Source organism: Perca flavescens, chromosome 21, assembly GCF_004354835.1.
Source record: "Perca flavescens isolate YP-PL-M2 chromosome 21, PFLA_1.0, whole genome shotgun sequence".
Taxonomy (NCBI): Eukaryota; Metazoa; Chordata; class Actinopteri; order Perciformes; family Percidae; genus Perca; species Perca flavescens.
In genome coordinates, this window is record NC_041351.1 from 19,457,155 (window position 1) to 19,745,512 (window position 288,358).

The 288,358-nt window shown below is 42.0% G+C and overlaps 4 protein-coding genes and 2 long non-coding RNA genes across 8 annotated transcripts in view; 1 reads left to right on the top strand and 5 right to left on the bottom strand.

The window, feature by feature from the left end:
- The window catches only part of mrtfba (myocardin related transcription factor Ba), a 26,022-nt gene extending 5,726 nt beyond the window's left edge, over positions 1–20,296 (bottom strand). Inside the window, exons 1-15 of one of the 3 annotated variants that reach the window (XM_028567481.1) lie at positions 20,112–20,296; positions 14,853–14,940; positions 11,543–11,767; positions 6,755–6,820; positions 6,553–6,608; positions 5,490–5,565; positions 5,131–5,292; positions 4,725–4,897; positions 4,415–4,558; positions 4,063–4,310; positions 3,395–3,566; positions 1,515–2,489; positions 1,250–1,372; positions 367–516; positions 50–184 (exon numbers count right to left, since the gene is read on the bottom strand). In XM_028567481.1, the coding sequence (XP_028423282.1) occupies positions 50–184; positions 367–516; positions 1,250–1,372; positions 1,515–2,489; positions 3,395–3,566; positions 4,063–4,310; positions 4,415–4,558; positions 4,725–4,897; positions 5,131–5,292; positions 5,490–5,565; positions 6,553–6,608; positions 6,755–6,820; positions 11,543–11,696 (2,634 nt within the window). In that variant the 5' untranslated portion in view covers positions 11,697–11,767; positions 14,853–14,940; positions 20,112–20,296. The other 2 variants (XM_028567482.1, XM_028567483.1) reach the window with 2 other exon arrangements.
- A 979-nt stretch (positions 20,297–21,275) lies between these two features.
- Positions 21,276–29,500, bottom strand: ercc4 (excision repair cross-complementation group 4). Its single transcript, XM_028567865.1, has 10 exons — positions 29,181–29,500; positions 28,247–28,427; positions 26,353–26,548; positions 26,015–26,222; positions 25,207–25,387; positions 24,985–25,116; positions 24,755–24,859; positions 22,698–23,364; positions 22,479–22,591; positions 21,276–22,317 (listed from the first exon to the last, which is right to left on the bottom strand). Exons 1-10 carry the CDS (start codon positions 29,355–29,357, stop codon positions 21,578–21,580), a joined length of 2,700 nt encoding a protein of 899 aa, XP_028423666.1. The 5' UTR covers positions 29,358–29,500; the 3' UTR covers positions 21,276–21,577.
- A 35,176-nt stretch (positions 29,501–64,676) lies between these two features.
- Positions 64,677–122,231, bottom strand: cpped1 (calcineurin-like phosphoesterase domain containing 1). Its single transcript, XM_028568049.1, has 6 exons — positions 121,992–122,231; positions 116,545–116,763; positions 90,800–90,972; positions 87,703–87,828; positions 87,390–87,522; positions 64,677–65,310 (listed from the first exon to the last, which is right to left on the bottom strand). Exons 1-6 carry the CDS (start codon positions 122,053–122,055, stop codon positions 65,084–65,086), a joined length of 942 nt encoding a protein of 313 aa, XP_028423850.1. The 5' UTR covers positions 122,056–122,231; the 3' UTR covers positions 64,677–65,083.
- A 1,847-nt stretch (positions 122,232–124,078) lies between these two features.
- shisa9a (shisa family member 9a) lies at positions 124,079–188,815 on the top strand. The gene is made up of 9 exons (XM_028568581.1): positions 124,079–124,084; positions 124,182–124,714; positions 125,431–125,537; positions 174,387–174,472; positions 174,572–174,632; positions 187,857–187,954; positions 188,243–188,290; positions 188,351–188,381; positions 188,565–188,815. The coding sequence occupies exons 1-9, from the start codon at positions 124,079–124,081 to the stop codon at positions 188,813–188,815; spliced, it is 1,221 nt and encodes a 406-aa protein (XP_028424382.1).
- Positions 188,816–206,765: 17,950 nt separating this feature from the next.
- LOC114548664 (uncharacterized) lies at positions 206,766–209,718 on the bottom strand. Its single transcript, XR_003691384.1, has 3 exons — positions 209,666–209,718; positions 208,224–208,374; positions 206,766–207,140 (listed from the first exon to the last, which is right to left on the bottom strand). It is a non-coding gene; the product is annotated as an uncharacterized LOC114548664 (long non-coding RNA).
- A 28-nt stretch (positions 209,719–209,746) lies between these two features.
- Positions 209,747–211,209, bottom strand: LOC114548697 (uncharacterized). The gene is made up of 3 exons (XR_003691389.1): positions 211,081–211,209; positions 209,936–210,012; positions 209,747–209,831 (listed from the first exon to the last, which is right to left on the bottom strand). It is a non-coding gene; the product is annotated as an uncharacterized LOC114548697 (long non-coding RNA).
- Between the last annotated feature and the right edge of the window lie 77,149 nt (positions 211,210–288,358).

The window sequence follows — 288,358 nt, forward strand, 5'->3', positions numbered from 1 at the left end:
GTGGTGCCTAGTGGTGTGTGAGCTGGGCTGTGGCTGGTGCGTATCTAACCTGTGAAACATTGTTGATGTGCAAGTTGCGGCTCTGTTTGATGGCGTCCTCGTAGCGGGGAGGCTCTCTTGTCTTGTGAGGCTGAGTAACAAGGGAGGTGGGCTGAAGGATGAAGGTAGGCTGGGGAGAAGGAGACTAAAAGAATAAGAGAGAGAGAGATGGAGAAAACACCGGCAGAATTAAGAACCGTCTGAATGGTTACATTGGGAAAATTGTTTAAATTAAATAGTAACTTATCAAAAAGTATTCAGTAAGTAGGACGACAGATCGAACCAAACTAAGCCCCGTCCCCTCCAGTAATTACTCAGCACCGATACCTTATTGTGGGGTCCGTTGGAGATGTTGTGGTTGGGTGAAGCCCGTGGAGAGACCCTGTTCTCTGGTGAGCTTCTCAGGAAACACTGGGGATTCATCTCAGGCCTAGTCTGGTTCTCCAAGCCAGTAGTGTTATTGCACATAGTCAGAGTCTGTCAACACACAAGACAGAGTCTAACATCAGTGCTGTTTTTTAAAGGAGGAACTGAAGCTACAGCAAATGGGACGTAGGACACACACAACTTTGTAGCTCTCACATAGAGCTACAGTAGTGGAAAGAGTAGAGTTTCATTAATTATCATCTTAAATATCTTGTGGCGCAGCTGACCCACTGGATTTCTGTTAAATTGTAAAACAAGCTAAATCTGAAAAGTAAATACGTTTTTACTAAGACATATGATCATGACTAATTCACAAGCTGTGCGCTACAAAATAAAGAGTAATGGTTGTGGTCAAAGATAGCATGTCTCACATCTCACAAGCAATACTGCTGAAACAAAACAAATGCTCACACTTTCTGGTTACAGTTTCTCACGTGAGGATTGGCAGCGTTTCTCTGTTTAACATCATTGAAAATATATATATATATAATATAAATAATAATATCATCTTTGGTACTTGGTTCTTGGTTCGGTGAAATTGCAATCAAGTCCAAAAAATAAATGAATTAGTACAAATAAAATAATTCAAAAAGATTTATCGATAATCAGAAAAATGATCAGCTCCAGCAGTACTTATCCAGTTACCATCATAACTGGACACATTACTGTCATAGGACTGTGGCAGATAAGCATGATTATTTTAGGCAAGACAAAATGGCACAGTAGTGAAAGTCACTAGCATAATTTCCCACAGAAATGCATCCAACTGCGTGGCGTGACTGACCTGTAGCAATGGGTTGTGGTTGGTTAACTGCTGGCTGGGTGCCGTCTCCAGCTTAGTGGTTTGCAGCTGAGGAACTGAGGCCTGGACCAGGCCTGGATTTGAGACTGTGGCCTGAAGAACAGGCTGGCATAAGGGGAGAGGGTGTAAGAACATAATTGTGAGTCTACACATCCAGTTTTCAAATTTATCAACCCCTAAAGCAGGTAAACAGTTCTCTAACAGACACCACTACACATGAGGTCACTCTACGTTACTGCAATCTTACCTGCAGGCTGACAGTGGAGCTTGGCAGCTGGATTGCAGTAGCGTTTTTGGGTAGCGAGACTGGGAGGAGGATCCTCCCAGCCTGGCCAGTCGGGGTTAACAAGGTCTGAGGCTGACCCAGCACCTGGGACACCCCACCTGGGTGGCTGATGAAGAACTGCTGCAAGCTGGGGGCTGCAGGTTGGGACTGTGGCTGGGTCTGAACCTTGGGACTTCTCTGTGATGGGGAGCGTATCTGTGGGCTGTTGGTTATTTGGGGCTGGGTTTGGGGCTGGATCTGGTTGATGAGCTGGGTTTGGGTCTGGAGCTGGAGCGGTTTGACAGAAGAAACAGTCACATCCTCCAACTTGACCACTGTTGGCAGGGGAGAGAGAGTCTGCGAGCCCAGGATACAGTTGGGGATTGCATGTGTAGTGGATGAACAGTTCGACAACACCGCACCCTCCATTTTTATTACGTTTGAGTTCAGGACGGTGGGAACAGGATTCATGGCAGGTACAGAAGTGAGTTTGGGAGACACAGAGGCAGAGTCAGCGGTGCAGCCACCCTGGCCTCTCTTCTCCACCTCCAGCTGCATCTTCAGCTCCTCCACCAACCTCTGCTCCTGCTCCAGCTTCCTCATCAACTCCACTATCTGCTGCTCCTTCTCATGGAGCCGCCTGTCCTTTTCCTCCGGGACGTGGAAAGACGGGAGAGGTGCATCCTGCTGGAGGGTGGAGCGATCAGTGGGAATGGGTGAGACCGGCGGTGTGGGGTTAATGCTCTCTGAAGCAACTTGCTGGACTGGAAAAACTATAGCAGGGGTTGTAGTGGTGGTGGTGGTGGTGACCTCCATGGGCATGGAGGAGAAGGGGGTGGTGGTAGGAGCAGAGGTGCAGTGATTGTCCTGGAAAGGCTTCAGTTTTTCTATCAGATCGGTCTTTGTTCCTGACACTGGGAGGCCACGCAGCTTTAGCTCCAGTTTTAGCTCAGCCACCTAGAAAAATACAAATATTATCATGTCATCAATTCTGGACTAGCGCCAGAAGAGGTGTGCAACTGATTTTAAAGGAATAGTTCAACAACTTTGCGTTTTTTTGTCCAGAGTTGAGGAAATGAATGCCACTCTCATATCGGTTTGGTAATTATGATCATGCAGCCAGTTGCCGATTAGCTTAGCACACACACTGGAAGCAGGGAAAAACAGCTAGCCAGTCTCTGTGCAAAGTTATTTTTTAAATCTGCCATCCAGCACCTCTGAATTTCACCTTTTACTACGACTATTTCTTGACTGGGCCAGTCAGTTCCTGGAGTGTAATCAGTGGAGCAACCACCACAAACAAAACTCCAGGATGTCACTGATCTCGGCAAAGATATGATCCATCACATAACCACAAATTAAACCACAACTGTTACACTTTTTTTTGCACAGATTACATGGCAAGACACTGTATATGCATTTATAATACATGTGTTTATTAGTTAGTTTATTTAGAGGTGCTGTTATGCAGATTTAGTTAACTTTGGACGGAGCAGGGCTACCCATTTCTCCTGCTTTCCCCTGAATTTAGTATTTTTTAATCCAATGCAACTTTGAGAAAGAGAAAAAAAAAGAGATTTGAAGAATTGAACAAATGTTAAGTCAGTGCCCTCAGGTTATCATTGCTTTATGAAACTTTCAAATGACTAGACAAAACCTTGTTAGATCTTTATGTGGGGTTATCAGATTTCAAAAAAAAAAAAAAAACATTGCTGTACGTGTGTAATATTTCGACTCGTTCAGTTTCAACAGCTGAGTGGGCCCAAGAAAGGGTAATTTCTCCCTTTAGGCTACAATTTTAACTTTAATTTCTAAGCTGCTGCTGGTGAGGGGTTTGCCGGTACAAGTGGGTTTCCAAATACCTTCATCTCCTCCAGGTTGGCAGGCAACACTCCTGGCTTGCGGTTCGAGAGCGAGTTGTTTGGACGAACCGGAGCTGGAGTCACGGGGGGAGGTGGAGGAGCGGCGGGCAAAGACACCACGATTGAGGTTGGCAGGCTGCCGGCGCTGCTGCTCTGACCCTCGGCCACAGGCCTACGGTGAGTAAGAGACACAAAAACATGAGGTCATTGTTACTTTAGGAAATAATTCACAATACTTCCACATCACGTGAATAAGAAACTTATTGGAGAGACCATTGAAGAGGGAGAGAAAGGCAGGAAACCAAGAGAGGAAATCTGTTCTCAATGTGAGCAGACCATCCATCCTGTGCCCTGCGCCTCACTAACAAAGCCAGTCAACCAAACCACAGTGCAGTAGTTCAAAGGGAGCTTGGCCATGCTGCCGCTGTGAGGACGGTTATAAAGACAGCAGTTGGCGAAACAACATCCTGTTACTTATTGATATGATTAGATGCAGAGTTGTTATTGGAAACTAGCTAATGGCCTTCTGGGTCATCAAACACAACTATATTTGGCTTGCTTTCAGGTTTTTAGATTTAGAGTTATGAAGGCAAGCCAAAGCAGACCAGAAATTAAACAATACAATTACGATATCTTTTTGCATCAGTTTTAATGTGTTATATACATACTTTAGTGGTGCTGGTAATATAGTCTGGTAGTTGTAGTGCTGCTGCTGCTGGCTAAGGATCTGCAGCTGAAGGAACAACTGCTGTTGCTGCAGCAGTCGGGCATAAGAGGAGTCCATGGGTGCTTCACTGGCCTCCTGCTTCTGGTCTGGGGGAACATACTGGTGGTACTTGAGCTTTTTCACCCTGGACTTGGGCTCTTTGCTCTTCTTACTGCGGCTCTTCTCTGAGGGAAACTTCTGCTGGCTTTGCTGTAGTGGGAGGAAACAGGGAAAACATATGGTTTGTCCAGCAGCATTCAAATGTTACAGTAAGAGGTTATATTGTATTTAGAGGTGGAAAAAATTGCTCGTACTTTCACCAGTGTTGGGCCTGGTTTGGAAGGAGCACCTGTGGTGAATGGCTGCGCAGGAGTGAGGGCTGGGCGGCTGGCAGGCTGCTCAATGGTAGACATCGCTTTCATAAAGTCCGTTGCTGCTTGTGAAGCACTTGGGAAGGCCTGAAGAAACATAACAAAAAGATACATAACTGCAAAGCAAACACTGGACTTATTATAATCGCTGTTAAGTCCAATATCAATCTCATTAATTTATAAGAACCTGGGGCTATTAGGCCAGGCGTACACAAACAGCACTACTACTACTACTCCCACTACTGTATCTGACCTGCAGCACTGGTGGTGGTGGTGGTGGTGCTGGGGCTGGAGAGGGCATCTCTGGCACTTTGTTCTCTACGGGAGAGGGGACAGAATTCTGAGACTCCTGGCTGGCCGGCTGCTCTGGTGACAGGGCATCGCTGCTGTCTTCATCCAACACTTTGGGATAATTCACCTGACCCACTAAGAGACAACAACAAAGTCCAGCATTCAACCACTCAATGTTTCTTGTATCTCTTTGCCAGTAACACACAACTTTTATCATTATTTCTCTCCAATTCCCTGCATGGTCGATCAAACAATGACTTCTTCTGCTGACGGGTTTCATTCATTCGGGTAGGGAATGCTCTAAAAGCACAGGCTGTCTAATATGGCAACATTTGCGGTTTTATCATCACTGCTGCCACGTCTCTCACCAATGATGGCCTGTTTAACGCTGGAATCCACAGGCAGGATGTTTTTCTCCACCAGCTCCATGGGGCCGGGTCTCTGGGCTAACATCTCGTTCAGGTTGTCGGCCAGCCGGGCCCTCTTTAGTCTCATCTGGGTGGCCTGTAGTGAGGGTTCTGCTCCGGTCTCTTGAGGAAAAGACACAAATACCACACATAGAAGTCATACTGTATACTGTCAGCTTGTAGATTTCTTGTTTGCTGTGCTGTTTTATAGCACCGTTTCTGGTGCCAATTTCAATTCTATGATGTTTAAAAAAAGGTCCACGAGGAACATTAGATAAAACAACAAGTGTTTGTAGTGAGAACTAGAGAATTACCAGTACCTTGCAGGATGTGCATCCTGACCAGCTCTGCTCTCTCTGGACGGCTGCGGATCTTGTGCTTGAGGAAATTCTCGGTCTAGAAGAGAAAGACGGACAGTCGGTAAATCATGTAAATTAAGTATTCATACAGACATTACAAAACGAAATTCAAGGACTTTGAAGTACTTTTTTTTTTTCATTTTCAAGAACTTCACTCAAAGCAAATAATTCATTTCATGCATTCATTTTACACACTAAAATACGAGAGGTCTTTGAGCATACAGTCATAAATGTGCACAAAAATATTAAGTCCATTTGTGGCCGGGTTGGCGATAACTTGAGAAGCACTCGTGTTTTATTATTAATTAAAAATTATAAGGTTAATTGGTCAGTAGTATGTGACACAACCAAATTCATAAATATCATCTGACAGACTGAAAGTCTCAAAATCCCACGAGTGCTTCTCAAGTCATCGTGACAAACGGCAAGACATTGTCTGTCACAGTCACACTGTCACTACAGTGATTATTAGCTGTAGTTCTGTCAACACGGTTACTTTGTTAGGACAAAATAGTAAGTGCTTGTAAAACGCGGAGATCTTGTTTTGTGATTCAACAGTACTACCTATGTATACCCGCCGGCTCTATTAATAACATTCAGACGAAGAACGAAGACAGAGTGCATAGACGGAAAAAGTCTATCACACCAGCATTGTTCACCGGCTGCTTACAAGATTTCAGCTTTTCAATGTACACTTCCCTGGCATATTCTGTTTTCGGTAACAAGCTCATCAAGGCGAGAGAAAAGGAGAGGGAGATGGCAACATGTCAGAATTTAAAAACAGAAAAAGCTTGACTTAAACAAAATGTAAGACAGCGGTATGTGGTACATTTGACCTTTTTGAGGACTTTTTAAGCACTTTGTTATAAAAGGGGCTATTTTCAAGGTAATCCAGTACTTGATTGTCCCCCTCAAAATTCAAGCCCTGTCATCCTCTGTTCTTTTCTGCTCGATTGAGTGGACTGGATTTCCTCTGCTTCTCAAGTCCACAGTTGGCACTTCATTCCAAAACTGGGTGCCTTACCCTGGCTCTCTCCAAGCTCCGGATCTGCCCATGGAAAGCTGCTGGGCTCTTCAGAGCTGCAACACATAACATTTTCATCAATGCATAAGTCTGAGCACAACTTCAAAGACAAACGATCTAGATGAAAATCATATATCATACACCCGCCCACACCACATTAGCTGTTTGTGAGTGATGGACAACTGGCAGTGCTGATACTCACGTGGCATGATGCCCTGTTCCACCAGCTGCTCCCGGGTTCGCCTTTGCTGAAGCCTCAACTGCAAGACTGAAAACAAAAAGGGGAAACATGTTATAAAAGAAAAACAGGCAATTTGATTGTAATGTTAATTTAGAAAAAAAGGAAAAACATGAAAAGATAAATGAGGGGAAGCAGACAAGAATAAACAGATGAGGTAGTATATAAAAAATAAAATAGGGTAGAAAATGACATCAAGCTGAGATGGTAACCACATACTAACCACTCCCCACCCCCTGATACACCACTCATATCCTGCTCTCTAGCCATTAGGTTGACGACATACGATAACGTCTTTCTACAGGGGACATTTTGCACTCAGGGTGTAAGTTATCCTTCCAGTCAATAACATTTAAACATCGGTTACATACTTCAGTGCATGGTAGTGTGGTGGAACTTTACCAGCTATTCCTACGCTTCCATTAAAAGCCTGCAGAGGATTTTTCTCCTGCAACCCAGTGCAACTTTAGACCTCAGTAGTTGTTTAAGAACGGGATGGTGTTTTGTTCTGTTTTCCCATAAGCCTCTCTTCACCTGGGTATGAGATTTCAGTTATTATCTGCTCACAAGCTGCTGCTGCTGCTTTTAAGTTTGGACCACTGCTACTAGAGATGGCCCAATACCATTTTTTCCTTCCTGATACCGATTCTGATTCCTGAACTTGCGTATCGGCCAATACCGAGTACCGATCCGATACCAGTGTGTCATATTATGTTTTAACAGCTGTATACTACTATCCCTGTATGGATGTGATGTGATATGATTTCTATCTTTGTTGTCGGTCTGGCTCAGGTTAAACTCTTTGTGAAACATGAACAAACACAAACAATGAATGCCCCGGAACTTTCTTTTATTCTCCAGTTTGACAGTCAGTTATAACGGAAAAAGAACATAAACTACTTTAACGTAGATTTTCTTTAGGGCTTTATGACGTGGTATCGGATCGGTGCATAAACTCCAGTACTTCGCGATGTCAATACCAGCGTTTAGCGATACAGATACTAGTATCGGAACATCTCTAACTGCTACCCAAAAACAGTACAAGGCAATCACAGGAAACCCACCAGCAAAATACTAGTTATATTCAAGCTGGCAAAAGCATTAGCCTACTTGAGTTGAGGAATTAGCATAACAACGACAAAGAAGAGGAGTGCTCACCTGCTCTGAACCTAGTGCAGTCACTGTGGGTCTCTACCTCCAAACAGGCCATTGTCTGAGACTGAGAGTCCTGGTCTATAGAGCAGTCCAAAATACAACTGAGTGATTAAGCCATTTCATCCCAAGGTTAATTTGGCCTATTAAAGCCCAAAATATGTAGATTATAGTCATATCCTCTCTCAGCCACGGTGCAACATGATCATCCAAATAATAAGAATCCACAGCGCTGTGAAGTTTCTAAGGATTAGAGAAGCAACATTGGGTCCGTCCTCTATCCCTCCCTGACTTTTTTTTTTTTTTTACTGCCACAACCCCCTCCTACCCTCCTAAGCTTACTTCTCTTTCTTACTCAGCCAGTTTGGGGTGGTTTTTTTTTCGGGCTGTGGGCGATCCCAACAGCCTGATGTGACGTCTTCCCTGGTTCCTTGTAAAACTACTGAGGAACAGTCTGAGTCAGCACTGACTAAGGACAAAGGACAATACAACAAATCAAAACAACTGGATCTGACAAGCTGAAAAGACAAGCTTGTGGCAACAACACAAGTGTTTCATAGCTTTAATGTTATCTTGTTAGTGGGCCTAAAACATAAGGATGTGTCATATTAAGTAGGAGGAGGTGTAGATTTGCACAAATTAAACACTGACCAGGAGTACAGACACTTCTCCATTCACAGAATAGCGTGTGTCAAAAAATCCCAGGGAAATTATACCAGCTGTCTTGCTTCAGCAGGAAACAGCTGGCCTCACCAACATTAACATCTTTTGTCTCTCTAACCTCTTTGGCGATACACATAAACTCAGTGAAACTCTTTCTCCCAGGGTAAGACTGATTGCATTACTTTGGTGGCTATGCAAAACTGTCCTACATCAATATGTCATAACCTGCCCCTTTTGTGTACTCTGACTGCAGCTTTAATATCAACTAGAGCTGTGGTGAAACATTTACAGAAAATATACTCTGGCTCCTGTTTATATAGACAGTGTGCAGGCCTTGTTGAAAAGGGCCTATGGAAATGAGAAACAAACTATTCGGACCCCAACTAGACTCAGTAAATAGTTAGAGAAAGGTATGCAGCGGTGACATGATTCTATGGTGATATATTTAGACTTCCAGTCAGTGGCATTGTCCTCGATTCCTCCGGGAAACGCTGCTCAGCCTGACAAACACACTGACCTGTGACCTAAGCAGACTGAGGGGAGAGGTGGATGACATGACTGAGCTGTTTATGCACACAGAGACAGGCACGCAGTCAGCAAGTCAATGAAGGAAACCCAAGCACATGCATGAGGAATTGGTCTGTTTCACCTGCTTTTAAAACCGGAGCTTTTACTATTATCTAGAGGTGGATTTAAAAAATATTCTCATCTAAGTCAGCAAGAAAGTGAATAAGCACATTCCCAAAACTCTGCACTATTCCTTAATGCAACCTAATAAAAGTACAGTAAAATAACAAAACTGACATTTATATATATTTTCTTTTAATAATCAATCAATCAAAATCCCTACACCAGTAATGCAAACAACCAGAGACCCCACAATAGGTCAGCCTGTGTTGTTTGTGTGTGTGTGTGTGTGTGTGTGTGTGTGTGTGTGTGTGCAACAGGGAGGGTGTGTGCACCCTCAAATGACTCTGGCCTATTTTTGAACATCTGACTAAAGTCTGAATTCCAAAAATAATTCAAATACAACAGAGAAAGCAGTTTCTCAACAATTTCTTTAAAGAGTCAGACTCTTATTTCAGGCAACATTCACTATTTATAAACTTCAAAATGAAAATACTGTGGACGAAAGTTTGCATTCTATTTTGGGAAGTAGCCGATTATCATTCGGAGATATTATTATATACATTTTAGTTGTTTCTAGCTTGTACACTCCTTTATCCTCTTAGCAGGCTTTTGCTTTTATCAATAACCTTATTGATTTCACATAATGTGCTAGCGTTTACTGGCCAGACTCTCGTTCCCCTCACAACACACACGCAGCCCTGAGTATTGACGTCCCACTCTGCTGAAAGAGCAGTTCTCCCAGTCCCTCCAGACTCTCTGAGCTACAGCCTCCTGCCCCACACAACTGAAGTGGTCTTAGACACACAGACCTGTCATGATGGTAGACAGATCAACACCTGCATGTTAAAACCAATATGAGAGAGGCGACTCTGTGGTTGGCAAAGTGCTGGGGACGGCTCAGAAGGTGGAAAGTATGAGGTGTGTGTTCTCACTGGAAGGGAAATGACAAAAGCCAAAATGATGAGTGGGTGCTACTACTGTTGACATTCCACAAAAATGTTCCACAGGCGAGACATTTCACGACGCTCTCCTGCAGGCAGCAGCAGCCACCGTGCACGACAGCACACAATCCTACAATTATCCAACACGTGTTTAATCCCCAGCTCTGGCTGAACACCCAGCGTTTGTTGACTGACAGATTTTTAGGAGCGTAGAGTGATCAATATCACAGTGACTGCACTGAACTGATCTCCCTATACCATCTAAGCCATGATTAGGAACTGGCAAAGGCAGCAGTGAATCTAACCCACTCCTAAAGCCTGTTAATCGCGTACCCATCCATCAGTGTCTGAGTCAGTCCTATGTGGCTGCCAGAACACCATCAACATTGTGACGGTAATGTGAAGCTAACATGCAGGCTGGATCGCGTGATGAAGATGAATTTGTTGCGCGCTGCACAAAAGAAAAGCTGATGGAAGTTTCACTTACTTTTATGGCCCATTTTGAGCTTAATAGTTGATTAATGCAGTACGTGCCTGTGTGCATGCATAAACAGCCAGAGTTTTCTCTGCCATTATACAGCTTAGGCCTATGTACGTAAAAACAATGTGGAGAGCGTCTGGACGAGCACGGCTGCATATTGTGCACACAGCGGCAGCAGCAGCAGACACGTTAGCGAGTGTGCGTGGAGAAAGAGGGTTTGTCGGTAACTCCTCAAGACCAGAGCCAAGATCCTGTGTCTTGCTCGCTACCTATTGGTTGAAGTGAAGGGTGTTAGCCATGGAGCTAGCGACAACTTCAGCACAGGCTCACTAACTTAAGGTGGGTTGACCTTTAAGCTATTCCCATTTATGTGACAAGCTGCTCCAAGTTTTGCATTAGTGATATCTCTCTCCCTCACAACAACCACTTAGCTTTACGCAAATAACTGCGCAATGGCGTCACCGATATGCAAAAGAGTGTATGACGTAATTTGCACCAAAGCGCTCTGAAAACCCTGACAGTGTCTATGTATGAAGGGTATTTAAGGCTAAACAAGGCTGCCATAAGTGTCTCCATGTTGGAGGTTTGCAGCAAATACAAAGAGCGTAATGTTATTATATACAGTATATTGGCTGTCAAGTTTGAGTTTGATTTATGTGGATGTTTAGTGAATCTGTTTAGGGTGACAGATGGTCTGTGTCTTTTTGTTGCCTTTTTATAGTATCGTTCAATCACCCTGCTGAGAGGCAGCTCCTTAGTTTTCTCCAGAAGGAAGAGGTGAAGATATAAATCTCTTTTAGGTTACTCTTCCATCATGGTGGATTGTTTAAATGCATCTTCGGTTTTAGCATACCATGACAGGCCTGTACAGCAGCAGGTCCTCACCATTTTTCCGTTCGTTGAGTGGAGGCAGTGGCTGCAGCGACAGCTCCTCCAGCTCATGGGTCACCGCCTCGCTCTGGGGACTGGCCAACAGCAGACTCGACATCTCGCAATCCCCCTCTGCTCCTAGCTGCCCGTGAGACGCCTGGAGCTCCATCTTGCCTCAGGAGGGGAGGCCAGTAACAGGGGGTTCTGGTCACCGTCCCTTTGGTTGTGTCTCGCTGCTACCTGTGTGGATACAGGAAACAAGAAGAGAGAGAGAGTGAGGAGGTAGAGGAAAATCTAGTAACCGCTTTGCTCCACTCACTGAAGAAATCAAACAGGAGGAATACATCACTCAAGGCCATTTTGTGGGCTCCTCATGGACATCAGTAATTCAGAAAAATAACCATCATCATGTTGGTATGACTATTTCGCCTCAACTGGTGAAATGCTAAGAGTGGCGTTTCATTTGGGCCATCTGGAAGAGCTCAGTCGCAGCCGAAATTATTCATTAAACGAGCTTATACTGAATAATCGCTTCAAACCGCTGCTCGTGAGAAACAAGGCCAGTTTGTGCATGAATGTTCTCTCTGTACAGACAGGCTTCATAATCTGAAATATGACGTCGCTGTGGCGGTTTCAAACAGGGGGAACGGAAACATTTCGGGAACCCAAAACAAACAGTTTAGTATCCATGGCTTCCCAACAGCCTCTTAACCGGCAGATGATAGACTGCTCAGTCTGAACATGCATGCTATTTAACGCTCTTCAGCAGCACCCACATGCAGCCATTCAAGGACCTAGGCACTCTTTACTAACCACCCTGATGTGCTGCTTTTGGCTGAGAACCACTTTGTTCCTGTGGCTGCTTTTAGTTCTCCCTGTAGGTCCTTAAAAGTGCCAAAGGCATTAGACTGTGGGACTTAACTGGACTCAGACACATTTGGTTTCAAGTTCAACATGTCTGAATGTTGTCCATTCTGGTTGCTGAATGCTGATGCCATGTCATGTATCCAAACACAACAAATCCTAAATCCCATATTTCATCATCTCTTGTTCTGCTTTTAAAGTTTGTATCGTAATCTATATAAAAAAAAAAAATGCTCCTTTGTGCAATAAGTAACATATATCTTCCCAGGCAAGCACACACTGATTTTCTGCTGTTTGCCAGATGTGAAGCTCTTCATTTTTCTGCGTCCTCAATGATAAGTTTAGAATTACATTATTATTAATATATTATTAATAACATTTCTAAAAGTCTAACCAGAGTCAAGGACTGCAAATTAGCCTACGGCTAGAAGTCCCACATACGTATGCTCTTATGCATTGTAAGAGGAAGTGGCTATTTTTTCAAAAGAAAATTCTGAATTGTTTTTTGAAACTATTTTTTAATTAACCCTAGACATACATTACTGTACATGTCACAAGTGTAATGCACAATAGACGCAGCCTCTGTTTATCATTTTAAAATTTGACCTGATACCAATATTTTATGCTGTTGCAAGGGAAAAAACTAAAACATTCCAATAGTACACAGTATTTCTTGGTATATACTGTATAATTAGTAGGTTTTTCCTGGGCTGGGTTTACATAAATATATATAATAATGGTGTGGTTTGTCTATATAGATTTTACCTGATGAATGTGACTACAAGTAATTATTTCACAGTCAGAGTTTAAGATCTGACGCCTGTCTTAAAGACTTCCTGGTGTACTTTGTAGTAACTGTTACCTGCTATATCTGTGACATTTTAGGAGGGTGCATTCAGCAACACCAATCAGACATCATTGGAGTCAATCCCAGTTCACTTGGCATTTACTGACAATTTGAATGGGCGAATGTTGACTCTGGCAACCACTGCAAAATGACCCCACTCTCTGAAACTTGGCGCTGGTCCGCAGCCACTTTCTGGCCCCTTAATGATGATAAAACACCCTACTTCAGACGTTACTCGGGCCTTGGTGTTTAAACCTCAGCGTTTTTTTGTGACAGAACTGCAGTAACAGATCTCCAGTAACAGCACCTTTAGTGACTAACCAGTCTCTGCTCTGTAGCCTGTAAGTACTTCCTATAGATTACAAAAAAGCTGTGCCTCCTGTGCTGTGAGGCCTTCTGCTTTGAATTTTCTGGGTCAAGTCTGTTGGAAAGGGGACTCTGGTCAAGTGCTATTCATCTCTCTCAGGTTCTCTTTCAGTGGCAGTAGAAGGTCGTTAAGCAATGAAATCGTTTAGTTTCGTTTCTTTGAAGATTATTTTGGGGGTATTTTGGCCTTTAATGGATAAGACAGCTGAAGATAGTAAAGTGCGAGAGAGAGAGAGAGAGAGAGAGAGAGAGAGAGAGAGAGAGAGAGAGAGAGAGAGAGAGAGAGAGAGAGAGAGAGAGAGAGAGAGAGAGAGAGAGCCCGGGGCAGAATCAAACCCAGACTGTTGCGGTAAGGACTAAGCCTTAGTACATGGGGCGCATGCTCAACCAGGTGAGCTACCAGGGCGCCCCGTTAAGCAATGAAATCTAACATCAGCCAGTCAGGTACTGGATTTCAGTCTTCACCGCAGAAATAATCTTCTTTCCCCTCAGTTTCTCTAGAGTTGGAACACAAACTGCGACAGAAAGTTGAACAGCACTTCATTCCAATTTTGAGTTTATGGACCGTCATGCAGAACAAATATCCTTAGCTAAATGATTTTTAAAAAGGTAAAATGGTTATGCGATCCACATTTGGATTGGGATGTTTGATAATACTGGTTTCACTTAAGAATTTGCAAATAAGTACACTAATAGAGAAAATAATGAGAAATATATTTCAGAGTGCATCACAACCGGTTAAATGTGATTGTGTGCTTCCTATGCATGGGTGAGAGTAGGGGCTGGGCGATATGGAGAAAATCAAATATCACGATATTTTTGACCAAATACTTCGATATCGCAAAGATATTGTAGGGTTGACAATTATTGCTTGCCCAAAATATTTACACAATGAGGTTTGTGATAAATAATCATCAGTAATGTAGATATAATGACTAAGTGGGTAAAGGCAAATAACAGAACAGCTGGAACAGTCTGGTAGGTTCAGAAAATGACATCACTTTACTGTAATGCAGCTCGTAAAACCAGGAAAAGACAACACTTATGTCATATTATGATATTACAATATCCAAAATCCAAAACAATATCTAGTCACATATCACGATATAATATAGATATATTGCCCAGCCCTAGGTGAGAGGCCCAACTATACGGAGACGAACCAAAGGCTTGGTTGGTAATTGTCTAATCAAAGTGTTAATGAATGAATAATATTAATACTCCTTCCGTTGATGAGTTCATGCCTACCTGTAGTGGCAGAGGACAGCAGGGGAGAGCGGAGAGAGACGCCCGGGCTAGTTGCTGTCAAGAGTCACACTAAGCCATGGAGTCAAACCTGGTAGGAGAGAGAAAGGAGCAAACATGAATAGAACAAATATAACTAAATGGTGTAGCAGGATTTTACCTCCACCCTGCATACCCACTAGATTGCAGTTAAATAGTATGTTCAGTCCTGTAATGTCTTTCACCATTATATTTATTTTTTTAAAAGGGAGTTTCTGTAAAAAAAAAAAAAAAAAAAAAAAATCTTAAAAAAAGACACAGCAGAACCACGCTACAAAAAGTAATCCATTTTAAAAGGGTCAAAAAGGGGGGCCAACTACAAAACATTAAATATGATATTACACTTACCAATTAAAACCCATTAAAAAAAAATGAAATAAAATTGCATATACAGACACACACACGCCGTGGCGGAGCCCACACTGCTGTCGCTTGAAGATAAATGGAGAATAAACAGATGATGAGTACCACTTAAAGATGCCTGAATAAAACAAGCCGACACTCAAGGCTCCATCGAGGGCTGAAATTCGACGTGCACAGGTTGCTAGGAAAACCTGCAGTGGTCTCTATGACAATGAAGTGGATCCTCCGTGCAGAGACAATAGAACCTCTAGGTACTGATGAATGAAGAGTTGTAATGTAGCATCACGCTGCAGTTTGCACACACACACACAAGCTTTCAGGACACTTGCTTAATATACCTAGATTATGCATCAATTTATTGACACTCAGGGGAGATAGTGCTCTTGTACTGCACATCTGATATTTGCCAGTAATGTTTCTTTATGTAGGTTTCTCCCTAAAAAAATGGCAATGAATTTTTAGGTATGGTTTCCTGAAGCTGTTCTAGAACATTTCCTCTAGTTTTGACAGCAATACAAATCTTAGGGATGAACGCTGACTCCTTGCATGTGTGTGACATGGGAATTGAAAAAAACAATCACATAATGACATAAGTGTGTATTAAGACCAAAAACCCACTTCTGTCAAATAATCAATTTGATGAACAATACATGGATAGATTTCAATTGGCGAGAGTGAAAGACAAGAGACAGGAAGTGATGAAAGGATTCCACCCGTCAGAGCACTACATGCTGTGTGTTTTTATGTGTTGGGGAAAACGAAGGTGGGTGTGAACGAGTGTGTGAGAGTGAGAGAAAGAAGGCTATGAAAGAGGAAAGAAGGAACAAACAACTGTCACGGCTGATAGGGCGTTGTGGGATAAACATCGGAGCTGGCCCAGCAGAATCAAAGAGCAGATCCAGATGGCAGGCGCCATGTTGCTCTGCCCTGGACTGCTCTTTTAATGGCCCGGGGCAACAAGAACCATGTGTCTTATCAAAGGGTAACACACACACACACACACACACACACACACTTAGAGTCGAGGTTCGGGTAGGTCAGCAGTACGATATTATTCTGCTACGAGGCAGTGCCGTCCTTTTCTGCCTCAGGTTGTGTTTGGTATCTCAAACTTGTCACAGGTGATGTGCAGGGTCATTGCAGTGGTCCATGCTTACGTCAATCATCAACATTGCATTGTGCAACCACAGTAATTATAATATTGACAAATGTACTCTTCCCTGTCAGCACATACTAGCCTGTTTTCTTGCTAAACGTGTTGCCAACAACCTGTGCTCTGGTCTTATCAACATGTCATCAAGACAAATGAATAAAGAAGGTCATCATTGTAGAAAAGAACTTTACCAGAAACATCAGAAACAAGCAGCTTTTATTATTTTCAAAGAAAAATAAAACTGGTAGGTGGTATCGGTGCCACACAGACAATGATTGTCAGAGGCAACATAAGTTAATCTTTAATCAGTATTTGTACAACTAGTGAGCTGGGAGTATCAGTCATACACTGGTCAGACTTGAAAGGTCACAAAAACTGGACAGCCTGTAAGTGCCTGAAAAGTCAAGGGCCTGGAAAGTCCAAGAGCCCCACTAGACACTCAACCAAAAGATCCGACATACTGACTAACAATGCCATCTTCCAATCCCTGCGCTCTCGGTGAAAGAACTAAAAATGCAATTGTTGTTAACAGACTTCTAAATGAGACATTTTACTTATGGGACACTAACATTGCCATTATTCAAAAGGAATTCAGTTTGATATTGATTGGAATATGCTTATTGTGGAGCTAAGAGCATTGCAAGCATCTTGGACGAAACCAAATTAACCAGGCGGGGTTTGTGATTAACTGAAAACAAAAAAGTGGTTTCAGGTTCCATCTAGAGGTGCAACGATGAATCGATTAGTTGTCAACTATTAAATCAATCGCCAACTATTTTGATAATCGATTAATCAATTTGAGTCATTTCTTTTAATAAATAAAAAATAATAATAATAAGATTTCTCTAATTCCAGCTTCTTAAATGTGAATATTTTCTAGTTTTAGACAAAAGAAGACCTTTGAAGACATCATCTTAGGCTTTGGGAAACACTGATCCACATTTTTCACCATGTTTTGAAATTTTTATAGATCAAACAACTAATCGAGAAAATAATCGACGGATTAATCGACTATGAAAATAATCGTTGGTTGCAGCCCTAGTTCCATCTGTGTTTTTATAATCTGCAGCAATAGAAGATCAGTGTTCAACTAGGTAATCATTTGTGTCAGCATTTTTGCAGTATGATGACAGTATCTGGGTGTGTATGCACCCTGGGGCTTTCTCTCTCACAACCTTATAAAGGCTTAGACATATGCTGTGCAGGTGAGAGGCTTTATGACCTTCAACCGCAGAAGTCTTCCTGATTGTCTTAAGGCTGACACGATTGAACAAAAACAACAAACAATATGCCAGCCAGTATTTCACAATCCTGTTTTTAGCAAAACAATCATAATTGCAACCACAGAGCTGTATCCACAACAGTGACAAACACAGAGAAACCACTTCCCAGTGTCTGCATACTGACAAGAAGAGGTCACGGGTCACCTTTACTACAAATAGGCCTGGCTGTGAAGCCTTCACGTGATAAGTACCACCCCCCCCCACACACACACACACACACACAAAAGATAACTGAAAACTGCAGCCTTTATCTAGGAGCTAATAAACCATAAACAGTCAAGGAAGTCTGGTTTCTGTTAAAGGATATAAACATAACACTGTCAATTGCCAAAGAAAAAAGAGCATGTGATAAAACACTGACACAACCTTATCGTGCAAATCACAAAAAAACAAATAGGCTTACCATTAAAAGAACAACTAGATATCCTATCTCCTGGATGATTCTTAAAAAAGAAAGACCTGCTGCTGATTACCTACAGGTGTAACGATACATCGATTTGGATCGATATATCAATCTAATCCTCAACGATATTATCGATACAAAGTGAAAATACTGATACATATTGTCATCTTTATCAGTACATATTGTATCGTTGTCCAAAGAATCAATATAATATTGTGATAAAACGTGTGATTTACAGCCCTATGATTAACCTTGATGATGTTACCTATAAGACATTCATTCTGTAATTATGTGAGATGCTGAGCAAATGTAGCACGCGCGCGTGCGCACGCGCGCGCACACACACACACACACACACACACACACACACACACACACACACACACACACACACACACACACACACACACACACACACACACACACACACACACACACACACACACACCAACTACAGTTTGAGTCTGCAGTGTTCTGGATCTTAAATAGACCACGTCTGGTTCCAACAAAAATGCCTTCTATTATCCAGAGATAAGAGAGAAATGATGTCATCGCTGTGGCTCAGTCCCTAAAGTCGCTGCTCTGCTCTGTTCCCACAGACACACCTGTGGTGTTGTTTCCTTAGTGGCTGCCTTTGTGGACTTCGTTGAAAAGATTTTCTAAAACCAGTACAAAAGGCTCAATGGCTAGAAGCCAAACACCATGGGACTGTCTCACGACAGAAAAGAAGGACCACTCCAGCGGCTACATGGCCAAACTTCAACACCGAGTGTGGACTGCAATGAAGAATTACGTAGGCTTGTTATGTAAAGTAGTTTCTGTGAAATTAAAACAAATCTGATTTAAATGGCCCGGGTGGCACACTTTTTTGTGGGTACTAGATGTCATAACTAATAACTCCTGCAACTCAGTAGAATCTGATTTGCCACAATCACTGTAAGGGGTAAAATAGTCCTATACTAGAATATTCAAAAATTATTGGAGGAAAATTGGGTACTATGCAAGCACAGTTGCCTACATTGTGATATTTGGTTTTATTTTCATTCAATTCACCACAGTGAAAGACATGGAAACCCTAGTCTGAAGTGGTCTGAGCAGACAGTCTCTTCCTGCAAACTAATACTGCAGTGGGGGTTGAAATAAGCAAAACACATAGGGATATATGGCTTACAGCCTTGGGATAATTACCTTCCCACCCAACCATAAGCATAGTCTTTAAGTTATAGGCTAATAATTTACACTTTTCAGTGACAGACTTCGACTGGATAGGGCCGTCTCTGAAACCACCACATTCTACATCCTGCCTGTCTGGCTCACACAGACCGCTTTGCTGCGGCACTACCTCACTTTCCTCGTTTCAATCGATTGTCAATTAGGCAATAAGATAACCATCGGGTGTGTGCACGCCACGGGGGCGTCATTTCACAGCGTGCGTGGTTAGTATTACTCGAGTAATAGGGCTGCCAGTGCCAACTCACAATGTAACGTCATGCTATGTCCCAGCATTCAGAGAGGTAATGGCAGAAATAAACATACAGTGCACCACAGTCACAAATAATACACTTGACAACAAACGGTAGCTAGTTTAAACGGCAAGAACACATTTTTCTAGGGAGGTATTGTTTACTGACACGGCTGTTAGCTCCAGCACAGCTAGTTATAGCAGTGGTGGATGCGGGTCGGTGTGGGATAAGCTAACGTTGGCTAGAAGCCAACGTTGTCTAGAAGACAGGTGAGTGAGTTGCAGACACTGCCAGTCATACATGACGATGAAGCTCTCCCGCGTCAATCATTCCGAGGACTAAAAATCATATCTCAGGATTAGTTACAGTCAAACCCTCGTTGTTAATGCGTTGCTGTACAGTCTTACTAAGCCTAGTCTGCTGCTTCTGTCTGTATATCACGGACGCAGTGCTCAACAACAACCTCCACAGTTTCGCTAGTTAACGTTAGCTCGGTTTAGCTAACAAATGCTAACATGCTAAAAACAAGACAGCGCCGAGCCGGGTCTGTGGTCTTACCGAATTGCAAAGACTTGAACCCCGAATCTGTCCGAGGTCTTGTTTAGGATGACATATCCATGAATGTCAGCGAAAGTATCTTGTGTATTTAGTTTTTTTTTCCTCTAGCTGTGTGATTGAAGTTTATTTCGCGGAGTAAAATGGCTGCGACTGGTCTAGGTTCGGATGCAGAGTGACGTAATGACGCTGTAGTTTAGGAAGCCTTGGGGGGGGCTTCAGTCTGTCCTCTTCATAAACGAATATTATATAATATGTGTCCTCTTTACCGTTAAGCATATGAACTGACCAGTTTATTTTTTTTTCTACTAAACTACATCACACCACCACTGTTTTTATTTTTCAATTGTTTTCGCCATTGTTTTTTTCTCATATATGATTTGGTAGTGTTGCATAACTTCTTACCGTGTAGCTGGTATACACCCGAGGAGAATAAAATCAACCATCCTCATTCTCTCCCGCATACCGCTATGCAGTGAAACTAAAGCAATCATCAAATAGAGACTGGCTGGTATTTTAAGGTGCTCAACCCAGAATTGTTCTGTTATTAATGTACTGAACACAACGCTACCACTTGTGTGTCCTGTGTCTTGAAGTAGTGCATCAGAAACTGAGCACAAGAGCAACACAATGTTCTGAAATGGGTGATTCCAACTGTATTTTAGTTCTAAAAAAAATATAAAATTCCTACATTCAAACTACAAAAGTGTTGTGTTATCAAAATATACTTTAACTACCAAAACTGAAAGTACTCATTATGCAGAATAGCCCATTTCCCAATCATAAATATTATATTACTGGATTATAATTATTGATTATGTACGTTGTATGCTTTTGTATGTCTGGTTATTTTGGTTGTATGTATTTGTCCTTTTGCTATGTCTGGAAATGTTTTTCTCTCACTCGCAAAAGAGATCTTGATCTCAATGAGATTACCTGATTAAATAAAGGTTATACTGTATATATAAATAACACTGACTAGAGTAAAAGGTACTACCCCAAAAGACATCAACACTTGAATATTTTAAAATAATTTATGTTGAATGTATATTTTTGTGTGTGCTGTAGCATTTAGGGTTATACAAACTGTGTTCTAGAAAGCTTTATTTTGAAACAGGTTATACAAAACAATTATAAAATATTGAAAAACTTTTTTGTTGAGTTATTTAAAACAAATCTAATGTTCTATTTTCAGAATAGTTTACAATATAAAAAACACTGCATTATTTCAGTTCATTCTGTACATTAATATAATACACATTTCACTTTTGATGATAAAGACTCATACTGAACAAATGTAAGGTGTGAACTCAGTCTGTATCGTTTTACATTAACGTCGCTGTCATCCAACTTTACAATGTAAAACTAATCCTGATACCAGGACAAATATATTTATATACAATCAGATGCTTTAAAAGTAGAAGAAGGCATATTTTCCCTTTACTTTCCCTCTATTTCTTTACTGCCTATCATGTCTGTTTGGCCCTTTGCATTGGAGCAGGAACATCAGCGACATTATGCAGAAACTCATAGAGCAACTTAGCGTTGCTGGCATTCCCGAGTATTTCTGCTAGCTTGTCCTGACTGAGTTTGGCCAAATCTGCCAGACTGTCTGCATTTTTCACAAGAACCCGATAGTTTTTTGTATTGACCCCAGGCATTTTCAACAGGAAGTCATAAGGTCCGGGGTTGTAGAGGTCTGCCGATTCAGCCACCATGTCTGACTCGGCTGTGACTGCCTGAGCTGCTGCAGCATCGGGTTCAGAGCGACCTTGCTTCAGCTCCAGGAAGAGCTCAGCTGTGGCGTGTGGGGAGGGGCACCAGAGTATACGCAGCCGGGGGAAATGCAAGGTGAGTAAGGTGAGTTTTGAAGAAATATCATTGGACGAGATCTCATGACGGTAATCTGATCGGGCCGTTAAGGAAAACGGTTTTGCTGGGTCAAACTCAATGAGAAGCACTGGTTTTTTGTAGTAGCGGGTCATGGAGAGACACTGGGTGTAGAGGCGGCCGCTCTGCAACGAGCCAATCAGATCACTGACGCTCTTGCGCTCGACGCATGTGTCCGGGGTCAGGATGTAGTCACCTACTTCTAGGGTGACGGGCTCGATGTCCAGCCCACGGCGGTGCAGCAGGGAGGGCAGTTCACTGCGGAACTCCCTCATGTCCACGATGACTCGCGAGGGCTCTTTGGGCTGCTCCTGGCCTCCTGGTTGTTGGACAGAAAATGGAAATACTAAGTAATCAGACACTTATTCAAGAACACTTGGGACATTTATGACAAAGTAAACTGTCCTGGAAATTCAAAGATAATCAAAAAAAAACAGGGAACAAATCTACACTTTTCAAAAATGACTAAAATAGACATGCCTGCTTTGCGGGTGTTAGTGGTGGCATTGGCAGGCTCTAAATTTCTAGCAAGGTCCAGGTTGGTGTCTTCTCGCCCCTCCCTCTCCTCTGGGACGACCATAGTAGCCTTTTCCCTGCAGAGAAACAAACATACAAGTGCCAATGAGAAGCCGACACTTCAACAAAACACACGTCAACAGATACTCCCCAGGTGCTGGAGGAGAAAGAGTTGGTTCTGACCTGATCAGGTGTTCAAAAGCCTTCTTTTCCTTAGACAGCGCCGTCAGGTACTTCTGTTCTTCTGTCGAGCCTCCGTAGATGAGGAAATACACCCTCAGTGCCTTTCCGGGCCTGCTGGCTTTGTAGATCTCCAGCTGTCGGACGAAACTGAGTTCAGCGTCGTACAGCACCACGAAACCGGGCTCCACCTCGTGCAGCACCCGCGTCAAGCTGTGGGGGTCAGTGAGGCCTTTCAGTGGGTGGAGGACAGTCAGCGGCTCCTTCAGGATGCCATAGTAGGCGTCCGATGACAAATCCAGCTTCAGCTGTTCTTCCTCCCCTCCGTCCTCCCCCATCAGTTCATCCTCATCTCCACTGCTGCCCATCGCAGCTGTTTCATCCATCTCCTCTTTCCCCACCATCTGGGTCAGGGTCAGGGATGGCCTTTTTTTACTCTTTGTGGACTTTGTGGGTTTTTTCTGTGCAGGCTCCTTTCCCTTGGCTCCTTTTTTAGGCCAGCCGTTGCCCTTTTTGTGCAAGTCAAGTTCAAAGGCAGCGGCTGCAGCAGAGTCCCGCTTACCGATTGTGCGGGCATACAGTCGGTTAAGCATCCAGTCAGAGCCGCGCCTGATGTACTGCTGCAGCTGGGCACAAGTCCGGTCATCGCTGGCACAGATCAGCACCCGACCTGGTGGCGGCATGTTAAGCAGTTAGGACGGATACCTCTCCTATTGTACCTTTACCGACACCACCATTTATCTCAACCAAGTCATACTTAACATCTATCATCAATGAAGGTACAATAATGAATGTGTATCAACAGTTTGTCTCAGTTTGAAGAAAAAAAGAAGAGCCGGATGCTTCATGTTCCATTGTCAGATGAGCCAATGTCCTGACACAGGGGAGACTTGCTGTTCGGTGCAATTTCAACGGTTTATCCATTACTTTAAGCTAACTGTTTCAACTTATCTGCGAACTAGTTTTCATGCACTCTCAATTTGTGGGTAGAGATGTTCCGATACCGATACTCGATACCGCCTAAAACGCTGGTATCGGTAAATACTGGAGTTTATGCACCGATCCGATACCACGTAATTAAGACCTAAAGAAAATCTACATTAAAGTAGTTTATTTATGTTCTTTTTCCGTTATAACTGACTGTCAAACTGGATAATAAAAGAATGTTCTGTGGCATTCATTGTTTGTGTTTGTTCATGTTTCAGAAAGAGTTTGCCCTGAGCCAGACCGACAACAAAGATAGAAATCATATCACATCCATACAGGGATAGTAGTATACAGTTGTTAAAACATAATAAAATATATGACACACTGGTATCGGATTGGTACTCGGTAATCGGCCGATACGCAAGTTCAGAATCGGTATCAGGAAGCAAAAAATGGTATCGGACCATCTCTATATGCGGGGTTCAAATGTTACAGCTGAATCTAAATGTGAATATATTCTTTTATCCAAATTGTGATTTCTGGTTCTTTCAAATTCCTTGAGCTACTCCACAATCTTTCCACGTACCCCCTGCTCTGACCAGTAAAAATATCTACTGGGAGAAAGCCCTATACCATACTGAGTATTTTCAAATTCAGTACAGTGTGTGTGTGTGTATGTATGTGTGTGTGTGTGATAAAGTCTAAAACGCAGTAGCACAAGGCAGCGAACCAGGACAAACCAGCACACCCTCAGGACGACTTTGTGAAATGGCAGCCATGTTTAGGCTGACCTCTGCTGGTTCTACATTTAAAATTCAATTTGTAGATTCAAAGGCAATTTCAATGGACAACAAAACCACCTTTTACAAACTAGTAGTCGTTTCTATGAAATGATGTTAATATTTTATATATTAATACATAATCATACAGTCTATGGGTTTATCTCACACAAAACGGTGTGACTGCAGCTGTTGTCGTTGCCTAGCAACGGAAAATAGCTTCCTTGCGCACACTTTGATGACGTATACCTGCGCTGCACCTTGCCTCTGCGCCGTACCTTGCAGTGCGCAAAGAGCACATTCCTTATCACGTGTAGGCGGCTTTATAGTGCTTTAACAGAACTGGGCTCTAACCTGGTTCATCTTCAGAGCTCTTGTTTTCCTTCTCAATCTCCTGCAGTACCTCCGTCAGAGCATCCCACTTTGGGCTCTTTTCCAGCACCAGTTCTCGCTTCACCTCTGAAACACACACACATACACTGAGCCTTGAGTAACTCCAACGTCGGTGCACACACAGGCAGATAATGTTGCAAATATCTACTCTGAAGAGCACAGTGTCTGAGAACTGTTCATCGGTCAGTTACCTAAGGCAGAGGACGACTTCGGTTTCTCTGCCTCCGCTCCCACTTTGAGTTTCTTCTTGCTCTCAGGGATGCGGTACACTCTACCTCTGGCATTCATAAACATGGAGGTACTGGAGTCGAGGAACAACCACCCTGATGGATGAATCAAACATGGATAAAGGTGGCTCACCACAAAGACTAAACACAATGATTTACCCCATGTACTTCCAAGTTCTAGTTTACCTGAATTGGATCCAAAGATCTTTTGGCTGGAGCGCAGCGACTCGAGCAAATTGAGGAAGGTGACGCAGTCGTACTGGGTGAGGTAGAGCAGGAGAACCCTCAGCACTTTCAGGTCCTGGACCAGGGCCTTGGTCTTTGCTCCCAGCTGGTGCCACAAGGGGTCCAGGTAGTGACGGATGGTCTGGATGGGAGTAAGGCAAAACACAGCCTTAAAAATGAAAATTCAACTCAAACATAGGTCAACAACAAGGTATTTGGACAACAACAGGTGTGTTGTTACAGTATAAGTGATATTTTCTACTCAGTCATAGTATTACTGGGGTTCTCCAGTTATTTGTAATGATTGCAAAAATCATCTGTGTCCAAGTGAATCTGGCACATCCGTATAGGACTTTAAAGTGAGCGGTAAATCTGTCAATAAGTCATCTGATGATATTAGTCTTGGGTGAATAGTCAACTATAGAATGTGAGGTCATATTGGTTTTTTTTATATATTTTTCAAATGTTTCCTGACACTTCTCCATTAAGAAGTGTGTAAGCTGTACACTATTAACAGCTTTAATAACATTTTGGGTACCAATTTAGGAGGTTCATCTTGCTATTTATCATTGACACTACTTGTAAAAAAAGATCCGCCATAAGAATGATCTGTGTGCCAGCTTTTCATAAAGTTTTTTTTTTTTTTTTTTTTTTTCCTGTCCTCATTACATTAGGCCATCTAAAAACAGAAGCAGAATGTATTATATTTCAACATCAAATTCCATGCCAATGCACATTTGGGGCCAGTGTCATAAACACAGTGGCAGACCTTTTCAAAGGCGTTGCCGAGCGTGTTCTCCACGGAGAGGTCCTCGGCCTCTAGGGTGGGGTTGTAGCGTTTCAGCTCCTTCAGGCAGGCGCTCATGATATCCAGGATGGAGCTCTGGATGGCCCTCATAGCCGGCGTCAGTGACACATGGAGCTCTACCACGTCGGGCTTGTGCCTGTCCAGCGCAGTGTTTACTGATGCTTGAAACCTGTTGAACCAAGCAGGTTAAGAGAGCAAGGGTGAAGAAGGATGAGGGAAGAACGCAGTCTTTGTGAAACTACACATGGGCTTTTCTTGCTATGTCTGCTGTGAAAAAGGTCTATTATGTTCGACGGTACCTGGGCCACAGGTAGAGCTTCTTGACGAAGAGGTTCCTCATCACACGCTCCACCTGGCAGAAGCCCGAGGAGAAGGACGTGGCCTTGTCAGTGAAGGCTTTAATGAAGCCCGTCTTGTTCTTCTGTCTGAACAGACGAAGGATGAAAGCCTCCTGACACGATTCAATGATTTTATGAGCACGATACACCAGGATGCCTGAGGGGGTGGTACAGAAAGATAGTCTGTGCATGTTAGTCTGGGTTTCTGTTTGGTGCTGAGACCACACTCAGTTACCAGACAAATAGAGAATTCTGTAAATTGAGCCGTGCAACACCCATCAATAAATATGGGGGGGAAACGTATTTGATGAAAGTGGTTTTATTGTTTAGTTATGGTACATTTAGCTTTATACTTAACATGAAATGCTTGTCTTAAAGTGTATTTTACTCAATCTGTACATGGTTTACAAGTATCTTCATGTTACAACAAAAGAGTTTGACTTTTAGATGAAAATAATCAGCATTGTTTTTGTGTGCGTTTCTCAAAAGACTATAATTAAAGATATTGGCCAATTAATTCTTTTATCTCTCTTGTTAGTCCCCATATTAAAAGACATGTCTATCAAATTGTGAGTGACAACATGTTTGAAATATTGTTGGACAGTGCATTTAGTATTACTATTGTTCCTTCATACCTCAAATGGACAGCGCTGTTAGCACTGAAATGCCTTTAAAGCTAAAGCTAAAATATTACTTTTTGCCATAACAGTAACTAACAGTACTAATCAGATCATCTGTGAAAAAATAATGTGTTTTGCCTCCTCCTGGTGCTCCAAATGGCATAAGGGAAACAACCAATCAGAGCAGAGGAGTCTGACTGCTCGTGAACTGCGATCAAACTGTCAAACTAAAATGTTTTCAGAAACATATTTAGAGTACTGTTTAGCTGTAAAATGAGATTTGCTCCGGCCAATTTTGGCTCGACTTGGTCACAAACGTTCTCACTTTACAGCTAAACAGAACACTAAAATATGTTTCTGAAAACATTTGAGGGAAAAAATAGGCAATGCATTAACAGAATCTATATTCACATTTGATGATGCGCTACCTAGTTTTAAAGTTGACCGCAGTTCACAAGCAGTCATCAACGCTGTGGAAACTTGCAAATGCCATTAGGAACGCTAGGGGGAGGCAGATTATCTGTCTAATGTGCTACTGCAAATATGACAAAAAGTTATTTTTATTGTATCAATTATTAATCCTACATTAAGGCCATTACAAAAAAAATAAATAAATCAGTAAACACAGGTGTAAAAATGTAAGTGATAACTGACATTATATAGGATGCAAATATAAAATTCATAAGCATGTGTTGTTACCAAAGTAAATTAAACTAATAATTGTTGGTGATCAATTAGTCTTGCATTGCCAAACCTTCCTCCGCAGTCTAGTTATAGGAGAAAAACGTGCTCTGGTTTATTGGCATTTCTTTAAACCAATCACAATTGTCATGGGCGGTGCTAAGCGCCGAGCGCAGCCACGGTGCCGCTGTAAAACAGCCTCGAGAAGGAACTTGTTTTGGTGGAACATGTGTACGTTTAAAGGTTGTATTAGTCGTGCAACAGAAAACTCAGAATGCACAGATAGTCTAGCCAGCTGTCTGGATTTACTCTGCAGAGATCTGAGGAGCAGTTAACCATAGTCCTCATAATTCCACCGGAGAAAGCGGAAGGTAACGGACATCCGTTCGAAAAGACAGACATCTGGCGGAATTTCCGGCAGAACGAGAGCAATCCCGGAAGTGGAACATCGTGGATATAGACTTATCAATCAATACGATCAATAAGATCATGATATGTAACAAACTAACATCAACATGGCCCTCATTTTAGTCATGATCAGGCAAGCGTCTGACCTGATATGAGATGAGCGGGGATGCGGTCAGTGAGGAAGTCGACCACCAGGATTCTGCTGGTGACGAAAAGCACTCCTCCTTCAGTGTAAACATTATAGCGCTCAGTGCTCTGCACGTCGCTGGTCACCGTCCTGGGTAGGTGGGTCACACCCTCCGCTCGCAACTGCTCCGTGAAATATTCCTGAGATGGGAAGACGAGAAAGAGAGTATTTAGTTAGACCGGCATGTGTGACTACAACTTAACCGAGTACGTGTTTTAAATGACAATGTTTTGATCCTACAGTGCAACAATAGGCCACTGAGGTGTGAAATTGCCCCGGAAATTTATAAAAGTATTGCACATGGGAAGGCAGCCAAAAAGAGCTGTATCGTGAGGTGCATTGCAGTAGTGTAGTTTATAATAACAAATAGGCTATGTGATGCTTATATAGACCCTTTTCAGACCGACATTTTGACATGTTAGATCTGGAAAAGCACATGTGTATTGTAATAACAACATGGCTTCATTCCAAGAAGTGTCTTAGTAGCCCATGACAGTTGAGTGAGCATGCACATTATCAGACCTCTGGAAATTACTCAACTGAATGCATCAATCATTAATGTTATAATTCCACCTGTGCTTTTCCTACTTTAACAAGTCTGCTGTGAAGATAATCCATTGTTCCCTTTATGTTGATAGTAGGACTAACGTCAGTACTTGCTTAGGAATTATTTTCAAACAGACACATTGTTTGAATGTCTTAGACCTAATTTCTGAAAACCACCTACAAAGCTCTGTTCTTTACATCTCGAGTAACAGTTTATATTAGCCTACTTTATCCATATTAGCCACCTCGCCTAGTTACGCTGCATCGTTAGCAACAAGTTATGAAGCCAAGTAGAGACGTGTTTAGATAGTGTAACTTAAGCTAACACTAAGCTATTTGCTCCTAACCTGTTCTGGTGTGGTTGTGTTGAGCAGAAGGACCAGGCTGCCCTGCTCCGAGTAAACCCGCATGAACTGCAGCAGGATGCGGTCTATCCCCATCCCCTCCGCTACCACTAGCAGCCCGTCACAGCCGAACAGACTCAGAAACATCTCCGTCTCAAACTCCAGCAGCGGCTCCGCCATGTTGGCGGCACAAGAACCACGAAAACAACCACGTTTTTCTCTTACTCCCAGTGATAAAAGTTACCAAAAAGCGACAGAAGTCTAGCAAGAGACAATAGTGGACTTGCTCGCATCTGGCACCTGGTCATTCAATGTTTTGAAGTTGCACATCCGGTCACGTGACACTAAAAAAAAAGAAAGAACAAAATAGAGAACGTGATAGTGAGCGTGCCAAGGGCGCCATCTAGTGACATGGAGGTCAAGATGTTCTGTTTTTACAAGACTTGAGAGTTTGGTTGCTGATGGTTTATTCAATATGAAACGAATGCAGCAAATGTGATTTTATCTCTTTGTAAATAGTTCATTATCACATTCTCATTAACATTTAATAACAATTTAAAAACTCTTCAATGTTGAGATTTTTTTTTTTATTTGACTGCAGACCAGACCTAACTTAATGAAATCCTTTTTTGTTGTTGTTGTTGTAAACTCACAGTCACAACTTTTTGATTTCAGATTTTTCCATAAGCATGTAAACGCACCAGTTATGATATTAAATGTATTCAAACAGAAGCTAATGTAATAATGTTAATGTCATGTTGATTTTAGAACATACTAAAATGAACCACTTTGGAGAAGGGTTAGCAATAAAGTATAAATGATTCATTTGGTTAAAGGTAATGTGTAGGAATTTCTCCCATCTAGCGTTGAGATCATATATCGCAATCAACTCTCTCACGCCACGCATTTCAAAGTACGTATTACAGCTACGGTAGCCTTCACACTTCAAAAAGCCGGTCTCTTGCTCTTTTCAATATCCTTTTTATTTTTCTGGGCGAAGAAGAAGACTCCTGTTCCTGAAATTTGGATTTTGAATATGTGTGGTCCTCCATGTTTCCTTCTCCAAACTTGCAGGGGGCCGGGAAGCTACGATACCCATTAGCAGCAATAGCAGCACCTGTGAGTTTATCATGGGACAGCGAAAACGCGAAAGGCGAAGCAGTATGTCCTGTATGTGCCTTACCGGCTAACGTATTTCAAGATGGCGCCAGAATATGGAGCGTCTACCCCAGTTCATGCGAATGCAAATGCAACATTTCAAGCCAAAAGGAATACTGGGAATTTATGGTGGTGGTAAATATTCATGAAAAAGGACAAGTTTGTGAACGGGCAACACAGATTTTGATAATGAACAACTAAAAACGTTGCACACTGGACCTTTAAATCATAATCAGCATGTTTCTAAATTCAGTTTTAAGAGACATTTTCTTCCTGACAAGATGAAAATCAATAAGATCAAGTCAAAATAGCTGGCTTTCAGATGCATTGATGTAATAATATCAGTATCAAACCAAAAAACCTCACACCAGTCAAACACTAATCTATTTTCAGTTAACTGCCACAATAACAAACACACTAATACACTATCAAACAATACAATGGGCCCCAGAAATTCAGGGTGCGGCGCCAATAGCTGTTTTAGTGACAGTATTAACCAGTTTTTGGGTGGATTATTCCTGTTATGCACAGACAGGAACAGTGCTGTAATGTGTTTGCATAACAAAGGCTGCCAGCTGGGCTTTGTAAAACCCTCTGTTGTGTCAGCCCACATTTCTCTGCCGTAAGAGAGGAGGGGACCTGAATAGGTCTGTGCTCACGAACAGCAGCAGGAGCAGGACGAGGCTGAGCCCACCAACACACTACACTACACTACACTACACTACACACACACACCACACACACACACACACACACACACACACACACACATACACACACACTCTCTATAATACAAACACATGGATGTTTAGTTACAAAGAGGCACCGACATGACTCACCATAGCTTTAAAAACTTCAGGCTTGAATTTAGCCACTTGTTGTTGTTGTTACATCTATCACTCTTCTGCTTTGTGTACTCCGTGTGGACCCAGATTATATAAAGCAACACCCTTGAGTGGGACTCATTAGAATGAGTTATCTGGATAATATGTTTTCTTTTCTTTTCACTTTGTCCTAATTTGCAAAGTTAGTTCAAGTTATCTTTGAAGGGACACAGGGAATTCTGCAGGTGAATGTGCATATGCATGTGTGTGTGTGTGTGTGTGTGTGTGTGTGTGTAAAACTAATTTCTTTTAATATCCTGATTTAGAATAAATGAGGGGTGAAGGACTGTTGCCGAAATGAAGTAAGTACATTAATTAAAACTCATTTCATTTCAGTAACTTGTCCATCACTTATGAGTTTCATTAATGCTGTCAACAAGTTCTTCAACATCTTTTGATAGAGTATAATTACTATATGGTCAAAGATATGTGGCCTGTCCATGACATCAACCCCATCCCACACTTTTGGGATGAACTGGAATGCCGACTATAAGCCAGACTATATATGGCCTTGTGATTCTCCGTGAACCATCACCTTATCGTGGTGGAGAGGTTTGTGTGTCTCTGTGAACCTGAGGGCTGTGTTGTCTGGAGCTTTGTGCTCCTGGTAGGGTCTCCCAAGGCAAAGTGGTCTCAGGTGAGGGGCCAGACAAAGAATGGTTCAAAAACCCCAATGAAGAAGCAAGGTAGAGATGGAGTGACCCTGCCCGGAGGAAGCCCGGGGCCCCCGTCTGGAGCCAGGCCCAGACGGCGGGCTCGTCGGCGAGCGCCTGGTGGCCGGGTTTGCCACGGAGCCCGGCCGGGCACAGCCCGAACAAGCTACGTGGCTCCCATCTCTCCAGCCCATGGGCCCACCACCTGTGGGAGGAACCGTTGGGGTCGGGTGCGATGCCACATGGGTGGCAGTGAAGGTCAGGGGCCTCGACGGACCAGACCCGGGCGGCAGACGCTGGCTCTGGGGACGTGGAACGTCACCTCTGTGGGGGAAGGAGCCGGAACTGGTGCGGGGGAGGTGGAGCGCTACCGGTTAGATCTGGTGGGGCTTACCTCTCACGCACAGTCTCGGTTCTGGAACCATACTCCTGGATAGGGGTTGGACTCTTTTCTTCTCCGGAGTTGCCCAGGGTGTGAGGCGCCGGGCGGGTGTGGGGATACTCACAAGCCCCGGCTGAGCGCCGCTGTGTTGGAGTTTACCCGGTGGACGAGAGGGTCGCCTCCCCACGCCTGCGGGTTGTGGGGGAAAACTCTGACTGTTGTTTGTGCATATGCACCAAACAGGAGTTCGGAGTATTCGGCCTTCTTGAGACCTTGACTGGAGTCCTGCATGGGGCTCCAGTGGGGGACTCCATTGTTCTGCTGGGGGACTTCAACGCACACGTGGGCAATGATGGAGACACCTGAGAGGCGTGATTGGGAGGAACGGCCTCCTGATCTAAACCAGAGTGGTTGTTTGTTGTTGGACTTCTGTGCTAGTCATGGATTGTCTATAACGAACACCATGTTCGAACATAGGGATGCTCATAAGTGTACCTGGTACCAGAGCACCCTAGGCCGAAGGTCAATGATCGATTTCATAATCGTTTCATCTGATCTGAGGCCGTATGTTTTGGACACTCGGGTGAAGAGAGGGGCAGAGCTGTCAACCGATCACCATCTGGTGGTGAGTTGGGTCAGGGGTGGGGAAGACTCTGGACAGACCTGGTAAGCCCAAACGTGTAGTGCGGGTAAATTGGGAACGTCTGGAGGAGGCCCCTGTCCGACAGACTTTCAACTCACACCTCCGGGCGGAGCTTTTCGTGCATCCCTGTGGAGGCTGGGGGCATTGAACCCGAGTGGACAATGTTCAAAGTTTCCATTGCTGAAGCTGCGGCGAGGAGCTGTGGTCTTAGGATCTTAGGTGCCTCAGGGGCGGTAACCCACCTAACACCGTGGTGGACACCAGTGGTCAGGGAAGCCGTCCGACTGAAGAAGGAGTCCTTCCGGGATATGTTATCTCGGAGGACTCCGGAGGCAGTTGCAGGGTACCGAAGGGCCGAAGGGCTGCAGCCTCTGCCGTGAAAGAGGCAAAGCAGCGGGTGTGGGAGAAGTTTGGAGAAGACATGGAGAAGGACTTTCGGTCGGCACCAAAGTGTTTCTGGAAAACTGTTCGCCACCTCAGGAGGGGAAGGGGAACCATCCAAGCTGTGTACAGTAAGGATGGGACACTGTTGACCTCCACTGAGGAGGTAATAGGGCGGTGGAGGGAGCACTTTGAGGAACTCCTGAATCCGACTAATACGCCCTCTATGTTAGAGGCAGAGCTGGAGGATAACGGGGATTGTCGTCGATTTCCCAGGCGGAAGTCACTGATGTAGTCAAACAACTACACAGTGGCAAAGCCCCGGGATTGATGAGATCCGTCCAGAAATGCTCAAGGCTCTGGGTGTGGAGGGGCTGTCCTGGTTGACACGCCTCTTCAACATTGCGTGGAAGTCTGGGACGGTGCCAAAGGAGTGGCAGACTGGGGTGGTGGTTCCTCTTTTAAAAAGGGGGACCAGAGGGTGTGTGCCAATTATAGGGGTATCACACTTCTCAGCCTCCCTGGTAAAGTCTACTCCAAGGTGCTGGAAAGGAGGGTTCGGCCGATAGTCGAACCTCGGGTTGAGGAGGAACAATGCGGATTCCGTCCTGGTCGTGGAACAACGGACCAGCTCTTCACTCGCAAGGATCCTGGAGGGAGCCTGGGAGTATGCCCAACCGGTCTACATGTGTTTTGTGGATTTGGAGAAGGCGTATGACCGGGTCCCCGGGAGATACTGTGGGAGGTGCTGCGGGAGTATGGGGTGAGGGGTCTCTACTCAGGGCCATCCAATCTCTGTATGACCAAAGTGAGAGCTGTGTCGGGTTCTCGGTAGTAAGTCGGACTCGTTTCAGGTGAGGGTTGGCCTCCGCCAGGGCTGGCGCTTTGTCACCAATCCTGTTTGTAATATTTATGGACAGGATATCGAGGCGTAGTCGGGGTGGGGAGGGGTTGCAGTTTGGTGGGCTGGGGATCTCATCGCTGCTCTTTGCAGATGATGTGGTCCTGATGGCATCATCGGCCTGCGACCTTCAGCACTCACTGGATCGGTTCGCAACCGAGTGTGAAGCGGTTGGGATGAGGATCAGCACCTCTAAATCGGAGGCCATGGTTCTCAGCAGGAAACCGATGGAATGCCTTCTCCAGGTAGGGAATGAGTCCTTACCCCAAGTGAAGGAGTTCAAGTACCTTGGGGTTTTGTTCGCGAGTGAGGGGACAATGGAGCGGGAGATTGGTCGGAGAATCGGGCGCAGCGGGTGCGGTATTGCATTCAATCTATCGCACCGTTGTGACAAAAAGAGAGCTGAGCCAGAAGGCAAAGCTCTCGATCTACCGGTCAGTTTTCGTTCCTACCCTCACCTATGGTCATGAAGGCTGGGTCATGACCGAAAGAACGAGATCCAGGGTACAAGCGGCGAAATGGGTTTCCTCAGGAGGGTGGCTGGCGTCTCCCTTAGAGATAGGGTGAGAAGCTCAGTCATCCGTGAGGAGCTCGGAGAGCCGCTGCTCCTTTGCGTCGAAAGGAGCCAGTTGAGGTGGTTCGGGCATCTGGTAAGGATGCCCCCTGGGCGCCTCCCTAGGGAGGTGTTCCAGGCACGTCCAGCTGGGAGGAGGCCTCGGGGAAGACCCAGGACTAGGTGGAGGGATTATATCTCCAACCTGGCCTGGGAACGCCTCGGGATCCCCCAGTCGGAGCTGGTTAATGTTGCTCGGGAAAGGGAAGTTTGGGGTCCCCTGCTGGAGCTGCTCCCCCCGCGACCCGACACCGGATAAGCGGACGAAGATGGATGGATGGATGGATGGATATATATGGCCTTATCACGCACCATCAGTGGCGGACCTTAACTGGTGGCAAGTAACTAAGGACTATTTTCTCACGTACTAATACTAATACAATTTTCAGGTACTTGTACTTTGCTTGAGTATATCCATTTTATACTTTATACTTTTGATGCACTACACTTTAGAAAGAAATATTCTACTTTTTACTGCACTAAATGTATTTGACCACTGTAGTTACTTTGCTGATTAAGATTTCACATGCAAAAACACATAAGCTTATAAAATACAAAGATTAAACTTGTGATTCTCAACCTAATGCATATATAAAAAAATCAGATTCTCTCAGATAGTTTTATTTATAGTAAATCGCTAAGGTTAAAAATGATCCAATGTTTTACAAAGAAAGCAAAGATTAGAGAACATCTAAAAAAATGAATACATAATTGTGCAGCAGAACCTTCTTTTTTTTCATCTTTCCTACCACCATAATCATGTTACGACTACACATAGGACTACAATGTACAGATATAGGTTTGTATATATATATATATATATAAAAAAAAAGTGTATATCTACATATACACATACATATGCATACACATACACACATAAACGCTTCGGTAAAAGATCTGAATATGTCTTCCACCACTGGTAACCTATTTCTCTGGTGTATGAATGGAAGCAGATTCTAAAACCTTCACAGAAATCTGTCTGTTTTGGAATGAGACATCAAACAATCACTTGAACGTGTAATAATAGAGTGTCCACATACTTTTGACCATAAAGTGCACCATAATATTCGTAGGCCAGTATTTTGGAGTCCATTCATATTCATTCACAGTGAAGAGAGAATAATAATTCTCCAAAATGTCTTTTTCAGCCACATTTACAGCCTTGTGTTCATCTTGAAAAACATGTTTCTATCCAGATGATTTTGAGAGTGATTTATTAGCTATTAGCTGCCTGCCAGGGCTCATTTGATCTTTCTAACAGGACAAACATGTTGGACAATTGAGTGCACAGACACATGACTCCTGGGGGATTAAAGTGATGCAGTGTCGTGAACAAGCCTATAGAGAGCAGTGGAGCGCTGTGTTTTGCATACATACATCTCCCTTTAGACGGGTTTACCTCTGCTATGATCTGCTTTTGAGAACGTTAATGTCCATCCAGCCTCTTCTGCAGCTTAATGTCAGGATGAAAACAGGCGGTTGGGATGGAGGGGTAACACAACGCCATTAGGACTGACAAGAAAGAGGAGAAAAAAAAAAAAGCAAACATAAATGATTCTGCTATTATTAGAGTTTTATGGTACATGAAATTGAATCAAATAATGCACGGAGGGAGCGTCAGGTTGGTTTGCACATGTGTTGCGGCGAAACCTGTTCATCCGCTTCTCTTTGCATCTAGCGAGATGAGTAAAAGGTTTGGCAGCTGATGTGCATCCTGATATCATGGATGGTGCGGCACTATTGTAAATGAGAGGAGAACAGCTTGAAATTGATGGCAGGATGGAGGAAAAAAATAAGACAAGATATTTAACACTGCCTGCCTGACTGCAGTGTAGGAGGGAGAAAGAGAGAGAGAGAGAGAGAGAGAGAGAGAGAAGAGAAAACAGCTAAAGGCCCGATACATCCCTCCAGCCCTCATTAGGAAGAGAGAGAAGCAGCAGGGTTTTGTTGTAAATGGAGGGCTAAGCCGGAGAGCCTCCTAGGCTCTAAGGGCCAAACTCAACGCCTCTGGAGGTTAACACACACTCTCTTTAAAAGAAATAGCTTGACATTCTGGAAAATACACTTATTCGCTTACTTGCTGAGAGTTAGATTAGATGGTTGTTGCCACTCAGCCAGTTAGCTTAACACAAAGACTGGAAACAGGGGGAAACAGCTGCTAGTCTGGCTCAGTCCAAAGATAACGAAATCTATCTACCAGCTCCTCACACACACACACATCCTCTACGCACACACACATCACAGGCAGACACCGTTTTTTAAAGGTCACTGATAAGTCCCTTGTCGGCATGCCGTCCAGAATGCAAACTAGAGCTGTAATCGGGCCTTAAAAGTTAGGCCCGACAAGGCCCGAGCCCGACAAGTACATTTTGATCGACAGCTTTTTAAAAGCCCAAACCCGTTTACAGTCCGACATTATTCAAATGTGCGCACGCACACAGCTCTTTTGCCTTTTGTCAAGAATGAGTGATTTATACATTGTTTACATCTTTTATTCATGACTAACGTAGGCTATAGGCCACTTGGAAGTTGGAACAAAGAAATAAAATAAGTCCTCCAGAGGCCAGCCTCCGTTTCACCTCCTCAGCATCAATTTTCGCGCGGGTCCCGTCGGGTTCAGGCAAAGATCTTCAGCTCTAATGCAAACACTTAATGGAGATGTAGCAGTTTTTCATCTGGTGATTTGCAGGTCCAAAAAGAAGTATATTAAAACTGGATTTAAAGGTCCCATATTATGCTATATGGGACCTATGATTTCCAGGTACATATTTGTATTTTGCATTTACTAGAACATGCTTTAATGTTCAAAAACACATTCTTTTTCTCATACTGTCTGTCTGAATATACCTCTATTCACCCTCCGTTTGAGCGCCTGCCTCTTTAAGCCCCCCCTTCCGAAAAAGCACAAGTCTGCTCTGATTGGTCAGTGTTTCCGGGTCTTCCGCATCTGCGCTCTTGGAGTTTTTGCACAGCTATTGCAGCCGGGGAATGACTGTAGCGGCACTATAGCGGTACTTTCTATATATAGTATATTTGTGACATCAAAACTGTACAGAAGTCCGTTTAAAGGGACAGAATTTGATTTCAGGCTTTGTGCATTTTTCTGTGGATTGAGCGTTATATTTGTTTCTTTCAGTATTTATATAGCACCTTGACCTGCTGTATAATTTAAAAAAACATGGAAAATTTCATGTTTTACAATAGGACTATTAATTTCTTGAAAACTAAGTAAAATTTATTTCAATATGTAACAAATGTTGTATACTTGAGCCAAAGCCAGCGCAGTATTGGCAGCATGTTTACTGTCTGCATCGACTATTTTTCAAATAATATCCTATGTACACGTCGCTATTCTAGTGTGTTCATAATTAAGGTGCCAGGGGCCAAAAATTCTTAGACTGCACCTCGGGTTGAAGCAGCCAACTCAAGGTCAAATTCTGAAAAGTATGACTCACTGAAAGCCTTTTAGTGCTGAGAGCAGCCGTACATTTAGAAAACTGTGGTAGCGGAGCTGAGTTTCAGTGGAAATAAAAGTACTCCAGCAGCAAAGAAGATAGCTTCTGCAGGCTCATGTATAGCATTTCAGGCTGTCATGATCCAACACCTTAGCAGAATGTGACTGACGATTACAGTGCTTGGAAATGGCAGAGTGGTGCCTGCATGTTCACAAATTGGGATTATTACAGAACACCCTCAGTGCACTGAAATACGGATGAGAGAGAAGAGCATTTTGGCACTCAAAGCTGGGTCAAGCAGCACCAGTCAAGCAGTGCCTGTAATGCTCAACCATGATGACACCTACAGAAGTAATTTCTTTGTTTACGCAATGGTAGGTGCTGATTACCAAAAGCAAAGAGACCTACGTTTTTCCAGGGCTGCAATTTACATATTTTATCAGTGACAAAACAGGGGAATAAACACTATAACAGTGAAGAAAAAGCACTCTCTCACGGTCAAACAGCATGCAAAAGAAGCAGCAAGAAATGAGATGAAATGAAATTCTATTGAAGCAAATGTATGGCTTTCATAAGATGCGTGAACAAGGCTCGCTGCCTGTCACATCCACTTAAGCAAATCACTGTGACAGCGAATGCCAATAAACGGAAGGGGAATGTGGCATTTGTGCGAAAAGATGAGAAAGAGTAGCGGAAGGCAGAGCTGAGGGAGAGGAAAAGACAATAACAGGATGTGAAGGAGTGAGACTGAGAGACAGTTATCACTTTTTTCTCGCCTGTAATGTTTGGCAAACAGCTGGCTTTGTCAAATGGGCATATTAGATGAATAATTCAAGGCGGCTGGCAGACTGGAGGTTTAGAGGATGGTGTCAGTAGGTGACAAGGGAGACACGTTGCAGGCTGGAGGGAGTGGAAGGAATGGCTACGTTTGTGTGTGTGAGTGTGTGTGTGTGTCTGTGTGTGTGAATATGAAAAACTGATACAAAGCAAAGAAGGTATATAGTGTGTTTTTGAGGAAGCAGGCACTGACAGAGAAATACCCACAGTGCAGAGGGACTCACACGCAGAGTTTTCAGGACCCATTAGCATATCTCACTCAGTCCCTCTCATGAGCGATCATGGGAGAACTGCAACCATTTTCATGGTAGTTTTTCCCCAGCACAGACCTAGGCTCTCCGTTTGATGTTGCGGACACACACTTTCTCTGTCTATAAAACCAATAAACCCTGAATCCCGACAGGATCCGAGGCCCGCTATCGACCTGCGGACCTAAAATCCACAATGCTGCGCCTCCTGGACCAGAGATAGAGAGGCGAGGAAGAACAGGAGAGAACCAAAGGAGAAAAGCAGAGATCAAGGCAGCTCAAAGGCTCATTTGATCTCTACCAGCATTGTCCTGGAGAGGAGAACCTCCAATCTCGCTGTGGTGGGGAGGAGGGGGTGTGAGGTTAAGAGGGTGCTCGTGTTGAATTTAATATACAGTACAGGCCAAAAGTTTGGACACACCTTCTCATTCAATGTGTTTCTTTATTTTCATGACTATTTATATTGTAGATTCTCACTGAAGGCATCAAAACTCTGAACGAACACATATGGAATTATGTACTTAACAAAAAAGTATGAAATAACTGAAAACATGTCTTATATTTTAGATTCCTCAAAGTAGCCACCCTTTGCTTTTTTGATAACTCTTCAAACCCTTGGTGTTCTCTCAATGAGCTTCATGAGGTAGTCACCTGAAATGGTTTTCACTTCACAGGTGTGCTTTGTCAGGGTTAATTAGTGGAATTTTTTCCCTAATTAACAATTAGCAAAGGGTGGCTGCTTTGAAGAATCTAAAATATAAGACATGTTTTCAGTTATTTTACACTTTTTTGTTAAGTACATAATTCCATATGTGTTCATTCATAGTTTTGATGCCTTCAGTGAGAATCTACAATGTAAATAGTCATGAAAATAAAAAGGAAACGCATTGAATGAGAAGGTGTGTCCAAACTTTTGGCCTGTACTGTAGGTGTTTATGTTTTCACGTTAACAGCATCTTGACATTGAAGGAATTGGAGGCTACAATGTTGAACTCCTTGCCTTAAAGCAGAGAACCGACCTCCACCTCACCTGAAATCTCCGACACTGCTGTCTTGAGAGGCTTGATAACAATTTCATCTCTGTGTGGTAGCTTAGTTTAGCACAAACACTGGAAAAAGAGAAAGGCACCAACATGTTTGTGGGATTCTAAACTGGGGAATGGTTGTTTACATTGCTGTGTGAGTTTGGTACATTTCATGTGTTATATTGAGAGCTTCATGTGTAAATCAGGAGGTCCTGGAACACAGAAAGGGGTCTGAAGGCAGGTCAGGGGGAGAGAAAAAGTCACAAAACGTATCAAAAATCCACAGAGCCTGGACGACTCAAAAAGGTTGAGAACCACTGATCTAAGTAAGCCCATACCTCAGATTTAATAGCCACTTCAAATCAGGTAATGTCCACGTAAGTGCCCTGGGTCAACCGTCATTGTGACATGATATCCAGTGACATTTTAAAGGAACACGGCGACTTATTGGGACTTTGTCTTATACCGTAACCCCCAGAGTTAGACAAGTCGATACATACCCTTCTCATCTCCATGCGTGCTGTAAGGCTGTCTGACGGCTCCAGCGGCATCAGGCCAGCACAGAACATGCAGGTGACTGGTTCCAGTAATCCTACTGCTCCGAATAAGTGACAAAATAACACCAACATGTTCCTATTTACATGTTGTGATTTGTAGAGTCACAGCATGTACAAAAAACAACGTAACTATATTCTCAGACAGGCTTAATGCAAAGCAAATCATTCCGCCCAAGTACTATATTCTTCCGCCTGAGAATATAGTTCCCGGTTTGTTTACGGTTAGAAGATGGCTGTGTCTCATGTTACGTTGTTTTTTGTACACGCTGTGACTCTACAAATCACAACATGTAACCAGTACCAGGTGTTTAGTACCTCATTGGCTAGCTTAGCAACTAAAAGCAAAGCAAATTTAAGATCATACAGTTACACCATGCTGTATCCCATAAGGCTTTGGAAATGCAGTTGTATTTTTTGCCAAACAGTGTATGAATATCCTCCACTCGTTTTAGAGGTCAAGTTTGCTAACCAAAAAACCTAAAACCTTCTTCTTTTCCCCTGACTTATGCTGGACAATTTTGAATGTGTTGCCTTTAATGTAATGTATTTATTGAAATTAAGTAAAACCAGGCTTTAATTTACTATTTAGTTTCAGTGTTATTATATACTCCTGTGATGGCAGCCCACCTGTCACTCAAAGCGAACACCCTTAATTATGCAGTACTTTAAGCCTGAATATAATTTAAACGGGTACATTTTTTTTAAAACACAGAGACAAAACCGTATTTTGTACCATTGTAAACATATTTAATTCTGCTAAAGTTATCATTTTAACGTGGGGGTTTTGGGGACTGACTCGCTTTTGGACTCGCTTTTCTGCGGTGGCTTCATTTTTCAGGACCGGAGGATGCTGCTTGATCTCAATAGGCGTTTCCTGTGGATGACATCTGTGCTCGTCAAACACGGGTGTAACCAATTAAAGTAATAATTAAAAATGATACTTTTACAGTACGTGTTAGGATTAGGTGTGCGTTCCTCTTACATGCACTAGCTCCAGGCCCTGGTGCACACTGGTCCACTCTCATGGTTTACTGGCAGACTTGAGTAGAAGGAAGCCATCATTAATGTTATTAGTTACACCGGTGCTTTTCCTGCAATGACATAAAGTCAAAATGTCTCCCGTGAAAAAGGTCAAGGACAACTTAGACTTATTAGAACATGGAGTCTGGTGATTTCACATAATTCCCAGAATAGCTGAACTGAGGTCTAATCAGCCAGAACAACTGAAAGGACCTGTGTGGGTGCAGTTCCCATTTAATCAGGAGTCAGCTACCGGGACTGACAAAACAATGAGTTGAATGCGATATTTCTCGTTGGGCTAGGCATTGCAGCCAAACGGTTCTGGTAAAGCGGGATTTATGCTTCTGCGCTAAATCTACGCCGTGGCTACGTATGTAGCTACGTGGAGACACGGACCCTACGCCGTAGCCTGATGTAAACCTCTCAAAAAATTTCACTACACCTTGGAGGGACGCACTTCGCTTGGCTGTGGCTTGCTAACGTTGCATTTGGCCCTACTCATTTCCTGGTTCTCCTACTCCATAAACAACATGAAATTAAAGAGAGGGTTCACTTTTCCTGCTAAAGATTTTTGACCGTGGTCAGAAAGCACAGGGGAGACACTTTGTTTCTCTCACTATGACTCTAGAGTCGCTACTCGCTCCAAAGCTAATCGCCGTCACTCTCTCACTGCTCTACCACACACTCTCCACACACACAAACACACATGCCGGCCCTGCTATTCTCTGAAAGAGATGGACGCACACGCCAACACAAAAGTATAAACTTCAGGCCACTTACGTAGGCTACGGCCAAAGCTCTGCAGGAGCTTCCGCATAAATCATGCTTAAGGGTCCAGGCTGTGGTTATTATTTAAGTAAGTCTGCCCTTAAGATGAATCGTTGACCTGGAAACTTTATCTTTCAGTCACAACCATGTAATTACCTTGGAAGTTCAGCAGGTTTGATAATTAACATAGTGTATAGGCCTGCAGTATATGGCTGATATGAATTTACTTCTGCTAGACCGGTGGTTCTGGGGGAAAACATTCCCCAGTTTAAAATATGTTATTTTAATTTAATGTTGTTGTTTTTTTTTTTCTCCACAAACCACAAATCTTTCGATCCCCGGAAATGATCTCGCGACCCGCTTGGGAATCCTAACCCCCAGGTTGGGAACCACTGAGCTAGGCCAACTAGCTGACGCAGAGAAAACGTCAGCTATATAGTGACTTATGTGATTATCAAGAATCAAGTTAACGTCTTTGTTGTCAGAGTCCCAAAGGAAATAAAAACCAGGTCAAAGTTTGCAAAGAAACAATCGTTAGCTCTCATTTTGACCTCAGCTCGGGAGTGCGGAAACAAAGGCAGCTGGGAGAGTGATGCAAGGTCTGAATGAAGCCAGTGTATTTACCAAGAGTCAATGAAGGTGCCAGCACGTAGTGAAGGTTTAGCTAACGCGTTTGTGCAGCATAAACACTCATTCAGATCCACGCTCACAAGGAAATACACACTTCTCCTTATAAAAGCCAAGATAGCTGTCAAGCGCCTGATGCAGTAAGTCAAAGGCAAAGGAGGATTTCAAACATTAGCATTCCTCCATAATTCCTCCTAATCCAAACACTAACATAACAGTAGGAAGTTCAATCTAATTGAGGAGGGGATGAAAGCCAAGGATATCCTGTGTGGTAAAAGATATCTGGATTAATTAGTATTGTTGTGATCGTGTAATGTGTGCGTTCGGTTGTACACTTACTCGTGCGTGGACGCCTGTTTGTGTGTTTGACAGAACGTGAGAGGGTAATTGTTACTGTATTATATCCTATATGTGCAGCCGCCACCCCATCAGTGAATGTACACTGACATAAGAAGCATGTTTGATTGGATTTTCCTGTTTTAATCACTCTGCCTCTATTTTTGCTTATGGTGTTGGGCTCTTGTCTAATTGCAGGGACGGATTATATTGAGTGTCAACATGTTAAAGGCATGCAATCAGGGCCATAAACACACAGAGGGGAATCTGGAGGCACAAGTTTGAAATGAATCAACCACATGTGAGTTTGTGTGTGTGCATCTTTCTGTGTTTCTGTCTTTGTAAGGACCATGCCTATTCTCACTCCCAACTCGCAACTCCCAACGCTACGTCAGGGCCCCTTTAGCATAATTTTTTAACGTGGTTAACGTTGTGAATTCAAACAAAACTACTAGATTTGGTAACAAAAAGTTCATGGTTTGGGATAAAATATGTATGTTATTACCTAAGTTATGAACGTAAGTTAACTATGTTCCGTATGTGACTTGAATAAAGTACATTATGTAAATTAAAATAAGTCAACGTTAACTTTTGCAGGGCCACTGACCGTATTTTTATAACAAGTTGGGAGTGAGAATGGATTGTGTTGTTCATTTAAAAAAAAACTTATTGAATTATTGTGCAAAAATGAAAGCCTTTGGCTCAAAAAAGTAATTCTCAAGTAATTAACTGAAGCAGTGGCTTCTATTCAGATGGGATCTACAGGATTTACTTTGCCACCATCAGCCAAAAACTCCTAGAAGACATTCAGTGTTGCACTCGTCGTGTACAGGCAGTAAAGTGACGGAAGTAAACGGTTAAAAAAGAGCTTGAGAGAGTCGTTACTTTCACACCTTTAAACATCTGCGAGGTGGGCGTGCTTGTCTGTTTCTTAAAGTTTCAGAAGTTCAAAAGTAGCATGACAAATTCAAAAAAATCCTTTTAACTTAGTCCTGTCTCCTATTAACAGTCAATATGATTGCTTTCTTAACCTTAACCAAGTAGTTTCAGTTGCCTAGAACCTATAGAGTAAGTGGGATTACTGTGATTGATGGACGAGCTAATGTACAGACACACTGTACTATTTAGAGCTAGGTTAAGAAAATAGTCAATTAAAATGGAACAGTGCAACAATGCCTGATTGTGGCTTTGCACCATATTCCCTCAAATCAAAAGTAAGAGTAACATGCACATGCTCGATCAAATGTGTGTAAGTGCATGTATAAGCACATTGGTATGAGTAATGTTCCACTCCACTATAGGGGATGTGTGTGATTGACTGAGGTTATATGTACATTATACCCCAGCTTTCCTCTTCATATTTTCATCCATCTCTGAGAAACTACAGAATATTAATATTTGGAATGATTGTTCCATTGCCTCGCCCCCGAGGTGCTTTCAGCGATGCGCAGCGCGTCGGCACCCGTCAGTTTAGTGCGTTGTTAGACTGCATCTTGGGTGCTAATGTTCCCCTACAGTTTATTGCTTGGTGAAATGACTCCATTAGTGTCGGAACCCACGGTAACGGCATGCAGATGGGCCGTCATGCGCTAAAGCAAGCTAAGATTTGTGAGAGGGAATGTTGACTGACAGGCAAGAAAGCAAAATGTCCACCTGCCTTTACACTGTGTGTGTGTGTGTTTGTGTGTGTGTGTGTGTGTGTGTGTGTGTGTGTGTGGTTGTTTATGAAGAAAATGCACTGTATTTGCCAGCATTTCTATGTCCAGGTATGGAGGTGCAGCCTTCACATGTGTGCATGTGAGTGTTTCAGACTATGTGTGCTTATTATCAAAGTTGTGTAAGGGTGAATGTGCACATGCATTAGAGAGAGAATAAGTGTGTGTTTATGTGTGTGCAGTCTCCTCTCAGGGGATAGCAGGCGGCTTAGAGATGTGTACACTTCTATTCAGCTGTTACACTCTGCTGCTCCTTGGGGTTCTTATAGAAGCGACGCAGCAGTGAGGGGAGAGTGTTGTGATGACAGTGGGAAATGGCCGCTACGCTACACTACAAATTGCTCTGCTGGCTAAAAGAAACTTTTAGTTGGTTTGCGTTGGCCCGCAGGAACTCTGAACTTTCAAACTCAGTGGGCATATTCCAATTACCACAATGTGGAATATTACCTGACTCTGCTGTGGCTGCATGTTGATGAAAAGAGACAGAAAGAAGGCAGTAACATGTTTCTGGTTTATGATGCAACCCTTCATCTGTAACCCTGTCTATGGCTTTATAAGAGAGAAAAGGATACACAGACAGGAGAATATGGCAACATTCGTCCCATGGATGTTTTTTATTTTTTTATTTATTGTTTTGCTTTGACATAATGCATATTGGTTTTACACTAGGGTTGCAAAATTTCCGGTCAGTATCTGGTGTTATGCTTATGGTTAGGGTTCATCCGTGAAGAGAACACCTCTCCAAAGTGCCAGACGCCATTGAATGTGAGCATTTGGCCACTCAAGTCTGTTACGACTGTCAGGTCGAGAAAAGAGAGAGAGAGAGAGAGAGAGAGAGAGAGAGAGAGAGAGAGAGAGAGAGGGATGAACCCTAACCCCCCCCTCTCCCCCACCTTTTTTCTTTTTTACTTATTCCTTCTTCAATTCAAGTTACTCCAAGTTACTAGTAATTGGGGTGACTTCAATTGTGTCTTAGATCCATATTTAGATTGATGACTAAATGAAAAAATCTAATTATTTTTCCTAATTTAATTAAAGATCAAATCAATCATATGTACTTTGATACAATAGGCAGTAGTCTGTTTGTGCCGTAATGGTTTGATCACCTATTCCTAATGGAAACCAGTTTTTAGCCAGTGGCTTCCGTCTTCAGGCTTATTACAATGGAACGTGAGAGCTTGCTGCCACATGATAGCAGAAATAACCTTCTGAAAGCTTCCTTTGTTCATGTTAATCTAAACACTGCTATGTGTGAAAACACTGACATCTTTAACATGGCTCTAATAGCTCTTCAGTAGGTGGGCTTCCTGGCAACTGGGCTAACTTTAACATCTAACTGTGGTGTTGTGATCGCAGGAACCGCAGGAGACCATGTTAAGTTTACACATCAGATGGACACAAGTTACGCAAAACTGTTGTCTACTGGCGCAACATTAGTTTTACAGAGCCAAAAGTATTTCTGGTGTATGATACCCTCCAAACTCTGGTGTTAACTGCTGGTGTAATTATAATGTTTCTCAATTTAGGGAGTCATCCAGCAGTTTGTACTGATGCAATGTAGGCACACTATAATAGAGTAAAGGACAATAATTTAACTTGTCACTTTCTTGAAAACGGCTTTTTGCACTCACACTAGTGAAACACACACTCTCGCTCGCACGTGTGCGCGCACACACACACACACACACACACACACACACACACACACACACACACACACACACACACACACACAGTGCTAGGTGGGCGCAGGTGCTCCCCGCTGTCCTGATGAACCACTCCTGTCTCTCTCCGCCTCTCAGCCACCACATTCACATCCTGTGTGCTGCTGGTAAATAACAGTATTCAGCCATTTTTAGTCAGCGGGTGGCTATTTGTTGGGAAGGTTGTGTTGTACGTCCAAACAAACTGTTGAAACAATCTTCCATCTTCACTTTGAGAGAGTGGGAGTCCAGTCGGTGGTGGTGTGAAGAACAGTATTGTGGGTAAATGTCACAGAGAGCCTTCTGTTCCATATCTGACTAAGTGAACAAAACACAAATCTATGGGTATATCCATCACTTTGTCTGCTCGAACAACAGTCAGGGAGAACAAGACTGGAGAACAGCAGAGGATCTCTCCAGAGTAATGACCCCACCTCATGATGAGGTGGTGGGGCGTTTTGAGGAATTCTCAGACAAATGGCACAAAATAAAACCTGGGAAATACAAAAAAAACTAGATTAAACTGAGGCAGAAATAACAAATATAAAACGGCAATCTCACAGCAAGCTGCCACATCCTTTCTATCGTCCTCTTATTGTGAAGGCCCTTTCAACTTCTCAGCCTCACCTAACTGGACCCTATCACCTGCACAGATGACACGATATTCGGTGAGCTAAACTGAAAAGCGCAACCTTAACACTCTGTATCAGAAAATACCATTACATTTAGATAGAACAGTTACTGCTGACATTACTATTTATACCAGGGCTGTAGTCAAGTCCACTTTTGTTGAGTCCAAGACAATTGCAAGACCAAGACTAGTCAAGAACGAGTCAAGACCGAGTCCAAAAAAGGTTAGAGTCCAAGTCAAGACCAAGTCCAAATGAGAGACCGTCATAACCGAGAAAGAATGGATCAAATTAGGCCACATTGTTTAATTCACATTAAGCTGAAGTGCAACTTTACATATTAGATGTTGCGTCTTTTTAATCTGGTGTAACGAGACCATTCTGGGCTGCCGATGGAAAATGTGACAAATAACAAGCAACACAGGTGTCACTAAAAAACACTGACATGTTCACATTCTTGAACTTAAAAAAAAAAAGCATATAGTGCTGGATTCGGTCGAGACCAACTAGAATATTTGGCAAGTCCGAGACAAGTCCAAGTCCAAATACCAACGAGTTCAAGACAAGTCCGAGACAACAAGAGTCCAGACTCAAGGACCACAGCCCTGATTTATACATATATGTGCACCCACAACAATTGGAACTCCAAATATTATATACAGTATATAAAATAAAAATGTAATTCACTGCAGAATTATTTTAGAGTGCCCAGCCCCTCCCTGCTGAAAGGACCTAATCAGGCCCACCTGTATGTACTCTCCTTGATTAAGCTGGTGAACAGCTAATCCACCACCCACATCACAGGCAGAACCATAGCAAAAGCACTATGAACCCATAAACCCACTGAACAGGCCTATGTCAAATGATAAAGTATCAAATAAACTAAAACATTACACTGGAATTAAGGATTAAACAGACACAAAACATTGTTAGTTTTGGGAACAGAGGCTATTTAAAAAGGAGAAAGGCAACCTTTTCACAAACTGCCAATGTCATCTTTTTAGTAACAAGACACATACATGCAACTACTGTGCAACTATTTCAAAAAATTATTTCACACACGTTTTATGAACCAAACATTTCTCAGAAAAATGACATTGGCTTCTTGCCCAAAGTTCATTTTTGTTGGCACACAGGAACATTGAGGATTTGTCTAATCCCTGACTGTTGGCTCACTTCCTGTTTTTACATACATGTTTACTGCGTCATATGGGCTCTACGTTGAAATGGGAAACATTGCCATGTTTATGACTTGCAAGCGTTCACCATCACTTAAAAACTTTTCTGTGGAATTCAAATGAGAAAAAAAAGAAGCTTTTAGTTCAAGAGGAAAGACAATTATCATTTGAATTTTCTCATCACACCCGGTCTCCACCTCTCAATTATTATCCAGTGAACTCATTAAGTTATGCGCATGGGGTAATTTGGAGATCACCGGTCAGTCAAAAAGTGTACAGGACAAATCATGACTACTTCATCCATCCATCCATCCATCTTCGTCCGCTTATCCGGTGTCGGGTCGCGGGGGGAGCAGCTCCAGCAGGGGACCCCAAACTTCCCTTTCCCGAGCAACATTAACCAGCTCCGACTGGGGATCCCGAGGTTCCCAGGCCAGGTTGGAGATATAATCCCTCCACCTAGTCCTGGGTCTTCCCGAGGCCTCCTCCCAGCTGGACGTGCCTGGAACACCTCCCTAGGGAGGCGCCCAGGGGCATCCTTACCAGATGCCCGAACCACCTCAACTGGCTCCTTTTCGACGCAAAGGAGCAGCGGCTCTCTCCGAGCTCCTCACGGATGACTGAGCTTCTCACCCTATCTCTAAGGGAGACGCCAGCCACCCTCCTGAGGAAACCCATTTCGCCGCTTGTACCCTGGATCTCGTTCTTTCGGTCATGACCCAGCCTTCATTACCATAGGTGAGGGTAGGAACGAAAACTGACGGTAGATCGAGAGCTTTGCCTTCTGGCTCAGCTCTCTTTTCGTCCAACGGTGCGATAGATTGAATGCAATACCGCACCCGCTGCGCCGATTCTCCGACCAATCTCCCGCTCCATTGTCCCCTCACTCGCGAACAAAACCCCAAGGTACTTGAACTCCTTCACTTGGGGTAAGGACTCATTCCCTACCTGGAGAAGGCATTCCATCGGTTTCCTGCTGAGAACCATGGCCTCCGATTTAGAGGTGCTGATCCTCATCCCAACCGCTTCACACTCGGTTGCGAACCGATCCAGTGAGTGCTGAAGGTCGCAGGCCGATGATGCCATCAGGACCACATCATCTGCAAAGAGCAGCGATGAGATCCCCAGCCCACCAAACTGCAACCCCTCCCCACCCCGACTACGCCTCGATATCCTGTCCATAAATATTACAAACAGGATTGGTGACAAAAGCGCAGCCCTGGCGGAGGCCAACCCTCACCTGAAACGAGTCCGACTTACTACCGAGAACCCGGACACAGCTCTCACTTTGGTCATACAGAGATTGGATGGCCCTGAGTAGAGACCCCCTCACCCCATACTCCCGCAGCACCTCCCACAGTATCTCCCGGGGACCCGGGTCATACGCCTTCTCCAAATCCACAAAACACATGTAGACCGGTTGGGCATACTCCCAGGCTCCCTCCAGGATCCTTGCGAGAGTGAAGAGCTGGTCCGTTGTTCCACGACCAGGACGGAATCCGCATTGTTCCTCCTCAACCCGAGGTTCGACTATCGGCCGAACCCTCCTTTCCAGCACCTTGGAGTAGACTTTACCAGGGAGGCTGAGAAGTGTGATACCCCTATAATTGGCACACACCCTCTGGTCCCCCTTTTAAAAAGAGGAACCACCACCCCAGTCTGCCACTCCTTTGGCACCGTCCCAGACTTCCACGCAATGTTGAAGAGGCGTGTCAACCAGGACAACCCCTCCACACCCAGAGCCTTGAGCATTTCTGGACGGATCTCATCAATCCCGGGGCTTTGCCACTGTGTAGTTGTTTGACTACATCAGTGACTTCCGCCTGTGAAATCGACGACAATCCCCGTTATCCTCCAGCTCTGCCTCTAACATAGAGGGCGATTAGTCGGATTCAGGAGTTCCTCAAAGTGCTCCCTCCACCGCCCTATTACCTCCTCAGTGGAGGTCAACAGTGTCCCATCCTTACTGTACACAGCTTGGATGGTTCCCCCTTCCCCCCCCTCCTGAGGTGGCGAACAGTTTTCCAGAAACACTTTGGTGCCGACCGAAAGTCCTTCTCCATGTCTTCTCCAAACTTCTCCCACACCCGCTGCTTTGCCTCTTTCACGGCAGAGGCTGCAGCCCTTCGGGCCCTTCGGTACCCTGCAACTGCCTCCGGAGTCCTCCGAGATAACATATCCCGGAAGGACTCCTTCTTCAGTCGGACGGCTTCCCTGACCACTGGTGTCCACCACGGTGTTCGTGGGTTACCGCCCCTTGAGGCACCTAAGATCCTAAGACCACAGCTCCTCGCCGCAGCTTCAGCAATGGAAACTTTGAACATTGTCCACTCGGGTTCAATGCCCCCAGCCTCCACAGGGATGCACGAAAAGCTCCGCCCGGAGGTGTGAGTTGAAAGTCTGTCGGACAGGGGCCTCCTCCAGACGTTCCCAATTTACCCGCACTACACGTTTGGGCTTACCAGGTCTGTCCAGAGTCTTCCCCACCCCTGACCCAACTCACCACCAGATGGTGATCGGTTGACAGCTCTGCCCCTCTCTTCACCCGAGTGTCCAAAACATACGGCCTCAGATCAGATGAAACGATTATGAAATCGATCATTGACCTTCGGCCTAGGGTGCTCTGGTACCAGGTACACTTATGAGCATCCCTATGTTCGAACATGGTGTTCGTTATAGACAATCCATGACTAGCACAGAAGTCCAACAACAAACAACCACTCTGGTTTAGATCAGGGAGGCCGTTCCTCCCAATCACGCCTCTCCAGGTGTCTCCATCATTGCCCACGTGTGCGTTGAAGTCCCCCAGCAGAACAATGGAGTCCCCCACTGGAGCCCCATGCAGGACTCCAGTCAAGGTCTCCAAGACGGCCGAATACTCCGAACTCCTGTTTGGTGCATATGCACAAACAACAGTCAGAGTTTTCCCCCCCACAACCCGCAGGCGTAGGGAGGCGACCCTCTCGTCCACCGGGGTAAACTCCAACACAGCGGCGCTCAGCCGGGGGCTTGTGAGTATCCCCACACCCGCCCGGCGCCTCACACTTGACTACTTCATATCATCTGGTAATAGACAGTGCAAAAACATACACATATTTATGTGAAAATGTGACGGATTATTTACGGCCTTAATGCAACAGTTGGGATACATCTGTGACCAGTCAGACTATGTGGCTGAAACCAACCGTTTTGAATTAAATAAAGTGACTTGTGCACATGTCAAATTTTTGACCCCGCTGAATGCTAGAATCATCAAAACATGCTCCATCTTGGCAAGCGAGTGAGGAGCGCTAATCCCCGCCAGCTCTCCCAGTCTGTCTCGCTGGCTGCAGGCCCAGAGGGCAGGGCACAGGGATGGATGGGCCTGTCGCCGTCTCTCTGCTGCCCAGATGGCTCGCTCTGTCAGCAGGCTCACTACCAGGAGGGGTGGCACCCTGACGTCAGGCCATGATTGGATACGCCAACTTTCATTTGCTTCCCCACAACACCTGTGGACTGCGTGGAGAAATGAAGGGGTGGTGGTACTGGAGCATGGCCGAGTGTGTGTGTGCACGTTCTTGTACTTCTATCTTTTTGAGAGCCAATTTCAATATTAAATATTTGCAGCAGGAGAACATTTATTGGGCTTTTTTTAATTTTTATTTTGACCTTGCATTAGGAGTTGGTGAAAAAATCTCACTATAAGATCCATTTAGTAGCTATTTGGAAGCTTTTTATTGTATCACACCATCTTCCTAAGCAAAGGGAATTATGAAATAGTAGATGTTCAAATTTACTTTACAACTGCTTTATTCATCATTTTTATATCAAGAATGGATGAAATCAAATATGTGTAATGTGAAAAAGGCAGGTTGCAGCGACAAACTCACAGAGAATAATCACCCAACTCTGCAGTTTGGTTTTGTCTTTCAGCTCATTGTTTTGGTTTGACACCCGCAACTTTATTGTTTTGGAGAGCGAGTAAAGTGAACCAGCTGCATCAGGCAGCAGTTTATCTGAAAAAGCTCTAAAAACTAACCTACCTGCCATGTACCAAATGGCAAACAGAGAAAGTAGGCGACTAGCTGGGGGATATGGAGCCATTTCACACCTAGGTTGTTTGGTTCGTCCTATCAGACTTTTCAGTTTGATCTGAACCAAAATTACAGATGTGAAACCGCCCCTCGGCAGCCCTCTTTCCTAAAAAGATATGTTCCCATACAACGAACCTGCATTCTTAATTTTGTTTAGATAGAAACGTAATTTGCCCTGGATTACGTTTGTCTTTAACATATAACAAAAAAACTTTTTTAATCAAAGTCCATGTAAGGAGGAGGTCGGGGTGGATGGATGGGTCATACAGACTTTCACCCAGAAGACCACTGTTTGTGTCCCGTGTGAAACCAAAGTCAACGTTGACTTTTTAACATAGCAAACTTAACCTACGTCACATACGTAATTTACGTACATAACTTAAATTATGTAACAAATGTACTTATTTTACACCAGACCATCATGTTTTTCTAAACCTAACCAAACAGTTTTGTTTCAATTTACAACGTTAACCATGTGTTTAAAACATCGAGCATTGCACATTGTAGGGTTGTTCTGTTGGAAAATACAGTTTAAATTAAACTTTTTAGGAGACAGGGTTGCCCGTGGCAACATAATGTGGAGGTAGCAATGTGTAGCCGAACAAAAACGGAAGAGTGACGGTGGATGCTCTCTGTGGTGTCATTTTTTATTGCACGAATCGCCCATTTACTTCAAGGCCTCCTAGACGTCGGTCTATCAGCTGCATTGATTTTGACTTTGTAGCAATTGTTGGTGATTTTAACATTCATGTTGACAACCCTGAGGACAGCAACACAAAAGAACTGTTCACATTTCTCAATCACAGTTTATCAAAATAGTGTATCACTACAAATATACCTAAGGCTTACTCTTCTACACCTGCCATCTTTTGGGTCAAAATCAATGAAAATGTAGATAATTTCAGTTTTAAAATGACCAATGTTATTAATGGCCGACGCCCCCACTAAGGTGATGGTAGTCTCTGGTAAGAAAAGCCCCATGGAGAAATGCCACGCTGCTAAAAATTAATAAGAGTTTCAAAACGCAGGTGATGAAACTCCCCCACCATGGTTTATTATAACATTAATACAGAGAGACTTTGCATTGTTTTAAATTTAGAACTCAGAAATGCAACACAGTCCTTCTTTGACATCATTGCCAAAGCAATAAAAACATGCTCATTTGCTGCTGTTGGCACGCTGACAAACCCCAAACTTATATTCACTAAGTGATGCAATTAATTTGTCTCATTCTGTATAGACACAATTCTGAAAAGTAGACAAGCTGTCAGTTCTTCCATACCAGGTATTGGGTCTGTATTGCGTCCACTTAAAACCAATTCAATTAGCATAAGACAATTGGATCCTGTCAACTATAAAACATCTACAGTTCTCCTCCTGCTCACTTAATATTCTCCCTACAGGCTTTTTCAAAAGTCAACACTCTTCTACTCTCATGTTATATCCCACAGGCCCTGAAAACTGCAGTTAATAAACCACTTCTTAAAAAGAACAATGAAGACATCTCCCTCATGAACAATTATAGGCCCATATTGAATGTCCCGTTTTGAAGGGGAGACCGTACAGGTAATAAGGGATACAAAAAATGTAACTAACAAATATGGCCATGAAACTTACAGACTTGATTACTTACATTAAGACAAATAATTATGTATCACAGGTTTTCTGAAATGTTTATATATGCAAAAAAATTAATTATCTAATGCTAACTTTTGGTGAATTAAGGAAAATGCTATACAAATAGACAAAGTGTATTAAACATTTTAATGTTTATTTTTCCCCAGTAGTCTGAAAGCAAAAATAGCCCAAAACGTAAAAAAAACACAGGTGAACACAACATATTACTAGTCAGACTGAAAAACTGTTTGGGACTTTGACAATTTGATTGGTAATTAAACATCTGAGCGTACAGAAATGACATGTGGAGCTCCCCAAGGCTACAATGCTACCACAAGCGAAGATTATAGAAAACAACAAAATATCTTACCATAACTATGCAGACGACACAACGATTTCTATAACGATATCACCAGGTGACTATGGTCCCATACAAAAACAACAAATCAGTGGGTGGTTTGGCACATCCACCCACTTTAAACAAAGATAAAACTGTTTTTGAACCCAAAGAAGAACAATAAAAAGTCTGTGCTCATCTTTGGTCACAAACCACAAACCAAGACAGAAATCTTGGCGGAGTCATGGACTCAATTACAAAATTAGAATAATATCAATAATATATGAGGTATAATAATGAGGTAAACATATTTTCTTGATTTTTCACATGGGCAGTATGAGAAAAATGAAGTGATCATATTATGCTCATTTTCAGGTTCATAATTGTATTTAGAGGTTGTACCAGAATCGGTTTATGTGGTTTAATTTTCAAAAAACACCATATTTTTGATGTACTGCACATTGCTGCAGATCCTCTTTTCACCCATGCTATATAATAGTTGCCCTTTAAAGCTGCCGTGGGTAAAAAGCAGAAAAAAACGTCATCATTTGAAGTAGAGTGAGACCTCTTCCTGCAGCTCTCCCTCTCCCCTGTCTGTCGCACGGTCACAGAACAGCCAATAGGAATGCTCTCTTTCTCTGAAATGACCTGTGATTGGCCAAAGTATCCAGTCACAGGCTATATTTTTTTAAAGCCTAAAAACAGAACAAGAGCAGATGCAGAAATGTAGTTTTCTCTCAGACCACTTGAATTACAATATGCTTAAATATTATTTTATTTTTGCCAAACGGCGCCAAAAATAAATTGCCTACCACATTTATTACATCTAAATTAACCTTGGGACTACTTATAGTAAACTGTAACTGTACTGTTATTTGTATCCTCCTGTCTTATTCTATTGAAGCAGATTTTTATCATCCATTTTATTTTACTCCAATTTTAATTCCAATTTAAATGTGTCTTTTTACATTCTTTCTATGAATCTTTTTTTTTATCAATGTCTTGTCCTTCTTTTGTTAGCGCCTTTATGTCTTATGTAAAGCACTTTTAATGGCCTTGTTGTTAAAAGGTGCTATACATATAAACTTGCCTTGCCTCGACTTCCAAATTAAGTAATTTTAGTGAGCCAAACAAAAGCGGTCCTCGGGCATTATACTTCAGAAGATTTGTGTTATGGAAAGTACTTTCTCTATTCCAACAATAGGATGGGAGTCCTAACTCATGGAGCATGTAATTTAACTGCCTCAGCTGTCATTACTGTGACTTTAAAAAAAATTGATGAACCTCGGATGAATTGTGGAGTACATCATCGTAGTCTTTGCTTTTTTAACTTTGCTTCACCTACAGTGTGTCTTGTAAGTTTTCCTCAGATACCCACTCACGTGGCTCCACAGCACGGAGCCAAAAATATCTGACGGCCAAATTGATCTTGCCACCGTGTAATGATAACTTCTTGGATTCCATTAGGCACCAAAACACTCAGCCGAACAAGCTCCTTTTTGTGTCTCTGGTGAAAATGTTCCCTCATGCTATCGGTCTGTATATGGGCCTCTCATGTATGTTCAAAAGCAGGTGAGCTATACCCAAAGTGCACACTTATATGAGGAAAAACATCAGTACTGTGGACTGTACACCCTGGCAGCCGATGAAAGTGTTGCAGAGAGATGTGAGTGTCTTTTGTGTGTGTGTAGAGTGTTTATGCACATGCGTCTATGTGTATGTCCGCATTTTTACGTGAGCGAGCACTCGGGGACCCTGCAACAGCGCTTTGGATCAATAAACAGGAACTGGCTTTCATCTGTCACAGTAGAATAAATCCCCTGCAGGAACCGAGCAGAAAGCAAAGGCCATGACACTGACCTCGGGTCTGTCCAGAAAGCTGCCATCTTGTGAGGACATTTTTTGCAGTGTCAACCATTTGCCCACAATCCTGAAAATGCTCTTTCAAAGAAACTACAGAGATGGCGATTTACACAAATCGTCACAATTTTGCAGCAGCGAAGCGAAAGACTAAACCTCATCTGTGTTATTTACTGTAATTGCTGTCCTTTAAGCAGTCGGTCGCACCTTCAATCAGAGTCCCTCGAGCAAGCAATCTCAATGCTCACTCCCCTCGGGGCTGCGCTGGAGTCGGTTCATCTCTGATTTAACACAGAGAGATAAAATATAAAATATGAAAACAATATACGGCGCATGAGTTGGATTCGGTTGAAGATGAACGTGTTGATATTTGTATGTGAAAATGCCACATCTTATCAGCAGCCTGGTTCAGGTTCAGTTTGTTCTGCGAAGCTGATGATACATCTCCAGATTTGTGTCTGTATTGACAGACACAAAATTAAACTTGAAATGATGGAATGTGTGTCAGAATCATCATCATCCATTTAGCAAACAGAATTAAGGAGGCGTTTTTTTTGGAAGCCGGACATGTTTCTTCTTTCTGAGAAGGATACAAACAAACAAGCTGTATCACATCACATGAATACTAAAACAGACACAGAAAGCCACACACTCATGTTGAAATTTGTGAAAAAAGTGTACACTGCCGTTCAAAAGTATGGAATTGCTTGCCACAAAAGCATGATTTGGTACATTCAGATGGCGAAGAGGACATATAGGCTATATATATTTTTTTATTTTTATTTAATTTTTTATACTGTACATAGATGTTATTTTGTGTGAAGGGTTTTTTTTGTACATGGAGAACAAAATGGTCCAACCACAGTTACAACTGAAAGGGCAGAAAGAGACAAAGATACCTCTAAGCAACAGAAGATATCACCAGTCACAATCATTTGTAAAAGAAAAAGAAGTCTTATTAAAATGCGTGCAGATTAAAACAGGAACACAGGTACATGCACTATAGTGTCAAGTGCACAACAGTGCCTAGAAGATGCTGGAATTAACAGGTGTTACAGAGCTATTCTTAAAACATCACAATAGAAATAGAAGGTTATTCTAGGTTTAGCACTGTTGGAATTGGATCAGGGAATATCAGCTAAAATCAGGATTTAAACCTATTCAATCTAACCACTGAGTAGACTGCAGAAGGCCCAAAGAAAAACAGAGTCCTAGAATATTTGGAGCGTAATTGCACCTCTGTGGTTTAATAATGATCATTTACACTTTCCTGGACTGGAAAACAAATTAAAAATCAAAAAGTATTTGCGAAAAACAACAACAGTACGGTGTTTCAACAGTATTCTCCAGTTCCATGCAACACTGTGAGGACATCTACTAAATGGAAGTTATAATCATTTAATTAGTGTTCTTTTCAGGCCAGAAAGATTGAAACAGGTGGACGATTCTGTCTAATATCAGGCAAACATGCAATAGATGTCATGTATGGATTATTAAAGGGTGCAGTTTGGACAAACAGGATGACAAAATTATAGATACTGTATAAAGTCAAGATATATACAGAATGGATCTGGAAGGACTTTGAGCATCTCTAGGTGTCGCCAAACAGACCTAAGCCACACAAACTCCTCTCCATCATGGAGACCTTGAAGAGGACAGACCACACCAACACACAAGATGAGGCATCAATAGCCAGGAGAGAGAGAGAGAGAAAGAGAAAGAGCGAGAGACAGAGAGAGAGGTCCCAGGGTAACAGATGCTCCAACACAGAGAAGCCTGAGATAGTCATCTCAACGATATGATATTAATGAATAAAAGTGTCAAAATGTGATGAATTTGACATACTGCAAATTCACTGTTCACAGTGCAGACGTATACAAGACATGACAGAGCAACAGGTTGATGAACATAAACATTTTAAAGAGCCCCTATCATGCTTTTTTTGGATTTGTCCCATCTTTTAGTAATGTAATAGAAGTATCAAGTACACACAAACACATTTCACTCCAAATGGAGCTTTCTCTTCCACAGACTTATTGTCAACTGCCTACATTCCTTTTTAAAATTCCTCAATTAGTGATGTCACTGATTGATGAAGCCAGCCCAGTTTTTCATATTGTGCTGCCTAAAGGTGCTGCCTGAGCAAGCACAGCTCACCCAGTGGCTTGTTTAAATTTGGTTGACCAATGACAACAGAGTGGGCCAGCTGACAAATCAGAGCAGACTGGGCTTTTCAGGAAGGCGGGCCAAGAACTCAGATGGTGTTTCAGGCAGATGAGCTGCAGCAATGGGCAGTATGAGAAACATAATGTGTGTTTTGAACATCAAAGCATGTAAACCTATTCTGGGAGAGGCCAAGAGTACAAATATGCAGAAAAGGAGGATAATAGGGGCTCTTTAAGTGTAATTTAATGTAGCAATTTCTGAGTAGTGAAGACAATAGGAGTTACGCGTCTTACTACAGTTTTGCATGAAAAGTTGATTGTGGTCCAACTTTTAAAGGTCCCATGGCATGCAAATTTCACTTTATGAGGTTTTTTAACATTAATATGCGTTCCCCCAGCCTGCCTATGGTCCCCCAATTGCTAGAAATGGTGATAGGTGTAAACCGAGCCCTGCGTATCCTGCTCTGCCTTTGAGAAAATGAAAGCTCAGATGGGCCGATCTGGAATCTTCTCCTTATGAGGTCATAAGGAGCAAGGTTACCTCCCCTTTCTCTGCTTTGCCCGCCCAGTGAATTTGGCCCACCCACGAGAGAGAGAGACATCATGGCTTTCAAACGAGCAAAGTGGCAGTTGGTCAAGGGCACGCCCCACACTCCACCCCCCCCTCCACCTTGCCCCCCCTCTCCTCCTCAATAGCTACAGACACAGAAATGGCACATCCTAAGGAAAGCTCATTGTGGGACTGACTCTAGTGGCTGGAATTCTGCACCAAGACTGAATTTTGGGAAAGAGACTTCAGATACAGTATTAGGGGACCAATAAGCTCTATATAAAAGAGACTTCAGATACAGTATTAGGGGACCAATAAGCTCTATATAAAAGAGACTTCAGATACAGTATTAGGGCACCACTAAGGCCTATATAAAAGAGACTTCAGATACAGTATTAGGGGACCACTAAGGTCTATATAAAAGATACTTCAGATACAGTATTAGGGGACCACTAAGGTCTATATAAAAGAGACTTCAGATACAGTATTAGGGGACCACTAAGGTCTATATAAAAGAGACTTCAGATACAGTATTAGTGGACCACTAAGGTGTATATAAAAGAGACTTCAGATACAGTATTAGGGGACCACTAAGGTCTATATAAAAGAGACTTCAGATACAGTATTAGTGGACCACTAAGGTGTATATAAAAGAGACTTCAGATACAGTATTAGGGGACCACTAAGGTCTATATAAAAGAGACTTCAGATACAGTATTAGGGGACCACTAAGGTCTATATAAAAGAGACTTCAGATACAGTATTAGGGGACCACTAAGGTCTATATAAAAGAGACTTCAGATACAGTATTAGGGGACCACTAAGGCCTAAATAAAAGAGACTTCAGATACAGTATTAGGGGACCACTAAGGTCTATATAAAAGAGACTTCAGATACAGTATTAGGGCACCACTAAGGTGTATATAAAAGAGACTTCAGATACAGTATTAGGGGACCACTAAGGTGTATATAAAAGAGACTTCAGATACAGTATTAGGGGACCACTAAGGTCTATATAAAAGAGACTTCAGATACAGTATTAGGGCACCACTAAGGTCTATATAAAAGAGACTTCAGATACAGTATTAGGGCACCACTAAGGTCTATATAAAAGAGACTTCAGATACAGTATTAGGGGACCACTAAGGTCTATATAAAAGAGACTTCAGATACAGTATTAGGGGACCACTAAGGTCTATATAAAAGAGACTTCAGATACAGTATTAGGGGACCACTAAGGTCTATATAAAAGAGACTTCAGATATAGTATTAGGGGACCACTAAGGTGTATATAAAAGAGACTTCAGATACAGTATTAGGGGACCACTAAGGTCTATATAAAAGAGACTTCAGATACAGTATTAGGGGACCACTAAGGTGTATATAAAAGAGACTTCAGATACAGTATTAGGGCACCACTAAGGTCTATATAAAAGCATCCAAAGAGCACCATGTCATGGGACCTTTAAAGTACTAAGAATGGCTAACGCAATATAATAAACACAGTCACACCCGGCCATCATTAGATTAAACAACATTTATTATAAAAATACAACCAATTATGTCACAGTCATAGTGTGGTCCAGTATGGTCATTCATTAGAATTTAACACAGGAACAAGTCAAAGCGTGTGATGTTCCCCAATTCATAGAGCAAATGTGCTCTAAAACAAATTCACACACAATGCAAGATAAAGGAACAGTGTGATTGAGCTCGGCTACAACGAGGATATAAAAATAGATAAGGACATAAGGTTCCTTCTCAGACAGGAAATGAAGGAGATGGACTGAGTCGCCTTTCACACATCACACTCATTATCCATTGCCCCCCTCCATCACATGCTGACTTTTTGGAAAAGAGACAGAATCCGTCAGTGTGAAATGAGGTCAGTGATCACGCCGCTGATGGAAAATCACCTACAGTACCCGCCAGACCAAGGACGGACGGACGGACGGACGGACGCACGCACACACACACACACACACACACACACACACACACACACACACACACACACACAGCCAGGGAGTACGTACACTTTCTCTCCAGCTCTCACTGTCTCTCTCCGACACACACAGATGTGTTGCTAAAGGGTTGCCATGACAACTCTCTTAAATTCCCAGTTGGTCAGAGCAAGTGTGTGAGAGTGTGTGTGTGTGTGTGTGTGTGTGTGGGGATAGTGTAATCCAGTAGAGTCATTTAGGACTCTCAGAGAAAGTCATTTAGTTGCATAAATGTCCATTTTAAAGACAATTTGGGGACTGTGAGCTTCCCAATAAGCCTGCAGCTATTAGGCCGTTACACCGTGACTGACCAACAGTCAAGGAATACTGCGCTCCTTCTCCCACCATTAATCACATCACTATCACTACGTTTGATCAGCCTGACACCAGTTCTTTAGTTTGGCATTTAACAACACAATTACACCTCATTCAATTCATTTACTTCACAGTTCACAGCGAGGGTCCCAAACCGATTAAACTGATTCGTTGGCATTAATTGTTAAGTGTTGCATTGAACATTTTGGTTTAATCTCTGGTTCAACGATGAAATATTTACCAAAAACAGTCTAGATCTACGTTTTCAAGAATGAATAAAGTAGGTTGAAGAAAAAAAAAACACATGGATACTGCAACACTCTGTAATCATGTATCTGTATTGGAGTGATGGGTTTGGGCACAAATACATTCTGCTTCCAACAAAGAATCAGACCTTTAGACATTTAGGATTCAAACAAGTTCAAGATTTTCACAAAGTAAAACCTCATTTTTTTATATTATTTGTGGACCCATTTTTTTTTCTGCAATCACCTTTCAATGCATTTACATTCTGTAATTACCTCTTTATAGAATAGTTTATCCTGGTCAATTTAAATTCCTTTCACACGCACAGGGGATTCACATGAAGTCAAGTATGTTATTCAGCCTCGCTTATTTATCTGATTGATATCAGAGCTGTATTAAAGGACAAATCCGGCGCAAAATGAACCTAGGGGTTAATAATACATGGGTACCGAGTCGACCGTTCTCTGGGATATGTTTTCATGCTAATCGAATGTGACCAGTTTTATCGCAAACCGCTAATTACCTTATAAAGCTAGTCGTCGGGGCATGAGTAAAGTACAAAGAAATCTCTATTTCCACACCACTAAATAGCACCACACTTCCACGGTAGCACAAGGAGGGTCCCTACATGTAAACCGAAGCATTGAGAACTTTGAGTACAAGTGTACAGACAGTTTATTAAAAAGATAGTTAATAAAGACAGTAGCGTTTGGTATACAGGCAGGCGACATCTTGGGAAAACAGTCATGACCAGTCGAATGACGAACGCCGTGCTTGAGCTATGTTCCTGGTTCACGTCGTTCATCTGGCCATGACTGTTTTCCCAAAATGGCGCCTGCCTGTATACGTGAACGGTACTGTCTTTATAAACTATCTTTTTCATAATTGGGCTAAAACTGGTAACATTAAATTAGCATGAAAACATATCCTAGAGAACGGTCGACTCGGTACATGTGTCATTAACCCCTAGGTTCATTTTGCGCCGGAATTGTCCTTACGTTAAGTTACGGTTACAGCTAATGCTAACCGAACATTTCCTTCTGCTGCTGCTTCATTTAAAAGTGTGCAACAGGTAAAACACCGTGTGGCTTTTACTGTGAAGAAGTCACACGAAAGACCGTGTATTTTCTTTTATACAGTAGATCAGTTTTACCCGTGAAATGTTTCTTTACCAACCAGGACTGAATTCTTAAAGATTATACATTTTTTGTTGTTATAACTGATATGGATTAAGAATAATCTTTTAAGCCACCATATATTAAAAGACTATCTAAAACAGTATGCTGGCTGGACGGTAAAAACAGCTTCTCAGTTTCTTTTATGTGTAAGGGCAGTGTAAGGGTCGATAAACAGACAGCTCAAAGTCTGATCAGGTCAGCAGTCAGCTCCACATCTTAAACATCGTACCACATTAAACATAAAAATAAAACACACAATATGATGATAAGATAGCTTGCATAGGATAGGCCACAAGGTATTAGATGGCGGCATAGTTTAGTTTAGGATCATTAAAGAAAAATTCCACCCTTTACATACTCTCACACTTTTAGATAACATTAACCTGCTGCATTCAGTACAGTCCAGTAGTCTTTTTGGGATGAAGCTGAAATGTATCTATGTATGTTTACCTCGTCCACACTTTGTCTTAACCTTAGTGATTTCCTACATCTCCCATGATGCTTTTCAACAGCCTTTAAACATTGCTAAAGTGAATTAAAGGTCCAATGTGTAGGAATTTCTCCCATCTAGCATTGAGATCATATTATATACAACTCTCTCGCGCCACGCAGTTCAAAGTACTTATTACAGCTACGGTAGCCTTCACGCTTCAAAAAGTCTCTTGCTCTTTTCAATATCCTTTTTCTTTTTCTGGGCGAAGAAGGAGACTCCTGTTCCTGTGGTCCTCCATGTTTCCTTCTTCAAACTTGCCGGGGCCGGGAAGCTACGATACCCATTAGCAGCATTAGCAGCACCTGTGAGTTTAATATGGGACAGCGAAAACGCGAAAAGCGGAACAGTATGTCCTGTATGTCCCTTACCGGCTAACGTATTTTAAGATGGTGCATGAATATGGAGCGTCTACCCTAGTTCATGCAAGTGCAAATGTAACATTTCAAGCCAAAAGGAATACTTGGAATTGATGGTGGTGGTAAATATTCATGAAAAAGGTCAAGCAACACAGATTTTGATAATGAACAACTAAAAACGTTACACACTGGACCTTTAAGCAAACAAGCCCCGTAGCTGCCCACGTTCCCGTCTGCTGTTGGGCAAGAATTCCTTTCTCGCTCTTCTTTTATGAGAAATTTCTGTTTGCAACCGTTACCATTGTTCTCTGCAGAAACAGGCAGACAACGCAAAGACCACCTCCTGTTTTAAATGAGATTTCAGTGTTTTAGGGTGGAATATTCCTTTAACGATGGAAAGGTTTGGATACATTTAAAGTTACCTAGGCAACATTTGACTTGAATGCAGTTTGAGAACACAGTCAATGATCTTTGTGTGCCTCCTTTTAGCTCGGCGGGGGGCAGAGATAATAACATCCATTCTGTCAAGAGACGCTCCAAGGAAAACATTCAGTAGAGAGAGAGAGAAACTAAACACAATTTAACGTAAATCATTAGATTCTGTACGCTTTATTATTTGGCTTTGCACTTCCATTTTTGTTGGTTAGAACTCACTGCTATTTTTGTATTTTCTAATCCAACGTGCCTCAATATAAATTATACTTTTTTTCCACTTTATTGAATATGCAGACTTTTTTGAGACTTGTTCGCTGGAAGATCATAAGCCTAAGCAGGAAGTTTTAGCTTATCACACTAGAGAAAGATGATGTACTAGGAACACACAGTTTGAATGAATTTAATATCTTGCGTTCTTATGTGCTGATGTGTTGACCAACGCGCCAATCTCCAAAAACCTTCTTGAGTGCCTCTAAGAACAAAGGCTCAAAACGCTATAAAACTACAAAACAATTCACTGAAAAACCCAAATAGTTTTTTTTCCAGATTTTCCCTCCTTTGGCCTTTAGACCTGCAGCAGCTCCCTGAGGTCCTGGTCCATGCCACGCGCACTCAGCTGCTCCAGACTGTGGTAGCGGTGGACAACGGCGTCGGCTGTCACTACGACCACCCTGAGGCCGTGGGTGTCCTCGCCGAGCTGACACCCGATGGCCGAGCTCACGACCACGTCCAGGCCGTCGTGGCAGCCGCCGGCGTTTCGGTGATAGTGGCCGGAGAACACCGCTTTCACCCCTGTAGCGATGAGAGAGGTGTCAGAGTGCTGAATTTCATTCATGAAGAAACTACAAAGAAGTCCAAGCATTGGATGGGGGAGGGGGGTGGCTAGGGGAGGAGGGTGGGTGGGGTCGGGGGCACAAAAAGCTGAAATTAGTTTTTGTTAGTGGCCTGATTTAGTTTGTGTCTGCTGACGTGAACGATCCAAACTGGGATGTTACTATGAATATGCATGATGCTCTTTAGAGTGCAGTGTAATTCACACCACGTCTGACCCCTCTGTCCCTCATGCATCCCAGATAAACATACGCTTACAAACACCTCGCAGCATAAAATTACCAAAATATGTCTACGAGGTCCTGACAGGGTTAGTGATCATTAATCAATGTTTGCTCCACCGGGAGATTTATGGCTTTAAATAACTCACTTTACAGCTCCCCGTGTGTTTGAAACAAGAACCTTCTGCTCATCGTCTTGGTTTCTGATAGATAAATGTACCTTCTATGTTATGCAGTAGCTCGGCATTAGCATAATATCATTATTAGTCGCATCTGATCAGCATAATGCGACAGCAGTGCACTGTTACAGTGTAATGTAGAATAATTTATTCCTATCTCTTTCCATCGACCAGAACTGGCTGAACAAATTGTTTTATGGCAAGAAAATGTTAAATTGATTGCACTTAAATAGCGCCTTTCTACTTTACTGGACAAAGTGCTTTGCAATTTGCCTCTCAATTATCCGTTCACACACACATTCATACATACACAGATGGCGGCGGAGCTGCCATGCAAGGTGCTGGCCTGCCCATCGGCAGCAACTCGGGGTTCAGTGTCTTGCTCAAGGAGACAAACAGGGAAACAAGAAAGGAAAGAGATGCAGAGGATGGAGGGAAGAAACGAAGGAAAAAGAAAGAGGGCAGGAAAGACGACAGTTGGAGGAAAAAGAGAAGAACAGAGGAACTAGAAAGCAGAGATAAGAGGAAGGAAGAAAGGAATGAGGTAAGAAACAAAAGAGAAAAGGAAGGACGTTAGGTTGAGAGGAGACAACCAAACAAACAAAAAAGACAGAGAAGTACATACTCGGGAGCTTTCCACTTGTAGCATATTTTGAAAACCTGGGGAGTGTAGATTTAAGGGAGCCACCATTTCCAATTTATTTTCAATTACACACAACATCATTAACAGAATGGTGGGGGTATGGCTCGGCCTGCGGTAGTGATGCTGTGTCACTACAGGGGAAATGACTGCACACTTTAAATGGCACGCCAAAACAAGCCTCACTTTGAATGTGTTTGTTCGATGTGAAGGTAGTACTTATTTGACGGCGTCTTTATTTTCTTTTTTTTTGGAGTTGTTATCATTGCTGGGCAATTTACACTTGAACGAGGGGTAAACATAATGTTTGGATTTGGATTAAAGAAAAAGATTTGGCCGGGGGTTTTGTGCTTTAAGATTAGAATAGATGAATGTTAAAAAGGACAAGATAATTATTATCTTTGAAAGTTCATCAGAAGTATAGTGATACAATACTATGCATGTGCTTGCAGGTTCAAATGTGGATGCATGTGTAGGTGAGGGAATTGGATTTTAAAATAAGTCTACTGCAGGCTTTCAGCAGAGAAAATGAGCTGCTCTATTTTTTAACTGCAAGTGTTTCCATGGAGGGAAGTCTGGCTGCTCGCTGCCTCGTCTCCAGAGAGACACCCAGCCAAAAAAAAAAAAAAAAAAAAATGATGAAAACTGGCAACAAAAGAGGATCAATTGCAGTCTGCACACGAGAAAGACATTTGTCTGTCCCAGAAATCACAAAAAAAGACGAGGAAGATCCCTCTATGCATCCGCTGCTGATACTACTTCGATGTCAACACCGTGAAATTGCCCTGAATCATCAAGTCCGCCACTCTGCATAATCAAACAGCACTGGAATACAAATGTGACCTAAATTTATATTAATATTCAGAGCTATGTGAGGACAGCGGTTGCACACGCAGGACTATTAAATAATAAATCCGCCCAAGATGGAAATTGATTAGGTGTGTATGTGTGTATGCCTGGGCTAAATGCATTTACAATCAAAACCTGCGGCAGCACTGTGTAAAGGCCACCCTCCTGTGATTTGTGGGTGGGCCTGCAGCTAGATCGTCACGGCAGTGTTGTAGTCGAGTCACCGACTTTCATGTCCGAGTCAAGTCGAGTCACCAAAGGAGAGAGTCCGAGTCAAGTCCAATGTGAGTCATTATTACCTAATTATGAATCTGAGGAGAGTCTCGAGTCCCCAGTGTTAGTCACTAAAGAAGAGTCAGACTCAAGTCCGGGACGAGTCACCATTACCTGAGTTTGAGTGCGAGTCGAGTCACGATTCCCCAGTGTTCTAGTCCGAGTCACCAAAGAAGAGTCAGAGTCGAGACCGAGTCACCATTACTTGAGTTTGAGTCGAGTCTTAAAGTCCCCAGTGCTCTAGTCCCAGTCACTAAAAAAAGAGTCAGAGTCGTGTCCAAGGTGAGTCACCATAAGCGGAGTTTGAGTCGAGTCTCAAAGTCTCCGGTGTTCAAGTCCGAGTCACCAAAGAAGAGTCGGGCGAGACGAGTCACCATTACTTGAGTTTGAGTCGAGTCTTAAAAGTCCCCAGTGTTCGTTCTAGTCCAAGTCACTAAAGAAGAGTCAGAGACGAGACCGAGGTGAGTCACCATTACCTGAGTTCGAGTTGAGTCTCAAACTCTCCGGTGTTCAAGTTCGAGTCACTAAAGAAGAGTGTGAGTCCAGGTTGAGTCACCATTACCAGCATTCAAGTCCAAGTCCGTGTCCCGAGTGCGAGACATCAAGGTTGAGCGTGAGTTGAATTCCAAGCCTCAATTGCTCCACTCTGGCACCTTCAAAGAGCCGATATACAAATAAAAGAGGACATTACTGACAGTCCCAATCTTCTCCTCAATTAGTGCGTTCACAAATGGAACATTTCGCGGTGCTCTTTCCAGCAGTGGATGTAAAATCAGTGAAGGCGAACTTCACGAGCCGGGGCGCATCCCTTTCCATCTTTCCAATGTGAACATATAGTAGGGAGCACATGCATCATGAACTGCAGTCGCAGGTGGAGGACACACGACCTGCCCCTGCATCAAACAGTTACAGACTAAATATATACACAATATCTTATATCACATTTGTATGCCCTATTTCACATAAAAGTAGTCAGAAACCAACCAACTTCCGAGTCCTATTTGATGAATGCTCAAGTAGGGCTGTGGAATTAATCACAACTTTAATCGTGATTATGATTTTGGCTCCTATTGATCACAAAAACATATTATTTGTAAAAAAAAAATAGTAATAATAATAATAATTTTGCACATTACGTTTTGCAAGTAAAAAAAAAAAGTTCAAACGGGAAAAGTATTAAGGGAAATGTCACAACTCACAGTTGATTTGTTTATCTGGTTTACTGTTTTCTAAGTTCAATAAATGCAACGTCTTTCCAAAAGACAATGAGTAATCGCGGTAAATAATTGTGAATTCAAAATTGACCAACATTTTTTTCCATAATCGAGCAGCCCTATGCTCAAGTCTGATTTCATAACTCCTCGAGTCCAAGTCTGAGTTCAAGTCATCAGTGCGTGAGTCCAGGTTGAGTCCCGAGTCCAGAGAATAGCGCCACGCACAGGACTCGAGTACTCCATCACTGCATCATGGACAGGTTTCATGAGCCTGTTTGTGCATACGTGTTTGTGTGGCCAGGAATAATAGGCTTTCATATAACCCTGACCCTGCTCTAGGTGACTGAATAACTGGCCTGGCCAAACACTGTCTAGGCACAAATGTTTGTCCTAGATGTTATTTCTAGATGCGGGCCACACGTGGCCTCTAGGCCAAAGCATGTTCTCATTATTCTGTATGACTGTGTGTGTGTGTGTTCTGTGTCCTAGTCCCTCTATACTGACAGATACCTACGTGTTTTTGTCTTTCTTAAGAGAAAACACGCAGCTCATCTATAAATGTTCAAACCCTGTGAATAAAAAAAGCAGCAGCAAAAGTCTGAACCAGGGAAAATGTTTTGACGGGATCGCCTGATGAGTTGAAATGTTGGATTTGTTACAGCATCCAAATGTGTGACTTCCTTGGATGGTGGGAGGAAGACGCCAAGACAGCAATAGTAAAGAAGCAATAGGCAGGAATTAATCCTGATGAATAAACCGGCAGGATAAAAAAGGAAAATCTTTTTGAAGTTGAAATGTGTTTTCTGAACCTCGTCTAAAACTCCCAAAGATGCCGCGATTAATCATGCCGCCGAATAAAGTGTGTGGGAGTGTGCAAGTGTGCACATGTATACATGTGTCTGTGCGTCTGAGTTCTGCCGCCTCTCTCTCTCTCTCTCTGATGATCCAAATCCCACACACACACACGCACACTCATATACACGTACACACACCGCATGACACCACCACGCAGCAGCAGTGAGCTTCCCCCATATGTGTGTGACATGTTTGTGATGCATTCATGTAGCTGTAAGTTTGTTGGTCACAGCTTTAAAAATGAAGAAATAACAGCCTGTGTCCACATTTTTTTTCCCCTGAGTGTCAGCGTCTTTTTTTTTTTTTTTAGTTGCTCCCAATGAGGATTGAGCGTATGCGGACGCATGAAGTCGCATAGACAAAAAATGCGCTGCTCCCAGCTAGGGCTGCAACTAACGATTACTTCATCAATGTCAATCAATCTGTAGATTATTTTCTCGATAAATCAATTAGTTATTTGGTCTATAAAATGTCAGAAATGGTGAAAAATGTCCATCAGTGTTTTCTAAAGCCCAATATGACGTCCTCAAATGTCTCAAAGATATTCAGTTCACTGTCATAGAGGAGTGAAGAAACTAGAACATATTCACATTTAAGAAGCTGGAATCAGAGAATTTTTTACTTTTAAACTAATTAATCGATTATCAAAATAGTTGACAACTGGGGTGCCTTGGTAGCACATCTGGTTGAGCGTGCGTCCCGTGTAGTATGGCTCAGTCCTCACGCAGCGGCTTGGGTTTGATTCCAACCCGTTGCTGCATGTCATCCCCCCCCATCGCTGAACCCAAAATCGGGGTTCAGTGACTTGCCCAAGGACACTTCTACATGGGACTGCAGGACCAGGGATCGAACCACCAACCTTCTGATTGGCAAATGAATAACAACCTACAAAGTATTATTAGGAACACCTGTTAAATTTCTCGTTAATGCAATTATCTAATCAACCAATCACATGGCAGCTGTTTCAATGCATTTAGGGGTGTGGACAATCTCCTGAACTCCAAACTGAATGTCAGAATGGGAAAGAAAGGTGATTTAAGCAACTTTGAGCGTGGCATGGTTGTTGGTGCCAGACGGGCTGGTCTGAGTATTTCACAATCTGCTCAGTTACTGGGATTTTCACGCACAACCATTTCTAGGGTTTACAAAGAATGGTCTAAAAAAAAAGGAAAAACATCCAGTATGCTGCAGTCCTGGGGGCGGAAATGCCTTGTTGATGCTAGAGGTCAGAGGAGAATGGGCCGAGTGATTTAAGCTGATAGAAGATCAACTTTGACTCAAATAACCACTTGTTACAACCGAGGTATGCAGTAAAGCCACAACACGCACAACCTTGAGGCGGATGGGCTACACCAGCAGAAGACCCCACCGGGTACCACTCATCTCCACTAAAAATAGGAAAATGAGGCTACAATTTGCACGAGCTCGCCAAAATTGGACAGTTGAAGACTGGGAAAATGTTGCCTGGTCTGATGAGTCTCAATTTCTGTTGAGACATTCAGATGGTAGAGTCAGAATTTGGTGTAAACAGAATGAGAACATGGATCCGTCATGCCTTGTTACCACTGTGCAGGCTGGTGGTGGTGGTGTAATGGTGTGGGGGATCCCTTTTGCCTTCAGAACTGCCTTAATTCTTTGTGGCATTGATTCAACAAGGTGCTGAAGCATTCTTTAGAAACGTTGGCCCATATTGATAGGATAGGGTCAAACATGGCATTAGTATGGTGTTCCTAATAATCCTTTAGGTGAGTGTATATAAGTCTATAAGTATTTACTACAACAATACGGATAACACTGGTATTTTAAAATGTCTCTCAGCCAACCAGGATTGCTTTTTTTTTTCTTCTCAATACTACCTTTCAAGTACAAGAATAACAGATTCACCTCTTAGTTTTCTCCTCCGAGGCACAAAGGCTCTTGAAGATTTGCGCTTGGCTAACCTGTCTAATGTCTATCAGGCCGAATGGAATCTCTGTTAGGTTGTCACGACACACTACAGGCTTTATTACATTTATCTACGGTCTATAGTATAGCTGACAACTGAGGTGGAGTGAACCAATAGACAATTCTAATTGGAATCGCCTCCCTCTGCTGGCTTGCTCCACTGGCTCTTACGGAGCAAAACCTATTTCATAGAAACAATTTAGCAAAGGCCCAGAGATAACACCCTGACCTGAATTCATTAGAGCACTTCCTTTTCAGAGTGCCGTCTTTACGCAGCCTTTAGAAGACAAACCACTCCACCGGGGCTCTTGTCTGCAGAAAAAAACGCTCTCTGAGAGAAGAGACGGCCTACCTGAGAAAGAAAAAGCATTTCAATCTCCAAAAGATTTCTATATGAATAAAAAATAAACAATTGAAGAAGAAAAAACCGAACAAAGAAGTTGAAAGTCGTCCCCTTTGCAATGCAGTCAGAAGATGAAGCTGACCTCTGAAATGGTCCGACAGAAAATGAATGTGGAATAAGCACTCTTTTAAAGTGAGGGGTAGAGGCTGTGATTGCCTGTATGGAACTGAAAAATGAACAAATTAAAAAGCAAAATAAATTGCAATTTACACTAGCAATGTATCAAAGATTTGCCGTGGCATATAACTACTGATTGGCAATGAGCCCTTCTAGACCAACACAGTGATGAAGGTTAAACCCTCCTTCCTGACTTGGGTTGCACGCAGGTCAGACATTTTATTACCGTTATCCAACCTCTCATCCAATCTGAGATAGGGAAAAAAGAACGCTTTGGCTTGTTTGTATTTCTTTAATCAAAACTGCCCTGGGCAGTGCTAAGCCCCGGATGCAGCAACAGTGCTCTTATATAAATAGATTTCGAAATGGGAGAAAAGCGCCAGATGTCAGGCTGTATCCCAGCACTGTACATCCGGTGAGCCAGACTACACATGGGGTAACAAATCCTGTGTAGGGGACCAAATTGGATTCAGTGCATCCAATAGTTTCGAGACATTTTAGTTTGGATCAAAATGGGGGACCAACTGATATCGGCATCCGATAAAGCCAAGTCGCTAGTGTGACTAAAAAAGCATATAGTTTGAAACTTTTTGAAACGTTTGAAGCCCACTTCATGATGGCAAAACGGAAGCTTCGCACAAGATGCCAAGATGGAAACTTAGCTTCATTGAGACTTGATAGCTGTTGTTGGCCAGCAAGCAGTTCCACTGAAGACGCTGGGATTTGAAACGCTCTGAACCTCGGCAGCTGCTATTGAGTTAGCGGATAAAGGAATTTACTTTGTTGATCCAGGCTGTGCTTGCATTTTAACTGCAAACCTTCGGCTCATTGTTCTTTAACTAGAACTTTAACCACTAGGTTAAAGAACTAGGGCTAACGAATATTCTAAATACAAATATATATTTAACTTATTGTGTTGGGCCTGGGCTGCTGCTCCCTAAACATTCAGCTCCCTGTCTGAATGAGCCCAGCCGGTCCTCCAGAGGAATAACAGTGAGTGTGTGGGCGTATTGATGACGTTTCTATCATGCGGGTGGCGCTACCGGAAGAAAACAAACAACAAGTTTGAAGGAGAAGACGGCAACAAAAACCGAAATCGACAGACAAATTCAAGGAACGGCAAGACTCGGTTAGAGGACAAACCGGCTAGAGGTCTACAGTATTTATATGAAGCTTTACATTATATAGGGCATTATTTGTATTAGTTTATTTTGCAATGCAGTATGTAGATCTTTCAAAATAAATGATTATGTTGAAATAAACAGTAGTTTAGTCTCCCATTTTATTGGTTCGCCCTCTAATGGACACTGTAAAAAAGGCAATGCCCTGAGCATGCATTCCCATTATGTATCCACTGTGTCTGATCACACACTCTGCATGTGCACTCTCTGCTCCCACACTGACGACGGCCCCTGAACGCAGCAGCAAGTGAGAAGCACATCAGGAGCAGACATCAGCTGGACTTGAGTTTAGACTGCGGCGATTTTGACGGACAGTTTCCTTTCCGTGTGTGCGTCCATGGAAAATGTAAGTTTAATTGTTGTGTTAGGTAACACACCGTCAGTGTTTATTAGCCGTGAATGTATTTAGGTTTCTGTTAGCTTACAACAGGATTCAGAGCTAGCCGCTAGCTTGTAATAGTCTGTTTAACTGTTCTACATTTTAATAGCTATTGTTTTCTATGCTGTGGACTGAATATTTCGGTTGTTTATTTAGTTTAAATGCTTGTTATAATTCTTATGACTGTCATTTATATAGGTTACATGAATGCCTTGTGCTTGCTAATCTTTAATTGATAGCTCATTGCAGTCCAGTTACTATTGTTAGCCATTAACATTGCTCTGTGCATGCTATTTGTAGCTGGCTATGTTTTAGCTTAGGTTTGCCTTTGCTATTGGTCTGTAACTATTCTTTCTAAACAGTCTGTATTGCTGTGCTTTGTTGTTACAGAACCACACACGCACAGAAACACAAGCCTATTTGTTTATATAAACCATCTAAACTGCAACCCTGGACTCTGCATCTCCTTTCTCCCCACACTCTCACCTGAACATTGGAATAGTGTCCTGACCAGACACCCTGAAGCGATTGCTGCCACACCTATTAACCCATATTTACACCTTCTATCATACGGACACAATGCGCAAAAATAGGCTAGATATTCAAATATATTCAAACCGATGTGGTTTTTTAGAAGGAAAAATTAAATGTCATGTTTGGCCAATTTTGAGAGCCCTACTAGGTTATTAAAAGTGCCGGCAATCTGCAGGTACCCTTTCTCATGAAACACTACAGCAGCTGATTTCACAATGTGCCCACCTTTAACCAAAAAAATGCAACTCATAAGTGTGAACAGCTGCTGTAGTTCACTGCTGGAACCTTAGAGCCTGTGGACTTACGTGCACTGCTGTGGGCTACCACTGCCTCCGGGAAAATGATAGCTGGCACCCTTCTGGGAACATGGCCCTGATTTGACAATGACAAAATACCATCCACAACTCATTTCACTTCACTCCAATCAAAGGAGCACAGCTCGCTTTCTGTACATTGTTATCCACAGGGGCTTGCAGTACAACAATCGGCGGGGGTGACTGTTGTCAGTGCCATGGCTCTAGCCATTGAGCTACACCGAGAATAAAATCCTTGTCCTTTTTCTGACAATATCATACTAAGCCCATTCAGCCATACAGAGAATGGAACATATAACCATGCTAAGTGTGAGTGTCTTGCTTCGCCCACTGAGCTATACGCAGATGAGAGGCACAGTATGTGTTCAAAGAGTGTTAAATAGCAGTATCGCATTCAGTGGAGGATTGTTAAGTCCAATTTCGCCATGCTTTGCTTCATTCTCCCCTTTCCTTGTATTTGCCGAGTGGGTGCCCTTGCGAAAAAAACATGCACTCTCTGTGACGGTAATTCCACATCTTGTCTCTGTCTCTGCGGAAATTCCATTTACCTGACAGCCTTGGAACAGTGCTGGTTCTTTTGTGCTTTTCTTTGATAAAGATTCCCATCTGGGGACCGGCCTTTGCTTTGACAGACAGAGGTAGGGAAGGGTGAGAAGAAGGGAGGGAGAAGCACGGTGGTGGGCTGGGGGTAGGAGCAGTCAGAAAATACCCAGAGTAAGCAACCGGAGTGATGAAAACATATGGAATGCTAACGGAGCAAAATTACCCAGAGTGAAATTGAATTCTGGTCAGAGTTGCAGAAAAATGCACAGAGAGGAGAGGGGAGTCCCCTCCAATGTGCAAATGCATTTTGTCTATAGTATGCTTTTCATATGCTGCAGCCATTTCAGCCACGTTCGCCTTAATTTCTGGATGTGTTTAAATATTCTGAAAGACCTTTGCTATTCAAATGCTAATAGCGGTCGCTGATGTAGGCCGCAAAATAAAGGAATAAAGGGGAGTAAAGAAACGTCCGTCCACGTCTAATCCTGTTTGATGTTGGTGTTCATTCCTCCAATCGGCCCTCCCCTTCTTTCCTTTCCCGCTCTCAATCATCTCCCTTTCATGTCTTGGTCACTGATTTTGCAAGGCTACAAGATTGGATTTGCTAATTGCGAGCTAAGATCCTATCTTGCCACTAAAACCTCTACCTATCAGTGATTCCCCCCAGGAGAAGCCATTTCTTTTCAGACCTTACCTCCGTTTTTCTCTCCATCTTTCTCTTTGACACAAACTCTTAATGCAGTTCTGTACAAAGCTGTCATCTGCACATCTGTGAGAGCGGGGCTGCGTAGGAGTGAACATGCAACGTGTGTGCTCTTATTGAAGGGCGGTTGTCATTAAAGTGCAGGTCTGGGAAATAATTAATCATAAAATGGTGGCTGTTGATAATTTGCATGATAGAGGGATACAAAATGATGTAGCGTGGTGAGGCATCATACAGCCCCGGCTCCCCATAAATCACTCTCAGCCATCAGTCCCCACACAGCATCCCCTTCCTGTGTCCTCCAGTTACACACACACACACACACACACACACACACACACACACACACACACACACACACACAAACAATCACAAAGGAAGCTTGGAAATGAAAGTTGTCAGCAGCATGTCATCAATTCCTCTGAGAGCATGCATGCCTTTTGGCCATTTGGTACCCAACGTGGTATCTAATCATCCTGAATTCACCAAGCTATGATCCTTATGTTTCTCTAAGGCCGACAGGGGCTTAGTAGTGAGGGGAATAGTAGAACTAAGTACCCAGGACCCCTACCTGGTAAGGACCCTCAAAAAGCCTGAAGTTAAAAGTGTCTTTTTATCTGCAAATTTGATACCATTAGCATTATAAGCAGGGCTTCAAATTGACACCCACCAACCCTCCAAATGCGGGTAAAACTTAACTTTAACGGGTAATATTGTAAAGTTACTAGATAATTTGGCTGGTGATGAATGAAGCAAATAATGGTGCGTTCTTTTGGTCTTGTAATCGCGACTAGTAGCTTGAGTGTGACGTCACATCCATGTCGGAAAACGAATAACCGTGGGTTGTTGCGTTCTTTTTGTCACACAATACTACGAGTCGGAGAAAAGATGGATTTTTGTAACATTTTTAGTAACATTTAGGATTCTATTCACCGAGTTATTGACATATTACACAAATATATTTCACAGTTTGATACATGAAAATTACATTTTGATTAACGTTAGGCTACTGCTCTGCTTTCTGCTCAAGGCTCGGCTTAAAGCCATTGTTGTCATATAGCAACAGAGCGTCTCTAGCCAATTTCAGCAGCACAAGCTACAAAATAACTAATTAGGCGGTATTTAACTCCTAATAAGACTGTAGCGACATGCCTATAGGTAGCAGTATACAGTGCTATGTGTATGACTTCTTCATTTGGTTGCAACAAAGACAAAAGTGCTTAAAATTGTAGAAAACCACAATGTTTACTACGTGTGATGCACGACGTAGCCATCTTTGAAAGTGAACTCGGGGTCCTCTGAGTTCAGACGACTTGACGAGTCGTATATACGACCTCGGTGGCGTTCTTTTTGCAACTTCCGGTTCGTAACTCCGGAAAACGACTCGTAAATCGACTTCGGTGGACAAAAAGAACGCATCATTACACTGCGTCTGTTTGAATCGGCAGGCTGCAGAAATTATGCAACAAGTCAGTGTTGCCAGATTGGCCTGTTTTCTGGGCGGTTTAGTGTGTGTTTGGCTTGGTAATCCTCTGGCAACACTGCTTGTTGTACTCATCCTACATTTCCCATGAACACTATGTTGTGAGTGACGTGTCATACAACCGTTGGCTACGCTGCCTGGCGAGTGTGGTATCGATTACAAGCTACGCTGAAACGGAGAAGACGAACGGAAGGGCGGCCAACAAACCAGAGGAGCCGAGATGAAGTAGTAAAGTTAGTTAGGAAAAAAAACTTGGTTAGCATTGGTAACTTTAAAAATCTACTAGCACGACAGCGTTATGGACACCGTGCTTTATTTCACAGTGTCTTCCACAGCTGGTGTCGCAAAAGCAGCATCTTAGCAGAGCAGCAGCTTCAGTCCTCTGACAGCGTCTACAAAGGAGGAGGTGTTCAGGCACAGCGCGGAGCGTAGGTCACCCACGTTTTGGCAGCGTTCACAGCCCATGTAACATATTCACTGTAGATATTTGAGTAAAACACCTTGAGGCGCCGCTTAAACCGCAGCAGGGGAGGAAGTGCGAGGTGAGCGGAGGTGAGAAGTAGCTGGCGGGGACCTTTGAAAGGAGTCTGGGAACTTAAACTTAATAAGAACTATATTTAAATAGACTACAATATTCCAACATTAAAAAAAGTTAGACAGTGAAGGAGGTACTTGTTCTTTACTTAAGTATTTCCATTTTCTGATCCTTCACACTTGGAATCCACCAATATAGAAATATTGTATACTTTTTACTCTTATATTAAAATGACTGTGCAGATTAAGATTAAACCTCTTATGAGATTTCAAGCAGTTATACAGTTAACCCAACACACAGATATCAGAGTGTAGTTCGAATGTGCTCCCTTTAGAAAAGAAAACATGATAATATAACTCTGATTTCTGCTGCATAGTAAGTCCACAAACAAGGGGAATGTAGTCATATACATCTGTGGTTACCCAAATCTCAATGACTTTTAACCTGCTGCGGAGGAGAAAAGCAAACAGCAGAAACAAGGCAGGACCTTCATCAACAGTTCAATCGATAAAACAGTAAATTAACAAGAAGTAGATATGCACCAATTACAACTTGCTGGGCCGATTCCGATTTTCATTGAGTTAGGCCAGCCGATACCGATTTTAGACGATTCCGATTTCATTTTTTCTAACCACTTTACAGCACACGCAAATATTTATTTTCTATCTTTTCTTTAATAGAACATTTTGCACAGAACATAGAACATTTTTCGAACAGATAATGGATCACTAAATTACTCTAAAGTGCAATGGTAGAACCATTTCCTTCTTTTCACATCCAATATCTAAAAATAAATAAAATTGATGATTGATTTTGGTTTTTGGAGTCGTCCCTCCACGCCCTACTTTTTCCTTGCAGGTGTTGCATATTGCAAACTTGTTATCTTCTGCACACACGCTGAAGAATTTCCAAACAGCTGACATGATGCAGGTTAATTCACGAGGTTCCCTACATGTGCGAGAATAGCGCGGAGGCGCGCTTCACACCGCGAGCAGGTACGCCACACACGGCGGAAAAGTTGAGAGAAAGGAAAAAGAGACCGTGCTCTCGCGTCCGTGTGTACGTGCATCTTTGAGAACTGGAACTCGTATAACTTATTTTGTCAGTTAATTGTAGCGTTGACCGGCCTGAAATCGGCATATGTCAGACTGACCTGCCGGTCGCCGGTCATGGCAGAGCAGGTGAAAACCGGCCAATTCCGGTCACCGGCCGGTCTATCGGTGCATGACTAACAGGAAGTGTTGAGGATTGTAATTCTAACAGTCCTGTGCATTTCAAGCTTGAAGAGATGATGGAACAGTACACAAAGGCCGAGTTCAGACAGAATGGAGAAAAACACGGCCTCCTCATTCATTTCAATGAGGCCACTGCTTTGCCACCAACACAAAGGACTGGCAAAAAAAAGCCAAACCTGGTTAAACTTTTGCCGCGACGAAATGCAAGTCATCCAGCAAGACACTACGTTGGCCAATAAAATATGTTCACGTACACTTTCATGCTCAGTATTTTGTAAGGTTAGTTTTAATTTATCTGGTGATCGCTGCAATGAAGGACAATATGACTGCCACCTTCTTGAATTGTAAAATCCATTCTCATAGTATTACAAACTCGTTCCAGTGTCTGATAAGCCTTCAAACTCCAAGAAACCATTACTTAAACTGGCCTTCCTGGATCGTATCATCTCCTCTCACCGGTATCTGAACCAACACGCCCCAACTATCGCAGGCCCTCTTTTCGGTCTGAATACCCGGTAAGTCGTCCCCATCAAAGAAAGAAGAAAGACAGTGAGTGAGACAAAGACAGAATAAGAGAAAGCAAAAGCGTTATTCAGCCTCACCATTAAAACAATGGGGTTAAAGGCTTAACTGTGGCCTCTTATCAAATCCCCAGAGGGTGATACATGTGACTTCGCTTTTGAACAGAGGACCCTTGCTGATAAAGATGACTGGCGGCAAGAGAGAGAGAAAGAGTGAGAGACAGAGGGGGGAAAGACAGAGAGACTATGCAGAGCGGCACATGGCTTATCTTCACCTCTAATTAGCTACTGTATGTACAACTCTACAGCCGCTAGCAGTGTTGGGAATTCCAATGAATTTCTCAGCTGCAACTCTTGTTTTCTTCAGGGTTTGGAGGCAGGGTGGAAGTGTGTATCTGTCTGTATGTGCGCATGCATTCGGCCTTGTTTGCATGCACGCTGAAGGTATTCTGGAGGCAGGATATAAACCTTGCAGGAGAAGGAGGAGGAGGAAAGAAATCTAATTACAGTGCTCCATCCATGAGGAGCGGAGAGGCTAAGATCACTGCTGGGATTTCGGTTTCTCTATTCGCTTCATCGAAAATGGAGACACCGGCCTCCAGCAATGGGAATTCAATCTTCTCTGAAGAGATTCTTGATGAGCGTAAAACCTGTTCTCTCGAAATTCAACATCCTAAAGGAGCAAGCGGACTACTTGTCTTTCTTCCTCTGCTTGCAGTAACTAACTGCTGGCTGAGTTGCACTCGTGCATTGAAAAATTGGCGTAGGTGGGGGCAAAGATAGCATTATTTACTACGATTCCAAGCATGACAGTGACGAGGCAGAACACATGCACTCATACAGTACATTAATAGGAGTAAAGGACTTCCTCCAGGGTGTTTAGCGCTTTGTGTGGTTGTTACCAACAAACTGGCTTGTGCTGACTTAAAAGTATTCTACTAAGTAGTAAATACCACAAAAAAACAAGTTGACAGACTTAAGCCCCATTTACATGGGACTAGTATTACCTGGGGACTTCTAGTAATTTGCTATACTATAGTTGCGGAAGTCGTCTGTGATCTTAATCCCGCGCAAGTCCGCCACGTATAATTTAAAGTAAAAATTCCATTGTAAATTACCTACCATATTTCGCCAATCACAGAGGTGTGATTATATTAATCCCGTGCAAATCAGCATCTCAGTGATTTGGGGTTGTATTGGCTGCGTTGGCAATTATAAATGAAGTTTTTGATCAGTCTTGACATCATATGCTGGGGCTAATGTCAGTAAATTCCATTAAAATACAGACTTTGCTCATCCCGTGCGAATGCGCCGCACGAAACACAGACGTTAACCTTGGAAATAGGGCTTTAGTCGAGCGTTGGAAACGTATCCTTTTTCCAATCAGGTGCTTGGTTTCAATTCAAATCATATGAATCACCATTTAATAGCTTTGTGCACAATTAAAGGCAATATTTAATATCAACCAAATCACTGTTTGATCCAAAACCATAGTAACTGCTTGTGCAATAAAAAAAAGGGAAAGCACGATACTTTAGTTGCCCGGGAGGGGGTCATCGCGCAGAGACAGTGTATCATTAATATGAGCTGGAATGCAGTCAACAGTTCCCAGGGTGGAACTGCTCACTCTGATGAGCCAGACTAAGACTAGAAGACTAATTGGTGTCACACCTCTCCCATGTGCAGCTGTGCTGCTGAGATAAAATATAGATATTTACTGTAGAATATATCATGCAGAGAAAAATGCACCACTGCCTAGCACTTTATATGCAAAATGCATACACACGCATACACACACACACACACACACAGAGTAGGAAGAGAAAATGAAAAATATCTCAATGAGGAAAAATCAAATAAATGTATTTGTCTTTGTCCGCAGGGGACTATTTTCTCTATATCCATCATATGTCCCTGAAGTGGTGGGGGGCTGCAGAAAGCAGTAATAACTAGGGGTGGGAAAAATAATCGATTCTTAGATGCATCGGGATTCTCTCTAGAACGATTCAATGCTCGATTCTGATAAGTTAGTAATCAAAATTTTAAGAGTCAAATTTTTTAAATGTCTTGATTTTTATTTAAAAGTTACTGTCTCCAGACAAGTACAAATCAGAAAACAGAGTGACTGAAAGAGGATGGGATAATGGACAACAACTTAAGAGTTTAGGCAAGAGTGCAGACAAAAAAAAAAAAAAAAAGGGCCAAAAGGAAAAAAAATTTTTTTTATATATACACATGATCTAATAAGACATACATAAAATAATTAGGCAAAACACATATAGGCTGTTCATCTACTTTATCACATTACATCTGAGCACCTCAAGTTTCATGTTCTAAGAAGCCAGTTATCCACCTTTAAACATGACTGGCCCTCTGACATGGAAGATTACTGGGAGAGAAGGGGACTTTCACAAGCATGTTTAAGGCGTAAGCATGGAATGACCACAAAATAAAAACCTCACTAGACAAAACATTTCATTAAAACTTGTGTGTGACAAATATATGTCAAAATCTAAGCCTTGTCTAGCTGCTTTGTCTAGGAAGTGATTAGCAAACTCTGAGTAGCAAACTCAGATTTATATGTATATTTTTTTAAATCACGCATGTAGATTAAAGAGAGATTCCCACCCCTAGTACTAACAACCTCACAAATGCTGCGCCAAATCCCCAGCTGCTGTGACACAAAAAAGACACCTTTGGAGTGGTCGAAGAACTCTGCTACACACCGCAGTGTGCACTTAAATATGTTGATGTGATGCCAGGAACACATTTGTGTAACAGCCAGCGATTCCATTTTAAGAGTCATTTTGAATTACTACACAACCGATGAGGAAAGCCGTCCAATATCACCTCTGTGTTCTTGCCAGACTGTTGTTTGGTTTGGCTTGAATAAGACCCAATAGGAACTTTGAGGTAGCCAACGAAGAAGAATATCTTTGAAGAGTTTTTTTTAAAACAATATCCATGTGTTATTGGTACAAAGAGAAAGACTTTTAAAGCATCGTAATGAGCTTTCCAGAATTCCTTGAAGGGATCTTGAAACTAAATTATTTTTCCCACTATAAAACACGTAATCCTTCAACTGTTGATGGAACCACATTTGTCTTCCAAGGTAAAATGATATAAGAGCTGGCAGCACAAACATAGACAGAGACTTATCCTTGTCAACTGCATATTTAATGAAAATCTCTGTAGAAAAATGACATGTATGCTTTGTCTGTGCCAACGCTTAACTGTTCTGGTGTGGACCTTAATCTTTTTGAGAGCAAAAGAGACTGGAAACAAAATTTTGTGTGTGTGTGTGTGTGTGTGTGTGTGCGAGAGTGTGTATGTGTGTGAGGTTAAAGGTTAAAGATGCTGCCTTTTACTGTAATGACAGTAATGATCACCAGGGTATAAGTGCACATCTGGAGGCTTCCCATTACAGGGTGCAGCGGTGAGGACAGACCAACATGGGAGGGAGATGATGCGTGAATAACGCAATGCAGAGGGGGGAAAAAAAAATTACTATAACCAATGTATGTCCAGAAGGGACGTCATTTACCACGGACGAGAGGAAACAGCCCCTCGCTGCACACACAGGAAGACAAACAACACACTTGCCCTGGCGCTCTGTTTTCCCTCAATAACATATCCTGGTTTTCTGCAATTCTACGAGTGTTTCAATTGGTTTCTCCCCTAAAAAGCCTACAATCTCTCCATTGGGATATTTTTACCGGGCACTTGTTTGCCCTGCAGGGAACTCCTACTTCATGGAAGTTTTTAGAATTCCTTTATTTTGCAGCTAACTAGAATTACCGCCTTGTTGTTGTATGCCTCCACCAACCAGTCAAGTAGCAGTTTACATCCACATCTGTCCAGACTCTATATATGCAGTGAAGACTTACTAATAGTGAATTTAATGAAAGGTAATAAGTGTACTTTTTGACATGTGTGATTCCAGTGAAAGACTTCCAGTGAGAAACATGCCGTGTTCACTTAAGAGGCTATTTTTTACAGAGGAGTACACAGGACTAGGGCTGCAACTAACGATTATTTTAATAATTGATTAATCTGTCGATTATTTTTTTGATTAATCAATGAATCGGATAAAAAAAACAAAAGCATTGATTTACATCAACTCAATACATACATACTTGTTGTTTTAGTTAATAGTTGTTTAAAGGTAAGTAACCCAAATAGCAGATACAGACAAGACAGACAGACAGACAGACAGACACACACTTATTCATTAAATTATTACCATCATTGTAGTAAGTGCAAGTTAAGTTCATTTATACACCACACACTAATATATTTGTCAACAATAACTGATATGGGACAAAGCACATAATATATACATGACAACAGATTGAAAAATAAATGGGCCAAAAAAGGCGAGTGAATAAAACCATGTCTTTAGTCTTGCAAACTATACCACCCCTGCTTTATTACTGTTATTACCGAGCTAACGCTAGCTTGTCATGCTAGTCAGCTGGATAACGAGTAAACGGCAGCACCAGAAGAGCTACTGGAGGGACGGTACGTTCCACCATTCAGAACGGAACAGAAGTAGGATAGTGTAGTGACTTTACCCTGCTGTTGAACTCCCTTCCTCCTCATCAAGGACTCCAACATGTTTACGTTTTAGGTGCTGACTCATCACCGTGGTGCGCCCGTGCCATGCCGTGTCGCTTTTGCTTATCTTGCAATTAACACATTTTTGATTTATTTAGTGTGAAATGCTCCCACACCTTGGATGACTTGGGTCGTACTGATTTCTCTGCCTCCACCGTGTGTTTCAGAACAACGTTACGGGTCTCTCCGGTCTTTCTCCGTATTTCCTCTACCGCCGCTCTGCGCTTTTTTTCTTTTCTTCCGCTCCGCACTGCTCCGCTCTGCGCTCAACTCAATTTTTTTTTTTTTTTATATTTTTAGTAATCGAATTTTATCGATTTTATCGATTCGTTGTTGCAGCCCTACACAGGACTGATAGAGAGCTTCATCACATGGTGCAACGACAATCTGAAGCTGAATAACCTGAAGCTCAATATCAGCATCCCAATGTGCTTATGCTGGACTACTAGAGGAACAGAATAGAACACAAAGTTGTAGCCATGACAGTAGACAATGCTTCAATTATGGATGTTGCTGCAAAGAAGCTACACATTCTAAAACGGGGATTCACACACATCTTCAACCCCGCAGTACAGAAGATCCATAAAATCACCACAGTTTTAAGGTGGCCAACCAAGATTAGTGTGACCATTTCAGTATCTGACCAAATGGGAAATATGGTCACAATCTCCCTTCATGCCGTTGAATAATGGCCAGAAAAGCGGGTTTTTTTGCAGAACATTATGATGTCACGGTGAAAAGTAAAATGTCATCACTTCATTATTTTATCCCATAAACTTTAACATTTGTGTGAAATTTGACATAATTAGCATATAAATGATTGAGTTATGGCCAAAAGATTGTTTGGTGATGTCACAGTAACCTAAACCTTTGACCACCAATATCTAAACGGATAGACTGAATAACCACAGTTATTGAATCTCAATATGTAATTTCATGGCAGTTTATCAAAAGCATCACCAAAGTCATTCGGATTAATTCGCTGGGGACCAAGGATATCTGCACAAATGGCATGACCATCCATCCAATAGCTGCCATGACATTTTACTAACAAAATAAAATTGTCAAGATTGTGTTGGAGCTAGAGTCTGGAGCAAAGCGGTGGACCAATCCACCGAGCAACAAAGAAACATTCCCCACAGACTGTACAGAACATAGACGTAGTCTCCATGTCGTCACCCATAGGTTTCTGAAGATGTGGGCGGCTACGGCCGCCGCCATCTTTGCAGTGCCTGTTAGCGGCCTAACACCCGGCTAATCCAAAAGTGGGCAAAGAGTTGGAGTGTGTATGTAATTGAGGCAGGCCGAATGAAGCCTACAGTCTATGCTAGCCCCACCACAGTGACATGAAGGGGGAACTTAACAATAGAGACCAAAACCGTTTTTGTACCAGGCTGTAAACAGGCTGTAAATTTGGATATTTTAACATGGGGGTCCATGGGGAGCCAGCATAAAGTGGACATTCCAAGAACTTTTGGCACTTCCACATTGGCTTCATTTTACAGACCTGGAGGTTGCTGCTTGCATTTCCCTTTATGGAGCCTCGGCACTATTGGGCCAAAAACCTTTTCTGAACAATTTCTGGTATGAATGTACAGTAGCAGCTCTATCACAAACTGACACAGAGCACAACTATGATTACAGTCAGTCTCTTTTACTGTACAAGCATGACTCTAGGACATACTACAGAAGATTCAGAGTGCAGATGTTACAGCATCAGTAACCAAGACACTCCTAATTGGAGATGAAGAGAGCAGAAGGAGGATGAAAGAAAAACCAGGGGATCAGAGGAGAGCACAAAGGAACAAAGAGACTAAGGCTATATAATTCAATAATAACTGGTTTGATTACTTCTGTCAAGTCATCAACATTTTAGTTTTAGATTTAGTACATTTAGCTGACTTATGAAGAGCTATTAACAATGATAAAGCTGCGCTTTTTTCATTTTTTCATTCCTATGCAGTAGAAATTTCCAGATAAATTCAAGACACGCATCTTGACATTTTGCTTGAGCCCATCGTTATGTATGGGACAGGACAGAGAGGGTGCATGAACGTGACGAGAAAAATATGACAACGACGTGATAAATCACAGGCCGTAACCAAATCACAACCTTTTTCTGGCAGTAAATCAAAGTGCCACATAGTGTTGATACAAACATGAGAAAGCCATGTAGTGTACTCATCTTTACAGCGAGCGGCAGCATGTCGGTCATATATTTTTAATAACCATGAACACACATACTATATAGTTCATACAGTACATACCCTGTATGTAGTCTGAATTTATAATTGACAGAAGGACATGTGTGAACAAGAGTGTGGATGAGAAAGGACGCTTGTGCGTAGCATGTTCTGCACATACAGTGATAGCCTCCGTTCCTGCGTATAAAAAGCCTGTACCAACTGCCCTTTAAATCTTTAACAAGCATTCCCTTGGATGAGCAATCAATTATGAGGGAGATGGGTCATCAGACCAAAACGGGCCAACATGGTTAAATGCATGCTGGAATAATGGTTGGATAATTAAATTAATACCATCCCCCGACAGTCACCTTGATGCATGATTGAGAAGCATGACACATGGGCGTATGAGTGGTCCTGTCAATCAGCAGTGTGTGTGTGTGTGTGTGTGTGTGTGTGTGCTTTCTTAAAGACGTATTGTCCTTGTGAGAGTTTCCTTGCCCGATACCCTTGTATCAGACTCTTATAAGCCGTCAACAATGGATTTTGATTATGGAATTATTCTTCTTATAGGGAGTGAATACATTCATTAATTCAATTACACCAGTGTGTGCGTGTGTGTGTGTGTGTGTGTGTGTGTTTGTGTGCCAGGAGCTCTTCCTGCAGCTCTAGCTAATGGCATATTAATCCTCTAGGCTGGGATCTTAACTGTGCTTCAGTTAGATATGCTAAAAATGAACAGGTTTAACGGGAATATTAGCGAAGACGTATTAAGCCAAGAAATGTAAGACCACTTCACAGTGGCCTAAATCCATTATTACCGGGAATACTACTGATATTTTAGGGTTTTGGAAGCTGCTTAACTTTGAAAACTTTCAAAGCTCTTATCTCTTTTGTTACTTCCAACTCAAAGTTAGGACATTGTAGCCGAACAAAGATGTACACAGATCTGGATCGACAAGACCTAGTAGTTAGAAGAGACGACGCAAACTGTCGGTCATGCTGAAGTGCCCTTGAGCAAAATACTGGACGCGAACCTGATCAGTCATTACGAGTTGATCCGCATAAAAACACAGTAACTGGAGGAAAAAAGGTATAACGAGCCCTGCTGTCCTACCTGCCCTCTTGAACCTGTCCAGCAGATTTTGTCTGACTTCCCTCTGCAGGTTGAAGTAGTTGTCCTCCTCATCGGGGCTCTTTAGGTACAGAGGAATGTGCTGGAACACCAGGATGTGTTTGGGTTTGGGTTCCTGAACAGAGACAGATGTGAGGGGATGGGTTCATTGCCGATCTCCAAAGACAAAACTCTAAATTGTTGTGTCAAATGGCTGCAGACGGCAGCAATTTCCAAACATCCAGGATCACATTATCTAGCTGAGCATCTTCATAAATCAGATAAGAATAGAATCATGTCAGTGACGCCAATCTACCGTTGAGGAGGAAGCTCTGCTCAGCTGCTCCTCCAGCCACGTCTCCTGGGCCTCCTTCAGCTGAGGGCAAGCCGAGGCGTCGTAGAACAACTGGGAGTTCAGGACCAGGCAAAAGACTCCGCCCACCTGGGACAACAGGAGGAAGAAGACACAGAGAGGTTACCTACACCTCATTCATTTTTCAAACAACAACAACAACAACTTGGATTGTAATAAAGGGTTATTTTATAGCACATTTTCTACTATCCAAACATTTGTATTCCTATTTTTATATATATAACTTGTACTGCTGCAAATCCTAACTTCCACAAAGAAGATCAATGAAGAATCGCCAAAATTCCACTTCTACTGCTTATACACTGGTTATCGTATGGGCAAAGTGAGCCTGTGAGCAAGGCCCTGGACTCGAGGGCGGCTCATGGCTTGCAGGTTTGTTCAAGTGGGTAGAAATATGTAAAAAGGACTCTGTATGTATGGGAGTAGGATTACATGTAAATGTAATGTCAAGTGTCAACCCTGATTTCAACATGAAATAACAAACTCCCACACGGGTGGGACTGTTAAAACAGTTTTATAATGTTCCATGGCTCTGGGGGAAGCTTTCTAAAGTCTGAATAAATTGCCCTGATGATATCATAGTGATATCATCTGGGCTATCTCCAATTTATGACAGAAAGCATGCTTTACGAACTAGAGTGGAGTTTGAAAAACGTAGGTATTTACCAGGCAGGGAGGGTCTAATGAAAGTTGTTATTGAGTTGCATTATGGGAAATGTAGGACCCTGTCTGTTTAAAGCTTGACCCATACTAGAGACTAAATTTAATTTATTTGACAGAATCATTTCTTTGATTTTGATCTTTTTTTCTTAATCTGTCCATTGTGAATCCCCCAATTTTATGGAAGTACAATACTAAATAGCGGGGGTACGGCTTGAAATACAACGTATGCTGTAGCTGTACATGGTATGCGCAGAGCAAAACAGAGCTGAAATGTGGTTCACTTCACATACCAAAATAATCAACATAACTGCAACACAGTACACGGTGTGGAGGTTACTTGGCCCTGTGCTTTTGTGCACCCAAGTCCTGTGAGCAGTTTGGACCGAAATGACCCAGTACCTAGTCGTATCAAAACTTTGGTCGGACTGTCGGTCAGTTTCTTTTTTTTTTTAATTCTTCTTTTGAAAGTGTAGGTCTTTTCTTAGCAGTACAATCACTGACTGAAACATTTTGTGGCCGCTTCTTTGGGTTTTCAGCCATGCCTTCACCTGTTGCAGCAGTCCTCTTTGTCTCTGAAGCTGAACGCTGCTGTTGTCCTTTCTCGGTGGCAACGTGCGCACGAATGTCACCGGACTACATCATTTTGTTAACATAGCGATACAGAGAAATACAGACAGTTTTGTGGAGCTGATTGGCTTAATAAGCCTTGTACCAACTCATTTGCCAATGGCTTGAACGTAACGGATGTTCATTAACATAAAATAGTCGCGCACTATACTTTAATGTGACCTGTGATTAGCCCACACGGCAGCAGCTACATGCACAGTACATCCCATATATATATCATATAATTTGTGTTGGGGAGGAGTGGTGGAGGCATTTTACGCAACTGAATGCTTCCATTCATATGACGGGTATGAATGAATGAATGCTTTTTTTAATTATGTAAAAAAAGAATACAATAAAAACTAAAAGAACAAAAACAAAAACTAAATATAATTGAACATGTCCGAAAAGGAATAGGAAGAAGCAGAAGCTTATTTAATCCTACCCATTTTCCACTACTTTATAGGGCTGGTTCCTAAACAATACTTTTTTTTATAACATTTTCTTTTTTTTTTTTTTTTTAAATAAAAGAAATTACATTATTACACATTACGGCACAAATCTTTTCAATTATTTTTCAGCTCTGTGCGTAACGTAGAGTTTTTCCTGCCTGCCTCTATGATGTGTAACGTTAGGCAGCCAATCACAAATATTATTAGATCTCAGTAGAAGCATGCTGCGTGCTTATTGGCACACTCACACTGATGAGATTTACTCCTTAGATATTGAAATTTGGTATTGAATGACGAGGCATTTTTCGATACTTGATACTTTAGAGGCAATTCGGTTGGTGCCTGAAAGTATTACATTTGGTACCCAACCCTTCTGCTTTATAATAATCATCATGAATAGCTTCATATTAATATCATATATCTTTAACACATTCTTAACAATTTCCTACATTTACACACCACAAAAAAGGAAACATGCATATTTACATATGTATATATTTACCATAGAAAATAAATAATGTAATTAAACAATAGGGCTGTGTATTGGCAAAAATCTGGTGAGATGATACGTATCACGATACATGGGTCACGATTCAATATTGGGATTCTTTTGAAAGTACAATTTTAGAAAAAATTATATTTAAAAAAAGACATGATGTTCATAAAATTCAAAGAAGTTTACTTTAAGTTAACAATTCAGTACACAGAAAATCAAACTGCCAGTTTGGGAGTGTGGTTCACAGGTTCTTGGTGAACAAATGTTGATATGCTAAAGTAGGCCAAAGTTCAGCCATAGCTACATTGTTAGCTTCTAGCAAAAAGTCAGGCACTGTTAGGCACTGTTAGGCAAGGACACTAGTGGTGCGTTTCAGCATAGTCATCTGATGAAATAAATAATCTGTGAGAACACCTGGTCAAAACCCTTCCTCCTCCCTGTACCTTGTGGAAACCTTTTTTTTGTACACTCTAATTGAATCAAATGAGGGAGAAAAAAAAAAGGTATCAAATGAAGTACTCTACTGGTATGAGTATCACTTTGAGGGTGATTTAGGTATTAAGGGTAGGGTAATTACTTTATTGGAACTGGTATCATCATTTTTAAACCATACCCAGCCCTAGTGAGCAGGAATGGGGTTTGCTCAAGGCAAACATGTACGCGTTTGTAAGTAAGAGCCCTTCCTCATATTCGTGCCCAGGGCCCCCATGGTCATCATAATAATAATAATAATAATAATAAGCCCTCCAAGCGACAGCCATTACTACTGGCTGTATTTCTACTACTACTGCTACTAATTAAACATTCTTAGATGCCTGCTCACCCAGAAGCTGAAATAGTCGTTTCCCCAAGCACTGCAGTACTGCTCCAGTGTCCTAGGAGTGGGGGTGTTGCCCAGGTCATGGTTCCCGCTGACAAACACCAGCGGGATGGAGGGATCCGTCCCCTTCAATGCCGCCTTCAGGTCTCGCTCCTGACCTTCTCTGAATGGGGTGTCTGGGGGTGTAGGGGTGGGGGAGGGACATGAGGGGAAAGACCTCGATCATCGACATCCACACAGAAAAAAAAAACTAATATTGATTATAACATCTTACCTGGACACGATAAAATGAATATGAATGTTGATGAAAACGGTCAGATTGAGAGTGTGAAGGGTACTACAGGTGGTAGCCGCCTCAGGGAAGGGGGATTATTTGGATGATGAAGATGACGGCTCAGAGAATGATCAATAGTCTTTACACGGCTCGACTTTATGTCACCATGGTTACTGCCATGATGAGTGGTGTTGTGTTGGAAGCCTCCCCGGTCCACAAAGCAAACCTTAAAATCACTAGTACTACGCTAAATGAGAGGCGTACAAAACCTCCATTCAGTCACAGTGTAGGTAAAGGACAGAGAATGGCTGAGACTCCAGCCTATTTATAATTTAGAATGTATATCAAACAAACCTATTAGCCACTTCTCTTAAATTATTCCTTCCTCTCCCTCTTCTCTCTCTTATTTCTTTTCGTTTTTATTCATCCGAGTAATTATTTTACTGGCCTACTTTTATAGCAAACGTTTCCTTGGATGTTTGGATAGGATTAATTACATAAGAGCCTTTTTTTCCCCGACAGAACATCTTGTGCATGACAGAGCGGGAGAATGCAGAATTTAAAAAAAACGCATCCGAATAAAAAGGTAAAACGTTGTTTTCACTGGTCTCTCTTGTACAATTACGCCGGCCTGTCAGACTTCAAACTGTCAATACAACACACAAACAAGCACTCAAATACAAAAGGAGACATGAAGGCCTTTTTTTGTTATGTTAAACCGATTCTGTGTGACACTTTGATGACTGCATTCACATTCAGGTTTGCAGAGTAACTAATACATAATATATTAATTTCCTGACGTTGGATTTCCAAAGGAACAAAAAGATATGTGCCATTAAATGTTCAGAGATCATCACTAGCAGTCAGCAATGTCAAGTATTGCCACTGATTGGCTGTCCTAACATGGGCTGATGACACTTGAAGGTGCCAGTACAGCTCTAGCAGGTTTCTTGGTCAATATCTTCAACTGGGGAATAAAATATGCAAGTGGTAACTTACAACATGTCACAATAACAAAATACACATTGGAGTGCGCTATTACATTTATGCAATGGCTGCCTAGTATAGTGCACAAAGCGATTATCAAACATTACAAAATCCATGAACAAAACGCACTTTTTTTTTAATAGAAAGCTGGCCAACTGTAACAAAAGTGTATCACAAAAGTGCATTTTGAGCATTCTGGTAGACTAGCATGAAGGTGCATTTCTTTTGGTTGTATAATAATGGTAATGATACTGTAATTATGTACATTTCGTAGTTCTGTGCCATGAAAAGTGAAACTGAAACCGTTACTGCTATATATAAAGTTTTGTTATGCATTTGTAAAATACCTTGTACCTAATACATGTACCTCTCAATTCACAATGTTATCAATGATTGTCAATAAATAGATAAGTGGTCTGAGCAATGGTTTACAACAGATGATGGCCAGTTTGTGAAAACTAAACATCTGGCTTGGTCTCTGGGCGAGCTGACAGTTTAAAGCAGAATCTTAATAGAAATGGTGCCACGACAATGTGGACTTATTATTCCACAATCACAATATTTGACCGCTGGCACAATTTTATACAAACAAAGGCAGCTGCACTAATGACGAGGTTGTCATTTAAAAAGCTGAGGCAATTGTTGCAGCTGCTTGCTCTCAACTCCCCCTGCTGTTACGGACAATTCGATTTCAACACATTTGAACCATTTATTCACAAGGGGTTGCCTTGTTTTTGTTCCCATAAGGTCAGTCATAAACAATTAGTTTCGATTCAATCAAAAAAATCGACTCACATTCGAATCGCGATTCAAGCTCTACCGATTCAAAATTGATTCATAGAATTCCAAAAATCAATTTATATTTTTCAATTGTATGTCTACTGCAATCACATGGGAAAAGTAACTACATTTACATACTGTGAAACTTTTTTTTTTTAACCAAGAATCGTTTTTGAATCGAAAATCGATTTTGAATCGAATCTTGAGCCTGAAAATCGATATCGAATCGTGACATTTTCGGAATCGTGCAGCCCTATTAGAAACCGTTCCTTCCAACTGAGGAATATTTCCAAATTAAGAACATTCGTGTCAAAGGGTGAGTCTTTTTACCTGTTTGGGTAAGAAGGAGCTTTACCGTCTCCAGGCTGTTCAGAACTCTGCTGCAAAAGGCTTTTAACTCACATTAACAAAAGAGCACACATCACACCTGTTTTAGCATCACTTCACTGGTTACCAGTCCAGTATAGAATTCAATTTAAAATCCTGTTCCTTACTTTTAGAGCCAGTCAAGTTCCTCCCTACATCTCTGACTTGATACAGCTTCATATTCCCAACCGTAGTCTGAGGTCATTAGGTCGGAGGCTATTAGTGGTTCCCTGCACTCATTTTAAAACTAGAGGGGATCGATCCTTCCAAGCAGTGTCTCCTAGGCTGTGGAATGTCTTGCCTCCCTTTCTACGTTGAGTGAATTCTGTTGAATCTTTTAAAAAACAATTGAAGACTCTGCTATTCAAGCAAGCTTTTAGTTAGTCGAGGGGTTTTTAATGGTTGTTATGTTTTCTATTTGTATTTAAATGTTCTTTTATTTGTTGTACTGTATTACATTTTATTGTGAAGCACTTTGTGATTTTTATCTGTGAAAGGTGCTATACAAATAAACTTTAATTACTTACTTACTGGTTTCTCCAAGTATAAACCAAGCTTAGATAAACCTAGAAGGGAATTTGTCAGCTGCTCCAGTGGAGCTGGTTGGTAGCTAACAAACCCAAGTGTGAATGTGTGCAATTGAGTGAGTGGGGCAGGGTGGGGCTCAACAAGACCATGTAGCCACATTTTTACTTTCACTGGTAGCCACAGAGAGTGGCAAGGACGCTTGCGCTGCCTCACACCTCCAGCTGCCTGCCCTCAACTACAGCCATCCGCTAACACGGCAATATCCATAAATCATCCTTCAGCACTCAACCAATCCTTAACCATACAGCACCCTATCAATCTGCATTTGTGACACCTTGCTTTAGATTAATAGGGCGTGGTTATGGGCATGGCAACATGTCAGTTTAACATCTGAAGGTTGTTTAGATCAGTGCTCGAAGTGGGCCAGTACTCACCGGTATGCAGTACTGGCACTTCTACATTTTACGCTTAAGCGTATCTTCTACCGCTACTTTTACCGCCGATACTCTTACCTCTGACAGAGAAAGCGTCAGTGTCAGAGAGATTGGTAATGGCCCTAACGTTACATAAACTACACTACCCAGAGGGCACTACGTGACTTACCTTGTAAGTCGTTATGTAAGCCTTGCTTCAGAAAGGTACTAAAAGAACGCGTGTGCCAGAGCCAGACACGTCGACAGAGGTCCAAGTCCAACCAGAAACATCGGGTACGATTCATGAGCTTCAAACTAACGTTAACGTTGATGTGAGCGGAACAGCTAGCGTTAATGAGGAGTCTGCAGCCACCAACCTCAATGACACCGACGTCAACAATAACGTGAGTAACGAAACACATGGATGGCCTGACTGTTGGTCAAGGGACCAAATTATGTGTTTTTGCTCCACGAACAGCTGGCTCGTTTTTAAAGATAACAAACTGGGGCTGCAAAACACGTAGCAGCATCCCGTCACTTGCTGGCCAGACAGAGAAGGGACTGAAACTGTCAAGAGAAAGGAGGGAGGGATGTTTAATTCAAGCCTTTGGTACAAACAAGGTGAAGCAACAGCTGTCACTGAAAGACCACAGAGATTATTAATAAATAATTATGTTTTTGTCATGCCAGAAATGTATGCTACTTTCAAATATTCAATCAAATAATATAACTTAACTGTCTACCGTTTCTTTAGAATAGCCAATTTGGTTAATAATCACAGCAGAATATCTCAAGACTGAATTCACTGCCATCTGTGTAGCTACTCTCTAATTTTATGTCTGGCATAAATGTTCCCCCTGTCTCTGTTGTGTGTGTCCCTAGGGATTGTACAGTTCCAATCTCAGCACCGTTGCAGACTTGGAGGAGTTCCGTTTTCACACAACACACGCACGCACACGCACGCGCACACACGACTTGTTTAAATAAATACATTAATTTATGTTGTTAATAAATAACAATAAATTGTTGTTGTACCAGCAATATCTCCATGTTTTGTTTTTCACTGTAGAAATCTCAAATGTCATAATGATTTGCCAATGCAAGAGAGTACCGGCACCTTTTTCTTTTCCACTTCAAGCACTGGTTTAGATAGAAATGTCCTGCTGCAGCTGGAAAGTCTAGACTGCATATTACCTATCAAACTGGATTCATACTTATCGGGTAACTTCCCCTTAACCACTGATAATAGTGTCATACATGGTGGACAGAGCGGGTAAAGACGCGGCGGGTAAAGACGCTGCTGCTCCGAGTAAATCTCGGATAAAACCGGAGATTTACACCACAGTAGACGGTCAAATTGTGGTGGAAGATGAGCTGTTGAACTTTCTTGTGGTTAAAATGAGAACTTTAAGTCAGGATGATATTGTTATGCTGACTGTTAACCACTTTGGGTCAGAGTGGATTGAGAGCTCCAAGAAAGTTTTGTTTGAGCTCTGCCCAAATACCACTCAACGCTGCATTTCGCACAAAGGACAACAAAAAGACTAATAACGTTAAGAGCTGTCTGAAAGTGCTCAACGAGGCTGGTGAGAACATTCCTCGGTTTGTGTCTCATCATTTGGATGATCTTCCACCTGTGACATTCAACAGCATTGATGTTTCTTGTTTGCTGGGGAAAATCGAACGTCTTAGCATGAATGTATCAACCATGAAACAGGCCATATCTGTTCAAACTGACATCTGCGAGGATCTCCGTTCAGTTACAGCCGGTCTAGACCAACGCATGTGCGCAATAGAGAAGCCTGGAGGAAGTAAGCCTGCTCCTCGGTTCACCCTCGGAGGCCCCAAGTCGGGGAATGGACAGAGACGGGCATGTACCTGGATGCACGGTTGTGGGTGCCAGCGCAACGGAGGAAGTCTCGAGTGAGGGGAGCGGAGAGACAGCTACCCTGGCATGGAGCAAGGTAGTGAAGCGGGGCCGTCGACAACAGTTAACCGGAGATACTGCTCAGCCCAGGGCCAAACTGAACGCTCCGAGAAAGGAGAAGAAAAGTGGCATTGTTGGAACCAGTGAGGGTAGAAACATAAGGGTTGTGAAGACTAAGTTGGTGAGTGTTTTTGCAACAAAATTCTCCCCAGATGTAAATTCGGAAACATTGGCTAGTTGCTTGAAAGATAAACTACACCGTGATGTAACATGCCAAAAGATAGAAAGTGCCCAAAGATGGTATAACTCCTTCAAAGTAATTGCAGAATGCAATACGGTGAGCGAAATGTATGAGCCACAGCTGTGGCCAGAAGGTATGTTTGTGCGGCGTTTTTATGAAGCACGCAAAACATTAGGTCAAAGAAATGTAATTGTGAATATAAATGATGATGTGTCTGAGGCTGGAGCCACTGTTGCAGTGAAGATTTGACTATGATCATGAGAGTTGTGTCATATAACTTGCGTGGTTTACGCTTTGGACAGGGGGCCGGGGACAAAGCACGACGTTTTGTTGTTGACAAGCTCTTAGACAGTGCTGATATTTTATGTATACAAGAGACTCTGTTACCCAAACAAGATCTAGATAAACTCAACTCTGTGCATGAAAATTTTTATGGCGCAGGTGTGTCGACAACAGATCTAAGTATGGGAATCGTGCGTGGCAGAATACCTGGAGGGGTGGCCATTCTATGGCATAGGAAACTTGACCCACTGATCGATGTGATTAGGCTAGAGGTGGACTGGGCCATAGCAATTAAAGTTGTACATGATAAAAATGTTTTTATTATTTTAAATGTGTACATGCCATATGAATGCTACCAAAATGAATATCTTAATAGGCTTGCCTTTATCAGCTCATTCCTAAAAGAGAGTAAAAGTACTTGCATTTTGGTGATGAGTAATATGAATGCAGATATGTCAGATGATAACTCTTTATTTGCCAAACACCTTAATCAATTTTGTCTAACCAGTAGACAGTTACACATATATCAGTGAAGCATGGCATACAACATCTTGGCTAGACTACTGTATATGTACAGCTGATGCTCATCATTGCTTGGAGATTGAGATTATGTATGGTGTAGCCACAGCAGATCACATACCTGTCTCCATGATAATACATCTTGACAGTCTACCTGAGTTGACTAACTATGATAATGATAATAATGAGCTAAATAGAAAAGTGGACTGGGCAAAGCTCACAGAATATGATCTATGGAAGTACAACGCACTGAGTGATAGTAGTCTTGGTAATATTGATATACCACTTGAAGCTATTTTGTGTGACAACTTAAATTGTAAGAGTCACAAACATCATAGTCAAATAGTTATCATGTATGACAAAATTGTGAACAGTTTAATTAATGTCAGTAAATTATTCATCCAAGACAAAAGGAAGCTTAACATTAGACCTGGATGGAACGAATGTGTGTCTGAACGTCATGTGGAAGCTAAGGAAGCTTTTTTGAGCTGGGTATCATCTGGAAAAGCTAGGTATGGCCCAGAGTTTGAACATAAGAAAAAGGCAAATGCCAGGTTTAAATATGCTCTACGGTTTATCAAGAGTAATGAGCAGATGATGAGGGCAAATTCTATGGCCAGAAAGTTTCAGCAGAATAATTTGTATGATTTCTGGAAGGAAGTAAAGGTCATCAATAATAGCAAGATGCCTTTGCCATCCAGTATTGATGGGATCTCTGGGGATGAAAATGTTATGGAGCTGTGGGGAAACATTTCAGAGATTTTTAACTGTGTTGAGAGTGCTGAATATCATGTTGATGATGTCATTAATAATGATGGCGTGGTTATTAGACCTGATGAAGTATGTCATGCTATTGAGAAATTGGCAATGAACAAAGCGTGTGGTCTTGACCAAATAACAGCTGAACACCTGAAGTATGCAAGCCATAGAATCTCAGTGTTACTTGCTATATGTTTTTCTGGATTATTAGCGCATGGCATATTACCTGACTCTATGTTACCTGTACTGTTAGTGCCAGTTATTAAGGACAAATCCTGTAAGGTATCTAGCATAGAAAACTACAGGCCAATCGCTCTGGCGAGTATACTCTCTAAAGTATTAGAACAAATTTTATTTGATAGACTACAAGAATATATAACAACCACTGACAATCAATTTGGTTTTAAAAAGAAACATGGCACAGATTTGTGTATATATGCACTGAAAGAACTTGTTTCCATGTACAAAAGCCATGGATCAACAATGTTTTTATGTTTCCTTGATGCATCCAAAGCTTTTGACCGTGTTAATCACGGTAAACGGTTTATTAAATTACGAGAGCGAGGGGTCCCTCCATACCTAATACGTATCTTGCATTATTGGTACTCCCATCAAACAATGCAAGCTAGATGGGGCAAGATTACATCAGATCCTTTCCCAGTTACCAACGGGGTTAGACAAGGTGGAATATTGTCGCCTGTTCTTTTTAATTTGTATATGGATGATCTTCCTAGGACATTAGAAGTGTGTAAAACTGGTTGTATGGTGGGAGACAGGCGTATTAATCATCCGATGTATGCAGATGATTTAATTGTTATGTCTCCTTATAGTGTTGGCCTACAACAATTGCTTAGTGTCTGTTCAAACTATGGACTACAGTATGACATCAAATTCAATGCAAAAAAGAGTGTTGTAATGATTGTCAGAACTAAGGAGGACGGGAAGCTATGCTTTCCGTCTTTTTATTTGACAGGGCAAGAGCTAAATGTAGTTACTAAAACAAAATACTTGGGCCAGATTATTAGAGATGATTTTTGTGATGATGATGACATACAGCGCCAGTGTTGTAAATTATATGGACAGGCAAATATATTGGCACGTAAATTTCATATGTGTACTGAAGAAGTTAAAACATCTCTTTTTAGAGCATACTGTACACCACTTTATACAGCTCACCTATGGTGCAGCTATAGTAAAGCAAAGATAAATAAGATAAAGGTGGCATACAATGATGCATTTAGAACTTTGTTGAAGTATCCAAGATGGACCAGTGCTAGTCATTTGTTTGTGACGAGTAAAAACACCTTCTATGCTGTGCTGAGGAATTTTATGTACAAATTTAGGTGCCGATTAACAGAGTCAAAGAATACAATTTTAACTGCCTTAACTAACCCTGCACTTAGTAATAGTATGTTTTTTATGTTTGAGTGTACCCTTTTGTCTGTAATATGTTATGTGTACTTTTATATCTGGACCTTGAGTCTGTAAATAAAGTTATATATATATATACACAACATTGTGCAAATGACCACTTGCTTGGCAACGGATACAATGCAAGGGGGAGTAGAGGATTGTGATAAGAACCCATATCCTTAAGTAAGCACAATATAAACAAAATAAAAAAACGACAAAGAGCATGCACTAAAAAGTAATAAAATACTCCAGGTAAGTTCATTTCATAAACCGGTAGGATACATAATGAAGTCTCATGCAGCATTTTATGAAAAATGATTTTTTTATGCATACATTTTCTTGCCCTGCTTTCCTCTTTTGGAACAAGCTATATTGACAGGGTATACGGAAATAAAAACACACAATGCTGCTCTCCACTCTCTCTGTGGCGCTGACTGAAAGGCCTTGTTCATTTAATGAGATTGCAACACTGTGATTCTCAAACCTTGACAGGAGACAAGTTCTCGTTGAGCCTGTCCAACACTGTAAGCACTTCTCTCAATTGAGAATAGAGACTGCACACAGCCCTCGGTATGTGGGGTCTTGCTGTCACATACATTTTCTACACTTAAACAACTGTATTTTCAACGTGTGGGGGGGACCTCTTAATGTCTGTGACTAACTGGAGCATGTACCGGCACTGACAGGTTGTGCTGATGTGGCACTGGCCTACAGTTTATGACAAGGTGGCAGCTAGGATGGAGTCAAATTAAATGTGTCCCACAAACTTTCACACACACCACTTTGTTACATTACAATATGCTGAATCAATTCTGTTAGTGATGAAATTCACCGCAGATACTGTAAACTATAATGTCCTGTAAACTGTCACCATAAAACTAGAGATGTCCCATGCTTACCCTAAAGCCGGTACCTGGGAGATCCAGGCATATTGTATACAGATTTTATATTTCCGTCCTTTGCTGTACTCTACTGTGTTTTGGCCAAACTCAACCTCCTAGATTTGCAGTGTTGCTCTCCTTTAGGACAGCCAGGCTCTTCGGTGCAACAGTGTGTGAATGTGTGAATTTGAATAGTTGCCAAATGTATTGGTCTCCAGTTGTTATATCAATGTGTTTAATGCATATTTAGAGTGTGTGTGTGTGTGTGGGGGGGGGAGGTTACCGTTGGTCACGGATTATGGAAAGTGAAACTTAAATCTGCCATGGGGCTGTTGGATTTATTCACGCACTTTAAAAAGATTTATTAAAAGCTTCTTTCTTTTCGTATTTTTATTTACAACAATATGTTGATATGTATAAACAATATATATAATAGGCTGCATATTAACTTATTGGGAGAAAACAGGTAGTTGTATGTAAAATCAGACATTGTGCACCCCATCAAATGTCAGGATCCTCACTTCATTACTTTTGAAATAAAATGATCCATTATACATTTTATTTCTAAGTTACAAACTGTCAACTGGTCGATATGGCAGAGTTTTGGACGGAGGCTGGCTGAAGTTTCAACGAGCGCCCGCAAGCACGGTAATGTGGTTGACCTTGCTAGAGAGTGACCGAAGAGAGTGAGTGGCCTTAAAACAATCAGTGAATCAGAGAAATGTAACGTTGTTTTTGCTGTGTCATCACTAGAAATGCAACTGTAGCATGCATCTGACTAGCAATAACATCCACAATCATATTTTGACACAACAAATAATATATCCAGCTACAAAATAGCCTGAAAGTCGGAAGTTAGAATGGAGGTACAAAGAGTCGTTCCTATGAAGATACACCGTATCATTGCATTGGTGTAAACGGCAGGTTTCAGAACGCTGCAGACCGGTGCTTTTCAAGTAGTTGCAAGTTTCAACTTGTCTTGCCGCGAACCGTTGGTTGGAACTGGGGCTTTACGCCTCTCAGTCAAGACAAGACTTGAAGACAAGAGATTGGCAGTCGAATCTGGATCCTTGGATCGAAGCATCGAATATTTGACTATACAGGGTCACTTCTAATGCTTATATTTCTTGTTCACCATGGTGGACATCTCGTACATTTCATTTGTACAGAGAATCTGGCCACTCTCCATTGACAAGTGTTAACTTCCTTGAAGATGGGTACTCTGTTGAAGTTTAAACTATTGGATCTGCCCAGAGCCACTCTGGTAGCCTGGCTACGCCCTCCTACATACTGTCTGGTAGGACCAGGCTAACAAGAGAGGAGATGACAACAACTACTGGCTTAGCATCGCTAGCGTTCGCCTAAGCCAACTCCTTCACCACTAACGGAGCGAGCTGGAAAATCAAACGTTTCCTGAACCCCGTGGGGAGGAGGGCCACAGCTTCATGGCCACCAACAAAACTCAGCAAAGATTGTTCTTGCTCGGGATTTAACTTGTGGATATTCGGCAGCGTTGCCACAACGGACCGTATCTTTCTCCGCCGCCATTACGGAACTATAACTCAAACTAGGGGACGTCACGACCTCAACGTCATCGTTTCAGCCACTCCCTCTGTTGGCCGATTGGACCGCCAAAGATTTGGTCGGAGAAAACCCAAGAATATACCGCAAACCCAGACAGAGTACTGAACGAAAATGAAAATTGAGCGGAAGTACGTAGGAGGGCGGAGCCAGGCTAGGACATCCTGATGATTCTGGCATAAACAAACATGGGTTCATGCCATGTTTAGATCTAGGTCTGAAACAATTCCTCTTGAAACTTGAGAAACGCTTACCTGCCCCCACTCCCTGGCATATACAGCTACAGCTGCTAAGTGAAGGTCCGTCTTTGCCAAATATGACAGCTACAGTAGCATGTAAAACAGCAATATGGGGCACTGAATTTGATGAATTTACTGTTTATCACCGCGACCGGGGGGGTCGCACCACTGTCCGTCGCTAGGAGATTATTACTTCACCGTGGGTAAGAGCAGACAGCAGCTCTGGAGAAAACCTTCAGTTAGAAAATGTTTGATTTAAAACCCAGAATGTTATATGGCACTTAAAAGCACTAATGGGTACGAGATAATATTATTGTATGCAATTTAAGGGGAAAAATTGTTGATTTTTCTGAAAAAGGAAACCAATTAGCTGTTCATTTAAGTTGTTTTATTTTCTCTTTTGTACATTTACTTTTGCTCTTTAATGAAGCAATAATATTTCTTATCCGATTACTCAATCACTAGAAAAATCTGCAGAATACTCGATAACTACAATAATCAATAGCTGCAGCCCTGTTTAGATCTAATAGGGGGAAGAAGATGTCAGCTATATGTATAAAGGGATTTTACAATAAATAGATATTATATTCTTCCACAGTCGAGCCGATATCAATAAAATTGTGTTATGGTGCCTTTGTTGTCATATGCAGAAAATATCTGCAGCTTCAAAAATATGGGCTGACATGAATGTTTTTCCAAGTCTGATTGTCCTAATTTACATAAATTCAATATGCCATGAGCACTGCATCAGCACTCGCATCAGCAGTATTGCAGGTGTTGTTGGACTGTCGCAGTAAAGAGTAAGGATTGACCAGTTGATCTACATTATATTACATTACATTGACATTACATGTCATTTAGCTGACGCTTTTATCCAAAGCGACTTACAATTAAGTGCGTTCAACCTTGAAGGTGCAAACTCCAGACAACAAGTGCAAGTACATTAGCTTTAAAATAGGTAATGCTACAAAGAGCCATATGAAAGTGCAGCATCAAGAAATATATAAATATATTTTTTTATTTTTCTTCCCTTCCCTTTATCCGAGGTGTAGTCGGAAAAGAGATGGTTTATTAGCCTTCGGCGGAAGAACCACAGGTTTTCGGCCATCCTGATGTCAATAAGGAGCTCATTCCACCATTTAGGAACCAGGACAGCAAACGGTCGGGATTTCTTTGAGTGATTAGTTCTCCCTCGCTGTGAGGGGGCTGCAAGCAGGTTGGCTGATGCAGAGCGCAGTGGGCAGGTTGGGGTATAGGGTTTGACCATGTCTTGGATGTATGCTGAAACTGTGCACTGCAAAAGGCTTGCGCAAACTCAAATGTGGGGTGAAAAGCTGCCGTCAGCGCACATTTCAGACAGTTTCTCCTTAAAGACATTCATGCACTTGGTTGTTTATGTGACAAGTGACAGAAGTAGTTGTGTAAAGAATGCCAAAAAAAGAGGTCTTCAGGGAGAAGTTCAAACCCGGCAAACATTCTCACCACACACCTGGTCAATCGCTGCGAGAAGAATCTAAATCAGCTTTAATGGCCAAGGAAGTGTGAAAACATACAGGGAATTTGACTTTGGCTGAAGTGGGCGTGAATGTCAGATTGTTTTTGAAAAATTACAGAAATGATCAGTTGCAGCCTCCCCAGTTTCAGTACAGGAAAGATTTCAGGAGAGGGGGTGACTGAAACTTTTCATCAATCCGACAAGCAATTCTGACGTCTGAGTAAGTACATTAGTGCCTCCTAGAGTCCTCCCTTTAGAGGCACATCCAACTTAAAAGGAGACCCCAGGGCACGCTGGTAGGATTACATATCCCATCTGGCTTGGGAATGCCTTGCGATTCCCCTTGGAGGACTTGAAGGATGTGGCTGGAGAGACAGACAACTGGGCTACCTAATTATGTGACCTGGACTCAGATACTCGGATGGATGGATGGATAAATGGATGGATGGACGGACTGAGGAATTTACGCTGATATTCACCAGTTGTCTTACAGGATTCTAAGAGGATCTTTTCACACTGATATTCTGAAATGTGTATCTCCTGGGCCACCATGAAATGATGAAGAATGAAAAAGGTAACAAGAGAGGCATTTCTAAACTTCTACATCCCTTGGTCATCCCAAATCCCTAAAGAACTAAATTACTGCGCAAGCTACTGGTAGATCCCATTTGGTAAACACATTCCAAACCTCTGTGCTTACCCACCCCTCTACAAAGAAATCCAAAAGTGCTTCCACATGTCCAAAAAACAAATTCTCCCGAGGCAGTCTTCATACTCATACTCCCTTCCTCTGTGTTGGTATCCCACGGAGAGTTCCATTTGATCTGCCCTCAACAGCAATTAAACAGGTTTCAACAGTGACAGAAAGGGGGACAGGGAAGTCCCAAGGTAACCTTAGCTTCACCTTTAGGAGTTTCGACACGTATGCAGATGTGCACAAATACTTCTCCCCACTGTATCAAGCGTAACATCCCTCACGAACCCCCCAGAGACAGAGCTTGGATCCTTTGTAGTGCTCATTAGGAGAATGTTAAGTCCAGCATGTTTCTCTAATCTAATCATCTCTCTATTCAGCCCCCCACCCCTCCCTGCTCTTTATCCTCTTCATTTGTCAGCTTTGAAAATAAGTGAGAGAAAGAGTGAGAGAGAGGGGAGATTAAAGGAAGTCCTTGGGATGAGAAAGCATCTCTTGGGGGTTAGTTTGGATTGGAGGCAAGACTAGGGAATTGGGATCAAGGAACATTCTATCAGTAAAGGTCTGGATGACACAATGAGTATGTTAACATGCACACCAATATCCCATTATTATTCCCAATGTGACAATATTCCGAATTGGATACAGGTCATGTCAGCATCATATTCCGACAGTCAGCTGTGGGCGTTGCTGTGGTTGTTGTACACAAACCAACTAGCCAACAGTTTGCAAGGCTGCGGTAGAGATGCATGCCCAAAAGAAAAGAAGGAGAAACAAAACTTATTTTAAACATTATGAAAGACTTGGAAATCAACAGGGTTTTGGATATGCAAAAACATCGCAACGAACGCTGACCTTTTCAAGAAGCTGGTTGAAGGAATGAAAGAGGGAGGCCGTGTTAGCACGGTCGAAAAAGTCCGCCATCGGTGGAGTACTTTGCAAAAACCCTATTATGCATATAACCGGGAATATTAGTGGAATATTCACTTTCATTAGCAGTGTAAACAGATCGGAATATCGTCTTTTCTGGAATACAGGCAAAAATTGGTATTGGAGAATGGGATTGTACCTCGTGGACCACTGTTATGGGACGCAAATGAAAGCCTTTGAGTCCATCAGGGTTCCTCATCATCTCATGTGAATAAAATCATTGACGAGCACGATGACCTTATTGTTGTTGTTTTTTATGTTGGTTTCAGAAGAAATTACAAAAACAAACAGAACGTTTGTTTCCTCCACACTAGAATAAATTCACATGGATGCTTGAAATACATTCATCAGAGGCCAGAATAAAGGTTTGACTTGCAAATGAAGGATGTCAAAATAAGGTATGAGGAATGAGACCGCAGCTGTTTACTAAAGAAAACAGACAAATGAGAAAGAACGATGGAAAGGAAAGAGACCGACAGGAAAGCAGAATGTGTGAGCGAAGGAGAGGAGAGATCGAGAGTGAAATCCGTGGGAACAGAAATACAGTTGCCAATTTCCTGTCGCCGACAGGCAGCAGTGTTGACAATGCCAGTTGACAGCCAGCTTCCCCGGGCCACCACCCATTCATTCTGTATTGTAAATAAACAATTTAAGGAGAAATGTCAGCCTAAGACGGAAGTAGCAGCTCCGGCTATAATATCTCTTCCCTCCTCCCTTCTGATGCAGCAGCCCAGTAGCAAGGCAAGTGACGGACATGGCGAGTAATGAGGATGGCACACACAACCTGCTCTGTTGGGGCTGACGATAACAAGGGCTGACGCCGCAGTCTTTAAAGGTCCCCAAGGCCTCGCGCTTTAAACCCCATGTTTACACAATCTACTGTCCCGTAGTGCATCTGAAATAGATCACCTATAATTTAGGGCTGCACAATTAAACGCAATTTTATCCAAATCGCAATATGGACTAGTGCAATATCCAAATCGCAAAAGGTGTCAAACCATTCTGAATCAAGTGTTGTGGGGCTGCAGAGACCTAGTCCTATCCTGCAGACTAAAGAAAACATTTTTGTTTGGTACAGGTCCTCGCAGAAATCACACTATAATCATTTTCATTTTTTAAGATTTAATATTAGTCAATGAAAATGAGAATAATGATACAAACATGATCATTCCCTTCAATATCGTGAATCATATCGCAATCGCAATATCAGTCAAAATAATCGCAATTAGAGATTTTCCTCATATCGTGCAGCCCTACTTTAAATGTAATCAGAGTGAGACGGGAGAGCGATGTGGGGAAATGGATGGCGCCAAAGTTTGTTGTCTCAATGGTGCAGTCATGGAGATGATGTTGATACTTGGACGCCTAAAGCTAGACTCTTTGATGATACGGGGAGACAGCTCAAAGAGTGTTCATGGCTGTCGCCGTGCAGCTAAAATTGGGGGTTGGTCTAAACTAAAACAAAAATAGGACAGGGAGGAAAGAGTTGCTCTGTGACTAAGCCAAGCCAAATCTGTGTTGCATGTGAATAGTTTGCCTGGAGTCTTTTTAGAAACAGGGGCCAAGGACATTTTAGAGGTGGGGGAAAAGATTGAAAATCGTATGTATCGTGATATTTGCAATGATTTTTAAAAGGTCCCATGGCATGAAAATTTCACTCTGTTAGGTTTTTTTTAACATTAATATGCGTTCCCCCAGCCTGCCTATGGTCCCCCAGTGGCTAGAAATGGCGATAGGTATAAACCGAGCCCTGGGTATCCTGCTCTGCCTTTGAGAAAATGAAAGCTCAGATGGGCTCAATATTAAATAAAAAATTAAAAAATAATTTCCCCTAAATATTTTTGGTCTAGACGCTACCGCTGACAGTGTTTCCAGAAAAACAGACCAAGAGCAGAAAATCCATGTTATGTACTTCTTTATAGGGGTGGGAGATATTGACAAAAATCCAGGTCAGGTGAGCCGTGCTGGGCAACGATCCTGCAGTTGGTACTCCATTCATTGTGCCCAAAAATGCAGTCCTCCGCCTCTGGTCGTGCCGGAGTTATTTTCTCATTCTGCTGGTAGATAGCTAGCTCGGCGTGCTAGCGCCGACAACAACCTGGAGGGTTCGGTCAGACTATGTCCTCCGTGATGTTATGAGCCGCCTGGAAGGCTCTCGTAACGGCTGTGTTGTATCGTGGTCCTGTATTAATTAGTTCAGTGTGGCTGTACGTACTTGTATACATATACACCGACAGGTGAGCCGCTGCACAATCGCGCGCCACCATCTTTGTTGACATGAGTGAACGTCATAACACACTAGGGCTGGACGATTTTGGCTAAAATCATAATCTCGATTAATCGAACAAGTTATCTCGATTACGATTATTGAACGATTATTTAAAAAAAAATATATTTTCTTATACTGTAAATATGTTCACGGTTATTTTGTCTAATGAAAGAGTGCATAATCCTATCTTTGTGATTCTAAAATAAGATAGCAACGCACTCATAGCAATTAATGCTTATTTATTAAATATTTCAAACAACTGAACTGAAAAGATTTTACAATGAAATAAAAACGTCTTATAAAAAAGTAATTTAAGTTTTAATGTAAAAAAAAAAGTTCATCTCTGACGTATGATCGACTGGAAAATATGCTGTCTCAAGGCACCTGTTGCGCAGCTTCCATTCATCGTCAACGTAGTGCAATGTAAGGCTCAAATATGCGTCCATCGTCCTACTTGACCAGAGATCAGATGTGGCTGCAAAGTGCTTAACAGACTTAAGTTCAGCAGCTACTTTTTTACGACATGTTTGGTACATATTGGGCAGCGCAGTTTGGGAAAAATAGTGTCGCGATGGCACAGTGAAACTTCTGTCGAGTGTTTTAACGAGTTGTTTAAACCCACTGTGCTCCACCGTAGCTATGGGAGCCACATCCTTCGCGATGTAGTAACTAATGGCGTCAGTTATTTTTCTCCATTTTCTTTAATCCTTTAAAGAAAATCCTTTCCATATTGTGTACCATTTGTAAATGCGTGTGTTATTGACACCGGCTTTGTGGAGGCACTTGTTGCTGGGCAATTGTCAGCCTCTCTTTTTTTGAGCCATGCACTGTTCATATTGGGTAATGTGATTGCGCTCCAGGTCGCTATAACAGTTTTTCTGCAGTGTTTGCATTTGACTTGAGTTTGTTCGGTGTCGTCTTTATTGAAACCAAAATGTATCCAAACGACGGACACTGCGTGTTTTTTTGGTACAAGCGGCTCCGGCTCCTGTTGCTGAGTTGATTCGGTGTTTGAGTTCTCCTCCATGTTGCTTCAATGTCGCAGACTGGACGGGGCGGAGTCACGTGACTACACACGCAGAGGCCGTAATATGTTTTAAGGGTAAAGTACATTAACACACAGTGGGCGGCCGCGGAAATATTAATAGGATTAAAAGACCGAAATAACCGACTTGGTAAAATGACTTCGGTTATAGGCTCTGAATTTCGGTTTCGATTATTTTTCGATTAAACATCCAGTCCTATAACACACAGGTATGAAGTAGTAGCAGCTTACTCTCGTGCGGGACGATCGTGATTTTGTACAAAAAATACAGTCAAACAAACTCCTACAGTATTAAAATCGCTACATATAATTCTTTAGAAGGTTATAGTGTGCGTTATTTGTTTTCTCTTTAACTTCCTTCAGCTCTTTTCATGTTTGGGGGGTCGGATTGTACAAATTATGAAATATTCGATATCCCAATTTTGCATATCGTCCAGACAACAATTTGGATATTATCGTCTAAACGATATATATCGCCCACCTCTACTTCTTTACAAATGAAATGTCAGACTGACTGACATGTGATGTGCATTCTTTAAAAAATGTTTAAATGTCTCATGATATATTGTCTCTAGAAGTGCATTATTCAACTTTTGTTTTTGAAGGAAAAGAATATCACAATACTATCAAATCGCAAAACTTCTAGAATTGCTTTAAATGAAAATCACAATACTAATCAAATCGGCACCAATGTATCTTGAAAGAATCGAATCCGGCCAAAAGCATATCGTCCCGGCCCTAGACATTTTACACATGACATACTGCACCACATATTACATAATAACATATACAACATAATTAAATATTCGGCTCAATAACGTCTTCAAATCAGCATCAAGGCCAGATCATTTCATCATGATCCAGTCAAACATGTAAAAGGTTACACTGAGAGACACTGACATGCAGAGATGGAGCGAGAGACGGGTTCACCTGTTGACTCCTTTTCTCTCTCTCTCTGTGCCCATTCCTCGAGGCCAGGCAGCCAGGCACCTCATGCTACTCCCTAATTGTCATGCAAAGGTAGTTTGCCATTGGTTGGTGGCTTGTGGCTCTTTTTGATGAACATTAACTCTGCAGTGGGTCCTGCCAGCCTGTTCCTCTTACCCTGTTATCAAATCAGGCAGCTGGACATTGAGACACACGCACACCACTCTGCAGTCACTCATTTCATTACTTAAATAAAAGCATCCGCTTGACACTAATGCCTGCCAAGCTACACAGTAAAGGTCCTCTACTGAGAAACACGAGTATTGTCGACAGCTTTAAAAAGGTCCTTTACTTTATAAGTGGAATTATTTGGCTTGTGTTTACAGGTTAGCATTAATCATATTTTTGTCACTGCCGAAACAGGAGACACAGACAGACAGAAGGGAGCACAACTGTACACAGCACGAGTCAAACACAGCGTGTCAGCTCCAAACAAGGTGGGAAACGAGCAGCAGGATGATTATTTTGTTTAAGCTCGGCCAGCCATTTCTGGAGGCAACCAACTATTTCCAAACCCCGTTCTTTTCTGAAAATCTGTTTGTCTGGCGAGACAGTAAAGCATCTGGTGAATTGGGGAAACCAGCTGCCACTGTGGCAAAAGATGTCGGCTTGCTGTCCTGGTTCCAAGACATCTAACATGTCAGACTCCCAGTATAAGAATGATGGCGCGAAACCAGCGTCCAGTACGGTTAGAGATTATTTACAAATGAGTGAATAAATAGGCCTACAATTCTCCATCTGCAACCACTTCACAAAGCAACATCTTGCCAACTCATGCAAACGGCAACCAGGTGCTTTATATAGATAGATATTGCATGCTGTCACAGGGGGGGTATGAGGTTTACAAACTAGACTTTACGAACAGAACAGAGAACTGAAGCAGCTTTTCTAACAACCAGCTGCCGCAACTGAAAACACACCAGCCGCTATCTTTATATTGATTTTTTTTAGAATTGGACAGGAATTTAAAGTGCGTCTGGTCAAATCAATAGCCAAAATCCTCATCAGCACAGAAACTAAAGTTGCCTGAGAATCGTCAGAAGGCCTGTGCTTTTTCATAGATAAATATCAGCTGCTGTCATAGGGGAGCTCAGTGTTTACAGGCTCTGGCAGGGAAACAGAGAGGGCTCATGTTCAAACCTACCTCAGTGAGAAATATTCGGTTGCTGAACCCTCCCAAAGCTGATGTTCTTCACAGAGTGCATTAATTAGATTAGGACTGCCTCGGAGGGCAGCTGAGAATACATTAATCAATATATATCAGACATATTCCATTCTCTTTAAAGACTGATGAGTGTCAGAAAGCCCGCTCGGCTTCTGCTAACAACGCATATCTGAGACTCTGCGGCCATGGACACAGTGTAGGAAAGGTTTGAACATTGTAAAACTTGTTAGATTCTGTGTGATTTGCGGTAGGTATAACAAAACACCACGTGTCGCCTATCATACTCATCCTTTCGGTTATGTATTTTTGGTCAAATGCTATCCACTATTTCCTGAGGTGCATGCATGCATTCATTTTTGCAGGTCATCACAAACCTCTCCAACCCGCTGCGCAGAGGGGTCACAAATAAGCATTTCTGCCCGAGGCTGAGAAATGACAGCCGCATCGGCATCATGAGACTCAGATTACACTGCATGCCTATTTGGAATCCAATATGACCGGCAAAAAAAAGCATGACATTTTAATGGTTTCAGTCAGAAACAAGTCTTTTGTTTTGCAGTTATGACAAATATATTTGACATTTGGCATAATAGCTCATGTCGGAGCAGCTTTCCTGACTAATCAGAAAGGCATCTCATGCTCGGCAGGTCAAAAACTAAAAAGCACAGTGGAAGCAGAGTGAGCAGCGGCAGCTTTAACACTGCTGATAAGTCTGACCACTACACCTTACAAAATAATACAAAGGTCCAAATACCTGATGTAGCACAGATATGTGGTACATTTAAATGATAATCTATTGATCAGCTTTTAAATATAATGTAATTTCCCCAGTTCAGCTTGCAGCAACTAGCACTCAGAAGCGGCAAATACTGTGTGCTACGGGTAAAGGCTGGGGTGTGGCTGGTTGGTGCATTTCCAGCTACTGGTCACAGTGAGCATCGGTTATGGGGGATTATTAGTTACGGTTTAGAGACGGAGCTGACACACGTAGCTGATGTGTGTCTCCTCAAAAAGGTCACTATGCGTACTAGGGTTCACAGCAGCTACAGAGATACCACATGGAGACTGCAAGAACTGGGATTGGTCAGCTCGGGTTGCTTCGGTTTTATACTTTAAGTTTCCCCAGGGAGATTGTTAATAGTGAAGATAGTCTCGCATTGCCAGACCTTCGTCCACAGCGCTGCGGAGGAGGGTCTGGCTAGTCCACCCAGCATTCCGGTAATCACAATCGTCATGGGCGGTGCTAAGCGCCGGACAGAGCCACGGATGCCGCTGCAAAATAGCCTCGGGAAGGAACTTGTTTTGATGGAACATGTGTACATTCAAAGGTTGTTTTAGTCGTGCAACAGAAAACTCAGATTGGACAGATAGTCTAGCTAGCTGTCTGGATTTACCCTGCAGAGATCTGAGGAGCAGTTAACCATAGTCCTCATAAATCCACCAGTTTCCAACAAAAAGAAAAGTGGAAGGTAACTGACATCCGGCCGAAAAGAAGGACACCGGAGCAATCCCGGAAGTGGAACGTCGTGGATATAGACTACAGTGAAGACAACCAACGCCCGGATCACCTGCTGGTATCTGACTTTGCAGCCATTTTACTTTAAAGTGATCCAGCGGGGGGCGCAGATGGCCTTGGCCGACTTCCTATCCTACCCCCATGGGAAAGGGGTGGGCTGGGAGAAAGTGACTCTAATCTTTTGCTTTTTAGTAACACACATTTGCAAAGCCATGTCCAGTACGCTCAACCAAATGTAACTCTACTTCTATAGATCTATGCATAGGGCTGTCGGGGTGATGTGGTATCTACATACGGTATGGAGATTGACGCACGTAATGCGGAATAAAACTTCACAAGCGCACGTTCCACCTAGTAACTTTTAGCTGTCCGCCGTTAGCAACAGGTGTTGAGGTTAGCACAACAGACAGATCGGTCAGCTAGCAACGGAGGGAGAGTGCTGTACTGTATAAGACACAATAAGGATGGTGAGTCGGCTTTGCTCCATTGTCCAACATAGGGTATGTGAACAGAAACAACTCCAACATGCAAACGCACATTCGACCACAACACCCGATGTGACGATCACTGGACAGGGAAAAACAAACCGGAGCCCAACTCCTTATCTCCACAACTTTCAAGCAGCCTTTAGATAGAGCACTTAAATCATCTGTTAAATGTCCCCTTTGATTACCTGCCCTAATGGCTGGTAGATTGATCAAATTCACCTGCATTTGGCCGCTAGTGGGTGCTGATTTCCACTTCCTTAAAAAGGTGCCCTGCCACATGTATTTCATTACTTTGTGGTGATGTCTGACGTTCTACCATGGACTCTGTAACATTGTCTTGTGGAAAAGATGCCTTGGTTATAGGGCTGAACGATTTTTGAAAATAATCTAATTGCGATTTTTTCCCCAAATATTGCGATTGCGATTCGATATTCGATTATTTTTTTAAGCTCTTTGTCTTCTGTATTATTCAACAAAGAAAAACAATAAATCATTGTATAGTATGAACAACACACAATTACACACTAGACAGTTAAATAAGTAAAAACACATACATACATATATATACATACATATATATATATATACACATACATATATATATATATACACACATATATATATATACACATATATAAAAACATACATATACACACATACACATATATATATATATATACACATATATATATATACACATATTTTTTTACAGTGCACAGAGAGGAGCTGCCTACTTGGTTACCTTGTTTCAAGCCATTCTAGCATGGTATAGAAAGCCTGCAGGAAGACTCAGCTCGATTTTTGCCAGTTGTCATTAATATTCAACGAGCTAAGCTGCTTGACTCTAATTGGCTAACAACTCGCCAATGAGAGCCTGGCTATCAGCATCCTTTACCCAGCGCAACTGGGCGAGCTAATGAATAGTAATGAGCTCAGGCAACACCACGTCAGATTGACCAGCTTTTGTAATTTCTCCGCTTTATTTCTTATCAGTGGCTATAGCTGACAGAGGAGGTAGCAGTTCATTTTCACATCCACAACATAACACAAACACATATGGACCTAACATATAAAAAAAATAAATAGTAAAAACAGTTTTGTGTGGCAGGGCACCTTTAACATTTGTTTTCATTATGAATTTATTTAACATCCAAGACACGCTGTAACGATCACCAATGATGTAGCTTACCCTCCTGTTTTCATATTGGACCAGCGTCTGCTGCTTCCGATCACCGCGTCGCTTTTAATGAATGTCACGAGAGAATCAAAAAAAGGCGCCTTCCAGAGACGGTAGCGATAGTCGGTCCGGGGAAATAGCTCCGCAACTGCGGCAGGAAGCGTAATGTGGAGGTAGCTTAGTCCCTCGTTCAACTCATGGTAAGCAAGCCCAACGGACGCAGAGTTTGTTAGCATTAAAGTGTAAAACAAGCAGGGCCTAGTCAAACATTAACATAGTGGTTGTAGTGGTTGCATGCCAGCCCCCTGCGGCTGGCTTGTGAAAAGCAGGGTATGGCGGTCTTCAATGGCGGCGGCAGGTGAGACTGGTGTGCTTGCTGCCCTCCTATTGTATGCTTTACTGTCAAGCCTTTGTGTAAATCCAACTGAAAGCCTTGAAGTTTATCTGAACAGGAAGAATATTTCCTCCCAATGCCAAGGATTCGAAATCCAGATCGGTATAAAACAACAGGCACCGGCTACAAACATTTTGGCTTCAGAAGGGGTGTAATTCATACTTGCGTTTGGGCTAAGTCTCCACACAATGGACCAAAGCGTAAAACCTGGGCCGTGAGCAAACACCAAAATAACAACAGGTTGTTGGCAACAGGCCCATTAACACGCATAGCCTAACGTTGCTTTATATCATAAAGTGAATGCAAACTGTTATTGTGAAGAATATATCAAAGACATGATGCAGTCTGAGCACGTACAATACATCCGTCTAGTGCTGTGGTGGTGCTATTATTGGGCGAAAGGCAGCACTGTACTATAAATCAAACTTCGCCACTGACCACTTGCATCGAGTACAAACCCTGCTTCAGCATCAGAAGTAGCATGTAGATGCAAAAAAGCTGGAAACAGATCACTAGGTAGATCAATAGACTTATAGATCAGCTGCTGCGGATCCATTGATCTGGGTGGCACAAAAGAGTCTACACTATAAGTTCAATTTTTCCAGATATCAAATATCAGATCACATTATACTCATAACAGAACTACTGATTAAAATGAACATTGTGTGTATAAAAGCAGAAAGCAGCGCCACGACATGAGAAGGAAACCTGGTCCACTGGCTACAAACCTCAACAGGTGTTTTAGAAAGAATAAAAGACGCGACTTGATGTTTGATGGCGGATGGAATAGCACATAATTTAACAGCGTTTTTTGTGGTGGTTGATGATCCGTTCTAACTTTGCTCAGAACCGTCCTTTGATCTCTTTAATGAAAAACAAGATATCAGCTTCACTGACTCTGTCAACACGCAGCTTTTGGGAGTGCTGATTACAGACGAGGCATCGAACAAGTTGACAGGTGAGACGGTGTGCAGTGCGTGAAATCCCAGCTTGTGTTTCTATATAGTTTGCGGTCATTTGTCACTTGAGAGAGCCATTTCAAACACTTTGAAAGAAGTGCGGCATTTGCATGAGGCCGCGTGATGTACCAGATGCCATGGGATAACGCTCGTGGGACCACTGCTGTGTCATTTGGTCTCACTAAAAGAGGCTGAGCGGAGTTTAAACTCACGCCACCGGCATCTGCGAGTTCACATTATGTCCTCCAACATTTGCCGTTTAATTGGCAGCTCCACCTGTTGATGCCGGTATCCCGTTTGTCCGTGGGAACCTCTCTTCGCTACCGTGGCTTGTTTTCATTAGTAAGCGTGTGCTGTTGTCGTTTCTTTACAGCCCTCAGAACTCAGCATGTATTTATTGCTCAGACAAGTTGAAAGTGTTCTAAATGTTCAGCAAAAAAAAGAAAGAAGCAAAAAGCAATGTACTTCAAAACAGTGTTTCATCAAAACGCAACAGCGGGACGCCCAGAAAAATCTGTTCATTCTCAAAGACTTTACCGGGTGAAAAACTGCAATCACAACCTCGTTTTGATGAGAGATGGCAGCAGTAATACTCTCATGTAGTTCTTGAAATCTGAACTAAAGGTTGTTAACCCTTGTGTCGTCTTTCCGTCGACCATTTGTCGAAATTGAAACCCAAATTTCTAAAATAACAAACATTGAAAACGGGTCACATTTGACCCGAGGACAACACAAGGGTAGCCTGACAAGCCAGACCCAAAATAAATTTGCTGCCACTAGGGTGTGTCTAGATTTCTAGGCTAACACAAGGGTTAAGAGCAGTGCATGTGCTTTAAGGTGTGGACACACAGGGCTGACGGCCGACTGTTGACAGAAAAGCCAGTCCAAATGATCAGTCTCCCCGTGTTGGTCCAAAAAGTGCCGCAGAACACACCAAAAAGACGAGACGAGAGGAGACGAGACGTAATACATCTCTATAACAGCAGGCGGCGCTAATCTGTATTGATGCCCAAGAAATGAAAACTGGCAGCTGATTGGACGAACGCGTCACATGGGTTTGTTTTCTCTGTCATGGCGGCTGTTCAGAATACGATCTCATATTGTGCTAAAATAGTTCACTGAAACATGTTTCTGAAAACATTTTAAGTGAGAAATAGGCCGTGCAGTTGCTGAAAGTCTTGATTTCAGCTCAACAATGGTCAGTTTAAAAGATATTCGTCAGATTTTGAGAGACTCTAGTCACCTCATTCCGCTCGCCATTTCCAGGTGAGTCCTGACTGCCCTGCCGCCGACTGAACATGCCAGGTCGGCCAAGATGAACGCCGACAGCCCCCCAAACTGACAACGGCACGGGACACACCGAAGAGATTCGAGTCACTGACATTCGGCAGACTATAATCGGCCCTGTGTGTCAGCACCGTTGTGTGTTCTATCCCTACCTGGCATGGCATGGACCAGGTCGCCACACAGCACCATGAACCTGGGCCTGGGTCTGAGCTGGTTTACCGCCTCCACGGCCTGCGTGGTGAGCTCGACCTCCTCGGCCCACTCGTCCCCTCCGCCGTCGCAGTCGCCCTCCCTCCAGGCCTTCATCAGCCCGAGCTGGGGGTCCGCGGCCTGGATGAAGCAAAATGGTCCCGTCCACTCACGCTCTGCATCTGGATCAGGAAGAGACATAAATGGACAGAGACGGACACCAGTTACTACCAAGACCGCAACACGATTTAACTTCATTTAAAGCTACATCAGGCAACTTTGACACTGGCCTGGTCCTACCAGACTATCGTACATTTCATTCATCAACTATTGGCTTAGCATCGCTAGCGTTCACCTAAGCCAACTCCTTCACCACTAATGGAGCGAGCTGGAAATTCAAACTTTTGCCACAACTTCACGGCCACCAACAAAACTCAGCAAAGATTGTTCTTGCTCGGGCTTTAACTTCTGGATATTCGGCAGCGTTGCCGCAATGGACCGCATTGTTCTCGAACTACAACTCAAACTAGGGGACGTCACGACATCAACGTCATCGTTCTCAGCCACTCCCGATTGGACCGCCAAAGATTTGGTCAGAGAAAACCCAAGAATGTAATGCAAACCCACACGTAGTACTGAAGGAAAATGAAAATTGAGCGGAAGTACGTAGGAGGGCGGAGCCAGGCTACTTTAACACACCGAACCCTGGAGCGTTTCATCGGATAGTCTGGTTCGTTTGGGGGATGGTGTGAAAGCTCATTCCAACTCTGGCGCCAACCAGACAAGACGTACTCTGGTCCGCTTGAAAATGGGGGTCTCGGATTGCTTCCAAGTGCGCTAGAGTTTACTTTATGTGAGAATGCAATCAATATAGGAAGTGAACCAAAAAACATTTACTAGCCTGCAATTTCAACCTTGCACACAATTTACAGACTATTCTACGCACGGGACAGGCATTACGTGGGGACCTTTGTTCTTTTGTAAGAATTGCGGAGGTTGTCCTAATCCTGCGTACATTTGCACCGTCTGTAATCAGTCAAATCAGCATCTCGGTGATTTGGGGCCGTTGGGTTGGCTGCATTGGCAATTATAAATTAAACTTTTGACCTAGCCTTGACATTGTATCCAGGGGATTTTAGTAAATTTGAGTAAAATACAGACTTCATTTGTCCCGTACGAATACGCCGCACGAAACAGAGACGAGACCGGGGGATTTCTAAATCACATGATGTCCCCTGGTAATACTAGTCTTGTGCGAATAGGGTTTTCCTGTAATATAATTTAAGGGATGATAACTTTGAAATCCGTAACCTATTATGACATTACATCGCTCGTTGTCTGTGTGACAACACATCAAAATTTCTCTCTCATCAGGGCACGCCCTCTCCTTAAAGGCTCTGACACACCAACCCGACAGCCTCCCCGAGTTGGTCAAAAAAGTGTCTCGGAACACACCGAAACATTTTAAGCGAGAAATAGGCCACGAGGTTGCTAAATCTGTCTTCATTTCAGATCGACAAAGGTCAGTTTAAAAGATTTTCGTCAGATTTTGAGATGCGTACGTCAGGCTCATCCCGCTCGTCATTTCCGGTAACAGGTCATTGAGTCCGAGTGACCACTGGCCGATTCAACATGTCAAATCAGCCCAAATGAAGGCCGATGGCTCCTCCGACTGACGACGGCACCGAACACACCAAACAGACTCGAGTGACCGACCTCGCCAGACTGTCCAACGGTCGATAATCGGGTTGGTGTGTCAGCGCCTTTACCCGCTGTCTCGTCAGCTGCTCACATCCCTCGCCTTTCTCTAAAATATTACAAACACTAAATCAAAACCAGAAAAACCCAAGACGTTATAAATTTGGTTTTGCTCCATTATTTCGGAGACCAGAAGTGTCGCTCGGATATTCTGTCTAATAGGACAGCGACCACTTCAACTGTGTGACGTTTGTTCACAGTGTTTGGCAAAGTGCAGTGTGAACGCAAACCAAACCGTATGAAAAATGCAACAATGTTGTAACTTACTTCACCCCCTCCCGAATCGCTCTGAGTCTACCGTACTATAGGTGTGAAAGCAGCCTAAGTGTTGTAACACATTTATTTCACCGTGTTAAATGGTTCCTTAGTGTTTTATATGAGCAAAATACAACACTTACTTTAGATTCTCGTACAGTTTAATACGTGTAATTATCTGTCTAACAGCTTGAGCACTTAGTGTAAAAGCAAGTATAGTATAAAGTATTTAGATTTTTTTTTTTGCATGACAAACACATGACTAAATGGCAATTAATACTGATTAGGGCTGCTTGATTATGGAAAAAAATATGATCACGATTATTTCGGTCAATATTGAAATCACAATAATTTAACACGATTTCTCGTTGACTTCTGGAAAGATGTTGCAATTATTGAACTTCAAAAAAAATAGTGAAAAAAGATAAATAAATCAACAGTAAAAAACCAAAAAAAAAAACACATACAACTGTGAAATTTGCCTTAATAAACTTAATTTTTTTCATTCAGAACACAAGAGAAAATAAGAGTTCACCTGCAAAACGTAATGAGCTAAATAATAGTTTTTCTCGATATATTATTTTGTGATCATTGACAGCCAAAATCATAATCACGATTACATTTTGAATAGTTGCACAGCCCTAATTTACATGCACAGATTTAAATATAAGTGTCACCTTACAATTTGTGAATTTGCATATGATTGGGGACTTTCGCTCTAATGTGAACTCATATAATGGAAATAATATAATAGTTTTTCCTAGCAGTTGACCTACTGATTTATCTGCCAGGTATTAACTTCACATTCTGCCAGCATCTGAACATTTTCATCGCAATACGTTGAGATCGCAGGGTGCTTGCACAGAACACTGCACATTGTAGCATGCAGAAACATAAAAGCTTAAGTGATTAAATGTCATCACAGCATTAGTCAATCAGCTGTATAAGGCCTGCTGTGAAAGCGTCATGTAGAAAGCCTTTATATATTTTCTTGATAAGTTGAAAGTGCTGTGATTTGGATGGTGTGAGGATGTAATGTAATACCTTATGTTAAAGCTGTACATGCTCACTCCATGAATAATCACTGCTAAATAATTAACAAACAGCTACGTGTTTGAGGATGAATGGCAAAGAACAAGTGTTTTACATAATCCTGATATTGCGTAACAGCAGGGCCCTACATTCTAATCCCCCTCAAATATTCATTAACCAGAAAAAAAACATTTCCTGGCTTTCCATGTATAGAACGGAAGCGGACACTCGACACGGCTTGTCGGACGGTAATGACAAGGTTCGACATGAGGGACACAAGAAAGAACGACCGGCAAAGTGATATGAAAAGTGTCCCTCCTCTTGCCCGCGTATGGACAGATGCAAAGAGCAGGTGTGAACTGCTCCACTTGTTTCGTTTCCGGAGGATGTGTAAGCAGTGCCGCTGTCACTGTGGAGAGTCTGCGATCTACATTCTGTGCAAATTCCCTCACTCCCACACTCAGCAGGGACCACTACAGTTGCTGTTCAGCATCCTCTGTGTTTAACACGCCCTCCATGTGTCTCTCGCCTAAATGACTGTATGATAATTCGGTCCTCCAGAGAAACTTGAACAAAGATAGGAAAAGAAAGAGCGACAAAGAGTGTCTTGCAAAAAAAAAAAAAACACACACATTCTAGTTTTAGGATTATCATCATTATGTTTTCAACCAAATAACTTTAGAATGCCTTCAGTCCAAACTAGCCTGGCCTTGATCTTAACTAATGACTACACAGTGAGGACTGATGAGGGATTTTGAATTTGAATAGCTGCTACTGTAGTATAAAAGTTAAGTTCCCTTTGTTTTGTCTCAGAAGTCCATGACATTCCATCAGCATTTACTTCTTAAGAGAATGCAGATCAGATCACCTCTCATCAGCACATCTTGTCCCAGCTTGACTGTTTGCTTATTGAAATTAGCCATCTTCTTTGAATGCCCTGTTAAGATTTCACAAAGCTGTGAGGCGCACTCACACAAATCCTTCAAAGTTTTTTGTTACACCGAGCATACTTTACAGCACAATGTCTCTCTCTGCAGTCAGATGTGTGAACTATTTCACAGACAAATAATGAAGAAAAGAAAAAAAAAAAAAAAGGACTTGCAGAAGCCGAGAAAGCTCCCATGACAGGAGATAAGACGCAGCAGCCTTGTGTGGCTGCGCTGGTCGAGCACAACTTCAAACATTAATCGCACAGATTTCTCAGGTGGCAGATTGTGCGCTCCAAACAAAATTAATCATCATCTGAGATGAAAGCACACGGGGGCTTGCTTTTGCAGCAAATTAAATCCTGAACACTTCATGAGTTCCCTTGTGCTAACTGGTTTCCTACAGTAGGTGCTAAAGAACCAAACAGACTACGGTTAAAAGACCATAAATGAGCTAACCTAACCTAACCCTAACTTGGAAAAGTCCTTTCAGCTTTTTTGAACTTTCGGTTCTCGACAAGAACTAAAACGTCAACACCATAGACACCACAACATCAGGTTGGGCGGTGGCAGCTATTTCTGTTTTATTGTGGGAGTCTCACATAGTATATGGTCATCATTATAAGTGATGTAGTTCAGTTTAAAACCCTGAAGCTACACCTGCGCCAACAGTTGAACTTCACCTGTGATCCTGCTGCATTTTAATGCGTCTTGACTGCCACACAAAATGATAATAGCAGCAACAACAAATGCAGGTACTCCAACATGATAAACACATGGGACCTGTTGGAGAATTAATCATAACTCAGCTGGCAGATGATTACTGTAATCCTCGGATGTCCTGACTGCAGGGGCTGAACCACTTTAGTTATGAAACTTTTTAGATTAATTTAATCTACGAGGTCTGCCACGGTGACAATTATTCAAAGTCCCCCTCCTCAAAAATGTTAAACGTTGCTGCAAAAATAGGGGTACTCAGGATTCAAAGTAAGCAGACCAAACAACCGCCCCCCAAAAAAAACAAAGTTTCAAGTATTAGCCCACTCACAGTAGCCTACATAACCACCAACTATGAACTATAGTAAGCTAAAGTATTAACAACAACCAAAACGGAGTATTGTTTTGCTGCACAGACTTGATTCATTAACGCTAATGTCCCTCTAGCACAACACTACTCACATGCTTTTATTTTGTAAACACAAGCTAGCAAGCTAGCCTTGCTATGGTTGACGACAGTGACTCGGTTATTAAAACAAAGCTACACAACAGCTGCCAAGTGACTGTGTTTGAACTGTCAGACCGTTAGCCTACAGCCAGCAACAACAACTCGTGTAACACCTAGCTAGCTAGCTGAATAAGTTAGAGAGAGTTAGCTAACGCGTTAGCATGTAATTTGGCTAACCCCGGCGGGGCTAAATAAGCTAATGACAGTCGGCTACCTTCAGTCAGTCCGCTGAAAGTCCGATGTTCAGCCCTGAGAAAGATATCCTCACTCTCAGCCATGGAGGTCCAAATGTTAAAGCGTCGTCCGAGCGAACTAGCTAGTATGTGACTTGAGCCTTCGAACAGGTTCGTGTAACTGTTGGGTCGTCCCAGCTGTCGCTGACTGTGGTGACTATCGGTGATCGACTACACTGCCTGTTTGTGAGTCTGTGTGACTTTCGCTGCAGCGGCCCCCAGTGTGGCTACAACATGCAAGCATTCCTCACAAATATAGGCTTTATATAGACTTTATCTTCAGGTGCTGTAGCATAAACCTTTATAAACTAAACGTCTGTAGTCCAAATCATTTTGCATTTCGTCTTACAAACTCCGGGAAGCCCCTATATAGGCTATACTAATGTATTAGGCCCCTTGTTAACACAAAGATAGGGACCTTGGACAGAGGCAGGGGCCTTTCAGCACCATGGAGAGAGGTGGTTTGAATTCAGCATGCGCCACTCATCCTCTTTTTTATCTTGCTGGAGAAACTGCTTATCTGGTTGCTTTAATATTTCGTAAGTGTAAGTATTTGAATCAAGTGTTAATTCTTGTTTTTGCTCGGTTTCACTTCACCCACACAGTTCAAATAACATCGAAGGTCCTTTAGATGTCTGCTTTGTAACCACAAAAATAATTAACACAGAACACTGTTTAAAAATAGGTTTTGCAAGTGGGAACTCATCTTACATTTGAATGCTCTTCAAATCTGTATCAAGCACTATGTCCGTTGTTTTGAGAATGTACTTATCTTAGCGTATATATTTTGGTTAGGGCACATTTGAACTAAGGAGCGGGGTCTTATGAGCATTGCTGCTTAAGAACCCTTACTGTTTTCCAAAAAGTCCCCAGGGATCCAGTAGGCATTACATCCTGCGGCCACAGCTTTGTTGAAGGGCTCTTTTTCAAAATGCATTCCCTGCTTTAGAAACTGTGCCAGCCACTGTCTATTGTAACACTTGTGATGTCAGGATTTCCAAAACAATGGCAACCTACGACTAAAGTGAAAAACGGAGGAAAGGCTCCCACGCCCTTCCTCGATGGCAAAACCGAATAGTGATGTGCGTAATCCCAGTGGCGCCGACAGGATTTTACGCACAAGACCCGGCCGCCGCAGCTCTCATACAGTAGCTCATATTTGCATCATGCAGAAGACCAAAAACATCACACACAGGCAGCCACACACAAGCACACATTCTCACACAACATCCATAGTTTCACACATGGTCAAAATAATGTAGTCATATCTATAGTGACTTTCAACAAAATGAATAGGTATATCCAGGCCTAAATAAGCAACTAAGGGGCGAAATAGTGAACTTGTTTCTGACGCGTCCAGTGCGCTGTGTAACTTTGAATTCGGCGATCCATTTGCAGTATTCGCAGATCTGTAGCCTAGCCCATCTGCTTCAATGTAAGGTTCCATTCACGAGACGGAGACAAAAGTAAAGAGCTCGCATTAATCGGTTTATTAAACAACTCAAAACAGTGCTGAGAAACCTTACAGATCACAGTGTCACAATGTCTCACAGAAAACGGCAACAGAGATAAATAAACAAGAAATTACGCACGGTGCGTACAATATTACGGCTGCCGGCGCCACTGTGTATTCCGGAGCTTTTATAATAACATTTCCCAATAAGATGAATGTGTGTGTGTGTGTGTGTCTCTCTCTCTCTCTCTCTCTCTCTCTCTCTCTCTCTCTCTCTCCATGTTTTCCCCCTCCTCTCCTTTTGCGCACCAGACTCTCCCACCCTCGGCTCTTCTATTCGCTCACAGCGCTCTCATACACTCGGTGCGGCTTGTGTCTCTGCCTACTCCTGTGCGTAAGAGCGCACCGATGGATATGTAAAGGGATGCGCTCCTGAAAAACGCCAAATGCCTTTCTGGGAAGACGTGGGCCTATAGATGCGCTGCAGAGCGCGCACATTGGAGAGCAGTTTGTCAGATTAAGTCAAGTTCATTTCACGGAGATTGTTTTTATTCCGCGCGCTCGTGTTGTTGTTTACGGACGATGATATGTTAGTAAAGATGTTCATCAGCACGGATGACGGTGCGTTGCTATTTGGATGTGTGTTTCTGGACTTTTCAGCATACCATGACCGCGCGCCCTTTTTCCTCTCTCCAAGTCTTTTCGTTTCTGCGTGAAGTTGAACGGAGGAGAAAGCACCATGAGAGGGAAATACTTTCTCCTCGGCTTCTTGTTGCTCAAACTTATGGCTCTTGTGTGCAAGGCTGACGGGGAGCCGGGACTGCTCGGAGGATTCGTAATGATCGCCACCTCCAACGGATCCAGGGAGGAGGAGAGCGTGTCCGAGGAGACCCCGCACACGGAGGACAACTGTCGGGGTTACTACGACGTGATGGGCCAGTGGGACCCGCCGTTCATCTGCAAAACGGGCAATTATCTGTACTGCTGCGGCACCTGTGGCTTCCGCTTCTGCTGCTCCTACAAGCACTCGCGGCTGGACCAGAGCACCTGTAAAAATTATGACACCCCGGTGTGGCTGAAGACCGGACAGACTCCCAAAAAAATGAACAAGATCCACGACAGCACCAAAGACAAGACGAATTTAATTGTTTACATCATATGTGGAGTAGTGGCCATTATGGCTCTTGTGGGGATTTTCACCAAATTGGGGCTCGAAAAGGCGCACCGGCCTCAAAGAGAGAACATGTCCAGGTGAGTCTCTCTTTCTTTCTTTCTCTCTTCCCCTCTCCCTTTCTGCCTGACAGCTTCTCTCGGTGCGCTTGTTTACAAAGACAGTTGCAATAGTAGCCTACGCACGCAGCGATCTGGCGCGCGATGTACTGTCGTTCATTTCTCCATCTGTCTCTGTGCACATCACAAGGATATTATAATGCGAATCAATCACAGAAACGCAGCATCATAACAGCACTGCTTATGTTTCACACACAGGCTGTGGTTCCTTGGCAACCAGAGCAACTCATGTACTGAGACTCTTCACGGAGAAAAAAAAAAAAGTGGATACTGCATGCTCACTCTACTCCAGTCTATCCATCCATTATTATATTATAGCATCACAATACGTGAGCTACTCTTCTCCTATCAGGCGGGTAGTTGCTTTCACTCCATTGGGTGTGATTGTAGATAATTGAGAATGCCTCTAATAGGCAGGAGTGTATGTGCAGCAAAAAAACAAACAAAAAAAACAGGACAAATGAAACCAAATATTTTTCCAATTCATTAGGGATTGTTTTCCTCTTACCAGTTGGCAGCCCCTCACAGGTTCATGAAAAGATTCTGTGCAGCAGTAAAGCCCAAATGAATAATTAAATTAGCCATGTTATGCACAGTTCCTCATGTCTGCAGCCCTCATCCATCACCGCCTCTCTTGTCTCTCTCCTCTCCTCCCTCTGTCTGTGTGTGTGTGGCAGGGCCGTGGCCAGTGTGCTGCAGGGCGGCTGTCCAGGTGAGCAGTATCGTGGGGAGGAGGCCCTAGGGATGCATTCACAGCACTTTGTTTCCAGGGCCACAAACCTCCGTGAGTGTTTTTTGTTTTTTCTAAATATATTTTGGACACCTCATTGCTGGGTTTTGTAGAGCAGCAGAGGTGTGGGTGGGGTGTGTGTCAGCAAAAAAAAAAGTTGGTGTCAGAGGTCCTTATGAAGTCATCTGGAGCGTTTTAAGAATGCAGGAGTTACTCATCCCAGCTGGGCTCAACTGTTTTAAAAACCACCGCTTATATCTGGCTGATGGTGCGTAGTCAGAACATCCAAAAATACAGTACAGTATACACACACGGGGAGAACGCACACATCCCTGCAGGCATGTTCCCATTTTGTTTCAAATGACAGCATTGGGTTTTGTTTCATCTGGGCTATCCATCCATTTCATAACGTGTTGGAAAGAGAATACTTTCTGCCTTTTCTGCTGCTTTCCAAATGCAACCGTTATTCACCGTTTTATTTTTGTCCATGCCTACATGATATAATGAGGGAGAGAAAAAGGGAAGTGGGAGTGTGTGTGAGTCGGTGAGGAAGTAAGTGGTTGTGGTGATGGTAGTGTGTCTGTGTGTGTGTGTGTGTGTGTGTGTGTGTGTGTGTGTGTGTGTGTGTGTGTGTGTGTGTGTGTGTGTGTGTGTTTAAGGGTGGTGGGGGGTAGAATACAGAGCTTATGAATGCCATCTATTTCTGTTGCGTCCCGTGGGCTGCTACAGTACCAAGATTCTTTGTGTTTTAACACCGAAGATCAAACAGATGAATCCATTCCACACAAAACACACACACACACACACACACACACACACACACACACACACACACAAATATGTGCAGACCCAAGCGTACAATACATACACATCATGAACACAGTCAGTACACAGCATTCAGATCCCTTCAAAGTTGCATCATATTTCTTGTGCCAAAACAAAAAGCAGATCTAAGATTGAGCATGGGTTTTAAGACCGTACTCACACTGGTCCTTGGTTAGAGCACTGGCTTTCAGAAATCAGAACTCAGAAAAGGGTTTATTGCCAAGTAACACAAGTAATTTGCCTTGGAGGTTGGTGCGTACATAAACAAATACATAAAATCCCCCTATTTCTTGTGTTACTATCAATCTATACATGATTGGCACCCTGTATACAATTCCATCTGACGGCAGTTCAAATCTCAATTGAAATTGCATTTGAAGAAAAAGACTGCATATTGTCTTTTTGAATGCATTTCACCCCTTTGGTGCACAGCACGGCAAAATAAATCCATTTCACACAGTAACTGCATACTGTGTTGAGTTTGAAAGTTCTAGTTTCCCGGAAAAAGTGAACAGATTTACCAGTTGGATGGGATTATTTTGCAATTTTCCAATGCAAATAAAGCGGTGTCAAGAGTTCCGTTCACATTGGCGGCTTGCTTTCGCTTCGGTTGCTCTAAACACAAGTTTAAAAATCCCTTTCTTTTATGGCAATCTCGCCTCTTACAGGTACCCTTCCTAATTTTTTTAAAGCACCAATAGCATTCGCAAACTTTTCCGTGCAGGTTACATTCATGTTGGAAACTTAAAACACAGTTGAGTTTAAACCATCGAGCTTAGAGCTTAGATTGATAGTAACACAAGAAGCTGGCAAAAAAAAAAAAAAAAAAAAAAAGTATGTGGTTTTGGGGCGCTGTTGATTGCTATAAAAGACATGTTTGGAAGTGGTGGTGGTATGTTGGTTTTGAGTAACTACTTATATTTGCGAGAATGCGAATAATCTGCAATCCGACAACAGCTCCCGCCAAGGTGACATAACCCTACTCAGCATGAAGCAGGACGCCCACAGCAACCATCAACATCATGGCGAGAGCACTATCTCATAGCAAAGGGGAAGGAAAGGTTGCATTCATTAAAATGGCTTGGTTTCAGAGGCGTGGGGGAGGAGGGGTCTTGTTTTTTTTTATTAAAGTGCTACCAATAAAAGAGAATACCACTTCTAGTAGGTGTTGGGGTCCGCTCAAGTCTTTTTCTTCTCTGCCTCACTGTGGGAGAGATTAGATAGCGTGGTGGCCTTTCACCTGAGCGGCCAGGAGGACGCTTCTGTGAAATAGAGATTATTATTTGCAGGGTGGAATCTGCTCCCGTGAACCTTCCAATCCTCAGGGGTTGTAAGTAATAAGGTGGAATGTTATTAACCTCTGTGATCTGGTGGGATCCTCCCCGATGACAGCCACCCGATTGGCTTACGGGTCCCTCCGCCGGATGAGGAAGACGATTCACCACTGGGGGCACGATGGTTGCAGGGGGAGAAGAATTAGATATGGATTTGTTGGATATGGACATGTTATTCTTGTTTTAACTGATAAGAAGAAGATAAATAGACCGAACAGGGCAAGATGATGATTTTTTTTTTTAATTAAGAGAGCCGCTGTGAATGCAAAGGACAGACAGGGAAGGGAGAGAAGAGTGAAGAGAGAGGTGAATGTAAAGGTGAGTGCTTGGGTTGAAATGGGCCACTGGTGTGCGTGCGTGCGAACATACGTACTTACGTACGAGGAGAAAATTCCTTTGTGTGCGATTCACAGTCAAGGAATCACTTTGAAATGAAATTGAATTGACCACTGATGACCACAGCTGCTTTATCATTTATACGGTTTCCCCCTCCAGCACTTTATTTATTGTCAACAGAGGTATGGAAAAACAAGCAAAGCCATATTCAAAAAATACGTGTCCTGATCATTGGTAATGCTTATCACATGTACTGGACCACACAAGTGAGAAAGTGTCAATTAGTAATACAAAAGCCTGAGGCTTGTGTTTGTTAGGTTGTGGGCAGTGCCTGTTTGTATTGGACCATAAAGGTGCCATTACCCTAATTCAGCAGTTGCATGACATGATCAATGCATGTGTATTGGATATATTTATTTTTATATATCTTGTAGGGGTGACCCCGAATAGTCTACTATTCAATCTAAGGGGCCTGATTCGACTACCATTCTCTTATTTGAAACTTCACCAGGTCTGCAAATGTGGTTGTAAAACAAAGGATCATTCCATAAGTGCTATACGGAGGTGCTGCATGTCTGTTACATAGAATTGCTTGATTTCTCCCAATAAATCATGATTTAAAGCCCATTTTGGAATAAATATCAGCCATAGACTGCATATCAGCCTATTAGTACTGTTAATAACAATTAGAAGTAAGGGTAATCATGTGGACAAAAATCAGGAGTGCCGGTTCTCAGTACTGGCCCATTTCAGGCACTGGATGTGGGCCCCTGTGCATATCCAAGAGGGAGCCCACCCCCCTGAAACATACTGCATATTAAGAATAGACACTTTGGTCTGCTTTGTGAACCAGAACCAGCCAGAACAACCAGTCCCTGGCCGGCCGGCAGATTTTCATCTTCGAACCCGCAGACTTTGTTTGAATCCTTAAAAAGGCTGAAAATCCCACGTCTCTTCACTTACAGCATCAAAGAGCGGAAAAGACAAAAAGGGAGGGAGGGAGGGATAAAGAGGGGAGAGCGGTGGAAGGAGAAGGAACGCTCAAGAGATCGTAGTGGCAACACCCAGATTGATGGCAGCAACCATTTCTGAAGCTCTAGAAGGACGGGGCTTTGTCTCTGTCACGTGCTCCATATTACAGTTTTTCTTGATTTCTTTGACGCAGCAGCCAACTCAAACTCTACATTTTTCAAAATGGGTCAAAATGACAAAAGGCTCTAACCGTGCCAAAACATTTAAAATATGCAACAAAAGAAAATTTTGCCATCAAACAACACAACTTGCAAACAAGTGTATGAGCTCTTCCAATCAACCATTACACAGTGGACAACAAAATACAAAATACAGCACTCAGTGCAAATCAGTGCACCATTGCTTGTCATGTTTTGCTAGCTTGCATGTATGGTCAGTATACCATGCTGTCCTTTTGTCTGTATGGACTGTTTTCAACTTTACGTAACTTAAACTTTTCTTTAAAGTCTTTTACTAGTGTACGTAATGATTATTCTATTTTTGATATATTGTGTTGCCTGTTGTACTTGAATAGATATAGAATCTGCACTGACGCTATCTTGCACTGTGTTACCATTGCACCTTTCTGCATTTTTTCCACACCGCTACTTTAAACATGCTACAACCAAATTTTACTGTAAGGGCACACTATTGATATCTTCCTTTGTATTTATGTAGTATGTGTTCTTGGATGTCATATGTCATATGTCTGTGTGGATGTATATTGTGTATAAGCTATTGGACACCTTAATTTCCTTGGGGATAAATAACGTATCTCTATCTATCTATCTATCTATCTATCTATCTATCTATCTATCTATCTATCTATCTATCTATCTATCTATTGTAGCCTATTTCTGTACATAGCTTTCATGCCAGTGCCATTTGCTGTCAAATTTGCCTTCTTGCAAAGAATCAGAAATGCTTTGATGCAAATTTTATTGATTCCATTGATTCTTATTTTCAAACTGTGGCTGAAAACTGAAATACTGTAAATATTACACAAAATACATGTAAATACATGTACAAAATAAAATATATTAGAGTATAAGATATTAAGAAAATAAAAATAAAATCTATTACAGTAAAGTATAAACATCTATTACTGTAGAGTATAAGAAATAGCCACTATTGATATACTCAGTCTCTTGTGTCTTGACGATGGGGCCACATGGCCTAACCCTGCACACTGCGTGCTAATTGAAGATTTGTGTGAAGGAGTGTTAAACAGGTGCTTCAGTGATGTCATACTGACGTAGGTAGTTTCTAATGGTTAGGAACAGATGCTTTCTGTTTGGTTACCATAGCTGAAACAACGGAGTTTGGACTGCTTGAATAGCATCAGTGATAACTGTTCTCCAAAAGGGTGGGGAACATGTGTCAATCCAGTGAGAAAGGGTTAACACATTTGCAGGAGGTGTCTTCTGCTCTGCTGAGACAGTGATGATGAAAACCGAGTGGATCCCAGTTTCTTTAAGCAGGTCAAAGCAATCAAGAAAAACTGTAAAGCCGCACTAAAGCTGGTGCTCTTGTTTGGGTTGCCATGAAAAAGTCGGACACCATCTTGAGCCATTGCCACTAGATTCAGGGTGACTTTCACTGCAGTTTTTTGGCACCAGAAGTCTTGAGTGTCTCTGAAGTGTAATTGACAAGCAGCAGCAACAGCTGCTAATCTCTTTGTCACGACGCTCACGGTATAATCTAATGAAGAAGTTGTGTAGGGAAATATTACACTTAATTCCTCCAGACCAATATTGTACTTCTTTAGTCCTGCTCTAGGTGGGCAACACTATTAGTTTTATTAAGACATAACACACACAGCCACACACACACACACACACACACACACACACAGCACTCTGTATTCACGACTCAATTCAGCATTTGCAGGCTTAATTACCTCCCCAGCAGTTATAATCTTTCCCTAAACATTCTGAGATGGGAAGGGTGAAATTTTAATAGGTAATTGCTTCTGAGATTGCACAGGCACGAGGAAAGGCCCTGTCTGCGAAAAATGTGTGTGTGTGTGTGTGTGTGTGTGTGTGTGTGTGTGTGTGTGTGTTTGTGTGTGTGTGTGTGTGTGGAAGTGAAGGTGTCTGTGTGCGCACACAGAGCCAGCCTGTCAAAAGGAGCTGTGCGTATCCTTCGTTAAAAGTAGGTGACTGTGTGACCTTGTCTTCCCGGCTGTCTTGTGAGCCTTCAGGGTGTCACATCTGATTGCAGAGTGTCAGAGCGGAAAGAGGAGCTTTCCGGCTAGTGAACCCACACACCGCTTCACAGGCCGTAGAAAACAAGCAAAGAGAGGCTGCGGGAGAGAAAATGACAGAGCTGGAGGTAGTTATCTAAGAGGCGTCACTCCGGCAATGGCTCCTTTTGAAGCTCAGCTTCTGTCCTCATGTTCAAACAGGCAAAAAAAAAAAAAAAAAAAAAAGCTGGTGAAGTTAAGGTTCCAAGTTGAGTTTGTCTTTCGGGCTCATAGCTCGTTGGAGCGACAATAAAGCGTCTGCCATTGAGGATAATGTTTGTTTTGTTCCATTTTTGGGGGATTTACTTTCGATCACACCGTTTCTTTACGGAAAAAAAGGCTTATCGCACACACAAAAGTCACACAGACACTCTCGTAACATATTTACTGGCCATTTTCATACACTAAGGGAATAGTTTGACATTTATGGAATATTACACGTATTCCCGGTTTTGGCGGGAGTTACCTTAGAAGATTGATACCCCTTTCATATTTGGAGAGTATTATTGATCTTCTCATCTACTCTTGGCAAGAAAGCAAATAAACCAATTTTCAAAAACGTCAAACTTCTCCTTTAAGTATATTCAGGAGGCGACTTTTGTTCATTTTCAACAGGGATGAACAGGCGACTTGTGAACTCCCCCAAGGGTAACTCAACTAATACGACTAGATCCAAGAAGGAACTGACAGAAGGGCAAGACTCAGAGAAAAATTCGCTATTAAGAATCTGTCTGCTACTTCAGCACCGCGGACAGCACCATGGATACACAGCACAGTAGGGCTGTCCTTGACTAAAGAAATTCTTAGTCGACTAACACTTATAGGATTTTGTCGACTAATCGATTAATTGATTTAATTGACAGTTGTGCGCTTTGAGAGGTGGTTAAGACTAGAAAATCACAATATAAATGTAGTTGATTAACCATCTGTAAAACTGTTTCTCCACAATTAATCCTGCAACAGCACCACTTTTAATCGACTAAAGAAATCTTAGTCGACTAAGACCAAAAAGACCGATTATTCGACTATTCGACTAAGAGGTGGCAGCCCTACAGCACAGTTAAGGCCGATTAATGCTTCTGCGTTAAATCTACGCCGGCCGGGGTTATATAGGTACATGGAGGCACGGACCCTACGCCGACGCACGTCGCTCAGCTGTGGCTTGGGGTAGCGTTGCATCCCCCCCCCCCGACTCATTTCCTGGTTTTCTTTCTCCATAAACAACATGCAATCAAGGAGAGGGATCACTTTTCCTGCTACAGATTTCCCGAGTCGGTACTTGCTACGAAGCTAATCGCCGTCGCTCTCTCACTCGCTCTACCACACACTCCCCATAAAAACACACATGCTGGCCCTGCTATTCTCTTAAAGATATCGGCGCAGTATCTCAGGACACTTCCGTAGGCTACGGCGAAAGCTCTGCGTGGAGCCTCCACAGCACCATAAATCAAGCTTTAGATTACTGATATTTCATGCTAAGGGCCAAAGATTCTAACTTGAATAAACCAGGGCATTTTAAAGCCTGAATTAGGCTTTAGCAGTTTCCGCTATCTTGACAATTAGCCAGAAATGTCATATTTAGGCAACAAAGTGGAGAGTACAGGTGAAGCAAGCAAGCCACAACCACCCTGATTGAAAGTTATTATATCTGAGACACTTCAAGACAAACATGCCCCAAAAGCTGCTTTGCTGTGAGTCTTAGAATATTTTTTGATATGGACTATAACTTTCAAAATTACCACCAAACACATTAAAACAAGTTAAATTAGCTGTTGTAACCCCAATAGCCATTAGAGAACCGCTGATTAGTTTAAGAGACTAAACTAATCAGAATCCAGTACACATATTTTAACTTTAGCTACATATAATATATTTGCCTGCACTCTTTGGCACAATTCACCTTTCCTGCTAGCTGTCAACATCTGTCGCCTCATAACACCTTGCATTAAAGGTGATTTAGTTTGTCTGAATAGCTTGTCACTGCTGACAAATCACATTGCTTTTCCACATTTTCAGACATATTGGTGCAGTTATTTGGTGCCACGCCAAATGTTGTTCCTACCATAAAGATGCTAAAAAAAAGCTAAAACTGCAAATCAAGTTACAGGGAGCAACAAGGCAAAAAGACAGAAGGTCACAGGGTCAGATTCTCAGAAAGTGCAGAAGTGTCTCCGCCTCCTCTCCAGGGCCTCATTCCTGCACCCTCTGTCTGCCTAATTATCTAAATGTGAAGTCCCTGAACAGCCAGGGACGCCATTAGATTCCTGTTTATTGTGGCTCTGGGGCCGCACAGCCGACAGGCATCAACCAGCGGCAGACATCCCAGGAGTCTGGGATTGGAAGGAGAAAAGAAGCAAAACGATTATAAAAAGAAAAATAATAAAAAAAAACGAAAAACTCAGAATTCCCAGAAATCGGAACAAGCTATCATTTTGTAGACATTTAAAGAAATCAAAGAGTATTTAGAAAGAGAAAGTGGCCGAATGCATGCTGTCCGTCCTTTTCTGTCCTTAGTGTTTTGCATCACCCAGCGTGTAATTTCCCATCTTGTCATTGTGGTGCTGTAATATAAGAAGCAATAGGAACAGCGAATATCTTCAGCAAAAAAAAAAAAAAAAAAACTCCTCACAAATATTAATCACTTCATTTACTCCCAGGAAGTCCCATCTTGCATTTGACAGGTAATTACGTCTGTGTGTGTGTGTGTGTGTGTTTGTGGGTGTGCATGTCTATGTGTCCAAGTCTATGTCCACTCACGTGCGCATGATACATGCCTGTGTGAATGCACATAACCCGTGTTGCGCATCAGTAATATCCTGTGTGGTGAGCGACATTACATCCATCTATTTTCATCTATTTTTAAGACTCATTTACATTTGACTATCTGTAATGATACAGCATTCGCAGGCAGTCATGGGATAAGCAGACAGACTTCCCATCTGTATGTTTGAACAGGTGGTTATCACCACTGGTTTCTAATTAACTGCTACACTGACTCTCCTTAATCGACCATTCAAATGAATGAGTCAAGCCTTTTGCAAATATTAGGAATATTAATTTGCACAAAAATGCTATTATTAATGAAGATAACGCTTAGCACAGTTTCCAAGTCAAGGGTTTTGTTCTTAATTCTGGCTGTTAAATTTCGAGAGGCACTTGGCTCGATGCAAGCATCCTTATATTTGCTATTAAGCTGTCGAGAAAATCTATGTTCCTTTCAACAATAACAAGCTCACTGTCTGTCAGACATACATTGAAGCAAGCTAAATCTCAGCATTCTAAGTCTATTTAGGCCTCCTAACATGTTGCTGTTACACTGTGGGAAATCCTCTGTAATCTGCAACTATTGTCCAGAGTTTTCCTTTCATACCATTTCTAATAGAAGAATAGAGCTCCAATCTTCTGTATGGCTGGCAGTAATAGTATATACATTCTTGCCACTTCCCAACAGTGTTCATGCAGGGTTCTGATAGTATTCACAGTGGAAGCTCTTCTCCCATGGGGTATGTCACTGGTTCCCAAATACTGTAGCCCACGGGGTAATTCTGCATGTGCCAGGTAGTACGTGGAAAGATTGTGAAATAGCTCAACAAATTTGAAAAAAAAAAATTATATATAGTTATGATTTAAATTCATACATTGGCTACAGTATGTCTGCATACTCATACAGTGTTCTGTAATACCTAAGCATCACAGGTTGCGATTGACAGTGGAGTGCGTGAAAACTAGTTAGTAAAGCAAGCAGAAAAGTCACAAGTTTCAACAGTTGGTTGAAAGTAGGCTAATGGATACATGGTTTAAATAGTTAGCTAAAAGTAACAGATACACAGTTGAAATAGTTAGCTACTGGATACATGGTGTAAATAAATAAAAGTAAAACTTTAATGGAGAGTTAAAAGTAACACAAGCAGTTGTAAAACTGTACGCTAAAAGTAATGGATGCATAGTTAGCTAAAAGTAACAGGTCAACAGTTGAAACAGATAAATGGTTTAAATAGTTAGAAGAGAGTAATAGACAAACAGTTAAAATAGTTTACAAGTTACAAGTAACGAATAAATGGTTGGAAAAGTTAGCTAAAAGGGATGGATAAATAGCTAGCTAAAAGATAAACAGTTGATTAGTAAGCTAAAATGGTTTAAACGTCTAGCTTATGTCACCAGTAGTTGAAAGGCAACCTTGACCAAACCTAAAGGAAAACTAATGAAAAAATATGTAACATGTAGACCTGTGTGTACATTTAGTTAGTAATTTTAATTATTTACTTAGTAATAGTGGTTAAAAACACTGGAGGAAAGAACATCTTATTACAGCTACAGTATTAAATGAGCTAAGCTGTGTGTTGGCCGGTCATGTCTCCATGTGTGTTTATTTTGGAAGCCGTGGTTTTAAAAGAGAACAGTCTGTTTTGGACGAAGAGGCCAAAGCAACAGATCACATCCCATGTCCCTGAGGTGCTGAGGGCTCTTTTTTCTTGTCTCCTCCTTATGCACACACATGCATATGGACACCAAAAGTCACCCACACGTGTACAACCTCCACACACACACACACACACACACACACACACACACACACACACACACACACACACACACACACACACACACACACACACACACACACACACACACAGCCTGGGGGCAGGCAGCAGATTTGCTTGGCAAGCTGACTGATGCCACCAGCGATGAAGTCAGAGGCAGGGAAAGCTCATGGTGGGAGCACATTTGTGAACCCCCCCCCCATCCATCGCCGTCCATGTCACCCCCCCACACACACACACACACACACACACACACACACACACACACACACCACCAACTCCACCTCTTTCTCTCTCTTTGGCCTGCGGGCTTCAGTATGGCCTGGCTTGCTCACCACCCTGCCCCAAGGAGGTAGGGACACATTGGCAGCCTTTCCAGCGCTCACCCTCCCATCCTTAAATATATATGGACACACACAAACACTGAAAGACACAAAGCCGTGGACAGGCTTACGGCCCCCCCCCCCCACCCCTATCCTGCTGGGCACTGGCCCATGAATAGGGGACATGTGGCTGGGCAAAATGCGTCACAATGCTGGGCTCTCGCTCTGACAGATCTTGTGCCTGTCCGCAAATTACCAGCCCGGAACGATTCACAAAAACAGAGAAGGAGTTTTGTTTTCCACCTTTCTGGTTGCAGCAATCACCCTGCTCTCAGCTCCCCTCGGCTGCTGGCCACCGTTGCCTTTTCTCTTGGCATTTCTCGTCTCTTATGGCAGGAGTTGGTTGTACAGTATTTTCTTCTTTCTTCTTGTAGTGTTGTTTTTGTTTCGGTTTCTATATAGATGACATTTTCACCATTTTCCCCAGAGAGAGGCAGAAGTGTGTTTCTGTCCAAAGCAATTTGCCGTATATGTATGAAACAGGTTTAGAAGGCACAGATAAACAAGTTCAGATTGCTACATTGCATATACGGTATTTTGTGCCTTGAGAATGGGAGTGAGTCTAAAATTGAACAACAAATATCCATCCTTGGAGGATAAACCAGGAGATCAACTGTTGTTTTTTTTGTTTCAGGAGCTTTTCCTTCAGGAAAAGGTCAGGGTGCTTTTATTTATTTTGCCTACATATAACCGGACACTGTTAGTGGAAGCTTCACACAGCCATAACCACCTCAGTGTCAAAGAAGAGAGTCAAGGAAAAACACACAACTTGCAACTATTCTTGCTTCGAAATCTTTTCAAGGACTGATCCTCTGAAAAATGTTATGTTCCGAGTGTGAAAGGTGGCTCTGCTCAGCTTGCTCTTTCTAAAAAAAGGCAGAAAGGCAGCTGTAGTCAACTTGATAATTGGTCAATGGTCACCCAGTTTCATACAGTAGCATTTAAGGACCAGTTTGACATGTTAAAAAAACACGCTTATTTGCTTTGTGAGACAATCCACTCGGATGTCTGGTGTTAAACGTTGTCACCGTCGGGCAAAAACTTGTATGTCCAAAACTGTTGCTTTTCAGGAAATGGAAAAATTCCCAAAATGATTTCAAAACATTATATTGAGCCACTTACCTTCGATGAAATCAGGTGAAATTGCCTCGTTTTAAATATTGGTAAAACCCACAGACAGACGTAAAGGGTGACCAATAGCTTTGATTTATGAAAAATGAAGTTTCTGACAACCGAAAGCAGCTGGGTAGCTTAGCTCAACATAGATACTGGAATCAGGGGGAAACAGCTACTGGTTGCCTGGTAACCTCACAATTTAAGAAACAAGGTTTGAGAGAGTCAGCGCTCCCGGCCAAGAAATAGTCCCGCACAAAACAACAAATTGTCGTTTTTATACTTTTGTTTTGGTAAGAATCAAACAAACAATATAAAACATGTTAATTTGTGAAATTTAGTTTAGAGAGGTGCCGGTAGCTGGCTTCCCCTTGTTTCTAATCTGCTAAGATAACCGGCTCCAGCTTCATATTTAGCATACAGATATGAGAGTGGCATAAATCTTTTCAGCAAACTCCTAGCAAATACTGATATTTCCCAAAATGTCAAATTATTCCTTTCATCAAAACATCCAAATAAACTAGTGCTGCGGTATAATCTACCTGTCATCTGTATGCCTAGTATGCTCCAAACATGTGGAACATACTTACTGTACATGTAATACGCCTAAATATAGCTAAATGCACAGATTCCATTTGATGCTAACATTATCTGTTTGTTTCTCGCTTGCAACTATCGTTACATACGTTTGTCATGAGAGAAAGTAAAGCGATGGCCCAGAAGAAGTAAATGAGCTTAGAACAAGTGTATGTGCTATCCAAATTCATTTGATAATTCACTTCGTTAAAAGAAAAAAAAAAGTCTGGGAGGGGAAAGTGAATGTGAAAAACGTTTCCCTTATCAATCATTCCTGTAGCATGATAATAAATCACATTCAGCAGTTACAGGTGTGCTGGATGGGTCTCTGTCAAGATACAACCACGATGCATTCCATCAATCCTGAAGAAATAAGTCAGATTTATTTACAAAGCCACGAAACTGCCAAAAGCACACTCTTGGTGCTTTGGTGAACCTGCTGACTCAATATGGAAATTTGTATTGCTTTCCTGCCCTTTCATTGGCCATCGTGTTTAGTCTCATGCATATATGCAAATGCACCATTTCAGTATCTTCTCATCAGATCACAGGCAGCAGCATGCCACTGTGTCTGTGCACAAATGAAACTTAATGAGCTCCATAATCCCAACGGGCCTTACCTTATTGGAAAATCAGAGAGCACATTAATTGAGGTGGCTGCCCAGTAATATATGACATACAGTACTCTGCCTGTGATGATGCATTCAACTTTTATTCAGATCTATCACTATGTAGAGCTCCCGCATGCAGATTTATTATTTCCCTTGAGTGTCTACACGCAGCCAATAATCATACAACTCTGTACGTCTTTGCACATATGATAAACATCTTCAATCCCACAAAAAAGGTACTTATTTTTACTATCGAGAGATAGCAATTACATCGAGTGCTGCAGCGAGTAGAGGAATACGAATTCTAGAGAAGCACAAGAGACAGGCATCCAAAGGGAGGGGTACCTTTAGATGTCACTGTCAACCTCAGCAGCGGCAGCGATTGAATCAGTCCCCCTCAGGAATCTTGGGAAATGGAAGCAGAGGGGATCTGAAAGTGCCTTTCTCCCCCCCTCCTATTCTGATATACGGAGCCTGACGGAGAGTAGTCGTACATGCCAAGTCTGAAAGATAGAGACTGAGTCAGGGAACAAAAATAAGACTGGTAGAGTGCAAGTGGAGGGCCAGAGATGAGAAAAGAAAAAAAGCGGAGCTCACAGAGGGGGTGGGGGGGCTGAGAGTGTTTGGCGAAAGATGGAGTGAGGAGATCTATACCGAAACCATCGATATTTCAGGCCTCTCCTGATATGAAAGTGAGATTCAGGATTCAGACAAAGCTCCCTGTTGCGTCTCGCCTTTGAGCACATAAAGGCAACGTTCCACTGTTGTGGCGATGTGCTTTGACATTCATTTAGTCCTATATTGGTTAAAAGCTCCTCAGTGTACAAAGTCCCCGCTTTCTGTAGCATCGGCGAGCGTGTTAACATGTCAAGTGTGAACAAACAGTATTGCTGTGAACGTGGCAGGTACATCAGTCTTGAATAGTTTACAGGTAGAAAATGTGACACTGAGAAAATGAGAGGGAAGTAGATAGGTAAATGGAGAACTGGAGGCGGCAGAGACAATGGGGTTTGGAGTGTGTATATTGTATGTTTTATGAATGTGAATCTACAGTATGAATGTGTGTATGCACAGGTATGCATAGGTATTTGGTACTGTATTTTTCCTTCACATATCCAATTGGGGTTTCTGCAAGTATGTTTATAAAGGTAATTCTGGTCTATTACTACCTCTGTATTGTTCGCATAGCTTTGGCCATCATTTTTTATGGTAATAAAAACCAAGCTAACTGCTGAGATCTGGGAATATGGCGACGTAAGTCCGATGAGGCGAGAGTCCCGAGCAGGACACCCAGGTTAACTTAACTTATCCAGATAGTCAGTGTGCATCCTTCAGAAAAGTGTGCTTTTAAAAAGGTCCTATGACATGCTCCTTTTTGGATGCTTTTATATAGACCTTAGTGGTCCCCTAATACTGTATCTGAAGTCTCTTTGCCGAAATTCAGCCTTGGTGCAGAATTACAGCCACTTCGAGCCAGTCTCACAATGAGCTTTGCTTAGGACGTGCCATTTCTGTGTCTGTAGCTTTAAATGCTATTGAGGAGGAGAGAGGGGGGGCAAGATGGAGGATGGGGGTGTGGCCTTGACCAGCTTGCGGCCACGGTTGTACCTCTATTTCCTCATGGGCGGGCCAAATTCTCTGGGCAGCTGTGGGCAGCGGGCAAAATCAGAGAAAGGGGAGGTAACCTTTCCCCTTATGACAACATAAAGGGAAGATTCCAGATCAGACCATCTGAGCTTTCATTTTCTCAAAGGCAGAGCAGGATACCCAGGGCTCTGTTTACACCTATCACCATTTCTAGCCACTGGGGGACCATAGGCAGGCAAAAAAAAAAAAACTCAAAGTGAAATTTTCATGCCATGGGACCTTTAATATAGGCTACACTTTTCTCCCACAATGCACAAAGGAAATAAACTTACAGAACTCTATGTAATCCCCTATCTAGGAGTTAACAGAACGTCCTTCTGACCTTATTTTGCACGTAGGAATAAATAACTTTTCTCGAATATCTGTGTCTGCGACCGGAAGGGAGAGTCTGAAAAAAAAAAAAAATGTATCCAGGCAGACCTTGTTTGGTCTGAACAATATTTCCTAGTTTGTTCCTGTGGCTGATTTGTTGGCCCTTTCAGGAGGAGCTGCTAACAGTTATAAAAAAAAAAAAATCAATAAGAAAAAAAAACTAATTAATTTCGGATGGTGATGAAACCCACCTACGAAAACAATAATTACACTGCTGGAAAAAACATATTTGTGTTGTCTTTTTGTGACGTTTAACCTGCAGTGGCTTTCTAAGTCCCAATTATCGACTGCGGTGAAACAATCCGATCAAGTTTTGTGGCTCGTCTCCTGTCATCTGCTGGCTTGTGAGCGGTGTCGCGCTCGGAGAACAAAGCGACATGAAGCAGGGTTCAGTTCACAATGTTCTAAAGGTTTAATGAGACACACAAGGATATTCCATTTCATTTTATTTTTTTTAACAATCGCTCCATTCACTTGGATGACGTGAGAGTAGAGGGATAAGAAAGAGGCCCTAGGAGAGCAGGATTGGTTCAAGGTTGGTTCACACAGACGCATCTTCCAGGAGACAAACAGTGTTACAATGTATGGTCGGTTACACTTTACTTGAAGGTATCTACATAAGAGTGACATGACACTGTCATGAACGTGTCATAAACATTATAAACAAGTCAAACGTTTATGACATAACGCTTCTTTTAGTAAGTGTCATTCGGTTTTTGTCATGACAAGTTAGGGTTAGGGTTCATGTGTCATGACAGTGTCATGTCACTCTTATGTAGATACCTTCAAGTGTTACCGTATGATCTCATAAAACAAATGAGAGAGGCTTTGTTCAGCGTTCTCACAGAATGGAATGTAACAGATTTACAACAACTATCATGTCGACTTCTTATATACTGTCCAATCTGCAAAAACAGTAAACTGTAAAGATTACCAGGTTCTGTAGTACATATACTGTGTACAGTTAGAATGTTTAAACTGGTGGTATATAACACACCAGGGGTCCGTTTCAGAAAGCAGGTTTAGTGAAAACTCTGAGTTTGTTAACCCTGAGATGAGGGAAACTCTGGGTTTTCTGGTTCAGAAAGGGAGGTTATTTAAACCTGAGAGAGAGGGGGAACTCCGGCCCGTTTTGGAAAGAGAGGTAACTTAACCTCATAGTCCGTTACTATGGTAACTGAGCCTGTGAACCTCAAATTTCTCTGTCTCCTCCCTCTGACACAGCGCTCTTTCATGTCCTCATTCAGTCGGACGCATTTTAGCGCATTTGTTATCTGCATGAATAAAAATAACAGGGTTGGTTTATTAACGGTTTTGTTTTTTTTCTCAAAATATGGCATTTCTTTTTGTCGACGATCAGAATCAGAAATGGTTTTATTGCCAAGTACATTTTTTAACACATACAAGGAATTTGTTTTGGTGTTGTTGGTACTCATCAAACGTTCACTAAATGGAATATTAAACAATATAAGTATATGTACACAGTATGTATTAAATTAAAAATAAAGATAGACATAATGATGAAGAATCTTTATTACTTTGCAGGGAGTTAAACAGAAGTCAGGAGATGATATTGAGGCCCCGACTATAGATGTATTTTCATTTCCAGATACTAGCCTACCTATTTGAGCGATATCGTTTTTCTTCCAAGTCTATCAGTGATGTAGCCTACATAACCTTATCCGTCCTCATATCACTAACGTCACCCATCGTGGACATGCTCTTACATCCCAGCAGATTCTTTGTGTCACATTACGTTTTTTTTTTTGCAAAAGGCAGTTTTCTTTACAACATTGGTGATGCAGAGCATGTTAATAAAGCCACTGTATGGCAAAGCGCCGTCAGAAGAATGTGACTCGTTTTTTTAAATGTTTTTTTAAACGTTTTTTTAAATGTTTTTGTAGCGTTCGCTGGACACAGACCAGTAAGAGCCCTTAAAGAGGTCCCACAGTATTGCAGGTGAATGATTTAAACCCTTTGAAATAAAAGATTATGAATTATAATTCTGTTTATGATGGTGCTGCAGCCTCAGAATGGGACTGGTAGACCTAGGACTTTTTCGCCCGCAGGATTGCATCTAAACGAAATAGATTGTAGGTTCAATACTATTTCACCAGTGATATTATACTAATGATTCAATATGAAATCAATACACTATATTGGAACTTACGCATTTACTCTTCCAGCAATTTTCTCCTGCGCCAATTTTTTCTCTTTTGCAGCAGCCGCTGTGTTGCTTTTTTAACAAAATATATGTTCAAACTCGCTCTAAGTACGCTTGAGTATTTCCGTTTGTGGTCGTTACCATGGTGAATCGTAGTATCATGGCTCCATTCATGCTGCCTTTTTATAGTGGTGGTGCACACGCTTAACTCGGAGTGAACCTACACTGAGTTGATTGAACCAAATCAAATCAGCTGTTCTGGAACCGAAAACGCAGAGTTAAGGGTCAGACTCAGAGTTTGTTAAAGCTCCTTATTCCTGAAACGGGCCGCTGGTCAAGTTAAATCTTTAGGCAGTCAAGTTTCAAATCCTCATTTTGTATGTTCATGCTTGTATGCAAGGGTTTGATAATACTTACGTGTGTGCTTGAACGCGTCATTTTGCATGCATGGCCTTTAGTGCAAACTAGAGATGCACCGATAGACCGGCAGGTGACCGGAATTGGCCAGTTTTCACCTGCGACCGCCAGGTCAGTCTGACATATGCCGATTTCATGCCGGTCAATGCTACAATTAACTGACAACATTTCAATCAGGACAGACTTCGTTTGCAGATATGCAAAGATATTTATTGTACAACTGTATGATATTGAATGTACAAAGTGCAAAATGTTGTATTAAAGAAAAGATAGAAAATAAATATTTGCGTGTGCTGTAAAGTGGTTAGAAAAAATGAAATCGGAATCGGTTAAAATCGTTATCGGCTGTCCTAACTCTATGAAAATCGGAATCGGCCTAGAAAGTTGTAATCGGTGCATCTCTAGTGCAAACATTTCCCTTGTCTGCTCCCTTATGTTATTTCAGCATCATATTGAATTTCATCTTGCTGTACCGAGACATTTAGTCCAGCCGTCTGTTTGAATTGATTTTAATCTGTACCCTCAATACATCCCAACCGTCAGCCATGTCCACTTCGCCCATCCCATACTTCTTTCTCATGGCCTCCTCCTCTCCGTTTGTGTACATTGTTCCACCAGGCTCTGCCCTTAGATCAACAGTTACAAGCCATATATGATGTATAATTCATTCCACGCAGCAATGCCTGCGCAACAGATTAGATTTATGTGTGACTGTCTCCCCTAACCCCCAATATCTATCACCAGGTACCGTGATAAATTCTAATGCATCCCACACTGTTCCGGGTTATTTTGTGAATGTAAGATCAAGCTTCTTTACTCTCTTGTTGGTAAAACGTCTCTGTGCAGCCCTGTCTAGCTAAAGAATTCAAAGTGTGTGCTTTAATCAGTTGAATGGTTTGATGATTTTATATATATCACTTATCAATGTCCAATCACATCTTAATAACCGTTAACTATGAAGAAGTGGCCTGGATCCAGACCTTTGAATTTGCCCACTCCATCGAGTTGATGGACGTGTCCGGCTTCATGTAATTTTATAGCAGTTTCTCTGCTGAAAAAGCAATTGATCCGATGAGCACCTTGGGGTGGGACCAACAATTAGCCAAGTAACACCACGAGTGACACTTACACCATTGTCAAGCAGTCTTAATATTGCCCGACACGGTTTGTTTTTACTTCGCTCCACTCTTAAAACCCTGGAAAACACAGTAGGCTACGTTGGCATGGCTATGTATCAGTGTCGACTCAGATTAGATTAGATTCAGGTGGATACGTTTGGTTAACAAATTTCACTTAAATACATAAATCTTAGTAATTGTGGCTCCTTTCAATTTCGTATTTAAAAGTACTATAGCACTAACTAAAAATACACCCTTGGAACAGGGCCTCTCAACAGTATGTCGTGGAGCCTGCTTCAAATGTCTAGATAAAGAAGGTATTTTTTTTTTTTTTTTTTAAACAATCCTATATCGTTGTTAATTACGTATTATGTAATATTTACGTTATTAGCAGCCTTTAACACTTTGGGAACTTCACCAACCCCAACCCTTTACCAAGACTGGGCTTTGTTCAAACGCATCAATAAGTCCTCATCATATAAAAGTAATGCGTTTTTAAACAACTTATGGAGCTAACAGATAGCTCAAATAGCTAGCCAGCAACAGCTGATCAAATCTGCCAGCGACAGCGGCCATTTCAGCCTGCAAAATCGACGGTTGCGAAACGTGAAATGAGAAGCTGCTTTTTGTCTACCTCAATCGGAAATCAAGGACCCATTGTTACAGAAATTACTCAAAGTCCTGAGTGGTAAATCTGCCTCCGTTGCAGCACATGTCACGTGATTGGCACTGTTAGCATTTTACAAAATTACTTTCCAGTCAACTCCACTGCTTTCTAAAATCTTTGTATTTTGTTGGACTTTAACTCATTCTACATTTTAGCAATGCTATAAAAGCTTTTGTGTGGTAAAGCAATCACTCCCTGTCATAGATTAACACAGCACAATCTATACTGTGTTTACTGATGCGGAAGTGCAGCACCTTTAATAGCCTATTTGCCAGCAATAGCACATTTTGCAGCTTTGTTATAAGTCAGTGTTGGTAAGCAAGATCATCATAAACAACAATAGGCAACCCGCCAGACGTGTATCAATATCAATTCAGAGAGGAAAATCAAACGCATGCTAAAGTACCCTTCATCGGCTCCTACACTACAACTGCAGCAATCCTGGAGTGACGGTTTTAATATCAAGTGGTTGACTTCGGATTAAATTTGCAACACTTGACATTTTATAGAAAACTATTGGTTTGAATATCAGATGTTCAGTCATGAAGCTGCAGCACAAGCTTTGCTTCGCCAACCACCGCTCTGGCCAGAACCACCATTACCATCCCAGCATTAGCGCAGTCCCTAAGTTATTTATGGTTTTCTGATTGCTAACTGACATCTTAGATTTCCCCATCTCCCACGTCCACACTCCTACACTATCTGCCCCGTCTGTGGCTGATGGAATTCCAAGACTGCTTTATCTATGAGTATGCCTGCAACATTTGTTTATAGCGGCGCTTATTTATTTTCTGCCATGATTTGCTAACAGCAGGCACAGGGCACACAGGTTGTTGGAGATAATAAGCAGGGGAGAGAGAGAGAGAAAGGAAGGAGAGAACAAGAGAGGAGAGGGAGAGGCAAAAGGGTGATGCTAGCTAAACCGTGTTTTTATGGAGAATCATTTTCCTCCCCCAGAAGGCAGTGATTGGCATTAATTACCTAACAGGTGCTAACAGGGATGAATCTCATAATTAACCAGTTTAGATTTAGTTCATTTAGGAAGACACGAGCATGAGGCGGCGGGCGCAGAAGTGTGTGTGAGGATGTGTTTGGTGTGTGCGTATGCAAAAAAAGAAAACAGAAGTGAGAGACACAGGTAATATCAGAGCGAGACTATGTATATACAGTATGTATGCATGCAAATGAGTGTGTTTCTCTGTATCTGTGCTGTACTTGTATCCTTGTGAGAACTACGATCAGGTGTAAATCTCCCGACTCCGGATTTTTTTCCGTCACAATGAGCTCTCTTATGGTCTCCGTCTCACAACTTGGACAACGTTATCAGCTATCAGAGCTCAGACTTTGGTAGTTTGTACTGCATGAAAATTTCACTTTGAGGATTTTTAACATTAATACGCGTTCCCCCAGCCTGCCTATGGTCCCCGAGTGGCTAGAAATGGTGATAAGTGTAAACCGAGCCCTGGGTATCCTGCTCTGCCTTTGAGAAAATGAAAGCTCAGATGGGCCGATCCAGAATCTGCTTCTTATGAGGTCATAAGGAGCAAGGTTACCTCCCCTTTCTCTGCATACAGTTCTTTCAAGGTAACATAAAATGGTCCAAGAAGGAATGCACAAGTTTCTGATTCGATACCACAGGAGATCCTTTCTTAACTAGGTGATAAACAATTGTGCTCTTCTTTGCGTAGGAAAGGCATTGGTTTCCCTTCGTTTTTGTGGTGTCCAAGTCAGTTTAAACAGTGTTGAAGATGCTGTGAACATTCTGAAGTTGTAATGGTCTTCCAAAGTGGCAGTTGGTCGAGGCCACACCCCCCCACCCCCACCCTTCACCTTGCCCCCCTCTCTCCTCCTCAAGAGCTAGAGACACAGAAACGGCACATTCTAAGGAAAGCTCATTGTAGGACTGGCTGTAGTTGCTGTAATTCTGCACCAAGGCTGAATTTCGGGAAAGAGACTTCAGATACCATATTAGGGGACCACTAAGACCTATATAAAAGCATCCAAAGAGCACCATGTCATGGGACCTTTAAGTAGGGTTAGACCAGTAACGCGGGTTTGCGGTGTGTGGAGATTTAGAGACTCATTTCTGAGGGGAAAAAGCTTCGCCTGTCAGTTGAAACCTAATGTGACAGCAGGAGCATTGGCTCTGGACTGTTGCACCGCATTTGGCCTTTGAGAATGAAATCATCATGAGTCATTTAAGACATTGGTTATAGCATGTAGAAATGGACCTTTCCACATCATCCCAGAGATGCAGAGAATGGGTTGATATCTGTGAGACTGTGCAGGCCAGCAGGAGATCTCTCCCGGAGCCAGTCGGTGACACGACAAGTGTTGTTCCATGGTGTGCTATCATGCCCGAGGGGTCCATCCAAGTGTGAATAAACTGTAGCGAAGATGGAATAAACTTGGTCGGCAATACCAGATACGTCATACTGTTCAAAACGGTTCTGTTGTGCTGACACCAAACTGCGCTCATGATGTTTGAGCCTGGATCCACTGAATTCTGAACCTGGATCCACATATTCAGGTCACTTTGTCCAGCAGCATGAGAAACCATATGCTTTGGTTGTCATTTGACCAAGATACTTTGTTTGCACTGCTCAGTGGCCCACATTTGATGCGCCTTTCCCCGCTCAGAGACATTTTGTTGTTGTTCTCTGCAGACAACATCGGCACCCAGCATGGTTTTCGTCTTGATTGAGCTGCAACAGCCTAATTGCGTTAATTAGTGCACTCTGAGATGATCTTCTTAACACACATGGAGTTTGGATGCGATTCGTCTAGCTGTGGCCTGTCTGTTTTGCAGGATTCTTGCCATTCTCCTTCCACCCCTCTGATCCTCAAGCAAGCTGATCTGTGATCTCTAGTTTTCCTCACACCATTCTCTGTAGGTTATTGAAACATCCCAAAAATTAATTTGGGTGATGGTACAGTAGAATCGGCAGGCGTATCAGCAAACAATCTTGCCTCATTTAAAAACTATTACAAAATGCAGTGACAATAACTGATTCAGGTACACTGACTAACACTAGGTGATGCAAATAATGCTGTCTTTCTACGCGCATGTAGTTACGTGACAATAGAAACTGGCAGCTCACTGTTTATGTAGCCAGGCGTATGTCTGCTCTGTGCACCTCGCTCTGGGCTAGATTTTGGAGGGCCACTGGCAGTGCCCAGCGGAGTAGGCTGCGGGGTTGTAGGGGGGGTCGTCCATATGGGGATTTCCCTTTGACCCACTTCTTACCCCCCATGCTGCCGCACAGAAGCCATCTCTCGCCCGCCTGCCTCCCAGCTCTGCAGCAGTCGTCGAGCAGAAGGAGGTGTCCTTGTCTGCTCGCGCTGGTTCCCTCACACTCCCTGTTGCCAAGACACGGAGCGGTGCAGTAGCTCTGACAGTAACACTGGCACTCTTGCAGAAACCATTGCCTTTGCATAGAGCTTCACATGAACGCTACCACATAGCTTTCCGTGCGTGGAAACAATGGCACACAGAGAAACAAAAGGCATTTACACAGAAATCAGCTGTAAACTGCGCAAATGCTGGACACAGAGAATGTGCCCCCACATACAGTTCCATCTACTCCCATGCTACCGTTTCTGTTGTTCTTTGTACGATTCGTCCAGCCACCGTCTTGCTCGCAAAGTGACAGCGACACACAGGCACATTCACACAAATTAAAACACAATGGCGCACAAACTGTATACTTTGCACCCTGCCAGTGCTTGTGTTCTTCTGCTTACAAATGGAGCGAGGCAGCCGGTCTTTCTTCAGTAACCTACTTTTTTCCTCTCCTTCGAGAGAGAGAGAGAGAGAGAGAGAGAGAGAGAGAGAGAGAGAGAGAGGGGAGCGCGGGCCATCAATAAGCAGCGGGTTTAGTTTACATCGCTAATAATAGAACGTCACCGAGGCATGTGTGGGATTCACTCACGGGGCTAATCTGTCCCTTTTAGAGCGGAGATCCCTCTGGGCCACTGGTGAAGGTTCCTGAAAGAATATTCCTCTCCCCCTCCCAAATTTGACATCTTTCATAAAGCTGGAGGGAAAGCAAGGGGAAAGATATCAGATGCTGTTCTGTATGTGTGTTTGAGTGTACAATGCAGTGCAAGTACGCTGACCTGCTCCCTCTGCAGCTCAACAAGAAAGCAGAGAAACAGGCAGATAAATGCTCGGGAAATTTTTGCCAACAGATGGACTGAGGGAGCACTGGATTTAGAGAGAGGAGGCGGCAAAGACAGAAAGAGAAGACGGATAAACAGGTACACAAATAACACACGGATAGGAGCGTGTTGCCTACCATGTGCTGATATCAGACGGGCATATGGCAGCAACGCAGAGGCAGAGACACAGACCGAGGAGAGATCACTCTAAACACCAAGCCTCTCAATCTGGCCCCGCGGAAGCCTCTCTCTCCATTAGTAAACCCATGTTGCATCTACAATAAAGCACCTAATCATGTTCAATTAAAGCAAATTATACTTTCACAGCTCAGTCAGGAGCGCTCGCACAAACGCACACTCCAGAACATAGCAAAGCAACACAGGCGGATACTGAGGATTACAACCAGCGAGCAAACAGTAGGCAAAATCTGTGTTCCTAGAAGAGAGTGAGGATTATGTACCTCACAGATGGATACAAGGCTATTTTGCAGCCTCACTGGGGGGAGACATGAGAAAGACAAAAATAGAAAAACAGATTGTGGTTAGAATGTTGTTCTTGAGGAAACTTTTAAATGTCACGAAGTTGAGTCTGCGAACATTATGTCTGTAGATGATGATCAAGCATCATGTTATCGAGCTGTGGTGCTTGGAGCCAATTCTAGAAAGTATGTAACAAGGGCTTATTTGTACTGCGGCTCTCTAGACATCCACCTAGAAGCCCTTTCTTTGTTCCCCAAACCAAAATAAAGCTGGTTAATTGCAGTCTGGGATCGATTAGATTGTTCTGATGCCGTGTCAACTGCACGCAGCTTAAGCTGTTACCGCTCGCATTTAACTCCCTGATTCGCCTGAATTCAGCAATTATTGTCATGCATTTCTCATCCTGCTGCTGGCTGGCTGGCTGGCTGGCTGGCAGCTGAGGGATGAGCGAGGGGAAATCTGCCTACTGCCGTGCCTTGTCTTCGCCAGCCAAGAAAAGCCCCTCACAGCTGTGCTCCAACACTTAAAACTTGCCCGGGATTCAGCCCAAGGGCCAGGTGCAGCAGACTAAAGCTTTTAAACATAAAGGAGCCAGAGGAGCAGACTGTGGGTCAAAGATGGCAGGGGAATAAATTCTAAGGTTAGGTTTGATTAAACACTATGAGAATCCTGCCTTCAGCACATCTGCTCGGTTATAAAAGAGGCTGCTGGATTAAGGTGAGACTGATGTATTGGTTTAACCAATATCTGATATTGCCATTGTTGGTGCTATGAAAATGTTTTAGAACACAGAAAAAATGATTAAGTAAATATGTAACATTTGAATTAGTTATTGTTACAGGTGAGGTTAGGACCCAAATGCAGCACACCGGAAAAATGGCACAGTTGGTATTTTTTTGTCTGCAGAAAACAGACAACTTCTATGGGCCTTCTCAGGGGTTAAAAAGGGATCTGGCAGAGGGAGAACCCTAAGATCCAGGGGGACATTACATTTTAAAAAGGTCCGATGGCATGAAAATTTCACTTTATGAGGTTTTTTAACATTAATATGAGTTCCCCCAGCCTGCCTATAGTCCCCCAGTGGCTAGAAATGGTGATAGGTGTAAACCGAGCCCTGGGTATCCTGCTCTGCCTTTGAGAAAAGGAAAGCTCAGATGGGCCGATCTGGAATCTCCTCCTTTTGAGGTCATAAGGAGCAAGGTTACCTCCCCTTTCTCAGCTTTGCCTGCCCAGAGAATTTGGCCCACCCATGAGAGAGAGACATCATGGCTTTCAAACGAGCAAAGTGGCAGTTGGTCAATTTTTAGTCCAACACAGTCACTCGACCTAAAAGACATCAGGGCTACATTCACTTCCAGCATCACCGATCTGTTTTAACAAAATATTCTCCGTCTATGCTAAAAACAACAGATCTGCAGTACATCTGCTGTTAGTAACCGGTAGACTACTGACAACGAGATCTTCACCTGTTCCAACGGACATTACCAGATTGTACATCACAGACATGTGAACTAACCACAGCACTTACCTCGTTCATGGACTCTCACGGCGGTGCACTGCTGAGAATAAACAGGGGAAAACACCAGAATGGATATTTGGTGTTATTTTGGTGTTATTTTAAAACGAACGGGAAACACTGATGAGTGCAACTGCCATTTAGATTAATTTACTTGTTAATCAATGGTGATGATTGTTTGGGCCCACTTCAACCCCTGGGCACTCTTGACTTGGATGCTGGGAATCAGAGTCTTTGATTGCAACAGTGAGGCACAGGGACTTGAAGGCGTGCCAACGCTCACAGGCTGCAGTCGAATAGTCAAATTAGCTTAGGAAGGTTCCTAATGGAGTGAAATGACCCGGAAGTAGAAGTGGCTGCCACGATAAGAGCCGTACGAATTGTCTAATGCTATGTTTACACGTGGCCGGCTATTTTCATAAACGGACATTTCAAACTTTGTTTTAAAAAATAACATCGTGCACAGCTGTCAGTTTTCAGAAAAGTGTTTGTTTACATAATACCCATGTATATATGCCGTTAATGACGTCAAGAGCATGCCAAACCTGTAGGTGGCAATGTAACAACAAGCCCACGTTAGCCAATACAGCAACAAATCACTTCCTCTTTCTCTCGGCTGCCTAAACCTCCGTTTGTCTCAGTTTACATGCAAACGAAGATCTCAAAAATATCCACTCTGGCCGGAGTTTTTAGAAAGACTCGTTTTCAGAGGCGAATTCTCCATTTGCGTGTAAACGAAGTGCACAAACAAAGGGAAATGTCTCCGGTTTTCAAAATAACCATGTACGTGTAAACAGGTCCTAAGTGATAAGGAAAGGTGCTTTATTGCTTCCTTTGTTACCTCCTTTAGCATAGGATACACTGGAACGTCCTTTACGAAAGGAAAGGAGGTCGTAGGTCTAACGCGTTCTGCTTATCTTGCATACGTGTAACAATTATTTCCATACAATCATCCTAATCGGGATAGGATGATTTTTACCCACCTATACTTGTCGAACACCGAGGTCCTGTGATAATATTAGTCCCGTGTGAATCGACATGTCTGTGATCTGGCAGGGTCGCATATAATTTTTTTCAAGGTTTACGTTTCCTGTGCAAAGACGGATATTGGATCGCAAGGGGCAGACGGGGATGCTGTGTGGTTGCCGCTGCGGCGGGGATAGGGTATGCGCCTCTGGTAACCTCTACCGGGCCTGGCCCAAAAAGATACGGAACCCTGACCCAAGTGCGGTGCGGCAGCCTCGCCCTGGCCGTCCTCCGCGGCTGTCCTCCGCATGCCTCCGGGTACCCAACTCTTGTGGTACAGATAAGTCAGTAAATTTGAGTTAAAGCAAGCTCGGCTTATCCCGTGGAAATGCGCCACACGAAACTCGGATGTTGGCGGGTAATTTCTAAGGTCCCCAGATGATACTAATCCCGTGCGAATAGGGTTTAAGACTACGACTTTGCGTTGCAACATGCTCACAATGACAGTGCTAACACGCTGCTGTTTATCAAGTATAATGTTTGGAATCTGGGACTATGTTCACAATCTTAGTTTAGCGTGTTAGCATGCTAACTTTTTGTAATTAGCAGTTAAAGGTCCCATGACATGGTGCTCTTTGGATGCTTTTATATAGCCCTTAGTGGTCCCCTAAAACTGTTTCTGAAGTCTCTTTCCCGAAATTCAGCCTTGGTGCAGAATTACAGCCACTAGAGCCAGTCCCACAATGAGCTTTCCTTAGGATGTGCCATTTCTGTGTCTGTAGCTATTGAGGAGGAGAGAGAGGGGGGGGGCAAGGTTGAGAGTGGGGGTGTGGCCTTGACCAACTGTCACTTTGCTCGTTTGAAAGCCATGATGTCTCTCTCTCATGGGTGGGCCAAATTCTCTGGGCGGGCAAAGCAGAGAAAGGGGAGGTAACCTTGCTCCTTATGACCTCATAAGGAGAAGATTCCAGATCGGCCCATCTGAGCTTTCATTTTCTCAAAGACAGAGCAGGATACTGTGGTGGCAAATTTTATTTTAACCATTTGTTTAATGATATTAACCATTGGTTTAATGATTGTTTTATAACGCCACAAGATTTAGCTTCTTCAGGTGTAGATTCAAAAGGCTCCAAGTGAAATAGTTGGCAACCGTGAACTATAGCCCAGTAGAGTTATTTAGTTCTACTAGCCTGAACCTTCTCACATTGTTGTCTTTTTGCTTAGATAGAAGTGGAGAAGGCCGATTACTGTTTACAACAGTGAGAACTACGTAGGTTTCTGTCTCCTGAGATAAAACTGTTGTTTAGGCTAATGAAAAGAACAGGAGCAGAGGGGAAGGTGAGACAATGGTGTGACTGTTAATGATGTCTCTCTTCAACTATGGCCATACTAAAAGATACATTTAGAGGGGTGGCTTAACAGAGTTTTTTCACTATATGATGTTTGGATGTTTAGATTTTAGGTTAGAAAGACATTTTCAGTTGTGTTGCGTGTACCTTTGAAACTGTTTTCTCCATTTGAAAATGTAAATAAATACTCAAAGACCAAACTTTGGTTTAATTCTCAAACAGTCGTTATTCGTTTTGATTTCATCATGAATATCACTAACTCTGCTGCTTCATAGGAAAACTTCCACAACAATACCCAGGGCTCGGTTTACACCTATTGCCATTTTTAGCAACTGGGGGACCATAGGCAGGCTGGGGGAACGCATATTAATGTTAAAAAACCTCAAAGTGAAATTTTCATGCAATGGGACCTTTAACACAAAGTACATCTGAGCCAATGTCATTAGTTCTGTGGGAATATTATAAAAAATATAAACTGTTTTTTTATTCATACATCTTAATTATTTAAACATGTAACCAACCATTTCTTTAAAATAAACATTTTCTCGAGGGGAAAACTAAAGAATTAGTTGACATGGTTTTAAACATTCTTTTTAAATGACACAGGCTTAGAAACATAAAAAAAAAAAAAAAAAAAAAAAGGAAATAAATTTGCCTGAGATTGACCAATACACATTTTGAATATTTAAATAAGTGTGTTATTAGAGTCAGTGTTGAAAAAAAGATTTCATTTTAAATGAAGTTCAGTGGAAGAGTTCCATCCATCCATCTTCATCCGCTTATCCGGTGTCGGGTCGCGGGGGGAGCAGCTCCAGCAGGGGACCCCAAACTTCCCTTTCCCGAGCAACATTAACCAGCTCCGACTGGGGGATCGCGAGGCGTTCCCAGGCCAGGTTGAAGATATAATCCCTCCACCTAGTCCTGGGTCTTCCCCGAAGCCTCCTCCCAGCTGGACGTGCCTGGAACACCTCCCTAGGGAGGCGCCCAGGGGGCATCCTTACCAGATGCCCGAACCACCTCAACTGGCTCCTTTCGACGCAAAGGAGCAGCGGCTCTACTCCGCAACTCCTCCCCACCCCGACTACGCCTCGATATCCTGTCCATAAATGCTACAAACAGGATTGGTGACAAAGCGCAGCCCTGGCAGAGGCCAACCCTCACCTGAAACGAGTCCAACTTACTGCCGAGAACCCGGACACAGCTCTCGCTTTGGTTGTACAGAGATTGGATGGCCCTGAGAAGAGACCCCCTCACCCCATACTCCACAAAACACATGTAGACCGGTTGGGCATACTCCCAGGCTCCCTCCAGGATCCTTGCGAGAGTGAAGAGCTGGTCCGTTGTTCCACCACCAGGACGGAATCCGCATTGTTCGACTATTGGCCGAACCCTCCTTTCCAGCACTTTGGAGTAGACTTTACCAGGGAGGCTGAGAAGTGTGATACCCCTGTAATTGGCACACACCCAAATTGACAATGATCCCCCATCATCCTCCAGCTCTGCCTCTAACATAGAGGGCGTATTAGTCGGATTCAGGAGTTCCTCAAAGTGCTCCTTCCACCGCCCTATTACCTCCTCAGTTGAGGTCAACCGTGTCCCATCCTTACTGTACACAGTTTGGATGGTTCCCCGCTTCCCCCTCCTGAGGTGGCGAACAGTTTTCCAGAAGCACCTTGGTGCCGACCAAAAGTCCTTCTCCATGTCTTCTCCAAACTTCTCCCACACCCGCTGCTTTGCCTCTTTCACGGCAGAGGCTGCAGCCCTTCGGGCCCTTCGGTACCCTGCAACCGCCTCCGGAGTCCTCTGGGATAACATATCCCAGAAAGACTTCTTCTTCAGTCAGACGGCTTCCCTGACCACCGGTGTCCATCACGGTGTTCGTGGGTTACCGCCCCATGAGGCACCTAAGACCCCAGCTCCTCGCCGCAGCTTCAGCAATGGAAACTTTGAACATTGTGCACTCGGGTTCAATGCCCCCAGCGTTGGAGCAGTGGAAGAGTTACAACAAACAAATGGCACTCTTTCGGCATAATGGTTCAAACTGTAAAAAGTATTGGATAAAGAGAGATTTTGACCTGATGATGTCATTGGATAAAAAATCCAATTAGTAGCAGTGTACCAAATTCCATCCAACATTTAGTTAAAAGTCATAGGGTTCAATCATCTGGCTGTACAAAATGTCATGGCAATCCATCCGATATTTTATGAGATATTTTCAGTATGGATCAACTGACCGATCATGCGCCTAGCGAGGCTAAAAAGCGATTATCTATTCAATAAAGGCATTGAACATGTAAGATCAATCATAGTAGCTTAAAGAGATGCTAACTCTAAAATAATATAAGAGTTTTAAAGATTTTCCGTCCCTGATGCACAATACTGTATAATGGCCTTTTACAAAAAACAAAGTTAGCTGCAGCTTAATATCGCATTTCTTCCGTTGAAATCACATATGTTTTGCTTTACTTTTGTCATCATACAGTACATACCATAGTTACCTGACAGGCGCTCACAAGCAACCACTGGAAAGCGCTGTCCTGCCTGTCTCTCTGCGGTGGTATCTGGGTCAGCCCTGCTGACATGTTGTCAGAGGTGTCAGCCTCCCCCCCCCTAGGAGACACACATCATTATCATCACCATCTCCCACTGCCTCCTTTCTTATATGTCTGTCTTGCTTTGTCTGTAGAAGCATGTTGCCCTCAGTTGATGGAGCGGCAGTCCCACTGCTGACTTATAACACTGGATTATTAAGGAGGGGAGACATAGTACTGTACATAGCCTAGTAAGTCAAGGTGGCACTGCAGTGGTAGCATCCTGTCAATAAGGAATCCAGAAACACGCCGACGAGCTTTTGAAAACTAGAGACTCGGGGCCTTTTCACACCTGAAAGTCCACACCAAGGCTCATGTTTTTGTTACATTGTGTACATGTGATTCTGTTAGTTTTGGTTTCACACTGCAGTTATGTAAGCATACTAAAGAACTATACATGACATAACTACGTCGTGTCGTCATCACATACGTCCGCCGCGTCTTACGATACTTTTTTTTGGCTTCCCCGTCCTCTCGTGTCAGACTTTTTTGTTGAGTTTTTTCAACCGACTCCTGCTCTCCAGCGTCTGTTTTTGTTTTGTGGCGTCGTTGAGAAGCGAGACACGGGAACTCTACTTGGGTTTTAAGCAGCTACAGCATTTATATATATAAAAAAAACAAAAAAAAACTGAAACCTACACTGTACATTTACTACCATTTAACAAGTAAACTTCTAATTGATTCTCTGCTCTGAGCGCATTCACTGCCACTCTCTCTCATGTACACACTAAGCACTGAGCTTTTCCTGAAAGGAGCTATGCTTCTCCTATAGCAAGACAATATCCTGCCACAACTTCCTGTATTCGTCTGAAAAACCGAACTATCCAAAAAATGCTTTCACACTACAAACCAACCAGACCATGGTCAGTTTGATTCAAACCAATACTGCCTGTTTTGGTCGGAACAAATTTTGGCTGCTTTGTCAGGATCGGTGTAACCTGTAATTTTGGTTTGGATAAAACTAAAAACTCAGAAAGTCCGGACCAAATGAGGTAGGTGTGAAAGCCCTAGAAAAGAAAAGAAGAAAAAAAGTTATCCAAACATGGACAAGGACACTTTTGGTACTTCTTCTGGAAAACATTCATAAACATAAACAGATCTTAAAAAAATGGTCTGTGAGAGAGACAGGAGATTGTTGAGAAAAACAATATGCCCAGATGTTATTGCGAATGCTGTGTTTCCTTGAGTGGTGCTTCATCATCATGATGAATAAGGGCTCCTCTTTGTAAGTCATGTGCTTTAGTGGAGCAGGTATTTATTTCTCTGTTTACGCTGTCTGCCTGTCTTTCTCTCTGTGGCCCGGTGACTGATGAGCCTTGTCACAGGGAGGAACACCCAGTCTGTAGCCACCGGAGATGACTGCCTGAGGCACTTACCAGATAACGTCAGAAATGTGGCAGAAATCTCAGTTCGGATATTTTGAAATACCAAGAAAATGAAAATGATTTGACACCTTATTGGGGGTCAGGTGTGTGTTCAAAGAAAAACATGCACTGTCTCTTACTTTGGCCGAAATGAAAAGAATTTAGTGAGGAGAGATTAAATGTTTGTTTTAAGGGTTGAATCTGCTCTCTTTTTACACTTTGTAGACAGACATTCCCCATTGAAATGAACATAGCAGGATGGTCGGAGCGGCAGACATTTTTATGTGTACCGCTGCCATTGCAAAGAACTGTGACAGCAGGCAGGCTAACTCAATCTATTTCTATGGTTAATGCACAGTGCTGAGCACCATTTTTCTTTTAAACTTGTCAAACGACCGTGGCAAACATTTCAATGTCTGTTCTACTCTCGTTCTATTTCTACGGTAGAGATGCACCAGTCCAACTTTTTCTCAGAGTATCTGCCGATACCAAGTAATGATCTGCTAGCAGGGCTGTCCTTTTCCCAACTTCTGGAACTTATCATCTTTATGTGAGTTAACATTAGGGAGGGATTGCTGTGACACTAAAATCTAACTTAACGGTCCTAACCTGTACCCACTCCCAACTCGTCAAATATGGCAGCTTGGTCAGTAAACCTCGGCATCTGATACTGATATACCCTTTAGCATCTATATGAGACGCACCAGGCTTTCAACTGCTGGACCGTAAGGCAGTGAGATGAAATAAAGAGAGATAAAGCGTAGGTCTGAGGTCACAGGACTTTCACCCAGGAGAACGCCGTTTGTGTCCCGTGTGAAACCAAAAGTCAACGTATTACTTATTTTGACTTACATACATAAGTTAAGTGGCATACGTAACTTCCTGAAGTAACGTCACATATGGAAGTTATGTAACAAAGATACTTATTTTAACCCAAACCATGATATTTTCCTAAACCTAGCAAAGTAGTTGTGTTGCCTAAACCTAACCATACCCTGCACGATGAAATATGACACAAAAGGGTTATCCAGAGCATTGAAAATGATGACAAAGAGGTATCCAGAGCATAAAAAAACATGCCGCCAAGGGGTCCTGACCAGGTGGCGGTATGTGACAAGTTGGGAGGGAGAATGCGTTGTCACATTGTACCTTGACTAAATACATGTAACTGATCACACACATCATCGGTCACATCAGCCGGCCAATTCCCAAATCCTCTCAGGAAGGTCAATATTGGGGCAGATACCGATCCGTAAAATTAAATCAGTGCATTGCTAATTGTTTGTACTCTCCCAGTTTTTGTTGTTATACAAACCGTACATTAGATTGTAATAAAGACCTGATGTGCAAGATTGGTATTGGGGCTGATTCCTACCTTGTTAAGTGGATCGGGCTTTGGCCAGGTTCAACTAATCTACATTAAATGTGAGTTCTTTGTCAGTGTCATTCAATCGGTTACATACATTACAGTTATTCAACAGCTGCACTCTACACAATGAGAGACATACAGTTCACAGTGTGATTTGTTGTTGATATGAAGCTGCAGTTATTTCAAAGAATTCAACAGCTTTCCAAACAACTTTTTGCACATTCTGTTTTCAACCTGGTCTTCTCCCACACATCTGTCAGCACTCAGCAGTGCAGAGGACATATGGTTGTAAGCGTTTGATAAACAGGTCTTGTTATCCGAAGGTGTTATTTGGCATTTTGTTTTGCTCAAACGCTCTTCACGTGTGAGTTGTTCCCATCCACTCGTGCAGTGTAGATGCCACAAGGTATATTCTTTTTCCGTTTAAATACGAGTGTGAAGTCAGCTGCAATGACACATTATGATGCCGTCACAAATGGATGCCCCCATCTGCTACGGTTTAGGAGTTGGACACGGATGAAAATCTAAGGCAACTGTCCTAGTATACAGTATGTGTCTGAAGCAGTGGGAAAGGAAAATAATGGAATATGTTCAAAGGACGCATCTCAAGGGACAGTGATGGTCATTGCCAGAATGGTTTTGACACTGATTCTGTATTTCTACACAGCTAAAACATGATTCCCTTGAACCGAGATATTCCTAGTTTTAACAGCTACCGGGTCTTTAGATATTGGAGAGATATCTTACTATTGACTCAGTCACTAGCTTTACCAATGTCCTGTGAGACTCGAGACACTGCATTGTCTTGTGACAAGTAAACGCAAGAGGAAAATGTTGTTCAATCCTGTTGCAAAGGTTCCTCTGTGAAATGGGAGAGGCAAAAAAAGAGGAACAATAGAAATGGATAGCACTTCAAAATGAGGAAGGTATGACGAAAGACTCTAATCATAAAAGGGTGCAACGGAAGTCATTGTGCTTTCAAAGGCTCAGGGAGGAACAATTAAAGGGAGATAAGCTATTCTCTCTGCTATCATTTCCCGCCGCCATTTTCCTGTGACAGACTTTTCAATAATACGGTTTCTCTGCATCACACTCCTATCTGTTTAATGGTCAGCCCTCATGAGAATTACTCTGAGATATGAGATCGCTTTTGGAGTAGAGTTGGCTGCACATGTTTCTCTGTAGCCCATATTTCTGTATCTCTCAAGCATTTCATGACACACTCTCCGTCGTGCCCCCCCCTCTGAGCTCTCTCTCTCTCACTAGCTCTTATTAAATGGGAGTGCGCTGATGCGCTAATGAGCGAAGACAAAGCTAGCGGCATATGGTGATGATAATGAGATTAACAATGTTTGGGGATCAAGGCCATATATAAGGCTGATGATCTCACACATTGCTATGGAAAAGACAGGCAGTGTTGTGCACTGAATGCCATGCAGCTGCCTTAAAGCTAATCTACATAAACATTATTCATGGCCATGCACGTACAAGTCCTCAAGGCAATGTTTTTGGGCAAGTAAATGAATGCTGGTGCCAGTGACATGCCTTTAATAAAGTAAGATCTTTTTTCATCATATCACAGATGCTTAGCTTTTGCCCCCAAGTGTTCATTCAAGTTCTCATTTTGTGGCTCTGAAACTTACTGCGTTGCTAAACAGTAAAGTCTTGTGAACTAAATCAGTGGTTCTGAACTTTCTTTTCAGACGTAGGCTACCCCCCAGAGCTGTCCCTTCAATTACACCATCCGAAATGTTCCAAATATTTTTAAAACTGGATGTTATTTAACATTAGCTACATAAAAGGATATTATTACAGTATTTTTTTACAATATGCAATTTACCGGTCTATGTGTTTGGCTTAACAATTTTCATACTCCTAGTGGCAGAAGCTCAATGTTATAACCATTTATCCATTACTTTTAGCTACCTATTTTAACCATTCAGTTATCAATTTTACGCTAACTATTTTGACTGCTTATGCGTTACTTTTAGCTAACTATTTTAGACATTTATCTATTACTTTTAGCTTACTATTTAAACTGCTTATCTATTACTTTTAGATAACAATTTCAACCTTTTACTTTTAGCTATTTCAGCTGTTTACCCATTACTTTTAGCTAACTGTTTAGAACTTCTCTGCTTGCTTGCTAACTAGTTCCAGGGGCATCAGACTTGGGGGGGAAAAGGGACTGAGTACCCAGGGCCCTCATGTGAGGAGGGCCCAAAAAGATGCAAGAATGAATAGCTGTGGATGCGGGGAGGGGCCCATAGGAAATGCCTTTCTACAGGGCCCAGAATTTTGTGCTACGCCTCTGACTAGTTCACATGCATTTGTTTTTGTTGCAACTTGTGGTATTCAGGTGTAATACCTGAATTAATATGTCTAAATATTGTTTTTCTTTTTTTATCAAAATGCATTTTTTTTAAAAACAATCTTTAAAACCTACCCACTGGCAACTGCAGAATTACCCCCCCGGGGTACAACTACAACTGATCGGGAATCACTATTCTAAAGTAGGCTCATCAGTGACTTTTGAAGCACCTCTACAAGCTGTACGCAGCATGCTCGGATTTCCTTCAGGCGGTAAGCATCGGTGTCAAATAGTTTCTATCTGTGAGCTTTTTGGCCCTTATACTTTAAACTTGCCCCCCCTGCTGCTGACAGTGCCAGCAGGCAGCAAGACCCATGGAGCCTGGGGCATCTGTTCTGTTCCCGCTGTCTGTCTCTCTTTTATTCTAGCAAACTTTCTTGTTTAAAGCCTCGATGAATTATCACCGCTGTGCCCACCAATCACAAAGGTGTGACACTCAGAGTCCAACCATGCCTTCTTTGCTCAAGCCTCCACATGAACTCCCTCACCTTACCACACACCATACAAAGGAGGTTTTACACCCGGCCCCTGGCTAAATTCCCATGAGCTCAGCGGTCACATAGCGGGGGCCTCTGCTCGCTCTGTGATCCTCGCTGTCCTCCGTGCTGCTGGAGAGAGATATGGGCCGAAGGGATGAGGTCAAGACAGATGCAGTGCTTCTTATGTACTGTAAACAGACAGGAGGGCTAATAAAGAGGAAACTCTCGACTCCAGCCTCGCACAGGCTCACACATAACCTGCTTACCATTTTCAGCGTGACTAAATATGCATATGCAGAAAAACGGAGAAGACCCCACACACTCCTACACATGGGATGTGTGCACACTGTCACATAAGGGTGAGTGATTTGGACGAGTCAAGAGCTCTCAAAGCTACATAATAAATAGAGCAAACTTCACACATTAGAGAATGTCCGTTTGTGGTCTCAGGATGCATTTCCAGAGCGCGGATTTTCCTACAACCGTTCTGAGCTAATATCACAAAGATGTTTACCGTCGCTCCCGGTTTCACAAAACAGTACAGGCAGCAGCTTTGGACAACTGCGCACGTCTCATCTTTCATTTCAAGGCTCTATTTACACAGGTTTTTCATCGTCAGAGCAGACTTTTGTGTCAACATCTTTTCAACTTCGAAATGCTTTGCTCGGTTTTACCCAAATATGACTGTGACTATGATAAAACTGCCTTTTTTTTTACCAAACTAGAGCAAGTCTTTCAATAAAACATGTGTGCTTTTTTGACAATGCCTGACAAAGCCGTTAGGATGTGACCTAGAACAAGCTCAGAGGAGGCAAGCAGACACGGTGAAGAGAGATGGACAGACCAACAGAGCAGCAGGCAGCATAACATAGGTTGCATAACAATGACTTTTTCAGTACAGTACAGTACAGCCGGCCTGCCTGCCTGTTGATATGTGGGCGAGGGTGACTGCGGGACAATGAGAACTCGCCGTGTGCTGCAGAGCAAATACTACACGAGAGAATACTGTTGCCATGACAAGACAGAGGAAGAGGGAGATGGAGAGGGTTGAGTAATGACAGAGAGGCAGTTTTGCAGCTGAAGAAAAGAAGAGGGTTTATCCATTTGCAGAGTGAGGAGAAAGAGGGGAATAATAGATGAGTCAGCTGCTTACAATTTTCGGCGGCGAATCAAACAAGCAGTTAAATTACACTGTACAGCCAGTAGCGATGGAGTCAGGCCAAGCATGAGAGAGAAGCACTCCTACATACATGTGCCCTGGCTCTCTCTTGATGTCTCTCTTGTGTTGTTTTTTTTCTTCTTCATTTCCTCTTGCACACACACACACAACTTATATAGTACACATCAAGGGACACAGTTAAACGGAATGGGACGTGAGAAAAGCACAGATACCATGTCTTCCCCGGGAGGATTGCCTCACTGCTTCACACTGGATATCTGGCTTCCCACGAGGGAGACAGCGCGGCTTTGAAATCCTTGCGCGTTGGTGCTGTGCGACTCGGCCTTTGCGGTGTTATGCACTGCAGTGCACGCTCATGTGGCGCGTTGCTGTCTGTTACCTGGCGGTCATAAGCTCATCCTCCACACGCTGTCTCATCAGTGCAGTCACACGTACTGTAATCCTGAAATTCCCGCGCCTTCGCCCTGCAGGGTGAGTTCATGTAAATGTCTCTTTCTTCAATGGGTTCAATGGTGGCATACATTTAAAACCACATGATGATCAAATCCACCGCTTTTACCCTGAATTCCTGAAGCAGTACCCTATGACGACTTTATATAAATAAATTCCCAGCTCCCTCCTGTCAGTGATTGATGTAACATGGCAACGATTCAGCCACTTTTACAAAATACTTTTACAAGCAGCCTGTTGGGAGCAGGTCTTAAGAAAAACATTATATACAGGAAATGATAAATCTTTCATACTGGGAAGCAGTAATCTTGCAAAGCCAGACGTCCATCTTGTCAAGTACACAGAGGTTTGAGAAAAATTATAATAGCTGACCTTTTTAGAAGTCTTCTGACAGCCATTCAATGAGCTGGGAGATGGAAAAACACCCACCTGTCTATGGAAACCTGGTGTACCTGAACGGATTCGATTAGAAGGCAGAACTGTGGATTCCCTTTTTCGGTGGGAAAATACAATAAAACAGCTATTTCATCAGCGTTTCTGCATGATTTCTCAAAACTGACAGCTATAGCAGCAAATATAACTTTTTTTGTAGTTTGTGCGCTAGCCTAAACCCTATTTTCCACCCCAGTATCGCTTATGTCTTCTCTACAACACCATGGATAACGAGAGATTCATCTTGGAGCTGGAAAAACATAATAGACATCACAAATCCCTTTCATCAGGACAACACAGTGCAGCTGCTGTTTAGTGGCCAGCAGATCAGACTGTGGTTGTACTGGGAAGCTTCTAGGTATGAATGTGGAACTGTGTAAATGTGATCAGGGTGTTCCTGCAAAAGAGAGGCTTCCTCTCAGTGAACCTTCCCTGAATAAATAAAGGTAAAAAAAGGCATTAAAGTTTTAAATTAGTTACATTTTGGTAGTTAAAAATCAGTTAAATTGCAGGAGTGCTTGGAGTGGAAGGTAGATACTAGCTTTAAGGTGCCCTGCCACACGTATTTCTTTACTTTGTGGTGATGTCTGAAGTTCTACCATGGACTCTGTAACATTTTTTGTGGAAAAGATGCCTTGGTTACCTTGTTTAAAGCCATTCTAGCATGGTATAAAAAAGCCTGCAGGAAGACTCAGCTCGATTTCTGCCAGTTCTCATTTAATATTCAACCAGCTAAGCTATTTGAATTTGATTGGCTAACAGCTAGCCAATGAGATTGTAATGTAATTGTCCTGATTTCTCTGCTTATTTCTTTTCAGTGGCTAGAGCTGGCAGAGGAGGTAGCAGTTCATTTTCACATTCACCACATAACACAAACACATATGGACCTAGCATATTTCAAAAAATACAAGGAAAAACGGTTTTGTGTGGCAGGGCACCTTTTAATAAACACGTGATTGTTCTGTAAAGTACTTATAGAGACAATATAATCTGCGAGTCGGGCAGCAAGAGGCTCCGCTTCTGAGACGCTCCTGGTGTGGTATGGCGCGTGGCGGAGGACGGAACAAAACTGTGGCGCAGCCGTAACGCAGCACAGACATGCCCAGTGGAGAATCGGTGTACACCTTTCACACCAGACACGCAAGCAAGGCATGAGACAGCCATTGTTCGCAATGGCTACACATGGCTAAACAACTGCGTGAGCAAAAAAAGGGCCTTGATATCCCTGGTATGGCTCCAGGGCCTTTTCAATTGAAAAGTCTTTATACAAATCGGACAAATGAATAAAGGAATTCAATATTAAGGATTAGCTCCACCAGTTTGAACCTGTTGTGCCTCCAACAAGAACTGCAGGTTATGTGAGCACATAGTGGACAGACTGTCCTTTATGTGAAATACGTTTAGCTATATGAAATTTGCTGACTGCATTCAGGCTCTGTCTTGTAGCACCACCCCCCCCAAATCTTTCAGTTTTCAGTTGAACATATCTTCTGGGCTTTGTCATGAACACAATATTTGCTGTACAATCAGGACTAAACCTATTGATTTTGTTGACCTGATGATCTCAAACTCAGTAACTGTATATAGCTGTCATCGATCTAGTACAGCTTGGCTGACAAAGTACCAAATAACTTGGGTGATTAGACTTTGGTGGAGGGTTCTATTGAGTTCTAATGAGCAATTTTCTCTTAAAATGAATTCTGTTTCTGGGATTTCTTAATTCAATTTGTTGGCTTTTTTAATGAGTTCTGACCTGGCCATTTTGACTGCTACACATTTATTGTATTCAGTTGCCAGGACTGTTTGTATGTGCCAGTTACATTGTTAAAGCTTTGCTGAAATGTTCAGTAAATCCATAGTAAGAGCCAGTGTCTTAGGAAGGCATTTTGTGGCTGAAAACGTCTTAAATGTATATTATGATGTAGAGAATAGGGAGGGAATCCCCACGATACGATATTATCACAATACTTATGTCGCAATACGATATTATTGCAATTTCAGACGTGTAATATTCTGCGATATATTGCAATTTATTACCTTTTTTCCAACTTCAAAGGATGTCCCCAACAGTGTTGTTACTGTGTTGTTGTTACAGTAACGTAACTTTTTCGGGTAAAAAGTAGTGTAACACGTTACTACTGAAAATTTGGTAACAAAGCGTAGTTCCTTTTTCAATTTGGCACAACGTTACTTTTCCCAGGGACAGATTTGATAGCGACACTGCCTTCTCACGCAAGGATTTCCAGAAAAGAGGCTGCATGTGTCTATGACAATGCACGGACCATCGTAGCTGCGCGACCGGTACAGACATTACCAGCGTTGTGCCTGAACGCGTTCATTGAACGATAGTTCATGAACTTGTTCATATTTTGGGCTAACATGAACTGAACGTACTGTATTACTGCCTGAACGTTACTGTGAACTTGTTCATTCTGGTGTCTGTGAACGGCACGCTCTCTCAGTTTAACTTTGTTCAATGTGCCAGATTTCTATAGAGCCTTCCAGGCGAAAATCCGGCTAAAACACACCGTAAACAGGCCTTGATATGTAGCGGAAAAAACACCCAATCTGGCAACACCAGCCACCAGTGTTGCACCGCCGCATGCATCATCGAAACCAAAAGCAGCGAGGAGGCGACGAAGCAACAAGGAGACGTTGTATGATCATTTAAACGAGTTTTATGACAAAGCCGGTGAAGATGTGAAAAATCGTACATTTCTGTGCAAACTTTGCCTGCTGGCTTTCAAAAAGAAAATCTGCACGTCACATCCACAGTAAACCTGAAATGGCAAGTTGAACTCATTGGATATGAAGATGAAATCTGACGCATAGTTTCAGAACTATGAACTAGTGAGCTGGGCAATATATCGATATTATATTGATATCGTGATATGAGACTAGATATCGTCTCAGATTTTGGATATCGTAATATTGCTTGTGTTGTCTTTTCCTGGTTTTAAAGGCTGCATTACCGTAAAGTGATGTCATTTTCTGAACTTACCAGACTGTTGCAACTGTTATATTATTTGCCTTTACCCATTTAGTCATTATATCTGCATTACTGATGATTATTTATCAAAAATCTCACTGGGTAAATATTTTGTGAAAGCACCAGTAGTCTAATAGGCACTACAATGTCGCTGCGGTATCGATATCAAGGTATTTGGTCAAAAAATATCGTGATATTTGATTTTCTCCATATCGCCCAGCCCTAGAACTAGTTCATTATTGGAACTGTGAACTTAGTTCAAAATTTTGAAGTATGAACTATGAACTGAACTAGTTCATTTTCAAATTTGTGAACTGAACTTTGAACTAGTTAATGTAGAAGGTGAACTTTCCCAACACTGGACATTACATACACTAACACCGTGTAACGCCGATGACCTGCTGATCTGCATTCAACCCGCGCTGGACTCTTTCATAATGAATCAGCCGTCACTCTGTGAGTAGAGAATCCAGTCTGCAGTGTAGTTGAGACACTTCACTGATAAACCATAGATTGGCTTTATGGTCAAAGATAGCTTCTGTATAATTAACTTCAGTCTCTGACAGAGACGCCTGCTTTTAAAAGTAATGTAAAAGTAACGAGTAAAGTAAAAAGTTACTTTCCATAGGGGGTAACTAAGTAAAGTAACGGATTCTTTTTTTTAAGAAGTAACGAGTAACGAGCAAACACTACTTTTTAAAAGTAACTTCCCCAACACTGGTCCCCAAAGGAAAACTTTGTCAACATCAGTTTTATCTAAAATGATAAACCATCTAGTGGACTGAAAAAGCAATTGAGTTTGAGTAGCAAAAAGTTTAATTCTCATGTGCAGTTTCTATAATAAAAGAATGATACTTGACATCCGTGTATCGATACAGTATTGCCACGTAAAATATCAAGATAGTGCTGAATCCATTTTTTTTCCCCCAACCCTAGAGAAGCATTGTTGTGGCATCTAAGTTTTGTCTTTAGTTTCCATTTTGTTTGGCCCAAACACAATGGGCTTGTAATTGCCGCTGCTTGTCAACTGTATCCAATTTATTTTTCTTTCTTTGTAGTTTGCTGCAGCCCTAATCTTGGGAGAAATCTTCAAGAAGAAGGAATTAAATCTGTCTCTGAAGCTAGTTAAAAGGCTGTGGTGACCTTAGAGAAGGAGTGTGTTTTGGTTCGGCCTGGTGACACACTGTGACCACACCAGCAGACTCCCACTGCATCCTTTTCATCATCCAGATGGGCATCCTGGTGACACATGTCAGTCATCCTGGCAAATGGGTTCATAATGTGATGATGTCATCAGGTTGCTGTGTTTGTGTGCGACCCTTTCACTCAGATCAAAACGCATGGATGAGAGGTTTTTACAACGACATCCTGGAGCAATAGCAGCAGAAAATTTTTAAGATTGCATGAGGCGAGGTCGGCAATTATATGTATTTCGGCTCAAATTTCCATCCACTTTCATCCTTGTCAACTGAGAGCTAACACAGTGTTTCTATAAACATGAAATAATGATAGCACTTTGTAAGCAAAGAGAACTGCAGGAGAAAAGATTGTGGACAGGGAGCAGCAGTACACTGCATTAATCTATGTCGTGGCTCTAATGCATGAGCAATAGAGATACATTGGCAAAGAATTCCTCTTATGGGACAATTAGCTTCTATTTATATTTATTTATGTGATCAGTTTCAGAAAATGTGTCCAATACATCCAAAACCACATCTGTTGTAACTCTAACAGCACTGCTACACAATCTTGAATGTGAATGTGAACACCAACATGGAGAAGTTGCAGCAGCAGATGATTATAATACATTAACAATTAACTGTGTAGAAGTGCAATTTTGTATTTGAATGTGGTTCACTTTGCTTTTGTTTCCACATGTCTTTTTTGGGGGGGGTTTTAAAGCAAATCAAGGTGCTATATAAATACTGTGAAAGTATCAAAACGCTCAATCCACATAGAAATGCACACAGCCCGTTTTCCAAAGCGCTGCCTTTAAATGAGCCGTCAGAACTTCCGTACGGTTGTGATGTCAGAAATGGGGCGACGCCTGCGTGCTAGTTCAGGCAGTCAACTCGAGCTGCACTGTGTACACACACGTGACACTCTCCGTATCATTTACCAAACACAAACCCTCAATTTGGCGGTCTATTTAAGCTACACAAATTCCCCATCTCTGCCTTGCCAATGCTGCTGCTGCCCTGCACCTGTATTGCTGCCTGCTGTTAGCCCCACCACCACCACCCCAGCATCCACCTGCATTCTCCAGCCAAGGGAAAAGCTACTTTATCATCACTCCCAAATATCTCGTGTAAACTCATACTGCAGGGAGTGATGAGGTCGGAGTCTGGCCGCCAAACACAATGTTCTGCTGTTATAATAAACATTTCAAACGTGAGTCGTCTGACTGAACTAGAGCCTACTGTATATAGGTAGAAAGTGCCGCTGCAGTGCCGTCACAGTCATTCCCTGGCTGCAATGACACTGCAGAGACTCAGAGAGCGCAGATCTGGAAGACCCGAAAAAGCCAAAGGTTGTTTTAGCTACATATTTCATGCACTTACGAGTGCTATCAATCCTCTCATCTAACTCTGCACCAAAGAAGTGAAATGTGCAGGCGCCCAGATACCTCAGTTGGTAGAGCGGGCACCCATATATATAGAGGTTTACTCCTCGACGCAGCGGGCCCGGGTTCGACTCCGACCTCCGGCCCTTCGCTGCATTTCATTCCCCCCTCCCTCTCTCTCCCCTTTCATGTCTTCAGCTGTCCTGTCAAAATAAAGGCTGAAAATGCCCCCAAAAAATAATCTTAAAAAAAAAAAAAAAAAAAAAAAAGAAGTGAAAAGTATATTTCCCAAAATGTCCAGTTATTTCTTTAAGCCAAAAATGCACCACAGTTGCCAGATGTTTATCTGTGGCTCACTGAGGCTATAATTTGAATCGCCAGCTTGTCACATCCATAACAGACATGAGTCCAGTACATTGTGTTCATTGTCTCTCTAATGACATTTGTTTTTAAATATTATCTCAACAGATTTTGATTTATTATCAACATAAATCATTTGCAGACAATCACAATTTAGTATAAATACATGACTGTTTATGATTCACTGCGAGCCAGTCCATGGCAGAGTGCCTGCAAACAAGGAGGTGGACCAGTGCTTTGATAGGATATTGCATTTTACAATTGTGCGCTACAACCAGGCAAAATCCATTATGAAATGAGAAAATTGGTGACCTCGTGCCAGTCATTTTGGCCACCTATGAACAATAAAGCAGAGAGACTGGCTTTCATCGTGACTGAAGTAAATGGTTTTTGGAGAGTGTCTATTTGATGCATGAAAGGTGAAAGGTGAATCAGTGCCTTTTGTTTCCATTTACCTAAATCCACGTAGGCCTTTAGTAAGCCAGATGTCTACATGAACTCACACCACACCTTTCTTTTCTTTTTCATGAAGCACCATAGGACGTTTCATCACATTGGGGAATACTGTCTTTTATTCTTTCTTCTACACCTCACGCGTCACGCTGTCTCGCACTCTGATGCTCTTCATAATTGTCTCTACTTTCTCTCTACCTTGTCAGTCAGTGTATGTGTGTAGGTGTGTGTATGTGGGGTTTTTGAGTCAGTGCCAGGGCTAAGTAATTAATTAGTAACACAACACAACTTGCTTTGCTTGACAGTTGGACTTTGCAGGTTTAAGGCCTTTGAGCGCACCTCTTGGCTCAACAGTGCCCCTTCTGTTTGCCGTGGAGCAACAAAAGGCCATCTGTATGAGCACCTATAAGAGGGCTGAAAGGAGAAGGAAGGGGAGAAAGAGTTTGTATCACTGTTGAGATTGTCTACCTTTTACTGTCCGTCTATATTTTTGTGCTTTCTGCGCTCGATGGTGTTTTAAGCCCCCACCTTCGACTTCAAGGCAGCGCTGCGACCGTCGACTTTAAGGCACCTGACCCTATCCTTAACCCTAAACCTTGACATATATAAACTGGACCAACAGATCCCGTTGCTCTGGACGGAGACCAGTGAAGGATATTAGAAGCACTTTTCCGGTGAGCGCTGAGCGTTACTGCGCAGCCTCCAACTGAGAGAGACGACGTAAATGTGACGTGAGCAACCTGTCTGAAAGTTGTAAGTCTTCTGGTAGCTGTGCCAAGAGAAATCTCAATCATTCCCAATCTTGCAGAGACGGAGAGCATAGGTATATGTAAGGAGATAACATAGGCTAATTACTGCTAACTAAAATGCCAGTTAACATTAGTAATTAAACTTAAACAGCTCATGTAAGTTGACACTGTCTGCAAGCTTCTCCTGTACTATACAGTAATTCCTCTACTATGCGACAGTAAGTCACTTGGTTATGACACAATTGTTAGCCTATTTTTACAAAAACATTTGCTACGGAGCCATAACGTGAGGTACATTACACGTCATTTAGCTGACACTTTTATCCAAAGCGACTTACAATTGCTATATGTCAGAGGTTGCATGCCTCTGGATCTCCCACACCAAAGGCACACGTCATATCCACTGCGCCATCACCACCCCTGGTGGAGGTACAAGGTAATGGAGCCTTTTATACATTGTCGTGTTTCTTTAGAAATGAACAATGGACAAATAGAGTCTTTAAACGCTTCAGATGTAAAGTTATTTGCTGTCAAAGTGACGTCAAAATGAATGGCAGTCAATGGAATGCTAACGGGAGGTGTTCGCTTTGTAGCATCAAAATAGGAGGTTCGAGTTCTGAAGCGAAGCTTACCCCCTTGACCCTAACCATTGCCTAACCCTAGTGCCTTCCACACAGTGCTGCCTGGAAGACGACGTTGTGGGCTTAAAACACCAAATGGATTATGTTCAGATCCCTCTGTGCTCCACATACCTCCTATATTTCTCTAGCAGCCATTTTTCTAACTTTCTTTTCTCTATCTTCATTTCTTTATGCATCCCCTCTCCCTTTCTCTCCATTTCATTTTTCTCCCTGTCGTTCCTTCCTCTTACTCTCCGTCTTTTAAGTTGTTCTAATGTCTCAAATTATCAAGTGGAAGTTTGGGGCTTTTAACAGAATGTATTCACTTAGCAAGGCTATACCTTTGCCTTCAGGAACAGGAATTTGCAATTATCTGTCAGACTCAGTGCAGCGAGAGAACAATGCTGAAGAGAGTGTCCTCTGAGTTCCCACACATATTTTGACATTAAGCTGTGCTTTAAAGTCAGACTGCCACACTTCCCCAACCGCTCTCGTACAACTCTGTCGAGCTGCCGGCGCCGCCCTTCATATCCATCTGTACTGATGCCATCTGGTTTCCTGAAACTTCCAGAGGAGCTGCAGCTTTAGGTGCAGGAGGGCTGATCCATTCACTAATCAAATATGGCCATGGTTGAGAGGGCTACTTTGAGAATGTGCTGGGGCTTTGGAGGTCTGATTGGCTGCTATCACAATCAGAACATACTGGAAAGCTTACTGAATTTCTTGTAAATCTTCAACATATGTTTTACTGATGATTTGATGTGATTTAGAGGCACCGGCTTATTTCTAGCTTTATGTGCTGCAAAGATGTTGGACAGTACACTCATACATTCAACACACGTTTTAAAATGTAATAATTGCTTTTTAAATCAGGGAATGCATTAGCCAATTTTGCAACCAGGAGATTTTATTTAATATAAGACTGTTACTTCCTATAACATTTAGCAGGTTGCAAAAATGAGTTAATTCCTTTTAAAGCCGAAACTTCTTCACATATTAATAGATAATTATAGTAAAAGGAAACATGGAAAAAGATTGTGGAGTAGATCAACTAAATGCAAAAAAAAGGAACAAAATATATATATATATATCTTCATATTGCGTCAGCCAGAAAACCTGAACACCACAGTTGCAATTCAGAGTGCATCAAAACTAGACAGCAAGGAAGCAAAGACATCTTTAAAAGTCAAACTTCTTTCATGGTGAGATATCTTGAGCATCTGTGGAAAACACAGTACCTCACACCAGGAATTAGGACGTGTCTATAAAGTCCAAAGCTCTTCATTTATTGCAGTTCAATTCCACATTTAGGCTGTTAATGTTCATTAAAAAATGTCAGCTCAGCAATATATTGAAATCTCTCTGTCCTCTCCCTCTCTTACTTTACACACACACACACACACACACACACACACACACACACACACACACACACACACACACACACACACACACACACACTGTTGGACATGAGCGTTCCAGCTCTAATACTGACATACATGTCAGTATTGGTAAAACCTCATGTAATAGACAGCAGATGCAGCTTTTTAGTGTACATATATATAATATCTGGATTCTGTCCAAATGTGTTTAGGCAGTGTGACATATATGGTAAGAAGGCTGCAGCTGTAGAATGATGGCAAGAGTCCATCAGCTAATGGTACTGGCATGAATAGGTGTTAATGTGTCCTGAGAATTGTGCAGCATGTACGTCATTTCTAAAGCAGTATATCAAGGCAGTAGAAAAAAGGGGGGGGAGGAGGGGGTGTTATATAAGTGGATGCTTGTAAACATGGTGGAAGAAGTATTCAGATCCTTTACTTAAGTAAAAGTACTAATACTGCACTGTAAAATGACACTGTTACAAGTAAATGTCCTGCAATGAAAATGTTACTTAAGTAAAAGTATGTATATACAATCAGGAAAATGCACTTCAAGTATAAAAAGTAAAAGTGTTCAATGCTGAAAAATCCTCACATTTTAGAAACTGGAACTAGAAGCAATCGACAAAGTGTTTAATTGGCTAATAATTTTGGCTGTACTTGTAGGTCTATATATTGTTAGGTAGTTTAATTTATAATAATCATATTCTATAAACTACATGTCTTTTTTGTCTGCAAACATTTTAATTTGTAAAGTAACTAGTAATTAAAGCTGCCAGATTAATGCAGTGGAGTAAAAAGTACAACATTTCTTTCTGAAATGTAGCGGAGTAGAAGTAGAAAGTGGCATGAAAAGAAAAGACTCAAGTCAAGTACAAGTACCTCAAATGTGTACTTAAAGGAACACGCCGACTTATTGGGAATTAAGCTTATTCACCGTAACCCCCAGAGTAAGAAAAGTCGATACATACCCTTCTCATCTCCGTGCGTGCTGTAACGCTGTCTGACGGTTCCAGCATTAGCTTAGCCCAGCACAGATCCATCAGGTAACTGGTTCCAACTAGCCTACTGCTCCCAATTGTGAAAAAAATTACAAAATAACGCCAACATGTTCCTATTTACATTTTGTGATTTGTATAGTCACAGCGTGTACAAAAAACACCGTAACATGAGACACAGCCATCTTCTAACAGTAAACAAACCGGGAACTATATTCTCAGACAGGCTTGCTGCGAGCATATCACTCCGCCCAAGTACTATATTCTTCCGCCTGAGAATATAGTTCCCGGTTTGTTTACAGTTAGAAGACGGCTGTGTCTCATGTTACGTTGTTTTTTGTACACGCTGTCACTCTATAAATCACAACATGTAAATAGGAACATGTTGGTGTTATTTTGTCACTTATTCGGAGCAGTAGGATTGCTGGAACCATTCACCTGCATGTTCTGTGCTGGCCTGATGCCGCTGGAGCCGTCAGACAGCATTACAGCACGCACGGAGATGAGAAAGGTATGTATAGACTCGTCTTACTCTGGGGGTTACGGTGAATAAGCAAAATTCCCAATAAGTCAGCGTGTTCCTTTAAGTACAGTACTTGAGTAAATGTGCTTAGTTACATTCTACCACTGCTTGTAAATGGAGCTTCAAATTGTCAACACTCCCACGTACCGTCCTAAACCTGAGTCTAACCTGGTCCTGTCATGTGTCTTTGAACCACAGAGGGCGGTCAGATGAACAACAGCGTGGGGCCGGGCTCCAACATGGGCCAGCAGCACCCTTACCCCGCCCTCAGCCAGCTGGCTCATGTCTACGAACAGCAGCAACAGCATCAACATCAGCATCATCAGCAGCAGCAGCAGCAGCAGCAGCAGCAACAGCAACAGCATCAGCAGCAACAGCAACAGCAACAGCAACAGCAACAGCAAAACAAGGATCTCAACAAGTACGCCTCCCTGAAGGCTGTGGGTAAGTGTCTGTAAAGTGATTTTATTATCTTTAAATTTGAAGTCAAACTGAAGAACAGTTTTACACTGTGAGTTAGGCAGTGTCCTTGATGTTGTGCTATTGGTTATGAAGAAGAAAGAAAAAAAACGGATTGATTTTGCCAGTCGTTGCATCTGGCTCTTGTTTGGGGAAGGTGCATCAGGCCTCCAGGAAGTGTACCGGGCTTTGAAGCCAGTTTGACATAGCGGCCAAAACATTGGAATTACAACTTCTGTGTCTCTCACGTGATGCCATGGGCCCCAAAAAGCCCATGGCTCATGGCATTTTTTTTTTTTCCCCAATAGACTCACATTGCGACACGTCTGATCAGTGGATGAATTCTTTTTAGAGCGTCACAGCCCCGCGCGAAATAACTTTGTTTCAACCATCAGAATTTGATCCGATAACATTTGGAAAGTCTAGTAGAGCCGCACAATTACATTTTTTAATCCACACGCAAGTTAGCGGAACGCTAAACTGGAAGTAGCCGTTCTCGGCCGGCTTAGGTCTCTAGTGCTCATGGGCCCTGTAATGCGGAAGCACCGCGTTCATCCGGGCAATTTTACACAAGGAAGTAGAACTTCTTTTGGCTTCATGCGCCACTGGGCAACTCTCATAAGAATGAATGGGGGGTATAGGTTTTCTTATACTAAATATAATATAGGAGTTGCATCATCGTCGCAATCAATCTTGGGGCTTCCCTTATTCTTGTCAGCCGAGTCACCCCCATCTGATGCATCCTGACTTGACAGTGAGTCTTGAGTCTTTTATTAATTACTGGTTTGTTTTTTTCATTATAGTTCACTGAACGTTTTGTGATCCAAACACAAAGAATATTTGTTTTCATCCAGGAGCGATGTCCTGCAGGCAGATCTGACAGGTGTTATCGATTGCACTACCAAACTGGACGCGCTGTAAAAACAGCCTGCTCATCAAGCTGTTTGACAGCTGTTTGACAGCTTAATGCACGCTACCGAATTCAGTGAGCTCATTTGCCAGTGCAGCTGTTTTGAAGTCGCCTCACCGTGCCCATATGCTATTGGCAGCGGCATCACCATTTCATAACCTCAATCCAATTGAGTTTAATTTTTCAGTGCCTTTATGCTAGACAGGTACCCTGCCCTCACTTGAATTCAGCCCACTCACGCCAGATATCATCCACAATATCTGTATAAACAGCTGCAGACACTATTTGTCTGAATTTATTAGAAAAAGAATTGTCTTTGAAAAGCCTTCCTCTGCATGCCAAGCAGCAGAAAGGAAAACATTTGATTCAGATGACAAATGTAGGTGTGAACTTTCTCTGTGTTGTAAATCTCAATGTTATTCCCTCCACCACACTGCATGTGGAGGGCAATGACTCATCCCCAGACATGTTACGGTAATAGATTATCATGCCTGTTTATTATGATGAGCACTGCTTTGTGCCCTGGAAGCAAGACGATGTTGGGTTATTATATTAGCAGTTTAAATAACTGCCAGTGAAATTGAAAACAAAGAAGCAGATGAATAGCAAAGTGATAGGTGGTCACATTATGTCGGAGCTTTAAGGAAAGCCACCCTGTAAGAACGTTAATCAAAATGGTGTTTGACACTGTCATCCTGAGTCCTGGACCCTGGCATCTGTTGTCATATTGTTTGGTGGTGTATTTTTGTTCATTCCCAGATAACAGGCCAAATATAGACATCACACAACCGATATTTTCAGCTACAGCGGTGTTTGATTGCAGAAAATTGTTCCATTATATGAAATGCCAACAGAAGACGTCTTGGTGTTGGACCCCGAGGATCAGAGAACAAAGGGATTCTTTCTTTAGTCAATATTTTGCACCAATATTCAACCAAGAGAGAATGAATCCATCATAGGAGAGAATGCCAATTTCTCCACTGACAGGAGCTTCAATAGACCAGAATGCAGTGCAGCTGCAATTCGAGGAAGGAACGCAGCCCCGCTGTTTCCCCAACTAATAAAATCTTACTCTGTTTGGTTACAGATTTCCTTTCATCTCAACCATGCATAAAAACCAACAGATGGATGCAGAACACGGTCTGGGGACTGGGAAATCTGAACTGTAGGGAGAAAAAAAATGAGGCAGGTTGATGAAAAAAAAAGGTAAAAGGAAAGGGCTAATTCTAGCAAACTTGCTGGAATTTGTTAAGTATTACAACTTAAAAATGTACTCTATGGGCCCTATTTAATCGATCTAAGCACACGGCGCGAAGCGCATGCACAGGTGCATTTAGGCGCCGCCGCATGGTTCATAAGGGTTGTACTTAGTGTCTTCATTAATTCAAATGGATGGCTAATTGCAAATTTTGTCCGACTGTGTATCGGAGTTCAGCGCCGGTGCTGCCTGTGTTGCTGCCTCGCCGCCCAGCCTGCCTTCCTTCACACACCCCAGCCTGCTCTGAGCTCAATTGAGCTCCGTTACGACTGGCAGCCCACAGCACTCCATACCCGCGCAAAGTCACCGGTTTTTGGATAATGGACTACCAAACGCTGGTGCTCTGACAGAGCTCCAGGGCCTGCAGTTCCCCTCTTCCTAATGCCAGGTGTGTGTGAGTGAGAGCGCGGTCAGAGAGCTTGTTACGCTAGCAATCTCTTACCACAGGTTCAAGTTAATCTTATAATGTTTGTAATTATAATGTGTTGAGTTATTTAAACAAACGATCGGTGAAATACACGCCTCTTGTCTAGCAATAGCTAGCCTCTTCTTAGAATTCCTCTGGAATTCAAAAAAATTCATTAACTTGAAATCGGACACCGTTGTTAGCTTTATAAGACATTTAGTTAGATATTGTATAACTGGCTTGACGAAATTCAAACTGTAAATATACTCGGAAATACGCCAAAAATGAAGCTAACTATCCGTGATTTGTAGCTACACACAGCTAGGATTGAAGGGACAGTCGCAGCTAACGAAACCCTTACAGCTCACAAATATTCATTAACTTGAAATCGGACACCGTTGTTAGCTTTATAAAACATTTAGTTAGATGTGTAAGTGGCGTGACAAAATTCAAACTGTAAATATACTCGAATTACGACCAAAAATGAAGCTAACTAGCCGCAATCTATACACATAGGATTGTAGGGACAGTTGCAGCTAACGAAACCCTTACAGCTCACAAATATTCATTAACCCTCGTATTATGTTGAAAAAAAATGACATTGATGATGTTACGGGTCAAAATGACCCGTACAGTGTAAATACACTCAAAACTACCTTTTTTTCCTCATCACAACATTTTTTTCCCCCAAAATTGTTTTTACCAATTATTTAGTGAAACATTTCCAGTATGCACTTGCATATTCCATGCATAGCTAGATTTGGCATCCTAGGATGCCAATATTTTGATGCCATACTTGGCAGGCTTGTTGGGCATGTACTGTCAGAAGGGAAAGCACCCCCTGAATGGAACAAGGTGTTCATCTACAGTGACATGGGGACCAGGATTGTACAAGACAGGTACAATTTTGACCCATTCATCCCATACATCTCTGATCTCAGCTAGTTTGTCTCGTTCACGTCGACCAGCTCTGGTGTTGTGGAACACCCAAGCTTTCGTATAAATTGACTCCAAAGACATTGTTGCTAGAAATATTGGCCTTCCACTCTTGTCATTCCACAGACTGGCATTTGCTTCTCCCTTTGACTTGTACACTCCAGCTAATACTATTCAATTTAATTCAATTCAATTTTATTTATAGTATCAAATTATAACAAGAGTTATCTCGAGACACTTTAGAGATAGAGTAGGTCTAGACCACACTCTATAAATTCCAAAACCCCAACAACTACAGTGATGAACAGTGGCAAATAATAGTCACATTAGAGATAATGAAACAGTGACCTCGAGGTAGTCATGGAAGTTCATGTCATAGCAGGGCACATTGTGTCATACTGAGTAGTGCAGTCTCCTATACCGGATCCTGACTACTCTGTGCGTATGAACATCACAGCAGGGTGTTGCGGGATGTAACATGGCACTGCAGAACATGGGTGGATACTGTGGATGCAGCAGGACTAGGATTTCAATGTATGCATGCAAGTCAATCTGATCCAGTGGCTTCCATTTCTCTTCAAATACACACCTCCCCTGCAAGTTGGTCATGTCCACTATTATCCTATCTATTGAAGAGATGAAATGGTGATTGAATATCATCAACTAGTGTGGCAGAAAATCTTGTGGGGCTTGGAGTCATTTTGATGACAGTCTGTCTTGGCGTCAGTGTGGTGATGTTGACCATTTTATGTTACCATCTTTAGCTGTCCATGTTGAGGATGATTGCTGCCCATTGTTTTCAGCTAATGTATACTACACCAGACTGGTCCCCTGAATCCTCTTCATCATAGGAAAATTCACAATCCGGATCGTCAATAGCATTGTTCTCGGTCTCTGAAAGATCCTCTGACTCTGAAAACCTCTTCCTCTACATCACTATTACCATCAAAAATCTGTGCTAAAACTTCTTCAGTTGCAAACCTTTTGGAGCTCATTTTGTAGTGTGTGTGTCAAAGAGATGACATTACAACAGAGAAGAGGACAAGCGCGAGAAAGCTCCTCCTCCTTTATACACACACACACACACACACACACACACACACACACACACACACACACACACACACACACACACACACACACACACACACACACACACACACACACCTGGTTCTAAATGGGTGTTGAAAGTCTCTGGGTCAAAATGACCCGCAACATCATCTTTGTATACAAACTCTGAACAGACATTCCACTACACATGTGTCCAGATTTTATGAACAAGTTCATGACCCTAAATGAGGAAATGTCATACAATTTCATGAAGAAAAAAATAGGTTAACCAGTATTTTGGTCAACACAAAAACGCAAATGGGTCAAATTGACCCTTAACATAATACGAGGGTTAACTTGAAATCGGACACCGTTGTAAGCTTTATAAAACATTTAGTTAGATGTTGTATAACTGGCGTGACGAAATTCAAACTGTAAATATACTCGAATTACGACCAAAAATGAAGCTAACTATCCGTGATTTGTAGCTACACATAGATAGGATTGAAGGGACAGTCGCAGCTAACGAAACACCTAGCTAAACTTCACAAATATTAATTAACTTGAAATCGGACACCGTTGTAAGCTTTATAAGACATTTAGGTATATGTTGTATAGCTAAGTGGCGTGACATTGTGTGTAACATGTGGTAAGAGATTGCTGGTGTAACAAGCTCGCTGACCGCGCTCTCACTCTCACACAACGGGCCATTTAGCTAGCAGGAAGAGAGGAGTTACAGGCCCCTGGAGCTCTGTCAGGGCTGCCAGCCTAACGGAGCTCACAGCAGGCCGGGGTCTGTGAAGGAAGGCAGGTCGGGCGGCGAGGCAGCAGCACTGCCGCTGAAGTCCGACACACAGTCTTACCATATTTGCAATTAGCCATCAATTTTTGTAAAACGGCCCATATTTGAGCTTTATATAGTTGATTTCTCACATAAAAAAGTCTCAGAAGTGAATTTGGTAATGAAACATTGCAGTGTCTGGAATATGAGATTCTGTCGCTTCTCTAATGTGTGTGTATTGGGGATTCGCTCAACCAATCAGCGCGCATCTCTAATGTCTGCCTATGGCAATTTGCTCAACCAATCAGCGTGCAGCTCATCTAAATATTCACGAGCATACCATATTTGGAAGAAAAGCTCTTGTTACAAATAGGGCAAAAACACAGGGATGCATAAGGGCCAATAAAATATCAACCAGGCCATTTTCAGCCCAACCAATGTTACATACCTAATTAGGAGAACATAAGGAACAGTGTGAAATACTCTATATAATCATTCTATCACCCCTTTAAAAGCAAGGCCTGTTTGTACCTTGGCGCATTGCTATTATAATGGCGGGTTTGCTGAGCAGGAATGAGAGATTTTCAGGAGAAGAAATTGATCTGCTCGTGCGTGAAGCAGATTATATCATAATACTATTTCACATTGTAATATTTTTATTTTCAATCTTTTGCACGTCAGTGTGCTGCTGCCCTGTGTGTGTGTAACAAGCTTTATGCACTGTTAAATTAACAATGAAATACTGCATTATCGACTTCAGAACAGGTTTTTGTTGGCCAATGACGCGATCACTTTCCGCTGCCTCAAGATAGCAATACTCCAAGAATTCACCTGAACACAACTCGAGGCGCACAGATAGGCGCAGGGGCATTTGCCGTCTAAACGACGCGGGCGCTGGACGGGAAATTGAGAACTGCGTCGGTCTTAAACTAGCAAAGCGTCGGGCTTTGCGCTGCGCCATGTGCAAGATAGGGCCCAATACAGTGACAGTATTTAAATGTACTTGTCCTTTGAAACACTAAAAGCATTAAAAACACAACATACAGCTAGAAATAACAAAATCAAATCTGAAGAGACAAAATCAAATGTTATTTTTGCGTTCAAAATGTTCAAGATCTCTTTCAGACTTTTTTTTAAGCTATGTAAAAAAAAATGACCTGGTTGAAAACATTTTAAAATGACATCTACTCCTTTTCCCTTATTAAAAAAATCTAGAATCTATAAAAATACTTATAAATTTAAAAAGTTGAACTACTGGACACAAAACGTCTCCTACTCCACTGATAAAGCCATTCTCAGTGTAGTTTCCACATCACACTTAAGGAAGGTTGCTTTCACACCTTGGCAGTTTGGTCCATTTAAACCAAACCCTGGAGCATTTTCTTGGATAGTCCAGTTAGTTTGGGATGGTGTGAAAGCTCATTCAAACTTTGGTGTGGCCCAAACAACCAAATTCTGGTCAGATTCAGACATTTGGGTTCTCACATACAGCTCCTGCTGGGTAATGTCAAGATAATTTCACATTTAAAGTGGATGTGTGAAATGGACTTGATGCTCGGCGGGTTGGCGCTGGTCGGTTTTGCAGTATCTTTTGCTGCAAAGACCTGAACCAGTACAGCACTGTGCAAAACCATGGGTTCTGTTGCAGCAGAAACTGCCCTCTCCAGTGCACCACTTTTCTTTACTTCTTTACTCCGGAACACATTGAGCAACTTCTGTTTTGCAAAGGACATGTAATCAGTAATGGTTAGTTAATTACACTTTGATTTCATTATTTTCATATAGACGGAAGACTCTTCCAAATTAATGCTAATTAGCTCTTTCAAATAAAGAAGCTGCGTACTCCCACACACTTTTCTCTGCTTCTTTCCACTCGGCACTGACCTTCATCAAGACCATTTAACTTAATAACTGCCAGCTAAGTCTCATATTGCATTTCAGCTACTATATTTCGACTAAAAACACAAATAAATGGTTTGGCACACAGTGCGCTGAAGTAAGAGCCTGAAACTACAACCCCCTTTTCTGTTTATTGAATTAAGAATCAGATTTGAATAAAGAATTGATTCTAAATCAAATCGCGACACCAAGAATCGGAATCGAATCCTGACATTTCCAAATGTTCCCAGCAGCTAGGTCTGTGTACTGGCAAGAATCTGGCGATACGATACGTGTCACGATTCAATATATTGATATATATTTCGATACTGTGCGTAAGGCGATATATTGGGATTTTTTTAAAGTATCATTTTAGAAAAACTAATATTTAAAAAAAGACATGATGTTCATAAAAGTCAAAGAAGTTTACTTTGGGTAAACAATTCAGTACACAGAAAGTCAAACTGCCAGTTTGGGATTGTGGTTTCACAGGCTCTTAGTAAGCTAATTTTAATATGCCAAAGTAGGCCAAAGTTCAGCCATAGCTACATTGTTAGCTTCTAGTTAGGCAAGGACACTAGTGGTGTGTCTCAGCATAGCCATCTAGCGGTAAGGGGGTTTAAACACAACATAAACGTGAACCACTGTCTTACATGAATATTTTTGAACGTTTAAAAAATAAATTAAAAAATAAAATAAAATATCACGATACTGAAGTGTATACATTTTTTCTTACACCCCTAACAGCAACCATAGCAACACACAGAGCTGACCGTAGCCGTAAACAGGCAAGAGGCTGTAAACTGTGGTAAAACCCCCGATTGAAACACATTCCGAATGCGCTGTATAGATGTCCAAAGAATGCCTCTAAAACCTGAATAATACCGGAATATCCCACAAAGGCCTTATTTGGAATATCCAAATGGAATATGCTGTTCATATGACCTGATTGTTACTCTAAGGCAGTGTTAACTCCCTGCAAGTTGATCTTTATAACATACTGATGTTCTTTAAGAGAGAGCAGCCTGGAGGGCATAAAATCAATTTAAAAAGCTGTGGTAGGCTCTTAATTGTTGGAAGGAATATAAAGTGTACAGGATTACAAATTAATGGGATCAAATGTGCAAAACTACTGTACCAGTGTGGTTCAGATTGGTGGGTTTACACAGGACCCTCTTTGCGAAGACTGAATTGGGTACAGGCAGCAGTGTAGACATTCAAACCTTTAAGTACATCTGAAAATGTTCTTCTCTTCCTCCTCTTCAGCTCCTTTCGACCCCAATTATTCCTTTCTGCTTCTCTACATATCTAAAATGGCCCTCATCTTCCCCTCACCGCTTCTCCTGGACCATTTTCCTACCGTTTGCTCTTCTAACCTTTAATGTCCCGGCTCGTTTTTCTCTCTCCCTCACTATCCCCTTCATTCCCCCTCAACTTTTCTCCTGCTCCTTCCCTCCCACCTCTCTCTATTTCCCATCTTCTCTTCTTTCACATTGACACCTTTACCATCCACCTCCTGCCCTCAACTCTGCATTCTCCCTCACCTTTTCTTTTTGCTTCTTTTGTCTCCCCCTCACACGCAATCCCTCCCCCTTCCCCTCCAACCCATCAAGCTCTGTATAGCTCCTTAAAGAATCATTGGGCCGCTAATCTCGATCCTCCCTTAAAGCGCTAATATCTGATTCTATTTCTGTAATTGAAGGCAGCCCCCCCCCCCCATCACCTCCCCCTCCCTTTCCTCAGGCTCACACTTGAATGACAGATTTCCATTCCACAAGTGGTATTCAAAAAGGCTCCTATGAAATGATTGGAAAGCTGTCCAGCGATACACCACATATACACCACAGGAGGCAAGCTGCCAGTCCAGTGTTGGGAACCGTGTGTGTGTGTGTGTGTGTGTGTGTGTGTGTGTGTGTGTGTGTGTGTGTGTGTAAAGTAAGAGAGGGAGAAAGACTAAATTACAGCAAACACAACAAAAATGCCAGCAGTGGCGCTTTCAGAAGCCACCTTTGTGTGAGCTTCGCTAATCTTAAGCAACATAAATGGACTTTTCTTTTCTTCTCCTCTGCTATACAGTCTGGTGTTCTCGCTGCCGGTTGACCCCTTGAGAAATAGAACCGATCAACTAAGATCAACACCATTTCCCCAACACTCCCTCCAACCACCTTTTTTTTTTTTTTTGTTGTTGCTTTTCTTTAATTGCCTCTGCTACTTTTCCCAATGGTCTACTGCCTAGGTGATAAGCTACACTTCTGTCAATCAATAGCCATCCCCACTGTCCCCCTGTGCATCTATATAAGGTCACTTTATCGAATTCTGACTGCAGCCAAGGCAAAAAACAACTAGTAAAAGGTTCCTGGATGTAGACCTTCCAGAGGAGGATGTAGTCTTAAAAAGTACAAATGACCAATTATGGCCCACGTTTAATGCACACGCTAAATTTAAGCTTCCACATACGCCACCTGCTGCGGTAGTATATATTGCACTGTTTTGTATGCAGGACTCAAATAGCAAAAGATCCTTATCGGTGTGAAATTATTAAAAAATGTAAAGTTTTTGGAGAACATGTAGATTAAAAACATATATCCTCACACTACAGCTGTCGTTTAATCTCCTATAATCCTCTTTACATGCAAATGAGTTTCAAAAATGAAACGAGGGAGAAAGTTTCAGCATTTTTTGTTTAATGATTTGGTGCAACATGGGGGAAGTAATATCTTGACAACATGCTCATGTTTAGAAGCTATAACGTTTCCCATGTTCACCATCTTAATTTGGTTTGTTAGGGTGCCACATCTGCTAATAAGCACCAGGCATAAAATCAGAGGATGGCCAAAGTCATCACATTGCTTGGACACCATGGTACAAAAGTTCATGACAATCCATCCAGTAGTTCCCCAGACTAAAAAACAAAAATGTCAACCTCCTGGGGGGCCACTAAAAGAAAAGTTAAGGGTTCACGAAAGTCAGTAGGATTAATCATTTGTGCACTATTAATGTCTGTACAAAGGTCCTTGGCAATTGTTGAGATATTTCATGGTAGACCAAGAGAGATTCATCCTAGACATTGATATTGTGTCATTGCCAAAATTGCCCCTAATTTTCCTGACATTACTGTTATTCCACAGCTCCTACAGAGAGCCAGTTCAGATAACATCCCACATCCTGTGTCCATTTTCAATATCTTTATATTGAGAGCATTTTCCTGCAAAATAATACAACCATTCAGATGTAAAGAGTTTTACCTTTCAGAGTGAAAAAGCCTCATAGACAGCTTTTACTTCATCATAAGACAATAAAAGTCCAAGACTAATGGATGTTTCTGGGTAGGGTGGCAGCACTATGACAGGGGGATCCACCCACATACAGTATATACTAAAACATGGAATATATTAGGTTTTGAATTTGGAAAAACAAATTTGAAAAATGTAAAAAGGGGTTCTGAAGACTATACACTAGACCCGATTGGCTAATAAAACTCCTAATAAGGTCCTTGTGTTCTTGACACTCAGGGACTTCAGAGAAGCGGTGCTTGATTTTCTGATGTATGTGTTGGTCTCTGTTGGATGCTGGCCTTTCTCAGGCAGAGGCATGCAGAGCCCACACTGTGTAACAGCGGTGTTTTCCGTTTCCACTCACGTACGCCGCTGGATATGTGCACCGTTGAGCCGACTGCCACGGGATTGATTCACCTGTCCCCTAAGCAGGTTTGATCCCCAGGGGCGGTCTAGCGGCGTGGCGGCGGGTGAGACGCCGCTTTCCCTCCTTCTCCCCTCCCCCTCTCCCCCCCTTCTCACAACACCTCTGCTATTCCTTCACTCGTTGCTCTCCCCGTTCAAAGAGCGATAAAGTAGATTTATAGTTTGACGGCAAAGCAAACTCGCTGAGTGCGTTAACTTTATCTTCAAGGACGTGGAGGCAACAAGGGCTAAAGAGTAATGACTTGGCTGTGAACGGGAATTCGACAGGAAAAAAGGGTCACATTTCACACTGATAAGACAGACTGTTGCTTGGTGACAGTGACTGACAGAGGGAGGAATACATTTGAGGCATTAAACCTGACTGCTCCAAGGCTTAAGAGACCCACACACACACATAAACACACAGAAGATATGGGAAGATGCCTACACCAACACATTGAGCACAGTGAGGCCTGGTAGATAGAAATGTCAATTGGGTGTGACTTTGGATGTGCGTGCATGTTTTTCCCATCATACTCTTTACCCCTTGGAAATAATTTGTCACAATAACTGGATTTTTTTTTGCAACTTTCTGTGCTGTGTATGCAACTTGATGTAGTTAGGCAACCCCTTAACTCTGTGTTGTGTTGTGTTGAGAAATTATGAAAATGAGGCTTGTGTCTATTTCTGTGCTGCATTTATTGTCTGCACAGGAACAGATTATATGTACTGCTCAGTCACACATTTGGCTTGGCACGCTCAGACCAGTCCACTACAAACAATCAAGAAGTTATTTTAGCTACTGTAGCTAATGGCAGCTAGCTGGAATACACTACTCATGTTATATGGTCAATTTAGCACTGTGAATGCATTATATCTACTTGTTATATCAGACAGATATTTGGCCTGCCATGCTTAGACCAAGCGTACTACAAATAATCAATAAGTTATTTAAGCTTCTGTAGCTAGTGACAGCTAGCTTGAAAGCACTACTTCATGTTATATGAACAATTTAGCACTGTGAATGCATTATATCCACTTGTTAGTCACACATTTGGCCCACCATGCTCAGACCAAGCATACTACAACTAATCAAGAAGCTATTTTAGCTACAGTAGCTAGTGGCTAGCTAGCTTGTTTACTGAATGCACTTCTTCATGTTATATGATTGATTTAGCACTGTAAATACACTATATAAACTTGTTACACTTTTGTTGTAACTTAAATAAGCTAGAGTTTTGATATGAAGTATAACTGGCAAAATTAGCTGCTACTCGCAACATTTACCCACTGCCAGAGGGCACCTGTGAGCCAATAAGCCTACACTTCTGGATATATGGCAAGTGAAGTCATACACCATTACAAACCCTATTACACATTCATACAAAAATAGCACTACCCTTAATTTAAGCAGTCCACGTCTTCCTGAAATTTTCACTTGATTATATGTGGAAAGGGACGTCCTTTCACTCAATGTTTGGAGCTACAGACAGCTGCCATGTTGTAATAATCACCACTATAGCGCATGTTGTTGTTTTTTTATTGCAACTAGTCAGAAGCAAAACATGTAAAATGCTGTGTACACAAAATCAGATCTATAACTTTGTATCAGAAAGCATTCTAGCTCTGGAACTGCACTACACTTCATTTCCTCCCTATAAAGGGCACTCAGCAAGATCTTTTTGAAATATTTTCTTTGTATGTCAAAAAGGGAAAAAAACATGCACGCTTTGCTCTTTTTATCATAGTAAACTTCTTCCAACCACACAGAAATAAGATGTTTTCTTGGCTTCATAAGGGAGGAAGAGGCGAGGTGAAGACGACATTCTGAGCTTGCCTTTTGATTTCCCTCCCCCGGTGGCACAACGGGCCTCTTTATGCAGGCGTAGTAGCCCTGACACCCTGCTTGGTCAGTTACAGTAGATAAGGGTAGGCTGACTAACAAAGTTAAAATACATGGGGATTGTTATATGACCTTTTCAGATAGTGGGAGTGAAAAGGGATGGGATGTTTTCTATCCAAACTTCTGTGCCAGTGTGTTGTTGGCTCACATGTGCATGTCTTAGTTTGCAGCTGATCTGCAAACTGCTGAAAGTCTTATTTTATGAGTCACTCTATAGAACAGTTCTATTTTCTTTCTGTTCCACAGTAGCAAAAAAGACAAGCTGAGGATACTGATTTTTGTTCACACTTGACAGTCAAATTGAAGGAATTCAATTTTCAACATTTATCCCATGATTTCAGCTGCTCTTTCATGTCCACTTAACATTTTCATTAACTTTCCATCCCTCTTTTTCCCTCTTCTGTTAGCTGCCAAGTACAACGGTGAAGTCTACAACAAGCGTCGGCTGATGGTGGAGCTGCCAACAAAGGGCGGGCTGCCTCTCCAGCCCATGGGCAACTCCAGACCCTCAATGGGCAACATGTCGTCGATGACTCCTCCGATGACTACCAACCCCATGGCTTCCAACCAAATGGTGTCCAATTCCATGAATCCTAACATGAGCCAGATGAGTTCCATGAACCCAATGACGTCTATGATGCCCATGACTTCTATGACACCCATGACTTCCCACAACAAGATGACCAACATGACTCCTATGACCAACATGACTCCTATGACCAACATGACTCCTATGACCAACATGACTCCTATGACCAACATGACTCCTATGACCTCCCTGGGTCCACTGACTCCTGAGCCGGTGGCCACCTATATCACCGAAATGCCCAGCATCTCTTCTGTCTCAACCCTCCCGACAGAACGACACATAGCCGGTGTCGGAGGAGGGGGGGGACTCAAGCTGAATGGCCAGAAACCCAAAGGCAGCCATGGTCACATTGGCCACAGCTCTCACAGCTCTCACAGCTCTCACACTCACAGTCATGGTTACAGCCACAGTAGCAAGCCGCCAGGCCTTGGGGCTACCTCCCTGGCACACATGGCAGGGACCATGCCAGGTCGCACGTCCCTGGGTATTTCCAGGGCCGCCGAGACCCCCATCGGCTCCAGCTCAGCTACAATGGGCCGCCCAATGGCCTACAGCTCCAACACAATCGCGGCTGGGCATACGATGGGGCTGGGGCTGAAGGCCTGGGATGGGACTGAGACGGTGGGCCGGAGGAAGACCTACGGGCACAAGAAGCCTCAGTGTACTGTGCTGGAGCCCAACCAGCTTCACAGCACCAGAGTCCACAGCCACAGCCAACACTTCCTCCCCACACAGCCCTACTTTGTGACCAACAGCAAGACAGAGGTGACTGTGTGAGAGAGGAAGAAAGGGAGAAAAGGAGGGGCAAAGGATGCATGTGGTGTGGTGGCACAAGTAATCTCTGAGTGGAGACACCAACTCCTGCATTGGTCAAAAGTGCAGATCTATGTGTGTTGTTTGTGTGGCTCATTGTGGTGGGACAGTGACACTGTTTCTGAGTGGCCCTCGTTTCACAAACAGAGTTTACCAATCAAATCACGGATGGCGTCCAAGTTGGTGGCATCTGTAACCATGACTTCAAAGAGCCTACAGAGCAGGGATGCGTATACGTACACTTGGTGGTGATATTAGAGTGTTGTCTCACAGCTAATATCTACTCGGTAATGACAATATCTGAGCATTACAGTGCAACAACACACGGATAATAAAGTGGGAAACTGTTGATAACAAAATGGATTGGCTTTATGAACCAAACCTGAGAAGCAATATAAGGGATTAAGTGTAAGGCACCGAAGCATCATGGGAAAGAAGAAACACAGCAAGTTCACCCACAAACCACGCAACAAGAATTCTGCTCATCTGCCCAACAAAGCGTTGAAAGGTTTGGAAGAAATAACATTCCCTATTGATTCGTACCCCCCAAAATCTCCCGAGGGCTTTGAAACAGACACACGTGATGCAGGCGCTGGGCTTTGGACTGCAGACATGCAGAGCTTTGTACTGTGGCTATTCAGAAGCGCCTTCATAAGATCTGCAGCTGAAGGTCGCCCCTTTTCCGCAAGGCTCCAGCACAGAGAATGGAGGCTGTCACACTGGCATTGTTCTGTTCTGATCTCGTCTGTGTGGTGACAGCTGGCCCAGAGGAGGGATAAAGAGGCAGGGAGGCAGCATCTGGATGATGCTGGAGCTAGCAGAGGCTCCACAGACATTATTCTCATACATACACACACACACACACACATTCATGCAGACACATATTTTCACACAAATGTATCCTGTAGAAATTCCCACACACCAGGGTTTGACCTATATGTTTTTTTTTTTTTTTTTTTTAAAAGGTACCAATTATTTTAGAATTCAGTTACAGAAGGCTGATATTAATTTTAATTTGTACATATTTGTTTGTTTTTTTAATCAGTCGATTTGCATTTTAAAAAAAACTCAGTTTAGTGCTTCCCCAAAAATACATTTTTATCAGTGAATTTAGACTATCACATTGGTGCAAAACTCTCGGATTGAACTTTTTAGAAGTGACAGCTACAGTACGTCAGAATGACCCACCCTATCCATTCAGTGACAGGGTACAGTTTGGGAAATATTAAAGGAATAGTTTTGGGCAATATGTGCATTTTCATTCTAAGACTTAGATGAGAAGATTGCTACCACTTATGTCTGCATTTTAAATATGAAGCTAAAGCCAGTAGTCAGTTAGCTTAGCTTAGCACAAAGATTGGAAACGGGGGTAAACAGCTAGACTGGTTCTGTCTAATAGTACAATAACAAAATCTGCATACAAGCATCTCAAGAACTCCCTAATTTATGATATACCTAGCCTTTTTTTAAACCGAACAAAAGACAAACTGTAAAAAAGAAACTTTGTGGTATATGTGCCAGATTATTTATTTTCAGGACACAGTAACTTATTCTTATTATCAGTGTAACGCAACAACATGTTGAACAATTTAGAACAAATAAAATGTGCATAAAACAAAACGGTTTTAGTGTAGCGGTGGTAAGGCTTGGCCTTCATCATACTGGAAGTGGACAAAATGACCTATTAAATGAAAAATATGTTCTATGTATGTATATGTTAAAGCAATCACAGACAGCACAGCAGGTCAACTGAGCAACTATATGCCTATCCTATTTTGTGGACCAAATGTAAGCTTTGGTTTCTCAACATTGTATTTCTGCCCAGATTTTGCATAGGATGTTATATTTTTCTAGTTTTAGACAAAAGCAAGCAACTACTGTTAAAAGTGGATGCAACAGGAGTAAAAATACCACATTTATTTTAGCTGGTAAAAGAAGACACTGCCACAAGAAACTAGGCTTGATTAGATCACTCACTGTACTCCAGCTCTAGCTAGAAAAAAAACATCACAACCAGCAGGGGGAAAAAAACAAAACAACTATCTGGGTTACATTTCTCATAAAAATAAATCCGTAAAATAAGTCTGACAAATAGGCCAAATCTTCTATGGGCTTCTCCGAGCCTATTTGCTTGTGTTGTAATGATGTGAGATTTATTAGCAGCTGCAGCCACAGATATCATTTTGACCTTGTTGTCTAAAGTGCTACTTCCACCTCTAAGACCCTCTTTACATTTGCGATAAAGATGCATTTTTGAGCGATCAGACTGTAATGAGACAATGCTTAGCCACATTAAAATAGAAAGATCCGACCAAAGCGTAACAATATGAATTGTCCATTTTAAAAGGTCCAATGTGTGGGAATTTCTCCCATCTAGCGTTGAGATCATATATCGCAATCAACTCTTTCGCACCACGCAGTTCAAAGTACGTATTACAGCTACGGTAGCCTTCACGCTTCAAAAAGCCGGTCTCTTGCTCTTTTCAATATCCTTCTCTTTCTAAGACTCCTGTTCCTGAAATTTGGATTTTGAATACATGTGGTCCTCCAGGTTTCCTTCTTCAAACTTGCCGGGGGCCGGGAAGCTCACAGGTGTTGCTAATGCTGCTAATGGGTATCGTACCCATTAGCAGCATTAGCAGCAACTGTGAGTTTATCATGGGACAGCGAAAATGCGAAAAAGCGGAGCAGTATGTCGTGTATGTCCCTTACTGGCTAACGTATTTCAAGATGGCGCATGAATATGGAGCGTCTACCCAAGTTCATGCGAATGCAAATGTAACATTTCAAGCCAAAAGGAATACTTGGACTTGATGGTGGCGGTAAATATTCATGAAAAGGGACAAGTTTGTGAAAGGGCAACACAGATTTTGATACTGAACAACTAAACCCGTTACACACTGGACCTCTAAAGCATGTACGTATAAGAGAGATGTACATGACAATCTGTTGAGGAAAAAAAAAAAAGACACATTTTTATTGGAAGCTCTAGCAGAGGTGTACTCCGTTTGGGCACACTGTGTATCCAGACTGTATGTAAATCTGATGGGGGGGGGGGTCTAATACTACAGCTCCTAAATCAAAAGATGAAACAGCTAAGCCAGTTGAGCGTTTAGATAAGGGGGTATGCAGGAGGGGGTGTTTTTTTGCCTTCATGCTGCGGAACCCCCTGCTGTCTAGAGGGTTATAAGACTGGAAACCTAAGACCAAATTGAAATCAGGTAACAGGATTTAAGAAGTCATCAGAGCATTAAAAATATGTCACCTATACACCCACACCTAACACACACACACACACACACAGAATACATTACAGGGTGGACTCTGCTTTCCCTCTGCTCCCACAGTGCAGAGCGGCAGGCATCATCACAGTAGGGAGGAAAACGAGTCTGTACTGTTACTGCGCCTGTTGTACATGAAAGACTGTGAAACTCCAGACCTTGGCCCTTTGTAGCGATAACTGATATTATGCTTTATATATATATATATATATATATATATATATATATATATATATATATATATATATACACAAAGCCTTTTCTCTCTTAATCCCTTTTCTTCTTCACTTCTTTTCATTCCCTTTTTTTTTTCTTCTTTGCTCCCTCCACGGTCTCAATCTGCAAGAAACAAAAAACGGGGGAATCTTTTCTGTGATAGTGGAGTACAGTCATGATGAGACAGTGAATAATAATAATTCACCCTCCCCCCTCACCCTCACCCCCCACCTTGAAAGGCATGATTGGTGGGCATTGTTCCAGCGGGAAATATAAGTGATTGATTATGTGTGCCAAAAAGTCTAATTCAGTTTGCAATTTTGTACCATTGTGTATCCTCTTGAACCAACCCGGTCTCACGCCAGGTCGTGTAATAGTCACGTTATTTTGATTCATAAATTTGTGTACAGGTTACGATTTAGACGTTTTTTCGTGTATATGCAACGACTTTTGAACGTGTACGGGTCACGCTTTTTGAACCTGCTCTGGGGGACGCGACAACGGGGAAATGAGGCGCCACTAAAATGCATTGCTTTCAATTTCGTAATCGCCACACGAAAAAAACGGCATTTACGTAACCTGTCCACGACTTAATAGATTACAATAGAGTGACTATATAACAACCTGGCATGAGACTGGGCTGCTTGAACACTGCGCACATTTCATTCTTTATAACTTTTTTCTATGTCTGGCTTTGGGTGTGGGTGTGCGTGTGCGTGTGTGTGTGCGTGTGTGCACGTGCGCGTGTGTGTGTATCCAACTTCGGCATATGAATATTGTCTCTTAAGGAGTCCAAACTCAAACAAACAAGTCAAACAAATGGATCGTATATAAATGGAGTTAACAATCCCATGTACCAGTTTGCTTCTGATGAGAATCCTTTGCAATTCTTTTTTTTTGCCTCCACCTTGTATTTATTTCTTCCTTTTCTTGACAGCAGGTGGTTTTGTTTGCGACTGAGTTGAGAAGAAGGTCAATGTTTGCTCGGGATGTGCATCTTCAGACCCAATTGTGTTAATCCAGCAAGGTGGAAATGTGAAAATATGAACCCTGCTCGCCATCGCGTACTGCTCCAACCCTTAAAGCCCATTCAGCTCTGCAAAAGCAGCCACTGGAACAATTGGTAAGCAGGCAGGGCAGTGGAAACGGTTAGTAAACAAACCAACAACAAAAAAAATCCCTCATCCCTCATGGTAACAGCCAAAATAAACCCGATAGAAAGCGGGGAAGTGGTTACGCTGGCTAGGTCGCTGTTGATAGGGTCAGGCCCTACAGATGACTGGGTTCAGGAGGCAGTCATGCCTGACACTTTTCATCAGACAAGTCAGTCAGACAAAAAAAATGCCATAGCAGAGACTAAAGGACAGCAGTAGTCTGCAGGCTCAAAACAGCCAGCTCAGTAACAGAGCCAGTAGGAGTTCTGGAACAGAGAGTGTTCATCATTAATCGTGACATTCTTGTTTTTCTACATTTTGACAACACAATTTGGTGATACGATGTAGTATTTGTATTGGCTCAACATACTGTGATAATAAGTACATTCAGTGGCTAATAGACAACCGAAAACCTACAAGCTATACACAGGAAAAAAAAAAAAAAAAAGAGTTAAATATTGATTATTCCTCATTAGTCCTTCTCATTTTGGAGTGTTTTTGTAATTTGAAAATGTTCTATTGATAGAACTTAAGGTTCTGTTGCTTCTGTCTTTTTTTAAGATTCCCACTTCCCACTTTTTCCACTAATGTTTATGAGACACACAGAACCCAGAGCAGCATAAACTTATGAATAGAATGAATCACTTTTATATAGTATCATATATAAAGTATATGATACTATATGGAAGGGATTTTTGACTGATTTTTGAGCCGGTCACACCAGCATTTTAAACTGCAAAATCAATTATTTTTAATGGCAACAATGGATTCGCTCATGAAGGCAAAGTAAATGCACGCAAATTTATCGTGTTGCGTTCAACTTTGGTGAACTTTGGATTGTGAATTTGCGCTCTTGACCAAGAGCAAGCCCTCTAACCGGGGAGAGTCCAAAATGGCAGCCTGGTATCACCAAACTTTCTTTCTTAAGTCATTATAAGTGCTATCACAACGCATTATTGGCTCTCCGCGTGTCATTTCACATTCTGGCACTTGAAATCAGCTCCATAATACGCAATGCGCCCCCAGTGGACGTCGTACTACACCCGTTGAAAGCATCGGAAGAGAGTAGAAAAAAAAATGGCGGGGAGACTAGAACGACTCATTCTGTCAGTGTCCGAATGTCCAATTCTCTATGACCTCTCATCTGAGGGCTATAGAGATATAAAAAGAAAGGCTGCTGCGTGGAGAAAAGTTGCCCACGATGTTGATATGTCAGGTTGGTTAAATGTGATATAGCCGGATAATGTCAATAGTTTGATGTCTGCTGCCAACCAACTTAGCAATAGCAGGTTTCCTATGCATTGTTTCTGTACGGAAGAACTTTTCTCATACTCCAAAATGAATCGATCTTTTACCCCTTTCTATTATTACACACTAATGTTTTTTATTAAAAGTTAAGATTTTAGATTGTTTATCAGTACCATAGCGCTCAGATTGTCGGATAGGAACCGTCCATTGTCTGTCGTACGAGTTCAACTTTTTTAACGCATCCGGATGACCAACGGACCAGATTTATTTTTGCACTGCACTCGTTCGCATCGCTTCGGACCCATTCACGTGCGGTCCACGAATCTCCACAGGAAATGAATGACTTCCGGTCATTTCGCAGCCAGACGGTGTAAGTCTCTACTGACTTCTATTGTGACGTAGTACAATGAGCGTTTAAGTCCTCATAGGGAGGAAGGTCTGTGTGGATGGATAGGTAAAAAAAAACACAGGTCTTATACCCAGGAGACATGCTATTCATGTCCCGTGTGAAACTAAAAGTCAATGTTGACTGTTTTTACTTTGACTACTTACGAACGTAACTTAACTTTACTTAGGTACGTAATTTACAGAACAAACTTATTTTTATCCTAAACCTAACAAAGTAGTTTCGTTTGCACTCACAATGTTAACCACGTGTTTTAAACTGGCCAGTTTGGAATGAGATTGGGGCGTTACATGACGCGTTACATTGCATTACATGACACAGCTTAACATGCATTGACAAAATGTCCTTAAAATTGGCGTGCTATTTATAAGGCTTCCTACGAGATGCTGTTGAAAATGGAGAAAGCTGTCGTTGCTTATCAGCTGTCTCTCCTCATTCATCCATTTGATTTAACCTCCTCTGCCTGAGTAGAAACATGCTCTACAAATAAGGCATTGTTTGCAGACAGTTTAAGACAGGCTTCACTGGTACAAATCAAGTCTTTATTAAGTGAACTAGCTAGCAAGCTGGCTAGCTTCTTCTTTTTTTTAAATAACTCTTTAAATCATGAGAACAAAATGCCGGGGGGGAAAAAAACTTGGATAGCTATTGTGACTGCCTAGCGCTAGCATGCTCCTGGCTGGCTATCTATGGTAGTTTACCAACTAGCCCTGCGAAGAGTCATTACCAAACATCTAGAACCAAATATTTTGGGAAGACACGTCAGTGATTTCTGCTGTGCCACTTTCTGGTGTGACCAGGCCTTTAGTCAAACTAGTCAATCAAAACTTTCCCTACCCAGCTGGCCACTCTGTAGTAACTGACATCTTGCATTACAAGTGTCAGTGATCACCTTCACCTCTTAGTGTCTTACTACCTACCGTGACACTGCCAAATGGGTTCCAAAATTAGGGATGACCACTCAGTGTGGAACTCATTGCTCCGAACCATTCAGGTTCCTGAAAGTTCTGTGGGTGCACTGCCTGCCACAGCTTAAAGATTTCACTGTATTTTTATTTTTCTTCCTGCTTGAATGGAAGTCAAATGAACAGTGGATGTGCAATTGGCCTAATTATAGGAATCAGACCCAAGTTAGAGGGTGCCGCGGTTCACCGGCACATTGATCAGCAACAGAGGCAGGAGCAAGAATCAGGCCAGTGAAGCATGCAGCCTGATGGTGTGTGGTGTTAACATTTCAGCTGGATGTGCTTTTTTATGAATGCAATATTTTGACTGAATTTACACCAATCTTTTTAATATCATTCAGGCAAGTAAAACCTATCTATTTAGTGGCTTTATTAAAATCAAAGTCTGATGTCTGGCGAGGACACTTTGCATTGGAAAGTAAATGACACATTGCAGTGTGTGTGCGCTGTGTTCAGCCTTGGATCTTTTGTGCCCTTGATTTACACTGAAGCATCGCACACCACCTACCTTGGTAACACAACATGATTTTTTTTGACTATGTATTTTTCTGCATTTTCTACCTTTTCTTTGGCATGGTCCACACTGCTATCACTGTTACCGCGCTGACCCCCACTGTTATACTGTGGACAGTCATATGTGTCCTTTGACACACTTCTTTTTAACCACTCCCACTAGCCCACATAAGCTTCATTGCGAGGCAGAAAGTGGCAGGTGAGATATGAATGGGATATGAAAATTGGGATTGCGGTCCAAATTCTTCTCTTGCTTCAGCAGAGAGAGCGAGGCTTATTAATAACAAAAAAAAAAAAGAAAAACCCCATTAGACACGTTGTGCTGAAATCAAGCCTCTCTTGTTCAGCAGAGCAGCCAGCCGCCGGGAGAAAACCACACAGTGGAATATCTACAAGGAATATTCAATAAGACACAGAAAAAGGAGCTGCACTGGGACCAGTGGCCAGGGGGGCTTTACAAGTTCTCACTTTGGTCTTTAATCACTGAAACCCAGAGAAACGTGGGGGGGGGGAAAGCTTTGGTGCTGTGACAGAGGCTCAGTCCACAGTGGCACACAAAGACAGAAAAGGGACTTAATGTCAACACTTGATAGGGAGGAAGCTTTGAATTATTGATATCGCAAAATGATGGCGGTGCACGGCACGTGAGAGCTAACAGCTCCATTTGGAAAGCTGTGAATCAGAGGTAACAGTTGGCGTGCACGCACACCCACACCCACCCACCCACACACACACACACACACACACACACACACAGTATTGTTACAGACTCTCAGACTTGTTTTGATCATTAATACAGATTCCCAAATCAATTACTGGTTCCTCCAGACAGATTGGCCATTACTAACATGCACTGGAACATGTCATTTTTCAGCTCCTGTTGGGTTTTTTACACTGTGTATCACATTTAAGCTACGTAAATATGTGAAGCATGGATTGTTCTTGATGTCAGTCTGAATCAGGACAATGCATTTGTCTGTAAATATTTATTTCTAGGTGGGGAGGTACTAAAGAAAGTTTTTTTTTTCCCCCCTTAATCACAGCAGATAAAAACCAGAATACTCGTTAGAATATTTTCTTCATTAAAGAAAAGAAAGAGCAGCTTTCTCATGATCAGAAAGGGGGTATGTACAATACATTTGGGATGACACTAAAGGGCTTAAACACAAGTTTTTACCAGGTTTTCCTCCACTCTTTTCTATCCTTTGCCGTCGCTGTTTGCTGGACTTGATAGCGTTGTAAACATTACAGCCTATGAGAAGCAGCATCTGTATGATCAACAAAAAAAATCAATATATCAGTATTATCAAAGGGGTTCTCATCAGCTATGTTTACGACTTTGTATAGCATCAGTCTTTATGCGCAATGTTTTCACCAGTCTGGAGCTTCTGCACACAGAGACAAAGGAGATAAAGGGTTTGTTATGCTCAACGTCTGTTTTAAAAGGGTTTTGCTCCTATGGTGTGCTTTATATGTATGATTTTTTTTTTTTAATCATGAACCTATATGAAATATACTTGCTGTTAGAATTAACGTCAGGATATCAATCACAGCGGATGTGAATAAATACTTTGGTTATTGACCTCTGCTACCATGGTCCAGAGCCAAGGTATTTACCTTTGAAGAATCAATAAGTTATTTGCGATATAACTACTATCCATTAGTGAGCATATCCTTTTATAGAATAACTCATTGATTAACTCATTTTGGTGTTGATCATGCATTACATGCAAACTTATATGAGATCCAATTTTCTATTTTTGATGTCCAGACCAGTTTGTGGTATTTAGGCATATGTGTATATGGATACATATGGCCCCAACACTGCATTTATGCGTGACTAGTAAAGCATATTTTCTATGGTAGAGCCCATCTCCCACTATTTTTGTTTGCACAGTAGCTTATAATATGCACCGTGATGCCCCATTGTCCTTTTACTGTTTAGTGACTTTATAATTTGTGACATTAAGTTATGAAAAAGCTGTATTTTGGTACTATTCAAATATTGTTAGAAAAAGAGATATAGCAGACGTTTTGTCCCAGAAATATATTACCATAGTGTTTTTATGAATTTGTCTGTTTTCCTTATTTTGGAGAGGGATGACAGGGATATTTTTGTTCTTCTTTTGTTGATGATTTGCCATCGGACAGTATATCACCATTGTTCTATATACAACTTTCTTACGTGGCAATAAAGGATGACTTCTGTAAAAAAAAAAAAAACGCTCCTCTCTTTGCCGTCCTTTCGTGTCTCCTTTTATTCTCTGTTGTTTGTTTGTACTAATGTCCTCAGAAAGAGTCCTTCAACTCCTCCTTTTTCTCTTCATATCTCCTCTCCCATTTCCCTCCTCTTCGTTTCCCTTATCTCTCTACTCCCCAACGAACATTTGATGTTAAATTGATGACAGTGGATTGGACTAACTTTGGAAACACATTTATATATAGCAGCAAAGCAAAAGTTGAAGCAACATTCATAGTCAGCTGCTTTCTGCTTTGTTTTTTTGAAATTGACACCTAAATGTCTCACAGATGTCATACAAATCAAAAGTTTTTCCTATTCCTGTCTGTTAAATGCTGCTACTGTATATTAGCGCCTCTGTCTACATTTTCTTCACAGTGCACAGTTGACAGCTGGCAACGTGCATATTCCATCATTATGATTTCAGATTAATTTCAGATTTTAATGAAATAAAAACCCTGTTGTTGATACTATATATGGTCTGCATGTTTGCAGCATCAGCCATTTAATGTATTTACATTCAGTGATACCCCTCTATACAGCAGTCCCAATTGTTAGTGGCGGGTCCACCATTCCCACCAGGGATTTAAACTGCCTAACCTTGATGGTACATTACAATTTACTGAAATTACCTCCTACAATTTTTATGTGACAATCAAAATTGCAAAAGGTTACTGCTAATGCTAACCCGACATTTCCGACTGCTGCTGCTTCACACTAAAAGCTTTGAACTGGCGAAACATGGGTTGGCTTTTATTGTGAATCAGTCAGAGGAAATGCAATGCAGTTGTGATCGTTCATCAAAAATGAGTCTACAAATTATGACATGGTTATTTCCTGCATTTTCTGACTTCATCAGATGAGTTTTAAATATTGCATAAAGTTATAAAACAGGAATGGGCAGCCACAGTGATCTAGTGGGTGATGATGGAAACATGCCACTAATTGGCTTTCTTCTTTATTAAAACAATGCAAGTCTGTTTGCCTACGCTGTAAACAGATACATCATTTGCTCTTTTGTTGTATTTCTGACAAAGTAGCTGCTGCAGGAGTGCTGAATTCTGGGACCTGTAGTAGCCTATAAAAACTTGATTTGCATATATACATAAACATTATCTTAGGGCTTAATTTACACTTGCCTTCATATTTTTTTTGCATGTAGTTGTATCAACATCACCTCTTGTTTCAGAGATCATTTTTGGCAATATGCCTTTCATTAAAAATAACTTCAGAGATCCCAGGGAAGATGAAATGGGCCGCATTCTACAAAGTCACTATATTGAAATCGACATCTATTCAACATAAAATATTTTCTGGGTACTCGTCTCTCATACCTCCCTCCTCAGCTGCTTCTCCTCATGCATGCAGAGTTGAAGCCAGAGAGTTAATGTGTCCTTGGGCTTCAAATGTAAAATCACTGCCAGACAAAATCAAACCTACTGTTTTGGTTGTAATTTGTTTTGTCACCTTCAAAATGGACCGTGCATGCAAGGTAAAAAAATAAATAAAAACTAACTAACTGCACACAAATGTTGCCTTCACACCCATCCGAATACAAACACACCACAATAGACACACACATTCACACAACGTGAGTTTACACAAATTACTCAGGCTGCCAGTGCTATTGGCAGTGAGGAAACAGTCCAGGGAATTTAACTCAAAACAAAGCAAACCTGCATTTTCCTCCCGCTCCACTGCCAATCCCTCTCTACCTTCCCGAATCCTGTTCAGCAGAGCTGCACAACAAGAGCTTTCTGTGTGTTTTAAGCCATCTGGCACTGATCTCTACGTCTACCGTCAGGGGCATCATCACAATCGCATCATCACCATCATCTTTTGGTAGTTGTTTTGGTTGTCACTTGTCTTTTTATCCTATTTTGCCAACAACATTATTGTCATCATCAACCTATTATGATCACCACTGTCATTGTCATCTGTCAGTCACTCTCATCTCATCTTTACTTGTTAATCCAAAGTTATGCAAAACCAATGTTAAAATGTGTAGTGATTCCAATATGTTCTCTATTTCTGGTTTTAGTTCAAAGTTTAGCAGCTGAATTTTGCACTAGTTGGAGCTAGTTGAGGGTTTTCTCATTTAATACCTTTTGATAGACAATTGCAGTGGTCCAGTTGCGCGAAAACAAATGTAGGACAACTTGAAAACACAAAACTGATTGAATCTTGATATTTTTAGATGTTAAAAACAAGACTGGACAAGCTTGCTGATATAATTGTCAATTTAGTCCGGAATAAAAAATATATCCAAGTATTTGTTTGATTATGAATATGATTGTGGGATTAGGTCTCAATTGCTGATTTCAAGTCTTCTTCAATGCGTTGTCGTCACTATGGTGTTGTCCATGTTTTGTCTTTGAACTTTGACCCTTTCATAGAGGGTTTTAAGTTTATTAAAGTTAATTGTAACATTTTGGTCACCTAAAAATTTCTTGTTCAGCGTTCGGTTGTACTAAAAGACATCCTAAGGAGTTAATTTTTTCACCTTGCTAGCCACTATAATGGATAACTTAGCTCCACCCTTTTGTCCAAATATGGTCACTTTTGGCTCCAAAAAACCAAGATGGAGACAGCCAAAATGCCAAATTCGAAGATTCAAAACGGTAGTCCACAAACCAATGTGTGACACCATGGTGGTTACGTCCACTATAAGAAGTGGACGTAACCACCATGGTGTATATAAGAATACAGTCTACCTCATTTTAGGTGTGGGGGGGGAGCTAGTCTCGCATTGCCAGACCTTCCTCTACAGCGCTGTAGAGGAGGGTCTGGCTAGTACACACAACATACCGGGATAGGAGAAAAATGTGCTCTAGTTTATTCTTTAAACCAATCACAATTATCTTGGGTCGCATTACGCACCGGACGGAGCAACAGTGCCTCTGCAAAATAGCCTCGGGAAGGAACTTGTTTTGGTTGAACATGTGAACGTGTTTTAGGCATGCATACAAAAACTTAGATTCGACAGATAGTCTAACTAGCTGTCTGGATTAACCCTGCAGAGATCTGAGGAGCAGTTAAACATAGTCCTCATAAATCCACCGGAATTTAGAATGGCAAAACAAAGAAAATGGAAGGTGTGGGACATCCGGCCAAAAATTAGGGACATCCGGCGGAACCTCCGGCGGAACCTGAACAATCTTGTAAATGAAACGTTGTTGATATAGACTAGGGGGGAGCTAAGTATTTAGTGCAATAACCACAAACACAACACGGGCAACACATTAATGAGATTGTAGTCTCATCAATCTATCTCACAACTATAGTTTTAATAAATTGATTCAAATTGAAATGCACCAGCTCTGTACCAGCTTGGGGGGTTAACGCATTGGTATCTTACGGTGCCTGTGGAGGGAGGGATGGAATAGTTAATGTAATAGTTTAAGATTTTAGAGAATCTTGTGCATAGGTTTATGTTTTATATAAAGACACGTGTGGGTTCTGTAAAGTAGATGTCATCTGCGTATACATTTCTTTAATGATTTATTCTGGTGGATTGCCGTTTTCTGCTTGCTGTTCCTTATCAATCTGTTGCTGGGTTGAGAACTGTTGATAAAATCCCCCTGATGATCATTTTATAATTTAAATGTAAAATTATACAGGGATGTGAAGAATCTATGAAAGAAGGGGGGAGTTGACTGAATTCTGGTGACTTTAATCAATTGTTGTTTGATATGGAGTTTGAAATGTGGGTTAATTGAAGTAGGCATATGCCTAGATTTAATTTATTTACATGATGACATATTAAATTGCTTTTAGCTTGTGAGCCAGTCCCACATATATTGTATTTTAGGAAATTGAAACAGAACAATTATTTGAGGCCTGTAGACGAAGGTAAAGAATAAATTTTATTTTTTAAGATAAGTCTGCTGAAACATTCCATTTCACTGCACAGCACATCAATTATGTAGGGAAAACAGCACTCAGCTTTTCATAAATTGCATATGTTATTCTCATGGCCCAAGGCAGCAAAAATCAGCGTCTGTGAAAATGAACCATTCTCTTCCTAAGCTTCAGACCAGGAGGAGTGAGACTCTAATCTGTAAAGAGAAAGCAATGTACAGCCTGGAGGGATAGCACTGACAGTGACGCTGGGACTCACTTTGTTTTACACTGTTTGTTTGAACCATAGTCTGTAGGTTTGAACATTGAGATCCAACCGAGCTTCGTTTTATAACATACGTTTTTCCCTTTTCCCTTTTTGCAGATTAGGACGCCTCTAAGAAAATTGTGAATGGAAGAAAGAGAAAATATTACGACCAAAAATAGGGTTTAAAGATTTTAGAGGTTCTGCAAATTTTTAGACTGTGGCAAAAACTGGATAAAAAAAAAAGACGAGAGCTAAAGAATGATCTTAACTCCATAAAAATTTAATTCTGTCTATCATGCATTGCAGATCCCTCTTAGCACAATCTGAATAAAAAGGAAAAAGAAATATTAAGAAAGAAAATATGATCAAAAAGGAAGAATTCAAAGCCAGACATCTGAGGTTCTACTGGAAATAAAAAATAATAAATATGCATAAATAAGAAAAAAAGAAAGATTGGAAAAAAGAAAGAAAATAAATATAATAAATGCAGAACACTTTAAATAAATACAAGAATACATGAAAATACACACATAAAAGCTACAGTTCATCTTTTGGACATCTGACGCACACTTTTAACCTCATCACATATGGCAGTTCTAAATAATTACCCCAAGTCACTGCATCTCTGAACTTTAACCTTTGACTGTTCATGGCCAATATAAAGACATCTTATAGAAAGACATCAATGTCAGACATATCAGTGTCCTTGTAAAGCTGAACTTGAGTAGCGTAACTATGGTCAGAGCCAAGCCTGTCATGGTGTGCATGCTGCACATCAAAGTGTTTTTGTCATGACCGCGCTACAGCAAATTATCTTATGCACAATGCATTGTATTATGGGACTACCCTCCACACAAAGTTCAATGAGTCATCGTGTCAAAAGGATTGAATGGCCGATCACCATGGAGACCATTTCCTCTGTGTCTCTCTCTATGCCAAGATAATACAGAATTCAAACACACACAGAGAAACAGAGTGGGCTCTGGGCTCTCAGGGATAAACATCACTGTGCTAAGCTGGACTTCTCTCCATGCTCTCTTGAAGGTATGGGGTACGTGAATAAATAGGTTATTTTTATACCATTCTTTGTAAGTTCTCTGCACTTACAACAGTCATATGTCTTACTAGTGTAAATAAGAGGCAGTGTGCTGTTCTTGTGGAGTACATCTATCTTTGTGAGCAAAAACCTCAGGTTTCCCAATGTTCTGAACGCTCCACTATCAACGCGTTTTTCTACTCTCGGCTCAGTGTCACCTAACACCGAGCCTGGTTTCTATGACCGGTCCAGGCAGGCTATTGCAGTTTTTTTAGGCTACTCCTGTGTTTACATAGGACTAGCTACATGCTAAGTCAGGGAAAGCTGTAATCTTGGCTACCATTGTTGTTAATTTCTCGCCAATTTCGGATCAAATTAGTGCTGAAACATATCCGGTTTTATTTCATAAATTTCCGGTTGGGTTGGTTCAGAAGCTTTTACCTGCGTTTTTTCACGGTAGAAAGTGTAGCTTTTTCCATTACAATCCACTACTAACTACAAGTAGCTGCATGCTAACGCCAGGGAAACCTGTAATCTTGGTTGCTAATGTTGTTAATTTCTATCCAATATCGGGTCAAATTACTGCTGAAACAAATCCAGTTTGGTAGTATTTGGTTTAGAAACCTTTATTGGTGATTATTGATTCTACAAAGTCCTGCTCCATTGCAGTCAGTCTCAGGTTTGCAGTGCAACATCAGTGGAGATTCCAGAGACTAGCGGACACGCGGGAGCGCGCTGACCAATCAGAGCGGACTGGGTCCACAGAGCATTTTTGCAACTTCACTGTTTTGATTTAGGCTACTCCTACTGCATGTGCCTGTTTTAAGCAAAGAAAACTTTTAAAAACCCACTGTGCACTACCTGCCTAGCACCAAACGGCAAAAAGATAAAGTAAGCGACTAACTGGCGTAGATAATGGAGCATTTAGCAGATATTTCCCTCAGTAGCTGGTGGGGACCAAAACAGGGCAAACAGTTGAGTGACTATAGCCGCTTTCCGACTGGAGGGATTTTTGCAGTGTTCCGACTGTTCCACTCTTTTTTTCTTGTGTTCCGACTGGACCAATTTGGGGATTTTTTAAGTTCCTCTGGCTGCAGTTCCTGTAACTCTTTCAGGGCAGGGTCTTTTCGCTGTTCCCTTTTCAGCATAGGGACCTAGGTCAGCGAGGGTCGGGTTTCCGGTACAGACAGACCAACAACGGGACAATTTTAACAATTTTCGCCATCTTATTCATCACTAAATTCACTTCTGACAACGTTTTAGACAAGAAATGAACTGTTAACATTTCAAATATAGGCAGTTGCGAAAATTGATGCCGAATTGACAATTTGCTTCAAAGTTTTCGGAGGTGAGAAGCTCCATAAAGGCACGGGAGAGAGAGATACCCGTTTCTCTTTGGGAGACTTGTTTAAATTATGACAAATATGCTATATACACATTAGATTTAGTATGTAGTTCATTTTTTTGGTGTATTTATTTTCTGATTTTAACACTACCGTTGCCGTGCTTGCATTACTCCCTTACCCCTCCTATAGTCCCTATGGCCACTTGGCCAGTGCAAATGCAAATGGGAAAAACGGTTTTGGGGGAGAGTAGTTAGTAGAACTGCTTAGAAGTGGACTTTTCCTATAACTACGTTCCTGTAACTACTTGGTCGGAAAGCGGATCATGTGACTTAAAAACTTAAAAACATGACTTAAATGAATACTAATGTCACCCTGTATCTGCTGGATGACTACATATGCAAGTGTTAGCTAACATGTTAGCCATGTATCAACTTTATAAGGTGGTTATATGTTAATATTGTGCTTACAGCTTATTTTCTGCCTCCAAGTGAACACCAATTTAATAAAGGTTTGAGAAGCAAGTTTGAGTGGTTTTTGTGATGCTGCAGGTTAAATGTATGTGTGGAATGCTGGTGGATCCCATGGCAGCATAAATAATAAATACATACTACAGTATGTAACCATGAAATACACATGCTTTTAAAATCTAGTGGTGAAATCATAGCATTGCAACAGGAAACGCCTCTGTTCATGGTATACCATGGACTAACAGTGTAGAATTAATTTCCTGTGGAAGTGTTGCTGCTGTGCACAACATCACTCAGAGGAACTACAGTGCTACAAAGTGCCACCACATATTCCCCCCTGGTGTAGCATTGAGATCCACAGGTGAACACAGCAATGTCCTTGTCACGCTATTCAGAAGCCTTTGGTAGAAAGCCTAAAAAATGACCGACATACGTAGCTACACTGTTAGACTTTTTATTGTATATTTGCGGTAACTCACTGGCAACACGTTACTGTAACTAACCCATTACAGTACCATAACTGTACATGTTATTTACAGTATGATGCCCTTACCGCAGTTCCATTGTACAGTATAATACCCTTACTGTAACTTAGTTTTACAGTATAATACCCTTACTGTAACTTAGTTTTACAGTATAATACCCTTACTGTAACTTGGTTTTACAGTATAATAACCTTACAGTAATTGTACTGTAATTACAATTTCCTAAATTATACTGTAACTGTCATGATATATTATAGTTTTACTGCAATTGTGGTTCACAGTATATTACACAATTTGGCATTGGTAGTACAAACTATTGATTATTTTACATAAATGCTATTGAATTTAATAAATTCCAAATAATTGACTTTAGTCCATGTACAAAAGTAATACATTTTTATTTTTGTATTAAAACAGGTACAAATACCAAGACCAAGATAATAAAAAAAAAAACAGACACAATTTACACACAAGCAATACTACAACCATGTTTAAGTATGCGCCAAACAATGGGCAGCCTTGATGTCTGAGCAATGCAGTTACCATTTGATTTGACTCAAAGAAAACACATGCACATTTTTTTAATTAATAACCTAGCCATCAGTTCATCCTTTATCTCGGCAGTTGTTTTTTTCTTTGAAATCCTGAGTATGTTTGAAAAATGTGGTATGGTTGTTTACCACAGAGGTGAAGTTGTTGGGCATTTGGTTGGGGAGGGGAAGGAGAAGCAGTCTGTTGAGAAGCATTTGTTAAGGACGATGAAGGGGCCGGACCCATGATACTCATGCTTGCTGATCCACATCTGCTGGGGTGGTCCGTCCTGGACTGTATGGGAAGCAGAGAAAGGTCATGAGTTTATCTCATCTAAACTGTTAACAGACTTACAATTTCTGCAAAAACATAGAATATGACAGTATAAAAAAATAACACATAAGTCATCAGTAGTAGTAGTTTACAGGGTTTTTCCTCCCCAGATAATTCAAAGGTCTTTCTACTTTCTTTTGCTGTCTGTCGGTCCCAGCACAGTTAAAAAAATGTTTTGATTAATTTTCTAATTTCAGAATTCATACACATTTTTAATATATTTTCATGACTTTTCCATGTCTTTAAGGCATATCTTTATGACCAATCCTTTCAAACATCTGTATAAACATGAAAAGTAGAAATAAAATAAATTACAAAATTTACCACAGTATACAGTATATCCTAAAGTTTACCTTTTTTTCAACCTGGACCTATTTTCCTATGTTCTTGTGTCTAAGTGACAACAATCTTTGACAATCTCTGACAACATTATGGAAAGGATTCCTATCGAGGTCAACAGTTCTTCTGTTAAAGAGTAAGATCCTTTTTCTAAATCATAAAAACATCCCCAAAATTGCTATTGCTAAACCCACCAGACTCGGTGTAAATAAACAGTAACTTTTGATCGTATGGTGGGTTTGGTGATGGTGATTTCAGGGCTGTTTCTTGTTTAAACAAAAAGGATCTTCCGCTTTAACTAAAATGTCTATCTCTGTAGGGATCCTTTCCATAATGTTGTCAGACACTTAGAATAATAATCTAAGACGGTCAGTGGCAAAAACTGAACTTTTAGTGGACGAAATTGACGACGCACATTTGCCCTATATGATTACATTGGAGCCCGGTTCGAAGCTGCAGGTCAGTGTTCTTGCTCAATACTGGACCAATTTCAAAGATTGTTGTTCTTATCAGTCACTTACACAAAAAAAACATGAAAACTTTAACTAGAAATTAAAACAACACTTTGTAACTTTTGCTGAGTAACTGTGACCGAGTAACTGTGCATTTAGTTCTGTCGATGTTGGAGCAGGCAGGGTACGTAGCCGCACTGTGTAATCATTTTTCTGATGTTAACTATATTACATCACACAATAAAATGCTTACCTAGTTTGATGTCTTCCACTCAAACTCGGTGAGCCGTTGGAGGAAGGTGGTGACTTGGGAGCTGATGCTTGTCACCTTTCTTTGGACAACTCCCGTATTGCGGCTTGTACCCACTTCGGCCATGCACTTGCTTCCCTCATCTGGGTTGATCCTTAAGATATATAAGATATATCATAATAATCATCAACAGTCATATTTAAATATACAGTATATATGGAAGTAAACCTGCCAGCGAGCACATTCGGTTCAGAAAGTCACAGCGAAAACACACCGGGCACGTACGCGTAAGCCATCCTTCTTCTCTCGGCCCTCTCTCTCTCCGATAGAAAGAGACAGGATTTGTGGGAAAAAGTGTGGTAATTGTAGGCTATATACAGTATATGTGTCCGTGTCACTCTCTCTGTCCGTCCATCGGTCTCTCCCTCCTTGCGCCTGATCATGTGTCTCGCTGTGAGAAGTCAAGACAGCCCAAATCCCCATGAACCTACTGTGGTCTTCCCGTATGTGATTAATCAAGGGGGTAAGCTTCGCTTCAGAACTCAAACCTCCTATGGCGCCATTTTGATGCTACAAAGCGATCACCTCCGTTAGCATTCCACTGATTTGTCATTGTTTGACATTGTTTATTTCTAAAGAAACACGACAATGTATAAAAGGCTCCATTACCTTGTACCTCACGTTACGGCTTAACGTTTGTAAAAAATAGGCTAACGATTGTGTCATAACCAAGTGACTTACTGTCACATAGTAGAGGAATTACCGTATAGTAGAGGAGTAGCTCACAGGCAGTTCCGACTTACATTAGCTGTTTAAGTTTAATTACTAATGTTAACTAGCATGTTAGTGATCAATAATTAGCCTGTTCTTATGTTATCTCCTTACATATACCTACACTCTCCATCTCTGCAAGATTTGGAATGATTGAGATTTCTCTCGGCACAGCTACCAGAAGACTTCACACTTTCAGAGATGTTGCTCACGTCACATCTACGTTGTCTCTGTCAGTTGGAGGCTGCGCAGTAAAGCTGGCCATCACTGGAAAAGTGCTTCTAATAGCCTTCACTGGTCTCCGTCCAGAGACACGGGATCTGGTGGTCCATTCTTATATACTGTCTATGTGAGTAACTGCCTTGCTTGACACATTCTCCGAATGACACGAAATTATTGCTGCAGCTCGCGGGCCGAAGTGGCCGCTCCGTGACTAGTATGAACGGATCGATTGGACGACATAGGCGCTGAAATAAAAATAGCTGCGCTACGCAGGTATGCACACCGCTTACATGCCCGGTGTGTTTTCACTGTAAGTTACCACAGTAATAGGGCTCTATATACCCAAGTCTTTTTCTCAGTTGTTTTCTCTTTGTCAGTAAGTGTATAGAGTGCTCATATAGTCCAAATATGTACCATTACCTTTTAAATGCTTTATGCAGATAATTACTTACCTTGTACCAACTCCAGTGTAGTAGATGCTGACTCTTGATATTCAAGATTGAACATAAAAGGAGCCAAAGAAGGCGACAAAAGCACTGCCGTTAAGTTGGTTAGCTTCAAAGAGGACCTTCCCCTCAATGCTGACCATCCAATGGGTGGAAGACGTCAAACTTCTTCCTAAAAAACAAACAAACATCTTATCTCATCTACAGTGTGTCACAGAATACCAAACATACATGGCTAATAAAACATCCTCCTCTTCTTCAAACTATTTCTCGTACCTAGCATGATCCGCCTTGGTGTGGTGGGCAATGTGACCTCCTGCTCAATTGAAATCTTGGTCGAGGTTGGCTGCAAACTAAAAAAGAAAAGCATCTCACATATTGGAAGTAATTGGTTGTTGTTCTACATATGAAATTATGAAAATTAATATTTTTAAGTGCATGCATGGTGTTATAAAACACAATTACAACAAGAAAAAAAATGCATGCCATGCATTAGTATGCAAGGAACCAGTATAATTTAGGTAACACAGAATGTTATGTGATGCATTAAAAGGTTAACCACGTAATAGATAGCTAGATAGCTAACAACAACACTATTTTGTGAAGAAAAACTTTAAAGCATAAACCATGGTAGCTAATACGCTCAACTCCTAACATCATATTCTTTGAGTTAAACAATATTTGGCTTAGGTCTCATAAACTAAAAAGGATGAATTCAATGATATCACATTACAGAATGCAACAATACTACTGTAACGTTGGGCACTTTTTTGCTGGACATCTTGATGGTTTTAAGTGGCCAAACTCTGAAGCCAAGGGGAAAAAAATGCTATCTACAAATGCTCCACATTAACATTACTTAAAGACGTCTTCCCTGTCACCCGACATAACTTTTAGAGTGGGTGTTTTTTAAAAAGATGTAATGTTAACATTAGGTGCTATTAAAACTAGATGGGCAACTGTAGAGGTAACGGTTTAATGTTAACTTTACCTCCACTAATGTTAGGTTAATAATGCGGTACATTTTGCTTAATCATGCTAAAACACTGACAAACCAACCCACAGACTCAACATAAGCATAGGTAATGTTAGCCAAAATGCGGCAACAGCAAGCTAAAAAGCTAGCAGTTACTGACCTTAAACTTCTAGGGTTACATTTTAATTCCGACAAAGATAATGGTGGTCTGACAAGTGAAAAAGATGTCCCTAACAGCGCGTGTAAAACAAGTTGTGTTAGCTTTAGGCTACCGAACGTCGTCATTATAGCTAATCCTCACCATGGGGAAAATGAACTATAGTTAACAGTTTGCTCTTGCTTAGCTAGCTATGACAAAGGTCGGTAAACTAAACCTACGTCTCTGCTTGGGAAGGCTTGTGAGCAGAAATTTTAATGTCACAGAATTAGCAAAAATTGGTCTTACCTTAACGCTGCTCCAGCTCTCTTCGAGGAGTGTGTGTGACCCGGGACTCTGGTGCGCACACGCACAGACCAAACCGGGCGGTACTCCTCTGAAGTTACTCCTTTCAACGCCTTTGAAGTAACTACGCGCTACTCTTCTGAAGTTGTCAGAGTCTGAGGTCAGAGGTCAGAGTTCAAATCTGGCGGTCAAGCATTTATATCCGTAATGGCTTTCTTGTTTCTCTCAATAAATGATTGACACTGCTGAAAAAATGTCTAAATTTTTAATTACCTTCACTGCTAAAAGCAAAACAAATTAAGTGTATTTCATTTTATAGTGATATTTTATTTTTCCATTTCATTGCTATGCTTCTATAACATTAACTAACAATTTTATTTAAAATTCAGTTAGTCTTATTCAACTACAGTAGCACTACTGCTGTTGTTTTACAGCAGACTACCGCAAATTCAAAATATACAGTAAATCACTGTAAACTAAATGTTATTACCCATAATGCAATGCATATTACAGTAATGAACCGGAAAAGAAAATGATGGTATTTTACTGGGCATTTTGTGGTAAGTAACTGTAGAAATTACAGCTAAGTCTAACAGTACCACATCTGCATATTCTGCTTATTTCCAGTAGATGAAGCACTCTGTCTGTGGGTACAAAGAGGAATGATGCTGTCCAGAACAAAATGGATGGCAACAACAACCACACTTTAATCATCCCTCCTTGATTTTTACGAATGAGACGAGAGTGAGCGGCCACCGGAGGTCAAGCAGCTTCCCGGGGGTAAGAGTGAGCGGGACGGAGAGAGAGAGAGAGAGAAAGAGATGCACCTGGACACCAGATGGTTCATCAGCAGGTCTCTCTCTGCCCTCACTGACAGGAAATGGATCGCTGAGGGCCAGACTGTTACCTTATTACTACAGAACCCACATAGTTGCATGCACGCACGCACACATGCACGCACACACACACACACACACACACACACACACACCTGAGTCTACACACAGCAAAAACACATGCATGCTTGCTGTACACACCTGGATTCTCCCCCCCTACAAACACACACACACACACACACACACACACACACACACACACACACAAACACACACCAGTGCACCAGCTGTCAAATAGGCCACTCTCTTGCTTCCCTCTTTGCTTTTCCCAGAGTGCATTTTAGCACGGAGCTGTCAGATGGCTCTTTATTTCAACTGTCCCAGGATGCCCTGCCAGGTCTCCCCACAAACACACCCTGACAGCGCCATTTACACACACACATACACACAAACACCTGAGGTTTTATGCACACACAAAAACCTGCAAGATGGATTTTTGAAATATTCTTTTTCATACACATACAAATGCACACATACCCAGATGCTCACAAACGTACCAATGTGCTTTTTCTGAACACCTGCAAACACACACTCACGTACAGTATACCCTCACACACTACCATTTCTCCTCGCTTTCAGCATTGTATTGCTTTCATCCTTTTATTCCATATCTCTCTCTCTCTCTCTCTCTCTCTCTCTCTCTCTCTCTCTCTCTCTCTCTCATCCAAAAAAGCACACCAAACAGCATTAGTAACATACCGCACCAGTTCATGTACCTCATGCATTTCCCCTGTCAGCTGCTCACTGTGAAGAAAAGAGAGGAAGAGCTACAAATTTAGCAACTTTTTCTATAGACAGAGAAAAACAGCTTTGGAATTGAGTTTTGAATTGATTGAATTGACATCGGTGAAACATTTAGGTCTCAACCTCATAAGACGGTGCAGGAAGCAGCTGATGTACAGTATGAACTTTACCTTTGCTGCTATATATACAGTATATACATAAACGGGTTTCCAAAGTCAGTGCAAGACGTTCTATCAATACCTAACATCAAAAGTGTGCTGGAAGGCAAAGAGCCGAGGGAAACCGAGAGGTGGGAGGGGAGAGGAAGACTTCACCGTACTATACTGTGCTTTTCAAGTCTGAGATAATTAACTGCATGAGAAGAGATAGTTCAACACGCTATAATGGCATCAAGCTTTTTCATTACTTAACAAAGAGCATAGCAGAAGAAAGCAGAAAATGCAATAACACTGATTCCATTATCTTTAGTTTAGAAATGAAATGAGATTTTGTGTCTCTGTTATTTCGCTCTACTGGACTTGCCCTTTTTATGTTTACCATTACCAAAAGTTGAAGATAGATTTTTTTGGTATCACCTCGGTCGGTACATTACATTGCACAATTTATGAAGTTTGGGCGTTCCTCTGTTTGGGTGTGGTTGACAGGATTCAGCAAGTGTCGCGTTGAGGATGATGTGGCGATCAGCTGAGAATCACAACTACACTGAGGCAATACTATCTGCAGTGGAAACGAAAAGAAAACAGAAAAGGTACTGGTACCAAAAAAGTGAGTCAAGTCGAGCACAGCCATACCATACAGTACGATGTTCGGATGGTGAATGAATGAACAACACACAGCACAGCAAAACCATCCCTTTTTTTCCTTTTGAGTCTGACCATCTCAGCGCCACCTTTGCCTTTTCTTTTTTTGCTTTCCATCATTAGACTCACACACTGTCTGTTAACGTAGACTTCCAAACGTGACAAAGAAAAAAAAAAAAAAAAAAGAGATGTTTGATGGCTTTACGTCATAGGCCGACCAGGGCTATGCCATTTGGGGAGGGGCCTGCTCACTGATCCCCCTATATTTCTGAAAATCCTAGACATGGTTATGACCGTTGTTTGTATTGAAATAAGAGGCTGCTGCGGCCTGCTGTACAGGTTGAGCAGAGGCTGTACAGTTTGACCAGCGGGCCGGATGGTGTTGCTAAGAACTTGCAATGTATAACTATTATCAGACCGGCCCTCGCAGCCTCAAAACACTACCGGCCCACCGGGAAAAGTCCTGACTGTCCCGATTGCCACTCCGCCACTGTGGAAACACAGCAAAAGAACAGAAGGAGACACAACAAAGCAGAACAGGATATAAAAGAAAAGCAAACAATTGATGTCCCAAGTTCAACAGTTGGAGGCACATGGGAGAAGTTAGCCTTCAGGGCTTTCTGCCAGAAAGGGTCTATTTTAACCCTAACCATGGGCTCTTCCTAAACCTAACCAAGTAGTTTTGTTGCCTAAACCTAAGCAGATGTCTGCCAGGGAGAGCATACAGGAAAAAATAGCCCTGAAGGCTAAGTTCAGTGCCAGTTAGAGTAGTGACTATACTGATTTCTGCCTTAAACAGGGTGACTTCAAACCAAAACCAGCATTTATAAACAAAATGTATCTTTGTTGGAGGCCCAGTGACACTGCAGACTCCAGCTGAGTGTTTCCGCTGTGTCACCGTTTCCTTAGCCAGCAGTCCCTGAACTGTGACAGGAGCGTTTCTCTTCTTAAAGCCTGGATTACATGGTGACGCAGCTACATTCTACTGTACGTGTGTGTGTGTGTGTGTGTGTGTGTGTGTGTGTGTGTGTGTGTGTGTGTGTGTGTGTGTGTGTGTGTGTGTGTGTGTGTGTGTGTGTGTGTGTGTGTGGTGTAGGGGTGGGAGCTTGGAGGTTTGTCTCAATGTCTCTGTGGTAGAAATAGTCAACAAGCCTAGGTTAAAATCTTAGCAGCTTATCACCATCCTTGACAGATTCTCTCAGGTCTCAAAAATACAGCTGACTGTTCTCATTAACCATTCATACATATACTGTACATACATATCAGTCCTTCCAGAAAAATGCAGAGTTTTTTTGTGATTGTTGCCGGCAAAAATCCTTGATTATGCAGCACGTTTTCTTAATAAATGCGATGGAATATGCAGGATATTTATGCAATTTTATGCGATGAAATTGCGGGAACTTGCAAAAACAAAACAAATTAAAGCTGCGAGCAGCGATGGACGGGCCCTTGCGCCTCTGTGCGCGTCGGGGTAACCGGCATACACCGCTCCTTGCGACCGTGCATTTGCGCGGCACTCAGACACCGAAAATCGTCAACAGTTAAAAGGGAACTCCCTGCCGAGTTCAACGATACCTTACACAAGACTCTGGGCTAGATTTAACACTAGCGCAGTTTGCGCTGCATCTGTTTATGCGAGTTCGGTAATAGCGCAAGCTATGCTTCCACATTTTGCGTAGTATTTATCAACCCTGACACCCATCAGGCAATCAGCGTCTTTCTCCGCCCACTATACCGTAAATTGCGCTGTAGCGAAGCGGTACTTGTGCTATGATATGGCTGAGTGCAGACTGCGATATTCCCACTGCTGATGCTATGACTGTTTGAAATGATCCTGCTGCCAATATTTGTAATGTAGCGAGGAGTTTAACAACTGCTGTAATGGAATGTGAACGCTGAGTGGGTGATTCAATGTCATCTTTGATTTCTTCCAGTAACTCTAATATTGCATGGCTGCTTGATCTGTAACGCTAAATGATGTTGTGTTCACTGACAAAGTGTGATTCTTGTGTTAAAAATACTTTCAGCCTCGCCTATGTCTTCGTCTTGCTCAAATTACTGTTGCCATTTCACCAGCGGCATAAAGGTCTACGAGGAAACTCGATTGCGGCTGGTTTAGACCTGCTTTTAAGAGGCGGAGAATTTCCCCGCAGAATAGAGACGCGCTCTTACTGACAGTCTTTGTAAATACCACGGAATATATAATTAGGCGCACTTTGCGCTTATCCTCCCACCTTTTTGGGTGGAACTCCCACTTTCACCACGACCCTCCCACGAACGCATATTGAAAGCGCAACTTGTCTCTTCTCGCTCATGTGGCAGTCAATCTGCGGTTTTACCCAAGTGCGCCCTGTTTGTAAATAACCCGCATCGGTTACGTCCGTCTTTGCGACCAAATAGCGCCTGGAAACAGGCGCAAACGGCTTGATAAATCTAGCCCTCTACGTCATACGTTTCGTTATCTGTGAAAGGGGCCGTGGCCAAAGTATAGGGGTCGGGCCAAACCTTTACCAATATAAAATGAAGTCTCTGCTGAGTTCATTGATACCTCACATAAGACTCTACATTAAACGGGTCACCATTTACGAAAGGGGGCCTGGCTTTAACATTGGGGGCGGGCCAAACCATCACCAATGAAGAAGGAAGTCTCTGCTGAGTTCAATGACACCTCAAACAAGACTCTACCTTAGATGGGTCAGCATTTATGAAAGGGGCGTGAAATCTCTAGGAGGAGTTCGTTAAAGTATAGCACCTTGACTTTTAGGCCTACTTCCTGTTGCCACTAAGGGGCGCTATGACTTTAAGTAAATATCGGCCTTTATTTGTCCTCAGGGTTGGAGTCTTATGAATCCTGAAAAGTTTCAAGCCAGTTGGACAATGTACACTTGAGTTAAACCCACTTCCTGTTTTGATGGGGAAACACACAAAATGACCGCCCCGCCACGGCGACGCCCTATGACGAAAAGTTTTGCCTTTAACAACTTTTCACCTTTAACATCTTAAAATGGCACAGACCGAGTTTGAAGTTGATCGGCTGAAATCTCTAGGAGGAGTTCGTTAAAGTACGACATGTGGAAATGGCCAAAATCGCACTAATTTCAAACTTTGAAATCAAAATGGCGGACTTACTGTTGGGTTTAGGGTATGGCTCTAATTAAGTTTTTTGTACAGCTTGACATGGTACATATGTGTACCAAGTTTCGTGAGTCTACGTTAAACGTACTGCAGGGGATACATTTTTTTCACTTTGTAGGGGCCGCTAGCGAGCCATTTTTGCGCGCCTATTCCCGAAACCCTTAAAATACGTAAATCTTCAACAAACTTGATGCGACCGCCAATTTTGGTGAGTTTTTGAATATGTTAAGCCCCTCAAAAAGCCAATTTACTTGCAGAAAATAATTCCTTCAGTTTCAATAGGGCCTTTGCCGCCGTCGGCGCTCGGGCCCTAAAAAGTGATTCCCCCTCCAACACCCTTGTTTTCAGTGTTCAAGTCGCATAATTACGTCACTTCATAACGTTCCCATGGCAACAGGGAAAAATGGCTGCTCTTGTGTGAAGTAAACTCAAAAAATTTCAACTTTCTGCTAAGATATATGTGACTTTTTTGCAACGAAAATGCAGGGATTATGAAATCACGCAAGCCCCGCATATTTTGCACGGAAATCGGCAATTTATGCGGCAAAAAATGCGGGCCCAGCTTGGCGGATTATGCACTGAATTATGCGATCGCATAATCGCGTTTTTCTGGAGGGACTGACATATACATACTGTATGTACTGTAATACTGCCGTAGGGAGGAAGAGGAGTAGGGATGGGTCCTAAAACCCAGGAAATAGATGTCCATGTCCCGGGAGTACTACTTAAGGGGGCCGGTGTTTCAACCGAAACCACAAACTTGTTTCTAATCTTAAGTCGTTTTGGTGCCTTAACTTAACTGCTGTTGCTGCACAACAGTCACCTTTTCTCAGCTAAACGTAACTGTAACGACTGCTAAACTTGTCACTGTCATGTATCATACGAATTGTTGCAGATACGTTTTTGTACGATATGACACAAACCCGTTCGTGAGAATGCGTTGCAGACTGACACACGGATGTCCAAGGGGATGTTACATGGTCAGTGCTGTAAGTGGTTTTAACTGTACTTACTGCTTTTTTTCAACCAATTTTATAGCTTAAATGTATAAATTTAGATCCAACGCTAAAAGCCAAAAATTGGATTAATTATTTCAACTAATGATGAAAGAGGAACCGAATGACAAGAAGTCCTTTACTGGAGACAAAATCAAGCAGTATTGACGCCTCTTAAATAAACCCATTGGTGGTCCACTTTATATGAATTGGCACTACCAGCACAAGGAACAAGGAAGAAGTTGGAAATGATGACATCATCAGGGTTTTTCTTCCTAACTTGGGAAGATTCCCTGCATAGCCACAGAAAACATCATACAACTGTTCTCACAGGCTAGGAGTAATACTCCTTGTGAGGAGCATCCCTTTATTCTTGTAGAACAGTTTGGATATAGAACTTCTTTTTTTCAAGTGGTTTTGTTGTGACTGTGTGCTGCCAGTCACCATGACAATGAGGGTAGGGAGGAGACTAATCTGTCTGGACGGTACCCAGAGAAATCTCTCTTTTCAATAGGCCTTGATGCAGAGACAAAGTTCCGCTGTATTTGAAAGAAAGGAAAGAAAGGGGAAAAAAATGACACTCCAACAAAAGACGCCACAACAACAAAACACTGACACTCTTACCCAAGTGTAATCACTTGCCGGAGTGTTGATGCCAGGTTTTGGCTTGGTAAACGCAGAATTTCCCAAACCCTGCTAGAACCAGCCTGCCAAAACACAATCCCATTAGCGTGACATCTCTAAAGTGCATTTTACTCATTGGAACAATACATCCAAAATGTCATGTCTCCTGGTGCTGTTGTAATAAGCCCATTAGTTGCCAACTGGCTGCTGCGCCTAGCGAGTGGCGCACAGTTTCAGCACCAGCTGTGCAGCATTAGCATTTGCAGCAATATCTGTGCTCCACCAGCAGGGGTGTGGCAAGCAATTATGGGCCTGTGCGGAGGAAAAGTGACTCTCAGCCACTTCTCTCTCCTCAACACTATCATAGTGGATCTTTCATAAGCTCAGTTATCAGACCTTATATTTTGGGCCAAACTATGTACTAATTTCTGTCCCAACTGCTGTTCTCCATAATGAACAAGGAAATATCATTCTGAGCCATAGAAATGTCACAATATATATTGATAGTGAAAAATTATTATTTAAAAAGTTATTTAAGTTATTAATAGGTTTTGCCAGTCCTATTGTTTTTCTGTTTTTTAGGCTAATTCTGTTCTGTGGAAATCATGTTCTGGGTGTCTGGGTAGCTTACCTGGTAGAGTAGGTGCCCATATATATAGAGGATTACTCCTCGGCGCAGCAGCCGCGGGTTCGACTCAGACCTGCGGCCCTTTGCTGCATGTCTTTCCCCCCTCTCCCTCCCCTTTCATGTCTTCATCTGTCGCATAAAAATAAAGGCCTAAAATGCCCAAAAAGAAATCATGTTCTAAGCTAAGAACTACTAAACTAAGAACAGTTCTACAGTTCCCATGAAGCTGACTACACATGATCCGTGGTGAAACCGCTCTGCGCTGGCTGTACCATTGTTTTCCTATGTATTCGCATTCTTGCGTTGCCAGACCTCCACAGCACTGGGTCAGCTCTGGAGAATGGTCCGGCAGAGTTAGGATTCTGGGAGAAGGGGAAAAAAAGACCCGGATGCAAAGACGGTGCCCTTGCAAAATAAATAGCAGCGATAGCAGAAGCAGGATTTATACCCACACTGTACATCCGGTAAACCAGACTAATCTAAAATTGACCAAGAATCAGCAAGTGAATTTATTGAAACAATGTACACCATAATCTTTAGCTTCCACCCTCCGTTAGTGGCGTATCTAACAGAATTTGAAGATTAGTTGCTGAAAGTTGTTAACTTCTTGTTCCACAGTCCTTAATATTTTATCAAGGAAGGGATTTTCTAGTCTCGCTTTACAAGACCTTCCTCCACAATGCAGCGAAGGACGGTCTGGCTAGTCCACACAGCATTCCTGGATGGGAGAAAAAGGTGCTCTGGTTTATTGGCATTTTTTTAAACCAATCACAAATGCCTTGGAGAGCGCTAAGCGCCGGACAGAAACAAGGTGCTGCTGCAAAATAGCCTCGGGAAGGAACTTGTTTTGGTGGAACGTGTACATTCAAAGGTTGTTTTTAGTTGTGCAACAGAAAACTCAGATTGGACAGAGTCTAGCTAGCTGTCTGGATTTACCCTGCAGAGATCTGAGGAGCAGTTAACCAGAGTCCTCAGAAATCCACCAGAGTTTAAAATTCCAACACAAAGAAAGCGGAAGGTAACGGACATCTGGCCAAAAAGAGTGACATCTGGCAAAATTTCTGGCAGCACCGGAGCAATCCTGGAGGTGGAAGGTCGTGGATATAGACTAACTATTTTCTAATGCAGTCAAACTCATGATTCAAGCAGGAGAGTTCCATGTCCATCCAAGCCGTATAAGTGCACATAAAGTTGTCTATTGGAAAAATGAAAAGGACTTTTATCTCTGAAACCAGGGTAGGGTGTTGTGTTTATGTAATACATAGAGTATACATACAGTATATACAGCTCTAGTTATGTTATTCAGGATGACTGTTTTACGTCGCACATTGTTAGTTCTATTATTCAGCATGCTTGTGTCACGTTACACATTTTTGACACTGAGAGGCCACCGTAGGTGTGCGCTGTTTTTTGTGCCTTCAGGTTCCCGGAAATAAAGGAAGAGAGTTGTTGCATTACAAGTTGAGACCAGTCATTATTTTAGCAACATAACATAGGGAACAGCTCCCCATGCAACTCTATATTGTTGTTGTGGAGTCAATGAGTTATCCGTGGGCTACGCCTTGAGCTAATCTTTCATTTATTTTTAGCATATTTCTTTACATGTTGGCAGGTTTGCATCAGTAAAAGTATGCCGGATTACCTTTTAGCAGTTGCCGTTTGCACTTGAACCATGAATGCACAGGCAACAATCACCCAAATATAATTTGAAAATGTCAAAACCTGATCATAATGAGGTAGGATCTAAAGTTAGGAGGAGGCTCTATGATGGTGTCTAAACACATTAACGTGTATCCACTGACTCTGAGAAGGAGTGTGATTTTGATGCAATCAAACCAAAACCAGAGCAGCACCAGGAAATAACTCTAAAAGATAGTAAATCCATTCCAAGCCAAACACTTAACATCGTTACCACAGCCACAATCAAAACACAAATCTCCAGCAGGTTCACCTCCATAGACCCTCCATCTTGGAGTATTTACATCTCGTCCAAAGCACGCAGAGGCATCTGCGCTTGAGCGGTTTCCAGCCAACGGATGGCCTCGGTCCGACGGTGGTCAGTACAAGCTGGCTGGAGCGGACCGGAGGGCGGCGCGCTTCCAACAACGGCCTGGAGGAAAGCCAAGCGTTGCCACGGTGACAGAGCTGCAAAGAAAAATCTCTTTGTATTGTTACCAAGGCAACAACTGTGGATAGGTGGGGAGTGAGATGGACTGATGGAGAGAGAGAGAGAGGGGAGAGTTGGGGAGAGGGGAAGAGAAAAAGATGAAGAAGGGGAGAGATTGGGAAGAAGAGGGTGTGAGTGAAAACGAGGAAGGCGAAGGGACGAGGAGTCGTTTGAGGCGAAAGGATAGGAGCTCAAGCTTTTATTATTCCCTCCATCCCTGCCTTGTTTATTCTGGATTATTCTCGACTGCGTGGGAGAATTTACAGTTTGCTGTAACCTCATCCCAAACAAAGTTACTCAGCAGATTCTTTTGAGTCTGATAGATACAGAAGCGCTTCTTTGTGAAGGCAGCTCAAACAGGACACAATAAGTCAGTGGCTCCTTTACCAGACTGTACGTCTCCAGGGTGGCCAGCGTAGTGAGCTCTGCTATACAGTAGCAAACCCACTCTCTATTTTGTTCCTTTGTGCCTCTATTTCTCATGTGTTACACCTTTTTCCCCTCCACTGTCTGTGTTCCCACCCTCTTTTTCCTCTGGAAACAACATTCCAACATTGTTTAGAGTTTGAAATTGCGACTTCAGAACGTTTATTGGAGTCATTTTGATAACTTTTGAACTGCTCTGCTCGGGGGCTTCACTAATTAAAGTGTTTGAATTGATTGCATACATCTTGCTGGGAAGATTAACACCGCAGAAGTGTTTCTTCTCAGCATTTCTGGATTTAGCATATGCAAGTGTGAATCTGTGCAAGACGAAGAAAGAAAAAAAAAAAAAAAAAATCACTCTTCTAAAATGGCCCCGCCGCAGCTCTATCTACATGATAATAAATATAATGAATAATGTAGTCGTTTGACTTTCTTTGGAGGCCAGAGACGTGTAAGTTGACAGAAGGAATTGACAAAGGGAGGATGAATGACTTTATTTCAATATGCTCTTGGTCACATTTGGGTTATGTATGCAGATTTATGCAACCCTCCAATTTTTTTAGGGCTGCTCGTTACTCAAAGCAACTGAAAATTTCTCATCAGTCCCACGTCCCCCCAAATTCTGCACTTCACACGCAGCTCCACACATTCTAATGTGGACGAGGCAAGCGAGATTAGAGGGAAATTGAATCAAATCAAATCCCCTGAAATTGCACGGAGCTCGGCGGAAAGAGGACAGATCAAAAGGAAAGGTATCTGTTATCTAACGCCAGCATCGCATCTCATCTCTCCTGATTGCCTGGAGACAATCAGCCACTCGGTGAAGGGAGAGCCGAGTTTTGAGCTCAGCACAAAGTCTCCCAAACCTCCCGTGGTGTTGCAAATCTGTTAGTGTTCACGTGAAGTGTTTTGTGTTTTTTTTTTCTTCTCTTTTCTCTCAACACGATCAGGCCGCTGGAGTGACAGGAGAAACAAGCACAGCAGGATAGAAGAGAAAAAGGCAACGCTGCGAGCGCCGCCTTGGTCTTAATTGATATTCCAGCCGAGTAGTCAGAATATTCAAATGTCAGTAAGCTCTTATCTCACTTAGGAGTCGGCAGAGATTAGGGGATAGGTGAACGAAGGGCGCCGGGAGGTGTCACACTGCCTAAACCCCTCGCATGCAAACACACACTTATTTGCACATGTGCACTCATGCATACTCCGTCCCAAATACACACACACACACACACTCCAGCTCACTCCCACAGAGACCTCCCTCTCACAAACACCTTTCTGCACTCAAAAACAGATGCACACACACTCACTTTGTCTCTCACACACACTTCACCTCTGTGCTCTCATTGCATGTTCTTTGCTTGCAGGGATGTCGGTGAGTGAAGGCTATTAGCTCAGTGGAGTCTCTCTTGCTGTCTGCTTGGGTTCAACTACAAAGACGGATCACTGTTTCAAATCAATATTGCTTCGGCCGGATCCTGGCTGTTACACAGAGAATAGTGTGTATTAGGTAATACCAAATCCTATTAGCTTCTTCCTGCTCCCTCCCATACGCACTTGTTCTATCTGACCCTCCATCTACAGTGTCGGCCTTTCATAGTGTACATTTGTCATATTACACGTAATTCCCAGAACTCTGTTTTTTTTTTTTTTTTATATATTCTCCTCATTTCTTTTGCCAAAATGACCTTGCTCTGGAGACCTAACCTCAATTGGTTAGTTAGTTTGTGTTATTGTGTGACTTCCGAACTAACCCTTGAAAAGCCCAAAGTCTCAAAGGTGTCCTCACCTTATGAAAATGTCCTCACTCTCATGCTCTGAAACTCCAGTTGGAGTACTCATACACGCACACAGGTAGAGGCCATTGGAGGCCAACCTTCTTCTGCACGCCATGGAACTGATCCAAAAGAGCATCTTCGCTCCATTCACATGGTTTTCAACTGAGACTTATTGGGAAAACAATTAAGGCAAACACACACACACACACACAGTGTGTGTGTGTGTGTGTGTGTGTGTGTATATATATATATATATATATATATATATATATATATATATATATATATATATATATATATATATATATATATATATATATTGCCGTTGCAGCTCCAAAACTTTGGAACGGACTGCCTCTGCACATTAGACAAGCCTCCTCTCTGTCTAATTTTAAAACTCTTCTTAAAACCTACCGCTTTTATTTGGCTTTTAACACCAGGTAGAGTGTTGATGTTATTTGCATATTTGCATATTTTAATTGATGTTTACTTATTTAATTCAATTTAAATCGTTTTTTATTGCATTTATTTTACAGTGGGTACCTCTGCTTTTATTGTGTTATCTATTTACTTTGTTTTATCTTTTGTGCAGCACTTTGGAAACCTTGTGTTTGTTAAAATTGTGCTATATAAATAAAGTGGATTGGGATATATATATATATATATATATATATATATATATATATATATATGCAAGGAGAGACAAGAAATGTATAGAGGGCTAATTTTATGAAAGCATGCAAATTTCCATTCTGCTTCTAGTTATTATATGCACACCAGGAGCTACAATAATATGGGGAAAATCCATGAATGTGTAGTTGTATAGGTGATTTCTGCTTAGCTGTGTGCATATATCAAAATAAAATTTAAATTAAAAAAAAAAAACATTATAAATGAAATAGGTTGTCAGTCAACATTTAGCAGATACGTTCTCGGTGAACATTTTACAACTGCAGAGACATTCTTTCAAAACATTTTCTCGAACCTATCTGCATGACATGTATAGAAACCACGAGGGTGAGAGGAAAAATACATGTTTTTTGTCATTTTGGTAAACTGCCTATATATTTCATTTTTGTAATGAGTGTTCAATTTATGGCAGAAGTAAAATAAAAGTACTGACACTGTACATATCACACTGTGTTGTTTTTAACAAGATATTTCTGGTGCATGGATTCAAAACAGTCACACAATAATTTCTGTGTAACGGAAAAGAAAAATAATAATAATAATAATAACTAGAAAATTCCGCAGGAAATTTTGACAGTTTGCCTACTACTTGGTGCACATCTGAACAACACTGGCTAACAGTAAATCTGCTGTTTGACATGTCCTGAAAAGAGAGGACAACACAGCCTAAAGTAAAGAGTCTCCATGATAGGAGGACGAGTTTGTGTTTGGTTATTTAGAATTTTCGAGCAACTGTATTCAAAACTTTAAAATGTTAGGGTAGTATTCAACTTTCAAATCACATTAATACTTTTTGAAATATTCAACCTTCTTTGAGGCTTTTAAAAAAAAGCCCTTAAGACATTTTTACATTAGTGTGTTTTGGATAGAATGCACAGACTCAGAGTGGGGGATCCAACTCCTGAATGAGGAGCAGCAGATGCAAATTTATTTTTACCTTGCTATACCATCCACAGTTTTAACTCTCATACATTTATTTTAAGTCAAAATGTAGGGAATGTTGTGTCCTTTCTAACGATACGAACAGAGCCAAAAGTTTAAGTCTGGTGAACTCCATGGTTACATGTCTGCGACCAGCACAAATATGCCTACATTTTGGTAAAAATAAATGTAGGGAGAAAAATGTACAATGTTGTGCCTTTCTAACAATGTACTTAGGGAGGCAAACAGACTTTCACATGAGGCACAGTTAGCTTCCAAGTGAAGCGGCATCCACCATGCTGTGGTCTCACAGCATCTGATATTCCAGCCGAGGAGCATCTGTAATCAACTATTTGACTGAATTCCATAGGGAATGCAAAATGGCCCTGAAAAAGACCAAGCAAAAGGGGATGATCAGTGGGGAGTTGTGTTTCTTGTTATAAAGGTGTGAGGACTGGATCACCAAGTGTCAGTTTCAAATTATCTCCTCCCATGACCACTCCAACTACTTATACAAGAATCTAAAAAAAATAAAAAATAAATAAAAACATGGCTGTGAAATTCCACACCGAGTCTGACAGAGAAAATTCTGAGTTCAGAATGTGTCTCCATTGTTGGCCTGTTTTAATGAGCTTTGCCAGTAGCCCGTGGTAAAAGTGCACTTGGATCCAGTGATAATGAGAAGCATAATGCTGCTCCCACTGCCTCTTCATGCCCTCCGTTAAAAAGGACCTGAGAGTTTGCTTCACTTGAAATTAGAGTTAAAAGAAAGTTCTGGGCTCGCAACAGTTTGGTGAGGGGGAAGGAATTAAAAAATGCCACAACAACAGGGTAAGATGGTATGTCCTGGTTTTTATATGCCACAGCTCATTTTGATAACTTTGCTTCCAAGTGTCAGTCTCACCTGCTTGCTTCGGGGAAAGCCATTCGACACAATCTTCATCTTTTTCATCAATGTCATCAACATGGCCGATTTTATTTTTTGAACAAAGAATTCAAACGTTAGCCTAGAAATCTAGACGCACCCTAGTGGCAGCAAATTTAATTTGCAGCCGGGGGGGTCTAGGCACTCTCCGTTGGCTTGCAAGCTGGACAAACCAAACTCTGGTCAGGCCAATCACATCGTGTATAGAGTCGGCGGGCGGGCTTATGGCTGCTGCTGCTGCTGGGAACAGCAGTCTTCTGGAAGACTTGGAGTTAAGCTTTTCTTTGAGAAAAGAACAAAGAAAAGCACTGAAGTCATTCTTAAAAAAGGAAGATGTGTTCGGAGTCTTGCCGACCGGATGGGCAAAAGTTTAAAGTTGAATCTATCAACTAGCTTCTCTACCTTCTTCATTGCTCTACCTGGTTGTAGCACTATCCTATTACGTGCAGAGATAATTTGACCCAACATCTTGATGTGGGTCTGGCTTGTGAGGCTATTCAAACGTATCACTAATTCAATAATTAACCGACTGTTTGAAGAGATCTTTCCTTGTGTCGTGAGTCTACTGTCCTATCTATAGGCCTTTACACAAAATGTATGTTTCAGCGACACGCGGGACACGAATGGGACACGAATCCCGGTGTCCTGGGTGAAAGTCCTGTATTTTTGACCCATCCACCACCCAAACCAACCTTGGCATTCTATACAGTCTAGGTTCAGACAGTTGTTGTATGATCCTTATAAGTGAACAACACAACGTAATAGGTTGATGTCTGTGTTTGCGTTGCAAAAGCTCAGAAAAATCAACCTTGTTCCAAAACAAAAATGAGGTTGATTTATCGCTGCGTAATATGCGTATATGTGTACTGTGTGGAAAAAAATATATCGACGTGCAAATGAATCGTACGAACAAAACATCCCCGGTGTCAAAGACACTGGACAAAAACATAGTAAAGTTGCGCCGTAAAAACCAAGACAATTAACTGAAAGATGCTAAAATGCTCCATAGAGCTGCAGAGTCTGGCGACAATTATCTGTGGGTTAATCACTACGAGTGCTTTGATGCCTTCTTAATATTAAAACTAATTTGGTGCAGCTTGTCACAAAATGTGACACAGTTTAGAGAATCAGTAAGGAGGAAACTTTGGCAAAAATAAGATGCAAATCACATTAACCAGTAAGTAGATTCTTTGGTTTGATAGGTGGAGGAGTTGCTTTTTTTGCTTTTGGTTGTTTTATGTCCACACTGTCAAACTAAGACCCTGTTTACACGGACATGGTTATTTTTACAAACTGAGACATTTCCCTTTGTTTGTACCCTCCATTTACGCAAATGGAGAATTTGCCTCTGAAACCGAGTCTTTCTAAAAACTCCGGCCAGAGTAGAGATTTTTTAAATCTTCTTTTGCACCTTTGCATGTAAACTGAGACAAAGGGAAGTTTAGGCAGCCGAGAGAGAGAGAAAGAGGAAGTGATTTGTTGCTGTTGTTGCCATTTTCCGGATTCTGATTGGCTAACGTGGGCTTGAGATTCTCGTTACACTGCCACCTACAGGTCTGGCATGCTCTTGACTGCATTGATGGCATATATACACGGATACATGTAAACAAACACTTTTCTGAAAACTGCAGCTGTGCACAATGTTATTTTTGAAAACAGAGAAGTTGAAATGTCCGTTTATGAAAATAGCCGGCCACATGTAAACGTAGCATAAGTGAATCAGGGCTCATAAACAAAAGTCAAAAGTACAGGCACATATAGGTCTTCTGGACAGAAATTGAATGACTTGACATCCCACTAAAATCAGAGATGATTGAATGACTGCAGTCTTTGCTGCGATTTACGTTTTTTAATGAGCATCTTAACTTAACAGTTGTCTCCACGCTCAAGAGTGGAGTGTCATAAATCGGGTATTAATCTTCAGAACAAAAGCTGGCTGCAATGTAAAAAACTGGACTACATGCTGTAGATGGCCCGGAAGTCAGCGAGGGGTAACAGTTCATTATATGAACTGAGACTAATAAGTAATGGAGAGCAGCTGGGTAGGCAGGTAACAAGGTCAGATGAGAGGCAGGTGTGATGCTCACTGGTGACTAGTGGACAGGTAAGGAATGACAGGCTGGTAATGAAAGACATGCTAAATATAGGAAATGGATACATATGAAGGAGAAGGGAAGGATGGAGCTGATTCAACCATGAAACCAAGAAATATTCAGATCCTTTACTTAAGTAAAAATACTAATACCACACTGGGAAAAATACTCCGTTACAAGTAAGATTCCTGCATTGAAAACGTTACTTAAGTAACAGTATGTATGGATTATTAGAAAAATGTACTTAAAGTGTTAAAAGTACTCAATGCAGAAAAATCCTCACATTTTAGAAACTAGAAACGTCAATCAAATAAGTATTTAATCGCCTAATCATTTCACCTGTACTTGTAGGCCTTTATATATTGTTAGGTAGTTGAATTTGTTAATAAAACATTGTTTCTTATAACCTACACTGGTTTTGCGTGCACAAATCCTAATTTGTAAAGTAACTAAAGCTGTCAGATCAATGTAGTGGAGTAAAAAGTACAATATTTCTCTCTCAAAATGTATTGGAGTAGAAGTAGAAAGTGGAATAAAAAGAAAAGACTCATGTTAAGTAAGTACCTCAAACTTGTACTTAAGTACAGTACTTGAGTAAATGTACTTTGTTACATTCCACCATTGTAGGTGACCACGCATGAGGTCCAGACTGCATTTTTTCTCCTCCGTTTATTTTGTTCTACTCAGCTTTCCAATTATGAGGAGGCTGCCGGCCAAGAAATGTCAACATCTCTCACAGCAATAAACTCATGCATTTTGCAGTTATTTCCCGTGGATGGTTTGCAATACATTCTCAGCTCCCAACAAACTGCACAACAGTTTGCATGGAAGAGCAAATTGGCTGTTATTTGGTGCCACCTGAGCTAAAATCACAAAAATGCAAATGCTGTAATATATGAACATGGACTGGTTTAGCTCAACTCACTTACCTGCTTACTAATTTTATCAGCCATGCACTCATTCTCACTCTTCATCACACACACACACACAAACACAGGACCCTTTAACGCTCGTCCATCCTGCTCTGGGCAAGGTGCCAGTGCTCGCAGATGGCATTAGTGGAAGATGAAGTGCAGCCAGTGAAATGTGAATGCCAGTGAATACCCTAACAGCTATCTGATCAGCCTCGCTGAGCATCAAAGACTTGTTGACTTGAAGCAAAAAGAGCTACAGGTGCCCTGTGGTGCTCGGGCTTAAAGCTTTAGTGCGTAACTTTTTAATATTAAGGAACGTCCGTTACGTTCAAGCCATTGCCAAATGAGTTGATACAAAGCTAATTAAGACTATCAGCTTCACACAACTCTTTCTAGATTTCTCAGTATGGCTATTTTCAGAAAATTGTGTCGTCCGGCGACTTTCGCACGTAAAAGCTTGAGAGAAGATAATTACCTCTTCTGAAGAGTCCATGATGTTTTTTTTTATCCTCCATGTCCTCCTTGGCTACGAGCAAGAGGAGGACGGGTGGGGGTGTTGCGCGATCACAGAAGGCTTGTATCATGTGTACGTGCCCACAGTTTTGTTGTCATTACGTAGAATTCCTCATGGGGGAGACAGGAACTACACGACTATAGCTTTATGTAATAACAGAATACATGGAACGGCGATAAATGATTTAGGATACAAAAAAGGTAACTGTATTTCATTAAAGTTACAGAAAAAAACGTAGTCAGATTACTGAAACATGGGCCTCTAGCTCACCCAATAAGAGCGTTCGCCCCATGTTGGCTGAGTCCTGCAGCGGTGCGGGCTCGAATCCAACCTGCTGCGTGTTAACCCCCATCTCTCTCCCCCTTTCATGTATATTCACTGTCATGACTTAATAACAAGGGAAAAGCCCCAAAAAAATAATCTTTAAAAAAAAAAGTTACCATGCACATATTACAACACAACATCTCACACAACACCACTCCAGTGTCGAGTAAAAACATAGCTAACAATTGCCAGTATTTTATCATGGACTTTAATGTTAATGGGGAAAAAGCATTCACTGGGTAGACATTTTGCCATTTCTTTGTATTTAAAGAAAAGGGGAACAACATCACAGTACGGTGCAAGTTATGCACCATATTTGGTATTGAGGTAATCCAAAAACAACAATTAATATTGGGATACTTGGATTAGGTTACTGACTACATTTTTAAAAACAGGTAATTAGTAATTATCAGACTACATTTTTAAAATCACCAATCCCAAACCCTGGTGTTACTTGTGCAAAAGAGTATTTCTTGTTTGTATTTTCCCAATATTTTACTGTATTTTTAACCCAAATCCCTGAAAAACAACTGTATGGACAACTCATATTAGCACTATCTTCTAAATGATTATAACTAGACAAAATACATATACAGATCACTAAGTCAATTTTGTGTTTGTTTACACTTCAACAAAACCGTAATCTAAGCCTGCTTAACTACAGTTGCTTTGTCGACGGTGAGATGGTCTCATCAGAAACACTTGCGGTCCTCACTGAAATGTACAATATCGTAGCGCTTGCGGCTCCGCCGCACGGCTTGCTAGCTGGCTGAAAGATAAGGACCCGGGGGCTGAAGGTTAACCCGAGAACCGGGTTTTATTACCCTAGCATACAGGCTAATAACGGGGTTGAAAGAGTGCCCGAAAAAACAAAGGGGCTGGTAGCCAAAACTAGCGAGTTAGCTTATAGCTGGGGGGTAACACTGGGGGTGTCTCCCCCAGGCTTTTCTTTCTCACTCTCTATTCCCTTCAACTTTTCACCCCCTTCTCTTCCCCCTCCCCTTTTCTGAACCTGACCTATCAGCTGAACTAGGGGAAACATCTTCCCCCCCATGAACTCCCCAAGAGTCTCTCCCATGTTAGTCCTGCAGGGTCGCTACAGTATACAGCATTTGATATATCGTACACCACACTGCCACTGTTTATTTTCTTTTTTATATATTTATTGACCTGATGCTATGATAAACATGCATAATTCACTACTTCATTTTGTGTGCTTTATGAGTTTTGAGCATTTTTCTGATTTTGCACAGTTGCACACTGCTGTGAAAAGTGAGTCAAGGCAATTGGAGATGACAGTAACTGCCAGGCAAAACCGCTAATCAGCGCTAGGCGGTCCTTGCAGATGAGAAGTGGGCTGTTTGTGGCTGCAGTGATTGGCTACTTCTCCTTTATTCCTTCCATCTTTGCCTTGTTTATGCCCAATTATGCGTGACTGCGTGGGTGAATTTACAGTTTGCTGTAACCTCATCCAAAACAAAGTTACTCAGCAGAATACTGAATCAGAAAGATGCAGAAGCAGTGCGTCATTGAGGCAGAAGCTCAAACAGAAAAAGTATGAGTCTGTGCCTTTTTTTTCTTTGATCTTATTCAGCGTTATGTTTCCAGGCAGAAGCTAATATGACATGTTTTTTGACGTGTGTTATTAGTTGTGGCGGAATTAGTTTACTTTGAGGACGATGTGTGTTTTTACAGTGCGAGAGACATTCAGATTAAGAAATTCACTGCAGACACCCAGGATTGCCAATAACAGAGGCCTGATTCAACAAGTCGCCGCCTCAAATACAGCAGAGGATGGATCCTATCCGCTACTGCTTCGACACACACATCTGTCGCTATGGCAACACACACACACACACACACACACACACACACACACACGGATAATTTTAAGGGCTTGGAAAAAGCCCCCCGGATTGAAATGACGTTAGAAACTAGTAAGGCGGGTCAGCCACAGAGCCAGTCAAGATGGCCATACGCACATCTCAAGTGCATGCACCGGAACAGTGAGCTTCCCATTAGGATAACTTATTCCTAATCATGGCCTATTTCCTATTCCAACCTCTTGATGTGATTAGCTTTTAAGAGAAAAATCTGACATTATCCTTGAAAAAGTACTAAAAAGAATATCTTTTTTATTCTTGGATTCGTTATTGATCCCTCACAGCACTGTTAGGGTTGGGAGGTGATTGGTCATCTAACAGCCAGAGAGATGAGTTGGCTTTTTTTTTATTTTTTGGAGGAAATGGAGCGGAAATTAGTCTTTTGAACTTTGGTCCGACTGCAGTTCTTCTGCTGCTCGGCTTTCCTGCTGGCTCTGCACAGCCTCAAACTCAGCACTGATTGAAAACAGAGGTCGTCCAGTGGCACACCATTGGATCCATCGGTCTGTCTAAAAATGGTCTCTGGTATGCTACAGAGGCATCAGTCATAATACCTTTTTTTAATTTAACATGCATTTTAAATCAGCTGCCAACATTGCAAGTCATGGATGAGAACGTCTGACTTCTGGTAACTTCTGATTGGCCCACATCTTCTTCTACTTTGCATGGTTATATCACTGGCTTTTGGCTTGGCATGCTTTAAAAAAAAAATGTAATAGGAGCACAAAACGACAGTCAGCGGCATTTAAGAACGGTTTGTTTATTGCTAAGGCCATATGGTAAAAATTAAATGATTTATTAAAAATTAAATAACTTATAACAATGACTTTTTTCACCAGTAAATTGCTGGTAAACGACCAAAACATCCACTAGATGGGAAATTAATTTTTTTTTAATGTCCCACAAGGCTGGTGAGGCGAGTTTCAAGTGAACGCACCATCTGTGTTGTTTTTCCGACGGCAGCTGCAGACTGTTACGTCTCAGTGTTGGAATCCTCTACAGTGAAATACAGTCACACTTTACACCGTTTAGCTGTCAGCATTTTGTTGGTTTAATCCAGCTGCTAGCTAATGGTAGGCTAACGTTACCTTGACAGTGTTTTAATTGTGTTTTTGAGTTTCCTGTGAATTACGTTTTTTTTGATACAGTGCATGTGTGAACAGGATTTTTTCCGAGAACAAACGAAGGAAACAGTTTTTAACATTCCCTTTGTACGTGTGGACTAGGCTTAAGCAGGTTACAGAGCCCCTATTATACTAATTTTCAGCGTCATATTTGTGCTTTTGGGGTCTCCTAGAATAGGTTTACATGCTTTGATGTTCAAAAAACATTGTGTTTCTCATACTGGCCATTGCTGCAGTGGCTCCATCTGAAACACAATGAGCTCTTCCTGAAAAGCCCAGTCTGCTCTGATTGGTCAGCTGGCCCTGTTGTGATTGGTCAACCAAATTCAAACAAGCCACTGAGCGGGCTGTGCTTGCTCAGGCAGCACCTACGTGCAGCACATTTGAAAAACTGGGCTGGCTTTCTCAGTGACATCACTAATTGCAGAATTTCAAACAGCATGTGGGCAAGATGTTTTCAGGCAGTTGAGAAAAAGTGCTGTCTGTGGGAGAGAAAGCTCCATTTGGAGTGAAATGTGTTTTTTGTACTTTATATATCTATTACATACACAACTACATAACTACATAACACACTAAAAGATGGGAAAAAAACAAAAAGCGTAATAGGGGCTCTTTAAGTGTTTTGTTCTGGCAAAGCACTCACTACCTTACTTGGTTACAGCTTGTTTTCTTCACATCATTGTTTCAGTGTAATGAGCAAACAATTCAACAAGTCAAACTCCACCATATCATAATTCTTGAAAGAATTCAAACCTGTTATCCTTTTGCTCATTTTTGCTATTCATGTTATTCAGAATACTGGGAATGTATTTAGCTGAATGGGTGCTATGCAAAGCACTTTGTTCTATCAAAGACAAAAGGTGTTGCTCTTTTCAAACACCAACCCACGCTGCTTATGAGTCGGTTGCTCCATTCACATTGACAAGTGTGTGTCCCCATAGTAGCTCTATTACTGATGTAATTCGTAGCATTACGGTTAATGCTTTGTTTTGAGCTGTCAAAATGCATTCATATTTTTTAACCATTGCAGTATTTGTTCCTTATTTTTGCAATGCACAAAAGTGGATTTTACACATTTACACACGGGGAATATTACCTGCAGAAACAGAGCACCAGCCTGGGAAAATAGATGAATAATGTCCTCTATGGCTTTGGAGGAGCTTTGTCAAGTCTTAGAAAATAACAAACATGTCTGTACCACATTTCATGGCAATCTATCCTATAGGTAGTTATTTCACCAAAAAAACCAAAGTCAACCTCATGATAGTGCTAAAAAAAAAAAAAAAGGGGATCAACAAAGTCGACAGACCATCATTGCCATCACTAGAGCAGCACCACTAATGGTAAAGGCTATGTAAATACACTGGTCCAATTGAGTAAGGCCACGCATCATACAGATGTCCTTGTTCATTTATTTCCACGTTTTATCGTAAGACACCGTGAAAACTAAAAGAAAAATAAACACATAAAATACAAGAAGTCAAATGCAATTTCACCAGTCATTTCACAGTCTCTAAAACACGTTTCACCAACTAGACGGGCCCACAATGTTAGCTTCACAACAATACGTTAAATGTAAAGAAAGTACAACAATATTAAACATAAATGTGACAAGGCTGAAATACAAGTGCAAAATTACCGTGTGCGCCTCTTGAACCGTGCATAATCTTAATTTGAAGCCGTACATGTGTCTCTCTTGCCACGTTTGTCTCTCTGTCTGTCTTTGACCCACAATGCAACAGGTTGGCCTTCATTAAACTTTGTCATTTGACCTCCACATAAAAAATGACATTTGTACTACAGAACAACATTCAAACCCAATTTTAAAGTAAAATACACAATTTTAAATTGAACATCCCCTTTTAAACTCTTATTTATTAAATTTGTAATGTTTTTAATATAGAAATATAGACCACAAGAGCAAATCTTTATAACACTGTCCCTCAGACAGTTACAGGCTAAATGTATAAAAGCATCTTTAGCTAGCAATTCTGCAAAACATTTAAATCAGTCTAAACTGGTCAGTTGTTAGTACCATGTAGTATAACAAGATTATTCTCAATTTACGCACATTTGTGAATTGGAAATTAGGTTTAGAAAAACATGATGGGTTAAGATTAAAATAAGTGTGTTTGTTACGCAAGTTACATATGTAATTTACGTATGTTACGTACATAGGTTAAGTACGTTACGTAAACAAGTCAACTTCGACTTTTGGTTTTACACGGGACACGAACAGCGGCCTCCTGGGTGAAAGTCCTGACCCACCCATCCACCCTGACGTCCTTCGCACAACTTTTCGCGGACCACTCTCGCACACTTTGACTAGAAATGTAATTGTGTTATGTCAAAGTTTCCCTCGAAACGTTGTGGATTCTGTAGTTTAGTTGTATGGGAACATCTAGTTTTTTTTATGAGACAGGGCTGCCAATATTCAAACAATACATTCACACTTACCAGCATTTAATGTCTGAAATTCACCTGAGTGGACGTGTCCACTGTGGGAGGAGTGTGGGTTGTCTCACATTTACACATTGATTTTTACAGTAACATCATCAATGTCCCACAAAGCTTCTGTTTAGGCCGGATGTTTTTTTACGATGTTTTATTCATCACATTCACCTTTTTTGCCACTTACTGAATTATAGCCTTACAAAGCTGTCTGTGTGCATTTACATTTGCGTCACAAGTCCATATAACACTGAATGGCATCAGTATTAACTAAGTAGCTGCAGGAGATTACTATGCATCTTGTCACACTTTTTCAGTCAAATGCTTTAATAAGGACTGGATTTATTCTGAGAAATTAGTGGCAATATTCCAGTGACACGCACACACACATGCACTGCCCTAGAAATGGGTATAAGTCTTCAAAAGCATAACATCTGTTTCAGCAGTGACAGATTATCCCTCCTTTTTCAGAATTTATGAATTACAGCCAATAATGCTTTGATCGATTAAAAGAGGGGGGAAAAAAACATTTTCCAGGCTGTGAAAAACAGCAGCATATGTCAGTGTCATGGTGCATTTTGGAATTCTGTGGCTGTGAAAACAGGGCGGAGAAAACATTTGTTTGGTGTTGTCTTATAAGCCGGTTAAATCACATATACATAAAAAGGGTTGTGGAGGAGGTTTTGAATTCATCAAACTGAAATGGGGAGAAACTTGTGTCATGCCAAGTATGCAGATTGGCCGAGGTACACATGTTTTTTAAAGATTATTTTTATGGCTTTTTTGCCTTTTTTGACAGTGGACAGTGTAGAAATGGGGCAGAGAGTGGTCTGACATGCAACGAAGAATCAAACGTGAGAAATTGCAGATATTAGTCATGCGCTCTACCACTCAACTACCAAGGCACTCTGGCACATAAATAACTTTATATACACACACACACACACACACACACACACACACACACACACTGATTATTTACCAATTCTTAGATCTAGCTATGGCACTTAAGGCACTGGAAACTATGCTAACACGCCATAACTTCTAACGTTACTGGAGGATTAGGCAAGCGGGCCACAGCTGTCTACAACGTGTAGCCTGTTCAGCGCCCGTAGCTGACAAACGGTGAGTAATTTTAAGCCAAGAAAGTGTGGCTGTCAGTCGGGTGGAGAGGACGGCAAGGTAGTGGTGTTTTTAGCGGTTGTTGCCGTATTTTTAAGTCGAGTTTAAGTCATTTTAGCCAGCATCTAACGTTAGCTGCTCCGCTGCGCTGTGGAGTAATGTCTGGCTATGTGAGACTAGCATCTAGCAACATTGTTGTGGATGCTGTGGCCAGGACAGACAAGGTTACTAAAATTTTGCTGAACAGGATCCTGAGTGCTTAGCAGTTGATGGTGAATTGACTAAATCTCCTGTTACCAGTAGATGCTATTATAGGCATAAGTAAAGTTATTAAGAAGTAATCAAGAAATAATAGCGTGGTGCCTCCACTGTGGAACTACATAACTCACACACTGTGAGCTATATTGGTATTTCCACAGAAACAAATGTCAGGTATTTTAAATGTCTACAAACCTTAGTAAAATTAAATCTTCAGGACAGCCAAGTACATGTATAATGAAAATAAATGTATTTTACTACTCTGGTTTCTCTTAATGTGTTTCTCTTCAAGGTATCACTTATGTTAAACATACATCTCTTTACTGCTGCTCTTTACCAATGCACTTGAAATCCTTTAAAGAAAGTAGTAGCTACAAATAGTTTCAAGCAAATGTCCTTTAACCCTTTTCACTTAAGTATGAAACTATAGTAGACTTAGAATTCACATAGGTACCCCTTAAAATGAAATAAACTTTTCTTTCTCCCACAAAAACACACTAGCGTTTAACTAATGCTTCAGATGATGTTAGCTTATCAAATATTTAACATGAAATATATTTTAACAATTGTATTGTCTTCCCGTCAACCACGCACTTGTTTTCCTCCTGGGTCAAAATTAACCCGGTCTGTTTTAACTGTTTATAAAGCAAAACGTATTATCACCCAATTATGTGTTACACCTTCTTAGCCAACTTCATACCAACGTATTACCACTAGTTTTACACTTATTTTTGGAATTCATGATCAATGGTCATGTAATGTACATGACATTTTATGTCATTTTGGAGTTAATAAAACAGAAATTATTTAAACTAATAGTTAAAATCAGATTTGTTGATGGATTATCAAATACTTCAACAGATGTCAAAGTTTCGTCAGGATAGTGTTTTGAAACCATTTTATTATTCTTAATGGCAGCACATAATCACATCTGTGGTCTAGGAAGAAAGAGATTCTATAAATTGAAATAAAATACCCAAAATTCAATTAAAGAAACCCATATTTCTGATATAGAAACTTTGACCCTAAGACAACATTAAAATTATGATTGTGGGTTTAACCAGTTCAACCTTTTATAAAGGGGTGATAGAATGCAAAACCGATTTTACCCTGTCATAGTTGAATAACAACAGTTTGGTGGGTAAATAGGACATACATAGAACCTCAAAATCCCATTGACATCTCTTTCCTCTGCAAATCTCACAATTTCAAACTGCCTCTGAAAACGGGCGAATCTCAACTAACCACCGAGTTGACGTCATCTCGGTGGCTCCTCCTTATTTGGCTTTTGTCTCCATCTTTGTCACGCCCCAACATTTACATAGGCTACACCACTGATCTGAGATCAGGTAGTCTTCTGAATAGGTCGCACAGGTCACAGAAATTGTATATATTGTTCATCTTCTATTTTACCACTAAATTAGCTTCGGAGACTTTTTTATGCGAGAAATACACTATGTTGAGGTCAAATATGGGCCGTTTTACGAGAATTGATGGCTAATTGCAAATTTTGTCGGACTGTGTGTCGGAGTTCGGCGGCCAGTGCTGCCTGGGTTGCTGCCTCGCCGCAAGGCCTGTCTTCCTTAACAGATCCCAGCCTGCTGTGAGCTAGATGGAGCTCCATCACAGCTGGCAGCCCACGGAAAGTCACCGTTTCTGGGTTACTGGACTACCAAACGCCGCTGCCCTGACAGAGCTCCAGGGCCTGCAGCTCGCTGCTCTCCCTCCCCTCTTCCTGCTAAATGGCCGGTGTGTGTGAGTAAGAGTGCGGTCAGCGAGCTTGTTACGCCCGCAATCTCTTACCACAGGTTCCAGTTAATCTTATAATGGATATGTGTGTTGGGTTCTTTAAACAAACGATCGGGAAAATAAACGCCTCTTGTCCGCGAGTCTCATTGATAGAGCCCGCGGCTGGATGGAGCGCTATCAATGAGAGCTAGCTAGCCTCCTCTTAGACCTTCAAAATTCACAAAAATGCATTAAATTGAGAACGGACAAACGTGTTGGCTAAGCTTTGTAAGGCCTTAGGGTAGCTGTGATATACATGCCGTGACGAAATCCAAACTGTAAATATACTCTAGTGATGCCGGCAGCTGGCAGCCCCAGTAGTCCAGTAACCGAGAAATGGTGACTTTCACTGTGTATGGAGGTTGCCGCTTTCTCGTCAGACTGTGTGGAGCTCCTAAAGTCCAACACGTTTTTTCTCAATTAGCCATCAATTTTTGTAAAACAGCCCATATTTGAGCTTTATATAGTTGATTTCTAACTTCAAAAAGTCTCAGAAGTGAATTTAATAACGAAATAGCAGACAATGTATAACTTTGCAGTATCTGAAATACGAGACCTGCTGTCTCGTCTCCAATGTATTTGTATGTGGTTCGCTCAAACCAATCAGCGTGCAGCTCATCTAAATATTCATGAGCATATCATATTTGGAAGAAAAGCTCTTGTTACAAATAGGGCCATATTCACAGGGCCCATAAAATAGCATTCGGGCAATTTTCAGCCCAACCAATGTTACATACCATATTAGGAGACCTTAAGGAACAGTGTGAAATACCCTATATAAGCAGGCCCGTATTAAGACAATGTGGTGCCCCTGGGCACTATACCTCAAAGTGCCCCCATCCGAACTATGGTAACTACGGTGAAACTAACTGCCCTCCCCCCTCTCCCTTCCCATCCCCCAAATGATACATTTGCGCGTACTTGTGGTCCAACTCAACTCTGACAGATTGGTGAGGGGAGTGATAGTGGACATGTAATATTGATTTATAATGTATTATTATTATTATTATTATTATTATTGTGAAATTAGTGTTCATAAACGAGTAATGTATGGTCTTTCAACAATTTCAAGTGAATAATATAACAATTTACGGAAAATAGCGTTAATGCTCGTGTCATGTGGTGCCCCCAAACTGGTTGAGAATGGTTGATGCCCCTGGGCACTGGCCCAAGTGCCCTTATGGATAATTCGGGCACGTATATAAGCATTCTATCACCCCTTTAATGGTAAGAATATTACCAAGCACTTGGTTGTTGTTTTTTTACCGTTAACACTCTGGGCCCTATTTTAACGATCTAAGCGCACAGTGTGAAGCGCCTGGTGCAGGTGCGTTTAGGGCGTGTTAGTACAAATCCACTTTTGCTGGTTTAACAGTGGATGCCGCAGGGACCCTTTTTTCCAGGTTCCTTGAATGTTAGAGGCTTGAAAGACATGTTTAAAAGGAAAGCACATTGTTAAAAGGAAAGCACTTTTTTGTTTTGTAAATGGCAAAAATCTCATTGTTTTTACGACTTATTCTTCTGAAGCTGATGCAGCTTTTTGGACTCATCAGTGGGGAGACAAAATTCTATTTAGTCATTGTTCTAAATGATCTGGAGGTGTGGCGATATGCTTCAACAAGTTCCCTGGAGAAATAATGACTAATTGAGCCAATGGAGACGGACATTATTTGACTGTGGTAATGAAGATGGAAAGTTTATTCTTGAGTGTGACGTTAAAGAGATGCATAGTGAAGGTTAAATGGGGATTTCTTTGTCACCAACCTCATGGTTATTCCAACAAGTGGATACCCTTCACTGTCACAGACTATCAAAAGTGCTCCTGATCAGTCTTCCACACGTAACTCTTTGATATGAAAGACGCGGTGCGGGTCAAACACACAGCTGAATGATGATGATGACGATGACACGAGCGACTTCAAAAAGGCACCAGCGGAAATCACATTAACTTCTCATTAAACACATGGGTACATTAAACACATTCAAGTCTTTTTACACATGGCTGGGATGTGCCTCATGCAGGCATTGGGTGAACATGAACAAACACACAGGCAGACACGCATACCTACAGAAAGTAAACAACAGACAGGCATTCATCAATCTCTTTCCTTTCAGCGCTATATTCGCTCTCTCCGCCTTGTCTTCTCTTTCCCTCTCTTGCTTTCACATACAAACACAGCCACTCAGGTGGGGTAATTGAATGTGACAGCAAATCCCGAGAGGGTTGTTGGCGGGTTATCAGGTTAACCTGTGAAATGTAACCCACCTGACACCAGCAGGTTGGCTCTGACACCTACAGCAGACACGGTTGAATCACTCCAGAAAAGACTGGAGGCTAAATACAGTAGCTTCCTCTTCCTCAGCAGAGGTATTTTCACTTTTTCATGAGTAGTGCACGGTAACGGCAGAGTAACAAAATAATTGTATTGCATATTGCTCTTTATCAGATCTGACATAAGACAATGTATGTACAAAACTCCATCTTTGTCAGAAAAGTAAAAAAAAAAAAAAAAGAAGAGGAATCCTCCATATTTTAAAGGCTCTTTGGTTGTAGAAACCTGGGGCCTCATTTATAAAAACTTAGCAGAGAATCCACACTACGTTTGCGTAATGTTTCATAAAGATAAGAACAGTATTGTCTGAAATTTGCACCACTTTTAAAGAACTTCTGAACGTTCCAAAGATACAGATGGATGCATAAGACTCAAATGCAACACACTTTTTTAAGAATATTTTGTCAGATGGAGCGACATGGCAAAGGTGTGGGGATCCCCCCTAGCGACGGGCCCGCCTGAATATGCTACTCCAGTCTCATACATATGAAAACTCTTTTTATGATGATCAGTGCACTTCAATAAAAAAGCACATGCAGAGAGAAGACGATAAACTTCCACACTGTAAAAAAAAGAGATCGTCAGGATATTAAGTTACAGCCAATATCGCACGTCTCAGCTGTGTAAAGTCCTAAAATCCCTCTCATATTTACAGCACATCTCCTCCTTTGAGATAGAACTAAGTCCAGAAAGGGATGAGGCTTTTTAGACCTGGATTTACATTGTCAAAAACATAAATGAAATGCTTTGTGAGAAAAAGCACCCAGCAATTAGACTTCACTCCTCTGGAAGCAAAATATTGTAGCAGTGAAAATGTGATTGCAGTCAATAAACGGAGTGTGATGACGATCTCCAGCTCGAGTCACCCGTTCTGAGTCGGAGACGCCCGCCAGGCTTCGTTTATTGACCCCTCAAAAATCTTCAACGTACCCATAACCAATCAGTCAACAGCTCTCATTTCAACTGTTAAAATCCATCTGCAAGTCTTCGGCAGTTTGGCTGACACCAACAAAGCACAAGCATGATGAAATGGAGCGCAATCACTTGGGCGCTATGTGTCGTTGCTGTCAACCCCTTCTTCCACACAATAAGGGGAGTTTTAACTCCGCGAGGGCCACAAACATCAGTAACTGGTCTTCAGTTAGTGATGGCAGCTTTGATCTGCAGGATAAAGGTGACTTTGAGGCAGCATCTGCATGCAACCATCGCTTGATAACCCGATGATGACATGAAAATGTAATGATGGAGACAGATATGAAGAGATAGAGGAGCAAGAGATGGAGGATCAGAAGGAAATAAGTTTTCTGTTGATAACATCGATACCGATGGCGATAATGAGGAGGATAAAGCGAAATGGAGGGTATGTGAGCTTTTGATGATGGTGGTTCTGATTGAAATGACAATGAATACTTTAGATTCCAAATGTGGAGAAAGGCCTCTAAACAGTTTCAGTGAAATTTTGATCAGTCATTCATGGTCCCTGGAAGATGAATCCTACGGACGTTGCCCGATCCCTTGACTTTTTCTCAAGCACCACCAGCAAGTTGACAGGTTAAGTGAAATGTCTAGAACAAATGGATGTGTGGGATGAGATCTGGTACATATATTCACGGTGCCCAAAGAATAAACAACTTTGGTGATCCTTTGACTTTTCATCTGGTGGATGGCTGTTGTTCTAGTGCCACCATGACTTTGATTTGTAGATTTGAGTGAAATGTCACAACTATTGGATAGATTGAATGAAATTTGGTAGAGACATTCATGTTCCATTCATGTAGAGAAGAAAGCCTAACACCGAACCAGCTGGAAAAAGTTCATGAATGACCTATGCTCCCCAAAGAGCAAAATAGGTTAAATGATGAATTCATGTTCCGCTCAGCATGAATTGTATTCATGTTGGCGATCCCTTGACTTTACATCTAGAGCCACAACAGGTTAAAATTTAAAAAAGATTGTCCAATACTAGATACTAAAACTAGTGACTTTTCAATCAGCCACAGTACTTTGTTGAGTGCATGGCATGCCAACATGCTAAACTAAAATGGTGAACATTGTAAATGTTATACAGCAAAACATCCGCCTCAGAAGACCGCTAACCTGGCTGTAGACGCATGTTCTGTTCTCTGCTTTTTATTCATTGCCTTCAGTTGAACTTATAAACTGCTGGTGGGCTTCAACCCAAAGTGAAACAATTTGCTTTTAAGGAAGTTGAAATCTAGGGGGGAAACAAATATTGTTGCATTCTAATATTTATTGGATAGGTTAAAGTCTGATGGAGAAATTGGATCCACAAAATGTAAGGGGAACTTGAGACTTTTCCTCTGATCTGTGGGAAACTCTCACTCACTAATCAACATCCCGTTAGTTCTTCAAGTGTGCTGTTGGAAACCCTTGTCTTCCTGCAGTTAGTATCCTGGCTCCATAGCCTCACTGTGAAACCCTTCCCTAATCACGTCTTTCTGTATGGAAGGTGAATAATGGCTGGTCATGACCCCTGAATTATATTCTAGAGTTTACCAGGCTTTGATCTCATTGATCGAGCTTGATACATATTGTCCGTAATCCATCTTCACAAATCAATATGTGCATTGTGACGCTGTGGAATTATTCCTGCGGTGCATCAAACATGCTCGTGTGCGATTGTCGACTGAGCTGCAAAACTCAAAGAGAAGATCGCAAACTTTGAGGGGAGGAGGGTAGAGAATGGATCACAGGTGTGTGAGAAATAGATATGGCTTTTTTATGCACTTCACATACTTGCACATGCACACACATTAATCTGTAGCCAAGGGCAACAGCTGGATCCATTCCCATTCCAGGAAAGCGGTGGCTTTGGAGAGCCATGTGGCGATTGCATATGCATATGTAAACATGCACTCACAGTGCAATGATGGTAAATTGTATCCGCTATCGGCCTCAACAGTTGCTTGGAAAAATGTAGCTGCCTTTAATGGATCTCTGTGTAAATATGCTCACATCCCATCCCTCACTTTTTGAAATTGCAGGTCAACTGTTTTTGATATTGCAATTTGCCGCAACAATGATATCTGAACCAGGTTGACTGTTATCAGTTATTGTGTCTTGTGTGCATTTGTGGCCGTTTGGTGTGCATTTGTAGATATTTATGTGTAACCAGACACTGAAGAGGTGGTGGCTAAATTATATTACAGGTCAAATGTTGACAACGCAACCTGTGGACTTTCACCCAAAGAGTACCATACCCTGGGGTTCAAACCCAATTTATTACTTTTAATTACTTACTTATTCTCTAAACCAGTTGTTCCCTCAACCACAGGCAAGTCCGCAATTAAAACTCAGAGACATAGATACAAGTATAGAAATGTTATGTCTTGAGAGAAAAGTAAATATATACAGCACATTTAAACCAAGATAATACTAATGCCTGGAAATGGAAATGACCATAAATAGCAAAAGACAGCAAAAAAATATTAAAAAAATCCTTTAAAAAAAATGGAGGAGATACTAAAAGCAACCTATATTGGAGCTACAGCCAAATTCAACCTGGAAAGGCACCTGAAGCCAGTGGCCTCAACGTTCAAGCAATACTGCAATTGAAAGAAAATAATCAATAAAACAAAACACAGCAATGTTACTCTTAAGTTAAACATCCGCATATAGAAGAAAGATGAGCCACTTGGCTTCTCCACAACCCACTGTACTACAACAGCTGTAGTCACTATTACAAAAACATTTTCAATCTATTTTTATTATTATTGCATTTAGTATTCATCCAAAACAGAATGAAAACTAAAAGCAAACTTACAATAAAATTACAAAATTACAATAACCCGTCAGCTAAAACAATCAAAATGACGTCTCATAAAAAAATCAGGCAAATTCAATAAAACACTAAAATAAAAATAAAAAATGGAGTAGGCTTTTGCACAATATCTTAACCGGGCAAAGCAGCCATGGCAGTCTCTGATCTTAGCGGTATGCGACGCTCCTGATCATAAGAAAACTCTCGGCACCAAGCAGACCTTCACGCCGGACTATGGCGCGGGAGCAGCTCACGGCCACATCGACCTCAACCAGGAAGTCCATGCAGAGCGCAAGAGGAAGAACGGGGTTTACTACCGGTATTTATTTCCGAGGGACTGATCTGGGAACTCACTGCATTGGAAAATTGTGTGGGTACGCTAACTGGAGTGTGCGTGATGAAAAGGTAAATTTAACCTGCCAGTTACCTGTGTTTTGTGCTCTCTGTCTGTTGGAGTTAAATGTCACGACTGATCGTGCCTAAAAATATGAATTCTAAATTACATCAGTTGAATATTGTGCAAAATAATATATTCTGTCTCTTGTCCTGTGTGCATTGTTTTCATCACTTTCTTACTCCCAACTTGTCACATATGGTTGGTCAGGACCCTTGGCATCACGTTTTTAATGCCCTAGGTACCCCTTTGGCATCATTTTTCAACATGCAGGGTATGGTTAGGTTTAAGCAACAAAACTACTGTGTTAGGTTTAGGAAAAGATTGTTGTTTGGGTTAAAATAAGTAAATTTTAACTGCTTAGTTAGGATTAGGCAACAAAAATACTAGACTAATAGTCTCGCATTGCCAGATCTATCTCCACAGTGCTGTGTTGGAGCATGGTGTGGCTACACCGCTTTTCTAGGATAGTTGGAAAAATGCTCTGGCTTTTTTGTACTTCTTTAAACCAATCAGAACCGCCCTGGGCGGCGGCAATCCCCAGATTCAGTGACAGTACCCTTGCAAAATTGATAGCGTAAGGAGATTGACATCCGGCAAGAGACGTCAAATAAGTCAATGTTGAATTTTGGTTTCAAACGGGACACGGCAGACAACGCTCTTCTTGGTGAAAGTCCTGGGTTTGTTTGACCCCAACCCTGACTTTGTCGCTCTTTATACTACGTCATTTCACTGAGCCGCGGTCAAGTAGATGAACGCCTGATGCTAAAGGGTACCTTGTGTATTAGTATCAGATGCTGAGGGACACTGACCAAGCTGCTGTATTTGACCAGTTGGTGAAAACAGGTTTGACGAGTGAGAACGGGTTGCATTTTCACAGGCAAATACCATTTTCAGCTAAAAGAGACATTCGTGTTGGCCTTGTGCACTAATAGGATCCTGATCCTGATCAAAGTACAACATTTGCAGAAAAACAAGCAATAATGCAGGATTCACCTGATTATTGCAGTTAGCTCTGTGGGATGCTCACACGGGAGCATCTGGTTCCATATTACCGCATGTAATAGACACATATTGACAAACAGCAGCCTGCCTGGACGCCAATCTATTTATTAAGGCTTTGATGTGTGTGCGAGGCAGCACTCCCGCAGGATGCCCTGCGCTCGCTCCGGTGTGGATTGGCATTACTGGCATTATAACACACAGAATTTTGATTTAGATTTCCTCAGAGTCAAAGGGAAATGCTGGTGTGTGTGTGTGTATATGGGTGGATGGGTTTTGTGATTGTTTGTGCATGTGTAAAGTGTGTTTGAGTGTGTACTCCGAAGAGATCCTCTGCAGGCCACATCATGACGAGACATGCCCCCACACACATAATGCAAACGAGTGCAGGGAACGTACATATAGAGTTTTGCACGGTCCCTCTGGGATCGATGCATGACACTGAGTAGATGTGAAAGGCAAAACATGAAAACGTACCGTACGGAGTCCAACGTGCAACATCGTGGAAAGGCTCTAATGCAATGTGCAGCACGAGGAGTAAGAAGATTCATAAGACAGTTCTTCAGAGCCTTGTGAAAGATAACTTGAAGAGCAACACTTTGTCAGCCAAAGACAATTTCAGAGAGTTCATGCATTGATCACACATTACAGTAGCTCGTGTTCTGGGTCGAAATTAGATGGGTACAAGATTTCTGGATTTCTCTCCTGACTAAATGACATACAGTGCATGCATGACCCCTGTATCTTTTATTTGTTATTAGTTGTTATTTGTTCTTTTCTTGTATGGAAATTAGATTTTCTTTCTCCTCATTTAAAGTGACTATATGTAACTTTTTAAATGTTTCTGAAACTGCGTAATTATGACCTGTAACAGCAAACAAGACTAACATTGAAAAGATCGCTATTTCTAAATAGTTTTTATTGGTGCCTTTTCCCGGGTCCAATTCTTGTTCCGCGAAGTCCCAAAATGATTTACGGCAGGTAGACGGCGCTACCAGGCACACATTCTGACGGGTCACAGGTAACTTTGTAACACCAGAAAAGCCTGTGTTAGTGAGTAGCAGGATATTTCTTTATATAGGCCTAATTGTATTTTAATGTTATTTTAGAAGTTATCTGTTGTAGTTATGGCTGATACTGGGGCAGGACCATCACAGAAAAAAAGAAAATAAACGAACAACAACTAAAAGCTAAATGGGAAAGTGAAAGACAACGGGCAAAACTACTGAGTCCTACTCGGTCGGGCTATCAACAGATGGAGACAATTACTGGATTGTAAATGATTCAAAACAGACCATGAATTGGCCTTGTATGTAATAGGTCTATTTCATTCATAAAATAACGTTACAATGCGCGATGTGGTTGTACATCAGTAACCGACATTAAATTACGTCCTTCCATTTAGTGCGGACGTGTTATTCCTTTTAGTCTGTGTTGGCCTAATATTTTCATTTCTCTTGTCCCCCTGTATTTGTGTAAAGCATCCGTGGGGTTCATGAAATGTGTTATATTAATCTAAGTTATTATTACATTGGTTGCTACAACAAGCTCTTAATGCTTTGGCTCTTGACACAGTGACATTACCCGGTTCAGCTCACAATACATCTAGGCTAAGTTACCGTATGAAACACTTGAAATGCAACCATGCATTTGCAACGTATTCTCTTATTGTAAATTAATGATTTTCTGTCTGAGCAAAACATTCATCGCAACTATATGACCTCCTGGTAACGCTAACTCAGTATTACAGTGGACAATACAGCACCGTAAAGAAAAGACCTTTACGACAGCAAAAGCAGGTGTGGTAAAAACAATAGCGCTTTTGTCCAAAGGGGCCGCTGGAATCAACACAAACTGAAAGTTACATAAAGCCACTTTAAGTGACACTCCCACCATCGCATAACCCTGTGGCGAATTGCCAGATCACTTTTTAATAGTCTGAATGGGCCAGTTTTGTTCCTATGGGCTTAAGCCCCAACAATGCTGGATCGAACATTTTACATAATGCAACTAAAAGCAGCTTTTTGTTGGAACCTCCCTGCCTGGTCCAGACCTCCAGTTTATAGGGTTTGTTTTAAAAAAAAAATTGTAGTCGCTTGTAGATGACCCCTGATGACATCATCAGGGTTATTTTGTCAGACTTAACAAAGATTCCTCCAGAGCCACCTATGACAGTACAGTTACCATTACCGTTTTCACAGCTCAGTGTTGCCCATACCTACAAACAACATTTTTATGTGTGAAATTGGTGGAATGTCTCTTTAACTTTAAGTCCATTCTACATATGGAATAGATCCTCCATCTTTGTGCAAACCCAGCAACTTATTCGTGTTTCTGTGTGTAATGGAGTACTACAGTGTAATACAGTACATTTATCTAGTGTACAAACATGCAACAGGAGTATAAGGACTGGGCTCCAAAATGCCAAAGTGCAGCAGTTCACATACAGTTTGTAAAAACAAGAGGACGCACTTGTCCTGCCCCTGTTCAGAGATGAGATCTGTCACAGTGATGTATTGCTCTATAAAGAGTGAACTTGTGATGCTGGAAAAGGATATGCCTCGTGATGGTGCAGATGGGTTCTGGTTGGGAACTTACAGCTCCTTAAATGGTTAAAGCAGACCAAAGGTTTTCTGGAGTTACATTTGAGTTGGTCATAAATGAATTATTATTTTTTATATAAGTGCCTGCTAGTGGGTGGTTGTTGATGTTGTTTATTTAGACATTCAAATGAGTAAAAGTAGCGTCCATTTGGAGACCATTCAACTCACAGTACATCATTGGCAATCTAAGTCCATTAAATATAATGTCAACACTGAATATTCCTGTTAGTTTCAGTTAATGTTCAGTTCAGCATCTCAGTTCAATTAGCTCAACACGGACACTGAGGAAAAGTCACACTGTATGCAGGTGATCATTTTAATGCTTACAGATAGATACAAATTCCCCTGGCGTCTCTGTCCTGTTAAATGTTGGCTGTCTCCCACTGCTTCTGGAAAACTCTCCAGTCATGGACAGGGTGCAATTTGTGAAAAAAGCAGAGGGGGTAAGTTTGTATATTTTGTGCCCACCGGGGAAGAAATTATTCAGCAAAGGCAGGGATATATAGACCAAAAATGGAGGGGAAATCCTGGCAAATCGCACCCTTGGTACAAAGAACCCGATGAAGAAATAGTCTTTTTTAATCAACGGTCCTTGTAAAACTTCATAAATAAGAGAACTTGTAAAACTTCATAAATAAGAGAAAAACTGTTTTACTCCACAAAAGTTAACTAAAATGTAGCTTAAATATTCAAAAATGTCATCTGTGAAGTCAAAACAATGAGTTGAAAACAGCTAAATGCTCCATTTATACCCAGTTTAGACGGACATGGTTGTTTTGAAAAACAGAGACATTTCCCTTCGTTTGTGCCCTTCATTTACACGCAACGGAGAATTCGCTTCTGAAAACGAGTCTTTCTAAAAAACTCCGGCCAGAGTAGAGATTTGGGAACACTTAGTTTGCACGTTTGCATGTAAACTGAGACAAACGGAAGTTTAAGCAGCCAAGAGAGAGAAAGACGAAGTGATTTGTTGCTGTTGTTGCTATTTTCGGGATTCTGATTGGCTAACATGGGCTTGAGCTTCTCGTTACACTGCCACCTACAGGTTTGGCATGCTCTTGACGGCATATATACACTTTTCTGAAGACTGACAGCTGTGCACAATGTTATTTTTGAAAACGTAGAGGTTGTATAAAATAAAAAATAAATAAAATATAAAATAAAGGATTACCATACCTTTGATGTCTGTGACCGCACAAAAAAAATTGTCAGTTTGTCAGTATGATGTCTGTCTATTTGAGTCGAGACTCAGCATTTCATATTAACATTCAAAGATCGTACAGGGAAAAATCCATTGCTGAAGAGGCGAGGTTGCCAATTTTGTACACAAGCTGTCGCTTCAATAGACCAGAATGCAATGCAATCACAAGACATGTTCCTTTTGAATAAGGGGTTGGACAGGTAATCTTCATGCAAACATTGGCTGCGTAGTTGTTAAAGCAATTATGGAAAATGTAGTTCACTACACCAAAGTAAAAAATGAAGCAGCCTGAGTCAAAGCGGGTTAAACAAAAGAGTTAATTATAACACCACATCAGAAAAATACCTTTAAAGAAATTGAACATCACCGATAATATACTGTACGTATAAGTGTAGAAGCAGCAGAGTGTATTTATACTATACACTACAAACATACACCGAGCTAATGCATTTTAGAAGTGCAGTATCGGCAAATTAAATTAGCTTGGACAGAAGCTCAACCGTTAACTAACCTGCGGTTAATTACATACACCGATGTTAAAGAACAGATGTAATTATTTCCTTTAGCCCGACCAGCTTATAAACAATAAAAGCTACCACATGATAAAGCTCCTAATCCAAGATACTGAGAGCAGCTTTAGAAATGACTTTAATGAATCTGTAATATTCAAATTGCAGTGGATATAGTGTAGATAGATATAGATGGAAAATTACTGCTGGCTGGTTTTGTTGGAGGGACAGACCGTCTTGTCTCCACTTGACCCCGATTTCATACATCTGAATGAATTTCTTTCACTTGGTTCACTGGGCAGAGAGAAGAGAAAAACTTAGCATTATGAATTGCATTATGTGTAATTCAGTTTGCATTAGGAGTTAACATTTTGTGTGTGTTTGCAAAGATTTGTGTGTGTGTGCGCAGAGTGGATTGAAACAGTGAATTTCTTGCAATCCTCTGCCATCAGTGATTATGTCTGCACGGACAGAAACCTCTAACTAGCTATCACGAGCTCATCTCCAAACAAGATATCGATGCCCTCTGGATCCAAATTTTTATTCTGGTCGGGTGTTCCCCAGAGCTGTGGTCTGAAAAGGTTATTTCCATATTTATTGCACTGCTTCAGTCCCCGGTGAATAAATCAAAGGCGTAGCTAATGGCCTTCTACAGATTCCATAATAAATCTCTGCTTTAATCCGCATCATTAAGTACTCGCTTGTGTGTGAGGTGGCTCAAAATGCCACTTTGTTTTCATTTACTTAACAGTCATTTTAAACTCTGTCAGTGTGGCGAGTCCCTCGCTTTCTCTCGTCGTCTTTCTCTCCCTCGGCTTTCTAGTCGTGTCTTAGCTTTGTGGAGGCAGTCTTGGGGTCTTAATTGTGGTACTCTCCCTAATTAAAACCAGTGTACTAAGCCAATTAGGATGCCCACAGGTGGGCAATTAGGAGAGTGGATGTGCAGCGCAGAGCCAAAGAGGGTCAGACAAGGCTACAGGTCGGGAACACATTCGGCTTTGATTGGGAGACACTGCTCCGACATCAGCACACTGCTCCGACATCAGCTCCAACTTTGCTGTAACAGTCATTAACGGAGCTCCAGTATGTCTTCACTTTGTTTCCCCTTCTTAGTGAAAAACAACTAAATGAGAAGTTTTCAACTTTGTGTCATGATACCCTCGAGTACAGTCAGCCTTTGGTCATCTACAGTGGTAATCACTTATTTTCTTCAGACATCCTCTATTGTCCCATCAGTTGAAATCTAATTTATTATTTCACCTCTTTTGACAAGGCAGTGTCTTATCACTGTGACCAAATCAATGCAAACATATCAAATATAATAAGTATGATTATGAGAGGAACCAATTACATAAAGCAAGCTGATCTCCCTCGAAAAACATGACACCCTTCCTGAGTATTCATGGAAACGTAAGGTCTACCTTTCAATAAAAATTACTTTCCAATTTCTGTACTACAGTTCTATTACCGAAGTATCTGTGTGAGTCCAGCAAAAGACCTCCGCCAGCTCAGTTCAGAATTTCGAGCAGAAGAAAATCATTTCAAATAATCAGTTTCTAATGAAAGGTATCAATGTTTAGTCTTGCTAGCAGCATGACTCAGGGGCTGCCAATGTTGTGAGCAAATAATTTATGAGCAAATACCTGCAAAACTAATGGCATTCCCATCATCTTCAGCTGTGTCATGACTTAGTGCTAATTTGCAATTGTTACCATGGTAACACACTTACTGTAAGTAAGGGGAAGATGGTTAATATTGCACCAGTTAAACATCAGCACTGGGTTGCGCCAGCTATGCGTAAATTATAAGTTAGAGTGTGAAGTCGACAGAGGCTTAGTAAGTACTAGTTAGTTTGTAACTAAATCGGCTACTAAAATTGGTTGCACCACGACTACTTGGGGCATAACCTGAGTAGTTTGGACATAACTAAGGCAAGTGGCCGATCAACAATCAAAGAGTCCCATCATAAACTTTTCGGCTGGCACAAGCATGGGTGTATAAATAAAACTAAATACAGCGTTGGAGGCGGGGGTTTCGTTCATTCCTATTAACGTTGCTCAGTGGCACATGAAGCCCAAAAAGTTAGACTTCCATGTATAAAATGATGGTATAAATTCAGCACTGCTTTTTCACTATGGGGCTCATAGAGAAAGCGTACTAGATACTTCTGCTGACCGAACCAGCTAGCTTCGGGTTTAGCCTTTCGCTAACTTGGATGTGGATAAAATAATTTAATACGGAGTCTCTTCTAAACTTTCCAAATGTTATCGGACCGAATGAGATAAACGAGTTATTTTGCTGGGGTTATGACGCTCCAAAACATTTTTTTTTTACTGATTTGCAGACGTCTCTTTACCAATGTAGTCTATTGGGAAAAGTCTGTTTGGGCCCCATGGCATCACGTAAGACGAAAGTTGTAATTCCACGGTTTGGCCACTATGTCAAATCAGTTTCAAAGCCTTGGTATCGTAGCACATCGTAGTAAGCTAGGTCTCCGTTTTTTTACGGTTTTGCAAAATGGAATGCAATTAAAACAGCCAAAACTGTTGCTTTACCGCTAGTAAGTATAACTGTGACATTTTATGATTTACACCTACCCTAGGGCATATGTAACTGTAGTTTTTATTACTTAGTTATGTTGTAACTTATCCATGGTGCAACTGCTTTAATACTATTAGTAATGCATAAATCACAACTTTCTTGCTAGCACTTTAGCTCACTAACAGTAGTGCCAACAGGTATCAATTCTCCTGTGTCTGTTATATTACATGTGAATTTGGTTGTCATGTTCTCTTTACATATTAGCACTTGAACGATACTAACTTGTGTTATGTCATGTTTGTTTTTGCTTTCTAAAGGGAAAAAGCCAGGAGCAAACAGCTGAAGGGTTGGTCATTTGGCTGGCATTTGGCTGGTTGGTCATTTGGCTACAATGCTGCGGAAGACCGCAGCATTGTAGCCAAATGGAAAGCAGAGCTGTGCATTGTTGACGTGGGAGAGGTCTGTGAATGGTGTTTGAGATGACAGTTGGAGGTCCTGAATTCACACAGCCATCATGCTCACTCTGTGTAAACGCTCTCCTCATGCCCCACACACACACACACACACACACACACACACACACACACAAAAAGTGGTCGGGCTAAATAGGAGCTCGGCTTTGTGAGGCTGTATTAATCATTTTAATATCTGCAACCTTAATTTTAATGCTAAGCTCTGGGTGCAGATACTCAGCTTGTGGCATGGCTGAGAGAAAATAACACATTGCAAAACAGCCTCCTCCTCCTCCTCCTCCTCCTCCTCCTCCTCCTCCTCCTCCTCCTCCTCCTCCTCCTCCTCCACCCGCAGCACAGAAAGAAAAAGTTTGAATGCAGAAACAGACTCTCAACTTCCCTTTTAAATAATTCAAGAACTGGACTGAAAAAAAGGTTTTTGGAGACAGAAACTCCTGGCAAGATTTTCTCTCGAGAGTCTCCTGCAGGGAGCCGGTGTGCAGGCCCAGGTATGAGCAGAGATGATTCTCTGGAGAGAGTGGAGCTCTGAGGAAAGGGCTGGAAAAAGGAGGTATTAGTACAGCCAACGAGCGAGCATCCGCTGCTGTGTGATCTATTCAAAGAGTCCCCACTTCAGAGGATGTTAAGGTAAACTCAAACTTACTTCCATCCAGTTCAGCGTATTCTGTTTAACTCCACTCGTCACTTTTCTGGCTGCACGTTCCCACTTGGTGCGTCTCATGAGTATTTCCTCTGATTTAATTAAGCAGAGATCTATTCCCATAAAGCTTAAAACTGATGTGGTTATTTTCTCTGCCAATAAAGTTGGAAGAAAGTTTTCCTTTTTTAATCACATATCGTTTGTTAGAAATTTGAAAAAAGAAAAAGAGTTTGGTTGGCAGCTCACCCTCTGGAAACGTTGAATATATATATATATATATATACTGTATATATATATAAAAAAATCAACATCTAGTCATCTTATTAGAAATGATGGATGATGTTTAACCTCCCTGCAACTTCAAACTGCAGCAAATCCATCGCATTAATGGTGATTGTAACAATAAAATGACAGTGGCATTATCCTTTAACCAAAGTGTTAGCAATAATCGGGTCACCCTGAACAGCAAGCCTGGCAGTGTTCATTTACCCCTACCAGAGTCAACAGTACCAGTGTTTATATTAAGCCCTTTCCCATCAGAGTTCATTTGAACAGCTGCCTCCGAGCCCTATCAGCTCTTATGAGTGGACAAACAGCCTACTTCACTGCAAATAATTGTCACCTGGATGACACTAAATAAATGGTTGTGTGATTGTGTTGCTTTGATCTCAGGAATAAGGTGGATAGATCTGCCTTTAACTACATCAAACAGATGAGGGACAAATGCTCATTGAAAACAATGTAAACTCATTCAACAGAGTGCGAGTCTCTTCAGCTCAAAGCAGTGCTCCAACTTTGAAATTTGCTTTGCCCGTCTGTGAGGTATTTGGATCAGGCACAAACAGGTGTGAGGTCCATTCAAGTGAAGCAGTGCAAAGCAATTGCTGGTATTTTGGTGGAAATTGGGTCATAAACATTACCCTAAAAACAGATGTTCCAGAACCATGGCAGTCCCTCTGCTCCAACTTTTTAATCTATACAAACTTAAACGCTATTCAAACACTAGATGTGTTTACTAGAATGTTACATTTAAATCAGTACTGAGACAATGAAATGCAGTTTAGCATCTAACGAGAAGTGCAAAAAGCAGTAAAGTGCAGAGTAATGTGCATATGTACAGAATAAACAGTAAGGGGTGGATATGAATACACTAAGATATGAAGCTCAGCATAAATTCTTAAAGGAAGACTTCATATACCTTTTCCATCACTCATAATGATCAGCTGTTTCATGGTACGTCAGTAGTCAGTAGTAATCAGATCCAGCTGTGTCGTGGTTAGTTAAACCAAGCAGAGTCGGCCATTTGTCACGAGCCTATCACAGCATGGCATCCTGCTTTAAATCTGCTCTCTCTTCCGCGATTAGCAGTTGTCGTTTCAGGAAATAGAGTGCGTCGCGCCTCCTCCCCTTCTACCACCGGTGGTCACACCCTCGGACTCGGGTATCGTCTGCGCTTGCCTGTCAATGGTTTCTCTGTTCCTTCATCACTACCACCAGTGTCTGGACTCCATCGGGGGATATGTTTGGGTTTCCTTAACACTTTATGACATTTGGTTTCGATGGAGTCCAATCTCCAGAGACTTGTTACATTTACATGTTTGTCTGTACAATAAATATGTTCATAATTGTAAGGAAGTCTCTCCTGATTGAAATACAGTCAGTGGCGTAGTCTACGTGATACTCCGTTATACGCAGTATACCCACAAAGAAATCTCCTAGATTTTCCATATACCCACTTAAAAATGTGCAATGATACGCAACAACATAGTTTTGTGACATAACTTTCACTTCAGATATTTGTATTCACAAATACGGGTCGAGTAATGTGACAGCAAACTAAACTAACACTGCAGAACATGCAGAGAGACTTTTCATCGACCTCTCTGAGTGCAGTGCGTAGTGTGTGCGTAGCGAGCACAGGCCCAAATGCTCCGCCTACACTAATGCCAGTATCCTCCCTTCACCGCATATTTAAGACAAATATAAGTAGCCTATTTTTTTTTTGCCCTCGTTACAGAGAGAGAGAGAGAGAGAGAGAGAGAGAGAGAGAGAGAGAGAGAGAGAGAGAGATCTATATAGAGTACATATACCCACTACAATAAATTAGACTACACCATTGTATACGTTATGAACAAAACGACATACAGCGCAGCATATAAACAGTGCCTGTATAAGTACAATGGAAATAGTGAGAATATACAGGGGAAAAAAAGCAGGCTTGAAAAAAAAGTACGCTCAATCCACACATGAAATGCACACAGCCCGTATTCAGAAACGCGGTCTTTAAACAAGCCGTTAGGACTTCCATACGGTTGTGATGTCACTGCCGCTATAGTGCTGTTACAGTCATTCCCTGGCTGCAATGACGTTGCAGTGATTCCGAGAGCACAGATGTGAAAGACATTAAAGTATATAAACAAGTTCCAGCAGAAACCCAAAGTACAAATATGAACCTGGAAATGAGCATAACATGGGACCTTTAAATTCAAATCACAGCATTGCTTGTTATCATAAACCACTCACCAGTTTGCTGAGGTCTGGCTTCCAACTGCTTGGCTCAATTCTCAACGGTTCTTTTCCAGACAAATATCTCATAGTTGAAATGTAAGGTCTACCTTTCAATAAAAGTTACTTTCCAATTTCTGTACTACAGTTCTATTACCGAAGTATCTGTGTGAGTCCACAAAAGACCTCCGCCAGCTCAGTTCAGATTTTCGAGCAGAAGAAAATCATTTTAAATAATCAGTTTCTAATGAAAGGTATCAATGTTTAGTCTTGCTAACAGCATGACTCAGTGGCTGCCAATGTTGTGAGCAAATAATTTATGAGCAAATACCTGCAAAACTAATGGCATTCCCATCATCTTCAGCTTTGGGAGCCATCACAAGTTTTGACACTTATAAGAAGCGACGTGGGAACAGCCCTCTGTAGCAGCCTTAAATGAGATGAGAACATCTTCAATCTAAGCAGGAATACCCAGCAGAGGATCTCCTTCCTGTGTCCAGTCAGTGCATCACAGCTAATTCAATTCTATCGATCATCCCGCATCACAGGCTTTATGTTTCTGCCTCGTACCGCTGTAGGGTGCACACAAACAACAAGGGAAGGAGGAAAGAGACCATCAGTTTGACCTCTAACCCTCAGGATGTGGTTCCACTGTATCAGCAACAGTTGTGTCACAATAGTGACTTCACTACTCAACCCTACTAAATATGCTTATATACTATTAATTTCACTCAGTCAAAGAAGAATATTTGCAGCACCAGGAAGAGTCAAAGAGCAGTGTTGTGACCAAGTCATCTTTGCTCAAGTCCCATGTAAGTCTTAAAGTCATTTGGTCCAAGTCTCAAGCAAGTCTTGAGTTTTTTTGGGGGGGGCAAGTCAAGTCGAGTCCTTAGTTAAAGGCAAGTCAAGTCTCAAATCAACACCCAAGATAAAGCACTCTTACCTGTAGAACCCGTTCTTTATAAAGAGAAAAGACAAGGGGCCCTATCTTGCACCCAGCGCAATTGCCTTTGTACACCAACGCATGTATCAATCCTATTTAGCACCCGACGCACAGCAGACTTTTCCCTCCACAGACGCATGTCAGTAAATTAGGCGCTATTTTGCAGTTTCAGAAAACTCCATTCCACCACTGACCAGGAAAAACCTGGTCTAAAGTCAGTGGCGCTAGTCTAAAGTCAGTAGCGCGTTATTCAGATGCTATTTTAGGGGCGCATGCTTGGCCATAATTTTAGCGTGTGCACAACGCGCATACACTTCTCATCTACACGGACGCAGCAGTTCCCATTTTTGCAAACCATACATAATTACAAAGAAAAATATTACTGAAAATGCGCTTCAGGTGTTTTGATAGGTCAGGAGGCACTTTACAGTAGAGTCCTCAAAAAGTCGCAGCATTCTTTGTGGCTTGTTGTGTTTTACACAACATTTCCATGAATCATGGATGTGTTGATGACATAAATGAGGAAATATTAGAGGACTTAAGGAGACGTGATGTTGAACTACGGTGGGATTGGACACTCTGGCGGAATCTGGTCCGGGATGCGCTCCTGGTGGAGCGGGTGGACGGAGATGGAGTGGGGGGAGGAGGAAGGGGCACAACAGGAGCAGGTGGTGCGTTTGGAGACCCACGCTCCATGGCTGCAGCAATCCTCTCCAGACTTGAGGAGATGCGCCCGAGAGGCCGCAGCAACATCGCCACCCGGTCAAGACGGGCATTTATTACTTTGCCGCATCCTGGACAGCTCCCGCTGGCGTGCACCAGGCAAATCCGCCGTTATAATAGCAATCCGCGGAACAAGCACGCCTGCTCTTAAAAGGGAATGTGAGATGACGCTCTGATTGGTTATTTTCACATTACGCCCAAACCACACCTAGCTACTTCAGACCAACCCATTTCAGATTTGCGTCGGGCGCAAGAGTCATTCATCCCGCCGGTAGAATAGCAACAGCGGCCGAGATCCGCCCACAAAGCTACTTGCGTTTCATGTTTGATACTTGCGTTTCAGATCGTTAAAATAGGGCCCATGGTATTAGTAGCCCACCTAATAAAATGATTGGCTAGTTTGTAAAAACTACCAAAAAGTATTGAGGTGGTCTGGTCCGACTAATGAGGCTTCATCAGGGGTCTTTGATGTTTGACTGACAGCCAGTCATCCAATCATGACAATCACATACCCAGGAGTTTTTTGAGTCGTCCGATCATGATTCACAGTTTACCCTGCTGCCGCTGCATAGCATACCTTGACAGTCAGATGGAAATGTGACATTAAATTATATTATTTTATATTTAACAGCTAACATTGAAACTTATGAATGCACGCAAGTCATCCGAGTCATCACGCCTCAAGTCAAGTCTTGAGTCGTTAACCTACAAGTCCAAGTAGAGTCTCAAGTCATCAAAACTCAAGTCGACTCGAGTCAAAGTAAACATCTGTCAAAGAACAAAAAACATGTCACACCCCTTTCCTGTTACATTTTCCAGATCACTTAGTTTACACTTTTCCTCCTCCTGCATCTTGTTTCTGTTTACTCTCCACTTATCTCATTTCCTTCCCTTCTTCCGCTTGAATCCACTTGTCTTTTTCTCCTCTCTATCATTACGTCTTCCTTCTTAAATTCTCATCACTGCTCACCATATCCCCTGCTGCTTCTAATTCCTCCCACTTCTGTCTTCTCCATTTCTTATCCCGCTCTTGTTTGCCTCCATCTCTCCCATAACACCCTCCAATCCCCGCGTGCTTTCTTTTCTCTTCTTCCTTCGCTGTCAGAAGCGGCAGCAGGTCACATCAGCCCTGAGCCAAGCTGTGCTGTTCCAGGCTCTTGCTCCATGCCGGGCCAACTGTTCTGCTCTGTTTGGCTCACTTGACAACAACCCCACCGTCACACCCCTGCCATCCTCATCCCTCCTCCTCAATCCCACAACAAACCAACTCCACGCCAGTCACGGAGCTCGTTCTCAACTGTCATTAGCCTAATTGTCACACCGCCTGGCTCCTTTCTTACTGCCAAGTGTGGCACTTGTCCACCTGAATGCCAAATGTTGGACTCATCCAAAAGAGTTTCACCCTGCTAAAGGCAAACGCTGTGCCCATCCAATGTATCCCAATTATCCTAACAACCCTGATTTCCAATCAGGGCTTCAGTCCAAAATTGTCCCACATCTCTTCCTTCATTAACTGAAAATGATCAGCTAAACTGGAACTGTGAGCCTTTAAATTGTACTTGTTAATCTTCCCAGGATTCCTACGAAAGACTCATACCACATTATAACATACCAGCCAACTGTTCACAACCCTCCCAGCACAAAATGGGAAATTAGACTTGCTTAACTAGTCAGCCAAAGAAAGCCAACATGTGAAAATCAACAGGTAGCAAGAAACAGCACTGTGAATCTGATTAATTCAACTGTTTGCAATCAGGTTATCCAGTTAGGGCTTGTTGCTGTGAGCTTAGAGTCTTCTTTTTGCTCTCTAGTGGTCAAAAGTACTATAACTGAAAATAATCCCTTCTAGTTAAAAGTACCATATTGCAAAATGTGAGATATTCATTGTAGATCAGGTTGAGGTGCTATATAGATAAATACTGAAAAGTATAAAAAACGCTCAGGTCACGTCACCTGTATTTTTGTAAGAGCTACACTGAAGTTGTTAGTTTGATAAATGCAAGTTATTTTAATTGTTATTCTGCAATATTTCAATCTTCATGTGCTAAAAAGGGCACATATTTTCCTGTAAATGGCGATACACACCAATTTGTTTGCCAAATAAATGAAAAGCTTGTTGAAATCATCATTGTCTTCCCTCTTGCTGTATCAAAATCTCACCTCGCTTTCCTCAGAGATGGTCCCAATAAAGTCAAATTCCGTTTGTGCGTGATTACAAGATAGAATTATGTTTTAATACTATGTCCTACATTGTGGATAATTAAGCTATATATCATATGCTGAAGTATATTTCTGGAGTGTTAATTAAAGAAAAAAATAAGAACCGTACAGAACCGAAAACTGTGACCCTAAAACCGAACCGTGGGTTTTGTGAACCGTACCACCTCTTTTTTATATATATTCCGGTGCAGAGACTCAGAGAGCACAGATGCGGAAGACCCAGAAAACGCTAACCAATCGGAGCAGACTGGGCTTTTTCTGGAGGGGTCTTAAGGAGACAGGCGCTGAAACGGAGAGGTGAATACAGGTATATTCAGACAGACAGTATCAGATAAATAATGCGGGTTTTGAACATTCAAGCATGTAAACATGTTCTAGAAACCCAGAATACAAGTATGAACCTGTAAGTATGAACCTGAAAACAGGCATAATATAGGATCATTAATAAACTATTTCAATAGGATTGATTGTTTTCATTTGACTTAAAAAAAAAAAAAAAAACTTGTGTCCATTTTCAATATCAGCTCTTTTCCACAGTACAGTTGATAACATGAACAAAATAATAGAATGGTTAGGTGTAATTAGATTCATACTTAAAATGGATTTTAAATGTATGCTGATGTTTGTCTATGTTCTTTATTCTTTTTATCACATTATGAGTGCATTTCACCTAATTTTCCAACTCCATTAACACGTTTGACATTTGTAGCTAACTTATGAGACACATTTCATTGAATTTTGATAAGGTTACGAGCACATATACTATAATTTAACCAGTCGCTACATTGTTATTGTATGCTACAGTAAATCGCTGTATTTGCATTTTGCTGTATGTGTTTGACAATCTCTCTGACTTTAGTGTCAGAAACCAAGGGCAGCAGGAGAGAGGAGAGCAGGAGAAGGAGACAGTGGGAGGGATGGCTCTGACAGGTGGACGGATGACAACCATAGCTAGCTGTATCTGGGAGCTTCTCTGCACTTTGATCCGGGGCAGATGACTGATTTATCAACAGGCAGACTGATGTTATCATCAACGGGAGATACGGGGGACGAATGACTGTCGGGGAGACGGGATGTGGGTGGGGGCGGAGGGGCGAAGATGGAGTGGCACTTGGAGGATACAGGCAGGGAAGGTAAGTGACGCGAGTGAAAAGTGAGGTGATGTAGGAAGAAAGTGGGAGAAGTTTCAAGGGATAGGGGAAGTAGACGGTCGGATAAATGGCTGAACACATGGAGGGATAACCTGCACACACGGATTTAAATCAGGAAAGGAATAGACGGGAAGGAAGGGAGGGAAACAGCGAGGGATGCTATGCTTAGTAAACTGTGATAACTGGCAGGATGAGAGAGATGTTGTCCTGCCTCCAAATTACTGACTGCAGCGTGTAAACATGACGCTGGGCAGAACGGAGCTGCTGCTGCTGCATCAATCAACGAGGAAATAAATCACGAGGTGAAGCCAAGAGAATAACTGAGCATTCAACGGCCAGACCAGCCGTTTGCAGCAATTGCAGGTGTTTTGTCTATGTGACCATAACGTGTTCAAGTGTGCATTCTTTTGTCTATACGTACAAGTGGAGGGGTGTGTGTGATTTTGTACAAAATAACGTGTATTGAAAAAGAAAACACAACCCAACCTCGCTGTGTTTCAGCCTGTGCTGCTGTCTTCTGAAGCCTGAGGCACAGCTCGGCCCTTGTGAGCATCACAAAATGCAACAAGTCGAGCCGGGCACACACAAACACACACACGCACGCACGCACACACACCCAACCCTAGTTGCTATGGAAACAGGGCCCTCAAAAGGCTCAAAGATTTTTGAAGGGTGCAAAAAAAATGTGCTGTGAGAGGTTCTGACTCGCAGGAAAATAGCTGTATAGGAAAAGAAAAACGTAAGCACTTTTTTTGATGCCATCAACAAGTCATGAATAAGTTTATTTGATTTACGTGTAAGGTAGGGTGTTCGCTTTGTAATATCTCTGCGTTCGCTTTTTCAGCTTTTTCAGTCCGCTGAAGATGCAGGATGGCGGCTTGGCCCACTTTGTTCGTTTGAGCAGCATATGACACATTTGACTCGACAAAAGACATTAAAATAGATGTCTAATCCTCGATTAATTCTAACCAAATCCTTTTGTTCGTGTCCTGTCACATCATAAGCACAGAGAGAGGCATGTTCCACACACACACACACACACACACACACACACACGAGAGAGGTATCTTATTCTAGGCTTTCAGACGAACCATTGTTATTTAAAGAGCCCTTTCCACCGGCCAAACCACCCAACCACACACCAATCATGCCCCTCCCACGCTGCCGCCCACCATCCTTACCACACCACCTTCACCACCACACACACACACATAAGAATGTATTGTCCAAAAATTTGACTCCTGACAGGGTGGGAAAGCCTACAAAACGTCGTTTAGACATGAAACTCTCCTTTGAAACCCAGACTAATTAAATTCTTCTGTAAGTTAGCTGCTTTTTAAGGAACGATGATGCACGCGCGCACACACACGCACACACACACACACACACACACACCTCTATTTGACACTTGCCAGGGCTGCCTCTTGGTGTTGTGCCAGCCAGAGTCCCTCTTACTCCAGCAGGCAAACAAATTAGCGAAGGAGACTTGACCCCTGTTCAAAGAGAGGGCACCGCTGGGAAATTGGAAATTCGAGACTCGATTAAAGACTCCGCGAGCACCGTCCATGGGCACGTGTCACTGATATGCCACTTTGCCTTGCATGTGGTTGGCCTGTAATTAACACACACCATTAATAAGGGTGTGGAGATTCATTTCACCCACGGGTGCATGAATATACAGTGTGTGCATGCAAATGGAGGTGTTATGTATTCAAGCGTTAATTGCAGCACAAAAGGTAGTCCCACTAATGTCTGAGCATGTAAATGTTTATAGTGTTCTGTTCAGCTGTGTAGGAAGATAAAGTAACAAAATCCTTTGTTGTTCTACTCACACTTATTCTCGACAACACCCAAACAAGGTTCACAATCCTCATCCATTTGCTAGAAAAAAAAAACTAGATATCTCTCGACATCTTGCCTGTTTACCCCATCTCTTTTTGCCCTTTGTTTCAGTCGCTATGCAACATTATGTCAATCTGTTGTCTATTTCAGCCACTTTCTCATCTATTTTCTCGCCTCCTTAACCATTTCAGAGTACATAAATGCCGAGCAGGGAGTACGGGGAGCAGGGATTTTTCTAAATCCAAACAGACAGATAGATTTGGGCCACTTATTGAATCCATTTGTCTTTAGATTGGCACTAATAAAAGAGCTATTAGGCCGAGAACACATTAGGCTGTGTGTATGTGTGTGTGTGTGTGTGTGTGTGTGTGTGTGTGTGTGTGTGTGTGTGTGTGTGTGTGAGACAGAAAGAGAGAGAGCAATGATAGGTTACCTTTCCATTGGCCACTAAAGGCCAATAGTCTTTAAAAGAGAACAGTCCCTTCGACTGTAGGCCTCTCTTTAGCAGTCCTGCGGGTGCTGGTAGTACTGACTGCATCACTTAAATGCTTCCTTACACACTCAGCATGACTCATCTTCACAGATGGGCGAAGGATGTGAGGAAGGGTCAGGTCTGTTTGTGGACCTGCACTAATTACAGTATTTAGATGTTGTAGTATGAGCTGTTTACTCCAGTAAAAGGAGACAGACGAGCCCAGCTGCTGTCCTGTCAGTTCAGATGAAGCTTGCTGTATTGCCGCTTTATTCCCCGTTGACATAAGTACAGATGAACTGAGCTTCCCTCCTTATAAAATAGGCTGTTCTCTTACCTCCACCTGACACTGCAAGCCTCCCTCTCTTTATCCCCGTCTGTTCCTCCCACCACCAAAGCAGCTAATTCAATAAACCAACCATTTGTTTCTGTGGTAATCAGTATCTATCTTCCTGATGGAATTGAGTCTGACTCCAGTGATTGTTTCCTGCTGTTTTGGAGAGGTTTCTTTTCCCCTTGTTTATGCTTAATGATATGCTTGGCAAACTGAAATTTGAATTAGGAATAAAAAGACCGCCAGCTGCAGGAAAACCCATCACTTCTGATTGCAAAGTAACACAGAGAAGGTTGTCTAAAACAGCTTCAGTTAAAAGGAAAGATTAGGTAAGTCTCGATACTGAAGGGTTAGGACCAGCTTTTTCCTCATTTATTAATGTTTTTATTTAAAGACGTAGTTCAACATTTTGGGAAATTTGTTATATTGATTTCATGCCAACTGTTAGACGAAAAGATCCATACCACTCAACAATGTCTGTCAACATTAAGCTGGAGCCAACAGCCGGTTAGCTTAGCATAAAGAATGGAAACAAAGGCAAAACAGCTAGCTCTGTCTGAAGGCAACTAAATTCAGCCTACCAACCACTCTAAAGCTCACTAATTAAGAGGTTTTCTTTTTTGGTTAACCTGTACAAAAACTGTAGAGTAATGACTATATGTGGTTTCCTTATTTCTACATCCCATATTTTATGATATAAAACAAAAATTTTAAAACGGGTCCATTTGACCCGAAGTCAACACAAGGGTTAAAGGTGTAAACCAACTTATAGTTGCAGACTAAATTGCCTTTTCTAGTCTGTCATTGTCAGACTAAAACAAATTCAGTAATTTTCTCTCCTGTGATCTAAACTACCATACAATATTAGGCTTTAATGAGATCCAAAAAGAAAATCCACACAAATAAACAAACAAAAGGTTACCAAACTTCCTTGGCCCCCAAAAATGCAGAGAAACACCCTCACTGACAATACGTGAACACATTTGATGAGCTCTATTGTTGAGGAGCGCCATGATTTTTGAGTCTCGCACTTCCCTTTTGGCAATCTCTCCTCACACATCTATTACCGCATGTAACATCATGGACAAGTTGCTTTCTCTCTTCCCGCCATCCACTCCCCTTTTCTCCCAAAAATGCCTCATCAAGGTCTGAGTCAATGTGAGCCTGTGAGAAATTAAATTCCCCTAATTAGGCCAGCAGATTTGCCTGCTTTATCCCTCTGCCTCCCGAACCTCCCCTCATCCAGACAAATCTCTAATTAATCGCCGCATGCTGCTGTTGACTGTACATCAGAGGCCCAGGCATCAATGAATGGTGGAGGAATTCTCATGCTTCTTCAATCTAGAAATAGGATTCTAAAAAAAAAAAAAAAAAAGCTATTATAATCAGAACTCTCCTATTTATATGTATGTATGTGTATATGTGTATGTGTATATGTGTATGTGTATGTGTGTGTGTGTGTATATATTCTCTTAGGGGTTATTCAGTGCTTACATCAAAGGGAAACTGCTCCAGGCTGTAGTTGAGCATGATATAGTTTTGTGACTTTAAAGGAAGACTTGCACATGTTACATGAATTGGGATTTCCTGTCTGTGTATTTTAACGGCTGTGTGGCAGTCTTCCGTGTGTGCGTGTAAACATTGTATATGGACAAGCGGTCATAACGAGAACAAGAGGGCAAAGATTAAGGATTTCTGCAGATTTCTTCAGCTAATTCAGGATCAAACAACTATGGCATCAGTGTATCACTCTGGGGTTCAGCCTGATGTTGTAAACATTCGAGGCTCAGCCCGAACTCACGGGGGGTATATACGGTCAAACCAATTCCTACCCCACAAATAAGCTCTTCTGTGTAGTAATGGTCTACATTTAGTGGTCGTGATGCAACAGCGTAGCTATACGAGAAGCTCAGTTTAAGAGGGTTTAACGCATGTGTGTACAGTAGCCTATATAATAAGGTGACCATTTCTCAAATGAAAACCGGGGGGCAATTTGAGTTTAGCGCCCAATATCATTAAGGCCTATCCAATGTTCTTAACTATTGAAGAAACCATGGAGACAATTCCAGTTTAACGTAATTTGACCATTGTAACTGTTGTGCTGCAATAAACTGATGTGCAGACATACTGGTAAAATTGGGTACTAGCCTAACTATTTTTTTTTTCGGATTAAATGATTAAACCATAGCATGCCTAAGAATTTACATTTTATAAAAAAGTGACTAATGTAAATCCATATGTAGCCTAGCCCTAATATTGGATACAGAAAATGGAAAAACAAAGATGTTTATAAAAGCTGCTTTAAAGTTGGCCTACAATTTTACCAAACCCTGCAGAGCAGCACAAAGGAGAATTCCTACAGTTAAACGGGACAGTGTGTTCTCATGTATGTTTGTCTGTGGGACGATCACATAGACTGTATATTAAAAAGAATAAAATAAAAGCATGACGCAATTGAGATGTCAACTCTGTTACCCAGGTTTTTTCTGACACTTACTCAAAACAGCAATGCTATGTGTTATTAACACAGGCCGCCATAAACGGGGACGTTTGGTCACCATGGTCTAGCCTCCCCGGTCAAAATACGTTCCCACACAGCAGTCACACACACACACACACACACACACACACACACACTACCTCAGTTAGAGAGAGCAATAGAGAATCCATCTCAGACTCTCAGCTGGTCTAAAGCAATCAGTGTGATGGGATTCCACTAGCTGCTGGCTTTACATATTCAATCTGTCTCTATCCTCTTTAGATAAACATAGCACCCTGGGGAATCCAGCTGCTGTTGTACTGTGGCTTCACAGTAACGAGTCCAGGATGGCTGACAGAGATGAGGCGAGAGACTCCAATTCTGCCTCTGTGTGGGTCAAGCCCTTTGTAGGTGCAACTGCCCCGTCGGATGCATGGAGGGGAGTGTGTGTGTGCACGTGTACTGTATAGTATGTGTGCATGTGCAAATGCAGTGAGTGTGTACGTATGGTATGCATACCATGTATCAAGGTGCACTACTTCTATAATGCACTCTTGACTTTCACTTCTACACACACACACACACACACACACACACACACACACAGTTTCGCCCAGCACAGATATCGCCACATCTGTCAGGGGTCAATGTAATTCCTGAGTGGGACGGGACACACACACACACACACACACACACACACACACACACACACACACACACACACACCTTACTTTGTATCACATTTAGCAATCATCTCGCATCCCATTCGCTATTCAACTGGCTCTTTAGGCTGCGGCTGACGGTAACATTACACATGCCAGCCATTGTTTGTTTGTGAAAGTCTTGATATTGACTTGGGGACAATTACATGGCTGGATAGCTAGCTAGTCTTGATGATACTGTCAAATTATATTGACAGTCGTTTAACCATAGGCAATGTTTGACTTTTAATCTCGCTAGCATACCGTTAGCTTTCCGGTTCATAGCAAAAATGTTCTATAAACTGAACGAACTAGAAATTATTCCCGTGGATAAGTCGTATCTAAGGTTCATCCTATTTACTGAAGGAGTGAACATTTCCATTGCATAAGAACCTTATGGGATGGTGTAGCAATAGCAAGTTTATTTTTATTGCACATTTCATGCTGTGTGCATGTTTTATGCAGTACTGTCAGGATATATAAAAAAATAAAATAAAATAAAAAAGTATTCTATAAAAGTTACCATCTGTAGCATTAATTCCCGATAATGGACACCTCTTTGGGCATCTTACTGAACATGCATCACGGAGTTGAAAGGTCTCCGTCTTATTTTAACAAATCTTTGCCACGAAAAAACAGAATTCAAGATCAATACTTTCATAAAAACCTCACGCTCAAAGCAGCGAATGAGCTGTTAAATGTGTAACTACACAGCACAGCAGAAAAGATCTAAAAATGCATTGTACATCTGTTTTTTCTATCCCTTTTAATGTGTTTAAGGTTGTATTCGCTCTTTAATTAATAGCCTAACCACTGATTTATTATGTTAGGTCACGCAGTAGTTCTGGGAGCCGCAACGTTTTACAGTCATTTTCTGTCTCAGGTTGGCTGATGTGCGAATGCTCCTGGTGTCCCCGATGTGGCTTCTTGAGCAAACAGCTCAGTGACTTCCTAAATGCCATGGTCAATTGTCCTCCTTAACAGTCTTGAAAAAACGTCGCAAATCTACACACACGCACAGAGACCTTTCTGTGTATGACCCACTTGCTGTCGCTAAAAATTGAAAAACAAAAGTGGCAGCTCTGAGCCTATGGGTACAGCCTATAGGCTCAGTTATTGAGCTAACAGTGTGCTAACATGCTCACAATGACAATGCAACCATGCCAGCTAAGCATGCTAACATTATAATTAGCAATAAACACTAAGTAGAGCTTAACCCTTGTGTTGACTTTGGGTCAAATTGACCCGTTTTAAATTTTTTTTTTTTATAATCAGAAAATATGGGACATAGACATAAGCTCTGAAAATGTGTAGAAGAAAAATTTAACAATGCAAAAACGTTGGTAAAAGCAAAAACAAACTGTGAAAAAAAGGCGTAAAACATGTCTAAAAAAAAAAAAAAGTGTTTCAAAGTTGACGGGAAGACAACACAAAGGTTAAGGTTGACTACGTGTCAGTACTCATATGAATACCTGCAAAACTAAACACTCGACTCAACAAATTAAATGTCCTGACCTGATGGTGGCGCAGGACGAAAAGTCAGAAGATCAACAAAGCCGTTGCAACTCATCCTAAAGAAAATATGGCTGTGCCCAATTTGGTGGCAGGAGTCTAATCAGTCAGAATTATTCTAAACCTGTGCAGGAGTGCAGGGCCTCTAGTGGAGCTTCAATCAACTGACATGATGAGTCAATCAGTCAAATATAAATCAGGTGTGTCTGCCTTACTATTGTCAGCAGATAAAATGTGAGGGGGGGGGCCCTTTCCCTCAACAGATACCCCCAACCTTAACCTTTGTGTTATCTGTTTTAATATATGAGTTTCTTTCAACCAAATTGCCCAAAAATAACACAAATGCACATTGGTGTTTATGTACTTCCGTTTATTTTAAAAGTAAAGTAAGAAAGAAAGTTTGTTTCTAGAGCACATTTAAACAAAATGTTGTACAAACAAGCACTAAGGTGCTGTATTAACCCGTGTTTTGTCCTTTGGGTCACAAGGACCCGAAGGACCACACAAGGGATAGATAGATATATATATATATATATATATATTTATATATATGCCAGGAGGAACATCCATTTGTAAAAATGACCCTGCCATTAAGAGCACTAGGAAGAGCCAGAGAAACGCAATTTCTTTCACAGATGATCTGTTTTATGTAGTACTGTCAGGATATATGAAAAGAAAAGAAAGTGACAAAAGCATTTTTTAAAAAAAAAAAGTCAAAAGCATCAGAAGCCCCGCGACAAAAACATCTGGAAAAAAGCGCACAAAAAAAAAAAAAAAAAAAAAAAAAGTTCATTTTCAATTTTGACCAGGAAAGGACAACAAGTTCATGATTGACGGGAGGACAACACAAGGGTTAACCTCATTTCCACCAAAGTCCTTTATCCAAAGTTAAGTTGCTTCTTTTGTTAGGGAGGTTTCCGACAGAGCCACACACTTCTTTGACTCAGAAGCAAACTGTACCCAGAACAGGAAAGGATTTATTTTAAAGCCAGGAACAAAGTTTAAAAAAAAAATAAGGAGAAAAGCACACAGTGCAAAGGTGACACATATGATCTGAAAAAGCAGCAGGGATGAACTGTCATCTATTTATACTGGGGTGACTAATGATTCATGGGAAACAGCTGGGCAGCCAGGTGATGAGGTCAGGTAATCACAGGAGCGTGACAGTGAACAAGGGTGTGGGGGATGTTCTGCTGTTTGGAAATTAGTCATAAGTATTGGAGAGATGTTGCATTCATCTTTGACAGAATCTCCCCAGCTGTGTTTATTAGGACGCAGGTCTCTCCTGTATATCCCCACAAGAATTTGGACTAGGACTGGTTTGACGTTTTAAAATGTACATAAAGAGGGAGACACAACAAAGTAAAGAATTTGTTTGTTTTTTTATGAAAATGTGACACCTAATTTATGTTGTTTGTTGTTTTTTTTTTTTTTTCATTTGTTCTTTGTGTGCCCATTTCCCCCTCAGTTTCTTGCCTTGTCTTATGTGACTTGTATTAGCTTTTTTTGTTTTGCTGTGTTCTTTTGCATCAATTGGAAAATTTAATAAGAGGTTGCTTCGGTGATTCCTTTTGAAATTTCCTTCAGCTGAGGAGACATTGGACCATCCCGTACAAAAGGAAACATTTCTATCCTCCTAAGTCCTTGCCAGCACATTCTCACTCCCATCTTGTAAAGTACGGACGCTTGGTCAGGTGCCTTTGTCATTGTTATTGACGCTAAAAGTCTCCTTTAGCGTCATATAACGCGCTTTAACTAAACGCGCTTAGTCAAGACTATTGGCGTCCCTTTTGACGCAGTTATGTTAAGGAAAAGGTCCGTGACACGCGGGAACGGGACGGTTGAGTTTAGTAAAAGGTCGTGGGTGGGCTTACGCTTCCGTGACACGCGGGCATAACGGGACGGTTAAAGAACAAAGCGACTTTAGGTAACACGCGGGACACAAACCCTGGTCTCCTGGGTGAAAGTCGTGTGTTTGACCCATCCGCCACCCCAACCAACTTCCTTACATGGAATTTCGTCCTTACATACTACTCGCTAAACCCCGTGTAGCTGCTGCTCTCCCCGGTACGTTATACAAACACGCTGAAGGGCGCTTTTTTTGTCACTTCAGACGCTGACAGCCACTGTCCAAATGTCCGTATTTTACGAGTTTGGAGTGAGAACGGATTGTCCTTGCAGAATTTTTGTTGTTGCATTATTGAATTTATGAGGATTCTCCTTGTCCTACTGTAGACCTTCCAAATCCTAATTCTTTACATCTTTTTTTTTTTACATTACATTCACTTTGCAGACATTTCTGTCCAAAGTAGTTTGCAGCAAGACACAAGTTCAATAATCCTGCAGTAAAACACCTGACTGTTGCTGTGCATCTCTACTCAGTATCAAGAGACCACTGTCTGACTAGTTCACTACTTTGTCCTGGTTGACAAGTCTGCCCAGGACCACATAGTGTAATACTGTTTAGCAGTTTTTGTCATAGGATATGTCCCAAGTTGCCCATTTACACAACAGGCAATTGTCTGCGTCAGACCTGTTCTCACTCACTGGATACTCGCGCTGGGTAGAGCGTGTAGAAGGCAGGACATGACGCAGAATACACCGCGGCCCAGTGGCCGATTTGTAATTTAATCAAACAACCGAGTCTCTTGCTGGTTTTTGAATTTTTCTGACGATTTCGCCGCCAGCCCTTATACCGACAGAAGTTCCTGAATCTCATCGTCTTTCCAGTTCGACATTTTCGTTGGCGTCTTCTTGTAAATGATCCTTCTTTTTCACCCCTTTAATATATTTGATTTCTTCTGGTTTCGCATGATAGCATGAAATGTCGTTTACACGCTCGCTGTAACTCGTGGTCTCAATCGAACATTACACGGACTTTGTACTAGGGAGCCCAACTAATTCGGACACTTGCGTTCTCACATACAGCTCTTCCAGGTAATGTCTTAATACATTTGTGCTTGCAGTGCATGTTGGGGGGAGGGGGGGGACTATACAGTATATGAACGATCTGCTCTCTAATCCCTAGCACCATGTTGGAGCGGTGGCTGTCTACCAGATCAGACAAAGAGGGGCCGCCCTCTGCCCTGGGCTGCATGTAATTACTCCCACAACAAAGCACGAGTGCGCAGAGGATAAGAGGCTGCCAGGCTCCTTTTCATTAAAAAAAGGCAAAACTCCCTCTCTTCTTATCTGTCTCTCTCTTTCGTAGAGTTTTGTCTTTTCCCCACGCTTTGTCTTCCACTTTATCTCCCTTTTTTCTCTCTCATATACACCACAGACATACATAATGAACCATAAGCACTAGCTCCCTCAGCTTCACATAACTCAGTTGGTTTGCAAGGGTCCGCACACACACACGCAAACGCAGACACAACAAGCGGATTGCCACACGACAACAACAACAACTACGCCGCTGGGAGTCCCAGAGGTTTCGTGGAGCATTAGATCATGGAGAGAGTTTTATGTAATCCGAGAGACTGGCGAAATGGGGCTAGGCGAACACACAGAGAGAGAGATAGAGAGAGAGATATAGAGAGAGAGAGAGAGTCACAGTTAACAAGAGTCACAGCTGGGGCTACTGTACTTTAGAAAAATATCCTAGACTGGGAGTTTAATAGGGGTGAATGTCAGTACAAATGACTCAATAATAATGAATCTATTTGTGAATGAAACATGTTGGAGCAGCTCCCAATCCCCACAGCTTTCCATTACCATGTTTTAGCTGCTTAACAAAGAAGAATGAGCAGTTGGTGTTGCAGGAACAACACGTCCTCCAAACCATACGACCACATAACCCTGTGGAACGGCCGCAGTTTAGTTAGGTTTAGGCACAAAAACTACGTAGTTAAGTCTACAAAAAGACTGTGGTTTGGGTTAAGAGTAGTACATTTGTCAGATTATTTAACTTCTGTGCGTACGTACAAGACATAATGTGGCGTAGTTCCGTTTGTTACATAAAGTTAAAGGTCCTATGACATGCTGCTTTTTGGATGCTTTTATATAGACCTTAGTGGTCCCCTAATACTGTATCTGAAGTCTCTTTCCCGAAATTCAGCCTTGGTGCAGAATTACAGCCACTAGAGCCAGTCCCACAATGAGCTTTCCTTAGGATGTGCCATTTTTGTGTCTGTAGCTTTAAATGCTATTGAGGAGGAGAGGAGGGGAGGGGCAAGGTGGAGGGTGGGGGTGTGGCCTTGACCAACTGCCACTTTGCTTGTTTGCAAGCCATGATGTCTCTCTCTCTCTCATGGGTGGGCCAAATTCTCTGGGCGGGCAAAGCAGAGAAAGGGGAGGTAACCTTGTTCCTTATGACCTCATAAGGAGGACATTCCAGATCGGCCCATCTGAGCTGTCATTTTCTCAAAGGCAGAGCAGGATACCCAGGGCTCCGTTTACACCTATCACCATTTCTAGCCACTGGGGGACCATAGGCAGGCTGGGGGAACTTTTGTGAAATTTTCATGCCATGGGACCTTTAAAACGATTTGCTGTTTACTTTTATCGTCAAACGGGACCCAACCACCGGTCTCCTGGGTGAAAGTCCTGTGTTTGGTTGATTTTGATGGATCAAAGAGGATGCGAGATGTACTGTGGCCCGTCTGTGTGAAAATGCCACCTGTTTTTCAAAAGTCACAAGCCTGTTAAAAATGAAACTGAACAGCCAATCGTCAGCTGTATTGAAATACTAAGAAAAGAATGTGCAGATAACTTGTGAAAACGAGCACAAGCCTGGCCGACCTGAGATGGTGTAAAGTTGCACTTCTCTGAAATAGCAGCAGTCGCCACTGAGAAATAAAGCTAATTAGCACAAGCGGCAGAATGGTACGGGCACGCACGCACGCAAGTGCGCAAACTCACATCTACACACGTGCAAACACTGTTTGTACATGAAACAAACAATTAAATTCTCACCCAGGCACTCAAATTAAAAACAGCAACAGAAAAGTACATGCACAAACACACACACACACACACTTCAAGATGCACCTTCTAACAAACACTTCACAGCACGTGAGGGAAGCCTTGTGTAGGCGAGGAGGGAATTTACAGTACTAAGAGTGTGATATTTAACAGCTTAGCATGTCGTCTCTCACCGCACTAAATCACCAGGATTCCACCTATGACTCAGTAGTTTGGAAACTTCTCCAAGAAGAAAAAAATCTGTCACTTTCTTGCATTACATAAGCTGCCTGTGCATAAACATACCTTTTTATTACAACACACTTAAACATTTAGTGATGTTGATGTTTTGTGGGGGGAAACGAGAGCCAGCGTGAAAGATACAGCAGATGACGGCTGTGTTCAAGTAACCTGACTCCGCCAGATGGATTGCTTCGCATTTGCTCGGCATATCCATCTGGGAACTTTCCGTTGGAGAACTTTTGGGAAGGGGTGGAAACACTGGTTAGCTGATTGGATGAACCATCTGTCTATCACCACCTATGTTGGTGATAGACGGGCCAAGTAAACCAATCAGATCAACGAAGCGTATGAAAATACAACCACAAGCCAGGCTACCCCTGCTGCTGCAGGCAAAGCATAGCTCGTTAGCTCAGCATGCAAGCAACATGTCGGTAAAGGAGATTTGCCTTTTGTGTAACAAGAATTTACAAATAAAAGGCACCATTTCAGGTTCCCGGTCCATATTCCAAAAGAAGGATCCAAGAGAAAAAAGCATTAGCGAGCGGCTAACAGAATTAGAGCTACCACTGTCTTAAAATACTGGTTAGCTGATTGGATAAACCACCTATGTTGGTAATAGACGCTTCTCGTTGCGTCACACCTAAACCCGCCTCAAAACCAACGCTGATTGGTCGGTCGTCTGGCGAACGGCTCCAAATTTTCTCTATCTCAAGATGCCAGACTGATCTGCGAGTGGAAAACTGGAGCTCGCGAGATCAGGACGGTCTCACGAGGCTGGTGTTCAAGATGCTCTCAAGTTCTTTTGTCAGCTTTGACATAGCAAAAAGTCCGGCTTGCACACTCTAATACATATTTTCAAAAGGCAATTATTAGCACCATTAATCTGATTATTTAGAAATTAATGTAGTTTTCCATTTTGTACAAATTGGAAATGAAGTGCGGCTGCAGGCATTAATCAAGACTGCAACTTTCGAATCACCTCTGCCAAATAAACTCCTGTCACACAAAGCGAAGCCCGGCTAAATTTATTGCACAATTTGTTTTTATTTAGCAGCTGCGAGTATCTCCTCCGTTTCATCTGTGCGTTTCAACAGCTGTTTTTCACAGCAGAACAGTTTGTGTGCTTTTCATTTGGCATCTGTTTCTGTATTTGCACCGCGTTTGTGCATTTGGTTGTGTCACGTGTATTTGCAGCGTGTTTGCTAAATGCTGCTGCATGTGTTGTCAGATTAATGAAGACGTTTTCTTAATTTGCTTGTGTTTTGTCTATTTGCATGTGATTTCTTTAGTTGCAGTGCGTTCACCCCTGTCGGCCACCGTATTATTTAGGTAGCTTTCGACTTATTAGAAAAACCTATACTTTTAAATCTATACTGGTATGGCCACAAACAACCCTGTCTTCTAAAGAATTACGTTCTGCACTAAACTGCATTTCCCAATCTCGTTTCGCGGCAAACACATCTGTGTACCAGCAACAGCACATGTTGTGAAATGGTTGCAGTTTTAAACATGTGGTTAACAATGTGAATTTAAACAAAACTAATTATTCAGGTTAAAGGTGCAGTAGGTAAGCCTTATACAACTAACTTTCTGTCATATTTGCTGAAACTGACCCTATGTTCCAGTAGAACTACATGAAGCAGGTCATTTAAAAAACAATCTGGCTCCTCTGGCACCACCTACAGCCTGGAGTGTGATTTGCAAAAATCCACCGCTCCCTGTTCAGATGCACCAATCAGGGACAGCGGGGGGGGTGTCTAACTGCGTGTCCATCACTGCTCAGTTTGTGCAGTCATTCTCCCTTGTGTGGGGAGGGGCTTAGGAGACCATTTTGGGCTTTAGCAGAAAGGGGCGAGGGACTGAGAAGTTGTTGATGTTAAAATGTTTTGGCTTAGTCCTGGATCTTTGCAATCCTACCTACGACACATGTAAGGAAAAGATCATGGTTTGAGTTCAAACAAGTTAAATAAAAAGTTAATAAAGTTACGCGAATTAAGACACATAAGTAAGTTCGGTATGTTACGTAGGCGTAAATTAAGTACATAACGTAAGTAAGTTAAAATAATGACGTTAACTTTGTCCTGTGTTTGTTTGACCCATCCTCCCTACACATGGACTTTAAACACAGACTCTGATTATTTGTGATACTTCAAAAACAAACGTAATCTGTGACAAAATTGAGAACATAGTTTAGTTGTATGGAAACGTCATTTTTTAAGAGACAGGGCTGCTACGGACAATCTTCATCACGTCCATCTCTGTACAATAATGGTGGGATTTCTACTGCATCCACTTCCACAGCTTCTTTTACCAAGTCAACTCCGAGCTGCTGACTTCCAGCATGCTTTTTTGCTTGAATGCTGCAATCGGCTACTCTTATGAGGATGATGATGATGATGATGATGAATAATTTTATTTTGGTTAACATACATAAAATAAACAATTATTGACCACAATTTGCCACCGTATATAACCGTAAAAGGAATAGGCTGAAGCCAAGGCTTATCTTTGCCTATCCTATCCCATAATCCCTATAGAATCACCCAGAAACTCAACAAAACTAAATGAAACCAAACACTTGAGTACAATCCTAGAAATAGATCTTAGAATTTACATTTTATTCAAACTACTTCATAAACATTAATTGATTTAGATTTTAAAACTTTTTTGAAACTCAATAGAGACAGACACATTTTCAACTCATCATCAACTTTATTCCATAATTTAACCCCCAAAACTAAAACACATCTATATTTTACATTGGTCCTTACTTTACCAGCTTCAAAGATAAAATAAATACAGACAGGAAGGCCATTGAAAAATTATTTCCAAGGTTTTTGAATATACAACATCCGGAAATTTCAAGATTATATTGATTAGTTGATTCATAATAACCATCCATCCATCTTCGTCCGCTTATCCGGTGTCGGGTCGCGGGGGGAGCAGCTCCAGCAGGGGACCCCAAACTTCCCTTTCCCGAGCACCATTAACCAGCTCCGACTGGGGGATCCCGAGGCGTTCCCAGGCCAGGTTGGAGATATAATCCCTCCACCTAGTCCTGGGTCTACCCCAAGGCCTCCTCCCAGCTGGACGTGCCTGGAAACACCTCCCTAGGGAGGCGCCCAGGGGGCATCCTTACCAGATGCCCGAACCACCTCAACTGGCTCCTTTCGACGCAAAGGAGCAGCGGCTCTACTCCGAGCTCCTCACGGATGACTGAGCTTCTCATCCTATCTCTAAGGGAGACGCCAGCCACCCTCCTGAGGAAACCCATTTCGGCCGCTTGTACCCTGGATCTCGTTCTTTCGGTCATGACCCAGCCTTCATGACCATAGGTGAGGGTAGGAAGGAAAACTGACCGGTAGATCGAGAGCTTTGCCTTCTGGCTCAGCTCTCTTTTCGTCACAACGGTGCGATAGATTGAATGTAATACCGCACCCGCTGCGCCGATTCTCCGACCAATCTCCCGCTCCATTGTCCCCTCACTCGCGAACAAAACCCCAAGGTACTTGAATAATAATAATAACCAGCTTTATGTATTATTCATCTACTTTAGGGGCAAGCCCAATATGATAGCCTCAAACCAGCCTCATAGTGTAGCCTGCAGTAGGTGACGTTACACTGTGGGGTTCAACAGAAGATGATACTGGACAACAACCTGGGTAAAGACCCTGAGGCAGCTGTCAGACTGAGAGAACTTTCCAAAATACACAACTGTAGAAGCTTAAATAGTCTAAAACTATTAACAAAATATATATATTGGCAAGCCAATTAATTTTGCATTTAGCCAATTCATTTTGCATTTAGTTTGTTATACATTTTATTTTAGGTGATTCAAGTATCATATTTTAACTAGAAATTGATTCAGCCTATGGCTTTATAATTCTGAAGTCAAACAAGTGTTTGCCTGGAGAGATAGACAGACTATCTGTATGTGACTCATATGGAAGGTCTGAACCACTCTCCAGCCTTGTTATCAGACTCTATTTAAATTGGTGAACACATCCGAAATGCAGGCACTTCCGGGGTGTGGAACCAGAACCTGCTCAGAATTAGCCGTACGTGTAACGTGAAACTGGGACACAGCTTCTGAGTTTTCGCTGCAAAAGGTACACACACGTTTAACTACTATCATTAATGATGGCTTGGAGCCATGACACAGGTGAATTGAATGCAGCTGCTGATTCATGTCATTAGTTACACCCGTGTTTAATAAGTGACACCGTCCACTTTGAGAAAGGAAGGTGTGATTTGTGAATGCAGAGCTAAAAAAAAGAAGAAAAAAAAAGAAAAAAAAAAGAGTGAGCCAGAGACGGTTACAGGTGGAGGTTTGACGCCTCAGCTCACAAAAATGTGATCAAGGTGATATGAAAACAGTTTCCGTCTCTCATTTCACACATATTTTAAACAAATTCAATTCAATGTCAACACTTTTGTCAGTTTCTCACCCTGAATATATTTCAGGACTTGAATTATTCAAAATTCAAAAGTTCTCGCTGTCACTTTGGACTCCATACATGCTAAAGGTGCCTTGTACAGCCTTGAAGAGCGACCTGGGGAGAAAGAACCTTGCTAAGGACTTCACTGAATGCCTTCAAACCGTGTCATTTTTTTTTTTTTTTTTGAAGGCCTTCTTTTCATATTCAGCGCCTAGCTGGAAACATTACACATTCATGAGAAGCACGTGTTTGACAGTCAAATGTATTCCCTTCTGTCAATCGCGCGCTTGTGTGTGTGAGTGTCTGCTTGTGACAAGAACACAGCAGATGGAATCAACCTTCATGTTTCCTATCACAGACGGCCTCATCTTTCATCCCCCTTTGTGCTCCCGCTATCCATGAAGGCCCCCCGTCGTCTCCGCGGGGAACAAATGAGGCTGACCTTCGTTCGGCGCACACGAGATGGATCCGCTGTGGCGTGTTAGGCGGCTGCAGAGGCTTTGAATTATGTCTCCTCTGTACGCTCCATTTACGTTTCTGAAGAGGAGGGAAGCTTTTGTCTGTCTGCTCTTTTCTTATGTATGTCTCAATCTCCTGATCTCAATTCTCGCCCCTTTCTTTCCGTCCTCTCTCCTCTCCTCCACTCTGCTCATTTCTTGTTTCCTCTTTGTCTCGACTGCTCCATGACTTCTCTTCCCCTGCCCTTTTTCCTCTCTTCCTACACACATTGGTCATTTGCTACCCCGTCTGCTCCGACCGTCTGCCCCCTTCCAACTCCTCTTTGCCTCCTTTTTTGCTTTCTGTCTGTGTGCTCCGGAAGGACAGGGAAGAAATAAAGAGTCTCAGCGGTAATCACAGGGGTCAGCGGTTTCTGCCTCAGAGCTAACTACTAAGAAAATGGCATGTTGCAGCCAGAAAATGGGACCAGGTGAGACGAGGGAGCCTGAGGGCCAGATGTACAAACGCTTTTGCGCCTACTTCAGGCGTACTTGTTTCGCAACATGCGCGTAAAAGCACGGCGAGGTATGTACAAACAGGTCGCGCTGAGGTAACTGTACGTACACACCGCCGCCGACTTGAGCTGCAAAGAAGCTCTGGACGCCCTGTCGAGGACGCTTGTCAAAAAGTCCGAGGAAGCTGTTTGACGCTTTGGCCGCTCTGACGTGGGAGCATTCTTCGATCATGTGCAACACACGATTGAAGAAAAAGCACAAGCAGCCACTGCACGGCCAATACACTGACACTAGAAACCTTTTATAAATTACATATATAAGGACATCATTTGTATTGTTTGTTGGTCACAGCGGTGTCTGTTAGCAGTTAGCCGCTGAACCGCAGCAGAATGCAGGCAGAGCGAGCAGCGCCAGCTGTTGACCCGTGCAGGACTTCACTGTGAGCGGACTGTTTAGAGACCATGTGACGGCACGTTAACTGGTCCCTATACGCAAACAACGTTACATCATAAATGATAGGGGAACCCAGCAACGGCGATTATGAGATTTCCTCCATTTTCATGGAACTAATGTCTTGGTAGGAACAAAAGTTTACATCGTATGTTTCTCCAGAATCAGCCAGCGAGAAGGACGTCTATATTCCGATTGGTTGCTGCCGTTTGCCGCTGCTTGCCGCTGAACCGCGTCATAGCTCATTACCATAAAGTTGACCAAAGTTCAACTTTCTGATTGACGCTCAAAACGCTCAAAACGCCCAAAACGCGACGCCGACAGTTTTGACGCTCCTTGCAGCTGAGAGAAGCCAGCTTCCATTGAAAATTAATGACTTCCGGTATCTTTAGACGCCCAAGTCAGCGGCGGTGTGTACGTACAGTAAAAGTGCAGACTGCCTGTCGCGGGAACTGAAAATGGCAAATTGCGCTTTTCCGTGTCATGCATATGCATTCACAGGAGAGTCAAGGGAAAGTGGGAGTTTCCCATAAAGAGATGGGAAGGGAAGCATAAAGTGCTCCTAATTATGTATTCTGCGGTCTGTACAAAAAATGCCTGTGAAAGCGCACCTCTGTTTTGCGGTGAAAATTCTCCGCCTCTTAAAAGCAGGTGTAAACCTGGAAGCGGGTTTCCTCGCAAATGCCTCCTGGTGAAATGGCGGAAGTAATCCGAGCAAGACGAAGACATAGGCCAAGGAGACGGGCTGACATTTTTTTTGCCATAAGGATCACACTTTTTCAGTTGAGTGAACATGAAATCATTAAGCGATTAAGCAGCCATGCAATATTACAGTCACTGGAAGAAATCAAAGATGACATTGAATCTCCGACTCGGCGTTCACATTCCATTCCAGCAGTTGTCAAACTCCTCGGTCCTTTAAAAATATTGGCTTCAGGATCATTTCAAACAGTCACAGCATCAGCAGTGGGAATATCGCAGTCTGCACTCAGCCGTATAATACATAGCACCAGTACTTAACGCTTTGCTACAGCGCAATTTAGGGTATAGTGGGCGGAGAAAGGCGCTGGTTAGCCGATGAACTGCAGGATTGGTAAATACGACGTGAGCTGAAGTATCACAGCGTGCGCTTTCTGCAGGTTGGCCATGGCGCTGATAGCGCTACGTTCGCAAATGTACGTACATCTGGCCCTGAGAGTAAGAGAGGGGGAGGCACAAAAACGTAGCAGTAACTCGCTTCCTTTAGGGCGACACCGGCAGTATTTCAGCTAGTATGGCCCGTCCCTGTACAACAGGGTCATCAAAGATACTTGTCTTCTTTCCTTCACCATTACACCCATCCCTCGCATCTATTAAGGGTCATCAGCTCTGGCCGTAAAACATCACTTCCCATGATTAAGTGTCCAATTACAATCCCATTGTCCTCCCACGCCTCCTCTCTCATTGCATAAAAGAGGGAATTAAATCACGCCGTGTAGATGGGCCTCATCCCCTGTTGTTGATAGAGAGGGGGTGTGTTCAAAATGAGCTCCACCTCAACTATCTACAGCAGAAAAATATTGCTTTTACTGGACATCAATGCATGAGTAATAATAAGGTGTGTCAAATCAATACTTTCACTTAAGTAAAGGATTTGAACACTTCCAGTTCAACTGTTATCACCGCATCTGCAGAAGTGTATTAAATCCTTGCCGAAAAAAACTGTAATGTGTCAAACTTTAAAACATCTAATTGGCACACAGCAGGCCTGTGGCCAGTTGGTATTTTTTTTTTTTATACTGTGTTTATTGGTTTTCAGAGTACAAGATCAACAGATCTATGCAATGCAAATAACCATTTGTTTTCCTTTTTTTTAAGGTGAAAGAAAAAAAGACAAAAAATTATAATAATGAAAATCTGAGAAAATAAATTACAAAATAGACGAGTATACACATACCTATAGTATACATACATTAATAAAATATAATCGATAAAAATTAAATAAATAAAAAATAGTAAACAAGTTCAATAGTCAATAATTGCTGCAATGTAAAAAAAAAAAAAAAAAAGAATAAATAGGTATGTGGATACACCTACAATGCCAACGACCAGGGACTAATAATCACATGAGAAGCTTTAAAGCTTTGATTCAGCATAGACTATAAAAGGACCCCATATTTTCTCAAATTTAAAGGCATGGCCTCGCAGTATTAATCTTAATTTCTCCAGTTTCAAGTGCTGCATTACATCTCTTAACCAGACAACATAACAGGGAGGCTGTGGGTTTTTCCAATTAAGGAGAACCAATCTCTGTGCTAGTAACATTATAAAGGCTTGCCAGTTGGTATTCTAGCATAGAACAACAGTACACATTACAAAGAGAGTGGGCTTAGAGGTGGGGTCCAACAGTTAAAGGCAGGGTTGTTATTATTGAAAAGCTAGCAAGGTTTACTACCCAGGTCCTTAAATGGCATCCACATTTCCTTCACTTGCTTCCTTTCCTCGCGTCTTACGGTACAGATCCGCTTTCGCGACACGACTGACGCGTGGTGTCGCAACGTCACGGTTGATGCTCCACGCCCCTAACCAGCAGCTGATTGGACGAATGCGTGACGTGGGTGTGGCTACTCGACAGTCATGGCGGCTCGTTGAGAATACGATCTAGTATTTTACAAAACTTGTTCACCGAAAAGTGTTTCTGAAAAGATTTTAAGCGAGAAATAGGCCATGCAGTTGCTGAATCTGTCTTCATTTCAGATCGCCGAAGGCTAGTTTGAAAGATTTCCGTCCACTTCTACTGGATAGTCGCGTCGCGTTCAACGGATTCATTCGCCAAAAGCTGGGCATTGGCCAGCTTTTTGACGCGCAGCGTTTTTTCCAATGCAGCGCCGCCTTCCCGGGATGCTTTGCAGGAGCGTTGAAGTCGCTTGACGTCACCCATAGGAATAGAGTGGAGCGCGGCGCGACAGAAGCATCGCACGGATAAATGGATGTGTACCGCTAGTCCGCCCCACCGAGGAAGCACGGGAGAGACGCGAGGAAATCATGCGAGGAGAGGGAAACAACAAGGATGAGACGTCCTTTCCTCTGAAGCGCCACGTGATGACGTGAATTCGTCGGCCGTACGGGCGAATTAAGCAACTCCTTCAGCTGCACGGCCGGGAAGGCTGCTCTCGAGTATCCTCGCTCACAACTTCTCAGAGATCCCTCCATCGATACCCTCGCTAGAGCTTTGAGACGGCCTTCACGGAGGCAGACCAGAATGACTTCCGGTTCAAGCGAGGTCATATCAAATAACAGACTTAAGAGCTACCCAGGATTTGAAAGTAGCATCTCCTCGGGGCTCTGTCTTTTCTTCTCCTTTTTCAAAGCTCATATTTATATATTGCTGTCCAGGTGTAAAGACAATTTCAAACAATATATAGAAAAGTGTATCTTGGAAATAGTTACCAACCCTGCCTTTAATTAGAGTGTGTGTGTGTGTGTGTGTGTGTGTGTGTGTGTGTGTGTGTGTGTGTGTGTGTATAATCTGGTTATGTCCTCATTTTCAGGGGGGTTTTAATTTAGCAATTCCAAGACAGGGGAATAGAAGATGGTTTGTTTTTTGTTACTCTGTGCACATGCTTTCTAAAATCCCTGCCAGGTTGTATTAGCAGTGCGGGTTGTGTCCTTGAACACATGTGATCAGACTTCTAAGCTATCCAGAGCTGACCCTGAGATCCAGAGTAGGGAACGTAGCCTGGTATGGCTCGTAGCCCTGCAGTGGAATCCCCACCTGCAGAGCGTCTCCCTGGCCTCCACACAATGGATGCTGGGATTGGCTGCAGCCCCGTAACCCTTCGAAAGGATTAAGCTGGGGGAGAAAATCCTGAATGACGGTTTGACTCAAACGCTTCAGTATTATCTACATGCCTCATGTTTAGTACAGGACTGAGATCTCAAGGATCAAAGGATTATGGCGTCAATAATTATGTGATTGTGGGCTGTAATATAACTACTCCGTGTCTGATGCTTTGCTTTAAAATTTGACTAGAAACTAAGCAGATTGTATTTGACCAAATAACGTCCAGTTTTGACATTTAAGTTGCCAGATGAAAAATAGGCGTGACAAAACAGGAAGTGGAGTCAGATACCGTTTCACCTTTTAAATAGATGCACTTTATTTTATTGTGAAGAACTAAAGATTGTTTCCCAATCAAACCAAAGGACGTCATGTCTTGAGTGAAACATCTAAAATTAGCACAATCCTTTCAGTCATTAAATGTTTTTTAACCATTTGGTGATTTTTATATCATTTAGTTAATATTTAAGTCACTACACTTTTGAGAAATATGTTTTGTACAGTGCCAACTTAGATATTTTGGCTGTAAAACTAAATACAAATACAGAAACAAAAAAAATGACTAAAAAATGACTTTTTTTAAAGTAGAAACGTTTGACTTACTGTATTATAATTTATATTTATATTTATAAAAAAAGAATGAGACATGAGTTCACATTTTTGATTTAGCGTCATTTCTACAAACAAGGTTAAGACAAAATAAAGTTTTATACATGCATGTCCAAAACGTTAACCAAAGCGTAAACTGTATAAATAAATCTTTTTATGAATCATAAATCTTAAAAGGTGCACTATGAGTTCCTGGATGGTCACTTCTGTTGACATTCCAAGTAAATTCAAAACAAAACAGAGCAAGCTCGCCCCTCCCCCCATGTTTCCGTAACTGTCATGACTAACCCCACCCCCTCCCCCAGCCATCTTGTCAGTGATTGGCTGGAGTGGTTTGTTGTATTTTGGTGCCCAGCCTGCGCCCCTAGTGACGTTTACGGCCCCTGTGTTGTCTCCCGAGACCGGGCTTTTTCACTCTGTATTCAGGGGGCAGGCAGCTAGCGGATCAAGGAGAGATGCCTATGATTTGAGACAAAAATTGAATTGCGCTGAAACCATGCAGGAACGCATAGTGCACCTTTAAATATCGTCCTTTTTTAAGGTTAAAACGTAAAATGTGACCCTATAAACCCTTTTGGTTTCTTGTGATCCTAAGGCCTAGTCCACACGGACACGAGTATTTTTATAACCAGAGTTTTTTCTCCTAAAAAAAAAAAAAAAAACCCGTCCACACATGCTCGGTTTAAAATAAATCTCCGTCCACATGAAAACGCAAAAACACGCTGTCAAGCCATTGCAAAGAATCATCAACAAAGCAGTTAGCGGCGCACAATATGACGTAAAACACAGCGGATAACGGCGCACACTCTGACGTCGCAAGGCAAAAAACCCGGTTATACTGTCCACACGTCAACACTGTAACCGGCGTTCCTGAAAATGCTCACCCTGGCCGGAGATTTCAAAAATGTTCGGTTACATGGCCCTGAAACTGCGTTTTCGTGTGGACGGAAGGCCGAACCGCGTAAAAAAAGTCACGGTTATAAAAATACCCGTGTCTGTGTGGACTAGGCCTAAGTTTACAACCAAGTGCAAGAATAAACGTCACACCATTCTTCACCTGCCTCCCCTCCCCACCTACGTGTATCTGCACACCTGTTTCCACTTTCCACATCACTCCTGCAGTGTGTATTTCCATGCACTCTTTCCCAGATTGTCTGTGTTGTGTTTTCCACCTTAGCTTTCCAGCTTTCTGGCCTGCCTGATTTGCCAGCTTAATGCTTTGCCTGCTCATTGGACATTCTACCCGCTGTCTGACCCCTTTGAATCAATGTGCCTTTGGAATTTTGCCTGGTCTTTGATTATGAGTAAACTTTTTAAACCGGCCTGTCTGTCTCTGAGCCGTGCATCTGGGTCCAAACCTGTTTCTCTGCTGCACATCTATCAATGCATCTACAGTACTTGCAGTGATGGAAGAAATGTTCAAGTCCTTAGTAGTGAGCAACATTATGAAAATACACCATTACAAGTCAATGTTCTGCATTCAAACTTCTCTAGGGAGATTTATTTCCCCATTTACAGCAGCTATATGCTCTATTTCCAAGCCATTTGAGAATAGAATGCCAAGAAATCGTTTGGGTAAAACATAAGAAAGAAAAGGAAAGAATCCTCCTGTAGAGCCTACATCAAATTATGTATCTAATTGTTCTCCAACTGTCCTCATCATTCTGAAACCAGAACACATGAAAAAAAATGTTGAGGATGACTCATTTTCACTCCTGCCACCTGGAGAGAGGCAAACATTGATGTTACTATTTTTAAGTTGCATAACATACAGTGAGTCTGGTAGGAATGTGGAGTGAACAGCATTACTAATCTTATACTATGCTGGAGTTCACAGAATTAATGTTTGGCTGACAAATCTGCTACATTTGAATCCAATTGCAAATCAAGTACCCCCAACAATGTGTAAAGAAAAGGTGGTCTTCAATGCATATCATTTACTATTAGGCCAACAGAATAACATTTACTCAATTCTATTACATTTCTTTAGAGCAGAGGTCTTCAACAGGGGGTCCGGGACCCCTAGGGGGTCCTCAGAGTCACTGCAGGGGGGCCACCAAATTATAGTTAATTTTTTAACGTTTTTTCAAATTAAAATGTCTTAACATGACATGATGATAGGCTTACTGGCCTATATGTAAGGTAGTCATTAAGGTAGCCATCCACAAATACAGTTCATCCTAAGGATTCACTGTGCCACATGTATGTTTAACATTTAAAGATGATTAAGATTATTATTTTAATAGCTTAGTGCACTAAAAATGGTATGTATAAAGGCCGTCCTCCACTTTATTGTAGGCCCAGTTTAATATGCAACTTCATTTTATACAATATGTAGTAGGGGGGTCTCTTTCAGTTAAGGGGTCCTTGGTTTAAAAAACGTTGAAGACCCCTGCTTTAGAGAATAGCATAGCAGAAGTAGCAGTAAAGACCTACAAGATTTGGGGCTTTTGAGAAGATGCAGGAGCTTCTAAAGCCACCCACAAAACTTTTTTTTTTAATGATGGAATATTGTAGTCTTCCTAAATGTGGTCATTATTAAGTTTAAGTTCTACTTCTGAGCTGATCCAACTTCCCAGACTCCTTCTAAAGGTCCCTCCCATCGTTGTGTCGCAGGCAGCTGCATCTGACCTCCGCTCACCTCACGCTTCCTCCCCTGCTGCGGTTTAAGCTGCTCTTCGAGGCGTTCAGATCAAGCTTCTGGGTTGATCAAAAGAGTGCCGCGGGCTATTGTGAAAGCCTGTGATAGCTTTGAGAGGGAGGCAGAGCACACTTCAGGATCCGATTGCATTCTGAAGGGGAGGCAGCATGCAGGTAAAGGAAAAAAAAGTCCCCCTTAAAAAAAATGAGAGAGGACAAGAACAAAAGAAGAGCCTTGTTAGATCCAAGGAAATGTTGTTTCCTACGGTAAGAGCTGAAGACCAAGCTGGAGCTTCCCTGATGGATGAATGTGTAAGCTCCAAACAGTCCATCCTACCTGTTTACCTAGAACACCATCTTGAATTAACATGCTATGTCACACATGCGCCCCTGCTCATATCTGATCCCCAACGCGGTGAGAATCAGCATATCCCTTATCTAATTATGTTGATGCTAACGGTGCTGTATGTGGCCTTAATGCTGAAGAAGTTTCTTAACAGCTTAGAGATACATCACACAGTTTATTACCCATGTTTCCAGAACTGATAGCATATTAATTAACATAATCCATTACAGCTTCATTTGGGATTTCATTCAGATAAAAAAACAAAAACAAACAACAAACTGTGTTCAGAGCTTTAGGTGATCCATTTTCATGATCCCCTGTAAGTACAGGTCATGTGAACTTTGTTTGACGTAACGGGCAGGAGTTGGCGCTCGATACTGAATGCATTGAAAAAGAGGAAACAATAAATTTTCCAATGTGGCGTTTTTAAGATTCAGCGACAGACAGCAATGGGAGAGTTGGGAGGACAATCCTCCGAAGGGCTGCTTCACTCCGTCTCTCCTGCCTCTTCGCTGAATAGGTAATAAACAGAGGCAGCCAGTGACGGGCTGAGTAAATACAATGTGCCTGCAGGCTGAGTCTCAGTGGAGAGAGAGAGAGAGAGAGAGAGAGAGATAGTGTGGTGGTGACTGGGGGGAGGGTGTGAGAGGGAGGGAAGGCGGTGAGAAAAGGATGAAGGTACAGAGATAATTGGGAGATGAAGAGAGGATAGAAAAGATCAGAGTAAAAGGGTGGGCAGACAGGAAGTGAAAGGCTGAAGGAGAGCAAGATGAAATGGGCAACCTGTAGAGGAGAAGAGGACGGGGGTAAGAGAAGAAGAAAAATGAAGGAAAGTGCTGGAAAGCGAAAGTGACAAAAAGACAGGAAAAGATGACAGACGAAGCAAAGAAGGAAAAAAGCATGGGGTATCTAGTAGAGAGGGAAGATGGAGCAGGATAGACGGAGAGAGATTGAGGTGTGTGTGTGTGTGTGTGTGTGTGTGTGTGTGTTTCAACATCCGTCGGCTCCAGGCCCACACAAAGACAAATCTGTGAGCTTCAGTATGCTGATGTCTGTGCCGTCCTAGCTCACAGCCCGGACTCTATGCAGCACGCTCTTAACACAATATCCAGTCTGTACCAATCCTTTGGCCTACAGGTAAACACTCAAAAAACCGAGGTCATGTCCCATCTCACTACCCCCTTCCCCACACCCCCCAGTTTTCACATAAATGGTGTTCCACTTAAAACAGTGGACCACTTTACTTACCTCGGCTCCACTTTGTCCTCATGTTGCTCCCTTGACTCAGAAGTACACACCCGGATAAATAAAGCCTCATCATCT

What these genes read in the sequence shown, in the direction of transcription:
- ercc4 (XM_028567865.1), bottom strand. Translation starts at nt 29,357, where the DNA reads ATGGCGGAGCCGCTGCTGGAGTTTGAGACGGAGATGTTTCTGAGTCTG. An exon ending in GAGCTCTGAAGATGAACCAG is followed by an intron (nt 23,365 to 24,754) that starts GTTAGAGCCCAG and finishes TGCCGCCACCAG; the next exon opens with GTCGGGTGCTGATCTGTGCC. An exon ending in GCTTTTGAACACCTGATCAG is followed by an intron (nt 22,592 to 22,697) that starts GTCAGAACCAAC and finishes GTTTCTCTGCAG; the next exon opens with GGAAAAGGCTACTATGGTCG.
- cpped1 (XM_028568049.1), bottom strand. Translation starts at nt 122,055, where the DNA reads ATGGCTGAGAGTGAGGATATCTTTCTCAGGGCTGAACATCGGACTTTC. An exon ending in CCTGGTCCATGCCATGCCAG is followed by an intron (nt 90,973 to 116,544) that starts GTAGGGATAGAA and finishes CTACACCCCCAG; the next exon opens with ACACCCCATTCAGAGAAGGT. An exon ending in GGACAGGTTCAAGAGGGCAG is followed by an intron (nt 65,311 to 87,389) that starts GTAGGACAGCAG and finishes TCATCGCTACAG; the next exon opens with GGGTGAAAGCGGTGTTCTCC.
- shisa9a (XM_028568581.1), top strand. An exon ending in CGCCTCCCTGAAGGCTGTGG is followed by an intron (nt 174,633 to 187,856) that starts GTAAGTGTCTGT and finishes CTCTTCTGTTAG; the next exon opens with CTGCCAAGTACAACGGTGAA. An exon ending in AGCCCATGGGCAACTCCAGA is followed by an intron (nt 187,955 to 188,242) that starts CCCTCAATGGGC and finishes GGTCCACTGACT; the next exon opens with CCTGAGCCGGTGGCCACCTA.